The 288,358-nt window shown below is 38.5% G+C and overlaps 1 protein-coding gene across 4 annotated transcripts; it reads right to left on the bottom strand.

The window, feature by feature from the left end:
• Positions 1 to 48,762: 48,762 nt before the first annotated feature.
• Positions 48,763 to 255,699, bottom strand: LOC131075892 (probable Ufm1-specific protease). Of its 4 annotated transcripts, none has more exons than XM_058012829.1 (14): positions 255,262 to 255,699; positions 228,368 to 228,718; positions 227,839 to 228,098; positions 226,830 to 226,914; positions 226,447 to 226,616; positions 226,212 to 226,302; positions 200,065 to 200,190; positions 199,626 to 199,673; positions 199,315 to 199,391; positions 156,136 to 156,224; positions 142,131 to 142,242; positions 141,993 to 142,049; positions 89,300 to 89,402; positions 48,763 to 49,767 (listed from the first exon to the last, which is right to left on the bottom strand). In XM_058012829.1, the coding sequence occupies exons 1-14, from the start codon at positions 255,431 to 255,433 to the stop codon at positions 49,538 to 49,540; spliced, it is 1,971 nt and encodes a 656-aa protein (XP_057868812.1). In that variant the 5' UTR covers positions 255,434 to 255,699; the 3' UTR covers positions 48,763 to 49,537. The 4 variants fall into 4 exon arrangements, with proteins under 4 accessions (XP_057868812.1, XP_057868813.1, XP_057868814.1 ...); XM_058012830.1 differs by having other exon boundaries at positions 228,368 to 228,715; positions 255,262 to 255,693; XM_058012831.1 differs by lacking the exon at positions 141,993 to 142,049 and having other exon boundaries at positions 255,262 to 255,693.
• Positions 255,700 to 288,358: the final 32,659 nt, after the last annotated feature.

The following is a 288,358-nucleotide window of genomic DNA, read 5'->3' as shown; positions in this document are numbered from 1 at the left end:
AATTCTCTAAAATACCTGACGAAGGATCTTAACATGATATGTGTGAAGAACAAATTTAGCTAAGATATCATCAACGTAATCTTCTAAGGTTTTATGCATGTAATCATGGAAGATAAGAGTCATAGCACGCTGATAGGTTGTGCCTGTGTTTTTCAATCCAAAAGGCATCATAACCCAACAAAACATGCCCCAAGGGGTCGTGAAAGTAGTTTTGTATTGATCTTGAGGATTAATAAAGATTTGATTATATCCAGAGAAACCGTCCATGAAGGATAATAAGGCATGACCTGCTATAAAATCCATTATCATATCAATATTTAGGAGAGGGAAATCATCTTTTAAAGAGGCTTTGTTTAGATCACGGAAGTCCGTACACATCCTAACTTATTATCAAACTTAGCCACAACCACAATGTTTGAATCCATGGGGAATAATTGATAGGATGGATGAACCCCAACATCCAACAATTTTTCAATCTCAGATTTAACAAGTAATGCCACTTTAGAGTGAATCTTTCAAATCTTTTGCTTCTCAGGTTTGGCATCAGGAACTAGGACAATGTTATGAGTGACAATATTAGGATCTATGCCAGGCATGTCAGAGTATATGCAAGCAAATATTTCAAGGAATTCAAGTAATAACTCATAATAGTGTTTTTCCTCTTCTTCATCAAGACATTTCCCTATCTTAATGATTTTATCTTCAACATAAGGATCTATCCTGATATCAATAGTTTCACTTATTAGGAGATTGCTTTGTTGAGAAGAGTCTTTTAACTGAGGAAATTTTTTAACTATCTCATTGTTATTTCTTTCTTTCCCAAAGTAAGCTTTCACATTTAGACAATAGGGAAATCCATGGTTATGGTGATAACGAGGAAGGTTTTCATAAGCTCCTAAGAATTCAGCTAAGGAATCATCATTAGGAAAAACATCCAAAGCTAGGACTCTAGAAGAGTCACAGTCAATATACTCTGGATATTTTATTGAGAGAGAAGCGGAAATGACATGAACAATAATTGATGGTCTCTTAGAGGCTTTAGTATGCTTAAAAGCATCATAACCAAGCCTGAATGTCATATCATGAAAGTTGTTTTCCAAGGGAACCTTTTTTCCCTTGTTCTTGAGCACCACATCCATTACCATTATATCCACACCTCGCTAGGATGTGAAAACCAGGACCATAAAGGTTAGCCATTTCTGAGAGAGAAGGAGGATTTTCATAAAGTGAAGGGTCAAAGTCCTCTAGGTCAGGAACTAAGAGGGATGGAGTCTGGGAAGCCACCAAAAAGTTATTACTCAATGGTCCAGACAAAGTATATTGCTTTTTAGGTTCTTCTTCTTCTTCCTTCCTTTTGACCTTAGGTTCTCTAGGGGGAATTTTATATTCCCCTAAGAAGGTAGGATTAAAATAAAGGGATCCCCAATCATCTTCTGCAAGAACCTTTTCAAGAGAGAAAGTGTCCTTAAAATTAGAATCGGGTTGAGAAGACTCTTCCTCAATAACCCTAGGTTCACTTGAGAAAGAAATAGGATATTGGTTTGATGAAGTGGACACACTAGCAGCTTTAGAGGAATCATGTAAGATATTTGGGGAAGAACCAATTGAAGAGGATTTGGAAGTTGATGTCTGTAGACAAGCCTGGAGATTTGTGTCACCTAGCAGGGTATATGTCTTATTGTTGTAAATGAACTTAACTTTCCTATGTAATGTAGAGGGGACAACCTGCATGCTATGAATCGAAGGTCTCCCTAGTAACAAGTTGTATGTTAATTCTCCAGACATGACATCGATAGCTGTGGGTAAAGTAATAGGACCTACCTCAACATGCAAGGTGATGATACCTAATGAATATTTATCAACATTATCAAAGCCTCAGATAGTGAGAGAATTGGGCTTAATAAGAGATGTATCGATATTGATCTTATGCAACACGTTAATGCTAGAAACATTAAGGCCAAAACCATTGTCCACTAGTGTTCATCTTATAGCACTATCATTTATAATAACCACAATCATTAAGGGATCATATTGATGTTGAATTTCACTAGTGGGTAGTTCATCTTGTGTAAACACAATTTGAGCCTTAGGAGCTTTGATAGAATTAATAAAGGAGGCCATATTATTAGATGTCACTATGGGTGGGACATTCAATGTTTTCAAGGCATCTTGTAGCAATCCATGATGAGTTGAAGAAGTCTGAATCAATTCCCATAGGGATATCTTGGCAAGAGTAGCCTTAAGTTGTTCGACAAGATACTACTCCTTACCAAGAGTTTGTGAAATGCGAGGTGCTTGAGGAAGAATAGGTTGAGGATAAGGAAGAGAAGTTGGGATAACCGAAGGTAGATTAGCTTGCCAATTATTTCTCATGTTATAAGTATGGGCAAATGCATTGTAACTCTCTTTAGTTAATTGTTTAGCATAGCTATAAGGACTCTTAGTGGGATTTCCTCGCACAGTAATGATAGGTTTGTTTGGAGTGCTAAAGGAATCATGACTATATCCACCTTGAACTGTGAAAAGGGGTTGATTAGAAAGAGGTGAGATTGGGGAAGGATAAGCACCTTGGACCACAAAAATAGGCTTACTATGTTCATTCACATTGATCATGTTAATTATTTTTTTAGATGTATTGTTTTTGTTTGGAGTTTTAGGTAAAGACATAAAGTCATCAAAGGAATCTTCCAATAAAGCATGGTCATAGTGATTGAAATGTTTATCTTTGGACTCAAAAGGAGACATAACCTCATAAATGGAATTGTGAAGGTCAACCATATTATTAGATTTAGTGGAGGAGTTGATAGGAATGTACCCATGAGAGGAATCATTCAACTTATCTTTCTCATCACCATGAAATGACATAGTAACAAGGTTGATTAGTTTTTTGGCAAAATGAGGGTTTAGAAGGCTTAGGGTTCAAAAAATCATCTAGAGATTCATCTAATTCATCCTTAATAAACCCATAATCAACAAACTTGTATACATCATGAAAATAATGAACATCTTGCAAATAAAAATATGACATTTTTGAAATGGAAATTGAAATGAATTTTAAACACAAAATGCAAGCCAATAAAGGGAAATCTCTTTCTTTTTTTTTTGAATTTTTTTCACTTAAAGAAAAATGAAAAGATATCAAATCTAGATCTAACAATGAAATGTAATGAAAATGCAATTGGTTTTACGTCGGGCTCACCAAAATGTATAAGGGGAAAAGTGAGACTAAGTATGGAAACCTAATCCCACTCTCATACGCACTAATGGAAAACAAAAGAGCCTAGGGAGGTAACACACTTCGGCTACTTCTTATAATAAAGATAGAGCCATGGATTACCTATTAGGGTTTCTATTCCTTTCTTTTAAATGAGAGAGAGGAATGCAACTTAACCTAAAGTGCAAGTAAGCAAACACACCCTAATCTAAAAATGCAGAACAAAAAAAACTGATAAACTACTGAAAGGTATAGATTAGGAGGCAAAATCAGAGGTGCACCTTTGTTTGAAATCCAAGATAAAATGATCGGGACTAGGGTGCCATGCCACTTTCCTGATTCTGCAAGTCTGAAGCTGCACCTGAAAGGATGGGATTTGAGCTCTGCAACCTGTTGCACTGTCAAATCCTGTTGAAAACAAGCAGTACCAGGGAACCACACCCCTGTCTTGGGTAGGACTAGGGCACCACGCCCTTTCTTGGGTAGGACCAGGGTACCATGCCCCTATCATAGGGGTTTCTGATGATTTTTGAGCCCCAGGACAACCTTTGTGCGTTCTGTCAGTCCTGAAACTTCCAACGACGCTCGGATCCAAACTTGTACCTATAGCTGAAAAAGAGGGTTTTGGGTGGCTATATGGGTTTTTGCCTTAGTCAAACCCCTATTTTGGTGATTTCCACCTCAACAAATAGTCGATAATGTATTTAAAATATGTGTGCAAGAACCTTGTGTGTGTACAAGATCCTAAAATGAAAGCAAACAATCTAGAGCAACCCTAAAGAGTAAACCCTAATTGCTTATTATTGACAAAGTAAATGCTCTAAATACATGATGCAAAGTGATCTAAATCATGAATATGAATCAAAATGAAGCTTATACAAAGACATGAAAATGACATGAAACCATACCCAACCTCAAGGGAGGGGTACAAGCCAATCTTCAGTCGGTAATCTCTTGCTGCTTTTCTATATCTTCAAAAGCCCCCCAATTAATGAAATGAAACTTGATGAAGGTTTGATGGATGAATGTTGAATGTTGTTGAAGAATTCAAAGATCTAATCTTTCACTACAAAGAAGGATATTTATGCTCCCAAAATATTCTCTTAAATCCTTAGAAGAAGACCCCTTCAAATGAAGAAAGAGAGCTCTTAAGTATGAAACCCTAGATCTTAATTTCATCTTTAAGTCGACCTAGGATTTGAATTTCCCGCCAATCTTTTGGGTTTAAGCATTATTATATCATAGGATTATGCTCCCGAAATTTTGGGAAAAAGGTCAAGGACCATGTGCACTTTCAACATGGTCCAACCAACTTTTCACCAAATTTTTGGGGCCGCTAGATATGATGATATTAGAGAGAATCCGAAAGTTACAGTTGATTTCAAGATGTTTTGATATGCAAACTCGGGCCTTAAAGGTCAAAATAAGACATAATTAGGTTTTATGATTAAAATAATTATGGAAGGAATAAGATGAAGAGGAGCACACTTAGGGTAAAGGGCCCAACTTTATAACATGTGAAGAGGTGAAATATGATTTAGATTTAATTAAATTAACTAATTAAATTCCTAAAAGAGATTAGAAATTGAAGATGCAAAACACACTAAGGCGAGTGCTAAACTAAGTGTGAAATTATACCACCCTAGCAAGGGTGTACAATTTACAAAACTACAAGTTGGTTCAAGATTTGATGATCTGTATGCTATCATATGTTCTAGTAAGCCTTTTGGTTACCGGTAAGGGTTTTACCGACAATGCTTTGATGAAGATCTTTTGATGAATCCAATAAGTGTTGTTGGTGTGGATTCTATAAGGTTATTAGGATGCTAATGGTTATCATGTTCATGTTCTAGTTGATCGTGGTGTTTCATTTGGCTTATAGCGACCTATTATTGGTCTAGTATTATTCTGCTAGGTTATGGACCGATTTATGTAACATGTTGGTTGATGCTCCCGATGCATTACCGGTTGGATTTATTGTTTGGTTTATGTTGTTTTGGTCTTAGGCCAACTTGGTTTATCATTGGTTTGTGGGATTATGTAATGAAATTATTGTACTATCTTTTAGGTGGCCGACCTAATTGTTTAGGTCCCAGGTTGGTATAAATATGATGTAAGATCTCTTTGTAGATCATGTAATTAAGGTTATGTGATTATTTGTGTGTGAATAAGGTTGTAATCATATGTAGAGGGTTTGGTCGATCATAGGTGATCGAATTGTGTTGGTAAAAGAGGTTTAAGACTTTTGGTACTGAGCTTAGCCAGAATTGTATTCAAGCATAGGAGATGCTATTCTTGCAGTCCAATATTCATTTCAGATTGTAGTGATGTTTTCTATAGTCAGTGAGGCTCCTTATGTGATGAGCAGTGTGCTCTAGGTTGTTGGCCTTCCTGCATGTGTAGGCCCCTTATTGTAATATTTATTTATCTGATTAATGGATAGATATTGTGGGTCTCCAATCCCACCATGGTTTTTCCTCTTTGAGGTTTTCCACATATAGATTTGTGGTGTTATGGTGTTCATCTTTGTGGTTGCATTGTTGCTTATTATTATATGCTTTTATGTTTATCGGTTGCTGAGTTGTTGTGTTAATAAGGTTAAATTTCTCCATTTCGGTAGAAAGCTGATTCAACCCTCCCTCTCATTGTGCTTGGATCCCAACAATTGGTATCAGAGCCTGGTGCCTTGGAGTAAGTTTAATAGCTTGAGGATTATCCTGTATCCAGAATCTATGGAGATAAGTTTAAGGAAGGAGCTTCAAGTAGCTCTTGAAGACTATGATGCTAAAAGGTTGAAGAACATGAAGCGACAAGATGAGTTAAGATCTACGAAGGAATTCATTTTTACTCTGCAGGATAGGTTGCCATCTTCCCAAGCTAAAAGGAAGGAACTTTGTGATCAATTGCAAAATCAAGATGATGGAGAGAAGAATACTTTAAAGGATTTGTGTCAGAAGATGAGTTAGGAGATTGAAGACCAGAAGAAGAATGAAGAAAATCTTGCTATATCTCTGAAAGACATATCTGAGGAATGCATTAGGTTGGCGCATGAGAATGATGTGTTGAGAACTGAATTGGTGCAATCACAAAACAATGAGCAAGAGTTGGAAATAATGGTGATAGTCCTAAGAGGTGATCTGGATGCTGCAAATGAATACAAAGATAAGTTCAAGGTTAGTTCTGCTAAGCTTGATGAATTATTAAAGGATCAAAGAGACACTGGAGACAGTAGAGGTCTTGGATTCGAGCATGGTGAAAGCTCTGATACCGCAAATCAGGATGACACATCTGGTCAGAAGGTCAACTGGAATCAGAGATCACCAGTAAGGCAACCCAATGCACACAAATTTAATGGTAGATTCTTTTTTATAATAAGTTTGGTCATAGAGAAAGTCAATGTAGGAATAGAGAAAATGTGAATAATAATGCAATTCCCGGTTAGTGTTCATATTGTAAAAAGTATGGTCATAGGACAAAAGATTGTAGAATGAATGTGAGATGTCATGCATGTGGAAAGTTTGGACATATGGTTAATCAATGTAGGTCAAGGAAAGGTCAAGGTTATAGTAAGGCAATTCAGAAGAATAATATTACTTACTATGCATGCAACAAGGTAGGACATATTGCTAAATTTGGTAGAAGCAAGAACCTACCGACAGGAAGTGATAAATCTAATGAGAAGGGAAAGTAGAACGTTGATGATACTTGGAAGGAGCATGAGAAGAAGTGGGTTATGAAGTCTAAGGATCAACCGATAGAATCAAATTTCCCAAATGTTCATCTGGCTGAAGCATATACCCTAGTTACTCAACCAACAAAGAAAAATGCTCCTGCACCGACAGGAAACTCATTCGATAACTAATGCATTTGCCTTAGCGAGAGGCAAATTGATGACATATCTTGCATAGCCCCTTGTAGTGGTTTGAAATCGAGTTTCAGATCTTTTGGAGAAGCCAACTTGAAGGTTAACCAATGAAGATTTGTTGGATGTTGGATTTGGTTTGGTTTACCGGTAAGTCACTTTATGAGTTATGGTTTGGTCATACATCTACAGTCAAGTTTTTCAGAATCTTTGGTAGTGAATTGGAAATTTGATCCTAGATGTGATGAAGGGATATTTCTTGGTTATTCTAATGAAAGCAAAGCATATAGATGTTATAGAAAAAGATTGCAGAGAATTGTGGAGAGTGCTAATGTCAAGGTGGATGAGCAGTACAAAGGTCAAATCAAAACTTATGAGAGAGAACTAGAAGTGGAAATGATCATAACTGAACATGTAGCACCTGTACCAGAACAAAATGTTGAACCAGTTACTCCAGCAATATTAAAAAATTCAATAGTAGCTGAAGATCAGAGCATGTAAGGTTGAATCATTCAAAAGATTAGATAATTGGAAAAGAAGAAGGTTGGCAGTTGATGAGGTATGCTTAATTTCTTTAATCGAACTGACATCGGTGGATGAAGCTTGTAAGGATGAATGTTGGATGAGAGCTATGGAAGAGGAATTTGTTCAGTTAGAAAAGGACAACACATGGACTTGGATGTTATTGGAACTAGGCTTGATTGGTATGTAAAGGATATTCTCAGAAGGAAGGAATTGATTATGTTGAATCCTTGCTTCGGTAGCTAGGATTTTTAGATATTTTCAAGGATTTTTAGGTATGGTTTTTGTTTTATGATGACTTTACACTATGAGCATATTTAGATGTGGATTGGGATAGAGATATAGGTAACCAAATAGGCTCATCTGGTGAAGTTTTCCTTCTTGGAAAGAAACTGGTTTCATGGATCAGCAAGAAACAGTCATGTACTTCTTTATGTACTACTAAAGCTGAGTATGTTGTTGTTGCTACTAACTATACACAAGTTCTATGGATGAAGCAAATGTTGAAGGATATAAGGGTGGATTGTAATGAACAGATAGTTCTTCACTGTGATAAACTCTGCTGCTATTGACATATCAAAGAATCTGGTATTTCATTCTAAGAATAAGCACATTTCTATCAAGTATAATTTTTTGAAGGAGAAGGTGGAAGCAAATGAAGTCAGATTGGTTTATGTGAACACTAAAGAGAGGATTGCAGATATCTTCACTAAACCTTTGCCCAAGGAATCATTTCAGTACTTCAAAGACAGATTGGGAGTTTCTACCCCTCATGTAGAGACTTGAGTGATGTTGATTGGCATCAGTCTAACATGCATTATCAGAACTATCATTCATTCCAGATTGATGTGTTAGTGCTACTACTCAAGGGGAGTAGTCAGCTGTGTGGTTCAAAGGATTCATGATTTTTTTTTTATGTTTATGTCAAATTAATGGCATTGATGTCAAATGGGGAGATATATTTATGTGAAAAATAGAGATCAGAGCTTAATAGAGATATCAGTCTAAGGGGGATATTGTTGGCACTAGGAGGAGGAACATAATTTCAAATTGGTTGTATCTCATTGGGCGATTTTGGTTCAGGTCTATGAATGGTTAATTAGTACAGAGACATTTGTTTCACAACTTCATTGTCATATCATTTTTGGGAGTTTGTTGGATGTCTTCCTTTGGGGGAGACTTGTTTGGCACTTCTTGGCACTTGGATGTTTTTCACATCTAGTGTTGCCATCAATGCCAAAGGGGGAGATTGTTGTCAATTTGGAGGAATTGATTATGTGTTGCATTGATGTCAACACTATTTGTTCTAATGACTACCAACTTCCGATAGAGTGGTTGGTATTTGATGTTGATCTGGAGATTTGTCTCCGGTTTGGTCCGACTGTTGGAATTGGTTTGGATTGGTTATTCATGTGTTCCCGATGTGTATCACATTCAGTTGGTTCAATATTTGATGATCCAGATGCTATCATATGTTCTAGTAAGCATTTTGGTTACCGGTAAGGGTTTTACCGACAATGCTTTGATGAATTCGATAAGTAATGTTGGTGCGGCTTCTAGAAGGTTATTAGGATGCTGATGGTTATCATGTTCATGTTCAAGTTGATCATGGTGTTTCATTTGTCTTATGGCGACCTACTATTGGTTTGGTATTATTCTGATAGGTTATGGATAGGTTTATGTAACCTGTTGGTTGATGTTCCCAATGTGTTACCGGTTGGATTTATTGTTTGATTTATGTTGTTTCGGTCTTAGGCTAACTTGGTTTGTGGAATTATGTAACAAAATTATTGTATTATATTTTAGGTGGCCGACCTAATTGTTTAGGTCCTGGGTTGGTATAATTATGATGTAAGATCTCTTTGTAGATCATGGAATTAAGGTTATGGGACTATCTATGTGCGAATAAGGTTGTAATCATATGCTGAGGTTTTTATTGATCATAGGTGATTGAATTGGGTTGGTGAAATATTTTTAACACCTCTGGTATCGAGCTTAACCGGAACTATATTCAGGCATTGGAGATGTTATTCTTGCAATTCAATCTACATTTCGGATTGTAGTCCGATGTTTTCTATAGTCAGTGAGACTCCTTTTGTGATGAGAAGTGTGCTATAGGTTGTTGGCCTTCCTACATGTGCAGGCCCCTTATTGTAATATTTATTCCTCTGATCAGTGGATAGATATTGTGGGTCTCCAATCCCACCGTGGTTTTTCCTCTTTGAGGTTTTCCACATATAAATCGGTGGTGTTATGGTGTTCATCTTTGTGGTTGCATTGTTTCTTATTGTTATATGCTTTTATGTTTACCGTTTGCTAAGTTTTTGTGTTAATAAGGTTAAATTTCTCCATTCCTGTAGAACATTGATTCACCCCCCTCTCAATGTTCTTGGATCCCAATAATCATTACATGTGGCCCAATGAGATACAAGGGTAGGTAGGGGTAGGTAGGAGAAATAATAGATAATTGCACAAAAATTGGATCACCCACCGAAGGTGGAATTATCATTCCACTATAAGTAAATATGAAAATGTGATAACAAGATAACACCACCAAAGGTAGAATTTCTCTGACAACCATATTCTCTAGATATGCAATTCCTTAAGTGTCTCATATGCAAACTACTATAAAATGCATTATCCTAAGTCAACTTAAGTAAAGAGTAATTACATGAGACATAAATTACACTAACAACATCAATTCAATCTCCTCTTAGTATTCAAAGAATAATGAAGGTGGGTGTCACTACAACAATTTTATCTTCGATGCCTTTGACAAAGGTATGAGCTAGATTAGTAAATTTCACATCTTGTTTGTTGTTTTATCACATATCTATTAGTATAAATTTGAAATATATTCATTTGTAATTTAATTTACTTCTTGATTATTTTCATAGGTGTTCACAACTCCAATTTGTACACCTTCCCCTCTGATGAATGAAGGGTGGAAACAATTTCTTTAGAGAAATTATTATATGGTATTAAGTAATTATTCCCTTGTATGTCATTCTATAATTCAATTTTATATATTAAAATACATTTTTTTATTATATTAGGTGGTTACAAAAAAATTTAGAGACGAGGTTAATTCAACGAATTCAGAAGCAACCATCATTGCTTGCCTCTACATCCATTGGACAAGAAAAGTCTCATAAACTCTCCCCTCTCCTTGGAGGAAATGGTTACATTATAACTTTTTTGTATTCCTATATGATAATTTTGTACATATATAGCTTTATTATAGATTTTTGACATTGTGTATCTATATCAATTTGTTGTAAGCCTACATAGATTTCTTGTTCATGTATTATACTTTACTATAAAATTGTATTCATGTATGTCTTTTTAGTTAATACAATTTTTTCATCTACGTTGCATATATTTGATAATTTATTATTAGATGATACACATTCATTTCCTTTTTAATTTATATACATTACAAATACATCATCCTACTATCTAATTTGATAGTTATGAATGTTGAAAAAATCTAACCTTACCTTGTTTCAAGAATTTATTATTCACCCCTTGGTTCATTTGATCTTTTGGATTTTCTTGCGTTTTTATATGTGATGTAATTTCTTTGTGAATTAACTTCTTGGATATTGCTTCATGATGAGAAGTTCAAGTGCATAATTTGAAATAATAAAACATCTAGTGGAGTCACTAATGACATAAACACTTAAAAAAGAGTGGGAATCCATGTATCATACAAAGGATAAAACACAATCATTAAATGTTGCACCTTGTTTTATGTTTTGAATCATAGGGCATTCATTTTCGAAATATTTTATCGATGTATATTTTATGATATAAATCTTACATTAAAATGAAACACACTTATATACCTTTAATTGGACTTAATAAAAATAAATATCAGCTAACATACATCACAACCTTATTGTTTAAATAAATTGAAATATGAATGTGGCATGAGATTGTAATGTAACAAGCTAGTAAATATTGACACTTATGTTTGGGATAGTCAATCAAGCATATTTTGTTATATATGTATGTCATTACAAACCTAGAAGATTAATAAAATATTATGAACATAAATATGTATACATGATAATTCTAGTGGGTTCCTATGTGCCATATTTATTCATTTGGATTAAGATCTCCTCAACAGAATTAGTGTGGAGGCATTTGGTGCATTGATCTAATCTAACCCCAAGTTCTAAAAATATTGATCCTTCCTCAACCAATGTTAGTAGCTCTATTGGAATTTGAGTAGTAGTCCCAATCACTTTCTTGAGCCAAGAGAGATGACAAATATGGCAAATCTTAGAGGAGTCTTTGAGTTCCAATTTATATTCAGCCTCACCAATGAGTTGGAGCACCTAGTAAGGGCAATAAAATTTGAGAATCAACTTATGACCTTACTTTTCTTGCCATGTAATTTTCTTGTAAAGACAAAGACATATAAAGCCAATTACCAAAAGTCAAAGGTATGTTCTATCTAATGTTCATCCACCTATTATTTAATGTGATTTTATATCAATTCCAAATTAGTCTTAAGGACATAAGATGTATCCTCACTATTACTAGATTATTGTCAACTATTGTAAATTATGAAAGTTTGTAATATAAGTACCAAAGGAAGATCAGGGAGTACTATGTGTTCATTGTTGGAATGTTCAAATGGTGTTAAGTTGACCAAAATCAAGATAGATTATTTTAGAGGGACCCCATATCCACCTATAGGTCTAGGTAGAACATTACTATGTACCATAACCTTTGAGAACTAATCCATCCTAGTTTAACAGTTTTTTGGTCTTAGGGCTATTAAGGGACATCATTGAATTCACATAGCATGCAAGGATCAAGAGATTTAGAGGATAAAAAAGCTCTCTGATAACATTCACCTTCTTACCTTAACATGTTGAAAGAGTTAATTTGGTGCCACCACACACAAAATAAAAATATATTTGTTATCACTTTTATAGTACTCTTAAATGATGGTTTTTGTAAGAATGTATACATTATTGGTATGGTAAATAAATGTTGAGTTGACCAAAATATGAGATAGTGTACTATAGAGGGCTCTATAACACACATGGAGGTCCATAAAAAACATGTCTAAGTGGCATGGATTTAAAGAAGTGCTCTATCATAGTTTGATTTATTTTTTTCACCTAGGTCTTGTTGGTCCTCACAACTGGAATGACAACTAGGTGATAAAACACAATTTGGAGATTGAATATCCTTGACTAGCTAAGTTTTCCTATGGAAAAGGCTCATTTAGTTATCAACCAGGGACGTAAACTTGAAATGGGCCAACACTGTATGTGCACCAAGTTCATATTGCAACCATTTTATATAACTATAGGAAAGGAAATTCTTCTTAAAGTAAACACACAAAATTTCTAATAAACTAATACTTAATCCTACAATTGGAAATTGCTTTAAACAATTGTTGTTAAAATATAAAGTTCTGGCGACCAGCAAGAACTACTCTGCTGTCGTGGCTACAAGAACAGACACATGAACTATTTCCTATGGCTGCAGGAACAAACAACTACATAAACAACTATTACAGAATTATGAAAACTACTTAAAACATACAAAGGATTACTCACCAAGTGGGCCCCCTTGAGTGAGTATTTCCAGAACTTCAAATTACACTTATCTAATTATCCAAAATCACATTGATCTCTTTATTTCATCTTGATTGAAAAATACATACATAACACTAGAAAACTGCGTATTACAAAATACTATCTTTTTCTCTGCTATCCTCGAGAGGAGAGAGGTCCTTTTATTTATAGGAAAGTTGATAACAAACTTCTAACTAACTGCCCACATCCCTACCGAATAGGTGAACAATAATTATTAACAAAAGAAGAAGAAGAAGTCAGCATAGGACAACAGAACAACATATGTCCTACAGCTAAGAAAATATAGCATGACTGCCTCCTAGATCTGAGATCCACTAGGAACATTTATAAATGTTTTCATAAATCAATCTGCTGAAGAACCGGTCAAGTGATCCCGATCATAACTGCATTCTTTTGACTGGGTCTGCATTGCAGCTATATACTTGATGATCTTTTGAACCGCCATTTGTCTTTACTTCACCTTTGCTAACCCTGCATTAAGATATTAACACGCACAACAACATGTGTATATACTAATGATAACATGATATAACATAAACCATATTTATAATTAACTTTAGATATTTGCATAGACAGATCATTTGAAACCACTATATGACATCCTTAGGTATAGGTTAAACCAGTTTCAAAAACACTTGAAAGGTATCTTCTTAGGAAAACATCATAATCCAAATGTCATCTAATCATAAGACCTAGGTAGGAGTATTATATCAAAAATCTATAAAAATAGAGCCACTGTTTAGGCTCATCATCTCCCCCTAACCTAACTTCTTGTTGATCCTCCAGCAATAGGAAAATTTTGGATTTTAGCATTAATTCAAAAATTTCTTGGAGTAACCTTCCTAGAACCACCATTCTTTAAGCTCTAGTAGAATCCTTTCATTTTCTCCAATCTCTTCCACCTGGTACATTCTGCTCCTTCATTGTATGGTGGGTCACTGTCCCTGCAGCCCATCATTGGCCATAGGAGGATTTGAGGCTGAAAACTGAGGGGAAGCCAATGTCGTCCCTTTGTTCTTCCCAAGTGCATGTACTTGGGTGCTTTCTTCAATGTTGCATGGTAATTTTGCACAGAGTGTGGTTCAGATTTCTTTAATTCATCTATTAGGCTATCCCAACATTGGACTATATGTTCTTTTGCTTCATGTCCTTCCCTTGGAGCCATTTGTTCATATTCCTTATACACTTCATCCCTCAGGGGTAGGATTTCCTTTGCATAGTCTGGTTCATAAACAATCTTTTTCCAATAAAAGTAAAATCGCCTGGGTTCTCTTGATTTAGACCTTAAGGGAAATGAAAGCTCAAGTTCTTCCCTGTGATGCACCTGGAACTATTCTCCCCTTGATATTTCATTTTGCATCCATGACATAAGAGCCCTCAACTGAATATCTCCAATGAAAAGGAGAGGGTTCCAATTAACATCATTAGGGACAACATAGTTGTGGACATACAATTCACGGAGTAAGTTTTTGATTGTCGTAGGAGACGTTTGAAAAGCATTGTAAAATTCTTTTCATGTTTGAAATGAGGGACTTAAATCCCTAACAATCCTCATCATTTGGAAACTAATGTGTTGTTCTTTTAAATATAGAGAGTAGACACGAGGAGGAGCTCGACATTGCATCAGTTGTGGAACCATGGTGGCTATTGTTTCTACCTTATCTTTAAGTTGGGCTATTTCCTTGTCCTTTTGCTCAATAACCTTCTTCTGTCAGTCGATTATCATCTGCATTTTTACTTTCTCCAGTTCCCAATCCTCATAAAGAGCAAGTCTCACCGCATGACTAGTAAGAGAGGTAGGTGGTCTATGAATAGGTGCCCTGGGTTTCTTCATTTCTACTTTACTCCCTGCTTCAATAACCTTCTCTACAACAGATGCTAAACTATTTAGTCTCTCAAAATCTACTTCTTCCTATGGTTGCTCTATATTCGGAAGCTCCTCTTCTTTCTGAAGCTGTAGTTCCTTCTCTTCCCCCATATTTTGCAGTTCTTCCTCCTCTTCATATTCCATTTGAGGTTCATTAGATGGAGAAGGAGGGATATCATGATGAAGAGGACTGTATTGATCTCGTTCTGGGGAGTCAATCAAGGTGGTAATTTTTGGCTCAATTGATTGGTCTTGGCTTTTATGATTTTTATGGAGCCTACCACCACTTATTCGAACTTTCCCTTTTTTGGCTGCAGCGCTACTTCCTGTAGCCACCTCTTCAACTACCTCAACAGTTACTGCAAGAACTGGTTTTACAATTTTTCTCTTATTGGCCGCAGGAAGGGGTACATTCTCATTTTTACTTTTCTTGTCCTTATGCCCTATATCAACTTGTTTTTCTTTGCCCTTTTCCTTTCATGTGGCATCCCTAGTTTTTCTTGAACCTTGAGGGGGAACCCCTGCTTCAGCTTCTTTTTGTAAGGGTTCCTTGGCTGCAGGAAGATTTTGTTATGAGGGTTTCAACGAGGATGAGGGTTCAAGAGGGGAACCAGGTTCTACAAGGTTTTCTTGTTCTTGAGATGGAAGCAGCTCCTCTATGATTATGTGCTCTACCCTAAACATTCTGGTTTCAACAAATTCATTCCAGAGCATTGGAGAAACATCTCTCAAGGATTTTTCAAATAAAAGCTTAATTAGACAATGGTGTGAAACAGAGTGAGGCCTACCTTTTTGAGTCTCTGTTGCACTTATAGAAAGAAGGTTTTACAAAAAGCTTGGAACATTCATCCTTCTTCCATGGTGCGGATGACTTGGGAGCTTGAAGTGATGAGAATGCAGACATGAAAACCTTCCTTCGCAAGTTAAATATTTTAAGACATACAATGCCACTGCTCTTCATTCAAGAAGAAGGGATTCTCGCCTAGCTCCTTGCCTATCTACTACTAATGGGGGGTCTCCTAGATGTGTAAATTCTACCCTTGCACTACGTGCATCCTTGGACTCTGAGTACTTCTCCCCATATGTTGGTAGCCCAGTTACCTCTGCTATCCTTTCCTCTATAGCCACTACTCTTAAACCTTTTACCTCAGCTTCTCCATTTGACAGTGTGTGAGTGAATTCCCTCGCAATTTCTTCATTAAACTATCAACTTTAAGAAATAATCCAACCATCCACTGTTCCTAAACACTGGTTCACAATCCTGGTCTTGAAGGAGAACTTCATGGACTGTCAGCTCATGTTGAATACGTGGACCACCCATTACAACAATAACACTTTCAAATTTTAAAATGGCATAAATCTGCTCAGTTTCTATACTATGTTCTATATTATAGCATACTCAATTATTTTACTTGGTCAGAACCTAGCTGCAATCTTAAAAATAACTCTAAACAAACAGACAAGCAAAACACAAGATACTCAAACTAGCAATTTTGAAAAATAAAATGCAATCCGAGAGGACATCACAATTATCTGCTAGAGTAATTATCAGTGTAGTTCCCCCCCCAGCCTAAGGTTTGATAGGTGTCCACAAATGCGGAGGAGGATTAATAAAAATGACCGTATGCAAAATATCATAATGAGAAGTAATATGGTTTAATTATACACATGTAGAAAAAATAATGACACACGAGCGTACCTTATATCACGCGAGAAAGACTGGAGTTGAAAGATATGATGCCACCATGTATGGAAAATGATGCGATAATGGATGAAGTGAATGGAAAGAAATGAGTGAATACAGAATGAGATACTTATTATGTAGAAAAGTATCCCCTCAAGATGCGGAAGTATTTATTAGGATCATGCGACAAAGATATTAAGATGGAGTGGTGACGACCAAGCCGTCATCAATGGTTGGAGGAATCTCGGCATGCTGGGCAGTGGAAAAATGATGTAGGAAGTCATCTTTGCTTAGAGGTTTATGGTATAGGTGTAGATGATGACCATTGACTAATAATTTAAACTTAACAGGATCTATGGTAGATAATCTGAAAACACCATTAGAAAATATGTCAACTATCTCATAAGGGCCTAACCATCTAGTATGCAATTTGCCTCAGTTATCTTTGTACCTAGAATCATAGAGAAGAGCCCAATCACCCGGCTTGAATGATTTATCCCTGATATAGCGATCATGTCATTTCATGTGCCAATTCTGAACAGATTTAGTATGCTGCAGCACAAATTTCCTTATTTCATCCAAAGCATTAAGCTGCAGGATCCTTTCTTCTTGTGCTGCAGAAAGTGTCATATCTAAGGAAATAGCTATTCTTAAAGTTTTATGTTCAAAATCAATATGCATCATTGATTTTGTTCCATACACCATTTGAAATGGTGTAAACCCTGTTGTAGTTTTCTAGGTGGTTCTATAAGCCCATACAACCTCAAAGAGTCTGATACACCAATCTTTCCTGTTGAGTGCTACGGTTTTTGTCAATATTGATTCAAGCTCCCTGTTAGTAACATTTGCTTGTCCATTAGCTTGTGGATGATAAGGAGTGGATTTCCTGTGCCTAACATTGTATTAATTAACTAGGGTTGTGATCAGAGTAGAAGTAAACTGTGCCCCTTGATCTGTTACTATTTCTCTAGGAACTCCATATCGAGTGAATATTTCTTCATATAAGAACTCAACCACCTTATTATCTTGGGCATGCTTGAAGGCTTTGACCTCTACCCATTTAGTAACATAATCAGTACAAACAAGAATATAGGAGCGACCATTGGATGGTGGATCAATTGGCCCAACAAAGTCCAGTCCCCATTTGTCAAATGGCTTAACAACCACCTGAGGGTGTAGAGGCATTTCATCAGACCGAGTTGGTCTGCCCATTCTTTGACACCTGTCACATTTCCTAGTGTATTGAGTTGCATCCTTGTGCAAGGTTGGCCAATAGTACCCTGTAGTTAATATCTTAAAAGTTGTTCTTTTGGCTGCAAAATGACCTCCACAAGGTTCATCATGACAAGTATGAAGGATGTCATATGTCTCATCTTCCCTTACACAACGCCTCATAACCTAATCTAGACCTATGTAAAATAAGCAATCTGAAATCCAAGAGAAGTTGAAACTCTTTTCTACCAGTATTCTCTTTTCTTTGGGTGAGAAATGTGGGGGTGTCTTGTTAGCTATGAGGTAGTTGGCTATGTCAGCATACCATGGACTATAGGAAATGATAGAAAATAGATGCTCATCTAGAAAAGCATCATTAATGACTTCACTATTGTCTGGTGTTTGAATCCTTGACAGAAAATATGCCACCACATTTGCTTTTCCAAGCTTACAATGATAATAATATCAAATTCTTGCATTAATAACAACCATCTTGCTAATCTACCAGTAATGGAGCTTTTGTTCATGAGGTACCTGATGGCTACATGATCAATATGTACAAATATTTGATATCCTGTTATATAGTGGCTGAACTTATTAAGGGCATAGATGGCAGCTAACATCTCCTTTTCAGTAACAATATAATTCAGTTATGGTCCTTGCAAATTTTTTACTTGTGTAATAAATTGCATTTTCCAAAACTCCTTGCTTCTGCCCCAAAACTGCTCCTATTGCAAAATTAGATGCATCAGTATGAATGTGAAAAGGAACTGACCAATCAGGTCCTTTAAGTACAGGGGCCTGAGTTAAGGCTTCTTTTAGTTTAGAAAATGCATCTTCACATTTAACTGTACATTCAAACTCAGCATCCTTTGTCAATAAAGAATACAATGGCCCTACTATTTGACTAAAGTTCTTGATAAATCTCCTATAGTACACTGCATGCCCTAGAAAAATTCTCACATCCTTTTGTTTAACAAGGGAAGGAAGATTAAGTATTACCTCAATTTTAGCTGGATCTACTTGAATTCCTAATTGAGAGATTTGATGCCCCAACACTATTCCTTCTTGCATCATCATAAAACATTTCTCACCATTGAGGGATAGATTGTGATCTTCACATCGCTGCAATACTTTTGTCAGATTTTGTAATGGCTACTTAAATGTAGTTCCATATGTAGTGAAGTTATCCATGTAAATTTCCATACAATCATGGGATATGTCTGAAAATATACTGAGAACTCCCCTTTGAAAGGTTGTAGGAGCATCACATAAACCAAAAGGGAGGACTGAATAGGCATATGTGCCCCAAGGGTAGGTAAAGGTGGTCTTCTCCTGATCTTCTGGAGCTATTCTGATCTGGTTATAACCACTAAGTCCATCCAAAAATGAAAAGTATTGCTTACTTGCTAGAGAGTCTAATACTTGATCTATAAATGGTAGTGGGAAATGATCCTTTTTAGTAGCAGTGTTGAGCTCCCTATAGTCCACACAAACTCTCCATTTTCCTCCTTTCTTGGGAACTATAGCTAGAGGAGAAACCCATTGACTATCTGAAATAGGGTAGATGAATCCTACATGAAGTAATTTTTGCAGTTCCTCTTTAACTATTTCCCTTAAAGCAAGATTAATCCTTCGTTGAAGTTGTCTAATTGGTTTACAATCCTCTTTGATATAAATTCTATGGGTACACAATATAGGATTTGATCCTTTCATGTCTTGATAATCCCATGCAAAATCTTGTTGTTGGGCTTTGAGTAGTTCTATTAATGACAATCTTTGATCTACTGGCAATTGACCATTGATATCCAGATTTCTCCCTGCAACAACTTCTATTGGAATTACTGATTCTGCATTAGATATTTCAGACAAACAAGAGGTTTGAATCTCCTATGGTAGCAATGTATGAAACATATATGTGGTTGCAGGAGAATTTAATAAGCTTGTAGATGGAAGAAGGGTATGCAGAGGAATTATTGGTATACCCACTGACTACGGAGCTGCTCCATAATGATTCCTTATGCTGTTAGAAAGTACTGTATCATCCTCTTGTAGTGCAATGAATGGGTCCCTTGATAACATCATTAGTTGTTGAACAGAGTTAATTTCCTCTGCTTCTTCTCCTATGTCTGGCCATACTCTTATTCTTGATCAAGTTGAGGTTGTGCGAGAGAATAGAGTGCAAGTGTTTTAGAAGTAATGCCATATGAAATTGTCATATCTCCAGATCTACAACCTATATATGCATCAGTTGTTGCCAGCCAAGGTCTTCCCAAAATAATTGGATAGCCTCCTAATGTTGCCTTGGGAGAGAGGATTATGAAATCAACAAGATATTCCCAAGAATCTAATGTGACAACAATATCTTCAACCATTCCTTTAGGCTGAATAGTTAAGCAATCAACAAGTTGCAAGACTGTTGGAGTTGATATGAGATTAGTAATGCTGAGTTGCTGCACGACATCCTTAGTTATCACATTTATTGTTGTTCCCAGGTCTATCAAGGCATTTTTTATTTGAGTTTCATTAATAAGTATCTTGACAATAGGGTTACCTGGATCAGAATATTTAGGGATTGCTATTTTTCCCAACATAATATCAACCAATTGTCCTACTACATGCACTATTTTTGGATCCTTTTTCTTCCTCCTAGGTTTCTTCAAATGTGCTTCTTTAATAGCTTTTCCATATATGGGAATACCTTTAATTTCTTGAAACCATGGAATTTTAACACATATATGTTTTAGTTGATCAATAAGATCAAAGGCTATATCATCATGCTGCCTAGATACTTCTAATTGTAATATTTGAGGAAATGGGGGAGTTCTTATAGGTATATTTGGGGTTTTTGACTGCTGGACTTGCTTAGGATTTCCAGATTTATCAGGCATACTTTCCTGAGAAGTCTCCTCTGCTAGTAACTTTGTTATGACTAGAGGAGATAGAGTAGGCAATGTTGTCCCCGATCTCAAATGAATATCACTTATATTGAGAGAATATGCAGGATAACTATTAGGATCAGTTGAAAAGACTTGATGTTGTTGTTTTGGTTTATTATTTGGATTTGGAATAGGCCGAGTTGGCAATTGGGTTGGCTTGGATGGAGTAGCATTAGGAGTTGGTGGCATTAAAGTTGGCTATTGGGACTGTTGTTGTGGCTGCAGGAAACCTGGTGACTGGTTTGCCCATTGCTGTCCTCCCCTCCATTGTGGTGACTGTTGCTAGTTACCTTGAGGAGGAGACCAATTCCCTTGTGGTTGCTACCATTGAGATGAGGAATTATGATAATTAAGCCAAGGGTTTTGAGGAGTATAATTTCCAAAATTTTGGGAATATGGAGGTTGCCACTGATTGTTTTGTGCATTGAAATTCATATAAGGATTAGAAAATGACAATGGATCCTGTGGCATACCTTTTCTTGGAGGCCAAGGCCTCTATTGTGCAACATAGAAAATTTGTTCATCATCTCCATAGATAGGCTTGAAATTTGGGGAACTCTGTTGGCTATCAATTTTAGCTAACAGTTTGCATCTACAGTCCTTCTTCTTTTGTCGATAGTAAGGACAAAATTCAGCAAGCATATCCTTTGCCTCCTCATGCTTATTCTTTGCCTACAGTGTATCCAATTGGGTAGCCATATTATTAATTATATATTCTTTAAAATCCTTCAATAGATGAGTTGTTTCCATTCTTGAGACTATTGAAGATGACTTGGCAATTGAAGAACCAGGCCTATAGTGTCTTCCTCTTTTTGCTGCAACTCTTGATTATTTTTGACAGATTTGTCTGATGTCATCCCATTGAACTTGAGTAATATTTCCTCCTTCCATTATATCTAAGGAGTCAACACAATCATCATTGACGCCCCTCAGAAAGATCAACTTCATAGAGTCTTCACTTAAGTTATTATGTTTAGACTTGCTGATACTAAATAAAAACCTTTCCAAATAGTCTTCCACGCTTTCTTCTTCTTTTTGTGTCATTATGAAGATATCATCACCATGTCAGTCCATTCCTCTGCAATAGTCTTTATATTTATCCAAGAAGTTTGTCTTCATTCCCTCCCAGGTAGTGATTACATTTCTTCCTAAACTCATAAACCATCTCAAAGAAGCTTCTTTCAAAGTAGCAGGGAATAACTTGAGTTTAAGAGCATCGGTGGTATAATCATAACTCCGGCACAAGATATCAAATTCAAACAAAAAGGTGTATGTATCCTTTGTTACCAACCCATGAAATTTTGGAAGTGAAGAGGCTGGTATGTTTTTCAAATTTGCATTATCATGCAAGTCAAGAATGGGAAACTCAAATGTTGGATTTACAGGTGGAGGTGGAGGATTTGCTACCATTGGTCCCTGATAAATAACTAAAGGTAAAATGTTTTGTTCAAGGGGGTTCGTTAAGGAAGTCCAGGTCTCCTTCTGACAAATTAAAGACACTACCATTTAGCACATAGGTTTCTGCAAAAGGGTTTACTTCAGGTGCTTGATCTGATCTTATATCTTGAGTAGAATGAGAGGGAAGAAATCTTCCTAATTCATCCATTCTCCTCCTATGCATGCAGATTAATGAAAGAAATTAAAAAATCTAATTAAAAAAAACTTGAAACTAATGGTTTACAACAGATTCTTAGCTTGGCACCATCCCCGACAACGATGCCAAAAATGTTGGTCCTCACAACTGGAATGGCAACTAGGTGATAAAACACAATTCAGAGATTGAATATCCTTGAATAACTAACCTTTCTTGTGGCAAAGGCTCATTTAGTTATCAACCAGGGATGTAAACTTGAAATGGGCCAACACTGTATGTGCACCAAATTCACATTGCAACCATTTTATATAACTGTAGGAAAGGAAATTCTTCTTAAAGTAAACACATGAAATATTTAATAAACTAATACTTAATCCTACAATTAGAAATTGCTTTAAACAATTGTTGTTAAAAGATAAAGTTATGGCAAGCAACAAGAACTACTCTGTTGTTGTGGCTACAGGAACTGTTTCCTATGGTTGCAGGAACAAACAACTGCAGAAACAACTATTATAGAAGTATGAAAACTACTTAAAACATACAAAGGATTACTCACCAAGTGGGCCCCCTTGAGTGAATATTTCCAAAATTTCAAATTACACTTATCTAATTATCCAAAATCACATTGATCTCTTTATTTCATCTTGACTGAAAAATGCATACATAACACCAAAAAAATGTGTATTAAAAAATACTATCTTTTTCTCTGCTATCCCCAAGAGGAGAGAGATCCTTTTATTTATAGGAAAGCTGATAACAAAATTCTAACTAACTGCCAAAATCCCTATGGAATAGGTGAACAAGAATTATTAACAAAAGAAGAAGAAGAAGAAGTCAGCATAGGACAATAGAACAACATATGTCCTACAGTTGAGAAAATATAGCATGACTGCCTCCTAGATCTGAGATCCACTAGGAACATTTATAAATGTTTTCATAAATCAATCTGCTGAAGAATCGGTCAAGTGATCCCGATCATAATTGTATTCTTTTGACTAGGTTTGCATTGCGATTATATACTTGATGATCTTTTGAACTGCCATTTGTCTTTACTTCACCTTTGTTGACCCTGCATTAAGATATTAACACGCACAACAACATGTGTATATACTAATGCTAACATGATATAACATAAACCATATTTACAATTAACTTTAGATATTTGCATAGACAGATCATTTGAAACCACTATATGACATCCTTAGGTATAGGTTAAACCGGTTTCAAAAACACTTGAAAGGTATCTTCTTAGGAAAACATCATAATCCAAATGTCATCTAATCATAAGACCTAGGTAGGAGTATTATATCAAAAATCTATAAAAATAGAACCATCATTTAGGCTCATCAGGTCTCTTAACATTTTTTTCTAAAAGATTATAGTTTCGAACGATAAAGATAAATAAAGTACAAAAAAAGGACTTTGATAGCATTAATTCACCCATTCCAATGTGTTGACATGGTTGATTGGGCCCCACGATAGAAAACATATGAAATATCTATATTTCCATGTTTGTGTTTCTCTTAACTAGTCTTTTTGTAAGAATGCATTCATTTTTAGAGTGGTCAAAGCCTGTCAAGTTGACTAGAATCAAGATAGGGTATGGTAGAGGGATCCCATATTTACTTGTAGGTCTAGATGGAATATTCGTAGGTGGCACAAATTTTGAGAACCACTCCATCATATTTTGACAGTTTTTTGTACTTGTGACTCTTAAGATCTACTTCAAAGTCAAAATATTATAGTATGGGATGATCAAGATAGTCAAGTGTAAAATAGGACCCCTAGTAGCATTCACCCACCAACCCTGATATGTCAGTATAGTAGATTGAGTCCCACAATACATAAAATATAAAATATGCCTATCTCCACTTCCACACTACTCTCAACTTATGCTTTTTTACAAGAATGCATTCATTATTGGAATGATCAACTGATATTGATTTTTTGATTAATTAAGAAAGAAAAAAGGGCCCTAATCCTGAATTCAATAATAATTCAAACCATCACAAAGCAGAAACAACAAGAAGCAGTTGAAACCAACTAGACAGACATAATTCCCTTAATCAATCAAAAACATTAACAATATTAACAAAAGAATTGAAAATAGAAAAGAACTTAATAGCAGAGTACCATCTAAACATAACCAAAATTTGGCACGTAGGCTTCAAAGTCTTAAAACTAAAGTTGTCTTAAAAAGCCTAGCCGACCTATTACCAGCTAAACTATTAGCATAAAATAAGCCTGCAGACCTCCACCCAACTCTGAAAAGAAACAACGTCAGTAATCCTTACCTTTAGGGTTAGAGATGATCACCCAAGTCTTTGACAACTTTTGTAGATTTTTTTTCCAATAATCCTGAGATGAAGTATGGTTAGCATCCTCAATCTCCTTTTGATTCCCAATATTCCTTCATTTTTTCTTTAATTTAGATTGACCTAAGACCGGAACCATAACAAATTTCATCATGATGCCATGAGTAATTATGGTGAGAGAATTAATAACTTAAGCCATATGTGTTTTTGCCATTTTGAGCTCCTGAGCCCTAGTTTCCACTTCTTTGAGTTGCACCTACCTATCTGCCACCTAAACTTTCTGATTGTTGACCTGATTCCCATTCCTCTTTCCCTCCTCATTAGTAACCTACATTTCCTCTTTAGATGTATCTTCCCATTTCTCATAATAATTTCTAATATCTTTCTTTGGTTGTGTTTCCTCTACATCATCATTAGGTTCAACAATAACATTATATTCACCCCCCTCCTCAAAATTAGCTTCATGTTCACAAATACAGTCATCATAATTTGAGTCTTCATAATTCTCCCGTTTGTCTAGAAAGTACTCCTCAAATAGGGTATCAACAATCTTTTCAAACTTCACTTGTTCATTTTCTTTATTTTTTTCCTTGAGTCTAGTTGATAGCCTCTCACCTGGGCTAATGTCTTATTAGAAAAACCCTACAAGTTGTACTCTGCATCATAGATTTCCTGATATTGTTCATCAACATCAATAACTTATCTTGTGGTTTTATGAGATTTAAGGTTCAACTTCTTATCCTTAGGGTTACCTATTTTGGCAACAAAAAAATTATGCTTATCCAGAGTAAGTTTGAGAAATTTAGCATCTCCATTAAGTATAGGGGAATTTTTGTTGGGTTTTCATTTCTTCTTAATATAAGCAAATGGTTTTTTCTAGAGAATGGGGAGTAATCAACCAATTCAATTTTAACCAATCTACAAGTTTTTCTAGCGTTAATGGTTAACAAGTGGTTACCATGCAAACTCTTGACAAGCTCATGCTTATACAGGGTATACATAAGACCTTGATGAACGAGAGGTGATGATCCATTACTAATGTTATGACATAGTAGGGAGAAGAGGAAAAAAGGAATAGTGATGAACTCCTTATGCCTAATGTGGTACAAAATAAGGAAGTGATGCCTATGAATCATGGTATACCTACCCTCTAGAGAAAATTAATGCCTAACATGAAAGCTAACTAGAGCATAGGGGCGAAGGAGATTAGACTTGTCATAGCCATTTTGCAACCTCTTCGACTTTTCCCCTTCTTTAAAATATTTTTTCATAATTTTTGTTATCTTTAAAGCTTTTCTTCACCACTTGTAACCCTTCATATTTCAAGCCAGTTGCTTCCGCAATTAACTGAGGGGTCACTTTGAAGTTGAAAATTTTCCTATAAAGACTTCCTATTCCACTAATAATTGTAGAATTTGGAGGAGAGAGTGGGATTATACCCTTGCACGGCCTAAAAAAAAGGAACCAGGCCAACATCCTTGAAAAGATTTCATTAGTCCTCATTTTGTTGCAAAGTCTTGATGTCTCTTGGTTTCAACCTCTTCATAGCTCCACCCATGTTGAATATCCTCAACTCTTTCTACAACAAACCTATTCGATATAACTTTCTATGAAAATTTAGGTGGCCAAGATTCGAGATAGTTGTTAAATGAAAACAATTTTTCATTTTACCATTCACATTCAGAGGAATGATTAATATGGTACATAACAAATAGCTCACACACACTTCCTATTTTATGAACTGCACAACCTCTTTACAAATTTGGCATTTCCAATTAATGTCATTGTTACACCTCCTCTTTATAGGATTAAAAAATGAATTTCTAATCCTAATAATTAAAAGATATTTGACAACCCAATGTTTCTTAATATCACTTGTGTTGATATGACACACCATGAGATACATTAATTTCATGATCATTAAAGTGTCATAATTATAATTTTTAATCCACTTCATGAGATAAATGTTTTGACATCACCATCTTATAATTTTGTGGTCTCTCATTAGCAGGGATCTCCATCAACTTTTTAGGACATTGAGAATACTTTTTATAGGTCCATTCACTATAGTTTAAGTCCCAAATATACATCACATCTACAACATTGTTACATTCTTTGAAAACATATAAGACTTTGGATTGAAGGAAACTCCTTAATAAAATCTTACATTCTTCCATTATTCATTTTATTCCCAAGAGGCCTCAACTTTACCATTTAGGATTGAGATAATAAACTTTGAGTCACCTTTCAAGATAATCTTTTAAATTTTCAAAGCTTTTAATCTCTTTAACCCCCACCATGCAACAACAAATTTAGCTCTATTGTTTGAACCCACACCCAAATTACAACCATAACTATCAATAATCTACCTTTACTATCCTGTATAACTCCACTCACACCAGAGACACCTGGGTTCCCCTTAGAGCAACCATCAAAATTAGATTTGACCCAACCATCTTCAAGGGGTTATCATCTACTCATATTTCTCTTTAGGATGTTTGAGAAGTTTATTTTAGATGCATCATGATTAATACCCCATTAGAGTACCCATAGAAAGAAACATTTATATTTTCTTGAATTTTTTGTTTAATTGACAAGAAGAGTTCCTTAACATTTCTAGTTTGATCCCTGAAAATGTGATTGTTTCTCTCCTTCCTCAGCTCCCAAGAGAAATATGGGGGAATTTGTCTCCAAATATCCTTAATTATAGGATGAGAAAAAGGGTAGCATCCCCACATTTCCATGAACTTTCTTAAACTACTTGCAAATATCCAACACACGGCAAGGGAGGACAACACATCATACCACACTTTCTAGGCATAGGGGTAATGAAGCAATAAATGCTCTATGCTTTCAAAATCATTATAACAAAGAGTGCATTGGTTAACAAATAAAAGTCCTATTTTATTAAGATTGACAACAGTTAAAATGTTTTTATTAACATCAATCCACAAAAAACAATAAATCTTAGGACTGAGTTTGGGAATTCAGACATGATCCCAAACAAAGGAATCCTGGTGTTCACAATCTAGAGAAGAGTAAGTTGATTTGATAGAGAATTTAACCTATTGGAGAAACTTCCAAATCCATTCATCTTCCTTGTATTTATTAAAGAAACAACAATATTCAAGTGACTGATATAGAACATTCAAATCCTACTCCCATCTATGTTGCATACCTCCTCTTAGACATCTGGGGCTCATAAGCTATATTCTATTTTTTTTCTGAGCATGATTCCCACCTTCCTAGATAACATAATCATAAAGAAACTTACCATTTATGGTACTTACAAATATTTTTAAAAGGCTTAAGCTATCGATAGAGGAGAGCACCACATCATTTTTCCAAACATGATCCCAAAAAAAGGTATTATTGCCATTTTCCACTAGCTTCCTTCCTCCTTGTCTAATAATATGTCTGATTTTGAGCAAATTGTTCCAAACAATTGAATCATATGGAAAATTAGTATCCCATTAAAACTAACTAAGGTGTCTATTATGCATATAATTTTCTTTTATGATATTAACCCAGTCCTTAGTGCCTTCCACAATTCACCATCCTATTTAAGCCAAAATAGCTTTATTAAACTATCTTCCTTTTCCCAAGCCCACAATTTTTCTTAGATTTACACATCTTATCCCAACTCACAAGAGAAATTCTTGACTTTTCCTCCAAACCAGTCCATAGAAATGTTCTCTGAATATGTTTGATTTTATCTACAAAATGATCCAGGATCTTGAAAAGAGATAAGTAGTAGACTGGAATGTTTTGGAAAGAGGCTTTGAGAAGTTATAGTTTCCCCACCTAGCTAAGGAGCTTACCTTTCCAGCCAGCTAGTTTTTTCTAAATCCGTTCCATAATATGATTCTAATAATTGTTACATAGTTTTTTAGCACCGAGATGTAGCCCCAAATAGGTGATAGGGAGATCAACTTCTTGACAATTAAGAATATTTGTAATCCTTGTTTTATTATGTTTGTCCACATTGAAGAAATAGATTTTATTTTTATTGTAATTAATGTACTACCCACAAGCCTCCACATAGTTGTTTAGAATCTCCTTCCATTATTTCGCTTCAAGGATAGAAGCTTCACCAAAAATAATTGTGTCATCCACAAACTGCTAGTGAGATGACAGTAGCAAGTAGGAAGCAACTTTAAACCTTTTTAGCAAATTGGGGTCAATATATTTCTGAATATTTCTTCCCAACACTTTAGCAATAATAATAAACAAATAAGGGGATAGGGGATCACCTTGTCTAAGACCCCTACCACAAGAAAAATAGCCTTGAGGGGATCCATTTATCAACACAAAATAAGATATAATTAAGAAGCATCCTCTCAACATTTAAAAAAATCTTCCTTTGAATCCATACTTCTTCAACATTTCAACTAAGAAAGGCCATCAAACCCTATCATAAGCTTTAGAGATATTAAGATTTAACATTATCCCACATCTTTCTTATTGGAGCCCATTGAATGAATTAGTTCATGGTGAGGGCAAGATCCAGAATATGTTTTCCTTTCACAAAACCTTTTTTGGTTCTAAGAAATCATTTTATCTTTCACAAATTTAAGCCTATTCACCAATATATTAGAGATGATCTTTTATAAATTATTGCATAGGCTTATAGGTCTATAATATTTTATAGAAGTAGTATTATCAAATTTTAGGATTAAAGCAATGAAATTGGAATTCACTTGCTTTAGCAATATACCCAATCTAAAGAAGTCTTTGACAACATTGTAAAGATTAGAAGCCAGCTCATCCCAAAACTCCTAAAAAAAGGCAAGCGGGTAATTTATATTTATTTGAACACAATAAAAATAGGGTAATGTATAACAATCCCATATCCACTAGTAGGTCCAAAATGATATTTTTACATGCCACAAACTCCAAGAACTACTTTGTCAAAGTTTGGCAATTTTTAGCTCATAGGTCTCTCAAAGAGATAATGTTGGAAGAATGTACCTTGCAAGGAAGAGAGACTCAAAGAATGAATAGAGGCATTTGGTGGAATTCACCTGTGCACCTTGGTATGTTGGCATAATCAGTTGGCCCCCATCACACATAAAATACAAAATATGCCTATTTCCATGTTTTACATTGCTCCCTATTGACACTTTTTATAAGAATGCATTCATTTTTGGAATGATCAAATGATGCAAATTTAACCTCAATTAATATAGGATATTGTAGAGGGACCCCATATCCACTTGTAGGTCCATATGTAATATTTCTATGTGCCATAAACTCCAAGAACTATTTCGTCATAGTTTGTCTATTTTTTCCCTTACGACTGTTAAGAGATAGTGCCAAAATAATATGGTGTGCAAGGATTGAGAGACTCAAAGAATGAATAAAATACTTTGGTAGAATTTATCTACCTAGCTCATTTTGTAGGTTTAGTCAGTTTGGTCCCAACATGCACATAACATAGGATATATGCTTCCACAATTAGACTACTCTCAAATAACACTTTTTACAAGAATGCATTCATTGTTGGAATGGTCAAATAGTGTCAAGTTGACTAGAATAAAGATGAGGTACTATAGGGGAACCCATCTCCACATGTAGGTCTAGACAAAATATTCCTACATGTCCCAAACTTTGAGGACTACTCCATCGTAGTTTGGCATTTTTTTCTCTTAGGATTCTTAAGGGACTAAACCAAAATAACGTATCCTATAGGGATCAAGAGACCCAAAGAATAAACAAAGGCATTTGGTAGCATTCAGATGCCCATCTAAATATGTAATTGGTGCAGTCGATTTGGCTCCACCACACACATAATGCAAAATATAAAAGTTTCCACATTCATGTTGCTCTCAAATGATATTTTTTACAACAATGCATTCATTATTTACATGGTCAAATGATGTAAACTTGACCAAAATTGAGATAGGTATATATAGAGGTACCTCATATCCATCAACAGGTCTAGAAAAAATATTTTAAGGTGCCACGAATTTCTAGAACCACTTTGTCATAGTTGACATTTTTTTGTACTTAGGTCTCTGAAAAGAGTTTGTTCAGAGCTCATCATTCAAAGTGATCAAGAAATAGTGAGAAAGATGAGACCTCTCCCAACATTTAACCACACAACTAAAGTGTTGGTACAGTTATCTGGGCCCCAAGAAAAGAATAAAAAAGTTCGGTTCGACAACTACCCTGGCTAAGGATCTTGGCAAGCTTATGTTGAACGTAAATTATGGCTTTTGTAACATTTTTTTTTTATCAAGCGCTTTTGACTGGAGCTATGAACCAGTGAGATCACAAGGAGGACCTCATCTCCAAATCGAGGGCCAAGGCATCCACTTTGAAGCACCCTACACAGCTTGAGAGCACAAATGTCAATTTCCTAGCCAATAAACAAAGAGTAATCAACAAACCAACATTAGGGGGACCAAGACCATGCTCCAAATTTATCATTCACTCACTCCAAAACAGCGAACAACCTCTTCGACCAAAGCAGACTTGTAGTCTGCCAAGTCAGCAAACCGGTGCGAGACGAACAAACGGTGGGGGCAGAGAGGGGCCAAGCCCCATGCATTGAACTCACGACCTCCACCGGGGGAGGCTCGCAGCACTACCACTATGCTATGGGGTGAACCCCATGGCTTTTGTAACATTACATTCATCATCACCACAATAAAAAGTTCCGAGATAAGAATAACTAAGAGAGGTTATTTTGGAGGGACCGTACTTGCACCTATAGGTCTAAATATAACATTATTAAGTGTCACAAATTTTGAGAACCACTATGTTATAGTTTGATAATTTTTTCCACGTAGTCCTCTTAAGAGACTTTTCTAGAAGTCTATAGTATGAAATGATCAAGACAAATGGGGTGCAAAATGGGTCTTCTCCTAGCATTCACCCATCCACCTAATCATGTTAGTGCAATCAATTTAACTCATGACACATAGAACAAAAAATATTTCTATTTCCACATTCACAATATTTCTATTTCCACATTCACATTAACATGGTAGAGGAGGAGATGGTGATATTAGAGAAAATTGACAATTTGTGAAATGTTTAAATTGTATTGATGAAGATAATGAGCATAATGAAGTCCAACTTGTGCAGTGAGTCCTTGGAACCCTGACCCATGTTGCTCGCCCTGCACATTTAATCCATAGTAGGCCTTTTCATGTCACAAATTTTAAATCATTGTTGGAGTCCTTAATCTGTTGTAGTTCTTGAAAACCTCGACCGACCGATAAACCTTTAAGTGTCAAGTCTTGTGTATGTCCAAAAAGGGGCCCCAGCCTGCATTATCGGGATATCACTATGTAACTAAAGTAAACCCGTAAGATTTGGTGTCGGTAAGTCTTCTCCCACCCGATATCTCGATCTCCGATAGTCATGTGTCAATTGGTCTCTCACAAATAATATATCAGTTGATCACGCTTTAAAAGTTTTTTTGCACACACTTTATTTGCTCAAAATTTTTCAATGGATGTGACTATCCAATACTCTGATGGTGGTGATCCCAAAGCCAGTCACTTGCATTGTGACGTCAACAGAGTGTCTTTCCGTAATGAGCAATAAATAAGACAATTAATAAAGGCTTTATTTCAAATCGCAAAGCAGTACAACAGTTGTTGAAACTCAAGAATTAATTTCTCCAAGGTTTCATTTATTTGTCAACCTTGCTCATGCCATTTTCATTCGAGACTTCTAGGAAGTTGGAAGAGGCACTCGAGCGGAAGCACAAAACCAAGTTCGAAAGTAGAAGCTCTCTTTATTTAAAATTGTTCAAGTTTGCAGTTTTCTTGTTGATAAAATAGTAGAAGCTTCTTAATTTAGCATTCATGAACTCTTGCTTTCCTCACTGCTCCATCCTCTTTTATCCAAACTTGAGCTTCCATCATTCATTGGAAACCCTTACATTTCTACATTAATTTTCAATGGCGCCAAAACCCTCTTAGGCCATAGAAAATAAATTGGACTACATTAAAGACCCAGAAGTCGGCCCTTTCATTATGCATGGTATTCAAAAGAGGCTGCATAGTTCAGAGAAGTCTCTCATTTGGCAAAAAGTTATTGAATCTTCTCTTTCTCAAGCTAGAGGCTACCCTTCTGTAGTTGCACGCCTAGAACTATTCCTCTCCTGTGTGCAACATTACTACCCAGATTCGCGATAAATTTGAGGTGCAAATCAAATTTTAGTAGCCAAAATAAATACAAGTAGAATCTCTCTTTCCCTACACCTCCCCGAGAGAGAAGGGCAGATGGATTTAACCTTTTAGTTAGGATGGGAATGCTTCCATAACCAGGTAGATTAGTGCCTAGACACAATTGCACAAGGTTGGTTGAAAGCTCCTCGTCCTGGTAATTAAATCCAAGTTATCTTCTTAGATGAAAATAGAGCTCTTTCAGGATGATATTGCCAATATCATTGTGCTACTGTGTCGTGTGGTTAGTAGACTGGGAACATAATTCTTTGAGGAGTGGATGTGTCATTTTGTTCTAACCATATATGATGATAAAAATTAGATTGACTAGGCGAAATTCATATGTGACTCTCTCCATGAACATCTTGTCAAATTTAATGATAGGAAGCAATTTCATTTGTGCTTTGTGCTCTTCTATGTGATAGCTACAAGAAGGGTTTCCTGGCCAAGTTGGAAACCCTTTTGACGGTGCCCTTGTTTACAATTGTTTTCCTCAGTTGTAGAAAAAAGAGAGTATGAGGAATTTCTCTCATGTCCATGACATTTTCTTCATGCAGTCATTAAGGACATCGAAGGGAATCCTAAGAGAAGAATATTAGAGGAAGCTATGGCCCTGATCCAAACTCATGGTAGTTTCTATGTTCAATTTAGGAGTTTCTCTTATCTGAGGGTCAAAGGTTATGAAAAGCCTCGCTGAAACTACCTAGGTATCCCTCTGATTACCTTGTGTTCTTAGAATTGTGTCGCTAGATGGCCTTTGTGAATATCAAATATGTTTAGATGAGAAAGAAGGGATATTATTTTCCTTTGAGACTATCCCATTTTTCTTGTAAAAATAAAGAATCTACAAAGTTCTCAGACAAACTTCTAGCTGAGTTAGGTCTCCCTTATCTGCCAATGAGAACCCATTTTGATAGTAAAGGCTATGTTAAAAAAATGTTACGGAGTGGCCCACTATGTCCATGTGCCCAAGCTAGAAGACTTTTGGGAAGATTGCATTGATGAGAATGAAGTTTTCAGGAGAAGCTTTATGCAGCTAACCCTTAGCCATATGCTTAATATCAATGTTATTTCCTCTATTCCAGAAAATGTTATTGATGATGATTCAAACCTGGTCAATAGTTTGTGCTAGAATGCTAGCTTACCCCCTTTTCAGTGGCCAAAAAATGAAGAAGAAATGGATGTCAAAGGAAGGACTTCACAAGTCCTAGACAGGTCACAAGCATGGTTGGGTGTGCAATTAGAAGTCATTTGGTTCCTCATCACAAAAGGGAGCACCCAAGGAAACCAGTACAGTTTCTCAAGCCTCCCAGAGGGTGGTAGGGAAATCAACATAAGAGACCAGTATGTCTTGGGTAGACTCGCAGTCTAGTGGAGATGATGGCCCACCTGAGAAGAACCAGAAATTGAAATCTGTTTGTGAAATAGGTGTTGTAACACCACCTAAGAAGAAGAGGACAACTTTGAAAATCAATTATAGCAAGGAAGGAACTCAATTTCTTCACTAATTGGGAGAGCAAAACCCACTTGTTTCTCTAGTTGATGATGTAGATCCGCAAACTCCTCCTTCTGATGTTTCCTTGTTGACCCCTGCTACCACCATCAATACTTTGTTTGTCAAAAGTCCGGCAAACCCCTTCATCCACCCCATGGATAAAAAAGGCGATTGAGAAACAAAAGAAACAATATTCACCAGCCAATGAAATCAGGATTGACACAGTAATACGACTGCTAGGAGAAATGCCAAAACCTAAAAAGGCAAGGCAAATGGCTAGGATGATTGTGGATCCACAAACAGAGCACCATGTCTTAGAAATTGTTGATCCTAATGTGGATAAAACTGAATAAGAAATCACTAAAGAGGAGTTTAATATAAGCAAAATTGACATGGGACCTACAACAACAGAAGGAGATATTTATCATGCCAAGCATTCTGTTGTTGTTTTGTCTAGGAGAACTAAAGATGTGTAAGGAAGAATGAAGAGCTCGCTCAATATGTAGATGCTCTTACTTACTTCGTCCGATCTACTTGGTCAACTTAGAACCTCGCCACCGACTCTTCCTCTGGGATATCTATCATTGAACTTATCAATTCTGATAAGTTGGAGATTGTCAAGCGAACACAAGTCATAGCTAAAGCAATTGATGGTTGGGCTAGCCAGGTGATCCTAAATGGGATGTCATTCATCAAACATGGCTTGAGGAACTACGACACTCTCAATCAGATAATAAATGTACATTAGGTTAAATTGCAAATGACAAGGAAAGAAACTAGTAGATTAATCGTTGCTCTCTTAGAGATGTGGGAAGTTACTAAATTGCCCCAAAATGTTTTAATTGCAAAACATGTCATTGAAAATTCTAATGTAGACAATGCCACCACTTGGATGGAGATGCTAGAATGGAAGCATCATGTTACAAATGAGCTCCAATCACACCTTACTGCTTCAATAGTCTAGAATATGAACCTTTGGCAAAATCTGAAAAGATCCTTTGATATAATTGGCATCAACATACTTAGCGATGATGGAAAGGAGCTACTAGAAGGAGAAATAGTAAAAACTTTCCACTAAAAAGTAGAGGATAGCCTCTCCACTGCTAATGTAGGATCAAAGTCTCTTGAACACTTGAAGGATGTAATGATAGTATTAAACTCTGTCAGTGAGGAGGTCCAAGATATTCTAGGAAAGATCACTAAAGCAAGTCAGAAAGTTGCCAAGTGGCAAATCAGGGTCGAAGCCACAACTGAACCTACGACAGAAAGCATATCATTGATTCTTTCAAATTTCAAGGTGTATAGGAAAAATCTAAACCCATAGGTGGCACAAAAACAACAGGGCAATGTAATGGACATAGTGGTGGAAGGTCAAGTAGTGGTAGATGATGACGTGGAGCTAGAAGATGAAGAAAGGGATGGGGGCACAACTGTTTGATTCTTTGCTTTCTAGTTAGTTGTTTCATTTTCATTCTTGGCTCATAAACTATTGGTCCTGGTGGACCGTTTAATTAACGGTTATGTTTAAGACTTTCTTGAAATGACTATCTCCAAGAAGTCGTTATGTTTGGTTAGTTAAGCTAAACTTTTTAATGATGGATGAAACAATAGTGAAGGGTTCCAATTTTGGGTTCCGAATGCATAATTTATAGTAGACAGTAATCTTGCAGATTTTATGAAAAACTAAATGGAATTATATTTGGAAGAGACTTTGAGTTGTTTCAGTTGGGATTCTGATCTATGTGTGATGCTATCATCAATGATTACATCTGAGTGGTTCATTGAATGTTGTTAAATAAGTTCTTGATCTAGACTTTGTGTTGTGTTGAAGGATTATTTTTTGCATTATTGTGAATCTGCATTGGATATTATGTATATTGTTGTTGTTGTTTTCTTTATATGGTAATTATTCATTAGTATAAGTCTGTGTATGTATGCTAGTGGATGATTAAAATTTGAAGCTATGGTGAGTGATCTTTATACTTTGTTATAGGGGTCAAAAGTAGTTAGTTTTATTCATATTTCTTTATTCTGTAAAGTTTTCCTTTCTTGCTTTTTGGCCAAAAGCATACCCCAAAAAACCCCAAATTTATAACGTAAGAGGGATAATACCTTTAAAATTCAGAGGAAAGTTGCAAAATAGAACGCAACTTCTCCAATTGTTAATAGTTTGTTCCCTAATCTGGGGCTAGTAGTCATATTGTTATATTTTGAAGGGAACAAAATATGTTAACCAATAACCCAGAGACATTAAATTTTAGTCTTGAATTTTCTCTTTTCTCTTTTAAAAGGTATTCAACAAGTGAAGATTGTTAAGAAAGGTGTCTCAACTTTGCATCCTATATTGTTAGTATTTTTTTTTTTTTTTCCTTCACATGAAAAATAGATCATCCCACTTTGAGATGACACTCTTTTCCATGTCAAATATTATGTGAAATGTATAATAATTTGTAAGAGAATAAAATATAATTACTACATACAAGAATGTATTGGACATTGTAAGACTAGAGTTACTTGTAATGGATTATATGAAGCATAAGAGCATGATTATAATGGAGTTACATTGGAATCTTGACCAATATTATGACAATCTATGATGCATCTCATGAGCTAGTTTTGAATGGATTTTAATATGTCAAAATGGAACAACAAATTGAGACACATTTGATAGGCTATGATAGTTGTAAGAGCATATCCTATTTTTAGCCTAGAAAACCATAACCAACTTGGGTGTTGGCAATATACCAAATATGGTGTAATTTTTTTACTACAATGTTTACATGTGATTTTGAAAAACCACACTTTGTTTGTGGTTTCATATTTACTTAGGATGTCAGAGATAGAGGTTTCATAGTGAATTTTATAAGTATTGTTATGGTGCCAAATTTGTTCCAAAATCTTTATCAATTATACCCCTATGAAGGCTTGTACTTCGCAAGTGTATTATACTTATTTGTTTTATTGATAAGAGTAGTTTATGAAAGGGCCCAAACCCTTGTTCAACAAAGTAGCCAATAAGAAAACAAAATGAAAACAATGATATATGGTACAAACAAAATAACCCAGCTTAACTAAACAAATGATTTCTAAAAACAAATCAAGCCTACACACAATTATGAAAACAAAAGGCTTCTAGAATGAAGTAGAAGAAAATTGTAGAAAAGCTACTAAGTACTAATTGACTCAATACCAACAGATTCAACCTAAACAATACCAAATCCAACTCTATTCAATCTCACACCCGTCACTTTAGTATGCGATTGTGAAATAGATTTGGAAAACCTTACTTCCACCTATTGTTGTCCAATAAATACTATCTTCCAAGTCACCAAATTTGGGAGAAGTAGTGATGCAAATAAAGTATTAGAATCCTCTTACAAACACAAACAATCACTCACTTATTACTTTGGACAAAGATCATTAACCATTCCTTCAAAATCAAGTCTTATTTCTAGTAGCCCTTCAAGAGGGTTTGACAAGGCATAACTCTCCAAACAGACTTCGTATCAAAAATATAAAAACATATTTGGATACCCTTTTGGCCATTTAACAACATATATGGAAATGAGTATGGTTTTTTTTTTGGAACAAATGACTAGAAAATTGACTGGTAATGTTGCTACAAGAGTTCAAACTCAAAATTTTCACTGTGAAGTGCAACGAACAATCATTCATAACTTCCATACAATTCAAAATGTAATTTTTCCCAAAACCTGCACTCACCAAAATTGCAATATTTTGCACAAAACTTAATCAAATCACACGAAACCAACTTTTTAAGAAATTAGATTCATATCACTTTCGCATAAAATCAATGAGAAGTGGTCTCTTATCCATACAGGGGCATACAATGTCTTGGAGTAGAGAAAAATGTTAGAAAAATGCAAAAAACTAAATGTATTTTATTCAATAACTTCTCAAAACTTTACATTCCACTTCTACCCTACTCCTCACGACCTTTCATGAGGTATTTGAACATATTTAAACCCATTCCAAACCTTTGGTAACTGTCCAACCAACTTCGACATGAATTTTCAATTGATGACCTTTCATATTCTCAATTTTGACATTTTTTTTCAATATGACAATTTTGCAAGATTTCACAATATTTGACAACTTGACCCCACAATTAGCTAGAAACCTAACCAAATGACTCAAATACATTAGAAATGGTCTAAAAATTCAAATTTTACAACATTGCCTATTGGAGGCATAAAATGCACAAGGTGCTCTTGCACCAAACAACCGGCCTAAGAAGTTTCCAAGTCCCTTTGGAAATGTGTAGTAGCAACCTGCAATAAATTCAACTATGTCTTGGACTGCTTCCTCTCTCTGAATCTTTTCCTATCCTTTTTTGGGTGTCACCCTTTGTCTTCAACCATGCTCCATTTTGCCTTTTACCATCTCTTTCTCTTTTGTCATCAGGTTCACTATTAGTCTTCTCATTCAAAAGGACACATGATTGTCCTTTCACAGCTCTCAACTTTCCACCAACTCTTCCTCAACCAAGGACACAAGACTATCCTTTCAAACCTTCCTCGCTTTGACAAATAATTCATTCATCTTCTCATCTATTCCTATCAATGGAGTACTTTTCAGCATGGCTGCAAAATCAAGTGCTTCATCAAACAAGTATCCATCTCCCTCACTGCCTTACCACACAAACTCAACAAACTTCTTTTGCCTCACCTAGGTGTCTCCACTTTTCTCTCCATGGTCTTTTGGCAACCAACAATCAGGTTCTCTTCAACCTGTACAAACAAAATCAAACTCTCTCTTGCAGCTTAGATGGATCAAGCACTTGCAACCACCAACAACTTAACAACACTTAACAAATTCCAGATCAGCTAGCTCTGATACCACTTTGATAAAGAGAAAGGATTATAGTCCTCTTACAAACACAAAGAATCACTCACTTATTATTTTGGACAAATATCATTAACCATTCCTTCAAAATCAAGTCTTCTTTCTAGTAGCCCTTCAAGAGGGTCTGGCAAGACATAACTCTCCACACAAGCTTCGTATAAAAAATATAAAAACATATTTAGATACCCTTTTGGCCATTTAACAACATATATGTAAATTAGTATGGTTTATTTTGGAACAAATGACTAGAAAATTGACTGGTAATGTTGTTACAAGGGTTCAAACTCAGAATTTTCACTGTGAAGTGCAACGAACAGTCATTCATAACTTTCACACAACACAAAATGAGGTCAATCTCTCTTCGGTAATATTTTATATAGGATAGGTAAAAAGAAATTCCTAAAGTTACATAAATATCTAACGGTAGAAACCAAATTTATGGCGTTTTTTCCCAAAACGGGTAACCCTAGGTAGGGTTCAAACTTGCACTCACCAAAATTGCAATATCTTGCACAAAACTTAATCAAATTACATGAAACCAACTTTTTAAGAACTTAAATTCATATCGATTTCACATAAAATAAATGAGTAGTGGGATCTTATCCATACAGGGCCATACAATGGCTTGGAGTAGAGCAAAATGTTAGAAAAATGCAAAAAATTAAATGTATTTTATTCAATAACTTCTCAAAACTTTACATTCCACTTCTACCCTACTCCTCACGATATTTCATGAGGTATTTGAACATATTTAAACCCATTCCAAACCTTTGGTAACTTTCCAACCAACTTCCACATGAATTTTCAATTGACGACCTTTCACATTCTCAATTTTGACATTTTTTTTCAATATGACAATTTTGCAAGATTTCACAATATTTGACAACTTGACCCCATAGTTAGCTAGAAACCTAATCAAATGACTCAAATGCATTAGAAATGGTCTAAAAATTCAAATTTTACAATATTGCCTATTGGAGGCATAAAATGCACAAGGTGCTCCTGCACCAAGTAGGAAATTCCCCAACAAAGATCCCATCCATTGGCTCAACAAAAGCAAAGGAATGCCAAACTAGAAAATCCAACCAACAAACAACCTCCTCATGAGTAGGTTTAAGTAGAATTGAAGCAAATGGAATATTTTATTGAGCAACCCAAGAAAAAGGTGGGTGGGGCTCACCAATTCAAGTTGGTGTAGAAAGAGGGCATAATTTAGGTGTGTTAGATGGTTTGGAGACCACATATTTCAATGTCGATCTTCCAATAATATTGGGTAGGGATCCAACACCAAGCGGGCATGAGAGTGGGAGAGTAGACCTTCCAAATTAGGATCTTTACATATTGTTATTATGTTAATTGCTCAATAATACATTGAATTGCTTTGGATTGTGAGGTTTTTATTTAGAAAGGTTTTTCACCATGTAAATCATTATGATACAATATATTGTTTTTGTATTTATTTCCTTGTAACTACATCATCAACTTAGTTTTTCTACACACCCCCTCTTGGACGTGTAGGAAGTGTATTACACACCTTCACTTCCTTTCAATGGCTTGTATTCTTTTATACTTGGATGTTAATGAATGCGTTTAACTTGTGTTTGTAAGATTGCATAAAATATGTTGAGCTCATTAACATAGTTTTTTAAAGAATGAATTTTTTTTTAAAATTAAAAAAAAGCCTCTTTTTGATAATATTGAGTTTCATAAGTTTAAAAAAATAATTGGAAAAAGTATCTTGATTTCTAAGACATTCTTTAAGGTAGGACTTAAGGGGATTGAAATGGTTATTCAAGATAAATTTTTCATAGTTGCATAGTATTTTTTAAATCTTTGTAAATCAAGAACTATTTAACACACTAAATCGTGTGATGCACTTCAAAAATTAATCTATAGGTAGTGTAATCTTCAATCATCCAAAAATATTTAGGTCTTTTCAAGCACATGTAGACATAATAAATTGATAGCATCATGTCCAAGCTTTTGAGCCATGTTGATCTTACTAGCACAATTCAAAACGTTTAGTTCACACAATCAAACAAAAATCAAGTGTATACAGACATTTTAATTTTGAAACCTTGCTAAGAAAATTCAAAGTAAATCTCTTGAACAATTTTAACTTTGAAAACAAACCCAATTGAATGAGAATTAAAACAAAGAAGATGAATTAAGAAACCTCATAGCATGTGCACATCACATCTCAATAGTAGAAATTAATAAAACTAATATCCCTAAATATAAAAACTCCTATAATATGTCTTGATATGATATTCATTTGATATTCAATTTTCTCAAGTTATCAAAGCAAGTGATGCACATAAACTCTCTTCATTGATAACATTAAGCCTCCAAGTAGTTGATAAACTATAATAAGTTCAAAAGAAGGTAACCCAAGTTAGCCTTAAGTTAAACCTATTTTTAACACAAGCATTACGTGTAATATGAAAGAAACTTGAGCATTGAGAACTTTCACTAAAAGCTCAAGCTCAAGAAACTCAAGGATCAGGGGAAATAAACTCTAAAGATCTTAGCATTGATGAACTAAAGATTCCAAGGAACCATGATTATGGCACTTGTTACATCTTGGAATTTTAGGCTTTCAATGTATTCAATGCAAAAGAATTATAGGGAACTTAAAAATAATGATAGCTTGAGGTGAACTTAAGATAAAAAAAAGTAACCATTTATTAAAGTTTATTCAAATAAGCTTTAAGTAAACACACTGTAGGAGTTAATGGTGACTCCTCAACAACCATAGGAACACTTGCAAGATAAATAACTTCCACAAGAGATAAAATGTCAAGAATGGCTTGTTGATTATGGATGCAAGAATGAATGAAAATGTACACAAAAAAACTTTCTCAGAAAGGTAAGGTAAGGGATAGGATTTGACAAGATGTTGACATGTGTCTTGATCATATACAATTAGACAACTAACTCAATCAAATATTAAATTGACTTAGGTAACTAGAATTAAAATAAAAGCCATTAAGAGAAGATATGATAAAATTTTCTCGACAACTAAGACTTCTAAGACACATAAGACCTAAGTAAACTTAAGTCAAGTAAATAAGTTCCCTACTAGGAATTAGCTAGGCACAAAACCATACAAAACCTTATTCACACCAACACCCCTCTTTAAGTGCAACATAGAGAGTAGATTATTATGCAAATGATGAAAGATTATTATTGGTCCCGACTACTAGGCTATGTCAGGTACCCATGCAAATCTCCCACAAATGGAGGAAAGGAGAAAACCCAGTGGGACAAAAATCCTCTCCAAAAAGAGAGAAGATACAAATAAGGATGATGTGTGGAGGACTCAATGATACCCCCAAGGACTACATCCAACATGAAGATACAATCATTGACCCTTGCCCCATAAAATGGAAAAAGAGAGACAATATATTGCCCACACAATGAAGACGCTCCAATATTGATGAAGAATTATTGAAATCAAAAGAATATCTAATGCCTACAAACAACACATTTTCCCTTAGGAAGAAACAAGTCCATAGCTTGATGAAGAAGCCACTCCATGTCTAACCGAAAGGAGGAAATAAGTCTCAAAATGTGTCTTTGAAAACTGAATAGGAGTCTCCAAGCTTGAAGAAGCCACAATATACTCATGATCAAACTCAACTAAGAAACATGACAAATCAAATGAAGGAGGAAACTCATGAATGTCAATTTCCTAAAGACAATGAAGATGGGATAACAGTTGTGTTGAAATTGCCATCAAAGAAAAGTGAAATTCCCTCAAGTGTGTCCTTCAAATTTGCAGTATGAGACTCCAAAAACAAGTTTTAAATATATTCACCCATTAAGAAAAATATGAAACACTATGATAATATTGCCAAATAAAAGCACTAAAAGTTGAAGAGGCGACAAATAGAGTAGTAAGATCAACACTAGTTTCTAAAATACCAAGATTCAAATGACCAAACTTCTCCTCACAAACATGATTAGCACTTGATGAAAGTGTGTGTACATCAACCAAAGGAACATTATCATCATCATAAGAAAATGAGAAAAGGAATACAAATGGTATGAATAATCAACCATCCTTGTAGCAATGATCCATGTAGTGTCAATGTCCCTAAAGAAAATAGAATTAGGAGTGAACTTAACTTTTTTACCTTGTCCACTATAAGCAATTTGATAGACAAAAAGAAAAGAAGATTAGATGACAAGGATGAAACATAAAGCACATCATTAAACATAACATATGATATGATCTTATCTAGACAGCTAATACTTATATGGCATCTAGGACCTAAGAAAATTTAAGTCATGTGAATAAGTCCCCTACCAAGAACTCGCTAGGTACAAGACCTTGACAAGGTACAAAACCTTATTCACACCAACACAAATAAATTAAAGTCATCATAATAGCATATTGATTGTAATCAATAATCCATCAAGATGTCTACTACTCACAAAGTTCAATTGTTTCCATAATGGTGTGATGCCAAGTCAATGCACCCTACTACCCCCCATTGCCACCAACAAAGAGAGGAAGATCCTATGACATTTCTCTCAAAGAGGACATTTTGGGGGAATTTCCCCCTAATGGGGGCATTTAGGGGATACCCAAACATCCCTCAACTATATCAAAATCTCATGGTCATCCCTTATACCTAAAACATTAATAAAAAATATCTTTTGGAAAAGTGGGCTACTAGCCCTAGCTAAAAGTTTTATTTGCTACACCCACACCCTAAACACTAAAATGAACAGTAAAAATAAATCACACCCTCAATCCAAACCACCAAGAAGTGTTACATATCATTAAGCAAGAATGAACTATGATAGCAATGTTCCAAGACTGAGCAAGAAAAAGAGGAAGAGGAAGAGCAAGTGGCAAGTCTTCATTGATCATCCATTCAACACATTCATCAAGCCTTCTACGTAAGCCTTGGCCTTTAATAATTTTGCATTTTCATTTTATATTTTTACAATTCATTACTAAATTTGAAATCAATAATATTTGATCATATGCCAATTATGTTTTTTGTTTCCAATTTAGATATTCGATGTATTGTATAAACTTACTCATATATGTAAATTGATAAAATATTATTTTGACGGTGGTTGAAATATTGCCTTTCTTAAAAAAAACTAGACAACCCAAAAATAACACTTAAGGGACAAAGATTAGTTTTAATTTTATATTAGTAGTATTTTAGGTTCTTTAATTTCTTTATAAAAGTTATTCAATGTTCAATGGAAGAGGCAAAATATTGCATTAGCTAATTATTTTTTGCCAATAACATTTGATTCTATGTGGCTCTCTCTCTTTAGTATATAGAGGTTGCAACAAGATAATAAAAGCAAGAGCTTCATGTATGCCACCGATGGAAACAAAATTTAGGTTGCCAATATTGGATAAGAACCTTTCCAAGATTAATGGTTCTCATGGATAAATTTGGTGGATGTAAAATAATCATCAATGAGTGGACAAATATTATGTATCATCCACTCATCATAATCACGTGTATAGATAGACCTTACAATCTTAGAAATGATGATTGTTTTGGGCATTACACGCATGTCAATTATGAATTCCAAATCTGAAGAGATGCAATTGAAAAGCTTAGGCTAAAGAATGTGGACCTACAAATCATGATAGATATGGCCTAGGTGTGCAAAACTATGAGGAAGTTGATTGAGATCACATATAGATATTTGGTGGACCCATGTGCATCCCAAAAATAATGCATTCAAAGAAATGAGTGAAATTGAATAGATCAAACAAGTCATTCATGATGCTAAAGATATCTAGATGTTTATCTACAACCACGACATTTCACTTACACTAATTTGGACCATCTTTGAGAAGGAATTTATAGAACATATGGAGACTAGATATGTGTAGTACTTCATTCTCTTGTAGAGGATGCTTGGGATGCAATATGCATTACAATTAATCATTATGAAAGGAGTGGAATTAGTGTCATGATTTAAAGTCAAAATAGGGGAAGAGCATGAAGTGGTGAAAAATAGCGCTCTTCAAGGTAATACAAAATATGGCTCCTTTATTGTTGCTCTAGTCTTCAAAATCATTACATATGAGGATGCAAATGCACATAACCTTGGAGAGGTGTATGAGTGCATTACTAGAATAAAATCAAGGTCATTGTATAGAAGAAAAAACCCACATTGTACTTCACTCATAAATATATTCAATCAATCATTCAAAAAATGTAGATGAAGCTTAACACTCCTTGACATGATTTTCTATGCATTAAACATAATTGGTACATATAAAGGCCTAACAAATTTACCCCTATACAAGATGTTGAGCTAAAGGCAAGTTTTGTAAAGGTTTTCTAGAAGATGTATGGTATAGAGAATGTCAACATCATTCATACTAAGTTGATAAATTTTTCCTCTAAGGTGATGTTAGAAAATGACTATAAGATGGATGGGGAGACTAGAGCAAAGGAGGACCCAATTTTGTAGCGGATTACATATGGGCCCCATTTTTTGACGATGCTAATCATTCATTTGTTGTCCAAAGATAATAATTATTTAGTTGTTGAAAGGATCTCATCTACTTTTACCCTCATCCACTCTCTTACATAAATAAACTTATCCCTAAAAGGTCAAAATAATTCATAGTTATATATAGTGACTCATGTCTAGACCATAATATGTTTATGTACAATGAAAATTCAACTTGATGGGATGTAAGCCAACAAAGGCAACACGTGTTGATAATGATGTGGAACAAATAGGTTTGGTTCATATTGGTTCGGAGGAGCTTGACCTTAGGTAAACCAACAATTCAAGTGATGAAGAGTATGGCACAAACTTTGGGCTTGATTAGAGGCATTTGCCCATTGGCTAATTATATTTTGATATTTTAAATATAACAATATATTGATACTAATATTCAGCATTTCCATTGTTCAATGCAATGTGTTTATATTTCAAAGTTTCACGTGTATACATTTTTTAATATCTCATTTGTGAAGTACTATATATATTTGGTCACGATCCCTTAGTCATCCCTTAAACTAGGCCCTTGGTCCTTGTTGTCCTCAAGATTCATCCCTACATCTCGAGACTTTGTTGAAGTATGACTAAATATTCCTATAGAAGTGCATTATTAACAGGTTTGAAGAATTAAGAATGATACTCCCTAAGATGTTTCCAATCCAAGTCTTCTTCATAAAGCAACTCACAGATCCAAGAATGTAAGCAATCCCCGTGAATGATTTGTGTTGCATTGATTGTGGATTTGTTGGTTGCATTTTTTTTCAAGTGGTTTATTAATGACTAGTTCATTCACATAAATGCAATTTTCATGTAACAAGCACTCCAATATAGTAAAAATTGATATAGAAGTGTTATTGGTCAAGGCTTTTAAACTAATAGAAGATGTCATAAGCACCCATGAAAATTACTACTTTGCAATGAAATAAGTAAAATGGCATATTCACCTAATAGCTTTGGAAAATTTAAGCGTCAACATTAAGGACAACAATCTCACAATAAAGATAAAGATTACATCATACTTACTAAAATGCTAGGTGTCACAAAGTTTCAAACCAAGACAAAGAACAGTGTGAAGTCATATAGATATGAATAGTCAGCCCGAATGTGATGAGAAAAGGGACCAAGTGTTGGAAAACCAATAAAAGGGATTGGATAAGGCACAAGAGCTTTTGTTGCTAAGGGTTGAAGCAATCAACGTATAGTTGTTTGCTAAGCTTTTGTAGCTGCCCGCTATGCACTATAGGATTCTATTAAAATATGCCCGTAGTGATTTTGGTTTGCAGCAATAATGCACCTCTTGTGTTGTTCAACAACAAAAATGCTTGTCATTAGCTTGTTTAGCTTTGCCTAATTTTTTTTTTTTTTTTAAGGGCAAGCGCTTTTGACTGGAGCTATGAACCAATGAGATCACATGGGAGGACCTCATCTCCATGTCGTGAACCAAGGCATCCTCGATGAAGCACCTGTACGACTTGAGAGCACCAACCGTCATTTCCATTGGCCAACGAACAAAGACAAACCATCGATCGAGCTGCTGATAATGAGAGTCGACATCAAACTTTACCCTACATCTGTGCTACGCCTTCCTCATGGTACGCGCTACTAGATTGGTCTGTCGGCACTAGCGGGGCAGAGCAGATGTTTTCTTCCGAGATGGGGACCTATGGGCAATCACAGTCAGCGGGGGGGAGGATAAACCTCCACCTCACCGTATCGCCTAGCATGAATGACATGGCATGAGGCTCAGGGGTTTCAACCCTGAGACCTCCACCCGGAGGTGCGTAGCCTACAACCATTGTGATACAAGGACAACCCCAGCTTTGCCTATAATTGATAAATAAATTTAAATTTATTAAATGTATTCTTTGTTGATTTTATTCCGAAGGGAACTTAAAACATGGCTGCATGGACACACCATAATTAATTTGACCCACATCCTTGTTTGCATTATTTTTAAATCTGGAAAAATGTGTCAGTATTATATGATTTAGCTATTCATTTGATCCCGCCATTACAAGGGTCCCTTCATATATTTGCCACATGTAATCTCAAAGTAATTGTGTCCATTGCATCAAATTTATTGCTAGAATGAGAAACCTAGATTTAGGGTTCCTCCATTGATTAATCATTCAAATGACATTTCTTTACCAAAAGATGTGTTGTAAATGCTAATTTATGAGACATTGATTATTCATTAATCACACCCTACAGACTTTGGTTAGTGGGTTGTTATGTGATGCCTAGAAGGTGGTTAAACCATCTCGTATATCTGTATGTTTAATTAATCAAATGAACTGAATTGCAGCTAGTTTTATGGTTTCATCTATGTTTGTTTATTGATGTTCAATAATTTATTGAGATCAGATACAAACTAATACCATTTTAAAGGTCCATCTTTTGCACTCATTTCTCACTGTTGTAATAGGCATTCATTTTTTAATTCCCATTTGTAAACCCTTTATAAATCAAGTCATTTTGTTTTCAATGTATAATAAAATATTTAATCAAATATAGAATAGTTAAAACAACAAATTAAAGTTTGTTTTATACATACAAAGAATCTATAGTTGAATATTATTACATACAAATTTTCAAGATTAGTACTTGGATAATCTTTTCATAATCCATCTTCCATGGATAGTGATTCACAAGAACCCACCTAACCCACCTTTGCATGAGTTTTAATGGTCCACTTGCTACTAATTGTATCAAGTGCTATGCAAAAACTAAACAGGTGGGATTGAAACCAACCAAACCAAAATCTTATAACACCAATCAAGGAGTTCCCATTAATCAGTAAAGTGTTTGAAATTCAACATGCACTAAATTGAATCACATCCCCCAACATTTCAACATAAATTACTATTTCTTTTGCTAACTAACCTGACTCAAATCTCTTTTTGATTCTTATTTATAATTAGAAGGCCATTAGAGTGCAATCAAACCAAGTACGCTTTCCTTGTGAAACCAGGTTTCCTCTTAAAAACAAATAATGGTGCCTAAATCTGTCTAAAAGTTTGTCTACCATACTGATTCAAAATGTTGTCATCTCTCAAAGCCCTGAACCGTGGAAATATAAAAAAAAAAGAGATTCAAGCACACTAAACTATATAACAATAAGATGAGCATTATAAGACTTAAAGAATCCAAAGTCAGAGGCAGCGACCACCAAAGCACCGACCAAATAATTATTCCCAGCTTCATCTCTGCGAGTCTCATGAGAGATATAAATAGTGTACCATAAGGATGCATCCCACCGCCCCAAAAATCCCTGCATTTTTTGTTCGGGGACATCTCTAGGACATGGAGACTTGGGGGGGACATACGTACCCTCACCACCTGTGCCACCGTCCCTAATAAAAGGTCCATGCTTTACCAGTCGAAATTGTAGCAAGGATACAATAATGATTTTCACAATGGTAAGCAATTTTTAGACCACATTATTTGCCATGTTATGACTTATGATCAGTTATAGCTTATTGATTGGTTAGCTAAAAAGAATACCACAAAAACTTCAAACTACTAATTCAGATGCCACAATTAATATCAAATACAGATTTTGCCAAAAAGAAGGGCCTGTAATCGAATTGAAGTATTTGCTAAAAAAGGCAATTTAGTCCATAGGAGTGTACAGAAGAGAATCATTGACTTTTGCATGTTTATACCATATTTGGCCTTTGTGGAAGCAATAGGTTATAAAATTTGTCACGCAAGAAAAATTCTTTTCCTTTGCTACTGACTGCTTTCTTCCATCCACACCATCCATTTACTTGTATTGTCTTTAGGTCATCTGTCCCTGTATAATGGGGATCTAGAATAAGAAATGCACAATCTCCATTCAGCTCATTGTAGTCAACTCCAAGGAGTGTATAAGCTAGGACGCCACCTCCTGGAATGTACAGATATGAAAGAAAATTAGAAAGAGCAATAGCTTTTACATGAGCAAATTCAACCAAAGTCCAACAGACATTCCATTTGAAATAAGCCCAACAATCCATTGACAACAGCGCAACAAGTTTACACAAAATTATTTATAATTAAGTATAGTTGACAAAAGATGATACATAAACAATCACTTTAACTGCTTTAGTTTTCATCATATTTCATCAAGGTAGAGAGTTCTTTTTTAAAAGGTGCAAAAAATAGTAGTACAGATCAAAAAGATGAGATAGCCAATTTCATAGATAAACCATAGAAATGAGGAATTTTGTTGTCTAGTATTTGTTTCCAAAGGTTATTTTACTATTTATACTCACATAGCCTCGTCAAACTGCATTTATGAGTAACTGGATTCTAGATCATACAGTACCATATTAATCATGCATTGAATCTGTTGTTCTCTTGCATTTTGATATCACAGGCAGATAAGGACTAGTTTGCTTCGGGATTGTAGTTTTTCTAAATATTGTTGGTATCCATTAGGAACACAAGCACTGACTCTCCTTGATGCATTGAATGTTGGGAAGCAATTGGGGAAAACTGTCCTGTTGGAAAGTCTTTATATGTTAATTAGCTCCACATATTGGCAACTTGGAGTTTTGAGTTAACCACTGGCTTGATTCCTCAAATTATGTTTATGCTGATTAGTTTTGTTTTGTTAACTTTTCCATTTGTTCATCTGTTGTATTTATCCTACTGTTTAAAACTTTAATGTGATACAAGGTTCAACTCTTTGAAAAATCTATGTTTTACCTAACAATGATTATCCAATGTGTATGATGGTCATGTGCTGTCACAAGCCAACTCAAGGATTAAAGATTTGATCTTTACTTGTGTTGAACATGAAGATACCCAAAGAGAAACTAAAATCCCTTATGAACATCAAGAACTAGTTCATAGTAAGGTTTTAAGGTGCCATTATTACAGCCCAAAGTACTTTGGTAAAAATAAACAACTCTTATCACATTGCAAAGTCCATTGCAAAGCTCTCATTAGATACAAAACGGCCCACAGTTTAGCAAGAAATATTTTGGGGATCTAAAGCACAACAGCATAAACTGGAATCATTCGTTCATGTAAACCTATGGTAAACATAAAAGTAGAAACAAATTACTTGCAAGACGATTAAACCATCAGATAAATGTGTAAATCCCCACCCTTTTGTTTTCTTGGGATGTCTTGGTTTTGGCATTGTTTTCTGACTATATATTAAGGGATGCATAGGTCGTGCTTGTGCTTGTTGCTTTGAGTGTTAATTGGTGTTTCAGCTTCACTGTTTTCATTGATAGTTTTGTTTAACATTGAGATGCATGTATGGCGGTGTGCTAAGTTCCCTTTGAGAACTTAATTTTTTCCATTATTGTTGTATTCATTGAGATGCATGTGTTATATTAATTTGAAATTTGATTGAAAATGGACACTATATGTCATTGGACTTTGTTCCCAACATGCGACCCATCTCTGGTCTTCTAGCCATTTCTTGAGGAAACTTTGTATCCGAAAGTTGTTCCCCTTGGCTCGGTGAGTCTTCCCATGTTGTCGCTTTGTTGACAAGTTTCGTACTAAAGGAATTATGGCACCTTTTTCCTAGAGAAGCATTTCATTTCTTGAAAACAACATGTCACTGATCCAATTGGTTGAGAGTGTAGGTGTTGTTAACGTTGTTGTGAAGTGGATTGAAGGTGGTTGTTACCCTCATCCTACTCCTCATTCCAAAAACCGATGGTCAAGACATCTAGTCAAGATGTGACATCTCCTAGTCGTTCCAACATTTATGTGGATTTCCTTTGGTTTTGTAAGCTTGTTTTGGTGGGGATGTAATGTCCCCTACTAGGAGATTGCCTATTTGCCAATGAATTATCCATATTTATATTTCAATCCATATTTCTTAATCTTTTGCATGAATTAGTATTCATAACACATTCGACATTCATTGCATTAATGTCTTACCTTAAATTCTTTCCTAATCCTAATGAGAGATGGGGATTTACTGTCACAAGACGCTGAAACCACCTACAAGGAGGCTCCCTCAAGGCCCAAGACTATGTCCCTACCCATCTTGAGCTCACCATCACTTGTGATGAGTTTACTCGCCTTTCCCTACACACACCAACCTATCGACTCATAGGGCATAGTAGATGAATTAACAATAGGCCACTAATATAATAGCCTGTCATGTGTTATTGTAGTATGCACCCCCGGATATAGTTTTTTTTTTGCATGTCTGGGTTTTTTGCAAGGTTCTGATTTTTTTGGTTTTTTCTTGTTTTGGATTGTTTCTGTGTTTTTAGTTTTTGATAATGCAGATTTCAAGGAAGACAATGAACAATGCTTGAAACAACTATTACAACTACCATTAACAACTCAAAATACTGCAACCTCATCAAATACTATACTGATTATTAAATACTGATTTTAATTTCCAAGAATAATACAATAACCACACCAGGAAATTCAATGGCTGATGTTATGAAGAGTTACAATTTAAACTTGCTGACTTGACAAACCATTGCTGCTGGTAAATACTGATCTAGATGTTTTCACTGATGAAACCCTCCGATTTTGGCACCAGAACTGCTTCCTTAGCCTCCCACATCCAGGCTGGGAGCTGTACGGCTGCTGTGGTGGCCCAAAAATTCCTAAACAACCTCTGTCCCTACTGCCAATTGCTCTGATATGGTCCGATCTGCTACAGAAATGTGAAATTCGCATTAAACCACTGCCCAGAAGACTCAATTCCTTCCCAGCATCCCACCTCAGATCTGTGAATCTTGTGCTGAGTAGTACAGCTGGCTACAAGAAACACTAATTTGATGGCAGTCACAAATTGGTATTCTGATCTGCAACTATGAACTCCAAAATCTGCTTTAACAATCAGATTTGTCAATTACTTTACTGAATTTGATCCTTTTCTCCTCTTTCCCAAACTAATATGTGCTAAAATTCGATCCACAAGGGGGTGGGGTTTCGTCCACCACCTAACTTCTCCAGGAGGCTAAGTTCTTGAAGACCAGACTGCTGAAGAAACTCACAGCTAGAGCTCCATCGCCAAACTCATGAAATTAGAATACCTGGAATGAATGAAAATTGGCACCCAAAGCCCTTTTTATCCATTTTCTTTTCTCCCTCCAAAAAAGTTCAAACTTTTCCCTCCTTGCTTGGCTTAAAACTTAATTTATTTTAATAAATTTTACCAAGTTTATTAATAAATCTTCCCCTTTATATGATCGATGCAACTTAAGGGGTTCTTATTCATCAAAGGAGGTCAAATGTGTTAAGTTATAACACATGAGTTGGAACATTTAGGGAAAAGGGCCAAAGGTTTATTTTAATTTATTATAATCATAAGTGATTACATTAATCACTTAAATAATAATTTATTAAACCAAACTTAGGAAATAATTAAATTATTACCAATTTATTCTAAACTTGCTCATCTGGGCTCCATTTCGAGTTTTGTCTGAAGATGTCTTTCCACTATGAGCTAACTGGTAGTGCCCTCCTAAAAAATAGGAATTGTGCCAAAAGTTCCTCGAATGATCCCAAGGGTTTCTTGATGTGTCCTGGACAACTCCCAATCCATCCCTAAAAATAGGGATCCCTCCTAAAATTTTGGAGACTATCCCAAACTGACCAAACGGGCTCCTAAAGCCTTGATGTGTTTGTCTTTGCCTCTGAATAGGCTCCCTACTCACTCTACCGGCCTACGGGAGCTAGCTATAGGCCAATCTCCAATGTCAACTGCTTTGACGAAGGAGGGAACATTACAGTCTGCTCTCCCTAAGATTGCTTGTCCTCAAGCAGCCTCAATGTCGAGTGCTGTAGAATCTGCTCACTCTTCCATGTAGCATCCTCCACTGGCAAATCCTTCCACTTCACCAAATATTCCTTGACAACTCCGTTCCTCAACTTCCTCTCGCGAACATCAACAATAGCCTCAGGGACTAAAATCAACTTCCCCTCCTCATCAAGGGGTGGAAGAACTGTAGAGGGTATCACATTATGCCCAATTGCCTTCTTAAGGCGGGACACATGGAAGACATTGTGTACTCAACTATCAACTGGTAGCTCCAACTCATAAGCCACTTCTCCAATGCGTCTAATGACCCTGAATGGTCCATAATATCGTGGCTTAAGCTTCTTTGCACCACTCTTTCGAAGAGTGGACTGTCAGTAGGGCTGTAGCATGAGATACATCATATCACCCATCTCAAATGAACACTCTACATGCTTCTGATCAGCATACCGCTTCTGTTGATTTTGGGCTTTCTCGATGTTCTCCTTGAGTGACCTGACAATGTCTTGACTCTCCTGTAGCAAGTCTCTAGCTCTAGGTCTCTACTATATCCCAATAGCAAATCCAGATAGCTACGTGCATCATAGCCATACAATGCCATAAACGGTGTCATCCTGATAGACATGTGGTAAGTGGTGTTATAGCCGTACTCACACAAGTGTAACCACTTAACCCATGCCTTTTATTGCCCTGCAATGTAATTCCAGAGGTATCCTTCTACCCATTTGTTGACTATCTCCGACTGTCCATCAGTCTGTGGGTGGTAACTAGTACTCGGTGTCAGCTTTGTGCCACTCAGTCTAAACAACTTCTGCCAAAATTGACTCATGAATTTGTTGTCCCGATTGCTGACTATAGTCTGAGGCAATCCATGAAGTCTGAATACCTCCCTAAAGAATAGGTCCGCTACCTGTACAGGTGTATATGTAGTGGTGATCGCAAAGAAATGGGCAAATTTGGTCCATCTGTCGACCACCACAAAGATGTTATCCCTGCCTTGGGCTTTGGGTAGGCCCGTGATGAAGTCCATGGATATACACTCGCATTTCTTGTTTTGCTGACAAACAGGACACTTCCTAACACACTGGAGGACTTCACCCTTGAGTCCTCTCCATGTAAAACACTCTCGAATCTGCCTGCATGTTTTGAAGTAACCAGGGTGTCCTACCATGGGAGCATCATGAAAAGCCCTCAGGATCTTCTCCCTCAGCTCTAAACTAGGAACCAACCATATTCTCCCTTTGTAAATGATGAGCTCATTCACAATGGAGTATCTATCATCCTGTACTGAACCATCTATAACGCTGGTCACCCATGTGTCCTTCGCATACTTTGCACAAATCAGCCCATGCCAATCATCCATGACCTCACCAAGAGCACATAAATGAGGCCTCCTAGATAGGGCATCAACAACCACATTCTTCTTGCCTTTGACATACTCAATGTCAAAGTCATAGGCCTGCAATTTACTCACCCACTTTTGCTGCCTATCATCGAGGTCCCGCTGATTCGGGAAATGCTTCATGTTGTTGTGGTCTGTCCTAACCACAAATTTGCTGCCCCCAAGATACTGCCTGAATTTAGCCAACGCATGCATAATGGCTAACATTTCCTTATCATAAATGCTATAGCTCTTCTCTAGGCCTCTCAACTTCCTACTCTCGAATTCAATTGGGTGCTTATCCTGCATCAACACTGCGCCAATTCCCTCACTTGAAGCATCACACTGAAGCTCAAATGATCTAGTGAAATCAGGAATGGCTAGTACTGGACATGAACTCATCAACCATTTGAACTTGTCAAAACATCGTTGTGCCTCCTCTGACCAATGGAATTCTCCCTTTTTCGTCAAGTCTGTAAGTGGGGCTGCTTGTTGTGAGAAGCCCTTGACGAAGCGTCTATAGAAACCACAAAGCCCAAAGAACCCTTAAGCTGAGTTAGGTTCTTGGGAGGAGGCCAATCCATGATAGCCCAGATCTTCTCTAGATCAACTCTAACACCCTCTATACTGATAATATGCCCTAAGTAGAGAAACTTTGTCATACCAAACTCGCACTTGGACTCCTTGGCATACAAGGACTCCCTCTAGTATATCCAAGACCTCCTCCAAGTGTCCCAAGTGCTCATCCCAAGACCGACTGTAAACCGGGATGTCATCAAAGAAAATCAATACAAATCTCCGCAACCGATTCTGAAACACGCTATTCATACAGGACTGAAATGTACCGGGCGCATTGGTTAAGCCAAATGGCATAACCAAGAACTCGAAGTGCCCACAATGACACCTGAATGTTGTCTTCTCCACATCTTGCTCCCTCATCTGAATCTGATGGTAACTAGATCTCAAGTCGATCTTGGAGAAGTAACATGCCCCGTGTAACTCATCAATCAACTCATTTATGCAAGGGATCAGATATCTATTTTTTATTGTCTTTTTTGTTGAGGGCCCTGTAGTCAATGCACATACGAAGTGTCCCATCCTTCTTCTTTACCAAGACAACTACTGATGCGAATGGGCTCTTGCTGGGTTTGATATGCCCCATATCAAGCAACTCCTTGATGATCTTCTCAATTTCATCCTTGAGTCGCCTTGGGTGTCTATATGGGGTGATGATAACGGGCTTAGAACCCTCCTCCAGCTCTATAATGTGCTCAATCCCTCTGTCTGGTGGTCTACCTTGTGGACTATCACTAAACACCTTACCATGTTTAGTCAACAACCACTGAATCTGTGGAGGATACTCACGCTTCTGCTGCTCAACTGCAATAGGCATCAACACACACTTTGCTGCCCACTCAACCTACTCATGACGAATTAGTCTCTCCATCATCCTCGAGGAGACTATACGTACACTCCCATCTATCATGCCCCACAAAACATGCTTCGTTCTCCATAGTGCAGACATTGAGGTAGAACTCCTCAATCTAATGAAGCCACTTCATCCCAAGGATGACATCCATCTCTCCTAGTCCCACAACATCATAATCAGCCTTGAACTCATAATCATTCAACCTGAAAGGGAGGTTGAGAACTCTCCTGGTGCATGTGAGAATGAAGCCATCAACTACTCTCTCTAAAACCCTCGAACTCCTCTGTCTGGATCCCACGCCTAGCAACGACGCCCTCATCAATGAAATTATGCATGACTCATGTATCTAGTAAGGTAACTGTTGTGACGTATTCACACATCGCCCCATTGCAAATGCGGACCCCCACTTTTTCGCTTTCTAAGGTGGTTGTCTTAGCTTAGTTGTTGGTTGTTGTTGAGTCCTTTCTATTTACCTTTTGTTTGTAATTGCTCAGGAGTTGATCAAGCCTCTTTCTTAAGGATGAAGTGAGGTTCAACACTCCCTTTGCCCAGCCAAGGCATAATCAATTCCACTTCTCCAAGCACTGTCAGTGAATGCCCAAACCCGATCACACCCATTTCCATTCTTCGCCATTGCCATCACCATTCCACCTCGCCATCATTCATCCCTCCCATTTTCCTTTACCTCCCCTTTCACTTCCATCTCCTTCCACCTTCCTCTACCTTCACCTACCTTCACCTATGCCCTCATCTACCTAACCCTTTTCCATCCTAGCATACCCATCCCCTCACCTTCACCTACATTTCCACCTACCTCTACCTTCCCCACATTCTCTAGACCTCTCTTTATTTCCTTACCCATTACCTCTCCCTTAGCCTACCCATTCATTATCTTATTCTCCTACCACCATACCTCATCCTTCCTTTCATACCCTCACCCCTTAACTTCCTTCACTTCCCTACCCTTCCACCATTCTACTTCATCCCCTCACCCACACCTACACTTACACCTACTTCTACCTACATCTACATCCTTTACCCTCCATCTCACACCCCTTTACCCCTCTACTTCCCTTTCCACCCTACCCAACCCTCATTCCATCCTAGCCTACCCCACCTAACTATTCCCATTTCCCATCTTTATCCCTAATTACCTTTTTCCTAACCTACACCCTATCCTAAACCACCCTCCATTTAGCCTAAACCTACCCTTCCATCCCTCCCCATATCCTAACCCACTTCACCTACATAACCTCTATCCTATCCCATCTCCTACATTACCCACACTCCCTTTCCACCTTACCCCTACCCCTATTCTATCCTAACCCCTTCCACTACCCCTTATACCTCCCACATCCTAAATCTACCTTACTCCACCGTAGCACTCACTTTACCCCTCATTTCCCTACATCCATACCCCTTATGTCTCCCTTTCCTTCAACATCCTATTCCTCCTCTTTCCCCACGTAGCGGCTCCCCTTACCACTTCCCTCACATTCCTCTCATACCTGCTGGGCCCCACAAAATCTGAAATGGAGATTTAAAAGTTAGTTTCAAGGCATAGCATTTCCTCTAATTCCCTTTGCCACCGTAGCCTTGCTTGGGTCCCACCAATTAAATAATGGATGTAAATCAATTTTTCTAAGGCATTTCAAGCACCGACAGCAGCACTTCCTTTGACTGTCCTAATCAGCATTGCAAGAGGTGAATTATTTCCTTTTCTCCTTCATGGGAGCGAAAAAGACTTCCTTTGCTCCCAATTTGGAGCGAGTTTTTTAGAGTGCATTTCCTTTGTTCCCATTTTGGAGCAAATTTCTTCATATGCCGTCAGATGGAGTTGATTGCATCTCATAAAGAGGAGAGTTGTATGGAGAAAAGCTTGGTTAAGTGATGAAGAACTTCCCTTGCTCTTGGTTTGGAGCGATATCATCTTGAGGCACTTCCTTTGCCTTCAAATCAGAGCGATGCCTTTGAGAGAGCAGTTCCATTGCTAATGTTTTTGAGCAATGCTTTTGAGAGAGCAATTCCATTGCTAATGTTTTTGAGCGATGCTTTTTAGACCATTTCCATTGTCTCCCAATCTGAGTGATCTTTGCTGGATGGTACTTCCATTGCTCTAAAATTTGAGCGATCCTCTTAAATTGTATTTCCATTGCCTTGAAATTGGAGCGAGGTCACTTCCAAAGGCATTCATTGAAGGTGTTTTGAAAGCTTTTATGCATGGAGAACAAGAAACTTAAGGTTTAAGGGGATTAAACCAAGTTGAAGGGCGAACTTAAGTGACTTCCATTGCCTCCCAATTTGAGCGTTTTTCAATTCACTTCCTTTGCTCATGATTTTGAGCGATCTTCATGAGAAGTCACTTCCTTTGCTCCTATTTTTGAGCGAATTTCACATATAAGAGACTTCCTTTGCTCTTAATTTAGAGCGACTTCCTTTGCCATCAATTTGGAGCGACTTCCTATTAAGGTTATTTCCTTTGCATCTGATTTGGGACAAATTATGTTTGATGCATTTCCATTGCTTAAGAATTGGAGCGAATTTCTTCGAGATACTTCCTTTGCCTCCTTAAGAGAGCGAAAAGTACTTCCTTTGCCCTCTTAAGAGAGCGAAAAGTAATTCCTTTGCCCTCTTAGGAGAGCGATCCCCACTTCCTTTGATTATGCCAAGCAATGAAAAGTAATGAGGTGCCAGCAAGGATATATAATGGGGCCCACGTATTAATAAAGAAATGTTTTATTTTAAAAATAAGGCTGATCACACTTTGACCCCAATGAACCCGATAAGGATGGAAAAGAATTAAGACCAATATAGAAAGTCAGCTAACAAGGAAAGAAATGCCTACGTGGACCTAAACAAGGAACATTGTATTAAAGTTTAAAGCCCTGAAAATTCAAAATTTTTTAAAATAATAAAAAACATTTCAAGACAAGGTTGGCCATCACCATGAATCGGGAATTAAAGGATGCACATATATAAGAGAGGGTGGTAAGCATCATTCAATTATCAGACAAATTCATTTTAAAGTAGTTCAAGGAGCAGATTGGAGTGCAAAACGAAGGGGCAGAAATAAAATCAGAGCAGATTATTGCCACAGATAGGAAGATTTTAGACCAGAATTTTGATCAATAAAGAGCAGAAACTGAATCACATCTGGAAAGGAACACAAATTCAAAAAGAAAGACCAGATTTTTTGTGAGTTCTTATTTCATACTAACGGTTTAAGATGTATGATTTGCTATGTGCTCTTCCTTTTGTTCATTTCACAATGTTTTAATTCAGTATCTGTTTGCTTGTAGGTCTAAGACAAGAAGTGAAACATCAAACTCAGGCAGCATTAGGGAATTTACCATTGCAAAGGAGGATTGTGGATTGATGAACAAGTAATAGAGAAGGGTATTTCACAGCTACAAATATACAAGGAAGCTGCTCAAAGGGGAAGGTTTCATAATATTATACAAGGCAAGGAAGTAGGTTGCTCCACAAAATGAACACTCCAGCATTCTTCAAATACACAATGGAGATGAGAGGAAAATGTTTACAATCTTGGATTTCCTCCAGAAACCCAAGAATCATTGTTAGTACTCTAGGGTAAAGGATTTCAAAACAATTCGGAATCGACCTTATCAAGAAGTGAACTAGTTCAGGATTCTCGAACAAGAGGATGGAAATGCAAGTGTGATCAAGTCAAAAGAGTTAATCAAAGTTAGAAGATCAGTTTGAACAACATGATATAATTTGGAAGTGTGCGATCATAATCATCACTGTTGAAGCTCAATAATGTTGAATATCAAGAAATATTATTCAATACTCATTCATGATGATCTACAAAGTCTACAAGTGCAAGTTGAGGTGGCATCCCAAACACTACTCCACCAATCAGAGGAAGGTCCTACATCAGCATGTCTTGATTCAATGAACCAAGCTCACCTATGGGGGGCACAAACTCCAATGCACCTATCCCCACTATCTATTGGTCAAGTATTCTAAAGAGGACATGTGTCAAAGCATTGTAATTATTTCATTGGCCAAATTAAAGTTTGTTGTAACAAACCCTAATTAGGGTTTCATGGTAAAATCTTGGCCATTGATTAGGTTTGATCCTAGCCATTCATTGTAATGAGCTCTCTATATAAAGCTCAAGCTCTTCATTTGTAAAGGTTAATAGAAGAATAGAATAGTGTGTAGTCTAAGGATAGATAGAATAGAAGTTAGATTAGGAGAAGGCAAAGATTGTTGCCAAAATTTTGTTGTAAAGAGCATATGATTTCATTGAAGTTATGGTGAATTAATGTGTTATTTCAACAAGTCGCATGGTCGCTACTTCTCAATTCATTTGCTTTCGTGTTGATTAGATTGAATGGAAGAATTTGTTGAATGCATTTGTGTGGAATCCGTTTAGTCCATACCACTAGCCTCTTGCTGATTGTAAGAGTGCCTTGTGTTGTCAATTGGAATGATATGAGCTTAACTTCAAAATGATATAAGTCCATTGCTTATGCATTAACTTGAATGGTGATCAATGTCTGATGATAATGATTTGAACATCTTTGAAATATCCTTAGAAGATTGCACTAAGCTTGTGTCAAATTGTTCAGTTTGATGGTGACACCTCACCCAGTAGGATTCCATCGAACCATTCACCCATTCTCTTGCATTCATAGGACTAGAATAGACTCCCTCAACCCTACCTTTTGCTCTTTCTTTATTCTCCAAGCAAGTAGGTAGAATCTAAGTTCCAACGATTCAAGCATTCAACAATTCGACATAAGTCCCTTTGTGATTCCAACTTAATCACATCAAACCAACGAGCTTATCCACACATCATGACCCGACATACATGAACCTTGGAGTTGTCTCAAGTGATCCTTAGCCAAATCTTCAGAATTTGAGTAACTTTGTTCAAGAAAGGATAAGATACCTTGGTATTTTATTTTGTGTTAGACTGTGCATAAAAAACTGTGATAACCCCTAAGGTATCACCTGATATAAAGTTATTTAATAATGTTAAGATATGAACCAATTAAATTAGATTATTGCAAATACATGGTTAATACGATAATACAAGTAATATATTAAATAGAGAAAAATATATTTAATATATAATAAAGGAAAGTGTAATTTAATATGTAATGTATTTAAATATATATATAAGAAAATGTTACATATTATTTAAATATATAATAAAGAAAGTGTATTTATTATACATGTAAAAATATATAATAAAGAGGAAATTATTCATTATTTAAATACATTAAAAAAAAAAGGCAAAACAATGCATAAACTCCTAATAGACTATTAGGAGCCCTCCCGATCACCCCGCATGAAGTGGTGCGAGGGTAATTCCAGCCTGGGCTGCAATTACCACCGCACCCCTTCATGTGGAAGGGGACCTATGGAGGGGTACAACCCTTCACGGGGTATTAAGGAGGGGAGGCAGCCGCAGCAGTAAGAAAAAAAAAAAAAAGATGGAAGGTAGAGCGGGAGTAATATTCAACAATTTCATGGTGACAATTGCTGCTTCTTATTATTTCTAGCTGCATGAATCCTTATAAAATAATTAACATTTAATAATCACCATTCATGTAATAATTTTCCATTATTTAGATATCACCTAACTAAACATATAAATGTTTTTTAATCATCATTTATGATAGGGAGCGGGACTTTTGCTAGGAACCAACAGGTAAGGGGTAAAGTATTATCATTTACTAAGTATTATTATTACTTAATATGTTAATGTTAATTAATATATATTGTTCATTGAAACATAGGTAAGGAATATGTAAGGCAATTAATTAAGTATTATAATTAATTAATATGTTAACTTTAATTATATATATTGTTCATGGAACTTAGGTAAGGAATATGTTAAGGCTATTTATTATATGTATTAATGGATACAATTAATCAATATACTAATCTACACACTAAAGAATGATTAAGGAATATAGATGTGAATAAACAAGATGTAATGCATATGTTAACAATGGTAGGGTACATTTGATATATATATGTTAAAGAATACATTAGGAATACATGTTAACATAAAATGTGGATTATGAAATAAAATAGTACTAAATCATCAAAATGTATTATAAATGTAAATGTAAGTACATGTTGGAGGCCATAGGGAGGAAACTCCCTTAGTCTAAGGGAGGGATTATGATAATCCCTAGGGCAGTATATATACTGAAGATTGATATGCATATATAGGGCTTAGTTGATTAAACACCAACTAAGAAGAGACGGATCTGGCTGGTCCCCTCTGAGGACTTGGATGATGAAGGCATCACCCAAGGCAAGGAATAGACAAGGGTCTTCCTTGAAGGGCTTGGCAAGATAGGATTCGAACTCAACTTCGATTTCCTGAAGGGCTTGGAACCAAGGGGTTCCAAGAAGGCAAGCTTCACAGCCCCCTAAGGACATACTTTCATATGGCATTCGTATCCTTTTTTTAGATAAAAATTATGATCATGCTAATTAAGTGTTAAAAATAGATTGTGAATTAAAATGGTTTATATATATATATATATATATATATATATATGTTGTGTTCTAACAATCTGTTTTGCAAGTTAATGATCTCTAACTAGTAGGGACATTACAGTGGTATCAGAGCATAATCCAGCCATCCTGTGGGAAAGGTTCTTAGTTTATGATCACCTATCAGAGGAAGAAAGGAGCAAAAGCGATCGCTGATCAATTGGCCAAACAGTTCCAGATCTTCATGGAACAAACCAATGAGAAGTTTGAAAGGATGAGCCAGTTAATCCTCCAAAGCACCAACAGCAACAGTAGAGATATGACAAACCCTAGAAGAGAAACACACTCTAATCACACATACAACGAACGATCACCCCAGAGTTCTAGGCAAACAATTCCCGAATTTCTCCCTAGGGAAGAACATGAGAGGGAGGAGGAGGAATCAGCCACACTTGGGGTAGAAGAAGTCGCCCAAATTTATGCTAGATTGGAACCAGAAGTTTAGAGGGTGGTATCCTTCAAGGACTTCTGTGAGTCCAAGACTAATGAAAGTAGGAAAAAGAAACCCATGGGTAAAGACCTCAGAGCTAAAGTCAACAAAATGTCCCTACCCTGTTTTGACGGATCAGGGAAGGATGTTGCTCAAGCCTGTTTAAGTTCAGAGGGTGGTATCCTTCAAGGACTTCTGTGAGTCCAAGACTAATGAAAGTAGGAAAAAGAAACCCATGGGTAAAGACCTCAGAGCTAAAGTCAACAAAATGTCCCTACCCTGTTTTGACGGATCAGGGAAGGATGTTGCTCAAGCTTGGGTACAAAAACTAGACACCTACCTTTCATACAGTCCCATGACCGAAGGAGATGCCATAAAATTTGCCATACTACACTTAACCGGAACTACCCATAATTGGTGGCATAACGGTCTCATCACCCTAGGACATAAAAATGTCTCCACTTACAATGAGTTTACCCAAAGGCTCATCAGCCGTTTCGACCAAAAAGACTCTGAATGGTACTTCCAAGAGCTAACACACCTTAAGCAAGCAGGGACCATTGAAGATTATATAGATCAATTCCAAAACTTGTCAGTAATGGTCCCCGACCTATCCCAGAAAAGACTTACCTACATGTTCTTAGAAGGCCTGAAGGACCCCATTAGGAATTTTGTTAAACCCATGGAACCATAAAACTTAGGGGAAGCCATTAAGAAAACTAGGATGGTTGAATTTAGTGCCCCCAAGAATACCTCAACCAAAACTCCACATAGGAATGAGGGACCCCAGAGGGACCGCCGGGAAAAGCCTTGTCACTTGTGCAAAAAACCCTGGAGTTATAATCACCAATGCAAAGAAAGAGATGAACTCAGGGAGAAGGGGCTATGCTTCAAATGCAAGACCCCATGGGTGAGAGGCCATGAGTGTAAAAGAGGACAGTTAAATAACACCGAGGAAATACAGGATGAAGGAAGACCCTATAAAAGAACCAGATTTGAAAACAACATACCCAATACCCTGGCAGTCATCACTCAAGGAAATGAGAATAGATGTTTCAAACTCAAAGGGATTATCAAGGGACAGAAAGTAATCGCATTAGTAGACACCGGAGCTTCACATGATTTTATTAGCAAACATTTAGCAGCAAAGAGAAGACTAAAAACCCAAGAGTTTGAAGGTTTTGAAGTGATGAGAGAAATCATCTACTTAGGACACAAAATTAGTGAGGCAGGAGTAAGTGTGGACGAAGAAAAGATCAAAGCCATCAAGGAATGGCCCACCCCTAGAACCTTAGCCCAATTAAGGGGATTTGTGGGGCTATGCAGCTACTATAGGCGCTTTGTAAAGGGGTTCTCCAAGATTGCAGCACCCCTCACCGACCTAACTAAGAAAGGGGCTTTCGCATGGAATGACCAAGCCCAAGGGGCATTTGAACAACTTAAGATAACCATGAGCTCTTGCCCAGTATTGGCCATTCCCGATTTCTCTATTCCTTTTGAACTACAGTGTGATGCATCAGGGGAAGGAATTGGGGCCGTACTTATGCAAAAGAAACATCCCATAGATTTTGAGAGCCGAAAACTCACCGACACAGAAAGACACTACTCTATCTATGACAAGGAGATGCTGGCCATAAAGCATGCATTGGCTAAATTTTGCCAATACCTAGTTTGTGGTAGATTTGGTGTAAAGACTAATCATAACAGTCTACGCTTCTTTTTGAGCCAAAAGGATCTAAATGACAGGCAACAAAAATGGGTGAGCAGAATACAAGCCTACGATTTTGATATAGAATATGTGAAAGGAGTGAACAACGGGGCAGCAGATGCACTATCCAGGAGAGCTCATATCAACACCATTACCAGTATCTCAAAAGACTGGAGGGAAGAGATCCTTAATGAATATGACCAGGATCCCCAGACAAAGGAAATTTTAGCCGGGAATCTACCCAATGAAGATTTCAGGATTAAAGGAGACCTCATTTTGTATAAAGGGAGGATATACTTGATCCCTCAGACCAAATTCAAAGGCAAAATTCTCAAAGAATTTTATGATAACCCCCTTGCAGGACACCTAGGATACTACAAAACATATAAGCATATTAGGGAACGATATGCATGGAGGAACCAAAAGAGGGATATCCAAAAATATGTCCAAGAATGCTTAACATGTCAACGCAACAAAACTAAATTTACCCACCCAGCTGGATTGCTTCAACCATTACCTAATCCTAATCAAAAGTGGGAGAGTATTTCTATGGATTTCATAACAGGGTTGCCAAGGATACAAGGGAAGGATAGCATTTTCGTGGTAGTAGACAGACTCACGAAGTATGCCCACTTCCTCGCAGTCTCCACCGAATATAAAGCCCACCAGATAGCAGACCTATTCTTCAAAGAAATTTTCAGACTCCACGGCCTCCCTCTAAATATTATCAGTGACAGAGATAGCAAGTTTATTAGCCAGTTTTGGCAAGAACTCTTCAAAATGGCGGGAACAGATTTAACCCCTAGTACCAGTTACCACCCTCAAACCGATGGGCAAACAGAGATAGTAAACAAATGGATAGAGGGCTATCTAAGGAATTATGTTACAGGTTAACAGACTGCTTGGATTAAGTGGTTACCTTAGGAGAACACTGTTACAACACGACTCACCACATGTCAATAGGGATGAGTCCTTTCCAAGCCTTATACGGCTATGAGGCCACAAGCTTTGGGGAACTAACAAACCAAGAAAGCAAAGTACCTAGAGCACAAGATTTTGTGCAACAGAGTAAAGACATCCTGAAGATCTTGAAAGAAAATTTACAACAAGCTCAAAATCAACAAAAGCTCTACGTCGACAGGAAGCGTGTAGAACGGACATTTGAGGCGGGAGATCTAGTATTCCTAAGGTTACAACCATATAAGCAATCATCCCTCAAGAAGAATGGGACGGAGAAACTGAGACCTCGATTTTATGGGCCCTACCAAGTCATTCGAAGGATTGGGGAAGTAGCTTATGAGATTGAACTTCCCAAAAGCAGCAAAATACATAATGTGTTGCATGTCTCCCGACTCAAAAAAGTTCTTGGGCAACACGTGGGTCCTTGCAGTGAACTACCACCCCTAGATGATGAAGAGAAACTCACCTTGTACCCTGAGATCATTCTAGATACACGGCAGAAAGAGCTTAGGAACCGAACCATTACCGAACACCTAATTAAATGGAAGAATCTCCCAAACGAGGATGCTACTTGGGAAAAAGAGGAAGATCTAAAGATGCTTGAGGACAAGCAAAATTGAGCTAGAGGGACTGTGATAACCCCTAAGGTATCACCTGATATAAAGTTATTTAATAATGTTAAGATATGAACCAATTAAATTAGATTATTGCAAATACATGGTTAATACGATAATACAAGTAATATATTAAATAGAGAAAAATATATTTAATATATAATAAAGGAAAGTGTGATTTAATATGTAATGTATTTAAATATATATATAAGAAATGTTATATATTATTTAAATATATAATAAAGAAAGTGTATTTATTATACATGTAAAAATATATAATAAAGAGGAAATTATTCATTATTTAAATACATTCAAAGAAAAAAGGCAAAACAATGCATAAACTCCTAATAGACTATTAGGAGCCCTCCCGATCACCACGCATGAAGTTGTGCGAGGGTAATTGCAGCCTGGGCTGCGATTACCACCACACCCCTTCATGTAGAAGGGGATCTGTGGAGGGGTACAACCCTTCATGGTGTATTAAGGAGGGGAGGCAGCCACAGCAGTAAGAAAAAAAAAAAAAAAGGATGGAAAGTAGAGCGGGAGTAATATTTAGGGAGCGGGACTTCTGCTACAAACCAACAGGTAAGGGGTAAAGTATTATCATTTACTAAGTATTATTATTACTTAATATGTTAATGTTAATTAATATATATTGTTCATTGAACATAGGTAAGGAATATGTAAGGCAATTAATTAAGTATTATAATTAATTAATATGTTAACTTTAATTATATATATTGTTCATGGAACTTAGGTAAGGAATATGTTAAAGCTATTTATTATATGCATTAATGGATACAATTAATCAATATACTAATCTACACACTAAAGAATGATTAAGGAATATAGATGTGAATAAACAAGATGTAATGCATATGTTAACAATGGTAGGGTACATTTGATATATATCTGTTAAAGAATACATTAGGAATACATGTCAACATAAAATGTAGATTATGAAATAAAATAGTACTAAATCATCAAAATGTATTATAAATGTAAATGTAAACACACATTGGAGGCCATAGGGAGGAAACTCCCTTAGTCTAAGGGAGGGATTATGATAATCCCTAGGGCAGTATATATACTGAAGGTTGATATGCATATATAGGGCTTAGTTGATTAAACACCAACTGAGAAGAGACAGATCTGGCCGGTCCCCTCTGAGGACTTGGATGATGAAGGCATCACCCAAGGCAAGGAATAGACAAGGGTCTTCCTTGAAGGGGTTGGCAAGACAGGATCCGAACTCAACTTCGATTTCCTTAAGGGCTTGGAACCAAGGGGTTCCAAGAAGGCGAGCTTCACAGCCGCCTAAAGAGATACTTTCATATGGCATTCGTATCCTTTTTTTAGATAAAAATTATGATCATGCTAATTAAGTGTTAAAAATAGATTGTGAATTAAAATGGTTTATATATGTGTGTGTGTGTGTGTGTGTGTGTGTGTGTGTGTGTGTGTGTGTGTGTGTGTTGTGTTCTAACAATCTGTTTTGCAGGTTAATGATCTCTAACTAGTAGGGACATTACAAAAACACATCAATAGTAACCATTCTCTGCCCAGCTAAGACTCCTCTCATCTTGAAAGAGCCTTCTCTCTGAATGCTAGACAAGCATACCATAGGTTTGTCCCATCTGGTCCCTTATTTGACCCCTCGGATGCATTTTCTCCACCGCTGTCCTCATTTTCAGTTTACTGGTCTGAATTTTCAGAACTAGCATCATCACCTGAAAAGTACTGCAATTGGTTTGCTTTCCCCTTAGAAGCACACTTGTGCTTGGGGTCCCATGGTTCTTTGCATTTGAAGCAAAGATTTCTTCCTCTAAGGTCAATTAAGCACGACTCATTGTGTTTTTGGAAAGGTTTCTTTTGCTGATCTGAATTTTTGTGGAAAGGTTTTTTGTCCTTGTTATTCTAGAAGGGTTTGGAGGAAGACTTATGCTACAAATCAACATGCTCCATGCTTTTGGCCTTCTTCATTGCATGCTGCAATGAAGGCGAATCAAAGGCTCTAACGCAGCTACGTAATGGATCTGCAAGCCTCTCAACGAACAAAACAACCAACCTCCTCTTAGAGACATATGTAACCATCACTGACAATCTTTGAAACTCCGAAATGTAAGCCTCCAAGGAACCATACTGCTTGAGTTGTGCTAACTCTCTAAAGAACATCTTTGGCTCCTTATGATCGAAATGTTCGATGAGTCTATTGGTGAGCTCATCGTATGAAGTGATGTAGCGGTGCCCCAAGGTAATCAACCCGTGGTACCACCACTCGTGCTACCCCATCCAAATGCAATGTGGCAAATTTAATCGCCTCCTCAGGCATGGGCCTCAGAGAAATGTAGTTGTCCAGCTTCTGAACCCAAGCACGAGTTGAAAATGTATCGCTACCATCAAAGTATGGTAGGGTCAATTTGCCCACCATATGTTGAAAGTCTTTGTGTCCCAAATTAGACTTGTACTATACTATGCTTGCTGAACTAATCCTACTGCTCTTCTGACCCAAGAACTGATCCAAAGTCAATAATTCCTTGACCTCAGGGCGTAGGGTCATGTACTCTATATAGTGATGCCTGATCTCCTCTGATAATGAAACATGTCCATCCTAAACTCGTCCCTGTGGGAATGGTATCTCCTCCGGTGGAGTGAAGACAGGTTGTAGGGGTCTCGGTACTGAACTGGAGGTAGTACGTTCACCTTGTGTCATGTTGGTCTCAGCTGAGTATGAAGTGTGTTGGGGCCACTCATCACGAGGTAGTTGTTGTTTGGCCATTGGTCCTAATAACTGGGACATCATGTCCATCATTGTATCAAAATTCCTTTCAATCCTAGTATTTGGACTAAGTGATCTCTATCTTTCCTTATCCTTCTCAGCCATCTAATCTGACTTGTTATTTCCCCTTCTGGTGTAAGTCCGATACTGTTGTTCAGTCATTCAACTGGCTATTCACAGGATGGCAAGATACTGAAATCTATGATACCACTATAGTATGCACCCCCAGTTATAGTTTTTTTGCAAGTCTGGGTTTTTTGCAAGGTTCTGATTTTTTTGGTTTTTTCCTAGGTTACCGGGTTCGCCTCTGGGCCCCCCTGGTACGGGTCCTCGTTCGACCGGGTCCATGGTACGGGTCTGGTTCGAACTGGGTTCGACCAGGGTTCGAAAAACCCAGAGTGGGTTCGACCCTGGTCGAACCCAGTCGAACCCGAGCGGTTGGGCGGCCTGTAAAGTCAAAAAATAACATAAATTTAATTTTTTTTTCAATTCCGCCTTGTAAAAAGTGAAAGTTATAACCTAAAATTGACTTCTAAAACATTTTATTGACTCATTTCACCTCATTTGTGTTGCAAACAAAAGTTTAATAAGAGCAGGTTGAAGAAAGGGTGAACAAAATTTGGCTTCCAAGATCAAAGAGGAGGAGTTGAAGACTGATTTTTGAAGCTTCAACAAGTGTTGCAGCATCATTTCCATACATTTTCAAGCTTCCATTGGCTGCAAGAGGTAGGTTTTTAAACATTTTTTTTCAACTATTTTTGTTTCACATATTGTCAAACATGAAACTTGAATTTTTTTTCATCATTTAGTTTTTGTTTTTGAATATGTTTATTTTATTTCTTGCCATAGGAACTAGAATGACATCTACATCTTCCTCCATTGGCAATGAACAAATAATTGTAAAACAAAGAAATGATCCAAATTTTCCCTTATGGAAATATGTGGACATTATAAAACAACTTCCGAGAGGTGGGGGATTCCGTTGGAAATGCCATGGATGTGATATTGAACGTAATAGTTCATATTATCGGGTGGTAGACCATTTGTGTGGAATAAAAGGAAGAGGCATCAAAAACTGCCCTAGAAAAAAAGGTAAATCTATACCAGATGAGACAATGATGAAATATATTAGGGAGCATGAGGCGGCAGAAGAGAGGGAAGCCCGTAGATTGAACCAAACTGCATCAAAGAAAACAAAGGGAATGCAAGGCCCTTCTAATCCCAGTATTGTAGTAGAAGACCACCCCTTCTTTGGCACAAATGAACCTCTAAGTGAACCACCCTTGACACGTAAAAGAACAAAGGGGCCTTTAGAAACCGCATTCCAAAATGAGAGTAGAGACAATGCTGATCAAGATATAGTCAGGTGCATTTATGCAAATGGGTTGTCATTCAATGTTGTTCGCTCCCCATATTGGAAGCAAATGATAAAAAGTGTTAATGAGGCACCAAGAGGGTATAAGGGCCCCGGTTATGAGAAGGTACGTGGAACATTATTGGAGAAAGAGGTGAAAAGGGTTGAAGATGCATTGAAACCCATAAGGGATTCATGGATTGAGACAGGTGTAACAATTGTTTCAGATGGGTGGAAAGATACTAAAAAACGTCCCTTGATCAATGTCATAGCGGTGTCCCTTAAAGGGGCAATGTTTTTGAGAGTTGTGGATTGTGAGGGCCAAATAAAAGATGGCCAATTTATTGCAGAAATTCTCATCTCTGCCATTGAGTCTGTGGGACCCCGCAATGTTGTCCAAGTTATAACGGACAATGCAAAAAATTGTAGAGCTGCTGGTTTGTTGGTTGAGCAACGCTATGATCACATCTTTTGGACACCTTGTGCGGTACATTCACTCAATCTTATGCTACAAAGGATTGGGCAAAAAATAAAATGGATCAGAGATGTGTATGCAGAGGCTGAGGACATCCAGATGTTCATCACAAACCACCACATGTCTCAAGGGATTTTTAGAACCTATTCGAATTTGGAGCTATTGAAGCTAAGTGAAATAGTAATTTAATTTTACATTTTCTGATTTTTTTGAATTTTCAATGTTCATAATATCATTGTGTAAGCTATATTGTGTATTCTTCTTTAAAGTTTGGCTTTATTTTTTAATCATTTGGCATTAATTTGTGTCATAGGTTGCTGAGACCCGTTTTGCATCAAACACAATCGTCTTCAGACGACTTGTGAAAGTTAGAGTGGCACCATGCAATATGGTGATCAGCACCAATTGGACTGTATGGAAGCAAAGTAGCACTGAGAGGGCAGAAAAAATTAGGGATAGAATATTGAATGAGAAATGGTGGGATCTTGTTACATATCTCCTAAGTATCACTCAGCCCATCATGAGCATGATTCGCTATATAGACATGGATAGGCCTTGCATAGGTGAGATTTATGATGCCATTGACTCAATGCTTGAAAAAATAAAAGTCACTATAAATGAAAAAAAGAATGATCCTCAAGAGAAATTCTTCAAAGAACTGGAAGTAATTATTGTAGAGAGGTGGAATAAGATGACCACTCCTTTGCACCTTCTTGCCTATGCCTTGACACCTAAGTACTATAGCAATCAGTTTCTTGATAAACCAGGAAGGATTCCACCATGGAGAGATCTAGAAGTATCTGATGGGTACAAGGCAGCATTTCTTAGACTATATCCTGCTGATGATTTGCGAGATGTTGTTACAAATGAGTTCATAGAATTCACAAATGGGAATGGTCTAAGTGTTGATGCACTTCGTCATAGATCCAAGAAGGATGCTCATAGCTGGTGGGACTTCCATGGCACATGCTTCCAACACCTACAACCCCTCACTATAAAAGTTTTATCACAAGTAAGTTTATTTATAGTTTACTTTGTCTTCATAGGTTGCTAGTAATTTTATTTTTATTAATGTATAACTTTAATTGTTTACTTTGTCTTCATAGGTTGCTAGTTCATCTGCTTCAGAAAGAAATTGGAGCACATACTCTTTCATCCACTCAGTAAAGCGCAATAGGCTACTATCAAAAAGAGCGGAGAATTTAGTATATGTGCATTCCAACCTACGTCTTCTTTCACACAAACAACATGACTACACGCAAGGGGAAACAAAGATGTGGGATATAGAGCAAGAGCATACTGATTTGGATGCTCCTGCTTCTCAGCTTCTTGCATTGACACTTGATGACTCGGAAATTGAGCCAACTTATAGTGCAAGTGGCATTGGCTCATCTAATGTCAATGTCAGTGAGGAGGAGGAGGAGGAGGAGGAGGATGCATTAGATGATCCATTTGATGATTAAACTTTAAGTTTATATTGTTGAAAGTTGAAACAATGATACTTGAATATTTTGTCATTTTGATATTAAACTTGATGTATATGATGCTATTATCAATTATGGTATGATCATGATGCTATGATTACAAGTTTATGTTTGTTTTGTTGTTTATATGATGCTATGTAACATGCAAATTTTAATTCATGCTTATAGGCTTCACAAATATCAATATATATATATATATATATATATATATATATATATATATATATATATATATATATATATATATATATATATATATATATATATATATATATATATATATATATAATTTACATGTTTTTGTACTAATGAACCCAAACCACTTTTCAAAATTTTGCCGTACCGGGTTTTTCGAACCCGAACCGGTAACTTAGGTTTTTTCTTGTTTTTTCTTGTTTTTAGTTTTTGATAATGCCGATTTCAAGGATAGACAATGACCAATTTGAAACAACTATTGCAACTACCATTAACAACTCAAACTACTGCAACCTCGTCCAATACTAAACTGATTATTAAATATTGATTTTAATTTAGATTCCAAGAATAATACAATAACCATACCAGGAAATTCAATGGCTGATGTTATGAAGAGCTACAATTTAAACTTGCTGACTTGTCAAACCATTGCTGCTGGTAAATACTGATCTAGATGTTTTCACTGATGAAACCCTCCGATTTTGGCACCAGAACTGCTTCCTTAGCCTCCCATGTCCAGGCTAGCAGCTGTACGGCTACTGTGGTCGCCCAAAAATCCCTAAACAACCTCTGTCCCTACTGCCAATAGCTCTGATATGGTCCGATCTGCTACAGAAATGTGAAATTCGCATTAAACCACTGCCCAGAAGACTCAATTCCTTCCCAGCATCCCACCTCAGATCTGTGAATGTTGTGCTGTGTAGTACGGCTGGCTACAGGAAACACTAATTTGATGGCAGTCACAAATTGGTATTCTGATCTGCAATTATAAACTCCAAAATCTTCTTTAACAATCAGATTTGTCAATTACTTTACTGAATTTGATCCTTTTCTCCTCTTTCCCAAACTAATATGTGCTAAAATTCGATCCACAAGGGGGTGGGGTTTCGTCCACCACCTAACTTCTTCAAGAGGCTACGCTCTTGAAAACCAGACTGCTGAAGAAACTCACAGCCAGAGCTCCATCGCCAAACTCATGAAATTAGAATACCTGGAATGAATGAAAATTGGCACCCAAAGCCCTTTTTATCCATTTTCTTTTCTCCCTCCAAAAAGGTTCGAACTTTTCCCTCCTTGCTTAACTTAAAACTTAATTTATTTTAATAAATTTTACCAAGTTTATTAATAAATCTTCCCCTTTATACGACCGATGCAACTTAAGGGGTGCTTATTCATCAAAGGGGGCCAATTGTGTTAAGGTATAACACGAGTTGGAACACCTAGGGAAAAGGGCCAAAGGTTTTATTTTAATTTATTATAATCATAAGTGATTACATTAATCACTTAAATAATAAAGTATTAAACCAAACTTAAGAAATAATTAATGCAAAAGTACATAAATTAAATTAAATATACATTTGATATTTCTTAAATGTAAGTCTTATTACAACACTCTCTTTAGAATTGCTTATATATATATATAGTCAATTTATTGATTATTATTCCTCAATGTATATTATTATTAATGTTTCTGATACATATTATTTATTATAGTATTCCAGATTATAAACAGTTGTTCTCTATCCATATTATTCCATATCCATATGAACTCCAAATAATTACTTGGCATCAAGTGAGATGTATTCATACCAACTATGTCCCAGCAGTGAGGATTGAACCTTCTTTTTCTGAAGTTTCACGCAACATTCATCTCCTTGTTCGCTGCCCTTGGACTGAGTATTGATCCCTTATTAATATCTTATGGGAACGAAGGGTTGTATCCTTTGATTGGGAATGGACATACCTTTCCCTAAATTATATCTCTTCCTTTATTCTTAACCGCATCCTTTGATAAGGATTAATTAATCCTTTAGTGATCACCTCTTAACTAATCATCTGCTGATTGTGATACTCTCTCGTTGTTTTTGGACAGCGATTATGTAGAAGATTAATTGCTACTAAGTATTAACCTTTTGATTGCTACAATGTCAGACAGATCTGACATGTGTGTCAGATCTGGTCTGCCACTAATATCTGTTTATTTTTGTGACTTAATTAATCCAATTTACCTTTCAAATGGATTGATTTAAATATTAAACACTATGATTGTTTATCAATGATGCAGGGATGGACAACTTAAGATGTCTCTACTGTAATTTAATATATGAGTTTTATTCATTTAATTTATTAATATGAAATAGGGGGCATGACAGGGGATTTGAGGTTGATGATTCCCTCATCCTACCCTTGTGTTGTGTTCATGAGAGAGTATAATCATGGGTTAGTTTGATTGTCCTTTCACTTTGGATGTAGTTTGTAATGTCTCCTCTCAGCTGAAGCTCTAAAAGTTACTTTGCTATGTCTGCCTGTAGTTGTACGTCTCTCAGTCTTGGCCATTTTGTGAATTAGAAGGAGACGAGAACGTGGGGCCCTTTTCACTAAAGTCAATTCCTATTTTTCAGTTATCGGTTGGGGTCACTTTTGACATTTAATTATTCTTAAATCATATGAAGGGGGGACACTGAATATTCAATATTGGATATTTGTTAGTGGCAAAACATAAATATCATTGCCTGATTTGTAGGAGTTTAGGGCGAAAGTCTTTTTAAGGTTATTTGCCTTTAAAAGTCAGCCAGCAAGAGGGAGGCAATTCATTGTCTTATGTTATCATTTTATTTATCTTTCTCTCTGCAATTCTGGAACGACAACCCCAAGGAAAAGGCAGCTTGGACGGCCACCCAAGGTCTGCATGTTAGTATAACTGCGTTAGATCAGCATCCAGCATCTATTGAGGGTCGCAGTAATTTAATCAGCCATGAAGTTCAGGGTTTAAAAAGTCTGCAACTCATTTCAGACTTCCAGAAGTCATAGAGTTCACAAAGTTTCATGAAGATTTCAGGGATACAAACAGCTAACAGCGGATACTATGTTTTGTGAGTGTTGCGAATATGTAATAAGGTGGAACATGTCTTCAGACAGTAAGTTTCTTTATGGTTCTGTTTATTCTGTTTTCAGTTTATTTCCAGATATCTGAAAATCAATAAAAATTTCTTTGTTGCATCTAGTGTAGAGTTTCTGTTTGTTTTTTATTGCCAAAGGATATTTCAGTGGTATCAAAGCCACAAACCCTGCCTGCCTATGGGGTTTTGATTTTCTTTTTCGTTGCATGTCCTTGTTTTAGGGTTCTATGCACCCCAAAGGATTCGAAACTCACAAACACAATACAAGGAGTAGGTCTGGGCAACGAGAAGAAGCTGAAATTAACCCAGTTGAATCAGAAATGGGTGACAAAAGGGAAGCAAGCCCGCCTACAGATTTAAATAATCAGTTGGACAATTTCTTGACAATGTTTGCTCACCAAAAGCAAGAGACAATGCAGCAGTTTCAAGACAGAATGATTGCAGCCATGCGACGACTGAGAACTGATCGCTCTCAATCAAGGAGGTCTAGTAGTCATCATAGCCGTGATAGTAGACATCACAGCCGTGAAAGTGGTCCTCATAACCGTGAAGGTAGTTGACATAGCCATGGCGAGACAAGACCCAAAAACCAAGACAAAACGGCTTCGAATGTCGTAAGGACAGCAGACACAAGGTCTGATCGACCATTGCATCCCAATTTCTTACCCCGACAAAACGAAATGGAGCCCATCTTGGAAGAAGAGACACTTACATCACAGATGATGTCTTGACAACACAAAATAAATATATGCAACTGCCAGCTGATGTAAGGCACCTAATGAACTTAAATCAGTTCCTGAACCAGTGTAGGGACATGGCTAGGAATCGTTTGGAAAGACTAGACAAGAGGCCTAGAGGACCAGTGAGGCAAGCCTTCCAGCCGTTGGAATACAAAGATGCCCTGAATAAGATAAATATACCAACTTTTGATGGAACTGGAGAATTATCAGCAAGATCATGGGTTCACAAGTTGGATACCTTCCTAACACTCAAGCCTATAGGAAAAAGCAATCCAATTTGCTACCATGCACTTGGAAGGGGTAGCATATGACTGGTAGCATCATAGACTCATTTCCCAGGACCATGCCATGATTCAATCATATGAAAGAATTTGTTAATAGGCTGATCACCCATTTTGACAGGAAGGATATAGAGGTATATTATCGGGAGTTAGCCTAGTTGAAGCAAACCAAACAGCTTGAAACATATATCAATAAATTCCAGAAGATTGCAGTAATGGTTCCTGATATGCCTCAAAAGAGGGTCGCAATGCTCTTTGTGGAAGGTCTCAGTGACAAACTAAAAGGCCTAGTGAAAGCTCATAGACCTAGTTCGCTTGATGATGCTATTGGATTAGCAATGGATTTGGAGGTTACAGCACCATATCAACCTCCAAAGAAAGAGTTCAGCTCTTGGAAAAATGATAAAAAGGGCCCAAGTCAACAAAAAAACACAAGTTTTAATCAACCCAAAAGCACACCTTCAAAGGCTGACCAAGAGTCACGAAATGAACTACAGAGGAAGAAACTATGTTTCTCCTGTAAAGAGCCTTGGGAACCAGGACACCGTTGCCTTGGAAAAGGTAAACTTCATTTGATTGAAGTACATTCAGAGAAGAAAAGTCAAGATGAAGTAGAGGATAGTTATGAGGTAAATAACACACAAGGATATCAGCCAGAACAGATTGATTTGGAAGACACTACTGTTAGAGAAAACCCACACATAGCTACTCTTTCAAGCATTCCAAGAGGTAGACCTTTCCGGCTGAAAGGAGTTCTTAAGGGGCAGCGAATGGTATGTTAAGTGGACAGCGGTGCCACTCATAACTTTATTGATGAGGGCTTAGTCAGTAGACGAGGACTAGAAGCAGAAGAATTTTTGGGATTTAATGTGATTGTGGCAGATGGTTTACCCTTGAGTTGTACTCGTGTCATACCACAGCTGAAAATTCAAATGGGAGACTATACCTTAATAGGAGACTTCTATGTTCTTGGTCTCAATAATGTAGATACTATTTTGGGTGTACAGTGGCTTGAATCATTAGAGAGGTATGTTCAAGACTTCAAACAGATGCACTGAGAGTTTATGGTTGAAGGTAAGAAAACCATACTAAAGGTTATGGCAGATGGAGGACCAAGAGTGGTCTCGGCAAAACGAATGGAAGCCCTCTTCCGTTGTGATGATATTGAGTGGGCAGCCTACTACTTTGTTTCTAACAATGCTGCCACAAATAAGGAACCCTCTTACCATGTTGATATACAATCTATGGTAGATAAACATGGTGCTGTGTTTGGAGATATTCCTCCAGGACGTCCTCCTAATAGGGGATTTGAGCATGTGATTGAGATGGAAGAAGGTTCAAAACCAATTATAACCACTCCTTACAGGCATCCTCGTCACTTCAAAGAAGAGATCGAAAAGACGATTAAGGAGTTGCTAAAAACGGGACACATACGCCAAGTTTTAGCCCTTTTGCATCTTCAGTAGTGCTGGCCAAGAAAAAGATGGCACATTACATATGTGTATTGATTATAGGGCACTGAACAAAAGAACTATTAAGAATAGATATCCTATACCCAGGATAGACGAACTTTTGGATGAGCTGCATGGTTCAGTTTTCTTTTCCAAAATTGACCTACGGTCAGGTCATCATCAAATAAGTGTGAGGGAAGAAGACATTTAGAAATAGCATTCCGCTGTCATTATGGGCACTTTGAATTCCTTGTTATGCCCTTTGGACTCACAAATGCACCAGCAACTTTTCAATCTTGTATGAATCACGTTTTCCGTGAGCATTTGAGGAAGTTTGTATCAGTATTTTTTGATGATATACTAATATATAGTAAAACTTGGGAAGAACATTTGCAGCATTTAGATATTGTTCTAAGTATCATGGGACAGCAGTCATTGTTCGCTAAAGCTTCCTAGTGTGAGTTCAGTTTTCAATCTTGTATGAATCACGTTTTCCGTGAGCAGTTCAGGAAGTTTGTATCAGTATTTTTTGATGATATACTAATATATAGTAAAACTTGGGAAGAACATTTGCAGCATTTAGATATTGTTCTAAGTATCATGGGACAGTAGTCATTGTTCTAAGAATAGATATCCTATACCCAAGATAGACGAACTTTTGGATGAGCTGCATGGTTCAGTTTTCTTTTCCAAAATTGACCTACGGTCAGGTCATCATCAAATAAGTGTGAGGGAAGAAGACATTTAGAAATAGCATTCCGCTGTCATTATGGGCACTTTGAATTCCTTGTTATGCCCTTTGAACTCACAAATGCACCAGCAACTTTTCAATCTTGTATGAATCACGTTTTCTGTGAGCATTTGAGGAAGTTTGTATCAGTATTTTTTGATGATATACTAATATATAGTAAAACTTGGGAAGAACATTTGCAGCATTTAGATATTGTTCTAAGTATCATGGGACAGCAGTCATTGTTCGCTAAAGCTTCCTAGTGTGAGTTCGGAATGTCAAAGATTCTTTATCTAGGACACGTGATTGGTGTGGAAGGGGTAAAGGTTCATCAGGAGAAGATACAAGCAATCTTGGATTGGCCACCTCCTAAGACCATTTATGATTTGAGAGGCTTCTTGGGTTTATGTTGCTATTACAAAAGATTTGTACGAGGTTTTTCCCAGTTAGCTTCTCCCTTGACTGATCTTACAAAGAAGGGGGCTTTTCAGTGGTCCACAGAGGCTCAGGTTATCTTTGAAAAGCTCAAAGACATCATGAGCACATGTCATGTATTAGCACTCCCTAACTTCACGAAGCCTTTCATTGTGGAATGTCATGCTTCAGCTTAGGGAATTAGAGCAATACTAATGCAGGAAAGACATCCTATTGTGTTTGAGAGCAGAAAACTCAGAGATCCAAAGAAATTGTACTCAACGTATGACAAAGAGATGTTGGCTATCATGCATGCACTAGCCAAGTTTAGACAGTATTTGGTAGGTGCAAAATTCACTGTTAGGACTGATCATAATAGTCTGAAATATTTTTTAGAACAGAAGGATCTCAATGAACATTGTAATGTCCCCACTCTAGCAGATTGATCAAGTATATGTGCGTTAGCCTAGCTCTACATGGTCCCGAGGGCTAACGAAGGGTTTAAAGGGATCCTGGAGTGTTTTGGCCTAGTCATTTCCAGTTTGGGCCAAAACGAAGTTGATTTACTTAGTTTCAGACATACTTACTATTTTTAGTAAGTTAGCAGGACACAACGGGGGCTAGTTTTGGTGATTGGATTTGATACTCCTTGGCAAGAGCTTTCCGACGAGCTATCACTCATGCTATTCGGAGTCCGATTGCTAATATATTTTAATGCCTGAAGTTTTATTAAAGTAACATTTAATTTAATTGTAAAATATTAAAGTGTTACTTTAATATTTATTTTATGGAGATATGTGTAAATCAAAGGGGCAACCAAGGGAGACATAAGTGAATATTTTAATATGTTTTATATTGAACATGTTTTATCCCACATTGCTTGAGTGAGTTGGGTCGCCCTTGGAGAAAGAATAAAAGGGAGCTTTTGTGGCTTCATTGGGCATGTGGAATATGAGAAGAATTTGGTGTGTGAGTTGCAGATCCGTTCTTGGCATTAGAGGACGTCTATCCTCTCTTGTGACATTCTAGACGTCATTCCCTTGGGGTTTGGCCTTTGGAATCCTTCGCTATCAGCTTCATTTACAGGCAGATTGGGTGCTTTTCCAGCTACAAGCAGCAGCATTATTTGGTTGCATTTCCAGCTACAGGCCGCGACACTATTCACGCGGTACTATTCACGCGACACTATTCACGTGGGTACTATTCACGCGACACTATTCATGCAGGTACTATTCACGCGGCACTATTCACGCGAGTACTATTCACCTGGCACTATTCACGCGGCACTATTCACCTGGCACTATTCATGTTACTGTAGCAGCAGAATTAGAAACTTTGATTGGAACATTATGTCAAAATGCTGGAGTATTTAGTGAGTTGAAAATAACCTACTATGTATTTGATTTTTGTTAATTCTGGAAATAATATTATAATAGCAGTAGTTCAATTTCCAGCTTGCCTATTATTGTAAATTCTTTTTAGTTCATGTTATGTGGTTCCATACCTGTGCAAAGACTTAAAAACAAAAAACATTGAAACATTAAACGGAGGAATAAGGAGTTGGCTGCAAACTGTTTGACTAAATTCCTATCAGCAGTGGGGTTAGTTTTTGGGCATTCTAGGGTGCCCATTACAAACATCAACAGAAGTGGGTAAGTAAGATTCAAGCATACGACTTTGATGTGGAATATATCAAAGGAAAGAAGAATGTGGTTGCTGATGCCCTTTCTAGAAGACCCACTCTATGTTCACTTTCAGAAATTTCCGCTGATTGGAAATCGCAGCTGCTGTCCGAATACACTAAAGACTCCTTTGTTTATGATATAGTGGATGGAAAGGTACAGGATGCTAGATATATCGTAGTGGGGGAAGTAATATATTACAAAAACAGGATCTACCTTGTACTTGGGTCTAAACTAAAGCAGAGTATTATGAAAGCGTTACATGACTCACCTCTAGCTAGACATTAGGGGTTTTTCAAAACTTATAGGTAGGTAAGAGAGAGATTCTCTTGAAAGGGACTTAAAGATGATGTGCTACAGCATGTCCGTGAATGTTTGACATGCCAACAGAATAAGGCAGAGCACACTTTTCCAGCAGGTCTTTTACAACCATTACCCATTCCAAAACAAAAGTGGGAAGGGATATCTATGGATTTCATCACAGGACTTCCACGAGTACAAGGAAAGGATTGCATTTTCGTAGTGGTGGATAGACTGACAAAATATTCCCATTTCTTCGCCATTGCTACAGATTACTCAGCTTCTCATGTTGCTAATATATTTTTCCAAGAAGTGTTCAGAATGCACGGTCTCCCTAAAACCATTGTCAGTGATAGGGATAGCAGATTTATCAGCATATTTTGGCAAGAGTTGTTCTGGTTGGCAGGGACAGAACTGACACCCAATACCAGTTATCATCCTCAAACGGATGGGCAGACCGAAATTGTAAACAAATGGGTTGAAGGCTATCTTAGAAACTATGTTTGTGGACAGCAACGTGCTTTGGTCAAATGGTTGCATTTAGGTGAGTATTGTTACAATACTACCACATGACTATTGGGATGTCTGTGTTTAAGGTATTGTATGGGTATGAAGCTTTGTCATTTATAGGTTTGGCTCTTGATGATAGCAAAGTACCCCGAGCAAAAGAAACCATACAAGGTTACCAAGACATTCTCAAAGTATTAAAAGACAATATCTCACAGGCTCAGAACCAACAAAACATGTATGCAGATAGACATAGAGTCAAGAGGACATTTCAGGTAGGAGACTTGGTTTTACAACACTTCCAGCCCTACAAGCAGTCCTCTTTGAAAAGCAATGGAGTGGAAAAGTTGAAACCACGGTTTTATGGGCCATATAAGGTACTGAGGAAAATTGGGGAAGTTGCATATGAACTTGAACTACCAGCCGGGAGTAGGATCCATAATATTTTCCATGTGTCTTGCCTAAAGAAAGCATTGGGACAGCAAATAGTTATCTCTCCTGAATTGCCACCATTGGACGAAGAGGGAAAGTTGATTCTTGAACCAGAGGGTATTGCAGATTGGAGGGAAAGGAAGTTGAGGAATAAGATTGTGCAGGAGTATCTCATAAAGTGGAAGGGTTTGCCTTTAGATAATGCTTCAAGGGAAGGTGAGGAGATACTCCAACATCCTAATTTGCGATTGCTAGCGGACCAGCAATCTTGGGAAGGGAGGACTATAATGTCCCCTCTTAGCTGAAGCTCTAAAAATTACTTTGCTAAGTCTGCTTGTAGTTGTACGTCTCTCAAACTTAGCCATTTTGTGAATTAGAAGGAGACGAGAACGTGAGGCCCTTTTCACTTAAGTAAATTCCTATTTTTCAGTCATCGGTTGGGGTCACTTTTGACATTTAATTATTCCTAACTCATATGAAGGGGGGGGCGTTGAGTATTCAATATTGGATATTTGTTAGTGGCAAAACATAAATATCATCGCCTGATTTATTAAGAAAATCGCCTGATTTGTAGGAGTTTAGGGCGAAAGTCTTTTTATGGTTATTTGCCTTTAAAAGTCGGCCAGCAAGAGGGAGGCGATTCATTGTCTTATGTTATCATTTTATTTATCTTTCTCTCTGCAATTCTGGGACAACAACCCCAAGGAAAAGGCAGCTTGGACGGCCACCCAAGGTTTGCATGTTAGTATAACTGTGTGGGATCAGCATCCAACATCTGTCGAGGGTCGTAGTAGTTTAATCAGCCATGATGTTCAGGGTTTAGAAAGTCTACAACTCATTTCAGACTTCCAGAAGTCATCGAGTTCTCAAATTTTCATGAAGATTTCAGGGATACAAACAGCTAACAGCGGATACTATATTTTGTGAGTGCTTTTGTGAATATGTAATAAGGTGGAACATGTCTTCAGACAGTAAATTTCTTTATGGTTCTGTTTATTTTGTTTTCAGTTTATTTCCAGAAATCTGAAAATCAATAAAAATTTCTTTGCTGCATCTAGTGTAGAGTTTTTGTTTGTTTTTTATTGCCAAATGATATTTCATAGTTTCCCCCTATGTAGGTTCATGATGATGGTTTCGTCCCACAAGTGATAAGTTTTCCGCTAATGCCACCTTGCTTGTGGCAAAGGTGAGGTTGTTCTTGTTCTTAATGTCCAACACTTGTGTGCTCATTGGTGCGTGGTGCTTCATTGGTGTTGTTTCAAAAAAAAAAGTTGTTCAATTGGCTAATGTCCTACGTATGTGACTTTGGGCATTACAACAATGTTTCTAAAGCTTTTTGATATGTTTGGTTAAAGCAAAGATGTAAATATCTTAATCGGCAATAAATCTTTTGGCCGAAATTTTTTTAAAAATCAAGAATCGGTGAAAAATCGAGAAAAAATTGGCAATAAATCGGCAAATTTAACGAACATTTGAAAATATATGATTTCTTAAAATATTCTAAAAAAACACACATATACATTAAATTTATAGAACATGATAGCATATTAACATAATTTATAACATTAACATTAAATTATAATATTAACAATTTAACATAGTTTATAACATTAACATTAAATTTATTAACATAAAAAAACACACAAAATAACATATTAAATTTATAACATTAAATAACTAGACACACTAAATAACATATTAAATTTATAACATTAAATAACTAGACACACTTAATAACATATTAAATTTATAGCATTAACATTAAAACACACTAACTAAAAACAGATGAATCCATGAGAAGAAATCGGTCGCAGGCGTTGGGTGTGAGGGAGCTCAATCACGTGGAATGAAGAAGCCGAAAACACATTTTTTCATTTCGCGTCTGTTAAAACTTCCTGCATTTGCGCATTTTAGGGTTCTGATTCCTATCAAATCAAAACACGCGATATTCTGTATTTTATTTGCGATTTTTGCGCAATTTTTTCCTCTCGAAAAACACGATTTTTTAGGGAAAATCGTAGGCAATTTTTTTGCCAATTAAATCGGCTGGGCATTTCACTCCCGATAAATCACGATCTAAACGATTTATAGCCGATTTTTTCATCTATGGGTTAAAGTACTAAGGTATGGTTGAAGTAATAAGGTATGTAACCTTTTAAAATCAATTCTTCAGCTCATGTTGTACAAAGCATTAATATATGGCAACCTTTTAAATTAGCTCTTCAGCTCCTGCTTAAAAATCCTACTGGTCAACCCTAAATTATACCAATTTGGTCTAAATAATATTTATAGAGCCGATTTGCATGCCTAAGGAAAAGATATCCTATTCTAGGCTCCATTTTTTGTGTCCCATAGATTATATTAGTTTATCTCAAGCCTATTATCATGTGAATTTTACATGGCTTGGAATCTAGATATACAACCTGTTGATGTGCTTTTAAGCACATGCGAACACAGAATAAAATACCCAGAAGTATCTTATCCTGTCTTGATCAAAGTCTCTCAAATGCTGAAGATTCGCACAAGGATCACTTGAGATAACTCCAAGGTTCTTCAATGTCGGGTCACGACGTGTGGATAAGCTTCGTTGGTCGTTGTGATTTCTGTTTCTCCAAGGGGCCTTTTCGTTCTACATGAATGCTTGAATTGCTAGAACTTGATCATTTGATGTTGCAATCTTGTGATGCTTTCTTTCCTAAACTAACTTGAATTGAAAAAAAAGGGCAAAAGAGAAAGGGTTGAATGATTCAATGGAATCCTACTGGGCAAGGTCTCACCATCAAACTGAACAATTTGACACAAACTCACTGCAATCTTCTAAGGTGCAATTCAAACATGTTCAAATCATTATCATCAAACATTGATTACCATTCAAGTTAATGCATAAACAATGGGCGTATAATAATTGAAGTTAAGCTCATATAATTCCAGTTGACCACGCAAGTCACGCTTACAATCAGCAAGAGGCTAGTGGTATGGACTAAATAGATTCCACACAAATGTATTCAACAAACTCCTCCCTTCAATCTTACAACATGAAAGCAAATGAGAGGTAGAAACCATGTGACTTGTTGAAATAACACATTTCACCATAACTTCAATGAAAAGAGCATCTCTATTTACAAGTCTTAACAACAATTTCTCCTTCTAATCTAACTTCTAACTATTGTTAACCTCCTATTTTCCATCTTTCTCCTATCCACTAATTCTCTGCTACTAACTATTAACCTTTACAAATGAAGAGCTTGAGCTTTATATAGAGAGCTCATTACAAAGAGTGGTCAGGATCACACCCCATCAATGGCCAAGATTTTAAAATGAAACCCTAATTAAAGTTTGTTACAACAAACTTTATTTTGGCAAATGAAATAATTACAATTAGGTTCAATGTTGAATGTGAACCAATAGAAAATGGGGGTAGGTACATTGGAGTTTGTGTCTTCGTGGACGAGTCAGGCACATTGCATCTAGACATGCTAATGTGGGACCTTCTAATTGATGGAATGGTGACTAGGATGCCACCTCAACTTGCACTTGTGGATTGGATGAATGAGTAAATAATATCTCTTGAAACTCAACATTATCCAGCTTTAGCAGCGATGATGATGAAGGCATGTTTATTTCTAAATTATATCATGTTGTTCAAGCTGATCTTCTAACTTTGATTAACTCTTCTGAAACTATCCTCTTGAATGTCTCAATGCTGAAATCCATGAAGGTGCAAGGTGTAGATGTTGACTTCCTCTTAGTTTTGAATCTTGATATTGCGTTGGAATGAACCCTTGATGTCACAATTGCTTATTCACTCCTTTGGAATTCTTTCTTTGTGATGTTGCGATGAGGATTCTTGAATACCTTGAGATCCTTCCTGTGTAATCACCTTCCTTGTTACCCTTGTGCTTGCCAGTGAAATCCTTCTTCTTTTGAATGTCATGCTTGCCTTGTGTTGTGTTCCATCTTGGTGTAATCTTGAATGTGCTTCCTTACTCCCGACTTTGATTCTTCAATCAAACCTAGAAAAGAAGACATTTTGAATCATATTGATGAAATAACAAAATTAACTAAATAAATACACCCCATATCATACTAAAAGAAGAATTTCGGACTTTTTGAGTGCAAATGGGGGAGCTTCGCTCCTGCAAGGGAGCAATGGAAGTAATTTTCACTCCTGGAAGGGAGCAATGGAAGAGAAATTCGCTCCAATCAGGGAGCAAAGGAAGTTCTCCAATACTTAGCCCACTTAACTAAATTTCATCAATTTTACCTTCTTATACCTTAATTTTATTATCTTTCTTACGCGAAATGCTTCAAGTGATCATCAAAACTGCCTAGGGGGAATTTCGCTCTCATGGAGGAGCAAAGGAAGTGATTTTCGCTCTCAAGATGGAGCAAAGAAAATTCGCTCCTAGACATAGGCAAAGGAAGTGAAAATCGCTTCAAATCATGAGCAATGGAAATCATATTAAATTTAGCTTAATTTCACCCATTCATACCTTAAGTTTTTATCCTCCTTGTGCAAAAGCCATCAAATCATCATTAAAAATGCTTAGGAAGGAATTTCGCTCTCATGAAAGAGAAAAGGAAGGGAATTTCGCTCCTAAAGGGGAGCAAGGGAAATCATTACAATTTAGACACTTAGCTCAGTTTTCATCCACTTACTCTCCATTCATCAACTCATATGCATCAAATCACCTTCATGTGAAGTCTTAGAAGCAAATTCGCTCTCATGAAAGAGGAAAGGAAAGTGATTTCTCTCTTGAGAAGGAGCAAAGGAAGTTTTTTTTGCTCCAAGACTCATGCAATGGAAGTGACCTCAAATTCGCCCTCTAGCTTGGTTTGATCAACTCATTTCTTGGTGTTTTACCATCCATGCATGTGAATGTGTCAAATTAACCTCAAGGAAGGCCTTAGAAGCAACTTTGCTTCTAACCAAGAGCAAAGGAAGGGAAATTCGCTCCAGATGAGGAGCAATGGAAGTAATTTTCGCTCCTAAAGGGGAGCAAAGGAAATCAATTCATTTCTTCATCTTCCTTCCTTTCTTTTGTCAAAACCATGATGCATTTACCTCTTTCAACGACCAAAATGATGTTAAAGGCACTAAACTTGCTCAACGCCCTCAAATATGCAAAGGAAGGCCACATCACTCCAAGATGAGGGCAATGGAAGAGGATTTCGCTCATGAGGAGCAAAGGAAGTGATTTTAAATTTCAACATCTCCAGTCGTTCCTCATCAAATTTCCATCAACTTGGTCCTTTCAATGATCAAAAGCGAGGGTGAAGGTTCTAGATTTGTTCTTCCATTAGTCAAAATTCATCAAACCACCATTGAGCATGCAAGAGTAGTGACTTCGCTCCTAAGGAAGAGCAAAGGAAGTAAAATTCGCTCCTGAGAAGGAGCAAAGGAAGTTTTTTTCACTCCTCCAAGGGAGCAAAGGAAGTCAAGTTCAAATCACCTCTCTACCTGCTCTTAGCCCTATTTCATCAATTTGTCTCTCTTTTATCAATCATTCCTCAAGGTTTCTCATCCTCCTAGCATAAAAATGCTTCAAATGATCTCCAAAGTATGCCTTAGAAGCCATTTCACTCTCATGAAGGAGCAAAGGAAGGCAAAATTGCTCCAATTGAGGAGCAAAGGAAGAGGATTTCGCTCCTAAGAAGGAGCAATGGAAGTGGATTTCGCTCCTAGGAGGGAGCAAAGGCAATTTTCTCATACTTAGTCAAATTTTGCCCCTTCAATCTGCCTCTCAATGAAGTATGATCATACCACTTGGATGACGAAGGAAACTTTGCATAATTGATGAGACTTGATCCAAGGTATGCATCCATCAAATCTCCTTGCTTGTCATGCTCAAATCGACACTTAACTTGACACCCCATTCCATGGAAGGGTAAAGTAAATTCTCCCATAGTCAAATTTTGTCCAACTGACCTTCCTTACCTACTATGCTCAAATTGACATTACTCAGCCTCTTTCCAACCTAAGGAGGGAGAAATGACTCTACCACTATCTAGCCACCTGAGAAAATGCACTTCTTCAAACAAAGGCTAATAGCAAGAGAATCTACCGCTATGCTAAAAGGCAGAAAAAAAAGTGGAGGTCCCCATTTGCAATGGGGCGATATGTGAAAACGTCACAAAACAACCTTTTGGAATAATTTTGGAACTTTGTAATCTTTTACCTCACACGTTTTTGCATCCATTAAACAATTGTAAAACATTGTTTTCAACTTCATTTTCTAAATTGATAATCCAAAGTTCAAATAAAAATAAATAAACTATTGTATGAAAGACATTTCAGGAGGACATAAGGGAAAAGCTTTAGCTGGACAATGTGGTAAGCCAAAAGCTCTTAGTACATAGTAGCTTTAGCTGAAAAATGGGGTAGGCCCAAGTATCTTGGTACTCAATTTTGGAAGGTGCGAATGAGGCAGTTTATCAGCAACCAAACCTGAGACTACTGCTGCTTAATTTCCATTCACTAAGCACTACACCAAAGTCTTTCCATGAGTGATTTGACAGCAAGACTAAATTTAATAAATACATTAGATGAAACAAATAAGCGAGGGTTTCTTGTTCTCATCCACCAAGCATGTAACCAACCCTGCTTTGGCGAAGTCAATTTACAAGGAAACGGCAAGAACAGGAAAAATAATATAATTGTAGGATAGGCTTAAGGATAGAATCCTTTCAAAAATATACATTAATAGGGTTGAGTGCTGTTTGGAACAACAAATTACCTTGCAAGTTTATTTTGCAAAAAAGCTACTTCAGTTGTTAAATATTATAAATAATTTTGTTCATGATATCTTATTTTCTGCTCAATCTAAGCAAAATAAGTAAGCTTATCAGCTTAAACAATTAAAAATAAAAATATGTAGTAGAAAGGCCACTGACCAATCATAATAGGAGTTCCTTGTGTCTGAAAGTGTAATGCTAATTCACGACATTTCTCTGGAAGCTCCGACCCGGATCTTACATTTAAAATCTTGCAGCTTACCTGTAACAAATGCATAGGCACCTTGTCAATAAACTCTCAACTAAAATACAGACGAGTCTCAAAACTAATTTTATTTAACATGCCAAAGCAAATAATCCTTAGCACCTTACAACTAGAACACACTCAACCAGTGCAACAGATGTGATGTCCCCATCTAAACCCATGAACCAGACATAGACAATGCAACAAATGGCAATTACAACCATACTCATGCTGATCATGATCCCACTAATACAACAACTAAGATGAATTTATGATGGAAGTTGACAAACAAGGCAAGCCCGATATCAACAAAAGATATTAAAAGTAGAGCAGCGACTTAAAGACCAAATGTCAACTATGAAATGTGCAGCAGCATGGGGATATTAGATCAATATTAAGAATTTACATAACGAACAGAGCGATTGATATTCCATGATAAAGCATGAGGATATCATTCTAGAGTGTTGTTGGTAGTAATATGCATCGGAGCTATGGTGCCACCTAAATGCTCCACATCACTGACTACTATCATGGAAGAATTAATAGTTAATCAAGACCATCGCTATTCCAAGCAAAACAGAAATCAAGGTTAAACACTTAGCAATGAACAGCAATAACAAATAATTGTTAAGTGAGAAAGCTGTGATTAAAGATTATAAGATGATTAGAGTATAAAGACTAATCAATAACAATTAGTCTAAAGATAGCTAATGACCATTAGTATGGAACGATGAGCATAGTCTTTGATGTTCACACCGTAATTGACAGCAGTGACTAAAAGGAACAATAGGCAATTAAGAAGCAGCAATTATACAAGGGAAAAGCGATCAGCCAAATAAACTAATCGATATCATTTGTTTATGCTTAAATTGTAAACAACGATTAGTCAAGAGCAATTAGGAGATAACAATAATCATTAGTATGAAAGATAGATATAATGAAAAGATGCAATCTGCTTATGGAGTGACACAAGAAGGAAGAGACATGTCTCTTTGACATTCAAACAATGCAACCCCTTGATCTTGTAAGGTATTTATTGAGGATTGAATCCACCCTCTCAAAAATCATAAAATATTTTCTCTCTTTTATACATATCCTGTTTGGATCACTCAGTTAAGCAATGGGCCTTGTGTCAAATCGGTTGCATATATATCAAGTTTGAAATCAGGAAAAGCACCAACGTTGCAAGTTCATAAAGACAAATCAGTAACAGCATCATATCACTATAAGCAATATCATATATCTTTGTATATTCAACAAGATAAATCAGGAGCAGCAAGACACCCCATCGCTACAAGTGATTGGAAAAATAATTACATATATTTAAGAAAGATCAGACATGGAAATAGCATCTTGAGAACCCTTGCAAGTTTATAAAGTCAGATCAGGAACAGCATCCATCGCTATAAGCGATTGCAAAGAGAACATACAATATATCTCATCAATATATCAAAAAAGGCTACCAACAGTTGAGAGATAAGATGTACAGATCAAGATCATCTTTGCATACATTTAAGTGTTATATCAAAGAAAGCTGTCAAGATAAGTCCTATTCCTAGAATTTTAAGTTAAACATTATAATGAAATGTCTTCCGATTTGATAAAATCATATTTATAAATGTATTACAATTCTCAGCTTAAGCTGGAATTGTGGTCTCAGAACTAAATTAAGGTAAAATCCCAAAAGGGACATTACAATGGTATCGGAGCATAATCCTACCATCCTGTGGGATAAACTACGTAACCGCTATACAACTTGGGTCAACTATTCAACCCCTCTAAATCAAAGATAAAACAAGAATCACAGGTCTGATCTCAGCCATTAAGGAATCAAGCAAGTCATTATTATCAATGGTATGGTGAATCATTTAAATACTATTAACATTTTATGGGAGATTCTATTAGGAACAATATCACATTTTAGACATGACAAACTTAATATATTAGACTCGGCAAATAAATTAGTTTAACAATAGTTCTCAGAGTATTGCTTAATATCATAAAGAATAATATTATCATTATTATTACAGCATACTTGATAGCATCATAATATTATCAATATTTTAAGGATATGATAGAAGTCATGTTTAGTAGTAATTCATCTTGTAGAGTGAGGTACAAAATGTAATGGAGGGCTGACAAGGGACTCATCAATAGGCCGTTCTAGAATGACAAAAGTGCTGTCTAGAACCCTGAGGGCCCTTACCTTGAGGAGTCAAGGAACCTGCTTACATTCTCTACCTAGCCCCACAAGACATGGTTATGTTGGGAGAAATAGATTTGAGGGGTAAGCGAGGAAGAACCGCCAAGTGAAGGAAGAAGCTTGTAGAAGACAACTTCTCTTAGGCTTGTATCAAATCATGATTATCCATTAGAAATGGCCATTTTGAAACATTGGCACCCAATCTTGGAGAGAAACTAAGTTCTGGCTAATAAAACTACTAGAACCATCTAAAAGATCTGAAATCTGAATTACCCTGCTTGTGAGTTGTGGGATGAGCCTGAGATGTGATCAAGGGCTTATTCACATTCTCACCCCTAAATTTCTTCCCTGCCAACTTGCCTTGGAGTGATCCCAGCTGACTAATGTTCTTAGGTGGTGGCATTTCCATGATTGCTTTGAACTTTGATCTCAACTGACTAATGTTATTAGGTGATGACCTTTCCATGATGAGCTCTGGAGATGAATTTCACCAGCTAATCAGACTTCAGGGAACGAAAACTCCACGTAGATTGGTGAATTGGACGAAACCCCAGTTCACAGTTGAGAGGAATCCACACAGGGTTTCTATCGGTGCTTTAGAAGACATTCTTTTCGGCAAATTTCAGAGTACATTGCAGATTTTGGAGAGTTTGGAATCACCCTAAGGCAGCCGCTTCATACCTAGAGCCAGCAGTACCATTTCCATAGCTGGCCATACCATTCAGCAGGCTCCATGTTGCACATCATGACTGTACCAGCCAAGAAAGGGTTTAGATCTCATGAAGACTTTATTGTCAGCATCTTCCAGAAATGATTTGATGATTTCTAAAGGCTATAGGAGTTGAATTTGGTTCAGATTATTGTTTTTTGTTAGTAAATTGAATAGTCTTGCTTGGAGGCCAGGCATGGGACTTAGTAGTTCCCCAGTTTCTTTCAGCATTTGTTTTTGGTAATTATTGTAGAAGCAAATAAAGCCAATTAGAATCTTCTTCAATTGTTGGGAGCTCATAGATTGTGTTATCTTGAAATTCATCAATAAAATTCCTTCCTGATTGAGCGTTGGACTCCTGGTATGCAAATAGTTGCTGTGGTGAATCGGATCCTTAATTCTGAAAATTATTATCTTGCTGTTCCAAAAATCAGAATTCTGAATTTATTTATCAGTCATTAATATTTATGCATTTTGAGTTCATAAGTATTGTTTCATTGGCATCCGTTCATGTAAAACCCTTAGGCAATCATTGGAAACGAAACCCAAGCAAAATCCTCAAAAAACCTATTCTAAAACTTTCAATCAGCAACGATAAAATCAGAAAAAGTTCAGTATAGATTGGCTGGGGATCTTTCACAGACTCGAACTTGTACTGCGCTTGAAAATTCACAAGTGCCGTGGGGGTCTAGGGGCAACATACTCAACAGGTTTGAAGGGCACATCATTTTCATGATTTTTTAAGAGGAAAAAAGCAATCTTGACAAAGCTCAAAAATAGAGATTTTGTGGTTGATTGTCATGCTAGTAAGGGAATGCTAAATGAAGTCTTACTATAAAGAAACATTGTCCAAACCATACGTATTAAAGGCAAATGAAGACGGCAATGATGGTTGTTGTATGTTCAAGGTGTGTATGGCTTGTAATTGTACACTCAGTCCCTTTCGCCATATGCTACTCTTCCTATACAATGTGTGATATGAAGTCCTATTCGACAGATGGAAAACTAAACTCGCCAACACTGACGTACGCAATAGAACCTCCCTTTTCCATGTGAATGTCATGCAGCCTGCCGCTAAAGCAACCATACGATGGGGACTAAATTTCGTATGCTAAAGGAAAGAACTAGCAAACATCGTACAGTTTGGCAGGGAAGATAATGTTGACGACGTTTGATGTGCCCAAATAAAAATATTCTCAACATACAATTACAGACTGATGTACGATGAAGAGTTCTTGTTGCCACCAAATGATGCCTAAGAAACCACCATACAATGCAAGTGACCCATCGTACCAAGCAACTAAATTGCAATAACACAACATAATTAGAGGGTTGAGTGTGTTGTACGATGAGAGAGAATCATCGTTTGAGACCAAATGATTTTTATACCACTAGATTATGTTATCGTACATTAACATCTTGGCATTTTTTACTTTGTCGTACAGTCGGTCGATGGGATTTTATTTCATGTCATCGTTCCCCATAAATGTTGTCATACTATGTGCATTGTAGCTGCCTTTTGCCTTTGTATGATATATAAAAAGTTTGGTCATAGCTTGTAATAATGAATTGGTCATTCTTTATACTTTAAAGTCAATATTTTAATATTTTTCGTTTTTGTCCTTTTTTTCTTCTTCATTACATTCTAATTTTCTTTTTCTTTTTTCTGTAAATGCTCTTAGTACTCTAAGACATATCATCAACAATTTTGCATTCTTTCATCAATTGCTCTTCATTAAGAGCTGTAGCTTTGAGAAAATTAGAAGTCGACAGAAATACTTCATAATCCTCCATTTGCTAGTGAAATAGGCCACAAAAAGAATTTGTTTTATCCTTTCAACATGACTGTAATTCCAGAATTCCTTCATCATTTGGTTCCATTAGAATCTGATTCTCCATCAATTCTTCTCATTAGTCTGAATCTTAGGAATCCGAGGAAATTGCTTCCTCACTAGCGACTTGGTTCTTTAAATGAAAATCAATTCCAGCCCTTGTTTTCAAAGGAGATTATATTCTTTTTCCAATTTTGATCAGCTATGGCTGCTACAAGCCATCCTCTCTCAAGCAATGAGGATTGTTGGGTCCCAATCGTCACCTTCTATGCCATCAACGTCCCCAATGGCTTGATTCCATGTTAATCAACACCTACTAGTTGGAATGTCAGTGGCCAAAGGAATGTCTTACCCAGGCACTTCCACCTATTTTCAAGTAGTACGTTGATTCTTGATCCTCCATCAACGAAAGTGTTTGTTATGTTCTTCCCCATGATCTCCATTTGAACGACAATCAACTTTGTCTAGATGTTCACCATCAGTAGCATTGTTAGAGGTTCTTTGTTCCTTCACCATCACTTATACTAATTCTACTCTGGCTTCTCGGAGTCAATCCTTTTTAGTACGAGGGTTTAGGTTTACCGCCTTCTTCATCTGTGCTCTAGTGATTGCCAAAATTGCCTCGGCTTTTTCCTCCACGTCAAACATATTAATACCCTTTTGCTTCTGGTAGTCGGTGTCTTCGTGGTCACATGGTCCTCACCATTTGTACAATAATTAGACTTTGTCTTGCATGTTCTAGCAATCTCTTGCAAGTGTCCCCATTCGCTACATTATCAACATTGCATGATAAGATGTCCTTTGGAGTCAACTATATTTGCTTCCGCCTTCCTCGTTGATTTCGTTAATCACCTGGAGATGCACTTTTTGGCTTCAATGGAGTGGACTCTCCCTATGTGAAGGGTAATTTTGTACTTTTGGTCTTCAAATTGCATGGACACTCCTTTATTGAATGACCCATAACATGGTAAATGTCACAAAACATCTTTCGAGGACAATTACCTTTTGTGTGCCCAGCTTTGCACTCAGTACACCATAGTTCATTAGTTTCTTCCTCCCCCTTCAATTCTTTCCTCATTTAGAGCATGTCTTTATAGAGTGCTTGTATCGTTCCCAATTCATTGTCATTGTTATCATTTGTGCTTCCATCTTCCTCTGTTTTTCTTTTACTATAGGAGGACATTTTATTTTCATTTCTGATGTCCATTGCCTGATTGTAGGCCTCAAAGCAATATGGGGATGGTATTACCTTCACTTCTTTTCTTAAAGACGAAAGTAAACCTTCAATGAACCATCGCTTTTTAAATCGTCCGCCAATTCCAATTATAAGCTCATACATTCTCATGCTTGCCTTCGTTTGTATTGCAAATTTCTGCAACTATTTCATTACCATCACAAAGTAATTTAAACTATTATCTAAAGCCCTTAATCTCTCCCATATATTTATGGAGGCTTGGTCAATTTTTGTATACCAGTCAATCACTACACCTCACAAGGTGTCTAGATAAGATCATAGTGAAATTAATGCAGGTTGATTGACAAGTCTAATAGTGGTTGTTGTGACGTTTTCACACATCGCCCCATTTCAAATGGGGACCCCCACGTTTTGCTTTGCTTAGGTGTCTTAGTTGGGTCTCCTTAGCTTGGCGGTAGTCTCGCAATTATTATTCTTTGCTATGAGGGGAGGTTTATTTGTCAATCCAAGGTTGAGTGTTGCAGATTTTGCTATGTTGCTAAGTTGTAGGTCATTAACGTTATCGTTGTTGAAGGGGTTGCAAAATGTTGTTATGAGTAAACTAAAGAGTATGGAGTAGCAAGATGGCTTGTAGTTCCATCAAGAACTGCAAGCATAGCGCCATAGGGTCATGAATTTCAAGATTCATATTGCAAGACCTAGAGGGGTAGAATCGGATCAAAATTTGACTAAGGATTAACCCACCTTGAGCATGTATAAGATTATGCAAGCAAGGGGTCTAAAAGCACTCATCTTTGGTGTGTGCTAGTATTCCCTTAGTTGGCATTGCTCTATATTGTGCAATCGTGGTTCAATTATCCACTCATTCTATTAGCCCTTGCATTGCAACCCTCTGTTAGCACTCCTAGGATTGTCAAGTTGTGCAAGTTGCCCCTCTCTCCATGTGCTCCTCGGGTTGTGAGACTACCCTTCATTTGCACTTAAGGATGAGCCTGTGTCAAGGATCTTAGGGTCCAAGGTCAAATTAATGTTATGCCTATATGCATCTCATATAAGCTCCAGAGGTAACGGTTCTACATTGCACATGCTCCCTGTCGCCGACAGGGTCCCCTTCTTTTTTGGCCTTTTTTGCCTTCGCCCTGTTGAGTTCTGCGCAGGGTGTCTCGCGTCTTTTTTTTAGCGTGCCCGTAATCAATCCAAGAAATGATGATGTCATGAGCGTAGGCCTGGGAATCTGCAAGGTGAGTTTAACATTTTGGGCGTTAAAATTTCAAGAGATTGCTTAAACTGGTAAAACTCTAAGTCTGAAGCTTCAGAATATCCTTTTTTAAAGCTTGCAAAATCCCCAACTGTGATGAAGCGTCTAAACATCGCAAAAGGACCCAAAGTGACGATTTTCGCCAAAAGGAGATTGGAAACAGGAAAAATGTTAGAAGTGTCAAAACTTTTCAAAATGCTCTAAAAATCCCGAAATTTGCACTAAGGAGGAGAAATGTTAAAATTTTTAAAAACTTTGCAAAAACTCTAAAAATCCCGAAATTCGCCAATAATGGGTAAATTGCAAAAGTCTTTTCTAAAGGCTTGCAAACTAGCTAAAATCGCCAAAGTTCGGCAACTAAGGCATAAAGTGCTAAATGTCCAAGTTTGAAAAACTACCCAAGACCCCCGAAATTCGCGATATGGAAAAGGAAAAAATCGCGAAGTGTTGTAAGTTCGCAAAAACCACCTAAGCTCCAGAATTCGCTACAAGGTCATAAACGTCAAAGTTTACAAAGTTTGCAAAATAGGTGAAATCCCCGATTTTCGCCAACCAAGGGAGAATTGCAAAATATTTTAAAAGGTTTTCAAAAGATCCTATTTCGCCGAAGTTCGGCATAAAGGGAGAATTGCAAGGAATTTATAAAGTTTACAAACCATGTCAAAATCCCGAAATTTGAAAATCGAGAAGTTTGTAAAGTTTACAAAGGAACATTAAACCCTGAAGTTCGCGACATAGGGGGAAATCACAAAGTTTTGAAAGTTTACAGACTCTCCTTAATCGCTGAAGTTTGGGAAAAACCATCCAAAACCCAAAATCGCGACTTGAGGGTAAATCACACCATAGTTAAAACCTTGCAAAAAGGTCTTAATACCCGAAGTTCGCAGCCTGAGGGTAAATTGCGAAGAGGTTAAATAGTTTGCGGAGAGAGATACGACCCCAAGCTTGACGCCATTTGAAAATCGCGATATTAAACTTTGCAGAAGGCATAAGAATCCCGAAGTTTGGCAATATCGCGAAGTGTATGAAGGTTTTGTTTTTTCAAAATGCCATAAACACCATTTTCAACAGCATAGAAAACATAGAGTTTGAAGGTTTGTTTGTTGAAGGAGAGCAAATCGCCTAAAGCTTGACGCCATAGAGGAATCGCAGAAGTTAATAGTTTGAAAACCATCCAAAACCCCGAGGTTTGCAGCATTTGAAAATCACAAAGTATAAGAGCTCGCAGCGGTTGAAAACACCGAATAATAATCAAGGTAAATCGCTAAGTCTAAGTCTTCAAAAACGGCATTCTTCTCCCAAACTTAGGCGTAAAACAGGAAATATGGAGTTAACCGTTAGAAGTTGAAATTGTAGAAACCCTCGCATTCCACAAAAATTGCGAGCTGTGCATTTGTCTTTTCAAAAAGCATAGGGCATAAGAGGGACACATTTTCAAATTTCAAAGGAAATCAATCCTGCAGGCCGGATTTGTGCGGATTGACACCATATTTTGCCAGGTAAGCTTGCTTTGTCTCCCTTGGAATCGTTTAAAATATATGCAAAAAAGGTTAGATGTGTTTATGCAAAATTGATTAAATGATTGAGTCTTTAGACCACATCTTTTCCCATTTGAAAGGCATCAGGCAATGCAGTTAAAATCAGAGTCTGTCCCAGAAGTTAACCGGGAATGCAATTCTCAAACTTAGGGAATCTTAAAGCTCATCCATTTTTTGAAATCTGATCTTAAATGACTAAGTGCAAATATAGCAGTCAAAATCGCCTAAGTCCTTGAACCGCAGCCGAATAGTAAATTTTTTAATCAAAGAGCTTAATAATGTTCATGTCCAAATTAATCAAGCTTATTTGCTGAAGTATCATGCTTTCCTCAAATTCAGTTTTCCATTGATCCTTGTGCGCTAACATATCCCTTTTATCTAACCTGTTTTGTTTCCTTCATCTTGTCTCGTAATCCACGTCCGGTTGTGCAGGATAGATGCCTAAATCTGCGGTAGAGTCCTCAAAGACACCTGGTGCAGCCGAAATGTCCCGAGCTTCTAAATCAGATATCCCTCGCAGAGGCAAAAAGATGAAATACCAGTATAAGAGAGGAGGACTGAGGGAATCAAAGGTCCAAAGCATATGGGAAAACATAGGTGATACTGACCTAGGCCACATTGACATTCAGGACTTCAGAGACAAAGTATTCTCCCCTAACGCCTATGGCAAGCCAAAGCGAATGATGGAAAGTGGTATCGCCCAGGCAGCAGGATTTCCCCCATCGGTGCAGAATTATGAGCTGGTAGTAGAGGTTGCCCGGCATTATCAACCAAACACCAAATTGGTAGTCCTTGAGAATATGGTCCTGGCTCACTTCACTCCTGAGGCCATTGGCGACGCATTTGACATCCCCTTCCCAGACAACTCCATAGCAACAACTATAGATGAAGCGCAAGTGGCATATGATATGAACCCCGCCAAGTGCAGGACATTAATAAATGAGGAGAGGTATAAGGAGAAAAGACCTCCAAGCATCAAAATTCGGAAAAAGACCCCCAGAAGCGACTTTCATAATGAGCATGGAGATAAGGTCACCTTGCTCAACCGGGTTATGGGACTCCCCCAATCTAACTTTTTTGAGGAGTGGATGTTCTATTTTACAGAGAAGGTCTTCGCCAAGAAATCCAAGTTCGACTGGGCACAAATCATAAGTGACAATATCCATACCCAGTTGGTCGAACTTGAAGAGAAAAAGTACTTCACCATGACACCCTATTTAGTCTATAGGTTCGCCCGACACCAGCCACTGCCAGGGTTGATCAAGAAAGGTGAAATTGGGAATGAGCCCAATCAGGTAAAGGTGTACGATTGCTATCCACAATTAAATTATCAGGACATAGCTCAGAGGGAAAAGAACAGCCCTGCTTATGCAATTAGTCAGTATGAGCGTGTCAATGACGCCTTCACAATGCGCCTAGATAGGCTAATGCAAGGGGAATTACACACAAGGCTCTCAAAGCAAGCTACCATCTTGGTACAGAGGTATGGCGCCTGGTTCATTCAGTTCCCAAGGTTCTCCTATATCCGAATAGCTAGCTTTGAAGGCGCTCCTTTCCGACTTCCACGATATCCAACCGACAAAATAGTTCTTCTGGAAGTTGCAAGGCAGGCACATCCGGCGAACAATTTACTCAGAGACAAGAAGCAATCCGTATTCACATTCCCTATGATTTTAGGTAACCTTGATGTCCATTTAAAGAATCTAGCTCATGCCGAAGAATCCCTTGCTGAGTTAGACTCTTATGGCCTACAGGAACATTTCCCAAGGAAATGCTTTGATCATGACAATCTGGCGAAGAGAGCCTACAGCAGGCGCTACAAAGCAAAGGAATCAATTGAAGACTATTGGAAGAATTGTTCTGATAACTATGAGGTCCGACGGCACGAATATTCAAGGTTAAGTGTGTAGCAAATGTGACTTTATGAATACCGTTGGGTCCCGGATTAGTTAACGGATTCTGGAAATTGCTTACAAGTTCGGGAGTTTGAGGCAGTAAGGCATCTCTTGCCAGGCATCGATCCATCACAGGATCCAATCACTGATTTTGAGGCAGTTATGGCAGTCCCGGAAAGGTACACTGATCAATGGTTACACCAACAGATTGAGCGGCTAATTCATGAGGGAGTCTAGTTCACCTACCATATGATGGGTAGCCTTGATTCTCAATCCTCTGAAGATGAGGGAACCTCAAGTGCACCAAAGGAAGAGGTTGAAAAGCTCGAAAAAAAGGAAGAAAGCCAAAGCTAGCAGAGGGACTCGGACATCTAAAAGGACAAGGGAGAAGATCCCTATTAGGAGACCCGAGGTCACTTCATCATCAAAAGACCCCAGTTCCGATGATGATGTAATTGAACTTGATTACAAACCTGCTCCGCCTTCCCAGAGCGATGCTGATGCATTCGGAGCTGATGATCCTCTGGCACAAGACAGGCTGAATACAGAAGTGAGGGTCATTGAGTCTGGTGAACCTGGGAATCAAGTTGAGGAAGGAGAAATTTCGTCCAATCAAGGGGTTGATGTGCATGAACTCACCCAAGGGAGTCGCCACGAATTGCAACTGCACAGTACCGGCAAAGATGACACCACTGTTGAAGGAGAGCAAAGGGTAGACGAGACCCACAAGCCTAATAGAACTGAGGAACAACCATCACATGGAGATACCAGACAATTGTTCAGCGAAGTAGGAGAGAATTCAGCTGCAAGCTAAGGACTTGACACCTCCTCTACTCCTCCTATAACAGATCAGTTACAGATATGCAATGAACCAACTGAAAGCATTAAAGAGTAGAGTGGGAATCTGACCATAGCATCCGGGCAGACCGTACCTCAAGATTGGTTAGTTGCTCAAGCTCAGCGAAAGGCAGCCACCAAGCCACCTATCGACTTAGAGGACATTTTCTCTCGCATAGGGGAAACAAAGTCCAAAGGGAAGAAAAAGCCTAAATCCTATTCCCGAATAACCAAGGATGAACAAAGGAACCGTACCATCCATATCGCCACCTTGCCTGTCGATAAGCCAGCAGATCAAATTACACTGGTCAATTATAGCATTACAACCGTCCCAATAGGACGAGCCACCAAAGAATAGGAAAGGGAGGAATTCAAGGACTCCATGCAAAACATGCTCAGGCAACTCGAAGAGATAACTGCTGAGAAAAACATGTATCGAATTCGTGCTGAGCAGGCTGAGGGGTACGTTGATCACTTGCTGAGACCATTGCATAATGCCCCCGAATCTCATGTTCCCCCATTAGCATTGGCACCAAGGACAACCACAGAGTTTGAAGGAGTACGGGATAACGCCAAGGCCGTCAGAGAATGGATTCAAAGCATCAAGGAAAGAGGAGAGCAAATTTCAAGGATCTGCGCGAAATGGCCCTCCATAGGGAATCCACTATTATCAAAATGTGTAAGCTAAGGAAGGAATGCTATAACACTCATGAGGCGATTGCCAGAGCTTTGCCCCTCATTAGTGCCCTATTTTGGACCTACTCTCAAATCCCCACCATTGATATTATCCTAAATCCTTATAATGTCAATACCTTCAAGGAATGGTATTGGACTCTCAACATGAAAAACGACATGAAGGATAATATCAATAAAATGCAAGATAAGTGTGATGACACTTTATCAAATGTAAAGGACCTTGGTGAAGGGATTCTCAAATCAATGGTTCCCGGATGGAAAAATAGTATGGAAGATAATGAGGTGCAACCACAGTGGGAGGACAAGCTTAAACCCAGGGTCACCTACTCCATGGAGGATAAAGATTTTGCTGTTGGGCTGCAAGCGGACATATCATGCTTTGAAAATCACAACTCATACTGGAGGGAAGAGCTGGAGAATTTAGATAGCCTCCTACAGGGTATTCATTACAAAATGTTTAATCCTCCTATGTCGCCGACAACCGAACTATTCAAGTTATGTCTAAGATTTTAGGACTACGTTCGGGTAGAGCGTGCACCCGATCGGAATATCTGGGCAGAGTACCTGTGCGACGAGGGCGACTTTATCACAAAGGAGTCTACTGCAGGAAAGGAAAAGTGCCTTCATAAAATGCATATTTCTTTTAAAAATCTAAACAGGCACTTTTGGCCATAAAGTTCATATTTGACTACCAAGTCAGCTGTAAATTTTGAGCTTCGTGCATGTGCACTTTTTGAGCTGTTATTGATAGTTATTAATTACCCTTTTTAGGTAGTTATTGTTCCTGTTTATGGGCATGGGTATTATTTTGTACAGATGAATCTGGGCCACTTGTTTTGTTTAAATCTTGGCCATTCATCTATTATTGGAACTCTATTTAAAGGGACTGGTTTTCCCTTCTTTTTGTAAGAAGTTTAAGATTGTTGCTGAAGCTCTGGTGAAATTTATGCAGGATTAATGGAAAATTAAGGCTGTTTCATTTCTTTGTGAGTGCATGGTCTCCTTCTTCACCATTTAATTATTCTGTTATGTCTTTCATTTTCAGATAGCATTTTTTTAGGATAAACATTTGATAGAAGCCTTGGTGTTCATACCATTAAGGACTGACTGATTGTCATTCCCCCTACAAGGTTAGTCTGAACCCACTTATATGCTCAGTTCGGTTATTAAACAGTAAGTGAATGAATGTTAAAATTCTGCATCTATGTTTAATAGCATGAAAATTTAGTCCTCCTTGAAGATCGCACTAGATGTTTTACAGCATTGTGCTTAAATAGCCGATAATGTTAAATCTGGTTATTTGGAGGTTTCTGTCTGTTTTCCTGAACATGTTATCTTAGTTAATTAATCAAATTTTCTATATCTCTTTCCCCCTTTCCTCTTTTTTCCTTTTTTTTTTACCAAGAAGAAACCACAGTCCAGCTGAGTTAGTATCAATCCAACTGAAATCAACCGATACAAGGCTGTTAAACTTTAGGGAACCCACTCGAAAGTTGTTATCTAACCTTAAGTCCCCTTTGTGTTTCTAGCAAAACACATCAAACCACTAAGTTATCTTACAGTCAAGCCTGACAACCGAAACATTGAGGTAATCCCCATTGATCAAATAAAAAACAGCACTAGGGATTTCCTTATTTCAAGAGGATAGGATTCTTAGTATTCTATTCTACGTTGGCCAGATGGAACCTAGTGATGCGATTTCAGACACGTCAACAGTAACTAGCATCACCTTTGTTGTGCAAGAGCACACTTGAGATCAGTTTGTTGGTTGAAAATCTTGTACACCTGAGGGATGTGCAGAATTGTGGTTTTAGCCAGAGTCTGTGAGTATGATACTCTCCTAATTTAGGGAAGGCTCCCCCTATCTATAAACTAAACTGATCTAATATAGGTGAAACAACAATCTTTCTTCTTCTTTCATAAAAAACTATACTCTTTTCTCTTCACAAAAAAGTAATAGCAATTGGAAATAAATAATAGCAAATATTAAAATAAGACATTTTGTAGGATTTTTGGGACATAAAGGGAAGCAAAGTTTCCATGAAAGTACAAAGACCTCTGTCACTTCCCCAGGACGGGAAAATAGAAATGAAAGCACAAAGTCTTCAACACTTCTACTGTCCTATTAACCTTTTTGCAACACCGAGTCTGAAAACCAATCTAAAACTTCAAATGCAATAAGCAACTCAAAGTCTGCAAGATTGAGCTTGAATACCTCTTGTATAACACCTCAAAACTCACAATCAATCCCCAAAAAATGTCGTCACATAACACCTTGAATCAACACAAAGTTTGAAAGCAATTTGTCTCTCTTAATTGATTGCAATCTGATTTACAACTAAGCTCAAAGTTGTTTGCCCTCTCGGGTGAATACTTAAAGCATGAAGTACGTAATGCAGAACAATGCCATAGATATCAAACAAGTATCAGATATGTTATTCCATTCATAATTCGTGTCCTTTACAAGTTACAATGAGGAGTATATAAAGATACCGAGGGGGTGCGAGCGCCAACCGCCGCATCACAACTGCCACCCCTCGGGTGCCAACTAACAAACCCAATTACGACTTAATTAACTATTCGTATTCCCGTCTATAATAATGCGGCTAACATCATCCCCCCCAAAAAGAAAAGTCGTCTCCAGGCGACTTACAACAAAATGGAGAATACATGGAGCTCACAAAATCCAGAAGAAAAAAAACTAAGTGCGTGCAGAAGGCGTCCCTGATGAAGAAGGCGTTAGTGGTGGTGTAGCAGTGGACGCCAAGCGCCCACGGAGCTCATACACCTGCTCCGTCCTCCTCTTGAGATCCCGTTCCGCGACCATCTGCCGCTCCATAACAGTCTTTACCATGTAGGCTGCCTCGAGCACCTCCTTATCCTTCTTGTCCACATTTTCCAAGGCACTGGCCAACCGAGTCTCCAACAGCTCCCTCGAAGCCCTCTCCTCCTCCAACTGTATCAGCAAGGCAGACTTCTCGGCTACTAAATTGTCCACCGCTGCCTGGTTCTGTGCCATGGTAGCCTCTAGCTCGTGAAACCTGGTAGCCAGCTCCTCCCAAGCTGTGACTGCTGCCACCCTCAAAGCCTCAACTGTAGTTGCCATCTGTTGTGACCTCCGAAGCTCCAGATAAACTTCATGGAAGGCCTGCTCTACCTCTCTCACCAACGACTACATCTGGGTTTCGCCAACCCTCTCAGTGAGGTGCCAAGCCTCCAGCATCGCCAGGCTCTTCGTGTCCAGCCACCCGGCACGCTCAAAACACCTCTCAAACTCAGCTCGGCATCCCGTGTGGGCAAAGGTCAACAACCCTTCCATCCGCTCAACCATGGTCGCATCGGCCTGGAGCGTGGCAGATGACACAAGCCGCTGTGCTCCGAGAGTCATCTCCATAATAAACTACTCCAACTTTGCACCCTGCTGACTTCCCACGGGCACCTCCTCTGCTCTGTACGGACTGGTTACTACCACCACAGGGGGTGAAGCAACCCTCTGAACTGCCCTGCTGCTCGGGAAACTCCCTTCCTCGAGATCAATGACATCCAAGGAATACGTGGTCCGCCCTCGGGATAGAGTGGCCTCTCCTGGTGCCACGGGTGCCATCTGGTAACGGCTCAACCAACTAGTGAGGTCATCATGAAGAGTGCCTGTTGTCGTCATTGCCTCCTGCATATATCCTGGTAACCCTGGCACATTTTGTCCTGTCACATCCGACACCTCGTGCACCATGGAAGCCTCTGCACTCGCCAAGGTCTCCACCCGTGGTGGTGTCATGGCTATCATCGCCTGAGGCTGCCCGAAACTAGGAACTGGTACCGTGGTAACTACACTCATTGTCCCGAAGGACCGCAGCACCGCCAACTGACAAGTCTCTGCTAAGTGGGCTGGTGTAAAGTGGACCTGCACCTCTAATGCTACAGTAGACCCTACTGTACCTGCAAACTCCACTACCCCTTCTTCAGGCAACTGGTCGCCCCTTCTCCCTGTCAGTCGGAAACTCCCTCCGCTTACCTGGGAGGTGTCTGTTGATTCTTCCCTGCCACTATCTGCATCCTTAGCCTCAGACTCTTCCGTGTCGGACTCTATATCGGACATGGCGGCCTTCTTTCGTTTTGTGCCCAAACGTGCCTCCGTGCCATGTGCCAAGACGTCTAAGTGTGACCAGTAGAATATGGGCGGCTGGTCTGGTGCAACACAACCCTGTGGCTCCAATGGCTGTGAGCCCGGGGTGATCTATGTGCGGACTGCGTCCAGGAATAATCCAATGGCGTGATGCGGCATGTAGAACTTCTTGTATTGCAGCGTCATGAACTCGTCCATCCTATCCGCCAATAGTGACGCCCAATCGTATACCACTCCATTGTGCAGCCCGTTCATCAGTACTATCTGTGCAATGGCTATGTCCGACGCGCGGGTGGCACCTATGAGGCGACTCTTCACCACCGACAATAGGCATCGCCATACTCCTTTGGCAAAAAATTGTTTCTTCACTCCCCGACTCTTGCCTGCACTCTTGAGGCTATCTTTCTCGGCTTGGGTAAGGTTATCGAGCAACATCAGTTGGAGCAGTGTAGCACGATTCTCGGGGGATATTTTCTGGGAGGTGTCTATTTTCTTTCCTTTTATCCCTGGTATGCCAAATACCCTAGTGAACTCGCCTGTCGTGAATGACACTGTTATCCTTTGATGTTGTTAATTAAATACCGACTGGTGGCAATGTCTATCATAGCTGCCAATCATGGCACGCAAAACCACCTCAAAGTCCTTTATTGAAAAAACAGGCATTTGGACCGCCCAGTGTACTTGTGCCTGGCAAAGGCTTTTCTTTATTAAATCATCCTGAGGTGTTTTTGCCCACCAATTCCGACAGTCGATTCCATTCAAACCCTCAAACATAACATTATCTGCCGTTATTTCATCTCTGTCCTTTGTCGCCAAGGGTTTGGGACAATGCTTCTTGCTTTTTTGACTGGTGCTCATATCAAGACTACCTGCAATGCGCACCCCAGATGGTAGAATCCGTTTGCCTGTGTCTGCACTGGTTCCTTTTTGCCCTCCCTGCAACTTGTCTTCTAACGGCTGCAACCACTTCCGCCAATCTGCCTTGTTCTTGTTTGTGTCCATTAGTACAGATTACTTCTTCAATTCTGCTTTTATAACCCCCTTTATTTTTCCCAAAATGAAAACCGTCTGCCCGTAATCGGCACAAACTCATGCGGCTTGGTGCCTGTGGGCTTGTGCCGGCTGCAACTGCGCGGTTGTGCGGCTGTGCGGCTGCGCGGCTGTGTGGGTCTGTGTGGCTGTGCGGCTTCACAGTTGTGCGTTGCGCGACTATGCGGCTGCAGGCTACGCGTGGAGGCTACACGGCTGTGGGCTGCGCGTGGAGGCTACACGGCTGTGGGCTGCGGTTGGCGGTGTGCAGTGACCACCGCACGGTGGCATCCACCGCCGGTGGCTCCACCGTATGGTGGGCCTACTTTCTTTTTTTTTTTTTTTTAATTTAAATTTTTTATTTTTATTTTTTTTTTATTTATTTATTTATTTTTCCTTGTTTTTTAAGCATTCATCATGGTCCGAGCTCCCTCCGTTCATGGTAGATTTTTAATTTCGACCCGTTGACGGCATCTGGTATCTCTTCCCCGTCCAGCGTCCACAACTTAATTGCCCCGTTGGTATTGACCTCGCATACCTTGAATGGTCCTAGCCAACACACTTTGATTTCCCAAGTTTGATTTCATTCCTTCCGTTGAATTTCAATACCAACTGCCCAGGAGTAAACTTCATTCGCCGGAGATGCTTGTCGTGCCAAACCTTCCGTCTTTGCTGCGCCAAACCTTCCGTCTTTGTTGCGCCGTCTCTGTCGCCCATTGAGCCATCATCCTTCGTTCGTCCAATTTGTTCAAAGCGTACAGCCTCTCCCTCAGGCTTTCCATGTCGCCAAGTCGATTATCGATGGCGATCCGAAGACTCGGCACCATGAATTCAACTGGCACCACCGCTTCTTGTCCATACATTAGCTGGAAGGGAGTCTGTCCAGTAGTTACCTTGTAAGTTGTTCGGTATGCCCAAAGTACTGACGGTAGGCGCTCCTCCCAGTCATCCTTCTCCACTCCGTAAGACATATATCACCGACATTATTATTTTATTGGTCACCTCGGCCTGCCCGTTCGACCGTGGATAGTATGGGCTTGATAAGGAGTGGAAGATTTTAAACTCCGTTGTTAGCAATCAGATTATGTGATTTACAAAATGGCCTCCTCTGTCACTCGTCAGTTGGATTGGAATCCCATACTGCGTAATGATGTGTTCATAGATGAATTTTGTTGTATTGACCGCCGAATTGTCGGGTAAGGCCCGTGCCTCCACCCACTTGGTCAAGTATTTTGTTGCCACTACAATGTATCTGCATCGTCGAGCTCTACTTGGTTTTAATGGTCCGACAAAATCCAATCCCCATCTCTCAAACAGTTCCTGGGCATTCGATGGGTTGAGGGGCATAAAATCCCTTTTTAATGGTCGTCCGGCCTGTTGGCATGTATCACAGCTTGTTACCCACTCCCTGGCGTCATTATGTAGTGTCGGCCACCACAATCCTACCAACAGGACTTTCCTCGCCATGGTGTCGGGCCCCATGTGTCCACCTGCGGGCCCTTCATGTGCTTCCCTTAAGACGCCCGGAATTTCCTCTTCTAGGACACATCGTCGTAGGATCTGATCGGGCCCCATTTTATACAATAGGCCATTAATGAGTTGGAATGTCCTGCTCCTCAGTACCAGTTTCCTTCTTTCTCCTGGTGGCATCTCCCTCGGGAACTGTGATGTCGACAAATATTCCCCCACGCTTACGTACCAAGCGAGGAGAACTGCGATGCGAAATAAGTGAGCATCTGGAAAATCTTCGTTCACTCCTTCGGTTGGTTCTCCTAACTGGATTCTCGACAGCTAATCAGCTATCACATGGCTCTTCCCAGGTCTTACTATAATGTTGAATGTAAATTCTTGCAGCAATAGCAGCCATCGGCTGATTCGTCCTTGGATAATTGGCTTGTTTACCAGATACATTAAAGCCTGGTGGTCCACGTAAAATGTGAACGGGGTGGCGAGCAAGTAATGTTGAAATTTCTGGACGGAGTACACCATCCCGAGGGCTTCCCTTTCTGTGGTGCTATAATTTTTCTCTGCCTTCGACAGGAATCTGCTTGCAAAGTAGACTAGGTGATCTAGCCCGTGGTCGCCAACCTGCGCCAGTGTGGCCCCTATGGCAAAGTTGGATGCGTCAACGTGTACGTGGAACTCTTTGTCCCAATCAGGATATGTTAGGATTGGCGCACCCACCAACCGTGACTTCAGTTCTTGGAAGGCCTCCTCCTGAGTCGTCCCCCATATATACCGTTCACCTTTCCTTGTCAGCTTGTCCAAACGGCAGGATACTCGAGCAAAATTTTTGATAGATCGCCTATAATACCCTATGTGTCCTAGGAAGGATTTGACTCACGTGACATCTGTGGGTGCCTCCATTTCCACTATCACCCGAATCTTGTCTAGGTCAGTCTTGAGTCCAGCCTTACACACTATGTGTCCTAGCAGCTTCCCGGCTTCTAGCATACGTTCAATTTCATCATTCACTCTTGCCGCATAGTTTTTATTCATTCTGTATGGCCTCTTCCGTACAGGTACGACCCCAGGTACGAGTGAAATTTTGTGTACGCACAATTCTGGCGACACCCCTTTGAGGTCTTTATACGTCCAAGCGAATACATCCTTGTATTCCATGAATATTTTAAACGCAGCGACTTTCAAGACTGGGTTCCAATCGTCGCCAACCAGGATGTTTCTTGGCTCTGCTTCTGTGCCGAGGTTTGTAGGTTTTACCGATTCTTCGTACCGGATTGGTTTTGTCATGTCAAACCTGTGTGCTGGTACTTCGTTGACCGGGGCATCCCCTTCGGTGTATTCCCCGTACGCTGGCGGAAATTTGTTCTCGTCCCGATCCTCGTCTACCTGCAACATGTTACACCCATACAGCAACTCGTAGTCCTCCATTTGCCAGTGGAAAAGTCCATTAAGGGAATCGGTCTCGTCCTCAGAACATTATTCGATTCCGAGAACGCCTTCCTCGTTCGGTTCCCTTCCGTACTTTCCTCCGTCAACTCCGCCTTCGTCGTCTGATTCCGACTCTGATGCGAGTTCTTCGCTCACAAGTTGTGTTTTCAGGTCGATAATAAATTTTCTCCCGGCTTTCTCCATTGACAACGTGTTACGCTTCCAATTGTGATTCACCCTGGCTGCCACCAACCACCCTCTGCCCAGAATGGCGTCGTATCCTTTCTTGGCTAGCGGAATCACCACGAAGTCAAGGACAAATGGTTGTGTCCCGATGGTCACTTGTTGCGCCATGAGCGTTCCAAGGGGTTTGATACCATGTTGATCCGCTCCCAGTAAGTTAAAGGTTGACGGCCATAGTGTTGGTTTGCCAAGCTGCTTCCAGGTTTCTTCCGGAAGCACATTCACTCCGGACCCGCCGTCGACGATAGTGTCAGTCAGAATGGTTCCCAGTATTCCCATTTCTACCACCGCTGGGTGTTGGCCACTGTATAGTGTCAGGACCAATGGGTCTATAGGTGTTCTGCCGGTACCATCTGTATTCCGGGTTGCCTGACTATGCGGGGTTACTTGGACCGTACGTAGGAGTGTCATACGTAATTGCGGCATCGTTTCCAGGAGGTCCTCCATTTTTACCGGCACTTCAATCTGTAGCATTTGCTTCAGGATATTCTCCTCCGCCTCAGATGGGGAGGTACTTACCGCTTCCTGGGTGCTCCTTTGTGCCAACATTTCCTTCGCCACTTCCGCCTTGGCCTCCAGCACCCGCTGCTTCTCCGTGCGAGGGTCCGGGTATGTGGCCTTCTTTTCCTGCGACCGTGTGATTGCCAATACCCGTTCCTCCATCCTGTCGATGTTGAGCAGGTTTACTCCAGACTTTGGGCACGTTCCATCATCGTGGTCTCCAAGCCCACACCATTTGCATAATTTTTGTGGAGTTTCTTCTGAGGTGCATTCTCTAGCAAAGTGGCCCCATTGATTGCAGGCTCGGCACTGGATCATTGGCCGTCCCTTTGCATCATATTGGATTCGGCTTTTATTATTATTATTGGTCCTCCCCCCTCACCGATTGTTCCGATATCAGTCAGATGATGCATTATTGTTGGCGGTTTGCGAAGTTCCAGCGGCCGGCTGCTCTTGCATGAAGAGAACTTGTTGGTTCTTGGTTTTCATATTGTAGCGACATTCATTTGTCAAATGTCCCACAATCTAGCAAATGTCGCAGAAAGCCTTCCTGGGACAGGACCCCTTGGTGTGTCCGTCACTCCTACAGTTGGTACACCACACTTCATTTTCTTCCGTCTTACTTGTACTCCCTTTCATGGCTTTGAATTCTTTCAGCATTTGTTCCATGTCCTTTAGGAGCACGTGTACCTTTTTACTCGATTCGCCACCGCTACTGCTTTCCCCGTCAGAATCTTCATCATCCTCAGATGAATATTTATTACTTTTCTTCTTCCTTGATGTTTTGTATTCGCTCTCTAGGTCCATCGCCCTATTATAGGCGTCGTCATATGACGTAGGGGGTACAATTTTCATTTTTTTCCGTAGGGAGGATTTCAATCCTTCCACAAACCATCGTTTTTTCAAGCCCTCAGCCGGTTGGCTCTCCATTTTACCCAACAATTCCTTTAGTCTCCTGCTGTATGCCCATATTGTCTCCTTGGTACCTTGTTTGGTACTGTATATCTCTATTACAATTTCGTTGTCATCACGGAGGAACCGAAACTCCTCCGTGAATTCCTTCTATAGGTTGGCCCACGTGGCCACTTTTTGCTTATCTACATTGGAGTACCAATCTATGGCGACTCCACGTAACGTGGCTAGGAACTGTTGTACCCAGTCATTCTGGTCTGTCACTCCGTTGGCAGACCAAATGGTTTCACATGTACGGCAGTGCCGTAAGGGTCTTCCTTGCCATCCCCTGTGAACTTTGGTAATTTTTGTTTACTCGCCATCCCGGGTCGTCTTCCTGGGGGCGGTTTTCTTTGTGTCTGTGGCCTTGTGCTGCTTCCTCCGATGGCGTTGGTGGTGTGTCCTGCGTGGGCGACTGGAGGTACGGTGTTTTGCCTGTTGTGTGTGGCACCTACACCCGTACGGTTAGCCTCCCCTTCGCTCTCACACGCGCCCACTCCTGGTTCCCGTTGGTGATCTCCACTCCGTGGCGTAAGGGATACGTTTTTGAACTGATCCCGAGTCTCTTCGACTAGATTTCGCCGTAACCTTGTTTCTTCCAGAAACCATTCGTGGCTCCGCATCCTACGATGATCTAGCGACGCGTAGAAATTTTCGTCGGCCTCTGCACCCTCCGTGACGCCTCCTTGGTTCCCCTCGAGCCCCCCTTCGGCAGGTCGTCCTTCAGCAACTTGCCTCAGCCTCCGTCTACGTTCTACTTGCTGCTCCAGAATCAAGGCCCTCTACGCGGCCTCCCACTCGTCTGTTTCTGCTTTTTTATTTCTATCCTTATTCAATAGGTTTGGCATTAATTGTCGCACATTTCCATAACTCACAATTCATAAATCAAAACATGTCTTTATTAATTCATCTGCTCAAGTACAACTCGTGTCAATGACACTTTTATTTGAAAATAAAAAATTCAACGTTCAATTCCCTCCTGGTCTAGCGCCATCCCGTTCCGTTTCTCGTTGGCTGTTTTCTTCGTAGTTGCGAAGGATCTATTGGCGTCGCTCTTCCTGGGCAATCTCCTCCAGGTGCGCCTGTTGTGCTAGCGATGCTTGTGCAAGCAACCGGGGGAGGTGGTTCATCAACCGGATCACTGCCGGGCTAACCTCCAGAGCTGTCCACACGGCACTTGGTGGGATTTCCGCCTCCGCTGCCTCTCGTCGGACGTAGGTCTGGATGGCTACCTGGAGTAGAATTGAAAATTCTCTCGTTGCCGTGTCTTCGCCTGTGTAAAGTTTCGTTTGCGTGTCGTCCGCCTCTGGGTTTATTTCACCAACTGGTAGGCCCATTGTGTCTGTGCGCCATCCGTGTCTTCCGTTCGTGAGTACGTCTAGGCAACGGCGCCAAATGTTTGCCCTCTCGGGTGAATACATAAAGCATGAAGTACGTAATGCAAAACAATGCCATAGATATCAGACAAGTATCAGATATGTTATTCCATTCATAATTCGTGTCCTTTACAAGTTACAATGAGGAGTATATAAAGATACCAAGGGGGTGCGAGCACCAACCGCCGCATCGCAACTGCCACCCCTCGGGTGCCAACTAACAAACCCAATTACGACTTAATTAACTATTCATATTCCCGTGTACAATAATGCGGCTAACAAAAGTCTTAAGAGTGTACATACAAACTGGCAAAGTCTTGTTGCATTGCCAAAAGATATCAATTACATAAGACCCCCTCAAGTATTTATAGGAGAGAAGCCTTGAGAAAAAGGTGGGAGGATCCTGACTAGCTTAAGAAATTCTCTCAACCACCATGACTTATTCCAACTACAGTCCTAATCTAACTCAACTTGTAGTTGCTTTACATGTAATTAAAAAAATGCAAGTAAAAGTGACACTTCCAATTACAATTTTTTTTTTCATGTAATTTGCAAAACAAAATTACAAATACACAATTGAAACTATTCTATGTGCCCGAAGACACGACTCTAACTACACCATCCTCTGTTTTGAAAATCTTCATGCTGCTTCAGGATGCTAGAACTTGAAGTATTCAGGATTGGTGAAGACATCTCAAACCAAAACGGGAATTTGCATCATTAATGATCTTTGTGTCTTTGGCCAATGAACTTCAATCTTATCTTCTTGCTTGGGGTAGTACTGGCTTTTCAAAAGGGAAATTCTTTGCAAGGCTGAAGTAAGAAGCCTATCTCTGTCTTGAAAGCATTCTATGGTCTCAATCATTCATATCACTTATCCATCTCCTTGTGTGGCTCCGTCATGTTGTTGTTCTTTCTCCAATTTTGGAATCTGCTTGCAAACTAAGGCCCATCCCTTAATTTATTATTTGGAAGGTCATGTGTGCAAACATGATTGACATTGGTGAGACAAAGGAACTGCAAAAGTGGGGCCAAAGCTCAATTTCGGGTTTTGGAGACTGCATTACATGTGTGGAAAAACAAGAGCATTGACTTGCAATTGTGGAGAACAAACATGCAACTTCATATGTGTAATGGGTAACTACAAATTTGCACTTGTAAGTGGACCTTTAAGACTCATTTTCAAGTGTTTTTTAGTGCATTTTGGACCAATTTTGGGTTCTGGAAGGCTGATTGCAAGTGCAATGAAGGGAATAACTTTGCAAATTCACAAGTTGTATTCAAAGAGCAAAACAACTTGGAAAGATCATACAGAAACCCAAAATCTTGCTTGAAGAATGTGTTTTCCCCCTAACGGGTGTGTGTGCATTTAGTGCATAACAGTACAGAAATGTAGGAATTGTGATAGTATACAGAAATGCAAGTAAAGAGAAGAACTCACATGTCTGTATTCATTAATGCCAAATGCCAGTACATTCAAAACATAGCTTTCTTCGGCAATATCTACACACTGAAATAGGAAACCAAGTACATATATATAGGTGTCGGTACAGGTTGTCCGGTGCCAACTGCCGACAACCATCACGTAACCACCGACCCTTAACATACTTAATATTCTAATTACACTATGACATAATTACCCGACAACATCACCCCCCCAAAAAAAGGTCGTCTCCTGATGACGTACAAACAAAATGGGAAATGACACCAAGACCAAACATGAAAATCAAAGTTGAGGGGCTACAGAGGGCGTCCCTGATGAAGAAGGGGTCGGTGGTGTTGTTGCTGCCAACTGCTCCCTCAGCTGGTGAACCTGTTGTGTCTGATGCTGGACATCTCGCTCAGCTACCAACTGCTTCTCCCTGGATCGTTACACCATAAAAACTACTTCCATAGGCTCTTTCTGCTTCCCATCCAACTCCTCTAAGGTAGATGTGAGACGAGTCTCAAGGGCTTCCCATTCTGCTACCTCATGTACACGCCCCGCCGTCTCCTAGGCCAATTCTGCCTTGCCACGAGCCAACTCCTCCTCTAGGCTAGTCCCTCGGGCCCTCTGTCGTGCCAACTCCATCTCCATCATATGCAGGTGAGTGGCTAGCTCCTCCCGAGCTGTGATGGCCGCCACCCGCTATGTCTTTGCTGTCGAGGCACCATGTTGGGTACGTCTGAGCTGGTAGTACCCGTCGGGGAAGGCTTGCTCTACCCGTTGTAGCAGCAAGTGTACTCCACTAACCCAAGCCGTCTCCTCACTCCTCCAATCCACCAACATCTCGGGAGTCTCCACAGCAGGCCAACCCCTAGCCTCAAAACATCTCCCAAACTCCTCAGCACACCCTCTGGTGACAAAGGCGATGAGTCCCTCAACAGTAGACTGCCCGACAGACCACTCCTGAATAGAGGCTGCCAATCTCCTTGCACTGGCCTCAACCTCTGCTGCCATCCTCTACGCACTGGCTTCCATCTCTGCCAAAAATATCTCTATGCCCTTCAACTGGCCCTCCGTAGTGGCTTGCTCCTGTTGCTGCATCTCTGTCATCTCTTCCTCAAACCTAATGGTGTCCTACAAGAACTCTATCGCCAACTCCTACTGTCCCGCCTCATGATGAGAACTACCCTCATCGAGGTCCACAATCTCAAGAAAAGGATGTGGCTAGGGTGAGGCAAGCAGGGGTCCCAGTGGTGTCATAGGAGGCATCTCATAGCGACCCAGCCACACATCCACAGCAGCATCATCATCTCTGGTCACCGTGCCCTCTGCTATCGTGACCTTCGTATGTACCGGTTCCCTCAGTACGGTAGACCCAATGCAAGGAGATTCACTGGGAACCAATGACACTGTTGGAACCTCCTCTGTCGGAACTGTTGTGGCGACCCTAGAGGCTGTAGGTAATGAAGGTTGGAGTCTCAACTGCCCAAATCTTGGAATGGGTACAGCTGGTATGGCTCCCATCGTCACCCCCGAAGTCGAGAGAGGTGTCAGTCCTCCATCTTGAGTCAATACGACTAGTGCATACACCAATCGGCCTACTCCCACAGGTCGCACTCCACCCGACGGTAATCCACGGATTCCTCTCGTCACATGCCCAAAAGACACTGCATGGCCACTACTCTCCTCTGTACTAAGGGTTTTCTCTACTTCCTTCCAGCTATCAAGACGGAATGTGTCGTGACTCTGGCTGCTCCTAGAAAAAGTGTCCTCGGAATCTTCCCCTTCCTCTGCACTACTATCATCCTCTTCTTCAGCCTCTGTCTCCTCATGTTCTGACACTACTACATGTGGCGGTCTCCTTCATTTCCTGTTGGAATCGATTTCCCCGCTACCTACGATGGTATCCAGGTGGGTCCAATAGAATATGGCTAGCTGTGAAGGGTCCAACGTCTCCCGAGATTTCCAGACATACTTCTTCGGCGATACCTGTGTGCGTACAACGTCGAGGAACAACCCTATGGCGTGAAACGACATGTAAAAAGCCTTGTGTCGCAGGATCAAGAATTCATGAATTATGTCAGACAAAATTGTTGCCTAGTTGTACACCATCCCATTCCTCAAGCCATTCATAAGTGCAATCATGGGTACCACCGTGTCTGATGCCCTGTTGGCTCCCGTAAGTTTGCTTTTCATAACATCGAGAAGACACTGTCAATCTCCTGGAACGACGTACGACTTTTTCAACCCTCTGCCCTTAGGTGCCTTGATCGCAGCCCATTCCAGTTTTGAGAGATCACTTCGACAAATCAACTGCAGCAGTTGCTCTTTCCTCTCTAGCGACATCTTAGTGGCATTCTTGTCTATTTTCTTTCATTCATCTGATATGCCAAATACCCTAGCAAAATCGTTGAGTGCAAAGGACACGGTCAGAGTGCTCTGCTGGTAATAGAAAGTTGATGCCCTCGTCACGCTGTCATATGTGGCCACCATCATTTGCAAACATGATTCGAAATCCCTGATCGCAAAGATGGGCATTTGAATTGCCCAGTGCACCCGTGCTTTCCTGAGAGATTCCTTAATCACATAATTAGCTGGGGTCTCCAGCCACCAGGTCCTGCATACATTTCCACTCAATCATTCAAATGTAACAGTGTCAGGTGTGATTTTCTCCGGCATTGTTTCTTTTTGGCCTTTCTTGTATCTGTTGGCCCTGCAACTTTTACTCCAGACTGCAACACTCGCTTACCCTTGTCCTTGGTTGCCGTGCTTCCTTCACCATTTTCCTTGACTTAGACGGTTGGTCTAACTGCTGCAACCGTTTTCACCAATCCAGCTTCCCTAATTTTGGGTTTCCTAACTCCATCAACTGGTTGCAATTGCCTATATCCACACTTAAATGTTTTCAATTACCGTTATTTTCCTGTTTGCAGACTCGAATGATATTGGTATGGCTTTATGCGGAACGCTTTAATCACTGTACCATACAGTCGACTTTGTTTAGCATGTACGGCAGCCATACGGAATAGCTCTTATCAAACCGTACGAAATTTTGTTGTACGTGGTTGTACGGTCTTTTGCGTCCTTCGGCCGATGTCCTCCTCCAGCAGTCGTACGACCTGCAATTTACTCCACCATACGATCTCTTCACACGACTGTAGGATCTTCTACCTATTTCATGGCCATACGAGCTTCGTTCTTCATGGCTGTACGGACTTCTATCTGTTGTACTGATTATCTTTGGTCTGTTTTAATGCTGCCTTTGTACGGATTTTTATGACATGACCGTACAGAATCGTCCTCCCTTTTTCGTACGGATTTAAGGAATATACCGTACGATCAACCTTTATTCTGTTTATTTCCCTCGTCATATGGAGACGTACGACCTCCTTGTGTTTTTTTTCAACTTTCCATTGTATGATGTATGGTGTTTTCACCGTACGGTATGTGTCATACGGTGAACACTTTTTTTTTTTTTAAACAGACAAAAATTTAGTAGTTACCTTTTCAATTTGTCTGGCTGGGCCCCACCTCCGGACGAACTCGGTCATTCTGTTGCTGCCTGTGGTGGTAATTTTCAATTTCAACCCGTTTACCGTCTCCTTTATCAGTTGGTCACCCAATGTGGACAACTTAATTGCTCCATTCACAGCTACCTCGCAGATTTTATATGGCCCCAGCCATCGGACTTTAAATTTCCCAGGCCTAATCTCATTCCGCCCATTATACTTCAGCACCCACTGACTTGGACGGAACTCCATGCGTCAGATGTGCTTATCACGCCTAAATTTTCGTCGTTGTTGGGCAGCTTCAGTGGCCCATTGGCCCATCATTCTTCGTTTGTCCAACTTGCCCAACGCGTATAGTCACTCCCGCAGGCTCTGCATATCTCCTAGCCGGTTCTCAATTGCTATCCTTAGACTCAGGACCACGAACTCTGTCGGCACAATGGCCTCTTGGCAGTACATTAACTAAAAGGGTGTCTGGCCCGTCATGACTTTGTAGGTGGTCTGGTATGCCCACAGTATGGATGACAACTTCTCTTCCCAATCTTCCTCTTCAACTCCGCAGGACTTATAGATCACAGACACCAATATTTTATTAGTGGCCTTGGCCTACCCGTTGGCCCTCGAGTAGTACGGGCTTGACAAGGAATGAAAAATCTTCAATTCCGTCGTGAGCAGTTTGACGACATGATTCACAAAATGCCCATCGCAATCACTCGTCAGTTGGATTGGGATGTCGTACCTTGTGATGATTTGTTCATAAATGAACTTAATTGTACTCAAAGCTGAGTTATCCGGCAGTGCTCGCGCCTCAGCCCACTTAGTAAGGTATTATGTCACCACCACAATGTAATAACATCTCCATGTTCTGCTGGCCTTCAAGGGTCCAATGAAATCTAGACCCCAGCATTCAAACAAATCCTGGGCATGGGATGGATTGAGGGGCATAAAGTCCCGCTTCAATGGTTTTCCTACCCTCTGGCAAGTATCACAGCCCACCACCCATTCCCGTGCATCATCATTATACAGGGTGGGCCACCATAGTCCGGCCAGCAATACTTTGTGTGCGGTGGTCTCTGAACCCATGTGGCCTCCTACGGGCCCTTCGTGTGCTTCCGAGAGTACTCCCGGGATCTCTTCTTCCATCACACACCTTCTGAGGACTTGGTCGGGTCCCATTTTACACAGCAACCCATTAATTAGCTGGAATGTCTTGCTTCTCAAGACCAACTTCCTTCTCTCAATCGGTAACATCTCGGCTGGGAACCGAGAGGTGGACAAGTATTCCCCAATGTTCACATACCAGATGTGCGTCAAGAAAGTCATCATTGACTCCCTCTGGCGACTCTCCTGACCTAATCCGGGACAACTGATCAATGATCACATGGCTCTTGCCTAGTCGTACAATTATTGTGAATGTGAACTCTTGAAGGAGCAGTAGCCACCTACTTATTCTGCCTTGGATAATGGGTTTATTTACCAGGTAAATCAACGCCTGGTGATCCACATAGAAAGTGAAAGGTGTCGGCAGCAAGTAGTGCCGAAACTTTTGTATGGCATAGACCATTCTGAGGGCTTCCCTCTCGGTGGTACTGTAATTCTTCTCGGCTTTCGACATCAAGTGACAGGCAAAATGGATGGGATGGTCCAACCCATGTCCCCATTCTTGTGCTAGCGTAGCCCCAATGGCATAGTTTGAGGCATCCATGTGTATGTGGAATTCTCGGTTCCAATTTGGATAGGCCAAAATGGATGCGGCCACCAGTCTGCTCTTGAGTTCCTCAAATGCTTCCCCCTGTGTCGGTCCCCATATGTATGGTTCGCCCTTTCTTGTCAGTTTGTCCAATGGGAATGAAAGTTGAGCAAAGTTCTTAATGAACTTCCGATAGTATCCTATATGTCCCAAGGACTTTACTCTCGTTACATCAATGGGCGACTCCATCTCCACAATTACTCGTACCTTATACGGGTCAGTTTTTAATCCATCTTTACAAACAATATGGCCCAGCAACTTTCCATGCGGTACCATAAATCTGCATTTCTTCAGATTCAAGGCCAGCCTGGCCCGCTAGCATCTCTCCATGCATTCTCGCAGTGCCACCAAGTGAGTGTCTTTGCTGCTAAAAATCGATCAGTCATCCAAAAACGCCTCAAAATTTCCCACAGACATCTTATCGAAGATGTGAAGGACTATCCTCTGAAATGTTGCAGGAGCATTGCACAAACCGAACGGCATTCAGTTGTACGCATAAACTTCGTCCTCCACCACAAAGGTGGTCTTCAACTTGTCCTCCTCATCTATCGAAATCTGATTGTATCCAGAAAAGCCGTCCAAAAATGAGTACATTTCATGGCCAGCCACCTCCTCCACGATGATGTTTGTGAAAGGTATAGCGAACAGATCCTTGATGGTGACTACGTTGAGGCACCAAAAATCTACGCAAATGCAGATGTGGTTGACCTCCTTCAGCGACATCACGATCGGCGAGACCCACTCACTTGTCTCTACCTGAAATATGATGTCGGCCTCCAACATCCGTTCAATTTCTTCGTTCACCTTGGCCGTATAGTTCTTATTCATTCAGTACAGCCTCTTCCGTACCGGCTGGGCTCCAGGGACCAATGGTATCTGATGGACACAAATTCAGGCAGGACTCCTTTCAAATCTTTGTAGGACCAAGCGAACACGTCCTTGTATTCCACAAAATTTTTGAATGTTGCAGCCTTCAGCATTGGGCTCCAATCGTCTCCCACCCAGATTTTTCGGAGGGTGGCAGTGTCTCATAAGTTCGTCTCCTTCACAATGTGGTCTTCATACCGCATTGGTCTGTCCTTTGAAAACTCATACGCCGGAACAACATTCACTCTGGCGTCTCCCTCGTTATACTCCCTGTATTCTGGCTAGAACTCATCTTTCTCGCTTGGCTCTTCTTCAATTTGCAGCATGTGGCACGCAGGATGGAATACTTCATAATCTTCCATCTGCCAGTGGAAGAGTCCATTCAATGAGCAGATGTCGTCTTCCGAGCAGCCATCGAGTTCAAGCACTCCATTATTTGGTTCCATCTCGTCTCTGCCTTCGTAGGAATCCCACCCCGATCTATTTGAGTCTTCTGAGTCAGAGTCGGATGATGCAAGCTCCTCACTGACGGCTTGGATCCTCAGATCAATAACATACTTCTGCCCCCCTTTCTCCATGGAAAGGGTGTTCTTCTTCCAATTGTGGTTCACTTTTGCTGTGACCAGCCACCCTCTCCCTAAGATGGCATCATAGCCCTTCTTTTTAAGTGGGATTACCACAAAATCCTGTAGGAAGGGTTGTGTGCCAATGGTCACGGGTTGGGCCATCAGGGTGCCGAGTGGCTTGATACCGTGTTGGTCTGCTCGACCAAATTGAATGTGGATGGCCATAGTGTCGGCTTCCCAAGCTTCTTCCATGTATCCTCCGACAGCACATTCACCCCAGATCCTCCATCCACGATGGTGTCCTTGAGGATAGCCCCGAGGATTCCCATTTCCACTACAGTAGGATGTCGACCACTATTTAAGGCCAAAACAATTGGATCAGCCGAAGGGCTGACCGGGACTTCCGTCTAGGTCACACCTGAAGGTGTCTGTGCGGTGCTTTGTACGATACTGAGAATGGCAATCCCCAACTCTGGCATTATGTCCAGAAGGTCCTCCACCCTTATCGGCACCTCCATCTACAAGACTTGCCCAATAATGTTCTTTTCTGCTTCAGTACGGGATGAGGTACTCACCATCCCTGCATTTTTCCGTCGTTTTGTCCTCATCTACTGCTCAACGTCAGCCTTTGCCTCCCGTAACCTCTCCTTCTCTGTACGGGGGTCAGGATAAGTGGCCTTCTTGGCCTAAACACAGGTGATTGCCAGCACTTCTTTATCATCGCCGATTTTCTCAATATTGAGAAGATTAACCCCTAGATTGGGGCAATTTGTGTCGTCGTGGTCTCCAGGACCACACCATCTGCACAAGTTTTGCGGTGTTTCCTCTTTCTGGCAATCCCGCGCAAAGTGTCCCCACTGGTTGCAGGCCCCACAGTGAATCATCGGTCATCCTTTGGCATCATACTACATTCGACTCCGGTTATTGTTATTATTATTGTTGCCTTTCCCTCTCCTTTGGTTACTTTGTAACTGCTAAATGATGTCATGGTGTTGGCTTGAGGCTAGGATGTGCCCGCTGTAACGGAGGGTGACGGCTGCTCCTAGGTGAAGAGCACTTGATTCCCTCGTGTCTTCATGTTGTAGGGACATTCTTTGGTGGAGTGTCCCAACACTTAGCAAACGTCGCAAAAGGCTTTTTTAGGACAGGTGCCTTTTGTATGACCTTCCTCCTTACACTCCGCACACCACACTTCCTCACTCTTACCGGTGCTTCCCTTCATACTTTTGAATTCCTTCATCATGCGATGCATGTCCTTCTGGAGGGCTTGCACCTTCTTGCTCGACCCCTCGTTGCTGCTACTTCCCTCAGAGGAGTCCTCCTCCCCAAAGGATGTCTTTCTTCTTCCTGGATGTCTTGCCTTCACTTTCCAGGTCCATTGCCCGGTTATAGGCATCTTTGTAGGAGATGGGTGGTACAATTTTCATTTTCCAATTGAGCGACGATTTCAAACCCTCCACAAACCACCTTTTCTTTAATCCATCACCAGGCTAGTTGTCCATTTTTCCAACGATTCCCATCAGGCGCCGACTATACACTCGGACGGTCTCGTTTTTCCCTTGCTTGGTACTCAAGACTTCCGCCACAATTTCATTGTCGTCTCTGAGAAGTCGAAACTTTGTTTCGAGAGCTCTATGTAATTCGTCCCAAGTTGCCAGCTTAGTTTTATCAGCATCGGAGTACCAGTCAATGGCTACCCCTCGTAGGGTGGCATGGAATTGCACCACCCATTCCGCCTTGTCGGTCATGCCATTGGCCGACCAGATTGTTTCACACGTACAAAAATGTCGTACCGAGTCTTCTTTCCCGTCTCCATTGAGCTTAGGAAATTTTTGCCGATTCGCCATCAAGCTCCTTGGCGGCGGCCCAGTCTGCCCTCCGAAACTCGAACTCGACCCTCCAGACACTGGTCCTCCAGAAGGTACTCCGCCGAGATTTGGTACGTTGGGTCCCACCAAGTTACTCTGACTACTAGGGTGTGATGAGCCTGAACCAAACAGATTGCTCCTACTACCATGACCTTGTGTCCTCCCGACACCTTCGGTCGCACTATTATCCTCTACCTCTCTGTTCTCCGTCTTTGTCTCCTCTTCCCTCCTGGTCTCGATACCTCTGTATGGCATGTACGGCTCTACCGTACTCCCGTCACCAATCTCTTCCAATGTCAGGGAAAGGTCCCCCAACCGCTTTCTGGTGGTTTTTATTAGTACGGAAACTTGGCCCTCAACACCCGGGCCATCATCCCAATTGCGCTTTCTTCAACAAGTTTCTTCACTCGTCGTTGACGTTCTACTTGTTGTTCTAACCTCAGCGTCCCCACGGATGCCTCGTGCGCGTCTTCTTCCTGTCCCTTCCTTTGGCACACGGTTTCTATCCTAGTTCAGTGTCACAAGCATCAATTCCTTATTGTCTTGGGGTTGAAGGTTCGTCAACGGCTTTCGTCATGTTCCTCCTCTCGTCGACTCCTTTCTTCAAATTGCTGCGAAATTTGTTGCTCACGGGTCTCGCAGTTTGTTTCTTCTCGGTGAGTTTAGAGAGCAAGGAATGCCTGTGCCAACAAGCTAGGCAAGTTGTTCATCAACCGGTTTACGGCCGGACTTACGCCAAGGGTACTCCACACTGCACTCTCAAGGACGTCCTCGGTCGTGGTCTCCCTCCATACGTAAGTTTCGATATGTGCCTATAGGATGCAAGTGAAATGCAAGTGAAATCCCTTGTCAATGCTCTCTCTCGTTCGAACAACTCCGTCGACTCTTCCTCGGGATTGCTACTTGTCCCCTCACTCACTGGTTACCCCATTATCGTCGTGCCATGTAGTATGTACCCGTCATTCCAGGTTTAATTTGGCAACGGCACCAGATGTTTTCCCCCTGAGGGTTGTGTGTGCATTCAGTGCATAACAGTATAGAAATGTAGGAATTGTGACAGTATACAGAAATGCATCACAGATAGAATGTGGAGTGCGTATCTTGCAGCTGAAGAGTATAGAAGAACAAAAGATGAGCATCATACAACATCATCCAAAGGTGAAGGACATGAGTTGCACGAAGATAGCACAATTGAGCATAACGATCAATGCGTAGCAATGGACTTTGCATACCTTGCACCCAAGGAAGTGTGCGAAATAATTGAAGATATCCAAGAAAACAAGATGGTTCCAAACGAAGATCAATGTATGGAAGCATCAAGGCATGAGGTTTTACAATTATGGATACTTGTGAGGAGCATCGTCAAGGTATCACGAAGGAGAACGTAACAGAGGTCACAAGTGAGTTGAAGGGTTCTCATTCACTTGATGCTTTACTAATCAAAGAACAAGGAAGTGAGTCACCACCTATTCAAGAGGAAGACATCTTTGGTAAGCATTCATCGTTACAACAACAAGAATTAAATGAAGAATTACAAGTTGTCCGGAAGGAAGAAATTTGAAGCTCCATTGAGGAAGATGATCATATGAACATGTTGATACAGCCAAAGAATGATGAGCAATTTGAAGGGCTGCTACCACTTGAGATTGTATACCAAGAGCAAACTGGGAAAAAATTTGAAGATAAACTCATCAAGGAGACTCTAATTTTTTAGGATATGCTTATAAAGCTACACAAGGAGGCATGGTTTAAGCAAAATAGGGAACCTATTGTTACCATGGAAGCCAAGTATGAAGAGCAATTTGAATTGGTGCTAGGTCATTTGCTAAAGATTCAAGAGGAACTAATAGGTGAAATGTTCCATGCTTACAATCTAAGATTTCCATTTGAAATTAATTTTCACCACCATATGATCACTAATGAGGATGATTTCGATTTTCATGTTTTGGATGCCCATGGGATGATAAACCACAAATAGCAACCTCCTCAAGTTGCTAAGAATCACTTTCCATACGATGCATTGGGGAATAGCATGCAAGGATCTCCATTTGAAGATGAAGCATGTCAAGTTGTTTCTTTCCCTACTTTACATTTTCAAGGTTATAAATTTGATTATGGGGGTTTAGGAAGGACAACTTGCCTTTGGATAGTCCATGGACCAGATGAATTCCCACAGCTGATAATCTTGCATGAAGTGTTACTTGAGCATGAGGGATGCATTGTGTGAGCTTGCTTCTCCAACTTTAAGGATGAGTTTGCACAACTTCGAACCATCACTTTTTCCATGCTCTTGTTGTACATTTTGAGAAATCGCATCAAATCATGTATATATCTTGAGTCTTGTCCATTCCAAGGATCTTGTATATCACTTAGAGTAGGTTTTCTTTTTTGTGTGTTTTCAGGTTAGATGTTTTGTTGAGCCAAGTTGTTAGTTTGCCTTGAGTCAGTTGGGTCAAGATTGTTAAGTGGCTCTAGTTTAGTTTAGTTTTCAGGTGTTTGTTTTCTTTAGTTTAGTTTGCCTTAGTGTTAGTCGGTTTGCCTTAGTTTAGTTTCTCAAGTGGGAACTTTACTTGTGAAAAAGGCGTTATGTTGTTTTCGCATACGCTGGCACAATTCCAATCTTACGTTCAGTCCATTTCCTAGTTAATTATTGATGAGGTTCTTTAGAATCCGAGGTTGTTCTCCGATTTTATCATTTGGTTAGGATTTGTACTTGACTCGAAAAATAATCACCTATTGTGTCTTGATACTGAAATTTTTTTATTACTATATATTTACATAATGAATTGCTCTAAGTCATTGTGGTTTATTAGGTGAAGTCATTACTAGTGAAAAATCTTAAATCCTGCTTCAGCGACACTATACTTCTCAAACCCATGTAAGCTTCATTGCTTATGAACCAAAATCCAAAAATATGTCAAAAAAAAGTAGTATCAAATGAAAAGAAAGAAAAATTAGAAAAATCAAAAAGAAAAAAATGATGGAATGAAATGATATATCAAAGTATTTGAGTTCAAGAACATGCGAATAACTCCATCAAGACTATGGACACCCAACTAGCAATGGAGCAATATTCACGAGATTATAGCAGTAACCTCGTCAAGCCTATGGACGCTCACTGCCAGCAAGGCTCTATCCAAGAGGCTTTTGAAGTTAGGACCACGCATGTAGCTCATCAAGGTGGATTCTAAGAGTCACAATGTTCTTATGAGTTGGAATGTATACATTTGCACACACTTGGGTAATCAAAGTCTAGGAGTCTTGATCCAATTTGGGATTCTTCTTCCCTTTTGAGTATGTTTCCTAGCTACTTGATAGGTTGTGTTGGATTTTCCGGAGGTTCTAGGTGTGGATTGAGTCTTTATCTTTGAAATATTCAAGAACATTTATTCGAATAGCCACTAGTTGTTGTGATGTTTTCACACATCACCCCATTACAAATGGGGACCCTCACTTTTTGCTTCTCTTCGGTGTCCTAGTTTGCTATTCTCAGCATGGCAGTAATCTTGCAATTGTTAGCCTTTACTTATGACAAGAGGTTTCTTTGTTGGTCCACGGTTGAGTGTTGTGGATGTTGCTATGTTGCTAAGTTGCTAGGTCATTAATGTTGTCAATGTTGAAAGGGTTGCAAAATGTTGTTATGAGTAGACTAAAGAGTATGGAGTAATAAGATGGCTTGTAGTTCTGTTCCGAACTGCAAGCATAGTGCCTTAGGGTCATGAATTTTGAAAATCATATTGCAAGACCTAGACGGGTAGAATCGGACCAAAATTTGACTAAGGATTAAACCCTCTTGAGCATGTATAAGATTATGCAAGCAAGGGATCTAAATGTACTCATCTTTGGTGTGTGCAAGTATTTCCTTCATTGGCATTGTTCTATCTTGTGCAATCGTGGTTCAATTATGCGCTCATGCTATTATCCCTTGCATTCCAACCCTTTGTTTGCACTCCTAGGGCTGTCAAGTTGTACAAGGTCCCCCTCTCCATGCGCTCCTCAAGTTGTGGGACTACCTGTCATTTGCGCTTAAGGATGAGCCTATGTCAAGGATCTTAGGGTCCAAGGTCAAATCAATGTAATGCTTATATGCATCTCATATGTGCTCAAGAGGTAAGTGGAATCACCTTCGTTGTGCAAGAGCACACTTGAGATCTGCTCTAACATCATTTTGTGCAAACAAGGTCATCCAATGCAAAGACCTTACCCCAAACCCGCCTTAAGCATTGTGCAACTCAACCCTTGAATGCACTCACCCTCCTCTTTGTGCATGTAGGACTTCAAATTCTGCCCTAGTTTTTGTCTAAATTAAGATGCATGGTGCACTCATCGCTTCTTACGGAAGGGCATGCTTCAAACCCACCATGCAACATACGAGTTGAAATGCACTCAAGACAAGTAAAGAAATACATCATAAAATTTGCCCAAGTCTTGGTAAACCCCCCCTTTTGTAACACAACCTCAAGCCTTTCCAAAGTTGTGCATTGCAACACTCTAAGCCCATTTTGCCTTATGCATAAGAACCCTTAAATTCTGCCATATAGCTGACTTGTGCAAGGCTATAGTCTCAATGTGCTCCTTAGTTTATGCAATCTAACTCTCAAACCTGCTCTCTTGGTGTTATGCAAGGCTCTCCCCAAGATGCGCTTATACAAAGTTTGTGCAGCCAAAGCCCTCAAACGCTCTCTAGGGTCTTGTGCATCAAGACCTCTAGCTTGTACCTATCTATCTTTGTGCAGATAAGTATCTCAAACCCGCAAGTGCAAAATGGGGGTTCAAATGCGCTTCAAGAGGGAGAATGAAAATGTTTTAAGTCTAAGCTTGTGCATACACCTACTGTATATGCGCTCCATCTCAAACTCTTGTAAGTTGTCCCCAGGGCAGCTTATGACATCTTATGCACACCTACCCTTGTAATCCGACCAGCACTAAAGTTATGCATATCAACTCTTAGAATCCACTATGCAAGGGCCCCTCTACTAAGCGCTCATGTATTATATTGTGCAAATCAACCAACCAAGTGCACCCATGTAGGTGTCACTTATGCTTGTGCACATCAATACACCATATCTGCTATAAAGCCAGGGTAGCATTTGCACCCAAGATGTGGATGACCTAAGCCAAGGGTAAATATAAACATGAGTTTGTGCATACAGGCCTATGACATGCACTCATGGAACATCCAATTAGCTACACAGGCATTGTTGATGGTGTTTTTACGCACTATGCAGCACAAAATAAAATACTTAGTATTCTATCCTTTCTTGAACAAAGACTCCCAAATGCTAAGCTGTGTGATCAAGTGGGACGACTCCAAGGTTCTCAAATGTCAGGTCTTGACGTGCTCTTGGATAGACTTAGTTGTTTGATGTGATATTGGTGGAATCACAAGGGGACTTACGTTGAATGCTTAAATGCTTTGAATGTCGCTGGAACATGAAAGATTACTTGATTGAAAAAAAAAAGGAAAAAGGATAGGGGTTGAGAGAGATCTAATCTAGCTCCTAGGAATGTAAGCGTGTGCTCGCACACACCCCTAGTTCAAGGGACCCCCTTTTTTATTTGTCTGCCTGTGCGGGAGAAATGGATGCTTCTGCAAATACCTTTCATACCTCATAGCCAAATCACCCGAGTTTGCTATGGCTAAAAATCAAATCATTCAAGGCTTTCCTAAAACTCACGAAACCCCCAATCCACCCGAAACTTGCAAAATGACCTCCCGGGCCGAGCTTGCAAAATGCTCTAAACCCCCAAAGTTTTCAAAGGACTCTATTTCGCCGAAGTTCGCGAATTGAAGCGTAAAGTGCTAAAAGTTAAAGTCTGCAAACCATCCTAAAAACCCGAAGATCATAACCTAGGGGAAAGTCGCGATTTTATAAAGTTTAAAAAGAGCCAAAATCGCCGAAGTTCTCGATACATGAAGAGGGCGAAATTTTTAAAGTTTGCAAAGTGGTTGAGATCGCCGAAATTCGCGATCTAGAGGGTAAATCGCGAAGTTTTGTAAAGTTTGCAGAGGGACGCAAAACCTCTGAAGTTCGCGATGTGTGGAAAGGCAAAATCGCAATGTTTGGAGTTTCAAAAAGTCTTTCATTCGCCGAAGTTTGCATAAGTGTTAAAATTGCCAAAGTTTCAACAAAGCCAAAAGGGCGATTTTTTTTTTGAAGTTTGAAAAACCATCCAAAATCCCGAAGTTTGGCATAACTGCACAAAATATAGAGTTCTAAAACCTTGCAATTACTCCAAAACGCCGAAGTTCGGTAAAGTAGAAAACCCCCTCATTCTCTGAAATTCGCAAAAAAGGTATTAAATCGCAGAAGTTTGAAATCGCCCCTAAAGCCTCAAAATTTGTCATAAACTTTGCAAGAAGTCTAAAATTCCCGAAATTCGCATTACAAGGGTAAATTGCAAAATTTATAAAGTTTGCACGAAGTGTAAAAACGCCGAAGTTTGCATGAAGAAGGTAAATCGCGAAGTAATAAGAGTTCACACATGGTTTGAAAAACCATCTATTTCCCTGAAGTTTGACACTAGTGGAAATCGTGAAATATAAAGTTTGAAAAAGGGTTGAAAAAGCCGAAATTCAACTGGAGGTAAAAACGCGAAGTATATAAACCTTGCAATCGCCCCCCAAAGGCCCGAAGTTTGCCTAACAACGTTCAACCTAAAACAAAGTTCGCTCATATCACTTCATGGCCAAGATGATAATCTCGCAAAAGGCTTCCAAATGGCCCGAAAGGCTAAGTTTGGCATTAACACTCAAATAAAACAAAATTTCTCAAAGGTTTGATTCGCTTGAATTTCGTTCAAGAGAGCAAATTACAGATCGGGTTTCAAGATACATCTCACAAAGAGCTTCACCGAGACTAAGCCAGGCATTTAGAAATTTAATATTTGTTAAGTTAAATTATTTAATTTTTCAAATTGATTTATTAAAATGAAATTGTTGTTCGCAGGTCGTAGGTCACAGGACGTCATCGAAGAACCAAGAGAAAGCTTGAAACGTCAAGGAGCCAGGCACTGAACGCTGAAGAACACACTGCAGGAACACGAGAGCAACCGACCATTGGGAAGTGTGTCATGTCCCCACTCTAGCTCAGTCTAGCAGAGACATGTGAGTCAGCTTATTATGGGGTCTTGTAGGCTGACAGGGTTGGACAGAGACCCGGTATGGTTATTCAGTGTTGGAGACTTGGTATTCTAGCAGTTATTGATCAGTTGGGAGACATTCCTTGTTTTTGGGAGGCAGTTCCTACTTTTTAGGAGGTTTGATCATGCCCAAGGTTGGGTCTCCATGAGATGCCTCTTTGGGTTCAGTTTCAGAGAGATTGGGCTTGTTTCCTAAATTTTAGGAGCATCCCTAGATTTTAGGGATGAGACTACCAGTGAATCCTTGATTTCCGACTTCAGTCACAGACAGGTGACAGGATGATTTTAGGGTTTGTAATGTCAGTTGGGCATTTTATGGCTATTTGGGTTATATTTTTAATATTTCCTAAGTTAGCGTTTAATAATTAAATAAGGCTAAGTTGTTAGCCATTTTGGAGTAATAAGGGGATTTTTGGCCTCATCTGGATGCGCACCCTATTGTGTGATAGCTCGTTGGAAAGATCTTGAAATTCTTTAAATCTTTCTCTTTGGTCTCAGGGCAATTCAGTGAGCGGATTTCTGTCTATGAGGAAAAAGGTCATTTTCTAGTAACATGACCACTTTAAAATAAGAAATTATAACATTTCCACTAGACCATGCCACTTGGAGACAATTAGGGTTCGATTTGCAATTGAGAGGGGTTATAAGGGGATAGGAGCTTCATTCTATCATCATCTTTTGCATATTTGACAACTTGTATGAATTTGCTCTGGAGAGCGATTTCTAGACTGGGATGCAAACCCCAGGATTAGGATTGGCTGGGACGTAGCCCTCAGCAATCTTTGGCACCGGACTTATAAGGCATTGTGTGTGGTGATTAAGGACAAAGGCATCAATTCTCAGTAGGGTTTCAGCATGGCCTACCATCTTTCCAGTGGAGACGTGGTTCATTGCAGCTGGAGGAATGCCATTTGCAGCAAATACACCACGTGGTGTATAGGGTATTGCTTGTATTCACTTCCACTGTATGTGGGGTTGGAGAACATTCTTCATCTTCCAGTTTGACTTTGAATTTGTATGAGAGCTTGGGAAATACATTGGATTCATTGTTTGGCTTTGTAATTCAGACAAATCTGCCTGGTACGATTTGCAATAATTCTGACTTTTGCTGTATACCTCATTTATTTCAGTATTGCTTCATATTTGCTGTTATCTATTCCTTCCTATGCTATTAAACAATCAAAAACACAAAAACAAACAACCCTTTCTGCACTTCTGTCTAGTTCTGTAAGAAAAACTTAAATAAACAGGAAAACAAAATTAAAAATAAAAAAATTACAGCAGGTTAACAGCAAAGATCTATCAGGGATCTTTCAAAGTGTGCCACCGGGGCAACAAGTTAAAGTCCACCACCGGAACCAAAGACCGAAGAACACTTCGAATGCAACAACCATGCGTTCTCAGGAAAAGCGCACAATTGGATTTAATTCCAGAAGCTCAATTTCTGTAAACTGAAACTATTTATTGTAAAACTGCCTATGGGTCCCGTGCAAGATATTTTTGTGGACAGTTATGTCCAACAACCGGATTGACCGAATTAAAGCCAAATAGTGGCAGGTAGTTGGAATTATGGTTGGTTGGATAACTGAGAATTGATTGGGCATAGGTTAAAGCTGCCAGCTTCAAGAAGGCAGATCAGGACCCTTGGATGCAGTCCATCCTAGCCTCTGATTCAATATTGTAAAAACTATAAAAGGTAGAGGCCTTTCTTTTGTAAAGGGTTAGAGATTTTTGTTGGATAGTCAGGCAGTTGGTTAGAATTTTGTAGTTAGATTTTAGAAGGTAGAACAGGTTAGATCTTAGCAGTAGCATATAGGTGTTGCAGAAATTGTTGTAATAGGCAGCTGAAATCAATATATAGACATTGATTTGGTGTTTATTGTCTTGTTTTCATCCTATTTGCATGGTTTCTTTCAGCATTTTAGATAGATCTTTTTGTTCTAGGTGTGCAGGTATTTGATAGATTCAGGCTCATACCATTGAGGATATATTGATTGTGTATCCTTTTGTATGGTTAACCTGAGCCTTTGATTGTGCTTAGTTCAATTGCAGGTGTCCGTCTGAGCTACACCAGAATTGGGTGCTTAGCCGTGCGTTTGCAGTCTGAAAATCTTCCAAGTCCCCTTGAAGATTGCACCGTTCCTGCAAGGTTGTGAGCTATTCTAGCCAAGCAGGAATTGGTTATGTTGAATCCGTCTACCTGCATACCCATGTTGTTAGTTTTAGATCTCCTATCCCTTCCCTTTTGATTTTATTTCGTAGTCTGAGAATCACAACAGACCACCTTGTTGCAATCGTAAGTCCCCTTGTGTTCCCAGCAAATAACATCAATCACTGAGTAATTCCGCAGTCAAGACCTGACAATCAAAACCTTCAGGTCGTCCCCTTTGATCAACAAAACTAGCATTAGGGATTTCCTTATCTCAAGAGAGGATAGGATACTCAGCGAGTACATTCTATTCTGCGTTGGCCGGATGGAGTTTGCAGCGATGCGACTTTAGACACGTCAACAAAGAGCAATGGACAATCTTTGATGAAATTCAACTAAGCTTTGCTTTGACATGCAGTGAACATCTCCACAAGGCTAGTGCGATCTTCTAGGGATAGCTTTATGATTTTCAAATCACCACCACAAGCATAGATACCTTCAAGGTGAAGCATATCAATGATGAAGCGATAATTGAAGTTAAGCTTGCCTAAGATAGATCCCATTCACTACGCAAGGCACTTAACCATAGGCAAGGTGTTAGTAGTATGGATGTACGAATTTCACCATTGATCATACACAAAGTTCTTCTATTCATCTAAACAACATGAAATCAAATTGAGAAGTAGAGACCATGCAAATTGTTGAATCAACACATAGAATCCACCATATCTTCAATGAAATTGATATGCTTCTTACAACAATGTCTTGGCAACAATCTTTGGCATCTCTTCCTACTCTACTCTAACTACTTGCTATCTGCTATCTATTCCTTATCAACCTTTACAATTGAAAGAGTGGAGCCTTATATAGTGCTCTCATTACAATTGAGTGGCTCATATTGATTCACAATCAATGGCCAATATCAAAAGATAGAAACTGTTTGCCCTCTCGGGTAAACGGTTAAATGCAGAACGTAAATGCACAGAACATAATGGAAATATATTAAATAACCAGCCTCTATATTAATTCAACAGTCCATGTACAACAAGTGCTTATAACATTACATTTGACACGACTATCATGATCCTACTTCGAAGAAAAGGTACACCATATATAATACCCGAAGGGGTGCGACACAACCGTCGCGACTCCAACTACCTACCTGTCGGCTAACTAACTGACTGTCGTAACTCATTATTACCGACGACAACACAACATAATATAACAACATAACATAATGATTATTCCCGTCAACATCATCCCCCCCAAGAAAAGAAGTCGACTCCGACAACTTAATACAAAAATAGAGATGAACGGCAGGAACTACTAACGGCAGTCGGGCCCGGATCTTATACACTTGCTGCGTCCTCGCCTGAAAACCCTTTTCTGCTACCATCCGATGCTCAAGTGCAGAATTCACCAATATTGCTTCCTTTGCCATCACAGTCCTCCTATGCCTAACCCAAATGATACTGCTACTCAAATGATATTGTCTCCCTAGCCAATTTGTCCTCGATAGCCATCCGTGTTGCTCTCTCAGCATCCAACTCCTGGGTACGCTGAACTAAGTCTCAGACGACTATTGCCTCCAACCTGGTGGTCAGCTCCTCCCGAGCCCTCTGTGCATCCACCACAGCAACCTCACGTCCAGCCGAGACATACTCCGAGTTCCTCAAAGCGTACCAGTCATGCCTGGAGGTGGCCACAATCCGCTGGCACAAATGCTAGGAGACACCTCAAATCCTCCATCACACTCCCCAAAGGCTAAAAACTGAACTGAATAACTCCCTGGTGTCATACAACTGCGCGGACCTGCAATGTCTTCCCTCGAACTCTGTTTGTTCCCAACCTCCAAATCCGTCTCCCTCTACGGCTTATGGCTTCCCTGCCAATGCTTAGTTGCGGGCTTCTTTCTCACAATACGGATAACCACAACACTTCCCGTGGTCTTCTGTAGCTCAAAATAAACTGGGGGTCTAGGGGCAACACCCCCAGCGAGGTCGAGGGGCAGCGCCCCTCGCACGGTCTGGGGCAGCGCCCCAGCGGGGTCGAGGGGCAGTGCCCCTCGCAGGGTCTGGGGCAGCGCCCCAGCGAGGTCGAGGGGCAGCACCCCTCGCGGGGTCCTGGGGCAGCGCCAACACCAATTTACAACCTTCAGAACCATACGAAAGTCCATGGCGCACAGCATTTCAGTGATATTTTATGATGTCAAAAACCTTCTTCTACACTCCAATATTTTCAGTGTCTAGGCTCCAAATGTCATCGAATCAATTTTCAATCCGTCGTCGTCGTTTTTTTTTGTTTTTGTTTTTTGTTGTTGGCACTGTAATGTCCCCGATGGCACCCCGGCCATACAACCTTCCTGTACGGTCAACAACAGCACTGGCACCTCCGATCGTGCGGCCACCTTCCCGTGCCCACACCTCCGGTCAGCAACAGCACTGGCACCTCCAATTGTGCGGCTGCTTGGTCTACCTGTGGCGGTCGTTTTGCCCTTACGTGGCTGTGTGGATTGTGCGGGCTTGGTCTCTTTTTTTCTTTTTCCTTTTGCTAACCCTTGCTGTGCGTGTTGATCGGGTCGTGCAGTGCGTGGTCGGGCCGTGCGGTGCGTCTTCCTCCTCCTTTATCCCTTGCTGTGCGGCGGTGTTCGGTGTTGTGCGGTGGTCGGGGTGTGCGGTGGTCGGTGCGGTGTGCGGTTGATTCATGTCACGGCAACAACCTTTGGTGGCTCCCACCGCACGGTGTGACCGCCGCACGATGGTGTCACCGTCGGTGATTCCACCGCACGGTGGTGCCACCGTCGGTGGTTCCACCGCACGGTGGTGTCACCGTCGGTGATTCCACCGCACGGTGGTGTCACTGTCCACCGCACGGTGGTCTCACCTTGGTGGTGTCACCTTTGTCCCACCGTACGGTGGCCATTTTCCCCCTTTTTTTTACCATACGGTCGCTGTCGTACGACCATGCGATTTTTTTCAAATTTTTTCTTCCAACCGTACAGTCATTTGTCGTACGGCCCCGTACGGTGGTGTTTTTTCTTCACAATTTTTTTTATTTTTTTTTTTCTTAAAGTTGTCTAGAGAGTCTTCGGCTCGAGTCCCCTGTCTCTGGGATCGCTCTTCATCCTTCTCGGTTTTCCTCGCCCAAAAGTCTCCTGCTTTTGTCCCGTGCCTCTCGAGTCGCCTGCCTGGCCTCTTAGGTCCCCTTCCATCCTCTCGGGTCCCCCTCCGGGCTCTCGGGTGTCCGTCCGTCCTCTCGGGTCCCCTGCGCGCTTCGCGTGGTAGGGTTTCAATTTTTACCCGTTGGTGGCAAGTCTATTTTCAATGGCCATCGGAAGACCTGGAACCACAAATTCTACAGGGACCACGATCTCCTTCCCGTACATAAGAAGAAGAAGAATAATAAAGATTTTGAAGACTGCGGTCTTCCATACAGGGTTCCAATCGTTGCCAACACTCTTCGGATTATTTACGTCGCCAGGGTTTGGGGCGTCTCCCTTCCAATATTCTCTGTATTCCGGCAGGTACACCTCTGTTGGTTGCTCTGGTTCCTCTACTTCGAGCCTGTAGCTTTGGAACATTTTGTAATCCTCCATTTGCCAGTGGAAGAGCCCGTTAAGTGAGCATACCTCATCTTCAGAACATCCCTCCAATTCGAGCACCCCTTCACTGTTCGGCTCCATCGCGTTCTTGCCCTTTCTTTCATCGGGACGCCCTTCCCCTTTATTAGAGTCCTCTGAGTTCGAGTCCGAAGAGGCAAGTTCTTCGCCAACATCTTGGGTGTGTAGGTCAATGGTATATTTCCGCCCTCCCTTCTCCATGGAAAGTGTATTTTTCTTCCAGTTGTGGTTTACCCTCGCGTTGATCAACCACGCTCTCCCCAGGATGGCGTCATAGCCTTTCTTCTTTGAGGGAATAACCACGAAATCTAACAAGAATGGTTGCGTACCAATTGTCACTTGCTGGGCCATCAACAAGCCGAGTGGCTTAATGCCGTGTTGGTCCGCTCCCACCAGGTTGAATGTGGGTGGCCACAGGGTGGGCTTCCCCAGCCACTTCCATGTTTCTTCTGGTAGTACATTCACCCCAGATCCCCCGTCCACAATGGTGTCCTTCAGAATGGTCCCACGGATACCCATTTCTACCACAGCTAGGTGTCTACCACTGCTCAAGGCTAGTACCATCGGGTCAGTCGAAGGGCTGACGGAAACCTCCACCTGTGGTGTACTCTTCGAAGCGGTGGCGGGAACCCCTACCTGTGGTGCACTCGACGATGCGGTGGCGGGAACCCGTACCTGTGGTGCACTCGACGATGCGGTGGCGGGAACCCGTACCTGTGGTGCACTCGACGATGCGGTGGCGAGAACCCGTACCTGTGGTGCACTCGACGCTGCGGTGCTTTGCACATTGGTGAGGATGGCAGTCCTCAATTGTGGCATAGAGTCTAGAAGGTCTTTTACCTTTATTGGCACCTCCATCTGCAAGATTTGCCCAATGATGTTATTTTCCGCTTCCGTACGGGATGATGTACTCGCCACCTCGTTGTCCCGTCGTTCGGTCGTCATCTCACGTTCAATATTGGCCTTTGCCTCCCGTAATCTCTCCTTCTCCGTACGGGGGTCGGGATAAGTGGCTTTTTTTGTTTGGGCGTGGGTGATCGCCAGTACTTCTTTCTCACCAGTCTTCTTAGCCTGCTCAATGTTGAGGAGATTAACCCCTGCCTGCGAGCAATTTGCGTCCTCATGGTCGCCTGGCCCACACCAACGGCAGAGGTGCTGAGGGGTGGCTTCCTTCGTGCAATCACGGGCAAAGTGCCCCCACTGATTACAGGCCCTACATTGGATAATTGGCCGACCCTTGGCATCATACTGGATACGGCTTCCGTTATTGGTATTGTTGCTATTCCTTCCGCTGCCGCGTCTGTTGTCCCGGTATCCTCCAGATGATGTCGTTGTGTTAGTATGTTGACCAGTACCCGCTGGTGCGGATGTTGTGGCCTGCTCCGTGAACAGCACCTGGTTCATTTGCGTACTTCGAGTTTTCATGTTGTATGGGCACTCCTTGGTGGAGTGTCCCATCACTTGGCAAATTTCACAGAATGCCTTCTTTTGGCAAGTACCCTTTGTGTGCCCTTCCTCTTTGCACTCAGTGCACCATATGTCCCCTTCGTTCCGACCAGTGCTTTTCATTATTTTGAATTCCTTTCTCATTCGCTCCATGTCTTTCTGGAGCGCTTGCACCCGTTTGCCAACCTCGTCGTCGCTGCTGCTTTCCCGTGAAGAGTCATCGTCCTCGGATGACGATTTATTACTTTTCTTCTTCTTTGATGTTTTGTGTTCGCTCTCCAGGTCCATCACCCTATTATAAGCGTCATCATATGACGTCGGGGGTACAATTTTCATCTTCCTCCGTAGGGAGGATTTCAACCCTTCAACGAACCATCGTTTCTTCAATCCATCTGCGGGTTGGCTTTCCATTTTACCTAAGAGTTCTTTCAGCCTCCAACTGTATGCCCGTACTGTCTCCCTGGTACCTTGTTTGGTACTGTATATCTCCGTTACAATTTCATTGTCATCACGGAGCAACCGAAACTCCCCCGTGAATTCCTTCTGTAGATTGGCCCACGTGGCCACTTTTTGCTTGTCCACATCGGAGTACCAATCTATGGCAACTCCTCGTAACGTGGCTGGGAACTGCTGTACCCAGTCATCCTAGTCTGTTACTCCGTTGGCAAACCAAATGGTTTCACATGTACGGCAGTGCCGTAAGGGGTCTTCCTTGCCCTCCCCTGTGAACTTTGGCAATTTTTGTTTACTCGCCATCCCACCGCTGGGTCTCGCTCCTCTAATTCCTTGTGTGCTTGTACCTGGCGATCCTCCGCCTCCTGCAACTGAACCTCCACTCGTGGGTCCTCCGGAAAAAGTTGCTGACACCGAACCAAACAAATTGCCTCCCGTACGGTACCCTTGTGCTCCCTCGGCACCTTCGGTCGTACCGTCACCTTCCGTTGTCTCCCTCCGGTTGTCCTCTGAAATGGACAAATTCTTTAGCAAGTCTCTGGTAGCGTCGATCAGGTTTAGACTTCGCCTTGTTTGTTCCACCAACTCTTCGCGGATTCTTACCCTACGGTGGTATTCTGGCGAACTGTAGAGTTCTCCTTCGGCACCCTCCGTGACTCCTTCTGGCAGCCCTACAACAGTGTAGACAGTGTAGTTCTCTCCGTCTATCTCTGCCTCCGCAACCTTCGTGACACCTCCTGGGTTCCCTTCGGGCAACCCCTCGGCCAGTCGTCCCTCGGCAAGCTGCCTTAGCCTACGCCTTCGTTCTATCTGCTGTCTGAGATTCAACGCGGTTTGTGCCACTTCCCATTCGTCACTCTGTATCTTTTTATTTTTATCCTTATTTAGTCTATTGGGCATAAGTCACTTCCATACACATCAAACACACGCCATGTACACAAAATAACTTTTATTATTTTTATTTTTATTTTTCCTTTTGGCCACAATTTATATCAGCAGTGTGTCGGGATTATTACAAGGTTCAATTTCCTCCTGGCCTGGCGCCATCTCATTCCGTTACCTGTCAGTTGTTCTCTTTGTAGCGTTGCAGGATTTGTTGTCGTCGCTCTTCCTAGGCAATCTCCTCTAGGCGGGCTTGTTGTGCCAGCGATGCCTGTGCAAGCAACCGGGGAGGTGGTTCATCAACCGGTTTACTGCCGGGCTAACCTCCAGCGCTGTCCACACGGCACTTGGTGGGATTTCTGCCTCCGCCGTCTCTCGTCTAACGTAGGTCTGAATGGCTACTTGGAGCAAAATTGAAAATTCTCGCGTTGCCGTGTCTTCTCCTGTGTAAAGTTCTGTCCGCGCGTCGTCGGCCTCCGGGTTTACTTCACCAACGGGTAGGCCCATTGTGTCTGTGCGCCATCCGTGTCTTCCGTTCCCGAGTTCGTCTAGGCAATGGCGCCAAATGTTTGCCCTCTCGGGCAAACGGTTAAATGCACAACGTAAATGCACAGAACATAATGGAAATATATTAAATAACCAGCCTCTATATTAATTCAACAGTCCATGTACAACAAGTGCTTATAACATTACATTTGACACGACTATCATGATCCTACTTCGAAGAAAAGGTACACCATATATAATACCCGAAGGGGTGCGACACAACCGTCGCGACTCCAACTACCTACCCGTCGGCTAACTGACTGACCGCCGTAACTCATTATTACCGACGACAACACAACATAATATAACAACATAACATAATGATTATTCCCGTCAACAGAAACCCTAATTAGGGTTTGTTACTCCCATTGCAAAGCATTTAATGCTTGACCAATGATAAAATTAAATTTTATGGGACACGTGTCCTTGAATAATTGACCAATAGAAGACGATGGTAGGTGCATCGAACTTGTGCCCATGTAGTAGTTATCTTCTTTGTTGGATGAATCAGGTACATTGAATCTAGACACCTCATCATGGAATAATATGATTTGCTAAGTGATGACTAGGCACCACCTCAACTGGCTCATCCTTGTAACTCATCACAAGTGTGTGATAGTAATTCTTCTGGATCATCTCACTTTCATCTTCTTGTTTGGGAATTTCGCCTTGGTGTTGCTTGTGATGCTTATGCTTGATCCTTCTTCTTGCCTTGAATGCATTGATCTTACTCCTTGTGTGATCTTGTAAAATCCTTTTCCTTCGAATAGCTTCCTTGCATGAGCCTAAGACCTAAAGTGTTGAAATGGAAGTGTGCTAGCATATCATCATGCTGATCATATTCTTTGCATTTGCTGCCATCCTCGTATTCATCTTGAAGTCTTTCCTGTACAATCTTATCTTCTTCATGCAATGGAAATCCTTCATTCCAAGCCTAGAGTCTTCTTGTTCTCCCCTTGATGTAGATGACTTCCACTCTTGCTTTATAGTCTGTGATAATGATCCCATCAGCTACCTTGCACGAGCTTGAGGCTTGAAGTGCTGCAATATAATCCTTGGGTCCTTGTCTCTGCTTATGTGGTGAAACCTTGATCTTATATGTGAGCTGATGTTCCTTTCTATGCTCATTCCACTTGCATCAAACCTGGAGGCAAACATAACTTGAATCAAAACATTGTAAAAAGTACTTAACCAAGCTTTCCACTAGCGTCTCTAAATCTGGAAATGAATTTTCTGATCGTGGAAACATCTGATTTTATGTCTGATTTTCTCCTCTTGACTTAATTTTTCATCAACTTGAGTCTGATTTTGTGTCTACATCCTGAAATGAGCCTATTTCAGACCTGTGAATTGCTTCAAAAAAGATTGAGAACTTTACTTTGTTGCTTCTTGACAAAATTCCCCTTCTAAATGAATGTGCTTCTGATCAATGACTGGAGTTTGCTGTTGGTGTTGGAAATAAGCCACACCCGGACTGACGATGGAGTGGTCCAAGAGGGGCCAGTAGCTCAGTGGTAGAGCTCAGTGGTATGGAAGGTCCTAGGTTCGAGTCCTAGCTGGTCCATGTCTCAACATGGTATCAGAGCCAGGTCCAGGCTAGGAGCCCCAAGCACACGAGAGGTGTGGCTTAACGGGGGGTGTTGGTGTTGGAAATAAGCCACACCCGGACCGACGATGGACTGGTCCAAGAGGGGCCAGTAGCTCAGTGGTAGAGCACTTCAGCAGCGTATGGAAGGTCCTAGGTTCGAGTCCTAGCTGGTCCATGTCTCAACATTTGCAAGGTTGCTGATGTGGATTTGATAATTTCACTTCCAGAATTCACTGGTCCAAAAGTTCGCTTGCTGTAGGTAGCAATCAATTTGATGTCCTGAATGTCTTTGCCTTAGTCCTAGTCAAATTGCCCTTCAAAAATGAATTCGCTGTGCATGCTTGCAATGATGACCTTGGCAATACTTGATCAGAATTAAAACAGCTGTCCTTGAAGACAAATTCGCTGTGAAAGATGATCGATTCAGATCACTCTAATGACTTTGCTTTGTCTTTGATTAAGATTGCCCTGCTTAAGGATGAATTCGCTGTATGAAACAAAGAATTGCTGCCTTCAATGAAAAATAGTTTTAGTTTGATCAAATGAAATGATCAAACTTCCCTTTATAGGCTATTGAATGGGTGTGGTAACTCATCACAAGGCCGACCTCATTAAATGTTTTGCAATAAGACTTAAAGGCCGACTTGGTTTATCTAAATTCACATATAAATCAAACGTTTTTCTTTCTTTAAATTGTGGGTCCCAATCAAACATATTTCCTTAAGGCATGGATCTAAGGAGGCGAAGACTGAGCACAATTCCTTAAGGTGCACATCTTGGGGGGCAAAGGCTGAGCGCAATTCCTTAAGGCACTGATTTGACATAGCAATGACTAACCCTCAAGGCTTAAGGTGCACATTCAGCATGGAAAAGGAAATAAACAAATCCTAATGCGCACATTTGGATGGTCAAAGGAAGTCTTCCATCTCTTAAGTCGCTCATTCAGGGGAGCAAACGAAATTATTCGAAGTGCTTTGGAAGCATCAAAGGAAATTGCTCGTGTTTTAAGGCCCAGCTGGAAATGCAAGGTTTAATTTGCTTTTCTTGAATAGTCAAAGGAAAGGCTGGCCTCTACGATGTGGCAAAAATTCTGGAGCAATCTCTCCATCATATAGTCCATCATCTTTATATATAAGTTTGGCAATCTTTTAAAGGACAAATCTGTCCATAGAAACCTGATTTCCAAAGTCAACTTCTTCCCTGTTTAAAAGGACTTGCTCCCACACTTTTCCTATCATGCCACAATTAGCTTTGCTAGGAAATATTTCTCCAATGGCCAGTTGAATTTCAACTATAAGAAAATCTCGGAGGTTAAATCTAAATTATATTGAATTTGTGCTAGTAATAATACTTAAATATACTCATCTATTCTCACATCTCCACATCAAGTAGAAGCATCATGATGATTGTACACTTTCTCATCTCTGAAAATAAAATGGACAAGCATTGATTCTGACTACTAGTGTGACTAATTATTGTTAAAAGGATCTAGTGATAATGTATACACATCATACCTACTTTAATATTTTCCTTTATATCTTTTCCAACTCCAACTAGAAGGCAGTAAGAGATGGTCTGAATCAAGTACAAAGATCTAGATTAAAATATATTCACTAAAAGCAAAAAGACATGATGTGAATGGAAAACCATACTTACACCAAGCAGTTTGTCTAAAACAAAGCTAAGTTCAATAGCTCCAATCCATTCCCGTGATCCAATAAATAAGGGCTCCTTATCACCAATTTCTACAAGAGTTTCTTGTATTTTTCTGTAAAAAATTCAGATGACCATTTTGTAATTAAAATCAAACTGCAAAATTAAGCTGTTCTGAAAAAATCTGAAGAAAATCTCCTTAGACATATAAGATTTAATGCAAAGAAAAAGCCAATTATTTTCTTTTAAAAACAAAGCATACACCATCACAAACTTCTCTTTCTTTCTTTGTGATATGTCTATTTTTAGTGTCAATATAATCCTGCTTGTTTACTACAGTTCCTAGAGGAAGAGTATTCTCACTCACCTAGGACTTGCAAGTATATGTGGAATCCACCTTTTCAGTTTGCAGGTGCCCCCAAAAATCATTATTTGTATAATCATGCCTCTCATGTTTGCAAGTATGCTATATTCTAATATATTCCCTTGTTTACATGAGAGCATTTTTCCTGCCTAGCAGTCATGTTTCCAACCATTTTCTTCTCCAAATGGAATTGATGCTATCTTCTGTCACACTTCTTTGATCCACCTCATGAGTGCTACTATCTAACCTATTAATTAAAAGTTAAGGTGCCCACTACCTTCCATACTCACCAAGTCAATAACTTATCCAATGATGTTTCCTACCTAAGTCACAATGTTCATGCTTATGTTTAGGAAGGATAAAGTTCAAAACTAATTTGATGGGCAATAAATTCAGGAAAAAAATCATGATTTCAAAGAAATAAATCTGTATTTTATACTGATTTGATTTTCAAAAATAAATAAACGTAGGAAAATGTCAACAATAGATACATATTAATAAATAAACAGCCCAAGACCAGTATTCAACACAGTCCCTTCCAGCCAGTGGATATCATTCATTATCTCTGCCGCCGACTTCAACAATACCCTAAGCACCAAGCAAAATGGAGGATTCAATTTTCAAAATCCACCACTTCCCAGGAATAGACTGGACTTTTGCTGTGGAGGATGACAACTCTGACTGCACAGAGGAGGAACTTTGAGCAGCAAGTTTCAAATATGGTCTGATTTAAATGAATATGTTAATATCAATGTTGCAGAACTATTAAGGTTAGGAGATGTATTGTGAACAGCATCTAATTAGTATCTGTATTTCCTCTTAGAGGTTTTTGTTTAGCACATGTGGGATTATGTAGTATATTTCCAGTGGGGTTTTTTGATACCCCAGACCCTCCATGATGGACCAGCCATAGCAATGTATTTCCCTAGTTTAATATAATGGGTATGACCTCCAAGGCTAATTTTGCCAATCAAAATAAATAATAGAAAAATGGAACATGGCTCTAATTCATCTATTGCATGCACCAGATGGAAAATTGTGAAACACCCCAGTGGTCAGCAGAGCTCTTATCAGTCCAAGGTGGATTTGTAATCTTGTAGTTTGTTGTCAGAATCTAAAATAGTAAAATACATGTCGACACGCTGTTTTTTCGCATTCTTTGTCAAATTCTCAAAAGATCTTTAAGGGAAAGATGCAGAAATGGGGATTGGAAATCCTTATCCTGAGGGCCAAAAGGGTGGAGAGGGATTTGTAACAGAGAGATTATTGTGGAATATAATGATTTTGTCATGTAGCATATATGAATGGTACCTGGTCGTGACACTTACCTCCTCTATCTCAAGAAAGCCCTCCCGCACCTCCCATGAAAAATTTAAACCCACTGGTCGGGCTTCTGGCAAGTAAACAAGGAGACAATCATTCACTAGATTCATGAGGAAGCGCTGTTGATGGTTAAGTATGAGCAGAGTAAGTGGTAGCTCTATTGCAGTCATGCCTCCTGCAGAATATGGTTTCGCTCCTTCAAACAGTGGTGCATGTTTTGGAAACTAGGTGCTCTCCTCTTATAGCTTAGGTGGCAGCTCCTCCCTTGGTTACATGGACATGTTTTGCATGACTTGTTCATGTCCATTGGTTTCCATACAAACTTTTGTTTAATTTATGTTTTAGAAACTTATATTAAATGATCTATACATTACATTTAGCATAATTGTCCTTACACAATATAGCCGCCTACTTAAATGCTGTAGTATTAAATGTTGGATTTTGGGCATTGGATTGGTCACACTCTACCAATGTTTAGGGATTTTTTGTAAATATGTTATGGTTGACTCTTGTAATTGAACTCATTATTGCTAAGACAAATCTTCTATGTAATGTCTTTTTGTCAATCAACTAATGATAGGATGAACCTATAGAACCTCATTTAAAGAGCAAGAAGGTTATTACAAAAACCAAAACTTTCCGGAATCATTAGTTTGAGTTGCAAGCCCCTGGGTTTATGTGTTACCATCCTCCCCCTTACTACTAACATTGCTTAGAAGTGTCCCTTAGCACCAAGTGCAAATTATACTTGAGACTGAAGATATAGATTGAAAAGTTGTCAATTACTCACGTAAAAATATCATAGCCAAGAAATTCACTCCTTTAGTCACCTATGCCACCAAGTTTTCCCAAGTTTTGTATTTGTTTTTAATTTGTCAGTTTTTGTTGAGTCACCAAGTCCGAACCAAAATTGTCTGCCACGTTTTGTTGAGCCATGATTTTCAAAACTATGCACAAGAGCAGCAAAGGATATTCAATATCTCTGCACTTTGGATAAACAAGAATCACCAAAGAGGTTAATCCCTCTTTTTATTAAATGTTGTGAGCTGCTTTGAATTTGATTTCTGATATTTTAATAGTATGATTTTTATTCTTCATTATCTTTTTTGAATAGTATTTGCAACTTAGACCTAGTAGCTTTATCAATTGGACAATAAAGTCCTACTGAATTGTCTTTATAACTAATCTTAATAGAAGGCAAAAACAATAGATTAAAATAGATTGTTGGATAGCTAAGTTACCAGTCTACGTTCGGGTTTGGGGATTTGGTTCACGCATTCAATCAAAAAGAAAAAAATTGGGTCGATTTTGTTTTAGGTTTGTCCATACAAAACCATATAATAATCAGAAATATATACGTATTTGCAGCAGTAATAAAGTTTAGAATACAACACATAGCATCATATATTGTATAATAAACAAAACCACGATTTTATTATGTATATGTATATGTATATGTATATGTATATGTATATGTATATATGTATATAATATATATATACGATGTCAATCAGTCAAACTTGAATGTCATGATATATATTATGTATTGAAATTAAAAAATAATAATGTCAAACATCAACAATAGACCATCACTAATCAATCATCATCATATGCTTCTTCAAAAATATAATCATCACCATCCATATTAGATTATGTAGGTACTCCTAAATTACCACAAACAGTGGCCTGGCACTGACACTCTCATGCTCACTAGCTGGCTCATCTTCAACATCAAGTGCTGCAAGGTGGGAAGTGGAAGCATCCAAGTCAATATGCTTTGGCTTGATTTCCCACTTCCTTGTAGCCACTTTGTTCATCTGAAAAGATGTGCAAGTTTGAATGCGCACACACTAAGTCCCATATATTTTTCAGTGTAGTTCATTGCACTTTACTAACTGGATGAAGGATTTCGTGCTCTAACTCCTCTCAAATGTACATGAACTAGCAACCTATTAGGACACAGTTAGAAAGATAAAGAGTTCTACAATATAAAAAATTAAATTATATAATATAAATGAAACTTAAAAGATAAAAGAATTTTTTGTTAAAACTTACTTGTGATAAAATATTGATCACATCAGGTAGGTGGGTGAATGATTGGCCATGCAAGTACTACCAACTATAACCTTACACTTTCACAAACACCATCAATGCTAAAAGCATTGGACCATACAAAATCCATGAACTCAATCCTCACTGCATTCCATATGTCAAGATCAATGAAGAATCTACGAAGTGTTGCCTTGTACCCATGACTAACTTCAACATTTCTATATGTGGCAATTCTTGTTGACTAAAAAAGAGCTCAACACTTAATGAAAAGGCAAGAAGATGTAACGGAATGGTCAATTTGTTCCATCTCTCTTCAATAATTTTGTGTAGTTGTTTGAATAGAGTTTCTTCAAGATCTTGTTCTTTTGCATTTATGATGGTTTTCATCTTCTCAATCATTGAGTCGATATCATCATATATCTCTACCAAAAGGGGTATCCATATCAGTATAATAGATCATACTCAATATGGCTTAATGAAACTGAGAAGATATTCAACAAGATCCCACCAAATTTTATCTAGGATCATCCACTTAGTTTTTGCTGCCCTTGTACTGCTAAATTGCCTCTATATGAACCAATTTGGGCATATGACCATTTTAGATAGTGCATAACAAACCTTCGCAAGTCATCTCAAGACAATTGTGTTAAAGGCAAAACGAGTCTCAACAATTTATTTGAAAATCAAAATTAAAATTTACAACAAAATAAAATTAAAATTTTACCAAAATAGAACATATTTATTGAAATAAATCTTATAGCTTCACTTACCTTCAATAACTCCAATTCCGAGAATATTTTGAATATTCCTTGTGACACATAGTGGTTGGTGATGAAAATTGGATCTCTCTGACCTCGCCATACACCAATTTGATCCAATCAATTTTGGTGACAATTTTTTTGTAGCATGAAGTTGGGCGAGTGAACAGCACAAGGTGTCCAAAAAAAAATGTGAACAACACTCCTCAACAAATAACCCAACCGCTCTACAAATTTTGACATTGTATGTTATGACTTTGTTGTGACGTTTTCACACATCGCCCCATTGCAAATGGGGACCCATGTTTTTTGCTTTTTAGGGTTTGTTCTTTAGGTTTTTTAGGGTTTTGTTAGCTAGCCTTTGCATTTTGAACGTCGCCCAGGGGATCACATGGATAAGCAAGTCCGGCTTGAGTGAGGTCCTGATCCTGAAATTTGGCTAAGTCTGGAATGTCCTGACCCTGAAATTTGACTAAGTCTGGAAACTGAAAAACCTCCAAAAACTAGATTTTGCAATATAACTCCTGGAGGTCTGAAACCACTCTCAAACATCCTGAAAGTATATATGGAATATAACTTAAAGTAATTTCCTTCTATGTTTCTTCTTTCTTATACTTAAATGTTATATTCCATAGAAATTATCCTGATAGAGAGTGCGAAAAGTCAAATTTCGCTCGTGTCCTTCTCCAAGGGTCCAGAGCGAAAATGCTTAGTTGAGCCATTCCTGACCTTGTTTGGACGAATCGAGACATCAAAGGCATGGTGAAGGACGAAATGAGCATGATAGAGCATCCAGACTTGATCAAAAACAATGAAATGATGAAGTTTTTGCCTAGAAGGTCAAATTCGCTCCTGTCCCTCACTGAAGGACCAGAGCGAAATTCTTCATAAGGTACGATCTGGGCAAAGATCAAGTCAATTTTATGTTTGAAGGCAAGGAAGGAGGTGAAATGAACTCATTGAAGATAAATTGAAGATTACCAAATGCCATCAAAGGACCAAAATGCTTAAGTTCGCTCCTGTCCCTCAGGAAGGGACCAGAGCGATTTTTGTTATAGATGATTTTCTTGCCAAGTTACAACCGATCTCAAGGCATGAATGAATGAAATGAAGTATGGCGAGACCATCGAAGATAAATTTTGAAGGTGATAAAGTAAAATGAAGCCCACAAGAGCAGGATCGCTCCTGTCCCTCTCCAAGGGACCAGGGCGATATAATGGTTATATTGTCGTTCCTCCAAATTCAAGGCACTCCAAGACGAAGAACAAGGTGGTGAAGACATTTTAAGACATCTCCATCAAGCGCAAAGAATCAAAAATTGCCAAAGATGAAGGATTTGTACCAAGACATCTAATTCGCTCCTGTCCCTCAGGAAGGGACCAGAGCGATATTTCCATAAAGGCATAGATTTCAAAAGTTAAGCAAGTGTCAAGCGACCAAGGGGATCAAAAAGACTACGTTTTACACGATGAGGACAATTGCAAGTTGGAGAACGCAAGCATGAACCCAAAGACTTGAAGTTCGCTCCTGTCCCTCTCCAAGGGACCAGAACGATGTTTATTATATTAGCCAAATCCCTCAAAAATCACGTAAGGTCAAGGTTTTGCAAGGTCGTATGAGGTCCAAGGCATGATTAGAAGGTGATATACAAAAACTTCAAACGTTAAAAGATCCTTAAATTGAACACAGAAGCTATATCGCTCCTGTCCCTCTCCAAGGGACCAGGGCGATTTGTATGGGATCCTTCATTTTCCTTCAAGTTCATGCCAAGTCAGGGTTTTTCGGGGTCACACAAGGTATAAGGTGTCATTTGAAGATGATATGCAAGAGTTTTGAACGTCAAAGTGTTACCAATTTGTGCAAGGAACTCATATCGCTCCTGTCCTTTGGACAAGGACCAAGGCGATTTCATTAAAACACTCATGATCCTTTAAATGCATGTCAAGGCAAGTGCACGTGAGATCAAGGACGTCCTTCAAAAGGCAATGAACGAAGAATCAAAGTTGAAAGATCACACATTTTGGCTAGAGCTTCCAGATCGCTCCTGTCCCTCTCCAAGGGACAAGGGCGATAATCTTTCTAAAGTCTAAATGCCTTGTAAAAAAAAATCAAGTGGGACAAGCATGGAATGAACAAACAATGTTATTATTCGCCCTACAATGAAGATTAGAGATTAAAGATGCCAAGTCAAGGAGAAATTATGAGGATCGCTCCTGTCCCTCTCCAAGGGACCTGGGCGATATTTGCCAAGACACATGTTATCCTTCAAAGATCATAGCAAAACAAATTGCACAAGGTCTAAAACGCCATTTGGAAGGCAAGGAACGAAGAGTTAGAATAAAAAACGATGAATTTCAAGCTAGAAGACAAGGATCGCTCCTGTCCCTCTCCAAGGGACCAGGGCGATAATACATCCAAAGGCACTCATGCACACATGCAAGTCGATCTAGTTTGAAGGACCTAGCGAAAATGTCTAATTCAACGTGGAAATAAATACTTTGGACGTCAAAATTGCACGAATCAAGACCAAGAAGGTAGATCGCTCCTGTCCCTCAGTCAGGGACCAGGGCGATGAGGTACGTATCTTTCCATCTTCAAAATATTTTGGCGCTCAAACACATTTTTGAATTTATTTAAATGCTAGAAAATTCGATAAGATTGAAAATTTAATTAAAAATAGCATTTAAATATTGCATTTAAATATTAATTATTTTTTGCCTTGTGAAAATCGAATTTGATTAAATTAATTTAGAACGATGGCATTTAATAATTAATAATTAATTAATAAAAAAAAAAAATCAAAGGGAGCGCTTGGTTTATAAAAGTCGGCCTTGTTATTTATCAAAAAATCGTTTAATTTGCTTTATTTTCACAAAGTCGGCCTAAATAATGATGAGAGGTAAGCACCTATAAAGGGAAGGTGGTTTATTCATTTCAAATCATCATTTAACATCCTTCATTAGCATGCGATTTGGAGAATACAAAGGAGGTACGAAATTGTCATTCAAGAGGAGGGCGCACACATCATCAAAGGAGTGCGAGCTTAGTCTCAAGTTGGGCGAACTTGCCAAAGACCACGTCAAAGATATCCTCAAGGGTGATGAATTGATAAAGGGATCGTTCATTTAAAGGAGATCACGTTGAAGCCATCTAATTTTGATTTTGCCTAGGCAAATTCCTTGTTTTGCATTCTAGAGTTAGCTCTCAAGAGAGGTATGGCGATATGGATTTATAGTTTTGATTTTGATTGTTGATCGTCATAGCCTTCAAATTTTGAATTTTGAATTTTGAATTCCAGTAGCCCAATTGTTTTTTAGGAAATAATAACTCAAGGATTTATTATGAAGTTTCCTAAAAATTAATCTAATCTATGTTATATATTGCAAAATCATGGTACTAATTTTGAAATGTTGTGTAGGCATCAAATGGAGATCTCTTCAAGGAAAATCAAGCCGGATCCAGGACGGTCTTCGCCAGGACGATCTTCCCCAGGACGATCAAGTAAGGACATGGGCAACCTCTTTCAATCCAACGTTCCAAGGCGAGGTACATCATCATCCTGCACATCAAGGACACAAGGAGTTAGAACAAGGGCTCGTTGAAGAAGCAAATAATTCCAGATGAATTAATTAAAGCAAGCTTCTCAACAACATCAAGTTGAATATTTACCAAAGTTACAAGTGTCAGATGAGGTGGCATCCTAGTCATCACGTCTCCAATCAGTGAGGTCCATCTCAGCATGTCCAGATTCAATGTACTTAACTCATGGAAGGTGGCACAAACTCTGATGTACCTACCCTGGCTATCCATTGGTCGATTTTTCTAGAGGGGACATGTGTCCAAGCAATACAATTTTATCATTGGTCAAGCATTAAATGTTATGTAATGGTTGTAACAAACCCTAATTAGGGTTTTCATTGTAAAATCTTGGCCATTGATCTCGAATTGATCTAAGCCATCAAATTGTATTGTGGGCACTATATAAGCCCAGGCATTTCATTTGTAAAGGTTAATTAGCAATAGCTAGAGAGTTAGAAGATAGAGAGTAGTTAGAAATTGATAGAATAGCAATTAGAGTAGAATAGGAGGACAAGGCAAGAAATTGTTGCCATTGATTGTAAACAAACTCCATTTTCATTGAAGTAATGGTGAAGTGTGTCGTTTCTTGCAATTTGCATGGTTTCTTGTTGAGTCTTCAATCTTAGATGGTAGATGATTAGATGAATGGAGGAAATGTGATTGATTGATGGTGGAATTCGTATATCCATACTACTAGCAGTTTGTTGATTGCAGACTTGCCTTGTGTAGTCAACTGAAATCGTTCAGCTTAAGCTCAATTTCAATTTGTTGCCTCTTCATTGATATGCATCAACTTGGATGGTATCTATGCCTGCGGTGATGATTTGAACATCATAAAGCTTCCCTTAGAAGATCACACTAGTCTTGTGTAGATGTTCCATTGATGTCAAAACAAGATCTAGTTAGAGTTTCATCAAAAATCAAGTCATTGCTCCTACATTCTTAGTATTAGGATTAGATCCTCTCTTCGCCCTTATCCTTTTTTTTCATTTTTTTTCAAATCCAAGTTAGTCAGAGCCTGTGTCCAGCAAAGCAGATCGGAAGTTCAATCATCACATGTAAGTCCCCTTGTGATCCCAGCAAATCACATCATACCACTGGAGCTTGTCCACACGTAGAGACCCTACATCAAAGAACCTTGAAGTTTCTCCGATTGATCCTTTTCGCGATATCTTCAGCATTCGGAAACTTTATTCAAGAGAGGATAAGGTACCCTTGGGTATTTTATTTTGTGTATGATTGTGTACAAAATACACGTCAACAGACTTGAACAATGTTTTGAGGCCCTGCTTCCACAATTGCTATCATAAGAATGTTAGAAAAATCATGCACTATCCTTCACCTCCCCTTCACAATCCCTCGTTGTCAAAAACATTTCTCCTTTAGCGGGACACTGCAATAATATTAATCAATGGCCAATTCTTGCATCTTTCCATCCATCGAAAATAACGGTCACCCCTTTGATAGCCCACGAATCCCCTATGGACTTCAAAGATTCTTCTACTAACTTCACCTCTTTTCAAATGAGGTGCTATGTGCTCTCTCAAAGCCCAAGACGGAACCTCGTCAATTGCTTTCACTATTTGTTGCCAATAGAGTGAGTGAACAACATTGAAAGCCAATCCCTTTGTACAGAGAAATCTCACTATGTGTTGATCAGCAATATCTTGAGACTCGTTCTAAAATGCCATTTCCAGTGGTCCCTTCGATCTCTTATGTGTAAAACCCACAGGTTGTTCTTCAAGTGTAGCCAAAAATAGGTGGCTCTCTACAAGTTGAAAATTAGAAAGTGATGGAGGGGGATTCATTCCTTGAGATCCTTTCGTCAACAGAGGATGATTTGATTTGCAGCCTACTACTTGTTATGTTTTTTTCCTACTCATTAATATATGCCATGAGTCATGCTTCTAGAATGGATAGACTAGGTTTTCCTAGGAAAGCTTTGATGCCTACTCCAAGGTTGTGGCACAAATGGCCTTTTACCCAACCATACGAACCTGAATACTTACCCACTACAAACCCACTACAAATCCAGAGATAATACTCACCACCTAGAACTTGTACCATATCAACATATTTCCAAAGGACAGAATTTGGATCTATTTTGAAACAAGGTCAGCCCATAGAGCTAGAAACGGCTGCCATTGGAATCCTTATGACAACAAGTCCAATAAACAACATATTTGAAGAATCAAAACAAATGAAAACAAATATATACATACAACTTAACTCATTTTTTAAAAGTAAGCATGTGTAAGAAATTCAAAGAAAAATAAAAACAAAACAAAACAAAAGAGTTCATTTGTAACAAGAAACAATGTAGGAAAAAAAACCAAAAACATCAAATAAACCCAACTCTTTTACAAAAATCTTCCTATACGATCTTCTTGGCAACAAATGGGCTCTTGCAAATGCATAGGAATAGCAAACCAACCACTTTGGAACAATCACCAATTAATCTTCAACTCTATTTGTGCAATGGCAAGCAAGAACGAAAGTTCAACAAGGATGAAAGATATTTTTGTTTTGCATTCCCAATAAGAGAAATGACTTTCTTTTTGTCTTTAATGATGTTTTAGGGCTTAGGGGGATGTTTTTGGGTTTTCAAACAAAATAAAAAGTCAAATTGGAAAAAAAAAATTAATGGCCAAATTCATTAGCTATACATGGAAGGCGGTGACATTTGCTACAGGTTCACCCCAGCTTGTCCTAAACGAACCCAGGAGTCCAAGACAAGACCCTGGACGACCCCCAATTCAAACCACACCCAAGGCTGAACTGCACCCAAACCAGTATGCCCCAAGGCTTGAACTAGTAGCACAAATTTAAAGCATAGTTCCAAAACTCTACAAGTAATCGTGCATCAAACAACCAGTCAATAACTCGCATTTCAAACAATTAGTCAAGTAACTCATGCTATTACTTATAGCACTGGGTAATCACCAAAAATGCCACCATTTTTTCATCAAAACTCACCAAACTTGAAAAAAAATTGGAAAAATCATAAGTATTTCTAGTTAGACTCCCACGGTTAGTTTTTTTGTTATCTGTGACAGGGTTTTCCTGGATAGACTAGTTTTTCATTTCTGCAGTTGATATTTCTAATGCCCACAACTAGTTTTTCATGTGTACCCTTAGCACCAAATATTTTTCAAATCTTGGATATTTTTTCCACTATGCTCTGATATAAATCCTTCCCGCACCACATCAGCTAATCACTGCATCATGCCCCCTCCTTGATCCTTGATGGTTCTTGATAAATATATTATACCACCAGCTATGTGAAAACACTTGCAGTGTAAGGCAGATAAGGTTAGTGAATAACGTGCAGGAACTTGGAGCAATGGCATGGCAGAAGTAGCAATTACCCAAAGAAAATTTTTATTCTCAAGTTCTATAGTTTTCAGTTGCATAAAAATTTAGGGTTCAAATTTTATTAAAAGCAAGTACCTTATTATTATGATTTTTCCTTTTTATGTGTTCTCTATATTATTATTATTGAAATTTTTATGGGCTCAAGTTAACAGAGGCAAAGACAATGTTGAATTCACTTTTTGGTCTAGGATAACTATTGAGCTCTAAGTTTGATTTATATATAAAGGAAAACAGTAATATGTTCACTAAATTTGGTAATATGTATGTTCTTGATTCTTGAAGAATACTTATTCAAATTTCTATGTTTTTATTGCCGAGAATGAGTTTATCATCTATGATTTTAAGAAAAGCTAAGTTGTACACCTAAGTTAACAGTTGTGGTATGGGTGCAAGTATCGATTATGATGGTATGGCAAAAACAAACTCCCTTCAATATGGGTACAAGTCTGCATAGATATTACATACACACACACACACAAAACAATGATGCACATAATGGTGGCGGCTATTCTGGCTCCAAAAACGCACTAACGTACTATGGAAAGTCGCATAACACGCAGTTATGGATGCATTACAAACCGTTGATCGCAAAAACAATGGCTGTGATTTTTCAACGGTGTCAATAACACGAACGACGGTTTTCGAGCCAGAATAGCTGCGTCCGCACATAATTAACAATAAATATATATATATAGAAATACCTAATAATTTGAAAAAAAGAAAATACTCATAAATTCATAATTCAGTGATTTTTTTAGTGGCGTATATTCACAATTGACTAATAGTTGAAATTTGGGAATCAAATTTAGGCTAATAGTTCAAGCTATAAGGCAACCCAAATTGCCATTTTTTATGAAATCTTATTTTAATCTTATTTAAATCGCCAAAGGATTTACTTTATTAGACTTTTTAACTTAAAAGTTTGCCACAATATTGATACATGATTAGATTAGATGCACCTAAATTTTATAAGTTATTGTAAAAATATAAATTAATTCACCGATAATATCATAATTATTAGTTACTTTAAAACAATTTCCCCAATCTTCAGTTGCAACCATTGATCTAAGATATAATCTAACGGCCATCATTGTATTCTGCAAGGTCAAATGTACCTACAATTTGTAATGCTGATGGGGCTCAAAATTGCTTTTGGATCGATGATCTCAATAGAGATCAATGGTCTAAAAGCGAATTCGGACCCCATGAGCATTACAAACTATGCTTATATTTTATATCACGAAATAAAATGAGGGTTGGTAGATTATATTTTAAATCAATAGTGGCAACTAAATATTATAGAATTTACCCCTTAAACACATCAATCATTTCCACCCTTGGGCCCCTACGTTTAAATAAGAAATTGTTTATATTTTTAAATGCACAGATTCGCCATAGTAATTAATGCATTTTCCTATTATTTGCCAAGATTCACCAAGATTTTCTACAAAATTTTAGTGATGTAAAAAAATATCTCCAATAAAAGAAAAATTGCAAAAAGGAAAGATTTGCCAATAGAAATTAATACATTTTTCCAAAAAATGAAAGATTTGCTAGGATTTTATATTTTCTTTTTCGGGGGGCTTTACTAAAGTTATCACTAATGTCAATACACAATGAAAATTACAATCAATATTTAATTATCTTCATACTGCTCTTCATCAAAAGCATTAAAACATTTGGTTCAATTTCAGTTGACCATAATGAATTACAATGCCCACTTCCACTAGCCATTTACCATTTCAATGGAACCATAATGACTTCCAATGCCACTTCCACTAGCCATTTACCAAGCTGCCTCATCTAAAGATAATTTCTAGCAAGTTGTGCAACAATAACATCTAAGTCAACCAACTCAAAAGTTAGATCCCAATTCTTTGTCATGACCTCATTGTAATCAAGTTTCTTACATGACAAGAGATCCTAACAACTAGAGGGGGTCTGGGAGTGGAGACCCCAATGGGCTTGTGGGGCAAAACCCCTCATGGGGGTTTGGGGAAACCAACCCCAACAAGCTTGGGGCTCAATACATCCAAGCCCAAATTAAGGTCTTTGGAACCACACAAACCTTCATGACTACACCATTTTCACAATTTTATCACTTCAGGATGAAATTATGTATGTAGGCACTTTTTTGTTTATAAAAATGTTTTTAGAAAATAACTTATTTTCAGAAAAAAAAAAATTGCAGCCCTTGGGTCCCCCTGGGTTCGCCTGGGTTTGGCCTAGGGTCCATCCCGGGCACCCTAGGTTCACCTGGGTTTGGACTCAAGGGCTGCTAAAAAAATGGGGATGGACATTGGGTGAACTCAATGGGGAACCAGCCTAGGACCTGGACCCAAAGGAGATTTTAGAGAACCCGTAAACATAGTTGTAAAGCAATAAGTATTTATTACAATATAAGATTCATAGAACAAACTTAGAATATATAAGCAGGGAGCATGGCATTCTTATTTTAATAAAAAACCAAAGAGAATAAAATATTGGCTCTTATGAAGACACTAGGAGAGGTATCAGTTAACATTATCCACAGCTGTAAAAAATGCTGTTCACTAACCTGTGAGATGGCACATCAACTGAGGTGTATTGTTGAAGCCTAAACCATGATATGATAGTTTGCAAAGAACGGTACGCACAACCCCAACCCTGCCATCCAATCAACCAACATAAACAGTGTATAATAAGAACAAATCACAATAAGTGAGTAATGTTCATGCTACCAAAAATCTATTCAACAATGTAAAACATTTTCACGACGAGATTCTAGAGAAATAAGGCTCAGTTCCTTTGTAAGTATTGTCAAGTAAAGATTAAAATATTACATAAAAAAGAAAAAATCTTGTTGTGGATGTTTACAAAACAACATTTTGTAGGTGGCACAGATAGACATCAAAAAGGACTTCGAAGAGTACAAAAGTTAAGCTTTACACAAGAAACAGATATTTTGATCTAATTTTCCTTCTTGGTGTTACCAAAAAAAGGACATAAACTTCTAGCATTACCAAAAACATATGACCAGGAAGGTAATCTTTAGCTTCATGTGTTGTTTCTATTAAGGTTGCAGTGTCGTTTCCAATTGTGAGGGCCAGCAAGCATCTTTCTTTTACTGTTCCAAAACCCCCCCTGGGTCCCCCTTTGGCCTCCTGGCTGCATGTTCTGTTGTTCTTCATGGCCTGTGCTTTCAATGAAGAAGAAATCTTTGGACCCAAACTAAATTTTGAGCTATCTCTCTATGGTTTCTCCACACTGACAACTCTTTCAGTTGCCTCCATTCTGCTGAGAACACTCTCAAAACAATGCCTAAGAAATGCAACAACTTTCTCCTACTCATTCAAGCTATTAATTATAGCATATTGGTTATCTTTAATGCCTTGGAATTTTTTTAAAGCAGGCTTAAGATTTCTTGACAGTAACAAATCAAACTAAAATTGGTACATTTCTAGCACAGATTTCTTTCCCTCTTTCTTGTTTTGTTTTCCTTTTTAACCCCTAAGCTATTTTGTCCCAAATATTCTCCTTTCTAACCAAATAAAATTCCATGAAGATGAACTAGGAGTGAGTAAATTTTTAAGAAAAATAGATAACAATGGAGATTGCTGGATTTTGGTACCATATGAATGACAAACTGTGCTTTTGTTTTCCACCAGCCATCATGGGAGTTTTTTTGTTCTATTTTAGGTTCCTAATTGATAATCCAGAAGAAGCAGCACCAATGAAAAACATACCACATTCAGCTCTTCAGAATTTGTATGTTGCCTATGAAGATCCAAACATGTTTTTCTATCTTGCCAAATCAGCAAATATACAGGCTGATTAGTGGTACAAAACGTGCTAGACTCGGATACTGGTTCGAATTACATGTGGATTTGACTAGGTTTCGATTTTTTCCCACCGAAAACAATTCCACCCTCCACCAATCAAACCGACTAACTCCAGCAATGACAAGGCAATTGCAAAGGTGGACACAATTTTAAAAGACTTTTTTTTCTTTTTGGACCAAACAAAGCCCTAAACATTAGCATTTTTGTTATATCATCAATTTAATCTATCACAGGAGGGAAGAATGACTACAACTGGCAGACAGAATTTAAACACTTATTATCTCCTTTGAACATCGCGCCGCTACTGCTCAAACACAATTTTGACCATTTTGTCAACTTGGTGTATTGGGATGGTGCTATACTAAACATTATTTCAAGCTCAAATCATCCACTATTTATTGGCAGATATTTCCAGCTCAAACTAGCAAAAATAAATTCTTCAGTCTGCCACTTACCATTTAGCATTTAGGTTTACTAATTACAGCATTAAATTATTTAAGGTGAGGCTTTAGCATTTTATTAATTGAAGATACTATATTTATTTGAGTATAGATATTAGTTACTACAAATACTATGGTTCGACCTATACATAACTAGTAATTCTATCCATATTAGTTACGATATTAATATGGTAGAAATAATATGGTATTTAATATGTTTTTTCTGAATATAGTTTAATATATATAAATATTGAGATGATATAGATAGTATGATATTAATATAAAAATAAATTGAATATACTTCAAAAAATAAATTTCATATAGTATTAATTTTATATAAGTATACCATTAATACAATATAATTTTTAGGCTGCAAATATCATAGTTGGAAAATTCCGCAGACGCGCCAAGACTCGCGAGTCCATTGGCGGGCCAAGTCGACTTGCCATGGACTCGTGAGCTAAGTCCAAGAGAGCCCATCTCCAAGACTCCCGATTTTTTGCAGAGGACCCGTGCGGGTCTGATATCAAGGATTCACAAGTCCGATAGTTGGACTCTCGGCATTTGCTGGAAATGCAGTCACAGTCAAAACACATTTTTTTTTCACCTTTCCTCATTTCAGTCATTTAGATACCTCAGCACCTACTAGTTCAAGGCCTGAAAATTTGAGTTATATTAGCAGAGGAAAGAGGAAGATGTAGTCTTTAGTTTGCTGTTTTTCACATTTGGACGTATCATTAAATGTAATTTTGTAAACATTTATAAACTTATGTTGCTGTTATACATTTTAAAGTTTCAAACTATGAGAATGAATGATGAAATTTCTAATATTGAGTGTTTGGAGATCATATGACATGTGTAATGTTTCAATTATGGCTCTTATCTTCCCTAAATGCATTAATTTCTTTTTGTTTTTTGTAAAACTACGGTTTTCTTTTTTGTCAAGTCTAAGTCCAAGTCCAATTTTTGGGCTGCCAAGTCTGCGGCGAGTCAAAGTTTTCCAGCTATGGCAAATATATATGTATGTATTATTTTTACATGTTTTTTATACAGATGTACACCAAATGTACTCATCCTCCCGCAAAAATATTGTCGTACCAGCATACCATATCCACATACCCATACCCATACCCAATTCAGTAACTTGTAACTTTTGCTTGAGTCTGAAGTTCTTTGTCATAGTTATAATTATCAGTGGCACAGAAACTTAAGTTATTCCCTGATACTCTCAACAATTCAGCTCTTTGATGGTCCATGGGGCTCGGGAGGAACTATCATCGAGAGATAATTGGTAAAAATTATTTTTTATATTAACAATGAGCAAATACGCTCAAATAAAAAGATTTACAGAATGTACAAAACAGCAAGTTTCTAAAAAGAAATTGTGAATAAGATCAAAAAGATCTTATTAGAAACATTTAAATAATATTACATTATTGAGCATTAAATAAATAATAAAGTATTATTCTAATACCCTCCCTTAATGCTCAATCTATCAACTACACCAAAAGACCCCCTAAATTTTACAAACTTATATGGACAGAGGGGCTTGGTGAGAATATTTGCTGGCTGCTCCACTGTAGGAACATAGAGCAACTGAATGGATCCATCTTCAACCAACTGTCGAATGTAATGACAATGAAGCTCTACATGTTTGGTTCTTCCATGGAAGACTGGATACTTGGCAAGTTTGAGAACTCCCTGATTGTCAGAGAACAAGGGAGTCGGACCTGATTGAGATATTTGCATATCCGCAAGCATCCGGCGAAGCCAAACTGCCTCACAAGCTGCCTTAACTGCTCCTGTCGAGGAGAGAGCCGCTGCCTACTGCTTCTTACTAGTCCAAGTGACTGCACCAGATCCCAAACTGAACACATATCCAGAGGTTTACTTCCTGTCATCAACCGAACCTGCCCAATCAAAATCTGTGAACCCACTGAGTCTAGGATCATGACTCCTAGTGTAAAGAAGCCCATAATCAGAGGTGCCTTTCACATAACGCAACACACGCTTTGCAGCTACCCAATGATCAGCCTTGGGGGCTGTCATGAAGCGTGAAATGTAGCTCACTACAAAAACTGAGATGAGGTCTAGTAGCAATAAGATAGATGAGACTGCCCACTAGTTACCTGAATTGTGGTTCATCTACAGCAGGAGAATCAGACTTGGCTGACAACTTCAAACCAGTCTCCATACGTGTGGAAGCAGGTTTGCAATCCTACATTCAAAACCTGTCAAGCAAGTTCCTGGCATACTTAGACTGAGAAATAAAAAATGCTACCATCTGTCTGCCAAACCTCAAGACCCAAACAATAATGGAGAAGGCCCAAATCTATCATATCAAAATCCTGGCACGGATCCTATTTGATTTCTACAATCAAATGTGTTGAACTGCCAGTAAGGATTAAGTCATCCACATAGACAACAAGAAAGAGAATATCATCACCAGAGTGTTTGATATACAGATTACTGTCAGAAGGGCAACGCTGAAAACCATGAGAAACTAAGTACTCATCAATCTTAATGTACCACGCTCGAGGTGCTTGTTTAAGTCCATAGAGTGCTTTAACGAGTCTACATACTTGATGTTCTTTGCCAGCAACCTTGAAACCAGGAGGCTGCACAATGTAGACTTCTTCCGCCAATTCACCGTTGAGGAAGGCACTCTTAACATCCATCTGATGGACTTTCCATTGAAACTAAGTTGCAATAGCGAGAAGAAGACAAATGGTACTCATCTTGGCAGTAGGAGAAAATGTCTCCTCATAATCAATGCCCTCCCACTGTGTGAATCTTTGAGCAACTAATCTGACGTTGTATTTATCTAAGGTACCATCTGCATGATACTTGACCTTATAGACCCATTTGCAACTAATGGGTTTCTTCAATGGAGGAAGATCAGAGAGAACCCAGGTGTTGTTCTTCAGAAGGCTTTGGTATTCTGCATCCATTGCCTGTTCCCACTCTGGAATCCCTTTTGCTTCGGTATAAGTCTGAAGCTCATAAATGTTGTGAATGTTGGCCATGAGAGCAAAGTTAACTGTATTTTGTTGCTTACCCTTATTTATGGAAGATCTACACTCAATGAGCTCATCAGGACAAAGATCACTGATGGTCTTAGCCCACCACTTAGGCTGGAGAGTAGATGTGCCAACATTAGATGGAAGAGGAAGAACTGGAACTAGAGGTGGAAGAGGATCTAGAACAGGTGGAAGATTAGCATCATCCGAAGGAAATTCAGGTAGAGCATCATCAAATACAGAATCTGCATCATCCCTCCCAACAGGTAGACCAAATGGAAGACAAAACACTTAAATCAGAAGCCTTCAAAGGCTGATCCTCAAAATTTTGCTCAGACAAGGAAAGCTGAAATGGTCCTCGATCTTCATCAAAGAGAACATCGCGACTGAAGATGAGATGATCAGTGTCTACATCAATCAGCCGGTACGCCTTATCGTTGTCACTGTATCTTGTAAACATGAGCTTCTAACTCTTGGAATCCAAACATATACAAGAGAGCCAAAAACATTCAGATGGCCAATCCTAAGTTTGCGACCAGTCCAAGCTTCCTCGGGAGTCTTCCCTTTAACAGCATGAGTGGGAGACCTATTAAGGAGATAGACTGCAGTAAACACTGGTTCTGCCCAATACTTCTTAGGAACATTTTTGTGTTCCAAAATAGACCTAGCCATTTCTGTAACGGTGCAGTTACGACGTTCTACAACGTCGTTCTGTTGAGGGGTGAATGGTGTGCTTAACTAACGTTTTATGCCATGTGTATCATAGAAAGTGGAGAAAGTAGTAGAACAAAGCTCCCCCCCATTATCAAACCTAAGAGTAATAACGGAACAACCAGACTCTTTTTCTACCAAGGCCTTAAATTTTTGAAATACAGGAAACACATCTGATTTTTGTATAAGAAAGTACACCCACATCTTACAACTATAATCATCAACAAAAAGTAAGAATACCTGCACCCAGTAACAGAAGTAGTATTCATTGGACCACATACATCAGTGTGGACCAACTGCGGTACCTTAGAGGCTCGTCGTGAGTCACCATCCTTGAACGGTGTCATGTGTTGCTTCCCAACCTGACAAGCTTCACAAACTTGCAGATTCTAAGTTTGAATTTCAGGTAGGCCACATACTAAATCTTCCCGAACAAGCTAAGCAAGATAATGAATGTTCAAGTGACCATATCGTAGATGCCATAGACGGGAGATAGAGGAGGATTTTGCTGTGAAGGTATGCTCAAGAGAATAACCTATATCCACAAGTCTATAAAGACCATGATCCTCAATACCAACAGCAATTATAGTGTGTGTTAGATGATCAACAATAGAACACTTATGTACACTGAAGATGACATCAACCTGAGGAGAATGCCACATAATCTGACTCTCAGAGAGAAGGTTCAATTCCATGCCAGGAACGTAGTACACATTGAGGAATATGAGATTCCTCCCACCAAATTGTATCTGAACTTTGCCCTTACCGACAACTATATACTCTTCACCTCCTCCAAAAATAACTGAATCAGTATAGGGAGAGAATTTTGCAAACCAATCACGCCTGTGAGTGAAATGTCGAGAAGCACCAGAGTCAATATACCAAGCAGAAGATTTCACATGGTCTGCAGGTTTTTTAGCAATGAAGGCGTAAAAGGCAGACTCTTTCTGCTCTGTGTGCTCAGCGATATTGGCTTTAGGTTGAGACCCTCCCTGCTTCCGTTGTTCGGAAGCTATCCGGTTGCGACAATCCTTAATCAAATGGCCATATTTGTGACAATAATTGCATTGAACCTTCTTTTTCGAGCCTTCCTATGAGAGACTAGAGCCCTTCGACTGAGAGAACTGAGATGACTAAGATTTGCCTTTATCCTTGTGAAAGGATTTTGGCTACAAATGCTTGCTCAGAGGAGGATGAAGTGGCACCGCTACCAAACTGTTGTTTCCAGCGATCCTGCTACAGAAGTTTGGTGCACAACTCTGGAAATTTCAGATCAACATTCGTAGACGTAATGTTGAGAGTCTCTATCAAATGCTCGTAGGATTTTCATAGACTTTTGAGGGTTATGACTACCATATCCTCTTCCTCCATTTTCCGACCAATAGCTTCAAACTTATCTCAAATGTCCTTAATCTTCATGAGATGCTCCTGTAAGGACATGAGTTCATTCATCATGATGGAGAACAACTGGTTCTTCAACAAGAATGCTCAACTTTTGTCAGATGTCTCATGCAACTCCTTCAGATGCTTCCAAATTTCTGAGGTTGACTAGCCAGAAGGAATCTGAGGTAGCTGGTCATCTATGACAGAGAGCTTGAGAAGCATCACAGCTTCCCTATTGCGGTCATCAAATTTGTCTTGATTGGCTCCGGCTGCAGAAGGACGAGATTCTTTTCCCAAGACAAGATCATCTAGGTGGCGATATTCAAAGATTGTCAATATGCACTGCTTCCAGGTATTATATTTTTTGTCGTTGAATCGCTAACTTCCTTCCAACATCAAGTTGGTCAATGATGCCATCTTGCACGTTTCCCAATGCACGAAAAAATGAAAAGTCAAAGAGGCGATAGAACAGAATACAAAGCACAAATACCAATGCAAAAATCAAAGGCAGATACAGGTACAGAATTCAAAAAAGACGAAGTGCAGCTAGCACGGAATGGGAGAAAAAAAAATTCGGCTAACTGAAAAAAATACGACGAAGACCTAGAAGAGCTCTCAAAAAACCCACAAGGAATTTGAAATTTGAATGCAGATACGATGGCTCAAAAATCGAGGCAGGAAAACAATGCATCCTAAAAAAACTAACGATGACCCAGTTGAGATTTCAAAAAACCCACGAACATTCTGCAATCAAAATAAATTTTCAACTTGAACTAAGGGGTCAAAACCCTAGTCGAAAAATGCAGAACCTTAAGCAAAAAATGCAAGCTGCAGAAAAAGATCCTTTAAAAAACCCTCGAGTTGCAGGTCAAAGCAAAGGCTTTAAAAATTTTGTCTTCACCAAATCGCGGATAAATTTGCGTCAAAAAATGGAGCCGTCACGTGCGAAAAGAAATCGCGCAGGCACGCAAGAAGGAAGTCGCGCTGGTTGCAGAGACTTAGGCCACAACGCAGGAGGAAATTCCACAAAAAAAAAAAAGAGCAAGTCGCGAGCAGAAAAAGATGTGAAAAGTTGTGTGAAAACCATGTAAATCGCAGAGAGAGTCGATGCGACGCAAAAGAAATCGCGTAGACCCCAAAAAACCGACAGGTCGCGGAAGACAGAAGTCACACAGGCAAAAAGAATGACGCAAACACAAAGACACAAACACGTCGCGACGCGGACAAAGGCGCAGAATGTAGTTCGCACAAAGACAGAAACCAACGTCGGAGAATGATCAGGATTTACAACACAAACGCATCAAAGATTGACGCAAAAAAACCCTCGACCAATCCACACAAACCAGTAGCAATTTCGAACAAAGAAATTTTTCAAAAAACTATTAAAAAAAATTATGACAAGTTTTTTAATTGAAAAATTATTTCACAAATAACCAGTGCTATGATACCATATTATCGAGAGATAATTGGAAAAAAAAATTGTTATATTAAAAATGAGCAAATACACTCAATTAAAAAGATTTACAGAATGTACAAAACAGCAAGTTTCTAAAAAGAAACTGTGAATAAGATCAGAAAGATCTTATTAGAAACATTTAAATAATCATACTTTATTGAGCATTAAATAAATAATAAAGTATCATTCTAATAGGAACAAGATTAATACTTGGGCCACCATAAAAGGGTGGTATTTTATGAAAATATCAAGAGTACCATAAAGTGACAAACATTCCAGATTAAAATATTTTACACAGTGCAGAGAAAAAGAAGTTTTGGAGGATTATATGGAAATCAAAATCAATTGCATCCTCAAGATCAAGATTATATTTCTTCGAGGGATAACATATGATTGTATGGACCCTCTAAACTTAATTAAAGGAGGTATGTATCTAAGCCTGTTCTTGATGACATTTCTGAGTTGTGTAAAAATTACTCCAATCCTTCTCCCAAACCACTTGTCGGTATCAAGGAATTCATTCAGATATTATGCTCCAATAATGGCATCAGCCCTTGAGAAATTGGCAGTCGTTTACATTATCTAAATACCGATCTTCTCAGCTCCATGGTGACCCAACTAGATACTCTCAATGCGCAAAGGAAACAAGAAGCTAAACAAGTTATGGCCATTTGTTGGCCCATGTGTCAAAGGCCACATTCTAGAGATGAATGTCCATTAAATTCGAAAAAATGTTCTAGTCTAGATGATGCAAGTATGCCAATTAAATGCAATGCTTCCGAAAATTGAGGAGCAAGAAGAATAAATCCACTATGTGGCCCAACAACAACCACCATGGCAGCCAAGCACATCAAATCAAGGTATGCCTTATTATTCACAAATTAATGTTTATACAAACCTGCCTAATTTTTTACTTTCCTCGGCATAATTTATATGGAGAATACCTTCAATCACCTCCACAACAATATGTAAAGCCATGGTCAAATCCATATTCTCCACCTTGACTAGTACAAGAAGGACAATATCATATTCTTGGATAATGGTCACCCACTTACCCCTCCTTTCGCCCAGCTCATTCTACATCAGTAATGTCTTTACAGCAACATCCGACACTATGGCGTATATCTTACTCCTTAGTATATAATGCTGAAACTTCTTAATGGCTTTAACTAATGCGTAAGCTTGCTTCTCAATATTTGGGTACCTCAACTCGGCATCTTTCAGCGAAGTGCTCATGAATGCTATTGGGTGTTCTCCTTCTTCTTCCTTTCACTGAGTTAAAATTGTTGCACAGGTGTGTTCGGAAGCGAAAGAATATATGTAGAATGACCTCAGGTAGTCGGGGCTTACCAAAACCGACGCCTAGACAATAGCTTGTTTGATCTCCTCAAACGCCCTTTTGGTTACTGGGGTCCATTCTATTTTGGCATCTTTCTTGAGCATGTCGTTGAGCGAGCGAACTATTTCTGCAAATTCAGTTATAAATTTTCTGACAAAAATTATCTTCCCGAAGTATGACTTTAGTTCCTTTTTGCTTGCAGGGAGATTAATTTGCAGTATGGCTTTGATTCTGTCAGGATCAATTGAGATCCCCTTTTTTGAGATAACATGACCGAGAAGCTTACCTTCGGTCACGCCGAACATACACTTTTTGGGATTTAGAGATATCCCGAACTGGCGACAGCGCTGAAAACCTTTCCGCAGATCATTCACATGGTCTTCTCTCCTCTTGGAGAATACCGTCAAGTCGTCCATATAAATAATTATGCATCGGCCAACAAGGTCCTTAAAGGCGATGTCCATGGCACGCTGAAATGTTGCTCCTGCGTTGATTAGACCAAAAGGCATTCTTCTGTAGGCAAACAATCCCCACTTGGTGGTGAACGCAGTCTTCAGCCGGTCCTCATACTCAACCATTACCTAGTTGTACCCGGAATATCCGTCCAAAAAAGACATCGTCTGGGATCCATTGATCATCTGCAAGACCTCATCTAGCGAAGGTAGCGGGTAGTTGTCCTTTTCTAATGCTCTGTTCAAGTTGCGGAAGTCTACACACAATCTGATTTCACCGCTCTTTTTCCCTACGCGAACTAGGTTAGCCACCCAGGTAGAATGTCGAACTGGAAAAATTATACGAGCAGCCAGCAACTTTTTAACCTCTTGATAGATCAAAGGCTCTAGGAGGGCATTTACTGGTCGTTGTCTCTGCCTGAAAGGTTTTGAGTCTTGCCTTAGGGGTATAGTATGAGTTATTACTGAAGTATCATAAGTCTTAAGATCCTCATACCCCCAAGCGATGATATCTGGGAATTCCCTCAATTTCTTGAGGATTCCACAAAGAAACGAGACTCGGACTCAGGTCGGACTTGGCGTCAGACTCATCTCCAGACTTGGCTAGACTCGGGAAAGTGAAAAACTCAAGAAATTTAGAGATTTTTAAAGATTTAAAACTTGTTTCAGGCACCCTTTATTGAATACACCTTAAAGACACAATAACATCATCAAACTCGGCTCATTTGATTACATTCACAAGTATACATCAATCACATAAGCATAAACGCAAATTGTAGCTGAAGGAAATAACAAACATAGATATATAAATATTGTAAAATGTATACAATATTACAAAACTCATGGAATAAAAAATCCATGTCATCATATGATTATCATCAAATGTTTCATACAAATACCAAAGGTAAATACAGCTACAAGCCTATGGCTAAGAGGAGCCTGCACCCTCCGGCCCCGACCCCCTGCGAAGGCGTCTAAGGTAGGTCTTGGATGATTCGACAACCATAGCCGCTCCCCGTGACACCATGCCATGCTCACCAACATCAGGAACATCCGTGTCACTATCTGCCTCTATATCTCCTGTCTGTGCTCGTGCTCTCCGCTCCTCCTCTGCCATGGCTACAGTCTCAGCCTCTATATCTACCTGGTCGATCCAATCAATGTTAGACTCGGAGCTTAAATTTTCCCTACTTCTATCGATGCAGTTTCCCCCATATTTTTCAACGGGGGTTTGGGGGCAGCGCCCCCAAGGTGGGGTCAAGGGGCAAAAAAACTTATTATTTAATAAAGGTGTCGGATGTTATTTTTCTATTGGCTGACATGTTGTAACCCTAATTTTTCTCATTCTCAGGCGAAGGTTGTAGTGAACAAAGACGATACCATTCATTTAAAAAAAACTTTTTAAAATGTATTTTTTTTGTCATTTTACTAACCCAGCCAGTAGCCGAGTTTGGGGCTTGGGACTCGCCGAGTTTGGCGAGTTTGAGCCAAACTCGCCAGACTCTGACGAGTCCAAGTCTGAGCCCTAGAGACTCGGGGAGCATGACTCGGACTCGGACTCGTCGAGTTTAGGCGAGTCCGGGCGAGTCCCGTTTCTCTGGGATTCCATCCCTTTCCTGAGATGTACATACCTTCCCAATCAACACATTCTTCTGATTTTCTTTTGTGCCAATGTTAATCTTATCACAGGCGCCTCCTTCGGAAGTACCTTCCTTGCGGGACTTGAGCTGGTCCCAGTCGAAGATCCTTTCCAATTGCACCATACCTCTAGGAATAGTGTTTGTCTTGAGATTCAAGACCCCTTCGATGTCAATCTCGGCTTCCTGAGGTTCCTCATCAATAATTTGTGCTGCAAACACATTAGAGCTTGTGATGAAGTCGATGATGTGCCTGTTATCATCGAACACCTGGAAATTAGTGACATTGCCCGGAATGGATGGGATTGAAGTCAACTCAACTGTGAATTTCTTTAAACTTTGCATGGACAGGGGTTCTAACGAACTTGCGGCCTGTGCCAATGAATCGGCAACCTAATTCTGCAATCGGAAGATGGTTTTGATGTTGAAAGCATCAAAACTCTCGATTATATCCCACACACGCTTGCAATAAACACTGAGTCTTTTATCATGACATGTGTACTGCCTTCTAACTTGTAGAACTACTACCTCTGAATCCCCAAAACAATGTAGGATCTGAGCTCCCTTTTTAATGGCTAGCAGCAAGCCATGAACCAAAGATTCATACTCTGCTATGTTGTTAGTGCAATGAAATTATAGTTTGTAGGCGGCCAAATAAGTTTCACCGGTAGGACTTATCAATTCTATTCCTGCTCCAGCTCCTCGCTTGAATTTCAAACCATCGAACCTTAATGCCCAAGTCTGATTTGGGTTAATGACCGTACCGGTCGGGATCTCCGAGCTCATTATTTCATTCTTTTCTTGCTTAGGGGCCTTCTTTTCAGGAATTTCAGGCGAAGCAGTATCCTCTCGGCTAAGAGTATGGGATTCTAACACCTCTGAGTGTCTCTTACATACTTGGTTTAATGCTACCCTACATAACGAACATGTTACTTCAGAATGGGCGGCATTGTGGACTCTGCACCAATCCGATAGAAGCAAGTCCCTAAGAGAACTTTGGCAGTCTAAATGTTGTATTTGTTCTGCGTATCTGCAGAAAAAGTTTCTAAAATTGCTGAACAACTCATTTTCTTCTGATGATGGTATCACCTTATCATAATTTTCTACAATTCCTTCTAGATTCTGAACTGGATTCGAGTATTGCACCAACAAAACTTCGTTCGTTGAGCCTATGTCAGCCCTATAAGTGCCCATATCAAATTCTAGAAACAGGGTCTCATTGGTCTGGTTATACTCGGTAATCATCAATTTAAGCTTGGGTTCAAACTCAAGGCGGATTTGGTTTGCTACACCTCTCCATGGCAGCCACATATGGGTGAAGCTTGAATGCAGCCAGCCGTTAAGGACGCGGGTCCAGTCTCGACTGAGCAACATACCATATGCTCCTAGAATGTCCATTACTTGGATATCAATGTACAACTAGATGCGCGGATCTGCTGTCAACTGCATATGGATATTATTCAGCTCACCCACCAGAGTTACTTCAGACTTATCTAATTGGGTCACTTTTCGGTTAGTCTTGGTGGGGGTTAGGCCTAAAGCAGTACATACGGATAAAGGCATAACATTAGCTGAAGCCCCTGAATCTATGAGACAATTATGCAAATTCTTACCAAAGATTCTAAGCGTTAGTAAGAAAGGTGGGGGTTCTAGATTTTCGGTGAACAAATTGACAGTGGGTTCTGATGGGAGTGTATCGTTGTATCCTGAGCTCTTCCCCGTGCACGTACTCCAAAACCAATCTCCATGGGCTGATCACTTGAGAATTCTGGTTGTGCAACGTAATTCACTGTTGCACCCCTAGGATTTGTCGGTCCTCTTACTTCATTACTGACCTTCTGGGGTTGTTCGGGTGGCACTCTTTGTCCCGAGTTCTCATCGGTTCCTTTGGATTGAACAGGTGAGGGCTCCCTAAGGCTGCCCAAGACCATATCCCTAACCTCAGAAACCCTCATTAGCTCAGCAAGGGACAAACTGATTTTGACCTTCCTGAATTCATCTGCCACCAACTGACCTAGCCTGATAATTTTTGCATTGCTAGACGGTTTAGTACTTAGGCCCTGTTTTGTGGCAGCAGTCGGTTGATTTGGAAAAATAGGTGCTTTTGGGGAAGCTTGTGTCTTTTGTGGCTGACCTTGGCTTGCATACTGTTATGGCGCCTTGGGATAACTTGGGTTATTATTAGCATTTTGATCTGGGGGGACTTAAATATCCTTTGGAGGCGTGGAAGTAGTATAGGGGCCACTATTGCTGTTCTGATTATTATTGTTATAATACCCCCGGTTGCCGCGTTGGTACTACTGAAAAGCATTTACATCTGCGAGCTGGTTTGGGTCTGCCACTTCATTTTCGTCCTGATTAGGGAAGAAAAAGGGGGGAATATAGGTTTCCAGAACAAGGGTTGTATCATACCTTGCCGATGGAACTATCTCAAATTCGGTGGGAGAAAGCGCTAGTTGAGATATTGTGTTCTCAACCTCCCACTGGAATATATTAGCTGCCACCTGAAATTCATCACATTGCAGCTCTGAGTGTTGGTTGGTATTATGTAACCTGCACCAATTGGATAGAGCTACCTCTGCCAAAAATACCCTATCTGTCAGCCTGCTTTCTGGTGCTGGTGGGTTATCTAGCGGAGTGGGGACTCCTCCATTGTTAGGGCGGGTATTCCATCTTATAGTAGACCTCTGATATCCTTGGTTTTGATATTGATTATGGTGTTGACCTTGTTGCTGATTCCTCTGGTTATTCTGCAACTGATTATTCTAATTTGGCAGATAAGTGACTTTAGAGGAGAGCAACTTCATTTGATTAGTCAACTCCCACATCTCATCTTTCTCTTCCTGAGTTCTAGAAGATACTGTAGTATTTTGCAGATATACGGGTTGTTTACGAGGGATTTGAGATATAGGTGGTCTGGGATGGAGCACCAGCTGATTTGCAGGTTGCGGGGGCTAATATGCCAATTGCGGGATCGGGTTCATGATAGGCGTTTGGTGAACCAAGGCCTGACTGATCTCTTGAATTTGGTTGGGCATTGCGGGAGGTCCCAATTCCAGCAATGGTCCCGCGATATTTTGGCCTAATCCCTTACTGATCTCCATAGCCTTAGCATTTGCTTTTGTTACTGTAGTCGGTGCAAGTTGGGATTGTCGGACAAGCATTGTTGTCAGATTGTCCAGAGCTGAATAATAAATTTCCCTTGCCGAAGCATCACTTACTATATATGGGTCCTGCAACCGGGTAAAGGCCTTGTGGAATCTGTTGTTAAAGGAACTAATTGGCTCATGTCCCTGTCTCTTGACTTCCACGAACTGTCTGTACAACTCGGTGGGGGTTGTGGAAATACCATATTTTCCTGTAAAAGTCATCTTCAACTTTTCCCAAGAATCAATAGATGATACTGGCAAGTGGATAAACTAGTAAAATGCGTCTTCTCCCAAAGAGTAAGGGAAAAGTCTACATGCAACGTCTGCATACTCAATCTGTTTGTTACGTAAAGCATCTTGAAATATTTTGATATGCTCTTCTGCTGTTTTGTTTAAATCATTCACATGAAAACTAGAACAGAATCTATCCGAGCTTTTGGGCATATCATGGTAATTTGCAAAAATTATTGGTGACGGGTTGTCTACCAATCAGGTTGCACCATTTGGGGCAGGCTGATTGTGCGCCATTCATGGCTGAATTAATGGAACCAAAGGGGAAACTGGAGTTGCAACAGTTGGGGTCGTGAAAGTCGTGCTTTCTGGGACAGCAAACTGCTAGTCTGACGAACTGGGCTCACTGGGGTCTGCAACCTGTTGACGTGTATTTTGTACACTATCAAACATAGAATAAAATACCTAAAGGTACCTTATCCTCTCTTGAGTAAAGTCTCTGAATGCTGAAGATATTACAAAAAGGATCAATTGGGATGACTTCAAGGTTCTTGTATGTAGGATCTCTACGTGTGGATAAGCTCTCTGTGGTATGATGTGATTTGCTGGAATCACAAGGGGACTTACATTTGATGATTGAACGTCTGATCTGCTTTGAATATTGTTGGAACACGGGCTCTTACTAGCTTTGATTTGAAAAAAAACAAAAAAAGAAGAGGGCGAGGAAAGGATCTAATCCTAACACTAAGAATGTAAGAGCAATGAATGATCTTAGATGAAATTCTAACTAAGTCTTGTTTTGACATCCCAGGACCATCTCCACAAGGTTAGTGCGATCTTCGAAGGAAAGCTTTATGATGTTCAAATCATCACTGCAGGCATAGACACCATCAAGTTGATGCATATCAATGAAGAAGCGACAATTGAAGTTAAGCTTAAGCTAAATGATTCCAGTTGACTACACAAGGCAAGTCTGCAATCAACAAACTGCTAGTAGTATGGATGTATGAATTTCACCATCAATCAAGCACATTTCTTCCACTCATCTAATAACATGAAATCAAATATGAGAAGTATAGAGACCATGCAAATTGTCGAATCGACCCATAAATTTCACCATTTCTTCAATGAAGTTTTACAAGTCTTTTACAACAACATCTTGGCAACAATCTTTGCCTTCTCTCTCTACTCTACTTTAATTGCTATTCTAATCACCTTCTAACTACAATCTATTCACTAACTCCTTTCTAACTGCTTTCTATTTACTATTATTACTCCCTTTTACAAATGAAGAGTCGGGGCTTATATAGTGCCCATAATACAATTTGATGGCTGAGATCAATGGCCAAGATTCAATAATGAAAACCCTAATTAGGGTTTGTTACAACCATTACATAACATTTAATGCTTGACCAATGATAAAATTGCATTAATTGGACACATGTCTTCTTTGGAAAAATCGACCAATAGATAGCTGGGGTAGGTACATCGGAGTTTGTGCCATCTCCCATGAGTTAGGTACATTGAATCTGGACGTGCTGAGGTGGATCAATCCGACTGGAGAAGTGATGGCTAGGATGCCACGTCGTCTGACACTTGTAACTTGGTAGATATTCAACTTGATGTTGTTGAGAAGCTAGCTTTAATTAATTCATCTGGAACTATCTGCTTCTTCAACGAACCCTTTGCTCTGACTTCTTGTGTCCTTAATTTGCAGGATGACGATGTACCTTGCCTTGGAATGTTGGATTGGAAGAGGTAGCCCTTGTTGATGTTTGATCGAAGAAAGACATCCTTGTCGATGCTAGTTTGGAGGAGGTCGCCCTTGTCCTTGCTTGATCTTCTTGGAGGAGACCGTCCTTGATCTGGCTTGATTTTACAACTCCGGGATCTCCATTTGATGCCTACACAAAATATTAAAGTTAGTCTTTTGAGCATCAAACCTCAAAGCATGAAATTTAAGACCTTTCAAAGGTAAAACTTAAGATATTAATTTGAAAAAAGTCATGATAAATCAAGAACTACACATTTTCAAATTAATAATGAATGGAATTTGGATCTTCAAGACTTAGACTTTACAAAATTGCAATGCGATCATAATAAGTCTTGAATAAGAACTTCAAAAATGATTCTTCATACCTCCTCCTTTGAGTGCTTAACTACAAAACCTTGAAAAATGAAGGAAGAAGACCGGATTTTGTTGGGCAAGATTTATAGTCCTCCCTTGGATGAAGTACGCCTCCTTTGGCCTTCAAAAGAGCTTCACATTCCACTAGCTTCTCCAAAATCTGGAAATTCACCTTCAAACTTGCTTAATTTCACCTTCAATCTTATGGATTTCGCTCCTCAAAATATGCTCTTCAAGTTCACATGAGAGATAATGCAAGAATGATTTGAATTTGCTAAAGAACCTCTCCCGTTATATAGAGCGCTTACCTTGATCCTTGTTGAGGCCGACCTAGCAATTAAGCCTTAAAATAAAATATAAAAAACACTAAGAAGGAGGCCGACTTGATAAATAAAGACAAAATAAAGCCTTGTGCGCTCAACTTGTAAATTTTTTAATTTATTTAAATTAATTTTAAATGCCTTTAAGATGTTTATTTTGATTATTTCAAGGTACAAAATTAATTTATTAAATTGAAATGCCTTTAATTTAATGTGAATTTGATTTAATCTTCCAAAGGCTTCGAAGTGAGCAAATTTGGTGAATTTTAAGAATATCAACGCTCAAACAATGTCAAAATGAAGGACATCACCAATTTCGCCCTGCACCCTTGGTGAGGGACAAGAGCGACTTTTCACTTTTGCTCTCAATCCTTCGTCCTTTAATTGCCAATTCTCGTTGTGGGGTAAGCGATGATCCCCTTCATCCATTCCATACATGTTTAACTTGTTTTTGCAAGGCAAAATAGGCTCTCCGAAGATTTTCGCCCTGGTCCTCCATTGAAGGACAGGAGCGCTTTTTGCATTTTAGCCTAGGATTATCAAATTATGAAGTCAAATCCTTGTTCACCATGCCTTAGAAGACTTTTTCATCCTTGCACAATCTTGCCTTAGCGTAACCTTGGAGGGAAGTTATTGGTTTAGTAAAAATCGCCCTGGTCCTTCAGTGAGGGACAGGAGCGCTTTTGGGTTTTTTGCACAAATTCTTAATCCCTTCAACTTCAAATGATCCTCAAGGCGTAGAACATCATTCTCCACTCTCTTTGGAGTCCTGGAAACAAAAATAGCATTTCAAAATGTAAGGTAAATGGGCATATTTGGAAATTTCGCCCTAGTCCCTTGAAGAGGGACAGGAGCGCTTTTGCCAATTGTCATCAAAATTTGCAACTCTTGCATCTCAATTCCACCTCGAAGCATTTTAAACATTATTTCAAACTTGCGCCTTGGCCTAGATTTGTCCAAATTTGGAGAGAAAAGCTAGATAATATGTTTTTCGCCTTAGTCCCTTGGTGAGGGACAGGAGCGCTTTTTGTAAATTCAAGTTTGTCTGTCCTTTGCTAGCCTTCCAAATTATCTTCGATGGGCTAATCATGTCTTCTTCCATTCATTTCGATCACAACACTTGCCTTGTCTTTGCAAGAAATTTACAATTTTTAGAAAATCGCTCTGGACCCTTGGAGAGGGACAGGAGCGCCTATTGTCATTTGGGTTGATTTACTCCTTTGTGGACCACTTAAATTATATTCAATGGACAAAACATGCTTCCCTTGATCTCTTCAAATCGTAAAATCACTTTAATCTTGCAAAAATAGTGCAAATTTGAAATTCAAGCTCTGGTCCTTCAGTGAGGGACAGGAGCGCTTTTTGCCTTCTAGGCCAAATTGTCTCACTTTTCATCTCGAAATTCGTTTGCTAGGGAAGATTTCATCTCACTTGACGCTATGAATAAAAGTTAATGTCCAAGAAAGGTCTAAAATTGTGCATATAAAGAAAATCGCTCCGGTCCTTCAGTGAGGGACAGGAGCGCTTTTGACCTTCTAGGCAAAAACTCCATCATTTCATTGTTTTTAATCAAGTCAGGATGCTTTATCGTGTTCATTTCGCCGTCCACCATGCCTTTGATGTTTCAATTTGACCAAACAAGGCCAAGAATGACTCAAATAAGTCTTTCGTCCTGGTCCTTCAGTGAGGGACAGGGGCGCTTCGCCTTGGACCTCCTGAGAGGGTCAGGAGCGAAATTCGCTCTAGATCCTCAATGAAGGACAGGAGCGAAATTTGACTTTTGAACTCTCTATCAGGATAATTTTTATGGAATATAACATTTAAGTATAAGTTTCTTATACTTTAAGTTATATTCCATATATACTTTCAGGATGTTTGAGAGTGGTTTCAGACCTCCAGGAGTTATATTGCAAAATCTAGTTTTTGGAGGTTTTTCAGTTTCCAGACTTAGTCAAATTTCAGGATCAGGACATTCCAGACTTAGCCAATTTTCAGGATCAGGACTTTCAGACTTAGCCAAATTTCAGGATCAGGACATCACTCAAGTCGGACTTGCTATCCATGTGATCCCCTTGGCGTCACTCAAAATGCAAAGGCTAACGGACAAAACCCTAAAAGACCTAGAAAACAAACCCAAAAAAGCAAAAAGCAGGGGTCCCCATTTGCAATGGGGCGATGTGTGAAAACGTCACAACACAACCCTGCAGTAACTTTTACGCCTATAGAAGTGAAATCCAGCAAATCTTTCCCGTTCTGGGCTGGACTTCAAGACTCTTTCCAATCTCTCCCAAGAGAAGGATCCAATTCGTTCCAGCGTGAGCTCATTCTAATGCCAATTCTGTTGATGCGGGAGTAGGTTCAAGAGCTCGATTAACTTCCTCCTATTGTGACGTCTTTGAACCTCTCTCTAAATCCATCCTCAAATTTGTTGAGCTTTCATCATCCTCATGTTGTAGTGCAAACCATGAATGTGTGACCTTCTTGAATACTTTAATCTTGATGTGGAGATGTTCTTCATCATGCCTCCTTGTGTATTAGGATATCCTTCCCACGCCCTTGAGGTGTGCCTCCTTTTATATTGATGTAGTCTTCAAGGGCCTTAATATTGTTCTGGCTCTACTCCAGTCTTTTCTTGTCAATATTTGACTTCCTCTTTGCATTGTGATCCTTGTATTGATGCCTCCTTGTGATTGAATCTTGATGTCTCTTTCCAACATCCTTGTGGAGTCTTCCCTTCAAGTTGCATCTTTCCTAGCCTTTCGTCCTTGCTTTAAAACCTGAAAGACAAAAGAGATTTAACATCAAACACCATGGATTTAAATGAAAACAACGCTAATACCTAACAAATCAGGACCCTAAAAACCCTTTCAAATCAGATCTGATATGAAAATCAGAACCTGGTCTGCCCAATTTGTGCTTAGGGCTTATGAAATTTGCTCAAGATCTGCCCATAAACCTGCTAAAATTCACCTTGAATGAACTCTGATTTGTAATGCTCCTGCACAAGATGATGAAGGATGGAACAATTCGCACAAAATCTGGACAAATTCACTCTAGGTCAGGTCTGCTGATTACTTATTTGGATTTTGATGTAGAAATAAACATTTGATCATTGCTTTATATGCCTCTTTACTGCTTTCACCTCAAATCCATTAAGTCGGCTAGCATTTATCAATTTTGCTTTTGCACTTTAAAATTTTCATTTTTTCCCTTCTAAAAGGGTCGACCTGTTGACGTGCGTTTTGTGACCACACCAACACAAAATAAAGTTTCCAACGGTCACCTTATCCTCTCTTGATCAAAATGAACTGTAAGCTAAGATTGCAGGATAAACATACATGGACTCCAAGGTTCCAACTGCATACTAGCGACTTTACTGTGGATATAGACTCATGTGGTAGATGTTTGTTGCTAATCAAAGGGTACTTACATTTGGATCATTCTTTCACTTCTTTGCTATGGCTGGAACTTCATCATCGGATATAGAAATTCTACGATGCTTCTGCTTCAAACGAACTAAACTAGAATGGACTGAAATTAAAGGGGAATGGGTTAGAAGGATCTAAATTTACTCCTAAGGGCAGTAATGGACGAATTCCACATAAAGCAAGTTCTGTTTCGCCAAGATTAACTACAACTCCACAAGAACTGGTGCAATCTTCCAAGGATGTTGAAGGATTTTCACATCGAGAAAGTGCATTTGAATACCCAAAACAGCGCAGTCCAAACGACAATCCACAAACAAACTTAGCACAAATTTAGTGGCCCAGGCTAACTTTACACTGCAACTTATAATCAACAAGATGCAAAAAGTATGAACCATGGAAATTTCATCAAACACCATTACATTCTCCATTAAAATCAGAGCACTACTCTACTTCTACTCTAAGTGAGGAAGGTGAAACCATGCAAGTTTTAAAACATAACTTAAGTGGACAACATCAAAGAACAATATTTCACTATTATTATCTCAAAAACTTATCACAACAATTTCATACAAATTACCCTTTATTACAAATGAAAGGGGTCACCCCCTTCTATAGGCCTCTAGCCTTGATTACATGCAAACCCTAATTAGGGTTTGACCCAAAAGATTCCACACACATGATGCAACAAGGTGGGAATAAACATTAATGACCCATTATGCCCATTATCAATTAATTACATTACTACCAAAAATGCCATCCATTGTGCAATAAATGCACCACTTCTCTCAAATTTGCCCAATGTGCAATAAATGTACCATCACCTCCAAAATTGGTTACATGCAAAAGATGCTCTACCACTGCATTAAGTACAACGGCTGTCATGCAATGAATTAGCCACCACCTTGGTCAAATATTCCGGCAATGAATGCGCCACTGAGCCCTTATGTACTCAATAGACTCTCGCCATGCAAATGGACCCCACCATCATTTATAATTTTCTCAGTTGTGCTTCATTAATACGGAATATTCTCTTTGCATGTTGCCAACTCATCCTTTACAAGAATCTTTCCATTCCGGGCTCACAAAAGACATTTTGGAAGATTTTTCTATCTTGGAAGAATTTTAACAAATTTATCCGCTCCTGCAGGAATCCTGCACATCTAGAATTCTTGGAGAGAGAAAAATTTTGAAGAGAGAATTTTGCATCTTGAAGGAATTTTTCGCGTTTTTGAGCTTATCTCGTTCTAAAGGAGATTTTTGACCAATCAATCACTTTTCCTATTTTTTCAGAATTTTTTGATTTTGAGCTCCAGAATTCAAGAGAGAATATTCTCTTCCTTGGACAATTTTTTCTTCGTCTTGAAACTTCTTCCTCTTTGGGCGAATTTCTACCTTGAGAGAGGAATTTTGATTTTCTTCCTTGACTTAATTTCCATGCCCCTCTTCCAATACCAATTTCAGCATGTGGAGGAATTCTTCAGCCGAAAGGAAATTCCATCCTTACCCCCGTCCAGCGCTCCTTTCCCAAACTGGGCACCAATTTCACCCTAAGTAGGAAGATTGCACTTGGAGGAAAAATTCCCCCTTCACCTAGTTTTGGCACTTACTATTCTTCTTTTTCTAGAGCACACTTTCTACATGGTGAAGGAATTTTTGATGTCGACGAAAAATTCCTCAACCTTATTTTGGTGCCCAATCTTGACCATGGTTCTACTTTACCCTTGAGGAAGGAATTTCTTCAATCCTCAGCCAAATTTCAAATTTTCCAAGAATTTTGTCCTGAAGGAAGGAAACTCCAACACTTAGTCAATTTTTCACTTTCCTAGAATTATGTCCTAAAGGAAGGAATTTCCAACACTTAGTCAATTTTTTCACTTTCTTGGAATTATGTCCTAAAGCAAGGAATTTCCAAAAGGAATTTCCAACGCTTAGTCAATTTCACTTTCCTGGAATTCTATCCTGAAGGAAGGAATTTCCAACACTTAGTCAATTTTACACTTTCTTATAATTTCTTATCTTGGGCGTAATTCTTCTCCTTATGGAGGAATTCTTGTTTTCTTCCTTGCTCAATCATTCCAATTCAACCTTAGGCATTGAATCCATGTCATGGAGGAATTTTGCTTGAGGAGGAAAATTCCTCCTAACCCCTTGTCTAGCCCTTATACCCTTACCTAGGCGTTGGATTGACCATATGGAGGAATTCTTCCTTGGGAAGAAATTCCTCCACCTCCTTAGTTTAGCACTCACCCCCCTAGTCTGGGCGCTAGAATGGCATCCAACAGGACTTCTGTCCTGGAGGAAAAATCCTCCATGATCCCATTTTGGCACTCATGGATCCATCTTGGGCGCTACAAACACACGGTGAAGGAATTTTGGTCAAGGAGGAAAATTCCTCCATGACCTCACTTTGGCACTCCCAATCTTGACTTGGGTGTGGATCATACCATGTGGAGGATTTTTCACTCACTTGCTTTTCCTCCATGAGGTCACTTTGGCGCCCAACCCATTCCTAGAATTCCTTCCACTTGGGGTGAGGGATTCTTGCTTTAATTTCCTTCTAGACTTGGCCACTTTCACCTTTCCAGACTTGGAATACCATTTTTGGACTTTGAAGCGGAAAATGTAACATGTGCCCTAGGTGTTTCATGTTATAATTGAGTGATGATGCCCTACATGTTTATATTATAACTGAATGATGATGCCCTAGATGGCATTTGTGCTCAGTACATTGAAATGAAGACTTACAACTAATAAATTGATGTTTTGGTATTTAACGTGATGATATTTAAGATGTTTACTTGTTGATACTATTTTTGAAATGTCAGAGTTATGACAAGATTTCAAACTAATTGTTTGAACTAGCCAAGTGTGTGCAAGAGTTTGTCGTCCTCCGAGAAGGGAGGGGAAGTATCATCAGGCCGGGAGGTAAGGAAAAGAGAACTCATGCCATCTGGAAACCCTAACAAAAAGTGAGACAGGTTGTCTCATGTTGACCATGTTATTTTTGTCAGCTTGTCGCGTCAGGTAACCTTAACTGGTCTATATAGAGATTTTAGGGTTTCATGATTGGTCTCTAGGTTAGTTAGTTATTATAACTGAACGACGATGCCCTAGATGGCATTTGTGCTCAGTACATTGAAATGATGACTTACAACTAATAAATTGATGTTTTGGTATTTAACGTGATGATATTTAAGATGTTTACTTTGTTGATACTATTTTTGAAATGTCAGAGTTATGACAAGATTTCAAACTAATTGTTTCAACTGGCCAAGTGTGTGCAAGAGTTTGTCGTCCTCCGAGAAGGGAGGGGAAGTATCATCAGGTCAGGAGGTAAGGAAAAGAGAACTCATGCCATCTGGAAACCCTAACAAAAAGTGAGACAGGTTGTCTCATGTTGACCATGTTATTTTCGTCAGCTTGTCGCGTCAGGTAACCTTAACTGGTCTATATAGAGATTTTAGGGTTTCATGATTGGTCTCTAGGTTAGTTAGTTATTATTATTAATTTAATTATTGTTAAATTTATTATTCTTAAAAATTAATTAAAAATTGCTTTGGCTCATGTTTGGTAACATAAATATATGAATATATTATATAAATGTTCTTGCAACGTAAGGTCCTTTTGTGCAAAGCATTGACCAATTCTATTATGGCTATTTTTAAAATATCGCTAAGTATATATAAAAATAAATTAAAAGGGGCTTTAATAAACCGCTAAAAGCATATCATGGCAAAGCAAAGGTATCAAATTAAAACACCAATCCTATTCTTAACACAATGTGTACTAATCAAATGCTTAATACAATGTCATTGTAATATTTTATCGGGCAAATTTGAGTGAAACCACGGCATTCATATTTTATTTATATTGAAAGAGAATGAATAAAATCAAATGTAAAAATTAATCGATTCTTCTAGAAGCAAAGAGGAGAGCCAAGTTTTTAGCGTGACAATTTTATCTTGCCCGTGAAGGAATAAGGCATGGAAATGGTGTGAGGAATGGGGAAGTGAAATTCTCGTGATTGAAAGGAATTAGGGTGAAAGGAAATGAAACGCCTCATTATTTTTGTGAAATATATAGTGATTTTGGTAAGGAAGCGATTCATACGATATTATTTTGATCGTGGAAAGTTCGGACGAAAAGAGCTCAGTAAATTGATGTTGTTTTCCTTCAGTTAGCTGAACGGCCACCAATCTAGGGCAACGTCTATCCAGCACCCATATTGTACCATTGGCCATGTCTAATAATTATGTACCATTGGCCATGTCTAATAATTAATTGAAAAATACACACTCATTATATTTTAATTATTAATTAATTTAAAAACATGGTCAATGGTACAGTCTGGGTGTTGTATAGACACAGACCCAATCTAGAAGGTCATCCTTCCTCATAGAAGCTCAAAGGGGGTTCACGATAGTGGGAAGCTGCACAAGAATCAAATTCCAATCAAGTTTAACCGAATTTCAGGTCATGTTATATTGACAGAAACCAACAAGCTTGTTTATTATTCCATTCTTTCTTTTAGAGTTCAAATTCATGGAAGAATTAATGGAAAAAAGAAGATGCAAAAATACTTTCTGTTACTAATAGCTTTTGACTATGAGTTGGGCATTCTAGAGTAGCAATATTGTATATTCTGAAAAACCTTCAGTTTTTATTTGATTTTACTAAGTTTTGAACAATATGGAGTAAGAAAATCATGTTAACACTCAAGGATGTTAAACAGAGTTTGGGAATTCAATTAACTATTAAGAGAATGTGTTATTCTCAGTAATTAGCACCCAAGGATGTGAATATATGATTCTGGTTTAAGAAAAACCATGTAGTCACTATGTACAGTATAGAGTTTGATAGAGACTGACTCTTAGTTAAGAGTATTCTCTATCAAGCAGTATGTTGTAAGGTTGTGAAGGCCTCACTTGAACAGTAGAATTTAGCTGGAAAATATAAAAATTTGTGCTTATAATAAACAGCTGTGAGTAAACTTTATCAGTAGATAAAATAATACATCCTATATAGATATAGTATGGTTGTGAGTTTGCAGTACGGCTGGGTATACACGGTATGGTTGTGCATGTACAACATGGCTGTGTACACACAGTAGGGCTGTACACTTACAGTATGACTCTGCATTTATGCAATATGGCAGAATTTTATTTCTTAGACGGATAGGGAAAGATAATTGCCTAATATGAAAAACTAGTCATGTAGTCGTGTAATAAGAAACCCTAGTTGGGTTCTCAGTTAAATATTTATAACCACTGAGGCACATTAATACTCAAATTATCCAAGAAGGTAATGAATGAGTTATATTGCATTTTCAGCTCTGGCATTAAAGATACAAGAAAACAGTTACTATTGCTTTAGCTGAGAAGCTGCTCTAGTACTTGAGTTTAACCTTGCCTGATAAGATGGCTAATTTTCTCCTTAGTTGGAAAAAGGGAAGGTAGGCAAAAGTAGCTTTTCAGTACTCGAAAATGCAGTTAGCATATCAGAATAACAGAGCACATAGACATTGTAGTGACAGTAGAGTCATGGCATGAATGATAAACTTACGAATAATAAGGGTACAAGAGAGTCAGCATCTCTATAGCCTGTCTTACATTTTTTACAACTAAGGCATTATTGTAAATTAAACTCATATTGCCATAAATGGAGAAAGGAACAAATTAGGAAATTGCTTAAGAACTATTTTTTGTCTGCTTAATTTTTGTTTTGTTCATGAGTGGCAATTGGTCACTAAGTGGTTGTGCCCGAGAACCTTAAGTTGCAAACTAGAAGGGTGGAACTTTGATTTCACACTTAAGTGTGATTGCAACTATTTGGAAACCTTTGGGCCAAGGAGGTGCTCATCCTAGAGTATTTGTCAAGATGGTTAAATTATCTTCAATTTGGAAAGAAACGACAAGCAAGATTAGTATTTTTGTACTCATTAATGCAGTTGGGCATAATAATACTACAAGTGCACTTAGACATTTAGCAAACCTTCCATAGTGTAAAAAAATTTGATAGACATGGGAGCCTATAACGCTACTTAATGCAGATAATCGTATGTATAGCCATGCATAGCTTCACTGCTTCCTAATGAAGTTTGGCATTCATAAAAAAATATATAGTTCCACTAGACGGTACAGTAGCAGCATGAATGCTCATAATACATACAGCACATAGAAGCTAAAGCTGATGAAAGAGATAGCAGCCTGTTGTCTATCTCATCTTTTCCACACTAAGGTAAGTATATCAGTTAAAACCATGCTACAATGAAACTAGAAGGGAACAAGTTTCATCTAAAATAAAATGAGGCCTTTAACCTCAGGATGACGTAGAGTAGTGGCCGATACAATCAAACATGCCAGACTATGGAGAAGTATTGACTGTTTTGTATTTCATGTAATATTCATGTGTGAAAAAGGGCATCATATGTTAATCATTTACAACTTAATGGCATATACTAGTTAATAAAGGCCAAGTATGGGTGATGCAAGCGCAACCCCGGTCAATAAGCAATCTTACATCATCCAAAAATATTTCCTTTCAGTTTTGTTCTTGTTTAGCTCTTTGTGCAGTTTTTTGTGTTCTTACCGGTTGGCACCGGTAGTTGCTTCTTCTTCATGGCAGATCTTATTTTCGGTTTCCAGGCGGTTTCATGTGCTTGATTCAAAATTTTCAGTTCATTTGGGTTCTTTTCCAGTTAGTTAGCGCTTTCGATTGACTGTTTTTGGGTTCCCGGACAGTTCTTGTGCTTACCGGTTGGTTTTCCTTCCTTACCGGCGCGATTCTTGGCATGTGGATCTATCTTGGGTCTTGTCCGATGTTCTTTGGCATGTGACCGACCTTCCTGCTGAACCGCACCTCTTGGTTGTTATTTTCCAGAAAGATTTATTTAATTTTTAGGGCCAGTCTAATTACACATTTCATTTCCTACACTGGTAAATGCAATCTTATGAGGCCGACCCGGATATGTTCTGGTGGGTATAAATATGTTATTATGTAATCATTTGTGGGGGCAGAGGAAGTAGAATTAAGAATAATGATTGAGATTCACATTTTGTGATCTGGTCGATTCCTAGATTCCCAGATTGGATTGTATCTGGCTGATAGCCTGCATGTAACCGGTTAATTGTCGAATGTTCTTTGATGATAATATGATGATTGCCGGAAGTTTTAAGGATTTAATATAATCTGTTTATGTGATCTTGTTATGTTTTCTTGCTGCTTTTGTTGTGTTGCTCTTGCTTCATAAGTCGGTTGATTCTCTTTGAGGGTTTTACCGGTTATGGCTGCATCAAGTGGTATTAGAGCTGGTTATGGACTGGCTGGTGGAAGAATTGTTTGCGAGCATTGAGGCATTCCTTTGGGTGGACAGATCGCCGATTGGAGGCAGGCTACGCGTGTGTTCAATAGATCGCTGAGGGGAGGCAATTGAAACCAACAGTCAAATCGTCGAGTTGAGGCAGTTCACCGGAGTGGAAGAGGAGATGTCGCCAAGAAGGGCAAACACCCGGAGGGTAGAGAAGATGATGGAAGACTTCAAGAATTAAGTGAGGAATGAAATCCAAAATGCTTTGGCTGGTTTGCGGAGGAACCCTAATTCTGAGGATGAATATGAGGAAGCTGATGAAGAGCTTGAGGAAGCTAAAGGTCCGGAAGATGAAAGAGAGGAAAGATTCTTGAGAGAAGTGGCGCAAGCGAGTAAAGTTCATAAAGTTGATGTTTCCAACTTTCCCGGAACGTTGAACCCAGACGATCTGATCGATTGGATGAGAGAGTTGGAGGATTACTATGAGTTTGAGGATGTCAAGGACCCGCAAAGATTCTGGTTGGCACAGACTAAGTTGAAGGGCATGCTGCCTTGTGGTGGAAAGGATTGCAGAAAGACTGAGTGGAGAATGGTGAATTGAAGATCACCCGGTGGAGACAGATAATTGCAAGATTGAAGGCCAAGTTCATACCGGGAGACTATGAATTGGAGTTGTTCAAAAAGTTGCAGAACATGAAACAGAGAAACATGACTGTGAAGGAATATACTAAGGAATTCTACAAGGTGGTGATTAGATCTGGACATAGAGAGATGGATAGAGAAAAGGTGGCAAGGTACATCAATGGACATGCTTTTAACATTCAAGATGAGATGAGTATGTTGAAGGTTTCCACAGTGGAAGAAGCTTGTCAGTATGTTTTGAAGGCTAAGGAGAAGATGAGAAGAAGACAACCGAATAGGGGAAAGGAGAAATTCAAGATGATTGACAATATGAAGAAACCGATTGAAGAAGATGAGTCAAAATCTAAGTGGAGTAAAGAACCGGAGCATAAGACACCGAGGAAAGGTAGCAGTAGTACCGGTAGAGAATTTCCTGGCAAATGTTTCAAGTGTGGAGAAATCGGACATAGATTCTATGAATGTAAGCAGGGAATGGCAAGAAGTTGTGTGGCAACTGAGAAACCGGAAGGTGATGGTACCGGATGTTACTATGCACCGGAGCAACGAGAATGCCTTATGTTCAGAAGGAAGGATACCGGATCTACTCTGAGGAAGAGTCTTTTCCGAACTGTGTGTAAATCAAGTGGTAAGTGTTGCAAGGTTATTGTAGATAGTGGAAGTACTGACAATTTGGTATCTGAGGAGATTGTTCTGAAGCTTGGATTGAAGAGCCTTAAGCATCCTTGTCCTTATGAGGTGAGTTGATTGCAAGATGATCAAAAGATAGAGATAAAGGAGTAGTGTTTGGTGAATTTCAACATTGGGCCTTTTAGAGATGAAGTTTTGTGTGATGTTGTATCTATGAGTGCTTGTCATGTCTTGTTGGGAAAACCTTGGCAGTATGATACAGGAGCTATTTATGACTGCAGAAGAAACCTAGTCACTATTGAGAAGGATGGGCAGAAGTTCACATTGATTTCTTTGAAGAAGAAAGAGGAGGTGAAGAATCTGAGTCCTGAGAAAAGTTGCAGCACTGAGAAACCGGTGGCAGAGGTTATACCAGAAGGTTTGATAGAACCGGTTGCAGAGGTTATACAGGAGGGTTTGAAGAGAGATCAAGATGACGTAGAGTAGTGGCTGATACAATCAAACATGCCAGACTATGGAGAAGTATTGACTGTTTTGTATTTCATGTAATATTCATGTGTGAAAAAGGGCATCATATGTAAATCATTTACAACTTAATGGCATAAACTAGTTAATAAAGGCCAACTATGGGTGATATAGGAGCATCCCCGGTCGATAAGCAATCTTGCACCATCCAAAAATATTTCCTTTCAGTTTTGTTCTTGTTTAGCTCTTTGTGCAGTTTTTTCTGTTCTTACCAGTTGGCACTGGTAGTTGCTTGCTCTTCATGGCAGATCTTATTTTCGGTTTCTAGGCGGTTTCATGTGCTTGATTCCAGATTTTCAGTTCATTTGGGTTCTTTTCCCATCAGTTAGCGCTTTCGGTTGACTGTTTCTGGGTTCATGGACAGTTCTTGTGCTTACCAGTTGATAGGAGCATGTTGATTAATGTTAATAGGAGCAAATTCTATGGGGGGCGATTTTCCCCAAAGGGTCAAAGTTAATTAAATTTTAAAATATTTTTTTAATAAATGACCCCAAATTTAATTATTTTTCTTATCATTAACGATTATTTTAAAAAACAAAAATAATTAATAAATGATTGCAATAAACATTCAATGGATTTACCTTCTAGAAGCAAATCAATTTTCCCTAGGCAAGTATAAAGAGCAAAGTTTTATCCCACATTGCATGTGAGGTGAAATCTTGAGGTGAAAACATGTTTAAAGAAGGGAGACCAGCAATATTTATTTAATATATTTGCTGAGTGTGGTATCCAAGTGGCTAAGTTTGGCGATTTTTTTCAGCTAGTTGATTTTTGCTAAGTGTCTTCTTGACACCATTGGAGTTGAAATTGTGCTTTGATGATTATTTTTCTGCATTTCAGACCTAGGCGATATTTTTTTACCACCATTTGAGTGGGTTCGGAGTGCATTTTTCAGACTTAGGCGATTTTCTTGGGTGTCGCCATTGCTGGGAGGAGGGTGATTTTACTAGAGAATAATCCAAGAGATTGGCATACTCAGTTTAGGTTTGCTCTATGGACAGACAGAACAAGAGCCAAGAAATCTTTATGAACTTCTTCTTATCACTTAGTCTACGAACAAGACCCTATTTTCCCAATACAGCTAAGGATACCAACACTGAGATTCATGCAAAAATACCTAGACCCGGAAGAAAGAGTTCAAATTCGCCTTTCACAGCTATTATTATTAGAAGAACCAAGAGATCAAACTCTCGAGAATTTTGCAAAACATCAAGGGGTTGTCAAACAATGGTTTGACAAGCACGCCACGATGAAGGCTTTCAGAATCGCCGATATAGTCCTCTATTGGGATAAATCTCACCAGAAGAGAGGGGATCATGATAAATTTGACAATCTGTGGATAGAACCATACCAGATTTCTGAGATATTAGGGGAAAATGCATTCAAATTGAAAACCCTGACAGGAGAAGACATCTCGTTGCCCGTCAACAAGATGTATCTGAAACATTAATTCAAACCCTTAGTCCTTTGATCGGACTTGTCTGCACATAGTTAGAATAGCTTCTTTTAAGTTTTGGTTTGTTAGTTGTTTTCTTAGTTTAGTTTGTTTTCGCTTTCTTAGATTAGTTTGCTTGCTTAGTTTGTTTACTTTGCTTTTGTTTGCTTTAGTTTAGTTTTGAATAAGAAGGGATTCCCATTTGTGAGAAGAGCGATGTTGCTTATGCACACACTTCCGGTGTACACTACTACATTATGTCCAGGGTATTCCTAAGGTAAATATTTGTGGAGAATCTTAGAATCCTAGATTAATTTTTTCTAAAGCATCTTAAAGTTAGGATTAGTACTTGACTAGAAAGGGAATCATCTATTGTATCTTGACACTGAGTCTTTCAATTATTATATCTTTTACACTTAATTGAATTCTCCGAGTCAATATGGTCTCCCAAGTGAAGTCATGGCAAATACAAAAAAAAAAAAAAAAAATCACCAAAAGTCTTACTTTAGCGCCACTATAATACTCAAGCCCATGCGAGCTTCATTGCTTGCGAGCCTAAGTGTGGAAATATGTGAAAAGAAAAAAAATATATCAAAACAAATGAAAAAGAAAAGAATGAAAAAGCAAAGCACTTGGCTTTGGGTGTGCAGAAATCTCTATAGGTGTACCCTCATTATCAAAAAGAAAATTAAATCGCCAAAAGTAGAGCAATCTCCGTGAGATTATAGAGATCACCTGCCGGGGCTATGGACGCTCGTTGGCAACAAGGCTCTATCCAAGGATGCTTTTAGAGTTAACACGAAACACACACACAACTTCATAGTTTGCCATGATGGAACCAAAGAGTCATATTGGTCTTAAGAGACGGGAATGAATGCATATGCACACACTTATAACTGAAGGACGAAAGATCTTGATACAGTTTAGGATTCCTCTTACTTTTTGAGTACCCTTCTTAGCGAGCGGGTAAGTTAGTCTTAATTAATTTAAGATTCCGGATTTGAAATGGATTCTATCTTTGGAATGTTCAGGAACATTCCTCACGTGGAGTCGCCAGATGTTGTACCTATTTCACACATCACCTCATCGCAAATGGGGACCCCCTGTTTTTTCTTTTTAGGGTTTTGTCCTAGCTCTGCATTTTCATAACTCCATTTTCTTAGAGAGTTTTGAGTTAGAGTTTTGAAGTCATCCCGAGCCAAATAGAGAAATCATGCTCAGAATTGCATTTGAACGTTGTCAAAGTGCTTAGAAGGTCTGAAGGACGAGGATCGCAATTGTTTTGAGTCATTTCTGACAACTTTCTATTTTTAGGAATTTCTGCTTTTTTTCTTTTTCTTTTTTCTAAAAATAGAAAGTTTGATTTTTGGCACTTTGTGCACAATCCGAGAAGCAAATGTTTGGCTTGCTTTTTGCTTTTTTCACTTTTTGCTTTTTCTGCTTTTTTGAAAGTAGAACTTGGGTTTTGCTCCTCATGACATTTGATCACTGCCCATGTTGTCGGATTTGAAAAATTTTGCTTCTAATTACAAAAAGCAGGGTTATCTTTTTTCTACTTTTTTCTGAGATTAGGGTTTTGATCCTCAAGTCATTTCATTACTGCCCATGTTGTCAGAACTGAAAATTTGGTCTCTAAGGGTAAAAAGCAAGATGGAAACCCTAATTAGGGTTTTGTTCCAGAAGATCAGCCATATGATCAGTGCCCATGTCCTCAAATTTGAAAAATTATGTCTTAAAGTGTAAAAAGCAAGGTGCTAACCCTAATTAGGGTTTCATTCCAAATGAACCAACATGACATGAACATGGTTGATCGAGTATAAAGTCAAGCATGGAGATGGCAGATAGTTGTCCAAGTTAAAATTCGCTCATGATAAGGAAAGAAGGTTTGATCAGCTTGAAATCATGTCAAAGGCTATTCCAAGTCTGCCTTGGCAAGACTCCTTCCAAGTCCGCCCTATGCATAATGTCCAACAATCTTCAAAGTCTGCCTTGGCATAGAGTCTTCCAAATTGGCATGACAAAGAGAAGATGAATTCCTTCCAAGCATACATGTCCAAGCATCATCAAAGTCAGCCTCATGCACAAGTGAAGTTATCTGAAACAGGCTAAACTCCTACCTTCAGTCAACTAACTCATGCCAATGGTAAATCAAACTCCTACTTGAGGTTAAGGCAAAGTTGAAGGGGAAGAATTAAATCTAAGGCAAGGATCGAATTAAAAGAGAGCAAAACAAAACAAACTTGGCAAGCACATGTCAAACTCCTACCTTTGGTCAACTGAATCATGGCAAAGGTCAAGCTAACTCCTACGTGCAGTTGAAGAGGAAATCAAATCATGTCAAAGGCTATTCCAAGTCCGCCTTGGCAAGACTCCTTCCACGTCCACCCTACCAAGTGTGTGGCACAAGCAACATGAAGTCCGCCTAGATGGATGTCCAAACATTACTCCAAGTCTGCCAAGGGGAAAAGATGTCCAAGGCAATGCAAAGTCCGCCCTTGGAAAAGCATGCTCAAAGTCCACCACAAGAAAAGCAATAAAGCACAAGACAAAGCATGTACAAAGAGATTCCAAGTCCGCCATCTAGAAAAGCAAACAAAGTTGGCAAAGAAGCTTCCAACTCCGCCAAAGCATGAGAAGCATGTCAAAGACCAAGTAAAGTCCAACTTAAGTAAATAAAATAGGCAAAAGGTTCTCAAAGTCTACTAAGATAAAGCATGGTAAACATTATTCCAAGTCCGCCTTGTCTTAGACATGACAAAGTCCGCCCTATACACATGATGAGATCAAGTTGGCAAGGCACCATTAAAGTCTGCCATGTGCCAAAGGATGTTGAAGTCCGCCCATGAGATGAAAAGCATGAACTCCACCTTGGCATATAACCTTCCAAGTCCGCCTAGAGATGGCATAAGGAAGAGAAAATTAAAGCAAGACAAGGTTGAGAAGAACATGGCCAAGAACACATGAAGTCCGCCCAAGGAGATAGAAGACATGAGAGATATAAGTAAAACAAAAGATAAGAATGTCTTATGCCTAGCAAAGTCCACCTAGGCAAGGAAAGGTGGGGGTTTGGCATAATTTTGCCAATATAAATTGATCAAACATAAGTTGTCCAAGATGAATTACAAGGTTCACCAAGAAAGATAAGACATTAGAACTTCGAAGATGGCCTAGGCATAAATAAAATATGTGAAGATACCTGAACAAGGCATGAAAAAATCCGTCCATGACTTGGAGATTAGACATGAAAATCAACTTGCCATGGTGAAAGATGAAAAATGGCTAAGGAAATACAAATTTGAGAAAAATTGCACATGAAATCAAGGGTCAAACAACGAACGGGTTGGAAAATAAATTCAACACATTAAATATTTTTAATTATTTTCCAAACACTTAGAATTATTTTCAAAAGAAAAATAATTTCAACACTTTTAGAAATATTTTCAAAAATTCAAGAAAACTCAATTTGGAAGAAAGTTCTAGAAGATTCCTTAGTAAGGATGAAATTTTGAGAGAGAAGTAAAACTTTCCATTTTGGAAAGATTTAAAACATTAGAACACAAAAACAATAATGAAAAATTAAAAATAAAAACGAAGAAGCTTCTAAGATTAAAACTCTTAAACTCTATATTTTCAACCAATCACTTTCAAAATTCACTATTCAAGTTGGAAATTTGAAGCACAATTGAGAAGAAGTTTTCTCTCTGATTTTTGAGAAAATTGGTTTTTGAAGAGAAATTTTCAAGAATCAAAATTTTCCTAAGTGTTGAAACACAAGAACAAAGTGTTTTTTCTGATTTTAAGACATAATTTTCAGAATTAAAGGTAAATTTCAGTCACAAAGAGCAATTTCAGTGATCCAAAATCTGAATTTGACTGAATTTTTCTACCTTTGTCTTATTTCTCTCAAATTCATCAATTTTTAGACCAAATTCTTCGCTTTCAATCTACTTTTTTTACAGAAATTTAGCTTTTTGACAAGCTGAAAATGAAACTTTCAAGAAAAAGGGTCTGAAAATCAGAATTAAAATCAACAAGTTGTCTCCAAAATAAAATTGAATTTTTATGTGTTATGCAAGTTAATAACCACTAAAGGAGCACCCTCCAGAAAAGCACCACTGAAGTTTGCCAGTAAAGGAGTTTAGTAGGAATCCAAGATCAAATCCAAATGGAAGAATGTCACAAACACTGACCTTGGACATGTGGATTTGGAAGAATGAAGAGAATGTATGGGCTTGATGGATACCTACCGACACCCATTGCTTGCCGGATGATGAGAAATGGCATCGTCCAGGCAGCTGGATTCCCTCCGGCTAAAGAATGTGTTGAGTTGATAGTTCAATGTGCTATCCACTACAACGCACAATCAAAAGAAATCATTGCACCTGATGGAAGAGTTTTAGCTAATCTTTCAGAATTAGCCATTCAAGATACATTTGGAATACCAGTCTACAATAAAACCTCCTACAAGACCAAAGAAGATACCAAGAGGATCTATGATAGCCAATCTGAACTCTATACGGCAAATATTAACCAAGTCTTGATTGGAAAAGAAGAGACCCCAAGGGAAAGTGTCGAAGAATTTGATACGCCCATACTTCAAAGAGGGATATGGTGATATCATCCTACTGCTGAATAGAGTAATGGGCAGCCCTCAGGGTGCGCCATTCGAAATGTGGATGTACTACTTCATAGATGAAATTACCTCCGGAGTCAAGATGTTCAATTGGCCCTGCATAATCAGCAACAATCTTCATGAACAGTTGATAAATTTGGGGAAGACAAAGTCATTCTACATGAGCTCCTACATTATCCACTCATTGGCCAGAAATTTTAGATATTCCAGACTGATCTACAGAGGCGTAGTTGGCAATGGAAAAAATGAATTCAAGTCTTATGACTCTGCTATCCTCAGCTGCAGCTTAAAGAGAAGGGCCATTTCAAGCGAGCCAATGATGCATTCCTGATGTACATCACAAGAACATTAAAAGGAGGAACTCACCAGAGGCTATCTCCTGAAGCCAAAAGTTTAATCAGAAAGTATGGATCCTAGTTTATCCAGTTTCCAAAATTTACATATATAAGAGTTCAATGTTTTGACGGTTGTCCGTACCGATTTCCGATCTATCCAACCAACCGGATGGTCCTACTTGAAGTTCTCAGACAATTAGAAACATTTCAAATCTTCAAAAGAATAAAGAAGAAGGCAGCAATATCGTTTCCATTCTTTATTAAAAATATGGAGTCTTGTCCGTCAGCACAGGCAGCTAAAAGTGCCAGGCTAGAAATGCAGCGGTATCCCTTTACATTCTACCGATCCATAGCTAATTTTGATCCTCTCGGCGATATTGGATTAGTGAATGGAGAAAGATTCGGACATATAGTGGACATAGAAGATTTTTTGGCAAATGTTGCAAATGAGTTTGACATCAAGAAAAGATTATTTTCCACACTACCAGTAAGCTTGATCAGAACGACTAAACCTTTTCTTGTGACTGATCAGCTGGAAGATAATGTAGAATATACTCAACTTGGCTTTGATGAGCATGCACCTCTTCCTCCTATCAAATGGTCAGAACTAGAGCATGCAAACTTGACCACCTTGATGCGGCCAGTTATGAAATATTCCAGGTGGTGGGTTGATCAGCAATGTCATAGATTAAGACTGGGAAATATAATCTTGGCTTATGACCTGATGGGTGAAGCAGAAGGATATTCTTCAAATGAGGAGGCAACTCAAAGTGCCACACCAATTGAAGGTGCTAAAAAGAAGGGGAAGGCAGTTGTGAATGAAGGACCTGTTCAAAAGAAGCAAAGGATAGAGCCATCTCGTTCTACCACATCTCAGAATCAAAACAATATATTAATTGTTGATGAATCATTAGCTGAGATAAAGATTCCTTCTCTAGTTCATGAAGAAAACATAGAATTAATCCATCAAGAAGATGAGCAGCCTTCGTCTCCTACCGGCATAGAAGTAGTGGAGTCGGACAATGAAATGGATTTTGAAGAAGGTGAATTTCAGGAAGGAATGATTTCCGCCCTTTGAGGTATAACATGTGAGGAAGGCGATCAGGAAGTTTAAGGCATTGAGCAGCCCATTATTCTTGATTGGTTGAAGGAGAGATTGAAAGAAAAGATAGAAGAAATAGAGGTTCAAGAAGATGATATGGCAGATTTCTTGGCCAGATTAGAACAAGTTACCACAAAGAAGCCAGCCAGAAGGTTTTCCACCATCCAGAGAAGATGAAGCCGGCTGCAGGACAGTGCAAATTGTTGTGCCAAAATAGACAAGGCAAAGGGAGATATTGGCCCCCATGAATATGAAGTCACTGCAATCAGTTTAGGACCAACTACCAAGAAGCAAGAAGCTGAAGACTTGGATAATACAATTGCTTCCATGAAGGCAAGAATGGACAAGGAAGTAGAAAAGAAGGAATATAAGAAAGAAGTTGAACGCCTGAGGGAATACATCCAGCACTCGACTAAGCCACTTAACCAAGCCAATCTAGAAGCTCCTCCACTTTTGAATTCACAGGAGACAATCAAAAGTTCTGAGGAAGAAGCAGTGACAGCCAGAGAGACCAAAGCATGGATGGAAAGCACAAGTAAAGAAGCAACCACATTTGCGGAAAGGTTAGCATTGACATATGGACAAACTTCCTCTTTACTCTCTAGGATTGCAAATATGGCAGAAGCATGGACTGATCTTCAGGACATTCAAGAAAGAATCATTCCATGCCTTACAGTGTTGAAAGGAATGTGAAAGCAAGAGTTAGTTGATGGAACTATAATTGAAGTAGGAACGGCATATGATTTCAGCGGTTAGCATTGGACATTGGTTGCATGCAGTGAAGTCTTGGAGAAAGTGAAGGCAGATGCTGACAAAGAAGAAGAGCAGATAAAAGAAATTCAAGACAAGGTTTACCTTGTAGCTGTAGAAGCACTTCAAAAAGAAACTATCCGAGAAAAGTATATGAAGTTAGAAAATCTAAAAGCCAAGACACAGAAAATCTTCTCCACTGAACCAGTCCTGAGGCAGAATTTGTCTAAGGCCTTGAACCTCCTGTCCATCAGAGATGCCTTCAAAAAACATGAATTAGATTCGGAAATCACTTTTGTTGTATGTGCAGATGATTTGGAAGGATTAGAATTCAGAGTCAACGTACTACCACATGTCACGATAAAAGAGGTTGATCAGATCGTGTCCAAGTTCATTGAACATTCTGCCTCTCAACAGGAGAAGGGGGTGCAATCCTAAAAGATAGCACCATGTGCCACTTGTCTCACATGCACTGGATATTGATATTATTTTGGGAAACTCTAATTAGGGTTAAGTTGTCTTGATCTTGAGCGTTGATCTTAGATTGATCTCAGCCATTCATTTGTTTTCAAAAACCCTATATAAAGTTATAAACTCATTCTCTCATTTCATTTCAATGTGGAGAGATTTATGAAATTGTTGCGTAGAGCTACTTGGATAATAAAAAGTTCATTATCAGTATTGTTTTGAAATCTTATTTGTTATCAAGTGGTTGCATATTTCTTCAACACTTAGAATAGATTTACTTTAAGTAATTTGCGTTCAAGTTGTTAGATGAATGAAGGATTGATTGTTTAGATTGGTGAAATTATGCTCATACTTTTGTTGGATGGATGATTTTCATTCAATGTGTAAAGTTAGCCTGAGCTTTTAATGTGGATGCTTAACTTCTACTTTGAGTAATATTGTTCAATTGTTGGTATTATTCATAAGTGTGAAAATCTTAAGCACAACCCTAGAAGATTACACCAGTTTTGCATATTGTCCAAATGTGGCGAAACAAAGTGTCATTACCAGTTTCACCCAGTCTTTACCGTCTCTTGAGTTCATAGGAATAGCTTAGCAATAGTTAGAGTTCCTAAACCCTTATCCTTTTTATCCTTTTTTGAAATCCCAAATCAGAAAATCCAAAAAAAAACAAAGAGCATTTATTGATAAATTCGCCTAAGTCTAGCTCATGAATGATACTAGTTGTCAAGCGTGAGTCCCCCTTGTATTTCAGCACACACTACCGAAGAGGCTATCCACATAAAGTCGCCCGTTCGCACATATAGACCTTGTAGTTGCCTTGTGGTCTTTCTCACAATCTTGGCACAAGTATTGATTTTGTTCAAGAGAGGATAGAGTATACTTGGATATTTTATTCTAATGTTCGGTATATGATAAAAAGTACGCCAACAGTATCCTATAGACAGAATGATATTACTTGAGGTGGTGAGAAAGCTTTTGGAGTTTGACTCCATCTAGAAGGACAAACATAGAGCGGGGATGACATTTCCTATTTCAGTAGGGAAGACATTGGAGGTTTGTCATTCCGCCGCTGCAACTAACACAGTTATTGAAGAACTTGCATTCCATTGCCTTGCGACATACAAGAGAAGAGAAAGAGTTTCTCCGCATAAGAAAGTTGGAAGGATCAAGGGAGATAAGTTTGTACACAAGGTAGACGTAGAGGATTATTGGGCCAACCTAATGGACGAGCAAGCAGTAAAAAGAAGAATGTGGTCCAGAATGTTTGTGGATTTCATGAAGTGTGAAATTTTCATCATTCCTGATCAAATATTGGATGACAAGGATCACATGCATTCGCAATATGAGAATGAAATGAAGAAGGCGATTCTATTGCCTAATTGGTCAGAACAAGAAGTGACAGATTTGAGTGTATTGATGAGAGAGGTCTTGAGTTTCTCTCGAGGATGGGTAGACAATCAGATGAACAAGTTAGTTGATATGGGTGTTATCTTCACATATAAAAAGATGAAACAGGAGGAATCCTCTTTCGAAGATGATCAAAGAATTATCAGTGACATAAGGATTCATGCAGATGAGGAAAGTCAAGCCCCCGAACAAAGGAAGAACACACCAGGAGAAGTCAAGGCTAGAGGGAAAAAGATTGACGAGGTTAAAAAGAAGAAGCAAAAGTTTATCATCCCTTCACATATCAATCCTTCACCTCCCCTCAGTGTCTCATCAATCAAGGAAATTGAGGTGCCAGAACAAAACAAAGAGATTGAAAAATGTTCCAACACAGTGATATTACCAAAGAGTGTTCAAGAGTTATATGCCATAGCTACATCTGCTCCACCCAATGAAGATGATGATCAGCCAAGATCTCCTACAGCGCTTTTGGAGGTTAGTTTGGGGAAGAATGTATATGATTTGACTAAGGATAATCCTGATGATGATGATGATGTTATCTCGGCATTGAGGGAACTTGATCGAGAGATGTGTCTCGATGATGGTATGGAGATGGCCGCTATTCCTAATTGGTTGATGAAGAGTATGGAGAAAAGTAAGAAGATAGTAGAGGTGCAGCCAATTGATGACTACTTAGCCAGGAGCAACAAGGAAAAAGAACCAAAGAGGGCTAAGATTTTGTCACGTATAACAAGAGATGAAACAGGAATGCGGATTGCACGGGTGGTTGTTCCTATTGGAGATGTGACGAAGGATGTTGCTACTCCCATGGATTTCCAAATCACTTCAGTTGCCCTTGGTCGTACTAAAAAAGAGCAGGAATTCCAAGAAGTTGGTGATACTCTCAGGGCGATCAATGAAAGATTGGATAGGGAGATAGCAAACAAAGAGGAATATAAGGAAAAAAATATCAGACTTAGAGAGTACATTGCAGAGATAAGGCGTGAGAATCCCACGCTTATTTCCCCTATTGCAATTGATCGTGGACAACATATAGATTATGAAGTAGCAAGAGATACACTCTCGGAATTGGAGAAATGGATTCAAGATACAAAGAGACAAGCGGATAATTTCCTTACTCACTTTGTCCAGGCTTTTGACAGGACAACAACGCTCAAATTCAAGATACAGTATCTAGAGGAGTTTGGGAGGAATTTCGACCTATTCAAGAGAGGACTATTCCATGCCTCAAAGTGTTGAAGAAAATTCCTATGTCCACATTGATCAGGGAGAATATTATGCATAATGGAGATAGATACGATTTCCCTGGCTGGTATTGTTCATTTCCCATGAAGAAATCTGCTTATGAGCACACACAAAAGGATTGTGCAGAGATGGAAGGATCAATTCATGAGATCCACTTGAAGATCCTTGCCTCAATTGAGGAATTATTGGAAGTGGATGTCAGTGAAGCCAGTGGTTTACACTTAGCAGAATTGAGAGACAAGATGAAGTTCATGTACTTCAATCAGTTGGACTCTTTGAAGAAGAGTCAGATAGATGACTCACTTTTTTTGTTGATCCATGTCCACAATTCGCAGAAGCTTATGCTAGATTGGGAGAACACTTTGGATGCTTGCTCGGATGCATTGGGCATTATGGATCTACGGCAAGATACTTTACCCAGCAATTCCATAGAGGAATTAGATTTTGTATTAGCTAGATTCTTGGATTATGCTATGAGAGAAAGAGATGCAGGATGGAATCTTCTAGAAGATTCCTTAATTGATGACTAGGTGTCTTTCTATTGGGTCTTATGTTGGTGGCTCCATTTTTTATGTAAACCCTAATTAGGACAACTCTAGGGCTGTGTTGGCATGATCTTGGCCCTTGATTTTGATTGAATCTTGGCCATCCATTTTGTTTGAGACTCTATATAAACCCCATTGCCTCTCATTTGTAAGAGAGATTTTTGAGAATTGTTGGTAGATGTTGCAGATTTGAATATAAATCATTGTTCGACTTGCTGGTGATTTTTTGTTTAAGTGTTGTCTTGCATTCAAGGTTCTCAATTCCTCCAAGTTAGATTAGAAATTTAAATTAGAATTTGCTTTTAAGTGTTGTTAGATTGAATGAAAGAATTTGTTGAATGTATTTGTGTGGAATCCATTTATCCATACCACTAGCCTCTTGTTGATTGTAAGTGTGCCTTGCATGGTCAACCGGAAGTTTATGCAAGCTTAAATTCAATTATTATGCTTCCATTGTTACACATTTACTTGAATGGTATCAATGTTTGATGGTAATAATATGAAAATCTATGAAATACACCTTAGATGATTGCGCTAAGCTTGTGTCAAGTTGTTCGACTTGATGGTGAGACCTTGCCTAGTTTGATTCCACTAAATTTGTTCATCACTTCTTGCATTCTAAGCTTTAGAATAGAATTCCTAAACCCTATTCTTTTTGCCTTTTTTTAAGAAATCCTTGTTAGTATAGTTTCAAGAGCTTCATTGTTGAATCCTAAGTTACCAGCATACCTATTCCACATTCATGATAAGCGAAGTTGATATGAACAATTGTATAAGTCCCTAAGTGAAATCAACAATTCACATCAACCATTGAGATACCCACTCGTCAAGACCTGACTGTAGAAACCTTGGAATCATTTTAGTTGATCTTACCCTTAGCATCTGAGGTGATTTTGTTCAAGAGAGGGTAAAGTACTTTGGTATTTTATTCTGATGCTTGCATGTGCATAAAACAAACATCAATAGTATCCAATAACCACAATTTGTGGAGATTTCGTGCTATTAATGCATGCATAAAGGATTTGATTTTATTTTAAAATTGGAAATCCTAGCTAGGGCAAGCTTGCAATGACAAAAATGATAATTACAATAAATCAACCCTTGTCTACACAAGAAGAGCTTTCTAGGCTAACAAAATGAGGGAGAGAGGTGGAAGAGAGGTAGCTAGCAAGAAAAACGATGCATAATAGGATCATACATTGTCATCAAGGCCATCTTGAAGATAATGGTAGTATTCATAAGAACCTTCTACCAAACTCATTTGTCCCCCAGCAACTGTAGGCACATGTGAGCACACAAAATATTAGTAAAAAAATCATTTACTATTTCACAATAAAACCCTCCTAAGGGACTCATATGTAGTCTAAAAATTCTAGATACATGTATAGCTTAATGACAAAGAATTCAAATTTTTAAATTAGGGATTTCATTTTTCCATTTATGAAGTCAGCCTTTGAATGTAGAGTTTGTTAGGATATAATATAACAAAAACACAACAAATCAACTCACGCCCACTGCTTGAAAGGCCAATGTGCACATTGGTTAGCCGCATTGTGCCTGCACTTTCAACCATAGCTATAATAAGAACATGGCATTGAAGATGTCAGGCCATACTCCATGCATTATCAAAATTTATGAGCATATCACAAAAAGACTAGCTAAGTTCTAACTACCTAATGCCATGAAGAGAAACAACCTCTCAGACAGGTCTAATAAATAACCATTTAGGTGCAACTCCTATGCATTAAAGATACATCATTTTTTGTTGAATCAAAAAACCTATAGTTAACATGTGACTTGCATATGGGAACAATATCAATTGGCTTCAGATGATGTACAATATTCATATGAAAATGGGGACTGAAAATATACTCAGTTATAAACATTGATAGCATCATCTAATTGTTCAAATTGAACTTAATCTAAATGTAATGCAAGAAGAGATTACCCTTTCTTGTGGTGTAAGTGCCTGAAGCAGCATCAGTGCTTGCAAGTATAAAAGCATTTGCAGCTCGTACCATTGGCCGATCTAAGGGTAATTTGAGTCGGACATGAAGCCTCTTCCTTTCTTCTACTGCAATGGGAAAAAAAAAAGCATAAATCACAACATAAGAAAATTATAAGCTAGAAATAGAGTATGCACAGTTTTCCTTAGGCTCTCAGAATAAGAAAATTGCAAGATAGAAATAGTGTATGCACAAAATTCCTTAGGCTCTCAATGTTGAGAAATGGAAACTGTCTATGCACCACTGAAGAAACAAAACAAGAAATCATGTATTGTCAGATGCTTGGAAAAAAAAGAAATCAATCCTATACAGTGGTCAAAATGACTGAGTACAAGTATCACCATTCAGCATGGATAGGAATTAAATTAAATATCAAAATCTACAAATAATTACCGGTTTCTAGAAAACAAAAATATTTATAAACTATACAAAACTATATTATATGACAAAAAATATAACAACAAAAATGTAATAAAAGATGTGCTTTGTGCATTGCTAGTGTTTTAATTGACACTTTTCGATGTGACACAAAATGAAACAGCGTGTACAGTAAATCATTCTTCAAATTAGTAGGGGAAGCTCCATTTAACTTAGAATTAAAATATTTTTCAAGTATGCGATACAAACAAATTGAATTTAAGACCTATCTTTTTCTTTTTCTTTTTCTGTTTCAGTCTAGAGCACAAAGCATTTTTAATGTATTCACACTAGATTAAAAAAAAATTGTATAAACCTATCTATTCAAGTAAATAAACTAACATGAATAAAAGACGTTTATGATTTTCAATTAAATGCAAAGATTGAAAACTATAAATTAAACAAAGTAAGATATAGTGAACAAACACAAGGACATAAACATAAATTATGAATCAAGTATGAATGATTGTATAAATTACATAGTTGAAAAACTTGGACTTGGCAATCACGCAACTGGCCCGAGAATTTTAAAAAATCAGAAGTCGCCAAAAAACTCAAGAAAAAATCGGCAATAACTCAGCAAATTTATCGAACATTTGAAAATATATAATTTCTTAAAATATTCTTAAAAACACATATATATACACTGAATTTGTAGAAAATATTAATGATTTCCAAATATAGAGAATTAATTAATAATATATGTATTGATATACATATTAAAAATTACATATACTAATCATACATTAATATACATATTTAAAATTACATATATTAATTAAAATATTCTTAAAAACATACATATACACCAAATTTGTAGAAAATATTATTGATTCACAAATATAAAGAATTTATTATAAATTGAAAAGAAAATATATATTGATATATATATATTAAAAATTGCATATATTAATTATACATTAATATACATATTTAAAATTACATATATTAATTATAAATTAATATATATATTAAAAAATAAACATATTAATTAAAAATTAAAAATTAAATATATTTCCAAATGTTTATTCAACCCAGAGTTCCGTGACTCGCGGCGAGTCACGCGAGTCACGCGAGTCAGCGGGCCGGGTGACCCCTGCCGGGTCACGGTGACCCTGACCCGGGCTCGGACGGGTCAGAGGGCGTGACTCGCCTGACTCGCCGAGTCAGGCGAGTCATTCCCTGACTCGCCGAGTCTGAGGGTCGTGACCCGGCTGGAGTCACTTAATAAAGTGCAGTTAAAAAAAAAAAAAAACATAACATTTTTTAATGACTTTTTTCGCCATTTCCCTTTCTTATAACACCCGATGCCTTTAGAAAACAATAAAAGTATTTTTGGCCTCGCGGGGCGCTGCCCCTCGACCCCGCCCTGTATCGCGACAGGGAACGCGCAAGGGGCGCTGCCCCTTGACCCCAAGTTGGGGGCACTGCCCCCAAACCCCCGTTGAAAAATATAGGGGGAAACCGCGCCGATAGAAGTAGGGAAAATCTAACCTCTGACTCTGATTAGGCTCCATATAACAACGCAACTTAGAAATCTTGGTAATTGGTATTTAGATTTAGTATTTCAAATTTCCTATAGTCTCATTTGAAAATGTAATTCTTATACTATAATACTGTCATACATCTTTTCAAAACTAGTTTTTCAAGTACTATATGTATATGTATAACTATATCAGCACCACCACCCCGCCACCCCCCTGTCGCCGTCCCCTTGCCGTCCCCAAATTTAGGCCCTTGGTCCCCCCGTCTCGGAAACACGTCCCCTCGTCCCCAACACCTATGGCTACTCAGACTGGCACATCACAAGCAGAGACTATGGCTACTCAGTCATCCAGGACCTACCTTAGACGCCTTTCTAGGAGGCAGATAGACGAGGCTGAGCTAGAGCCTGAGCCATAGACTTGTTTTTGTTTACACTTTACAGTTACATATATGTTTGGGAACATTTGAAGTCATGGATTTTATATACATTGGACAACATTTATAACTCTATATATCTATGTTTTCTAATTCCTTCAGCTACAATTTACATTTCTACGCATGTGATGGATGTATGTTTATGTATGTGATCAAATTAGCTTCTATTTGATGATGTTATAGTGTCTTTAAGCTTAATTCAATAATGGGTGTATGAAACAAGTTTTAAATCGTTAAAAATCTCTAAATTTCAAGGGTTTTCTTATATTGCCGAGTCATTGCCGAGTCCGAGCCGAGTCACGAGTCGAGTCAGCCTTGCTGAGTCAGAGCCGAGTCCGAGTCATAATATACATTACCAAATAAATACATAGAATCACATTTCGCTCACCATGATTACGGAATTCATAATATATTAACTTATCATAATATGTATTACATTTATTATTATTACAAAGCATAGAATAAATACATTATGAATTAAAAGTATTACAGTTTACGTAATTCTTTTTATTCACAATGAGCAAACAAAACTTCGCAAGGAAATCGACAAGTTGGAAGAATAGATAGAATCACCAATTTCGTCCATCACCAGTTTTGAAGAGATGAAATCACGAGTTTACAAAGAAGGGTTTCATTTTCAGCATATACTGTGGTCATTTTTATACACAAGGATTTTATCTTTAACGAAACCCTTAAGTTTTAATTTTCTTTGGTAGCGCTGAGTTTTTCAGCAATTTTTTGCGAGTTTTAATGACTTTACTAGTTTTCATCGCTGCGAGCCATTCTGAAACTTGTCCGTGAGTTTAATGGTGAGTGACTCACGGCAAGCTAGGGCTCGTGAGTCTCGTGAGTTTTATGCGAGTTTTTCAACTATACAATACCACAATACTTTTTCCAATAACTTTAACAATAGAAAACTTGCTAAGATCATTGAAGACAGTCAACTCATAATATAAACAGTTGCAAGAATAAATAATAATAACTTTGTGAGTGGCAATTTCAGCAATAAGAAAGCTTGAAAATTGCCATTAACCAATGAAGTGCTAAAGGCACTTATTTATAATATTTATAAGACTTGCACAAAAATAAATAAAACAATTTGACTACTGTTTCTATCCTAGGAATAGTTTTACATAAAAAAATTTACTGTAAACTAATCTTAGCCACTAGAAACAAATCTAAAACATGCAATGTATCAGAAAAACTAATAGTTGAGATTATTACAAAACTAAAAACATATTACCCAAAGTTGATACTATTTGCACAAGAAAACTAAGAATATATTTGCCCCAAAAACAGCAATCTCTCCCAAAATCAGATCTTCCTCAAAGTAGCGAATTGGGCTAAAAATAGCTACTGAGCATCTCCACTAGAATTTCTTAATGCTGAAATATTCTGCAAACTCTACAGGAGTCAATCCACCTTGACTTCTCCTATCACCAACACCAAATCTAGTTATACAATCTAAGTTGGAGAGCAAACCCAACTTCAGAAACCAGTTTTTCAAAAAAACTTAGTTCTTTTTCTGCCTTCTAGAAGTATTCAAAAAACACATTTTGTCCAATTGTTGGTCCTTGCCGAACTTTTCCCTTATTAGCTATTGGAATTCCCCTCGAACTTCATCCAAGACACAGATGACTCCATCATCAATGTATTTAAACGGAATTCGCATGACGAATCCGAAAATTAATTTTAGGAAGATTCCCTCATCAATGAAAGGGGAATATAAGTCAATATAGGCTACTTGTGTTGAATCGACACGGAAAAACTAATTATTGTCCTTTGCATCTCCCTCAAATCCTTCTTTTGGATTACTTTCTCTATTTTTTTGCTCCTTTTCCTTTACATCCTTGTCATTTATTTTTATTTTAATCAATGGTTTCCATGGAGGAAGTGTTTTTCCTACTAGCACCTCCAAACTAGGTTTTTCTCCTTTGGTATTATTGATTTTCTCATCATTTTTTAACTGAAAAACTTGCGTATCAAAACAATATTACTCCTTCCTAATTTGAAGAAATCTCTTTCTCAACCATTTGAACAAGAGCAAGGGTAGCTGATCCATCTTATTCTTTATGAACCGTAGTCATAAGAGATCATGTTCATCTTCTAAAATCCTCTCTACATCCTTGAAAAAAAATTAACAAACTAACAAACCATCCAAACAACTAAAATCCCATTATCACACTTCAAACTCAACACAATTAGCCCAATAATCTTCAATTTTTGGAACAACAATATATATGATTCCCAACCTTGATTGCACAATGCCCTTAGTGTCACATATGAAATTTTCATGGAGAAACTTCAAGTTGAACCTGGTCATTTCCTCATCCATGAACTTGGAATCCACTGTCATCTTACACTTGTATATTCCTAATTGAATTAAGAAACCTACTCCAAGCCTATATCTTCCCCTACAAAGAAAATGTATTTCAAACCCCTATAAAAGGTACTGCATGAATACTACCTCATCACTTGGCTATTTGGTAACATGTACATGTGGGATGTTAATCCAAATACTAGAATATAATTGAATGTCGAGAACTCAATATACCAATCCACCCTATCAAATATGACAACTCTTGCCCTTTCTCCAACTCCCTTATTGAATGCAGAAAGAACACATCATTCAACCTTTTGTAGTATTTGAGGGACTTGGTATATTCCACTTAAGAGAAATGCTTATTTATGTGAATGTGTTGATACGACTTCACAATGTTTAGTCCTGAGAAAGTGTCATGACGAACCATCAAACACAAAAAAGGACGCCATTCGGAACTCATGGGCCTATTCAAACTTTGTAAACTATTCACAATGTAAGCAATCACTAATCAAGGCAAACCAATCAACATGCTCGTTATTGTTACATATTGTTCTCATGAGATAATAACATTCATGACTTAAATTTATGAGCTTCTTTTTGATAGATGATTTGATTGAGAAGAGTGATCATAATTGCAAATTCGTCTTTGAACTCACCTAGACCCAAATTCTTGGGCAAAATTGATTTCTTTTAATTTTAACCAACACTTGGAAAGTTGCTTTTGACATTCCACCACGTGATTCAGCCATAACTTTCTTATTTTCAAATGTGCTTCTAAGGAAACTTTCTCACTTTTGCAACTTTGTTCATTTTCCAATTTTCTCCACTTTCCCTCACGGGCATTTTCTCCACTTTTTCCAACTTCTCTTTGTTCAATTTTTCAACTTTCTCCACTTTCCCTCGTGAACAAATTTCCCTCACAGACAAATTTCATTTTGCGGACAAAATTAATTCCATGTCGTCTAATTTGAGGCTAGACAAAACACATTCATCAACGGACCTTATTTCTCTCTTTTCAAAATCATAGTGCTTTACACCAGCTAGAACCAATTCTAAGCTTTGCATGGCAATTGGAAACGATCCTAATTGAACAAAGCAACAATCCATTAGTTTCTTCCTTCTCTGATTTTCTCTCCAAGGTTGAAACACTCTAGGAAATGTCACCTAAATCTGTTTCCCACACCTCAGAGTATCCATGAACAAGGAACAAGGGCATCTCCAAAGAGAGCTGAATAATCCATCTCTGAGTGTAAAATTACCAATCTAACCTCCGTTTTAGATGGTTTATGTTGCTCATTATGATAATTTTTGTTTTCTTCAACTCAAAAGTTTGCAAATTTCAAGAGAAAAATGTAAGAAAGCAAAAATGCCTACTACAACTGCTGTTATTACAACTTTTCTTCAAAAACAACCTTCTACAGCTGCTACTTTGAATGATATATGCCTCCCAAAACACAATTTTATGATATTTAATCTACTGTAGCACCTCCATCTATTATACCTGCTGCAGGAAGCAATAGAATTCTGCTTATTGACTGCTGCATCTGCCCTTAACCTGCTGTACCTCCTGATAAGGATTGAGAACTTGTTTTCTGCTGCTGTTTGTGACTAAGATTAAAAATCAAAACTGCCTTTTGTATTAGTTCAAAGTTAGTTTCTGCTGTCTTTAATATTGATGCTGTTGTTTGTGAATAGTTGCTTCTGCTTTTTGTGTGGCAATGTACCTTATATTAATAACTTTTTCTAGTTTTCAAAAGTCGCATCCCATTAAAATAGGCAACTCCTGCTATAGCTGAGGATGCCTCTAAACACAGCAATGTTTTATTCTTTATTTTTCAATAACTGCAGTAGACAGGCACATTGAACTTTTAACTAATGTAAGGAGTGTTTTACTGGTGCCACACGTGCCTAATTCATTGGAAGTTCTTTTAGAAGTATATATGCTTTGTATAGGCATGCACCGAAAGATTGGATTCAAATTCTTTCAAAATTCTACTTTACAAAAGCACGCACTCTCTCCTTTACACACCTGATCATTGAAATTGTTTGCATTACTGTGTCCTTCTATTTGGCATGCCTCCTATTGTGACCTAAACATACATCGCCCCATTGCAAATGGGGACCCCCTCTTATGCTTAGGTGTCTAGTGGTTTTCTAGAGTGTTATATCCCTCATCTTTTTCCAGATTGGGAAATGTTTATGTATATTTTATAATTACCAGAGATTACCATTAAATTATTAATTATTATAACATTTGATGGTTTTACTTTAACTATTAATTTATTGTTGGCATTAATGGGCACTAATGATAATAACTATTGGTTACATAAACTACAGAATAGCAAGGAAGGGGCAGCGACCTTTCAAAGGGGTCACTGCCACCAAAAGAGGCAACCTTTCGAGATATATTTTCCTCTACAAGTACGAGGAGAATAAATACCACCCTCCTCTTCCTACAGAATATATAGGGAGATAAAAAAGGGATCGCGATTATCAAGAAGACCAGACAGGCATCGTTGGACTTGGCTGGCACACAAAGACAGGTAAGTAATAAATTGCCTCCCTGCCATTATTTATACATACAGCCCAGTCATATCAGAATTGAGATTCTAAGGTATTGAACACAAAATGTGCATCAATTATTCACACATAATAATAAGGAAAATCTATAACATTGACTTAACATTAAGCAACGATACCTTCTGCATCAAACAACGAATCTGATCACTAATGATATTATATAGTAATAATGATAGTGCTGCTAAGCATACTTCTGCATATTGATCTGGGCATACAATAATTTGAGCAATATAACTTAATAGTCTGAATACTATAATTTAGTAATTTAAGTACTAAACAATTTGAATAATATAATTTAATAATCTGAGTACTAAATTTAATAATATGAGTACTAAATAATCTGAGTACTGTAAACTGATTCATATTGTAACTTCAAATCTGAGCACTGTTAATCAATTATCATTCTATGATGATTATAATATTGATAGGGGGAACGGTTTATCAAGACACCCTATCATATGTGAAAGATAGGGGGAACGGTTCATCAAGACACCCTATCACATGTGGAAAGATAGGGGGAATGGTTTATTACACCCTATCACATGTGGCAAGATAGGGGGAATGGTTTGATAGGACACCCTATCCGGGCTGACTTGATAGGGGGAATGGTTGATTAAGATACCCTATCGGGTCAGGGCTGATAAGGGGGAACAGTCGATCAAGACACCCTATCGAGAATCCATAAAAGCCCACTGTGCATAAGATTTCATGATTCATGTTTCCAATTGAATATGTGTTTACTTGTTTCCTTTAATTTGATACATCAATCTTCCTTTGTTTAGTTGTAGTTGTTGTTATGATTACTTCTTTATGTAGCATTATCAGTAGAATGTTTCCTAACTTTGTTTTGCAAGTCTTTATTCCTACAAAAATTAAAGGTATCCCTTTCTTCCTTCTAACCGTCTTCCTATTGGTTGTAAATCATATCTAGGGCAAAACTAAGGTCTCTTACAAAGGGGACATTACATAGGTTTTTGTTAGTTTGGCAGTAGTTTTGATCTCTGGAGGCAATTCACTTTCAAAATTTGATTAAGTTTGCAACCTGAGCTAGCATTAATGAAGGGTGGTTAAGATTGAGGGGTGGAAGCGAGATGCACAATATTGACAATTTTGTAAAATGTTGTCAATATTGTCGATATGTTGTCAACATTGTTGATTTGTTGTCAAAATGCCAAGTGTCTGTGTAATGTCAAGGTTGTCAACATTGTTGATTTGTTGTCAAAATGCCAAGTGTCTGTGTAATGTCAAGGTTGTCAAGTTTTAATGTTGCACTTATGTCTAAGTGAATGAGCAAATTAGAGATTTTGAACTAAGGTAAATGTTGATCATTGTAAAACTTTCAAGAACTCCAACCTTGGTGTGTAGACTGTTGAAGTCTCATCAAAGTCCAACTTGACAATAGTGAGAATCCTTCTTGAACTCAACCCTCTTAAGGTGTGAAAAATGTAGATCTTAAGCAAACTACGACCCTGGTGAGAAAGGTGTTGAATTTTCCTAATATCCAATCTTGATCAATGCAAAACTGATTGAAACTCCAACCTGGATCAATGCAAAACTGATTAGAACTCCTAAAAGCCATGAGAGACAGTAAAATGGTCGCAAACTCCAATCAAGGAATGCAATCTAGTCATAAAGTCCGACCCAATGATGTGAATCATTCAAGCAAGTCCAACTTCACAATACAAAATCTATTCAAAGTTCGACTTGGGAAATTGCAAAATCAAAATCTTAGTCCAACTTAGCATAATTGCAAATCTTAAGCAAAGTCCACCATGAAAAATGCAACAAAACTTGTGTGAAGTCCGCCACACTGGAGGAATGCAAAATCGCTTCAAATTTCGACCTTGACACAATGCAAAACTTCAATGAAGTCCGATCATGCAAAATTGCTTTAAACTCCACCCTTGCACATAGTGCAAAACTTTTCCAAAGTCGCCCTGACTTTTTAAACCCCAAAAGGCAGCCGGCTTGTTATGTTTTAATGAAGCAATTTAAAATTTGAAAAGCAGAAACTGAAGGGTGAAAGTGTGTGTCTCTTAGTGTTAGCTCCTATTTAAGAGGATGAAGGGGAAATCGTTTTAAACATTCCAAACATTTCAAATCCAATTTGAAGAGCAGAGCGAAATTGTCCTAGATCAGCCAATTGTTTGGGCAAATTTGATCATTATATTGAGCAAATTTGCAAGTAAGATTGGAGCGATTTTGTCAAGAGCAGATTTAAAGGTGAATTCAAGTGCTTTTGTGATCCATTCCAAGCCATGTTGAGGCAAATTTATGATAGACCTTCTGTGAATCTGAGTGAAGGCTAAGTTGCAAGTGGATTTCAGAATTACCTTCATCCTTTTTTACCTCAATTTGATGTGAATTTAGCAAGGACTTGATTTGAGGTTAATTTCAGATTTTCCTCCATCTATTTTGCCCAAGTTTGGTGCGAATTTGTCTCAGATTTGGGTGAATTCTCACAGATCTAGTTCTGATTTTCCAAAATCAGACTTGAGGAGATTGAATTTCCAGCCTTAGGGAAGCGCCAAGTGACCTAATTTGAGCGAATTCTGTCCATTATTGTGCTTACAATCAACTGAAATACAGCTTGAAGGTCAATGAAGTGTGCATTTTGAGGGTAAGAGAGATAGTTTTCAAAGATAAATGAATCAGAATTCCAAACATATTAATCCTTACTTTTTGATTGAGATATCATTTTCATGATTTTGTTGACAAGGCTTGTGAAATTCTAATTGTGTCAATTCATCAAACTCCTTATGATTTCAAGACAATCATATCTTGCCTTTGTATGTTTCTATGGTGTCCTTGCGTATTTGCATCCTTGTAATTTAAAGTGTTTTTTAATTTTCAGGGGTAGATGTCAGCCCCAGGAGGTATCTCTCGAAAGGCTCAAATGAAGTACGACTACAAGGGAGTATTGCCCAAGTCCAAGATCGGTTCAAAATGGAAGAAAGTTGGAGATACCAACCTTGGACATGTGGACGTTGGAGACTTCAAGAAGCGGATGTATGGACTTAATGGATGTTTACCATCAACAATAGCAAGGAAGATGATGCCCAATGGAATTGTACAAGCAGCTGGTTTTCCCTCTGTGGTGCAATGCAATGAACTGATGGTGGAGTGAGCCAAACATAACCACCCTCAAGATAGGCAAATACAGGCTCCTAATGGAATAGTATTAGCATATCTTGAAGAAGTGGCAATCAAGGAAGCATTTGGAATTCTTGATCATCAATCTACAATTTAAAAATCAAAGGAGGCTGCAATGAAGACTTATGATGCAAAGACTGAATCTTGTGCAGAAATAATTAATAGTCAGTGGTTAGAAAGGCCTAGGGGTCATTACTCTAGGATGCCAAAGAAGCTCTTGCGCATTGATTTCAAAGAACAATATGGAGACCTTATCCTTTTGTTGAACCGAGTTATGGGAACCCCTTAGGCTTCTATTTTTGAGTTGTGGATGTTCTATTTCATTGAGGAAATCACAACTAGAGTGAAAATGATAAATTGGGCTAAAATCATCAGTGATAATGCAGTTGAGGAATTTGGAACGCACTCAACCCTTCTACATGAGTTCGTATGTTGTCTATGCATTGGCAAGAAGTTACAAGTACAAAGGATAGATATGTAAAGGAATAGTTGGAAATAAGAAAGACCAAGTCAAGGTGTATGATTGCTACCCACTGTTGCATCTACATGAGAAATCTCATTTTAAAAGAGCAAATGATGCCTTTTCAATGTACATTGATAGAACTCTACAAGGAGGTACTCATCAAAGATTAACACAAGAAGCTAAGGATTTGGTAAAGAAGTTTGGCTCGTGGTACATTCAGTTTCCCAAATTCACATATATCCGAGTTCAGGGATTTGCAAGATGTCCTTAGACTCCTTACAAAATCCCAAGGTATCCCACTGATAGGATGATATAGCTTAAGGTCACAAGGCAGTTGTCTACATACAACAAAATTCAAAGGAACAAGCATAAGGCTGGAGTAACATTTCCTCTTGCGGTTGGGAAGATGATTGTGTCATGTCCTTCAGCGCAAGCAGCTGAGAAATCTAATGAGGAAATACAATTCTATCCTCTCTCTGTGGGTCAAGATCTAATTTTGATCCTTATCATTGCATCAAAATGATTAATGGAAGAAAATATAAACACAGAGTTGATCTTGAGGATTATTGGGTAAATGCAGTAGACAGGTTTAAGATCTAGAAAAGGATATGGATTAGATTGTTAGTGAGTTTGATTATAATATGTGAGCTTTTCCCCGTGCCCGATCAACTTGAAGACGATGGAAATGATGTTCAAGTTGTAATGTCCCCTTCTCAGACCTGATCTTTGACTTGGTCATTATTGGCTTCAGGGCATGATTGAAGAGTTAAGTTGATATATTTAATTAAAAGGTCACGTTTTAATATTATATTCGAACGTTGACCCCTTGGCCTAGTCTATTGACTTTATGTTGTTTTGAAAAGTGGGCTTTTTGAGGGTGGCGCCTTCATTAAAGATTATTTTATTAATTTCCAAAGTCAAAGCAAGTTTAATGTGGGCGCATTTATCAAGGTATTGAATTTAATTAAAATATCAATATTAAGCTTGAAAGGAAAAGGATGCCATCTTGGAGAAAGGATTAGGGTTTGGATATTGAAGTGGATTTTAGGGTTCGTGAAGCCAACAGGAAGTTATAAAAGGAAGACTTTGAGCATCATTTCACATCTTTGGTCTACAGTACTGTTATGTTGCCGGTTTGGCTCTGGGTTTGCTTCGAGGAATGAAGGCCTCCTAGTTCGGGCATCGCTTCTTGTTTGTAAGACAACAACTAGTGGTGATTTTAGTCTAGTTTGTGAGTTCATTGAAATTTGTGCATTGTAATCTGCATTTGTCTATTTAGGTTCAGTTTTTGCATATTAGAGGGTTCTGGTTTTTGGCATTTTAGCTTCAGCAGATTTGATGTTTTATTCATAAATCCAAAAAGACAAAAAAATTCATTGTGGGTATTGTTTATTTCCTTCCATCTTGGCTAGGCGCCCCTGTGTGCAAATTTGTAGATTTTTTGAAGATGATCTGAATTTTAAAAAGCAAAATCGCCCCTGTGCTGGGCCGTACCATTTATGGTGTCTTGGAATTCGTGCATTTCATGTAATCTGCATTTTAAGTTTGTCTTATGCTCTTAGTTTTAGCGCCTCCCTTCTATTAGTGATTTGCAATAGATATCAAGCAGTTTGAATGAGGAAAGAGTGAGTTCCGAGCATTTCAAGGAATCCTATGTTGCTGGTTATTTGTTGAAAGGTGCAGGTCTGTTACATCAGTTTGGAGAAATCTGCACTTTCTATATTGGATGGTGATGAGAGTTCTTTTAAAGCGATGTGGATGCTTCATTGAAGATTTGTCCAAGTCTGGAGAAAAGGTTGGATCTGTTTAATGCCATTTCCGTTAATCTTACTTCTCAGCAAAGAAACTCACTAATATTGTACATCTCTATTTATATGCTGATTTGTATTGTTTGCAAGATCTCATCTTTCATAGTGTAAGCTGGCAGTAATACTGACAGCAAATTATAATCTTGCTTTATCCAATTGTAATACTCGTTCTTCTTTCAGTAATTATTGTATTAGTTACATCTCCGCCCTATGGTAGCTACTTTCCCAGTTCGGGTTAGAAAGCACATTCTGGGTGTTGAGTCCCTTTCAGCAATTCAGTTATTTCATTCAAGCATTGTTATTTGTAATTACTCCGCCATATGGTCGCCCCTCACTCCACACTGGATTGGGTAGCACATACTTGGTGTCGAGTTCCCTTTCAGCATTTAGATAGAAGATCCTCTGACCATATGCTCGCCATCACCGGCGCCATTCTTGGTTAGAGTTCCTGCATAAGCATTTTGTTTTAGATCCTCTGACCAATGCTCACACCTTGCCCACATCGGGATCCTGGTGTACATTCTGGTTAGAGTTGCTTCAGCACGTTTTGGTTTAACCTCTAACCTTAACGGGTGCATTTATTTGAGTTTGTAAATTGAAGAACCAAAAAAATTTTGGCTCGGAATATTTCACAAGTCCATTACAAAGAAGAAAAGAATAAGCTCCTTCCTCCAATTAATTGGTCCAATTCTGAAATATCAGACTTATCTACATTGATGAGACCAGTTTTCAAGTATACAAGGTGATGGATTGATCAACAAGTCCACAAGTTGAAAGAAAGAAATACTTCCTTGACCTATGAACTGATGGGTGATTTGGAGTCACATTCATCCGATGATGACAAAATGATTGAAAGCACTAAGAGAGATTGTTGTAGGCAACGGGGCAAAAATTCAAGGAAAAGGAAAGATGTAGCAAAAAGTTCGCAAGTTAAAAAAGGAAAACGAAAGAAGGGTGCATGTGAAGAACAAAGACAAAAGAGACAAAGGACAAGTATGACTCATTCTTCCATAACAATGGTTTCCGGATTAACGTTTACTGAAAAGGTCTAATCATATGGAGAGCCAAACCCCCAGCAAGGATTTAACGCTTTATCTCCGGGTAGATAAGAAAAATTTAGTGCGAGTGATTGTCTCTGTCACAGGAAAGGTGAATGCACATTCTACTATTGGTATCACTAAAAACCGGGCCAGGGGAGGTTACATTCAAGCTAACTTAAGTCTTATAAAAGGGCAGGTAAAGCTAGTCTCGTTCATCCTCCGTTGCGAGACAAGATGGAACAATATCTGCTTGAACTACTACTGGGTATCGATCTCCAATAGGATCTACCGGTAAAACAACGAGGTAAACTACCCCTGCTACTTATGCCTCTTGAACCGGACTGGCCCTCTCTTGATCCAGATATGCAATGAATAAATTTGGATCTGCAAGGTGCTTGATAGGGGGCAGGAAGGCCACGTTTGTTTTGTGCTCTTTCTAAGTGCTAAGTACGGTTCACCCCAAGACCAATGGGATGTCTACCTGCCTGCTCCTAGAAACCACTTCCCCCTTTAGCTTGGAACCATAATCTCGCTAGCTATATACTAGTACCTCATCAATGTGATGTCCCCATCCAAATGCTAAATCTTTAGAACCAAACAACTAAAAGAAAGCTCCTTGTATTATCTTTATAGATGATAGAAGACATGAATAAACCATTACAGAGACAAGGAAAGAGCAGTGATTCATTTTGAATGAAGAGCAACATCGATAATCCACCTAAACGTGGACATCATGGAGAACGATGATAAGGCAAATACAAAGCAGCCATCGTTCATACAGCACATGCAGCGATTATCTCTATAACAAACGAATCTTTCATTTATGAGGCAGCAGTAACCATCTGCTGCTGACACCATTCAGCCATGCTAATCGACTTGACATTTGGGAGAAGATGGTGTAGCAATAGAGCCAGCAGTTCAAATGCGATTTATATAAGTCAGTGAAAGATCCATGAAACAAATATTAATAACAATCATTAAGGGGACATTACATTTAGAACAAACAACATTTAGTATATAGAAAGAAGGTTGATTAGCATTAGTGAAGCAACGACTTCATATTCTATAAGTACGACTTCATGGGGACATTACAATTAAAAGGAAAGATTATTTCATTAAAAAGAGACTTTCATTATCATTGAGAGCAGAGACTTCTTAGAAGTTCATTATCAGAGAGCAGCGACTTAAAGACAATGAATCTCAGAGATTAATATATTGGCTGCAATTTAATATATATCAGCAAACTAATATTAATAACAGCATCATTAACTATGTGATGGCTGCAGTTTATTAGACAAATGAGGTGATTAGAAGATAAGAAATTAGACTGATCAAAGTCAGCAAAAGAGATGATAAGACAGCATAAAACAACGTTAATGATTCAAAGAGCGGCTATTTGTATGGAGGAATGGCATATGACTATAATATGGTGAAGAAAATATAATTTGAGGAACAACGAATATAGGTTGAGGAGAAACAATGATTAATGAGTGAAAGAAAGAAGGTAGCAATTATGAACATGTTAAGTGCCCATACATAGATATTAAGTGCAGTGATTAATAGAAAGTGTTGCAATTACTAACAGCGGTGATTAATACAGAGAAATTATATCATGAAAGGCAGCAAACCATTCATTAAGAACAACCATGCATTAATAAAGGGAAGCAATGAAGATATAGAGAGTAGCGATTCATTCAAGAGACAGATTATTTAGACAACAAAGGCGGTGATTATGTTTAATCATAAAGGCGGTGATTAGAAGCAAATAAAGATTAAATACAGCTTGTTAATGATTAACGAAAGGCAGCACTTAAAGATAATTATGTAATATAAAACATTTGTTAGTAAGTAAAATGAAGCTGGTCTAATTGGGACACCTCCTTTTGAATAATGACTCCTTGGAAAGAGTTCACACCTCTTATGAAGGAGTATGTGAAAGATATAAAATCACAAGGTAAGAGTGATTGGAAAGGGGATGTTTGGGAATAAAAAGAAAAAAAGATCATTTTAGAAGAAAATAAAGAAGTGCAGCAATGAATATTAATAAGAGAATTATATGAAAGCAGCAATAGACTTTAATAGAAGAGGCAGTGTTGAGTGATAAATATACAATGTGCAGATCTAGAGAGGTGCATGCAGATTTATGAAGAGAGTACATGCAGATTTATGAAGAGAGTGCATGCATATTTAATAAAGAGATTGATTATATCAATTTGTGAAGAACATATCACTTACAAGAAGAGTGTCTTGAATGTACAAAGACATATCTGATTAAATATACACACCAGTTTTGGAGAGGGCCCTACATAAGAGAGTTATTTCATATTTGAGGAGAAGATTGTAAAGATTTTATGACAGACTTATAAGGAGATTGTAAGAAGTTCTATAGCAGATTTGTAAGGAGATAGTAATCAATTTTATGGGAGATTTATGACCAGCATAAATCCATTGCCAAATCAGAGAAAGCTATCAAGATATGTTCTCTCTTCAGAATTGTTTTTAGAATTTTGAGTTAATTATTATAATGAAAATGTCTTCAGATTTGATAAAATTATATTCATAAATATATATTACAAATCTCACCTTAAGTTGAAATTGTTGTCTCGGGACTGAATTATGATAAATCCCATGGGGACGTTACAATCAGTAAGAGAAATTGGCTCATCGGGAGATAAAAATATGACATCAGTTGCTGAAAATGACTCACAAAAGGAAGATGAGTTGAGATCTCCAATTCATAAAGAACAAAATGTGGATCCATCTTTGGAATCAGTTCAGCAAGAAAATTGGGAACATGAGTCTTCGTAGGATATTGACATTCCTATTGCGGATTGTCTCATTGAACCAAGAACGATAGCAATTGAGGATTTAAGAGATCCAAAAATTCCCATTCCAGATGAGGATTTTGATGAGGGAATGATTTCAGCAGTAAAGGAAATTCAAGAGAGTGAACAATTTGATGAAGGCATGGAACAATCCACCATACCTGAATGGTTGAAAGAGCGAATGAAGAAGAAGGCAGTGGTAGAAGTACAACCAATGGATGATTTAGATGAATTTTTAGCACAGATAAGTAAACCTATGGAGAAGAAAAACACAAAGAAGTTCTCTAAAATCACAAGAGATAGTTTGGGGTCTCACACATTGCAGGCAGTCCTTCCAAAAGTTGATAAGGCAAAAGAGGACATCATTCTTGAAGAATATGAAGTAAGGACAATTGATTTAGGACCTACAACGCAAGAGCAAGAGGTTGAAGATCTAAATGATTCTGTCAAAGTCATTAAGGAAAGATTGAAAAAAAGCAAGAAAAGAAAAATCATGAAGGAAGAGAATCAGCAATTGAAAAAATACCTAAAACACTTGATGAAGCCCGTTCGGCAAGAACAGGACACATTTGTCCCACCAATATCTCTTCCAAGAGAATCAATTGAGAGTTTTGAAGAAATGAGGATGATAGCTAAGGAAACAAAAGAATGGATTGAGGGCATTTCTAACAAAGCCAGTAAGTTTGTGGAAGAATTGGTGCAAGTACATGGAAAAGTTGCTACATTCATGTATAGGATTCAAAGTGTGGTACAGTTGTGGAAAGATTTCCTAATTATGCAAGATAAGACAGTTCCATGTTTGTACGTGTTGAAAGAAACTCCCAAGCAAACTTTGATAGATGAAAGTGTGATAGAAGCGAAGGACATATATGATTTTGCCCACTAGTATTGTGCATTGATAGCAAAAAAGGAAATCTTTGAGAAGATAGGTGATAATTGTATTCGGCTAGAAGAAGTGATCAAAGGAATTCAACATTAGATATTTATGGCAGTTGTAAAGATGCTTGGATAGGAAATTGTTAGTGAAGATGATATGAATGTAAAAGATTTGAAAGACAAGGTGCAGAATAACTTTTTGAAAGTTACAAGTCCTATTGTGAAAGATCACTGTAACAAAGCTTATTCATTCATGTTCTTTGTGGATAGCTTTCGAGGACAGGAATTGGAATGGGAGAGGACATTTGCCACGTGTTGATGACTTGGATGTCATAGAATACAAGTTGGATATCGTACCAAGTGTACCAATGACAGAAATAAATCTTGTTGTGTCCAAGTTCATTGAATTTGCAAGCAGAGAAAGGGATAAGGGACATGTTGACGTGTATTTTATAACAGCGTCGAACACAGAATAAAGTTACCAACGGTCACCTTACCATCTCTTGATCAAAATTAGTCTATATGCTACGATTGCACAAAAAGTTCAAACGGCCAACTCCAAGGTTCCTTCAATGCGTGGGCATGACTCAATTGATTGATGGGTTTGTTGTTAACCCAAGGGGCCTTACGTATTCACTTGAAGAGGATAACAAACTCGTGCAAGTTCAAGGATTTCTATGTGAATGATTTGCAATGAAAGCCATATTTTTTGGATTTTTGGATTTTTGAAATATGCTGAAAGTAAATGAGTATAGGGTAGAGATAACTATGCTGAGTCTAATCTAATCCTAAGAACAAGAGACGGGATCACTCATGCAAAATCAAACCACGCTTCATTTCGCCAGCAATGCACAACTACACGAAGGCGGTGCAATCTTCAAAGGGTGTGTTAAAGATTTTCAAATCATTAATAGAAACCATCAAATCGAACAATCTCTATTGATAATCAAAGTGAAACATACACGAATAATGGGGGGCTCAAGCTAACTTTGCACAGTATGCAACAATCACCTGCACACCAAAAGCATGAGCATGAATCTTGCAACAAGCAATCCTATCAAATCCAGTCCATCTAATAACATGAAAGCAAATCTAATCTATGAAGAGAGCAAGACCATGCAGATTGCTAAAATAGAACAAGAATACACCATCAAAGTCAAACAATGTATTAAATTGGCTACTTCAACAATCCTCAGCAACAATCTCAGACAATAATCTCTCCTCCTTTACAAATGAGGGGGGTCACCCCTTTATATAGGCTCCTAGCATTAATACATGCAAACCCTAAAGATTCCCCACTCAAGATGCAACAAGGTGGGAATCGGCTATTAATGCCCACTAAGCCCATATACAATTATTCTAAAAGCCCAAAAATGGCATCCATCAATGCATTAAATGCACCCCATTACATCAAACATGCCCAAAATACAATGAACCTCATGCAAAAATCACCCATGATGCCATAAATGCACCATCATCTCCAGAACGTGACGGCTGCATGCAGAAGGAATCTGCCATAATGCCATAATGCCATAAATGTGACGGCTGCATGCAAAGAGATGCTTCATTAATTCAGCGTGCATTGACTCGGCTGCCACTTGGTGAGAAAAAACCCTGGAGAGAGAAAACTTCAAGAGGGAGAATCTCTGACTCTGGAAGTATTTTCTTGAAGTTTTTGAACTTGCCTTGCTCTAGAAGAGATTTTCAATGATTTTTCAACATCTATTTTATAGGAATTTTCCACAAATTAAGGTTTCAAATCCAGGAGGGAGAGAATTCTCCCATGATTCCAAATCTGTAAAAAATTCGGACTCTGATAAGATTTGGTGTCTAAAAATGGAAATTTCAAAAAAAATTCTGAGGGGATTTCTGCTTTTCCATTCCTCCTTGACCCCTTGGATTTTCATGCCTTAGATCATGCCTTAGACAATTTCCTCAGTTTTCCAACTTGGGTGTGGAATTCACTTTTGTATGGTGCAATTTCATCATTTTGCACTTCTTCCATGCCTTAGTCGTTTTGAAGCTCATCTCTGTGGATTTCATTATATCATGGTTTTCTTTGATTCTCCGTGACAATGTAGTTTTAGAGTTTGAATCTTCCCTAGGGCGCAGTTCCTCATAAGGCAGGGAATTCATCCTTTTTCATATTTTCCATTCCTACCTCCATTTGGCACCTTGACTCACTCATGGGCGGATTTTTACATAGGTGGAGGAATTCAAGATTCCTTCAATTCTTCCCTGACCACTCCACTTTGGCGCCCTCCATAATTCCCAGTCGACATTTCTCCCTTGTGATGGAATTCCTTCCATCTTGGACTTTCCTTGATGCTCCTTCTTTGACGCCTTAATCCTTCCTTGAGTGTTATTTATCCATGAAGGAGGAATTTTGCAATTTTTCATCTTTTCCTTCACCACCTCCCTTTGGCGCCCTACCTGAGTGTTGGGTGGAATTTCCCTTAGGTGGAGGAATTGACTATTTTTCCTTCCTTCCAAGCATACAACATTTTGGTGCCCTTCCATGTCCTAGGCAGCAATTTCACCTGGAGAAGGAATTCCACTATGTTGTGCATCCTTCCTTGACCCCTCAAATTTGGCGCCCTCCTGAGTGGTGGAGCGGATTTTCACCATGGCCAAGGAATTCACAATTCTTCCCTCCTTCCATGACAATTGAGTTTTCGTGCCATTTGACCTCCTAGGGCAGAATTTTGTACTGAAGGAGGAATTCACTTGTTTTGCAATCTTTTCCTTGTCTCCCTTGTTTTGGCGCCCTTTCCTGTGCATGGGCAGATTTTTCACTAAGGCATGGAATTCATACTTTTTCCATCTCTCCCTGGAGAGTCCATTTTGGCGCCCTTCTCTGGCTTCGGGCGGATTGTTAATGATGAAGACGAATTTAGCAAATTTGGATTTTTTTCCTTGCTTCCCTTGGTTTTGTGCCCTCCATCATCCTTAGGCGCCATTTTGATTTGGCCATGGAATTTCAACATTTCCATGGATTCCTTGCACCCCCCAATTTGGCGCCCTCCACAATGCTTGGGCGCAATTTTGACTAAGGAAGAAATTCATTGATTTCTCATCTTTCCATCTCCACCTGAGTTTGGCGCCTTGGATTGCAATTTGGCATGGGTGAAGGAATTTCACTTGTCTTGGATTCTTCATGAACTTAGATGAATTTTTGAGCTTCTCATTGATCAAGCTACCATATGTGGACTTGATGTGATTTCCAGACTTATAATGATTTTGCATGCTTTCCACTTCTGCAATATGAGTTCCATACTTAAACCATTTTTTTTATCCAACTTGTCTGCCTTCCGACTCTTTCGGATTTAGAAATGATCTTCAAGAACATTCAGTCTTCAACTTCTTCAAGGATGAACCTGCCAAAATAGATTTTCCCAAATAGTAAGTGTTTCAAAATGTTAGGGTTTGGACAAAACAGGTCAAGAAAGCACTTACTTAAAACAGAAACTTAATAAAAATAGAAATTACTAAAAAAAGTAAGTTTTATTTTTGTCAAATTTTACTGAGAGGTTCCTTGAGGGGTCCTGATTCCAGCAATATGTTTAGTTTTTCCAAAACCCTAACGGAAACCCCTAAAATCTAGGACTAAAGGCAGAAACCCTAAAATTGACAAAACAGGCCCTAGACTTCATCAAATTCACTCAAACGAAAAGCAAACTTAATCAATTCAATCCCCCAAACACTTGCAAAGCAAAGAGACTGACGAGACTATTGCGAGAAGACCCAAAAAACAAAGCCAAAAGACCGCAGGGGCCTAAAAAGAAGGGGGTCCCCATTTGCAATAGGGCGATGTGTGAAGGTCAGAACAGGACACATCATTTTAGATGAGAGTTTGTTGAAGAACTGGTTGGCATGGAATTTTGCCATTTGTTATCCTTCCTCGCATTTGTGCCAAGGAAGGTGTTCATTCTCCATTGGCTAGTTTTTGATAAAGTTTGGTCAATTAGCTAGTTGGTTGAAACTAACCCTAATTAGGGTTTAGTTGTCTTAATCTTGGCCATTGATTTTAAATCAATCTAGGCCCTTCATTTGTAATAAGAGTTCTATATAAGACTTGCTCACTTCATTTGTAATAGGAGACTTATGTGAAATTGTTGTCAAAGTTAATACAAACTCATTGAAAAATGGTGAGCCTATGTGTGGTTTTGGATGTTAGCATGGTTTCATATCTCTCAAATTTAGATTAAGAGTTATTGTTGCATCAAGTTATTTAGTTGAATGGAAGGCATTGTTGATGATTTATGGTGAAACCTACATGTTCATACCATTTGTGGTTTGTTGATTGCAAGTCGCAATGTATGGTTAGACTGAACTTCGTTTGTGCTTGAGTTCAATTGCTTTACTATCGTGGACTCGCATTTCCTTTGGTGTTAATGTCTGTGAACAATTTGAAAATCTTTCATATCTCCTTAGAAGTTTGCATCAACTTTGTGTAGCTGTTCCTAATGGCAAAACAAAGTTTGATTTGGTTTCACTAAGTCATTCATAGTTTCTTGCATTGGTAGAATTAGATTAGATTCCTAAACCTTACTTCCTTTTGCATTTTATTTCAAAAAGCATTCGTAGAGGTAGTCAAAAAGAGCTTAATTGCAAATCTTAAGTCATTCTAAGGGAAAGAATTGATTAAAATTCTAGAACAACTGTGTAAGTCCCTTTGTATGAACCAGCATTATCACATCCATAAACTGAGCCTATCCAGAACCTTTCAATCATTCTCATTGTAAACCTTGGGGTCTTCTTGATTGATCACACTACTTAGCATTCAAGATTTCCTTGGTCAAGAGAGGGTAGGATACTCTGTATTCTATTCTGTGTTCAAGGTGAATAAAAAGACATCAACAAATCCCTTCTAATATTCCTTTTGAAAAAAAAAAATCTTTACACTTATTCCTGAGACACATGCCTAGGCCCAGATGTGCATCGAGACATTACACTTACAAAATGCCGAAAACTCTTAAAAAAACAAAAAATCTATTCTATACCAATGCCCAGTGATCTTCCTCAACACCCCTAAATACTCTTTTGAAATATATCCTTGTTACCATTCACACATTCAATTCCTAATGACTTGATCAGCTAAATAAAATAGGTTTCTTGTATCGGCACGCTGTCTCTTTTCCCACATGAATGAACATAGGAAATCTCACAATCTTCAATGAGGTAGAACATTTTGAAAAGGCCCTCTATATAGGAGCGCACCAACTCTCCCACATGTGCACCTCCTTTTCAATATGCACCTGAAAAAATCCAGTTGAAAAAGCCTGCTTCCATTATGTTGACGTGCAGTTGATCTTTGACACATATTTCTTTGTTGTGGTACACTCTTCAAACTCCAAGCACACCAAAACACACAAACTTCCAATAATTTTGATGTGTTGTTATTCTTCCATACATGCCTTGGTATCGAAATCCAATTTTGGAAACTTTATATTCTTCATTGAGGCACATTCTCCAGTCATTCAATTCTCCCACTGTTCAAATTTTGTGATCTTGTGAGTGTTAGAAAATAAGTGAAGGACAACAAGACGGTGCAAAGCAGAGAAGATTTAAAGCATGTTAGGGGTAGATGTTGGCGGTAATTTGCCGACATAAGAATAATACTTGTTATGTTTAGTTGATAATTGGCCATGTAATGTTCCCGTAGGGATTAGTTGGTAGTTGGCGACGGTTGGTATCTCCACCAACTGCTGGGTAGTATATATGCTATGTTGTAACAGGAACAGGGGCATTATTACTGTGTATCCAATTTACATGATGAAATAAAGCTATATCTTTCTGCCATAAATGTTCTGTGAAGTATTCAGTGAATGATATCTATTGTTAGCGTTCATGTACTTGCTACATTATGTTTACTTCTCGTAATCTGAGAACTCACCCCATAGGGAATGAACAGTAGATAAATGACAGAATCCAATTCAGGATTTTATCCAAACAGGTGTAGTGAACTGAAAAGACCAAACTCAGCCTGAATCTCTGTCATGTTTGACATAACCTTGTAACAATGAATCTAGTGTATTGAATAAAGTAGATGTGAAAAAGAACGAAAGAAAGAAAAGACATAGTAACATACCTGGATGAGTAAAAGGATGAAAGAAAGAAAGAGACATAGTAATATACCCAGATGAATAAACACATTCAAAATAACTATTTCAGTTCAGTATATTCTAATTAAAAACAGCATGGTAGGAGGTGTACACGTAAAACCTAAGCCTAATACAACTGCTGAATGGAATGTGGTTTAATCTAATTATTGTGTAGAACTAATCATTCGATCTATCGTCAGTGACATAGATGATATTCACAGTGTGTCAAATCTATACTCTATAGGGTGGCAGCTTCTTCATATATTATGGCAAGAGGGGACTAATTTATTGATTGGGTTATGAATACTGTCTTCATGTTCAACATCAACATACGTTATTCCATATGCAGTGATGAGAATGTCCTCTTGCCTTTTAAAACTCTGTAAATTGACATTGAGCTAGACATATTTCTTTGAATCACCTTGACCATCTAGTTTATGACATAAATTAGAAGGTAGCCTGTAATGTCAGATAATGGCAGCTCACATTTATAATGCAGATTGGATTCATGGAGGACGACATTTGTTTATGCCAAAAACAAAGTTGAAAAACAAAATAAGTGGATACTTCTGGTACATTTTATTCCTTTCTTGTATACCAAAGGATGCGTCTAATGAAAAGTACGACAAATATTAAAATGTAGTGCTTATTTCCCATAACAAAGCCATATGATGAATTGTTAATAAATAATTAAAAATTAGGTTTCCAGCTGCCTAGCCACCTTCCACTCATTGTAAAATCAATATACAAGCATACATGTGATGCATCAATTATAAAAATTTTGAGTGTCCTCTTCCCTTATTCATAAATCTCTCGTGCTACACCTAATAACCAAGACGATCTATGTCAATATGACTAGGATATGTTGGCAGAGGAATAATTCAAAACCCTTGGTAGTTCAGCCTTATCAGAGATATGAATATTCAAATGCCTATACAACCAGAAAGATTTTTACCTCCATTTGTTAAAGAAACAGAGATGGGATAAAAGTAACTCTTCCATTAATAATAAATGAGCATATACATAGATATAAAACCAGCAGAAACATGAATTTGTGATTATTACATATGAATTGGTTCTGAGAAGAACCGTATGGCAAGATCTCAAATGCTAGAAGTCCAATGAAATGCATAGTCATGAATGTAATGGCATACAGGATGACATTTTGACAATGTGATGTGTATTACTGCAGGTTGTCAATGTATTGCACGGTGCATAGAAATTTGTGGAAAGAACAATCACGTAAAGGATGAATGCTTTACAAAACAGAGGGATCAACAGAAGGAAACAAATTGGTTAAATTTCAGAGCCTATGCAGGTGCATTGCATGGGGCTGCAGTACCTGATTTCTGTGAAACATGCAACAGGGAGAAAGAGTGGTTCTCCCATCTCAATAGCAGTAGTATAAACACGATACCTTGTGGTGATGACAAAATCAAAAATACAGGATGAGAAGATGTCATCCTTGAATCTAGCAGGCAATAAAGTTTTAAAAAAACCAAGAGTGTAATATGTGCACCAAGTATATTTCAAAAACTGCTATCTATCAGTCAAATTGCAGATGAGAGTGTCTTAAGAAAGGTCTTAATCAATAAGTGGTTGAATGAAGATGGCTGATCTTTACAAATTCAACAATAAATGGCAAACAAGAATGCCTTCAAATTGGTCTTTTCAACCATAGATGCAAATCTCCTGAAAATATGGTAATATCTCAGAAAAAAAAAAATTGATCGGTTAATGTTGATTTGTATTAATAGAAAGCAAAAATTAGATACATCAACATAGTTCAAATTCTTTTATCCATTCGCCAACCCAAAAAATAGATAGTATCCTGAAACTTAAACCTATCTATGATGTCCACCTTCCCCAGTACATACTGCAATCCAATCAGTTTTACAGATTTACATATTCAAATCATTTACCATTATTTTGACCAAAACTTTTCAGATATTTTTCAATGTTTTCCCTTTAAGGCTGTAAACTACAATTGTTTTGACTCATTTAGTCTTTGTTCGCTCTGATTTTTTCTGCAACAAAACAAACTAATTTTTAGGGTTTCCCAAGCATCAATCTTTGATATCTTGCAGGATGGCCAAGATATTTTATGAAGAGCAACTGAATCTAATTAAGCATGGGTAGAATGTTGGAGCTTCAATATCAGGAACTATATCATATTCCTTTATGAGATTGTTATGTGCTCTGGTAAAATTTGCATCTTCAATTATGGTGATACTAAGGACATCTCCAATTATCCATTTCTTTGGTGATTCATGACTTGTGGCAAGTTTCATGCTCATGTAATTACCATTTGTGAATATAGTGCACAAATGCACTTTCAAGGCCAAATTAAATTTTGGCAAAACAATCATTCCCACCCAATTGATTATTGAGTAATTGCAAATGCCATAGTACACAAATCATCCCAGAATAAATCATCTATAGCTTACGATAATGCAGATGTGCATAGAGTTCCTACCCAAATTAGACATAGTAATAACGTAAAGTAACATTGAATTGGGGGAATTAATTTTTTGCAGTGCTTCCATTGAACATTTGCTTCTCACTTAATTACCACATTACCTTGTTTTCTTTCAGTTTCACCAAAGCTAAGGTCATAGATGGCTGTTACAGGATGAAGGAATCCTGAAGGACAAAAATGATATATGCACAGCTGCACAAAAGAATAGATCATGTTTATTTTATTTATCAAAAGAAACAATCGAAACTTTTAATGCACCATGAGCCTGGTTAAGACCACTAAATGACATCTTTGATATCTGATTTCTTCTTTCAAATAAGATAAAAATATATATACCTTTGATTTTCTAGTTTTTGTATCTGCTGCTTTCCACATTGCTTTTAGCTGCTCAATCAATCCTGGTATAATCAACTTTGAAACTGCATCTGATAAAGAAAGTTCCCTTGAGGCAACACATGCTATGTCTAATTTTACTTTTACTGTTATAACCCTTACATCTTCCTTGACTGCAAGGCCAAAGAATATGTCAGTATCACAATGGTGCTTTAACTACGAAGAGGACTTGATCCAGGAAACATCTGACTCAAGAAATGTAATATTTCAGAAAAAAAAAAAAAAAGTATCATCACTTTTAACTTCTCAGTAAGAGAAAATAAAGATAACTAGTGCTAGGTACAAATGCTCATACTGTTCTAAATATCATAGGTGTGGAAAATTACCAGGAATATAATCAACCCGAGGTGCAAAAGCTTTGAGATTGTGACTTGATTGATAAAAAACTGTTATCTTAATTGGTTCTGGGAACTGTCTAGTCAAAAAAAACATAAAGCAAAATCTTGAGAGTGATTCTAAAAGCGATTCATCATAGAATTCTTTATTTAGGCAAAGAAAACTTTTCACATCAGAAAGCTAAAGTGAAGATTAAAAACTTGTCCATCATAGCCAAGGAAATTTTTAATGGCTATATGTCGCAATTTGGCTGTTTTTCACATTTTTATCTCCTGAATTTGGCTAATTTGGCTTTTTTTTAGTATCCAATTTCCTTCTATTTGATTAATTTTCCCTGATCATGAAACGAAATCGTCTTGAATTGGAAATTTCAATTGTTTAGGATAGAAACATATTATGTCCTTGTTTATGAAAATTTGGGCCCTACTCACCCCAATTTATTGATAGCTGATTTTTGTTTTCTATATTTGCTCCATTTTAACATCTTTGTTTAAAAGTTATATACCAATAGGATATTTAGATGTTGAATCGCCACACATGTTAAATATTGGTACAAAAATTTAGTCTGTAAATTACAAAAAGAATGGTACACAAAAATATTTCCCATGCACATTAAAATTTGATTTTCAAAATGAAAAAATCATCCACGCTAAAATTTGATTTCCAATATGAAAAAAATTGCCTAGGATATTACGCTTATCTAAAGTGGATTCCCTCAGATTTATGTAGAATTTTCATGAGGTTAATCCTTAACTATAGTCTGATTTGATTTCTATAGAATCTTCATGAGGTCCTTCCTTAGAGTTCAAATATACTCCAATTATACTGATTCTCAAATAACATGTATGCTTACAAAAAGACAATTACCAAACATGTTGTGCAATGCCACGAAAAGGTTTGCAAACAATGATAAAATGAGCACTAATCTAACGTGCATCTTCCTGCTGAACATTATTGATTTAACTCATAAAAAGTCAGACACTTTAAATCTCTTCTTACCTCTACCCCAGATGCTGACAAAACATGCTTATCAGTTGAACACAAGGTTGAACAAGGCAAAAAACATGCATTCTGATTTCCAATACTCCTTTTCAAAGAATCGATATTTTTTTGTGATGCACTATCATTTAACTCCATACATTGTAATAAGACTGATGAGCATCCTTCAGACTGACTAACCACTTTCTCTGCCTGAAAAACAGCTCTTGGTCCTTTAAGATTCGCAGCAAAGTCTTCAACCAATAGAGAAAATTGTTCCTCTGTAAATAATAAGTAGACAAATATTATAACACAGTTAGAATAAATTTCAATCTTGCACAGGCTCATGTAGGCATACAAATTGGTCCACTTATTTTTACATTTGAGGCATGAGCTCACTAGTAATAGGTCTGTAACAAAGTAAACACAAATTATTAAACTAACTAAAAATGGGATAATATGTAAATCGACTCGTTATCAGCAGATAGAATGACAATTATGCTTGAAATTTCAAGATGCTCAAAAAGCATGGAGAGATAAGCATAGAAACCTGAAGATTTATTTGATGAGAAGTAAACTGGCAAACTGAGTGACATTTGACAGCAGAGAAGACATGCAGCATCCCATAGGTACTGTGCAGGTTTCTCTTCATGTATGACAGACTCAAAATTTTCTATGAGTAAGCTCTTTCCCTTTGTGCATATAAAATAATCTATACCATCTATGTTTGAGGTGGTTGAACCAGTAACAAAAGAACTCTCATTTTGCACCGAGAGAAGATATCTTTTCAATTCGGAAAAGCTATCCGCAGCCTTTAGTGCATTCTCTCTACTCTTGGTGTCACTTACATATAATGCCCCAATGATTTCAAGTCCCCGAGGAAGCAACACTTGCAAGTCTTCTGTTCCATCAATTAATACACAAACATAAAAACAAAGTAAACAAAGTTAAAACATAAATTTATGCAAACTTTAAAACTATGGAATTAGAAGTCTTCTTTTGGAAATATATAGACGATGCAGAATCAAATATTTACTACATGGAAAGCGTCATCTCACCTGACAATACAAAGGAAAAGATAAATCTTGTTTCAAAAAGGAGGCAAAGAAAACATAAGGAATTTCAAATCGGAAACATGATTGAATCACTTGTACATTAGCATATTTGCAAAAACAATGAAACAAAATCGACAAACAAATATATGTATGTATATATATGACTATGCTTCAATTACATATTTTAGAAACAAAAACATTATTATTACATCGGAAAAAGGTAATATATAGTAGAATGCAAATATAAAATCAAAAAGTCTTGATGAGATTCATGTTTGCTGGAACTATAAGGCAACATTCCCATGAAACAATCAACTTGCTAAGAATCTGATGAAAGAAGTTGACTTCTACAAACATTCTGAAAAGACACTTGAGCCTACTATCTAGGCTTGAGCTAAAAAAATCAACCTGCCAATTATATGGTCAAACAATAATGAATATGGATACCTTCTTTTTGCTTCTGAAACTAATATCTAATCTCATCAGAAAATATATTTTCTATCATCTTAGAGCACTTGAATTTCTACCATCGTGCATCAACTTATGTTCGGATAGAATCAATACTAAACAACTGCCAAATCCATCTCCCCCATGCTTGGCAAGTCAAAATCTATCCTTTACAAACATATTTATGATGGCATTCCAACCTGATTGAAGCCTGATTGGAAAAATGCTACGGGAAGCTCCCCAAAATAATCTTTATCATTCCACCAAAAAATCTGGAAAATAAAATTTCTCAAGTCACTCAATGGCAAGCGAAATCCCCAATGTAAGCAAAGGTAACAGAAGACTTGTCCCTCATACTTCTCACAAGGCCCTCACAGCTGATAAAAAGCTAACCTGTAAATAATATAGTGCTTGGGAGTTTATATATAACCAAAACTATAATTGTGATGAAGAAAACAAACATAGCATATGTATACTTGCTAGCAGGATTGAGCTTATATCGACAGGCGGAAGACAGAACCAATTCATTAAGATAAAAACAAATTACATGAAATAGGGCAGTAATCAATGTGCATGGGCACATGATGCAATGGTATGTCTATTAGTTGTTCGGCAATATGTACCGAGTTCAAATCCTGTAGTGGGCATTGTGTTGCTTAAGTGTGTTTCAAGGGGGGCCTTGGTGGATGATGACTTTCAAAGTATGGGAATGAAGCCCCCCATTTGTGGCCTCACTGTCCGGGTCTTGTTATACCCCAGATTTACCAATCAAAAAAAGTAAGAGATTAATCATCAGAGGTCAGAATTTAATGGCATGTGCTTAAAAAAACTAAAAATCAGGTAAATAAAATGAACCAGAACACTAAGTTCCATTGGAGCATTGAAAGGTAGAATGTTAAATCGAAGGAATAGCTTCTAGTGTCCATTCAATAACTCTTCCAGTTTTCCTATGATATGCTACTTACACTTCCCAGCAGTTCACAGTTACAGGACATAAATGATCAAAACTTAAAGTTAATTGAACTGCACTTGCTTGATCTGTGAACAGCTGGAGATACTCTCCTAGCTTTTACCAACTATAGATTTATATCTTGTCAACACTGCAAACACCTTAAAACATTGTCTTCTCACCTCCAATGGATATGGTCAACAATCAAAAACATTCATTGCACCTGCAAACATAAAACGAAACATGAAACAAGAGTACAACCATGCAAAAAAGCAAACACAAAGACTGAAACATTACTTTAAAAACTGGAGAAACACTAAACAAAGGGAAAACTCCATGAGAGTGAACTCTTGCTCCTCGTGTCAGTAATTTCCAGTCCAAAACAAGTGATTGCAAAGCCTCTATGGCAATTATGAGCTTCAACAATGTTACATCACACTCAAAATCAACTTGCAAAATGCCTTTTCACCATAAAACCCCTGCTCTAATGCAATGAACATAGATTTAAGGATACAGTAATTTAACACTAGCCAATAACATAAGTATTTTACAAGTCTTTATGACATCACAACACCATTCCCAATCAACCAAAAGAAGATCTAATGTCAAAATTCCTTCACGTTGCACGCCTTATCTACACTATGACAAATTTGGCACTTCTACCCGGAGGTGTTTTAAAAAACATCTCAATCAAGTCATATGAACTCACCACTTTTGGCAAGTGCAAAACAAAATCGCAGTGGTAAATGTGAAATCACCACCTATGGGAACTGGTGATATAATCATCTTCATTTTTCCAATTACTATAGTAATTGGCAACTTGCAATAAAACACTTTGAGATGCTTTGAATCACCCTAAACATGTTCAGACAACATCTCTAACTTTGTCTTAATAGGTTGGAAGTTCATCTATATCTAACAAGGATTGGAGCACATACTTCATCCATTTAGCAAAGCACACCTGACTACACTCAAGAAAGCCAAAGGACTTAGTGTACATGCATTCCAACGCATATCTTCTTTCACACAAACAAACTAGCTACAAAGATTGGGACAAGAGGATGTGGATGGAATATTCGGCTAGAGCATACTGACTTGGATGCTTCCACTTCCTAGCTTGCTGCACTTGAATTTGAAGACAAGCCAGCTAGCCAACATGTGAGTGCTAGTGGCACTGCTTGTGGCTCTTTTAATATACCAGTACTAGTGGCATTGTTTGTGGTTCTTTTAATATACCAGTACCTACATCATCTAATAATGATGGTGATGTCATAGAGTTTGAGGGTTTTAGAGTGAGAGTTGCAATTGGTTTCACTTTCACGTGCACCAGGATGATTCCCAACTTGACCCTACAGTTGAGTGACCATGTGTTTAAGGCTGGCTATTATGTGGTGAGTATGGGAGAGATGGATATTTTGTTGGGCATGAAGTGGCTTCACGCAATTGAGGAGTTTTACCTCAACTTGGGCACTATAGAGATGAGGTTCAAGGTAAACGGTAGGAAACATGTGTTGAGAGGGATGTCAAATGAGAGTCTTTGCGGGATTTCCTTGAGGATGGAGAGATTGATTGGACATGATCAGGTGGAGTGGACTGCGGAGTGTGTTGTGATGCCCGCAGCAGTGGAGCAGCAAACGTGGAATTATCCTCCAGACATCCAAGGACTCCTGTCTAAACACAGTAAGGTGTTTAGTGATATACCACCTGGGAGACCTCCAGATGGGCATAGAGCATATCATCGAGTTGAAGGGTCCAAAACCCACTATTATCACTGCATACAAGCACCCTAAACGGCTTAAGGATGATATAGAGAAAACCACTAAGGAGCTGCTCAAGATGGAACACATCCGACCCAACAAGAGCCCTTTTGCATCGGTTGTTGTTTTGGTCAAGAAAAAAGATGGGACACTTCGTATGTGCATTGGTTACCATGCTCTGATCAAGAAGATTATCAAAAACCAGTATCCCATTCCCCACATTGATGAGTTGATAGATGAGTTAAATGGGGCATGCTTCTTCTCAAAAATTGATTTGAGATCCAGATATCATTAGATTCGGATGAGGGAGGATGATGTGGAGAAGACAACATTTTGGTGTCATTGTGGACACTATAAGTTCCTGGTTATGCCCTTTGGATTAACCAATGCACCTGCTACTTTCCAGTCCTATATGAACAGGGTTTTTCAACATCAAATAAGGAAGTTCGTCCTCTTTTTCTTTGATGACATATTGATTTTTAGTTGTACTTGGGATGAGCACTTGAGGCACCTTGAGGAGGTGTTGAGCATATTGAGAGGGAGTCCTTGTACACCAAGGAATCCAAATGTGAGCTCGATATGACGGACTTGCTATATTTGAGGTATATCATCAATTCAGAGGGTGTTAGAGTTGATCCAAATATAATCCGCGCTATTGTGGATTGACCTCCACCCAAGAATATTACTCAAGTTAAGGGATTCTTTGGGCTTTGTGGTTTCTACCCAAGCTTCATCAAGGGGTTCTCACAATAGGCAGCACCACTTACCAACTTGACAAAGAAGGGGGCATTCCTATGGACAAATCAAGCACAACAATGTTTTGAGAAGTTTGAGTAGTTGCTGAGTTCCTGTCCCATTCTTCCATAGCAGATTTCACCGGACCATTTGAGCTAGTTTGTGATGCTTCAAGAGAGGGCATTGGTGCAGAGCACTCAATAGCATTCAAGAGCAATAAATTGAGGGGTGCAGAGTGAAGCTACAATATGTATAAGAAGGAAATGTTAGCCATAATGCATGCTTTGGCTAAATTCAGGCAGTATTTGGTTGGCAGCAAATTTGTAATTAAGACAGACCATAACAGCTTGAAACATTTCCTAAATCAGCAAGACCTCAATGACTGGCAGCAGAAGTGGGTAAGTAAGCTACAAGCTTACGACTTTGACATTGTCTACGTCAAAAGTAAGAAAAATGTAGTTGCGGATGCATTATCAAGGAGACCCCACTTGTGCTCCATTGAAGAGATCACAGTTGATTGGAGAGAGTGGATTTCAACTAAATATGCCAAGGATAGACATTATTGATGGTACAGTGCATGATGACAAATACTCCATTGTGAATGAGCTTATCATTTACATGGGGAGGATTTTTCTGGTATCTGGATTAGAGATGAAGAAGAAGATATTGAGACCCTTCCACGATGTTCCCATGGTAGAAAACCTAGGGTACTTCAAGACTTACAGGCAAATTTGGGAATGGTTCACATGGAAAGGTCTCAAATAAGGTTCTTCAATATGTGAGAGTGTCCTATTTGTCAACTGAACAAACAAGAGCACTCCTTTCCAGGAGGGTTACTATAGCCCTTACCCATTCCTAAGCACAAGTGGGAGTACATTTCAATGGATTTTATTACGAGCTTACCTAAGGCCCAAAGCAAGGGCTGTATCTATGTTGTGGTTGATAGACTCACGAAGTTTGCTCACTTCTTTCCGATTTCAGCCACATACACAATAGCACAAGTTGTTAATTTATTTTTTAGAGAGGCATTCACGCTCCACGAATTGCCACAAAACATAATCAATGACTGGGAGAGAAAATTTATGAGTTCCTTTTGGCAGGAGTTACTCAGGCTTAGTGGGACAGAGCTTACTCCGAATACTAGTTACCACCCGCCAAAAAACAGGCAGATAGAGATTGTTAATAAGTGGGTGGAGGGATACCTCACAAACTACATCACAAGGCAACAAAAGGCATGAGTTAAGTGGATACATTTGTGTGAGCATTGCTATAATACAACTTACCACATGTCTATACAAATGTCATCGTTTATGGCCCTCTATGGGTATGAGACACCAAGTTTCTTAGATCTGTTGCTTGGGGATAGCAGAGTGCTTAGTGCCAACGACCTACTGCAGGAGAGTAAGGACATAATGAGGTCTCTAAAGGAGAATATTCAGAAGGCACAAAATCAGCAGAAGCAGTATGCGAATAAACAAAGAGTTGAGCATTCATTTGAGGTGGGTGACATGGTGTACCTGATGTTGTAGCCTTATTGTCAATTCACTCTCAAGAAAAACAGAGCTAAAGTTATGGACCATTTAGAAATCTCTAAGAGGATTGGAGAGGTGGCTTATGAGTTGGATCTACCAACAAAGAGCAAGGTGCACAATGTATTTCATGTGTCTCGCCTCAAGAAGGCATTGGGACACAAAGTGGTTTCTTCTACAGTTTTACCTCCCCGAGATGAAAAATGGAAATTGATTCTCATCCCTGAGGCTATCATTGACACCAGAGAGCACAGACTGAGGAGAAGGGTTATTATGAAGTATTTGGTGAAGTGGAAGGACTTGTCAATAGAGGATGCTACATGAGAGTGAGCAAATATTACAGCATCCTGAGCTAAGAGTGCTTGAGGGCAAGCATTCTCGAGGAGGGCAAACTATAATGTCCCCTTCCTAGGCACTTCCAATTTTTAGCAGGGTTAGCCTATCAGTAGTGGTTCTCGTAGGCTAATACAGTGGATAGGCAATCCATCCGGAGACTAGTGGACCTTGTAGGGGATCATTTGTGGTGTTTCAGGAACTCAAAGCGGACTTCCTATTTTTTAGGAGGTACTGCTATTTTTAAGTGACACCAATGAGGCACGGGTGCAGCATCCGTTGTCAGTCTTCATTGTTCAAAAGTTGATTATGAATAAATATTTAAATATTAAAGTCAATATAACGTTAACTTTAATGTTTTATTTAAACTAATTAAAGTTACTTTATTATAAAGTGACTTTATAAAATAAAGATATTTTAAATAAATTATAAAGTTAATTTATTAAATATTAATAAAGTGACTTTATTAAGTCACGTGAATTTATCAATCAAGTGGATGCCCGTATTAATAATAATTTCATTAAATAATAAAGAATTTGAAATAAAGTTTTAAAAACATTGCAAATTCCAAAATGTGCGTGGATTTAGAGGAATGATGTAAAGGGCGGGGGGGGGCATTTGGGATTATGATTGAAATTTGAGAAAACTTTGGTGCCTAATGGAGAACAAGGGTTTCAGGACGAAAACCAGACTTTGAGAACAAAAACTCTTCAAGGTTTGAATGCTTGCAGATGTGAAAGATCACCCAAGGGCATTGTTTACAGGTGGCTTCATTCAGAGTTTACAAGTGTGCTTTAATTTTCAGAATTGGGGAAGAATTCACAAGGATTGATAGAGGAATTGTGGGCAGATTGAAAGAAATTAATTGTGCATGAGTATAGCAGATTGTGGGATTAAGAATTAAGGGGATCTATATTCCATCCTGACCATACTCTTTCTAGGTCCAGCTGTAAATCAACAAGAGGGCTGCGTGGGAGTTTGCGTCACAATTTTAAGGCATAATAGATGCATCTCCAGGCCATACCAGTCTGTCCTTTCTAATCATCCCCTGTCTACATCACTACAATCACTCTAGAGCTTATTGAATTTCTAGAACCAGTAGTTTCAGCACGAATTAAAGCATCCAAGTAAGAAGCAACGGTTTAAGAAGCCACTGCATTTGATCCAATTAAACGATTGAGCAAAAGAACACATGAAAGTACATAGGGAGTTTATCCAATGAAATATCTATATTGAGTTTCAACGGATCCAGTTGAATCAACAACAAAGCAAAGCAATAGCAGCGGAATAAGCAGCACCCACAGCGCTAGGCCCATTCCATTCCTTTTAGATCCAATCCCAGAAGCAAAGGCATAAGAGAGATAAGCGAGAGATAGGTATAGGCAAAGGTCACTAGAGCATGGTGAACAGAGGCAAAGGCGGTTAGAGCATAGTCGATATAGACAGATGTCATGTCTCCTAATAAAAATAAATAATAGACGATGTATAAGAAATATTAATTATTTTATATAAATCTCCCATTCATTTATATAAAAATTAATATTTACATATATTATAATGAAAAGGCATTATATGTATTTTGGTTTAATCACCGTAAATAATCCTAACCATTACGGGATTTTTGAACCAACTGCTATTACGGGATTTTGGAACCAACTGGTGAAAATAAAAGGATGGGCATCCAAGTTGATGTGGGAAAAAAAGTTTTAATGAAAAGAAAAACAAAGTTCGAAAGAGGAGATACAACCTGTAAGACAGGATCCGAATTACAGTCACCTTTCATCAGATACTGACCTATTGGTGGATTCGTGGTTGTGGAAGCCGTGGATTAGAGAAGTGTCGTTGTTGGTCGCGGAACTTACATTGGCGTCAATAGACCCAATCGCAAATGCCAGTGAGCGGGAAACTTTGTATTAACTCCAAATCCGTGCCGTGTGTTATTCCCGAGTGTGGTATCGGGTGTCTGTAGACAAACAGTATCGGAAAATAAAGAGGACGACATCCGAAGCAAAGCGGGGTGAAAGACAATCACGGGGAGGAAAAGACTGTCATGTCCCCTAATAAAAATAAATAATAGACGATGTATAAGAAATATTAATTCTTTTATATAAATCTCCCATTCATTTATATATAGATTAATATTTACATATATTATAATGAAAAGGCATTATATGTATTTTGGTTTAATCACAGTAAATAATCCTAACCATTACGGGACTTTTGAACCAACTGCTATTACGGGATTTTGGAACCAACTGGTGAAAATAAAAGGATGGGCATCCAAGTTGATGTGGGAAAAAAAGTTTTAATGAAAAGAAAAACAAAGTTCGAAAGAGGAGATACAACCTGTAAGACAAGATCCGAATTACAGTCACCTTTCGTTAGAGATACTGACCTATTGGTGGATTCGTGGTTTTGGAAGCCATGGATTAGAGAAGTGTCGTTGTTGGTCGCGGAACTTACATTGGCGTCAATAGACCCGATCGCAAATGCCAGTGAGCGGGAAACTTTGTATTAACTCCAAATCCGTGTCGTGTGTTATTCCCGAGTGTGGTATCCGGTGTCTGCAGACAAACAGTGTCGGAAAATAAAGAGGACAACATCCGAAGCAAAGCGGGGTGAAAGACAATCACGGGGAGGGCCGACGGACGCAGTGCGGAAGTCTTTACCAAACATGGGGAACTACACCGATTACCGCCATAGACCTAGAGTCCCGATATCGAGAAAGGCTACTACTACGGGAAGTTGCACCGAACATACCAGAAGTTCGTGATGGGAGGAAGACGCAAGATGATTGCAACACAAGCATTCACTAACCAGTCTTGAAGTTGTATTAACACGGAACTACAGGTGCATAATAAAATCTATGAAATATTTAGATTTACAATTTGAATGCAATGTAAATATTTATTTACACAGTGTTTACAATAAACTGCGTAACAATGCTATGTGGGAACTCTGAAAAGTATGAATTACATTGCTTAAGGAAATTCTGAAGTTTTACAAGAAACCAACCAGTTAAAGCAATACTCGCTACATACTCTAGAATATACAAACCGTCCTAAAATAAGTATTTAACAGTGATTCTCTGTATAACCTGAAATGGAAGCGTTCACTTTCAAAAAGTCCTATTAAGGAATTTTACAACAGAAGTATCCGCTGAATCAGCAAATATCGTTGCCCCTATCTTTAAAGTGGTGGTGGTGGCCCTTCAAATAGTAGGGGGGGTGCAGCCTCCTACTTGAATAGCAATTCTCATTGTCCACATTGTACATGCATCTAAGTTTTTGCAAATAGAGCAAATCCAGATGCATATGCAAATACAAAGAAGCCTTGCATGTGCAAGAGGAAGGAAAGAAAATCGAGAAGTGGTAGTGGTGGGAGCGGGTTAGTGCCACGTGTTATATACATGAAGTTAGTTAAAGAGCCCTCACTTTGCCTAGCGTACCTCCCTGTTCCATTCATTTCATATCCGAGTCTAGGGTCCATAGTAGTATCCCTTTCAGTTTCAAAACTAGTTGTATAACCTGTTGATCCATCAAAATAAGATCCAAATGCATATCATCCAATTGCAAATCCAAGCGTGAAACCACCAATTGTAGATCCTCCAACAACAAATCAAGACCGAGATCCACCACCAGCATACAAGTCAACGCCCAAGCCAATTAGAGTTTCACCAGTTGACCCGGAACCAATCGGGTGGGTGGGAACTATAGGGTTAGAATAGTAGGGCAATAAATTAACCAACAGATAAATTCAAATAGAGTAGATTCGGTTATAGATCCGATTGACCAAGAATCAATAGTGCACCCTCCTATTTGAGAACCATAGCCCCCAGCGTCACCTTTGTACGCTTTTAAATTGAGATCGCCCAATTCCAAAGTAAAGATCACCAATAATTATTTTAGCAAGCTAATTCCTTTAGAAGAGTAGGGGAGTTAGTTGACTAAGAAGCAAATCCAACTCCTTGTTAGCGCAAATCGATATTAAGGCCTAGTTCCTGCCCCAGCAAAGCCAGTCAATGTTATGAAAAGTAGTGTGCATAAGTAGGTGTTCCATCTTTATATGTAGCTAGGGTTGTCAGACCCATTCTTGATATGGAACCACCAGCAACTAAGTTCATTTACAAAGTGTCTTCATAGACTACGCTCTGGTCCTAGCCTTGGATTTCGATATCAATCTTAAACTTGATTTCTTGTTAATGGCTCTGGTTCTATCATTGCCCCTTATGCTTTTATTACTACCCAAGAAACAACTTTTTTGAACAGGATTGAAAACTGGTACACCCACCTCTACTTATGTGGCTTTCGCTCCTGTCGTGGTTTTTACATGTGCCTCTATAACTGAAACTACTTCCATAGGTGCCTCTCGACCTAACTCGGATGCTTCTTCAATTGCTTCCGGTTTTGACACCGAGGGTGAAACTCTTGCCTTTCCTACTGTTGCCTCTATAGCCGTCTTTACCTTGATTGGTGCTCCTAAGAGCCCATGGTAATCCTACCATTGCTCCTCCAACTATGGCCCCATAGAATTGTAGGGCTCTGTTGCTAGATCAATTTCACCATATAGAACTAGACAAAGGGAAGGCTTTAGTAGTTGCTAGTGCTCGTAAACCAGATCATAAACTTTCTCTGGGACTTATAGGACTGGAATTGGATTCACTAGATCTTTACAACATGCACCGCCTTCACTCTGTAAAATGAATCTGGTGGTACCTTTGTTCAGTCAACTATTGATGGGTCCACGGGTGAGACTCAATCAATAGGGGTTGCTTCATTGGTTAGTGCTACTACGAGAACGATTTGGAAGGTATGTGGACTCTCAATCAACGACTTAATATGCAACTCGATATGGATTTGGAACCGGAGTTTTTTTGGGGCTATGAAATTGGAACTAGATAATCTATGACTGGTATTGTTGGAATTGATCCTGGCACTAGGACTTAATCTACTCGAGATGAATATGCTCGAACTACATCTGCAACTACAGAATTTGAAACAATCGAAACCTAGACTCTTTAACCCGTATGGGTACGTGGTGACCCAGAACTGGTAAATGATCACTTGCCAAGGTTCATCAAGAGCAGCAAGAGCAAAGACAAAGAAATAGGTGGCAGCACAACCAGCAGTAATAACAAAGTAAGCAACTGAAGGATTTCGGAGCATAGTAATTTGTAATTATATACGGGTCACTATTTGACATTTGTTTCTCTCTGATGCCAGGTTTCAATCTCCAACTGGATAGGGATCTTTTGCTACGTCTCGATCTGCTCGAACTAAAGGATCTAGTGCTTCCATCCACGACTGGGTCTTTGTTTATATCTAGACAAGGTAGTGGTTCTCTGCATGCCAAGTGGGCTCAGATGTTTCCATGGAATCTATCTGCGCATCTGGTGCCTTCACCGATAAAGATAAAATGACTCCAGAAGGTATACAACGGGCACCCCTTAAAATAGCAGCGCTCAATCAACTAAATCTTGGACTCGATCTACTACCTCCCCCTAAAATAGTAGGAAGGTTGATACCTTTTACTATGTCACTGGTACTTTCTAAGATGCGGGGTAAACTAGGTCAATATGGAACTAGATCTTTCTCTTTATTTGGAACTAGAACTGGGGACTCTATTACATAACCTGGAACCTAGCGAAGGGAACACACGGCCACATTCTCCCGATTAGCATCAAAGGCAGGAGCAGCAAGAGGAGATTTAGAGAGAGTGAAAGTTTCATATACATATTCTCCAGTAGCAAATCCTGCAGTTTGAAAGCCAAGGCTAGCTATACATACGCAAAGGCATGTTGGAGTTGTTTGGACCAAGCTTTGTGGGACGTGGGTTTTGGAGTAGGAGATCAAAAAAATTTAGAATTCTTTGGTATGTACTAAATAAACAATTCTTTGTTATCAGATTTAGGGTTTAAAGGAAAGTTGCCAATTTAGGGATTGTTTAGAGTTGTTTTTGTAAACAGTGAAAAGTGAGGATAATAAACTATTGTAAAACCATAAAGATTCAACCACAAACAATCTAAGTCCTACAATGAAACATTCACCAATACCAATAGAGATACCCAAAAACATGCAAATCAACAAAACAAAGCAATATTACCATTCACATGTCAAGTAGGGTTTCAATCTCCATTGTCTCCTATCTCCATTGATCTTGTTTGATATATTTGCTCTCAGATTTTATGTGTGCACAAGAGCTCAATAAAGAACGAATTGTGGTTGATAGCTTGATCGCAAGAAGGCTTGATTGCATATGATTGTTTAGACACACTGATTAGCTAGCTGGATTGATTAGGGTTTATAATGAAGGAGAGTATCCTCTTATATAGAGAACACTTTCGGAAATGGAAGGATAAGATTAAGAGATGTAAAGATAAATGGTCGGCTAGGATTAAAGGGTAGGTAGAGGAAATAATTAAATGATAAAGGGGGTAGGTAAGAGAAGAATTAAGAGATGAATGACATGTGTCATGGGTAGAAAAGGCTAATGAATTAATTAAATAAATAAAGATTTATTTAATTAATAGAGGAAGTGGGATCAATTAAATAAATATTTTATTTGTTTAATTTAGGAAAAGGATAATTTAAATAAATAAAAGTATTTATTTAAATGAGGAAAGGCTTAGAAGAGGATTAATGAAATAATTAAATAAATAAGAATTTATTTAATTAATAGAAGACATAGGATAAAATAATTAAATAAATAAAAATATTTATTTAATTAGACAGGACAATTTAGGTGTCTACAGTATTATTTCCTATTAGCATTTCAATTATCAAGCATTTCCAGTTTCTTGCATTTATTTTCTATAGTTTCAGAAACAAAAACAAAAAATTACAAAATTACAAAAACACAAAAAATCAGAAATCAAAAGAGAAACAAAAATTCAAAAGTCGTGTCTCCAGAACATGGCAGGTCATTTCAAAATCTATTCAAGAAATGCAATGTTCTCATTGTTAAAAAGAACAGAGAAAATAAATGTGTTAGGATCTTCAGCCTTGTAGTATTTGTGGACTAAAGGATCATTCTGAAAAAATGTGTTTAAATAAAAAGTGGCATACAAACAGATTATGGATGGACTAATGGATCTAATTGGAAAAAGATAACAAATATGTTTAAAAGGTTGTATAAGAATAAATATCCATATGTAAAAGATGATAGAATTCAAGAAAATTTTGAATGTCTGAGTAGGGTTAGAGCACATCGAGGGGATACTATTGAAATGAAGTAACGAATAATTGCAAAGCCTACAATAGAAACATGTCACAAAAACAAAGAGGGTTGCTACTAACGAAGAACCATGGAAAGAAAGATAATCATGAAGGATACAAGTGGTAAATTGTCTTGAAAAGAAGACAATGTTTTAGGCCTGGGGGGAATGTTGGCGGGATATGGAGGGCTGTGAGGCACCACAAATATCACTTATATCATTTGTAGACCCATATAACCATTATATACCACTCAAATAGCTTTAAAACACCTCTAATATGCCTAAATAAGTTATAGAAGTGTAAAATGTTATAGAATAAAAGGCAAATCATGAGAATAAGTTAATTAAGGCTTATTACGTAAGTTAAAAATTAAAAAGAAAGGGAAATATGAAAAAGAGAGGGAAGTTGAAAAGGAGAATTTGAAGTGTCTTTCCACTTGGCTATAAAAGAGAAATGAGAGGCCCATTCCCATCAGGCTTGGTTTTGTTATTTTCTCTTGAAGATCTTGAGAGCGTTTGGCTTTCAGTTCAGAAACCTAAGGACAAAAACCCTTGGGATTTCTCGATGGACTAGATGATAACCCAATTCAACTTTGAGTGGATTCATATCAGGATTCAAGTGGAGCTTAATTTTTAAAATAAGGATTCATTTTGGGGACAATACTGTAATTTTCAAAATAAACTTCCATTACTATAATAAATGAGAATTATTGAAGTTTGTCCCAAGGTTTACACGACCTCCTCCTGTCCTCTAATATGAAGCAAGCCAATGATATAATTGCCCCCTTTGTCATGCATCGTAGAGATTGCTCAAGACAGGAACCAATAGTCTTGTCGCTACCATGGTTCAAATCATGTAATCAATACACAGAGATTGTGCCTATCTTATGAGGCATTAGGCATGCACTTAGCAGCTGCAAAATGACAACTAACCTCATGCTCCTCTCTTACTCACGATGCCACACAAAGAAAAGACTTGAAAAATAAAAAATCTGATAATTATTTGTGGAGGCAATCCTTTGATGTTTACGCTCAAGCCACAAAAACCATATCTATTTCTGCAAAGATATACATCGCACCCAAAATATATAATTATCAGGAAGCAAAATAAATACCACATAAGTCCAAAACGATCAACCAAAAACTAGTGTTGTAGCCTCTGATAAAAAATGATCCATCCGCAAAGGAAAAAATGGTTAATAAAATCCCACTACAACCCTTTATAGCCTCTGTTACATGTTGCGCACAAAAATAGAATATAACGGATGTGTAAAAGGTCAGGGCTGAATAATGTTCCCACACAAGGGAATACATTGAATCCTTGATAACCAATATCGCTTAAGTCAAATAATTATCGCAACTGCACATCCTGACAAAAACTGAAATAATTCAAAACGTGGAAGGTCTATTAAATTCAGACCATCGTACTTTGAAAAAAGATCACTGGTGACATGTCAAATTGATTTGGCATAAAAATAGACAAATAAGCAGCTGACTTGGACAAGCAGCCAGCTCAACCTGACACCCAAGAAGCTCAAACACACAGCCAAGAAACTCGACCAGAGAACCAAGTAGCTCAACCAGACAAGCAAGTAGCTCAACCAAGCAGGCAAGTAGCTCAACCAAGCAGGCAAGTAGCTCAATCAGGTAGCCAAAATTATTCAACCAAAATCTGATGAATGATCAGCAACTTAACTAATATTTCATTCCAATTCTCTTTACAGAAACCTTGACAATCATCATTTGGCATCAATGACAAAATATGCAACAGTTCATTACTTTAATCCAATCACATAATTAAGTTGAAGCCAAATTCTTAGTTCTTCTAGAACTGTTGTCTTATAACCCAATGTCCCTATGAGTGGTTGCATATGGCGGGATTTTTTTTGTTGAGACCACTAGGCTAAAGGAATCTAGTTGAGGCTTGTATTGTACATGTCCCTGGTAAATATGCCAAATTCCAATAAGCTATCGACACAAATTGAGTTATGTCAATCCATTATTTTGTCTTGTTGATGGATAGCTTCGGTCGGATCCTACAAAACCCGACTTTGCCATCAAATGTGTGAAGGGCCTTTTGGCCTTACACATTTAATTGTTCGACTTTTATACATCACCGACTTTCTTATTTAGAATGAAACGGTTTGTTAAATAAAAGATAACTAATATATACTCCACCACCTTGAAAGATGTATCCATTATATTATAACTGATTTCTAATAAAGATAAGGAGACGTGATGGTTTATAAGAAGTCGACTATTGGAATAATCGTGTTGTTTGGATGCACACTCAGTATGGGTATAAAGTTCGGTTCACTTCTCACTTCCAAGGCAATTCGACTATAGATAATTTCAACAGATCGGATTATCATCCTTCAGCAGTTTCGATATCATTCTTCAGCAGTTCGTGTTCTTCTTCTTCAGATCGACTCCTTGTGCAGCAGCATGCTCTCATCTTCAAGACATATGAATTGATATTGAAATCAGATTGATCTAGATAGATCATCTCTCAGCATTAATACTGCACTGCGAATTGTATACAGCAGTCTAGGAGAATCTATATCATCATATAGCTTCAAAGAGTGGAGAAGATTCATTGTAACAACATCTTGTCTATCAATATATATAAAGGAACTTCTTTGTTGGGTTTTTCACTTTCAAGAGGAAGGTTTTCCTAAGGTAAATTCTGTGCATTTGTGTTTGACTTACTGTCTACCTAATCTGATCATTAAAATTTAACATGTCTATCATATATACGCTTCTTGAGATCTAATTTACCGTTGAGTTGGTGAAACTCACAGCTCAACAATTAATTATGCTTAATAACTATTAAGATACATGTGTTCGAACTCTCTCAGTGTGGCTGCATAAAAATTCACCAGCAGGGAGTGTGCACTAAGTGTCACAGGCCAGTTGATCCACTCCCCAAATAGCTCTAGAGATTTCTAAAATCCCCGTATATATTTGTAGACATGTAAAAATTGTCCTCTTGAATCAATCTTGATTTTTTCCATTAATCAAGTGGATCCATTATTTAATAATCTTATTTTCTATTATATTCATCCATAATATCATTCTTTTTTTTCATCATTATTCATTAAAATCATATATTCATTTATTCTCCGCTAATCCATTAATATATTATATTATAAAAACCATTTTCTAAATCTCTTGCATACCCAATCAATTCCCTATTTATCATTTTTCATATCCATCTATTACACTCACCTAATGAAAATGGGATAAACACTTACACCTCCAAACCAATATTTTATCCCACATTCATCCTACAACTTGGATTCCACCCTGAGGACTTCTATAAAAACCTTGCTCCCTCTCATTTCTTGGCCTGGCAAGTTAATCCATTGTTTGCATCTTTCAATCTCTTGCATAGCTTGCATCTTTCAATCTTTCTCATTTCCAAGCATAGTTAGTTCATTCTTGCATTCATCTCATAAGATTTGTTCTCCATAGCTTCTTGTGCACAATGCTTTGAGAGCAAAAATCTTAAAAACACAAGACCTTGGTTGATAGGAGGGCAATGGATGTCGAAAATATTAGCTAAGTTCGGATATCTGATTATCGAACTTTGATGTTAAATGATAATTAAATATGTATATGATATCTCAATGTATTTGCTAAATGGGCTGGACCCAAATGTAACGTGGGAAAGGCAATTCGATGTGTCATTGGGTTGGGCCCAAAATGTAACGTGCAAAGGCATGTCAATAACTATTGGTCTGGACCCAAATGTCCAACGTGGTAATGTGCAATAACAATATAACATTAAATAAATAATGTTGCAAGCCAACCTAAGGGTGTCTACCGCCAAAAGGAGGATATTTATAATCAACCTCAAGATGAAGTCAAACACATTCATTATCACTTGTAAAAATGCGATCTGCTCTTTAGCTATCTGCTCTTCTTCACTTAGCGATCTGCTCTTCTACACTTAGCGAATTTGTTGCTCTACACCTTGGCGAACTTCAAGGATATTTCTGCTACGGTCTATTGAGGTTATCTTCTGCTGATCTGCTCTCTTGGTCATCTACTGTTGGTTAGGGCTGCATCCTCTTTCATCTTGTCAACTTGCTGTTTGGACAGCAATCAGAGATAAGTGTATCATGTTGTAATTGCCTATCATTGAGATAATATACTTCATAGTTTAAGGTTGGGTTTTTCACCTCCAAGAGGGAGGTTTTCCCAGGGTATTTGTGTCTTGTGTCTTGTGTTTCATTACCATTACTGTTTATTCACAATCTGATAATAGTTAATTAGTTTGTTTAACATCTGAGCACCTAAAATTAACATGGTATCAGAGCTTTAGGTTCATTGCATAATCAGATTATTAGTTGCTCTTCACTTTCAGTTTGCCGTTTTAGTCTTGCAAGATGGTTACAGGTCTAAAAGTAGAGGATAGACTTGAAGGTGCCCTAAATTTCACATCATGGAAGGTTCGTGTCCTCCTTGCCCTAGAAGAGTTAGAGCTGTTACAGTTTGTGGAAGATACGAATCTGACTGAACCTTTGGATCCGGAAGAGTTAAAGCAATTCAAGAAGAATGCCCTCAAAGCGAAGAAGTTCCTTATTGATTCCGTGAAGGACCATCTTGTTCCAGTCATCTCCAAATTGAAGACAGCCCGAGAGATGTTCAAACATCTAGAAGGGATATATGAGATCAACAACATCAGCCGGACACTCACATTGAGGCAGCAACTTCTTCAAGTCAGAATGTGCAAAGGAGATTCAGTCATGTCCTTCTTCATGAAGATTTCAGAATTAAAGGACCAACTCAGCGCCATTGGAAGCGAGATTATGGACAAGGATATTGTCATGATTGTGTTAAATGGTCTTCTTGACTCTCGGGATCCCTTCATTCAAAGCATAAGTGGAAGAGCTGAATTCCCTTCCTTCGATCGCCTCCGATCAGATTGCATTCAAGAGGAGTCTCGCCTAGCTGCCAGAGAAATGCATAAAGGCTCTCATGGAGGAGATCAACATGTGCTTGCATCTCAACATATTAGAAGGAAGGGAGGCCATTGGAATAAGAACAACTTCAAAAGAGATGGAGACTTCAGACCTCCAGCTTTCAATCCAAAAAAGAAGCCAAGGGATCTTTCACGTGTCCGGTGCTTCAAATGCGACAAGTTTGGATATTATGCCAAAGAATGTCAGAATTTGCCCATGCAAGGGAAGGCCAACCTGAATGAAGTTGCAAACTCAAAGGATAATGAAAACTATCTCTTCATTTCTGCTTTGTCCAACAATGTGCCAACCGATAGCAACACTTGGTTGATCGACAATGGTGCATCTAGACACATCACAGGATATCGAGAGCATCTCTCAGACTTGATGGAGAAAGAGTCCAATCTTCATGTGGTAATTGGTGATGATGCAAAGTATTCGGTAAGAGGCTTTGGTAGTACTTCTTTAAATTTAGAATCTGGTATGTCCTTGCACCTTAGTGATATTTTATTTGTCCCTGGAATTAAGAGGAATTTAATTTCCATTTCTGCCCTAGAAGATAAAGGTTATCAAATAGCATTTTCTGAGGATAAAGTACTTGCATGGCCTAAGAAATCTAGTATTAAATCTGCTTGTGTTATTGGAAATAGATATGATAGTTTGTATAAGCTTTCAGCTAACCCCATTCGAGCACTCATTCATGAAGCTCCTGAATCTAGCGAGCTATGGCATAGAAGGCTCAGTCATCTTTACTATCAGGCACTTCCTTCACTTGAGAAGATGGTTAAAGGTATGCCTAAACTTAATAAATCTCATGATGATTCTTGCAAAGGTTGTGCATTAGGTAAGAACACTAAAAGTCCATTCCATAAAAGTGAAAGTAGAGCTAAGGAAAAATTAGCACTTGTTCATTCTGATCTATGTGGGCCTATGTTTGTTCCTTCACCTAGCGGATTTCTATACTATGTTACATTCATAGATGATTTTTCTAGAAAGACTTGGATTTACTTTCTAAAATCTAAAGAATCTGATGAAGTGTTAAGTACGTTTAAGGAATTTAAAGCTCTAGCTGAAAATTATTAGAATATTTAATTATATTTTAGTCACCTAAATTTAGTTCCTTGTTTAATGGTCATTTAGCTTTTTAGTTAATTAGCTTTTAAGCTTTATTTAGCATTTAGCTTTTTCTTTTTAGTTAATTAGCTTTTAAGCTTTATTTAGCATTTAACTTTTTTAGTAGTTCACTTTAAACGACTTGTTCTTAATTTAGAACGTCGTCCTTGTAATCTCTTTATATACGTTTGTATATTGTTGAATAGATTATCTGATTATTGAATCATTCATTCAATTTATTTTTCATGGTATTAGAGCGAGTCGATGGGATTCTTTAAAGTTTGGCGAATTTTTTAATAAAAATTCATGGCCTTCTTTCTAGAATATTTTCCAAAAAAAAATTTTGATTGTTTTTTTATAAAAAAAACGATTTTGCTTTTTTAAAGGCTTTTTGAGGGTTTCGAGGATTTATGGTTCATGGGCGAATTTCTTTGTGCTGGGCAGCAGTTCATGTTTTTTTTATAGGGTTCTAGAGATTTTTGGGCCTGCAACCTAGAGTTTTTTTTTGTAGATTAAAAATTTTCCTAGGGTTTCTGCAATTTTCGACTAGGGTTTTAACCCTTCAGTTCAAGTTGAAATTTTATTCTAGTTGCAGATTCTTGGTGGGTTTTTCGAGACCTCAACTGGGTCATCATCATATTTTTTGGGGTGCATCGTTTTTTGTGCCTCGATTTTTGAGCCGTCAAATCTGCATTTTGATTTCAGATTCTTGGTGGGTTTTTCGAGAGCTTTTCTGGGTTGGTCTCAAATTTTTCTGGGTGCCTTGTTTTCCGTGCCTCAAATTTTGTGCCAACGAATTTGCCTTGAAATTTAAAAAGCAGTCACAATTTCTGCTAATTTTGTTGACGTCGAGAATTTTGGTGTCTTTTGGGTGCCGTTTATGTTGTACATCCGACCTAGGGTTTCTGCCCCTTTTTTTTTTGCATTTTTTTTGGAAAAAAAATCGTCAATATTTTTCTATTTTTTTTTACAAAAAAATCAAAGGTATTTTTTTATTTTCTGCAAATTATTATTTTTTTCTGATTATTTTCAGGAAAAATTTCAGGTTTTAAGTTTGCAGAAAATTTTAATTTATGGGTTTCTTCCAAACCTCGAAATTCGCGCCTTAGAATTCGTGCCAGAATTCTCCTCCAGGGTTTCAAATTTTTTGTGCAGCTGCTTCTATTCTGATTTTTGAATCAAATTCTTCTGTCTCATGCTTTCACTAGGTTGACCTCGTTCAACCTCCATTTTTGTGATGGCATCTTTGACCATCATCATGTTGGAACACAGTCGAAAGTTCAACAACTGCCACAACACCTGGAAACAGTGCATGTTCACGATATCTGAATATCGTTGCCTTTATCAGATTGATTTAGGCCAGACCTCGTCTTACAGGTCCCAAGGTTTTCACAATTTTTTCCTGAACAATTGTCTGTCGGTTCTCTGATTTTTTCCACAAAAAATCATGGGAGGGTTTTCACAATTTTTTCCTCAAAAATTGTTCGCAGGGTTTATAATTTTCCCTTAAAAATTATCTCATATGTAATCCGCGATATTCGCGTAAGATTTTAGTTATCTGGGTTTTACCCTTTTTTTCCACAAAAACGATGATTTGTAACCTCAGATATCTTGGTTTTTCGATTTTCTCCTCAAAATCGTAAATTCTCTTTTTGAGGGTTCCTATTTCAGGGTTTAGAATTTTTTCCTTAAAAAATATTATCTGTCATCCGCAAAGCTTGCATGGGATTTCTAGGATTTCTCGATTTTTTCTTCAAAAATTGTTTGCTAGTTTTTACGATTTTTTCCTCAAAAATCATCTATACTACGCGAAGTTGGCGTGGGATTTGTGATTCGCGAAGTTCTCTGGTTCTGATCGATCTTTCTCCTCAAAAATCGAGCTTTGTTGCAGTCAGTTTGGGTAGCACCTGCCAAGGCGAACATCTGCAACCGTGGTATCTTGCAGTCTGTTTTGGAGTTGGTACTCTTTTGCAAAACGGTTTGCTGATTTTTTCCTCAAAATCATTGTTTCAGGCTTCAGTAATTCGTGTGTGCCAGATCTCTAATTCGCATGTGAAGGCTACATTCAAAATCATTGTTTCAGGCTTCAGTAATTCGTGTGTGTCAGATCTCTAATTCGCGTGTGAAGGCTACATTCGCTTGGATGGCTTTTTGTACTCTTGGTCATTTACATTTTGCAAATCCTGGGAGGGTCTCCGTAGCAGCAGATGGTCTTTTCATTTGTGATCAAAAGACCTGCAGTGTCTTTTGTAGGGTAGTTAGTAGATAGAATGACCATTAACAGAGGATATTAGAATATTTAATTATATTTTAGTCACCTAAATTTAGTTCATTGTTTAATGGTCATTTAGCTTTTTAGTTAATTAACTTTTAAGCTTTATTTAGCATTTAGCTTTTTCTTTTTAGTTAATTAGCTTTTAAGCTTTATTTAGCATTTAGCTTTTTAGTAGTTCACTTTAAACGACTTGTTCTTAATTTAGAACGTCGTCCTTGTAATCTCTTTATATACGTTTGTATATTGTTGAATAGATTATCCGATTATTGAATCATTCATTCAATTTATTTTTCAAAAATATGTCTGGCAAAAGAATCAAAGTGTTAAGATCTGACCATGGAGGTGAGTACACCTCAAATAGCTTCAATGACTTTTGTGTAAAACAGGAATTAAGAGGGAGTGTTTCCTACAATCCTCAGCAAAATGGTGTAGCTGAACAAAAGAATAGAACCATCGTTGAAGCTGCTAAAGCTATGATTCACGATCAGGACCTGCAAACCTTCTTATCGGCTGAAGCATCCAAGACTGTTGTGTACATTCACAACAGATGTCCTCACCGTGTCCTGAAGAACATAACTCCTGAGGAAGCCTTCACAGGAGTCAAACCAAATATCAACCACCTAAGGATCTTTGGGAGTCCTGCTATGTTCATGTGCCAAAGGAAAAGAGGACTAAGTTAGAGCCTTCCGGGAAGAAGGGTATCCTTGTTGGTTATAGTGAATCCTCCAAGGCATTTCGCATCTACATTCTTGGTCAAAGGTACATTGAGGTAAGTAGGGATGTCAACTTTGAAAAAAATATTGCTTTCAAGAAATCTAAAGGTTCTCTTGTTGAAAATGATAAAGAAGTTAATGATAATCAAAATATGGATATTGATACTAACCCTGAGATCCAGAGGGAGCCTATTGAGCCTCCTGAACCTATTGAGCATGATGATCCTCTTGAGCCTCTGGTTCCAACTGATGGACCTAGAGATATTGCAGTTAGCAAGAAAAGACCACTTTGGGTTAGAAGCACAATTCAAAATGCAGAAAAGTTTGCAGCTCCTAGTGGCACTTTCAGATAAAGTAAGAGACCTCAGAAGCTCTCCAACTATGCTGCAATGATGTGCAACATCATTGAGGCTAAACCATCCAACACAGAAGAAGCTATGAACCAGCAAGCTTGGAAGTTAGCCATGGATGAAGAGTATCAATCCATCATCAAGAATGATGTCTGGGATGTTGTGCCTAGACCTAAAGATAAGTTTGTTGTTTCTTCCAAATGGTTGTTTAAAATTAAACATGTTGTTGATGGTAGTATAGAGAAATATAAAGCTAGATTTGTAGCTCGTGGTTTTTCTCAAAAGGAAGGTATAGATTATGAAGAAACATTTTCTCTTGTTGCTAGATATACTTCTATTAGAACTATTATAGCTATTGCTGCAGCCAAAGGTTGGAAATTACATCAAATGGATGTAAAGACTGCCTTTTTAATGATGTCATTGAGGAAGAAGTCTATATTGAACAACCTGAAGGTTATGAGATCCACAATAGAGAAACTCATGTGTGCAGATTGAAGAAAGATCTCTACGGCCTCAAGCAAGCTCCTAGAGCTTGGTATGAAAAAATTGAGATAAGTACTTACTTAGTTTAGGATTTTATAAGAATGATGCTAACCCTAACATTTACTTTAAAGTATTTAATGGTGAAATGCTAATTCTGGTTCTATATGTTGATGATTTATTTCTAACTGGTGAAGATAGTCTCATCATTAGGTGTAAGAAAGAATTAGCTACTGAATTTGAAATGAAGGATCTAGGTCTAATGCATTACTTTCTAAGGTTAGAAGTGTGGCAAAGACCTAATGAAATTATTCTAAGTCAAGGAAAATATACTATTGATATATTGAAAAGATTTGGTATGATGGATTGTAAACCTATGTCTACTCCGATGAAAACTAAATTGAAGAAGTTGAGTTTTTCTGCAGCTAACTCTAATTTGCAAATCCCTCAGAATACAGGTAGTTGATTGGATCCTTGATGTATCTAGTCAACACTAGACTAGATATTTGCTATGCAGTGAGTGCACTTAGCCAATTCATGAACCAGCCAAAGCATGTTCACCTGGTGGCAGCCAAGCACATCCTGAGATACTTGCGTGAAATAATTGGCTATGGACTGAAGTATTCGATCAACACAGCAATCAACTTGGAAGGCTACTCTAATTCTGATTGGGCTGGAAGTGTTACTGATAGGAAAAGCACTTCAGGAATCTGCTTCAGCTTGGGTTCCGCTATGATCTCTTGGGCTAGTAGGAAACAGTCCTCAGTTACATTAAATACTGCAGAAGCTGAATACATTGCCTCAAGTGTGGCAACTAGAGAAGCAGTTTGGCTTCGCAAGCTTCTTACTGGGTTGTTTGAACAACCATGGGAATCCATTGTTATTTATTGTGATAACCAGAGTTGTATTAAAATGTCTAACAATCTCGTGTTTCATGACAAGTCAAAACATGTGGAAATTCATTATCACTATATTCGTGATATGGCACAAAGAGGTGTTATCCAACTGAAATATATCAGCATTGATGAACAAGTTTATGATGTTCTCACCAAGCCTCTAGCTCGGGTGAAATTTAAGTACTTCAGAGAGAAGCTTGGAATGGTGGAGAACACGGCATTGATTGAGAGGGAGTCTCAATCTTAGTAATGCAATTCAGTTTGCATCTTCCACCCTCTGTGGGCAATGCAAGGTGACAGTGTATCCTTCTTTGGGAGAAGGCTGAGGTGTAAAACCTCTTCCACCCTCTATGGGCAATGCAAGTTGGTTCCATCCTCTGCGAGCAATGTAAGATGGACATCATGAAATGAGTTCATGATATTTATGTGTTTTTTGTTGCAGGTATACTCTATGAAGTTTATACATTCACTCTTGCGGGCAATGCAAGATGAAAGTCATGAATGGATCATGACATGTGGCAGTTATCCTCCTTAGCTAAGAGGGAGTGTTGAAAATATAAGCCAAGTTCGGATATCTGATTATCGAACTTTGATGTTAAATGATAATTAAATATGTATATGATATCTCAATGTATTTGCTAAATGGGCTGGACCCAAATGTAACGTGGGAAAGGCAATTCGATGTGTCATTGGGTTGGGCCCAAAATGTAACGTGCAAAGGCATGTCAATAACTATTGGTCTGGACCCAAATGTCCAACGTGGTAATGTGCAATAACAATATAACATTAAATAAATAATGTTGCAAGCCGACCTAAGGGTGTCTACCACCAAAAGGAGGATATTTATAATCAACCTCAAGATGAAGTCAAACACATTCATTATCACTTGCAAAAATGCACTCTGCTCTTTAGCTATGTGCTCTTCTTCACTTAGCGATCTGCTTTTCTACACTTAGCGAATTTGTTGCTCTACACCTTGGCGAACTTGCTGTTTGGACAGCAATCAGAGATAAGTCTGTTATGTTGTAATTGCCTATCATTGAGATAATATACTTCATAGTTTAAGGCTGGGTTTTTCACTTCCAAGAGGGAGGTTTTCCCAGGGTATTGGTGTCTTGTGTCTTGTGTTTCATTACTATTACTGTTTATTCACAGTCTGATTATAGTTAATTAGTTTGTTTAACATCTAAGCACCTAAAATTATCAATGGAGACGTTCCTAATTATGCATGTGTCTGTGTTTTGTTTCTTTTAGCTTTGCATGTGCGTTTTCTTGCAGGTACTTCATTATTTGATGTAAAATCTATTTGAATCTTCTCCCATAAGATCTCAGATCAGATTTTTGCATCTTCAATATTAAATAGCATTTTTCTTACATGGCTTGATGCATAAATTTGTACCTCAGATATCTTCTATAAGTATCAACAATACCAATGTGAAGATGTAGCCATAAACACTTTCCATCGGTGGCATTATAGTTATCCATGGCCCATTATGGGAATCATGCAGCTCAAGAAACAATAAAATTGGCCTGCTACATGACTGGCTTTCACATATTTAGAACTCATATTGAAATAACGTTGTCTTGCGCCAATAACATAGTTCAAGTTGAAACTAAATTCTTAATTCTTATAAAACCCTTACCTCATAAGTAAAACACAAATGTCCCTATGTTGTATGCATGGGGTAGCCACTTTTCAAAGAGACCGCACGGATAACGGAATATATATTCGAGACTTGCAATGTACATATCCCTGATAAATATGTCCATTGCCCATGCTTTCTTAGTGGGAATCAAGTTATGCGAACCAGTCCATTCGTTTATGATACATAGGATTATATGATGTCTGATTTAACATTGTACTAATCAGATTCGTTGCTCAAACACTAGCCATGCTTTTCTTAAACTGTGTTGTTCAAAACTTGCCTATGTAGAGACTCTCTAGCAGGGGTTTCAAGTGGCTCCAGGGCTGGGAATTACACCTAATTGTAGAAGAAATCACCCCAGCCCGGCAAACAGTAGAACATTAATAGTCTCACCTCTGTGAACCCAGCAAGAGGATCCGCAAGAGGGGTTTCCCTACACAGTTGGGCAACAACTCACCTACACTGACTCACCTCTCCATATTGTAGAACTAACAATCTGTGCTAAAGTACAACCACACCTTTCCATTACCAACAACAACCTTACCTCTGTATACAAATTGAAATTCATCCTATTAATCTAGCAACCTAATGGTGCTTGTTGATTTATGAATAGACGACTGCTGATACAAACTGCTTCGTCTTTTAATTTACAACTTAATTGCACAATTAAAATCGATTGAACAATAATCAAATTAATAATGTTCCTAGTATACACTCCTAGACCTCATTGTCAAAAGCACGCCATTCAAAAACATACCCACAGAATCGCTGGTTTAAAAAGACTTTCAAATTTAGGAGACAGACGATGTTATATACAAACAGAATTAAAATGAGAGAGTGAAAGAGAGACTCACAAGTCTTAAAATAACGTTGAGGAAAGATTTTAACACAATTGTAAAATTGTATGGTTGAATAAAGCTTTTAACATTATCATAAAATTGTATAGTGTTTGCTGACAATAAACGAATAAGAAGAGAAAAAATGGTGACCTGCTTCTGCAGTGTAGTTGGGAGCGAAGGGATTGCCAGCGGTGTGAATACATTTGAAACAGGAAATAATGGTGAAGGGCATAAAAGGAACCCCAATAAGCCATTGAAGACCAGGCTCTTTCCGTGCTTTTATCAGATCGGAACACAGAATTCTTAGCACGTTCTTCTCCATTTTTAGTCTCCCCTCTGTTTTTTTCCGTTTTCCCTAAATCGAGTTTACTGAATTGTAGTGGACATTGCATTAAAATAATCCGTTATACGAACGAAAATAACGACAGAATTCAAAATTTGGACGAACATAAATAACTCGACAGCGGTGCCAGTTAAGGTTATTTGCGTCTCCCAAGATATTTCAGGTTGGGTTTCCTGGGAGGGCTTGGCTTTATTTTTATGGAAAATTGGAGAAAAGAATCATCCGCTATGATTTGAAATTCTTTCTTAAAAAATAGGATTTAGGATTAGAATTAGGGTATATTCTCATATCGCTGCTTAGCTTATTTTTGCTGTTTATTTTTAAATAAAAAATCTCAATTTTATATTAATAGTATTAATACTAATTTGTGTACTTAAAATTTGAAAAAAAAATAGAAATAATTTTTTGTTTTAAAAAAGGAAAGCAAATTGTGGATCTACATGGCACTTTTGTTAATAAGCAGTTGTTGCTTATTTTCAGCCCCTCATTTTCTTCCATAGCTTACCTCATGTTCCCATGCGACTGCTTATTATTGCCAAAAATGCCACGTGGCTTCACAAATTTGTTTCCTTCTTTTTTTTTAACATTTTATTTCTATTTTTCCTTGTGCACAAATTATTACTAATATTATTAATACCAATTTTAAGATGTCCCTTAAAAGGGTCACCAGCTCCACAAATATTTCTTAAAAAAGTTGAGCAACGGCTGCTAGCCAAAATAAGCTAAGCAGCCGCATGGGAACATGCCTTTATTTCTAATCATGTCTTTATTTCTAATCCCTAAACAATAGTTGCTCCACCAAAATAGGAAAAGATTCCAAATTATCCTTTTTTTCACAATTTAAAGGTTGTATGGAAACTCTTAACTGCTTAAATTTAAGTAGAAAATGGAGTTAATCTAGCGAATGGGAACATGGGGTTAGCCCTTACAGCTTACCCTATGTCTCCATACAGTTGTTTATTAACATTTTCTACCAAAATAAGCTAAGCAGCAGCATGGGGACATGCCCTGGCTGCTTAACTCCATTTGCTGCTTAATTTTAAGTAGTTGGAGTGTTCCCATGCAAATTTAAAATTGTTGGTAAAAGATAATTTAGAATCATTTGCTATTTAAGTGGAACAACTATTATTTAGGAATTGAAAATAAGTTACGGGAAAAAGGGGGGTGGGCGAGGGCTGGAAATAAGCAACAACTGCATATTGCCGAAAATACCATGTGGCTCCACAAATTTGTTTCCCTTTTTTTTAACATTTTATATCTATTTTTTCTTGTGCATGAATTATTACTGTAGTCACACAAATCTGTCCAGCTTAATTAAATAAATATTCGCTATTTATTTGATTAAAAATCCACTAGCCATCAGTTAATTAAATTAATATTTAATTAATTCATCTCCAAACATTCTTATATTAATTAAATAAATTATTCAATTTATTTTAATTAATTCATTAAATCAAATTCCAATCAATTAAATGAATAAAATCTATTTATTTAATTAAATCCCTCTATTCCTCTTTTAAATAAATTAAATAAAACATTTATTTAAATCATTATCCCCATCCCACTTGCATTTTCCTACAAATGCAACTTGCACACATTTATTGAAATAAATTAATTTATTTTAATAAAATCCTATTTTCCCTCACCCACCAAATCCACTTGCAAAATCTAATCCCCTTCTAGATTCTTCTAACCCCTTCCTAATTAGCCTAATCCATCCCCTAATTATTGTCACATTCCTAAGCAAAATGGAGTCACTTCTCAAAGACTCCAAAGTCTTTGAAAAGCATTTAATGATTTGTGTGTTCAACAAATTAACCCCCAAAGTCTTTGAAAAGCATTTAATGCTTTGTGTGTTCAACAAATTAACCCCCAAAGTCTTCCAAGACCACTAATGGCTCTTACATGACCATTTATGGCTCTTACATGACCATTTATGGTTATTTCAAACTTGTCCCCCCAAACATTTATTGTTTTGACCATATTCATCCATTTCACATTTGCATAAGAGTTTATTCATTGGATAAAAGCTTTATTCTTTGAATAAAGAGTTTATTCAGTCAACCAACCTTGACTTTAACTCCCAAGGTCATATCAAGCATTTAATGTTTATTCCCTCCCCTCTCAACCTATCTCACATTGACACTTGTCATCCTGGGATTGAGTTGAAAGCCCTCACATGGATTTGAAATCATTCAATCCTGACCCTTGTTGAGATTACTCAATCTCAACCATCCATTGCTCCATTTTTCCTATAAATAGAGCCCATTTTTTCATAATCCAGATCTTAAAAACTTGCATGCATTTAAGCTATAGTCATTTTTAGAGAGCATTTTAACATAATCATCTAATATCTTGTTATTTTGGTTAAAATATATCAATTTAGCATCAATAGCATAGCATTAACTTTTTATTTCACATTCAAAGCTCAATACTACAATCTCAATCCTTCATAAGCATCCATAGTGCAAAAAGTTGCTGAGAGCTACACTATTTTGGAACTTGGAGAGGAGAGGAACAAGGGAGAAAGGAACCAAAACCATGCTAAGAGGCATTTGGACATGCCTCATTATCTTTGCTTCTTTAGTTAGATATATTAACATGTTTTTAGTATCTCTCTTGGTATGCCTTTTTTGATTAGTTTTTGATTGACCAACACTAACAATCTAACGGTTTTTGTGTCTTTTTGTGTTGTTGATCATTTACTAACCTTATGCCATTTAGGAGGGCATCATTTGGTGAACCCGACGTGAATCGAACACCCAAAAATACCATTTTTTTTTGCAAACTAACATGTCTGATTGTTGAATTTGTCACACAGGTTGCGCTTCGGCGCTATTGAACACGTTATAGCGCTATTGAACACGTTCTAGCGCTGCCGACAGTTTCCATTTTAGCGCTATTGTCACTACAATAGCGCTATTGTTAAACTTTCAGCGCTGGTGTATTTGTTTTGGCACTTTTGATGTTCTTTTGGCGCTATTGAAACTCTTTCAGCGCTTTTGCCTCTCAGGCTTTATCCTTCTTTCAACGCTTCTGTGTGAAATCGTGCTTCTGTTTAAACGCAGACTAGCGCTATTGCAACAGAATGTTGTAAAACTCACCTTGTAATCGAAAAATTGAAAATCTTAGGCTTGTGGAAGCCCCCCCCTTGGACGTAGATTTTACTAACTATTCATTGTTTTTGCAGGTTTAAAAACTCATCACTAAAATCATAAATTTTCCTTTGGTGCTCTTAAAACACTTTAAAACAAACATTTACTTCCATTGCAAGTTAGAATTTATCTTCATTTTGGTGCTTAAAATCAACACACAAATTTGCTTTTATTGCATCAAACTTAAAAATCACAAGCCACACTTCAATTTTTGAGCAAATAAAAAGAACAATCAACTTGTCTCAATTTTGCAAAACAAATTTTACTTCAAGCAAACGTGTATTTCATAAAGTTGACTAGGATTTCCAAATTCTAGATTACAAAACACATTGCTTTTGAAAGATTAAAAAGAACACCATGGTTGTTGAAGCAACATCTCCAAATAGTTAGACCACATTTTGAAATGATGGATTAAAAAGAACAAGTGTTTTACGTGTTTGGCACGTTTGTGCAAAAATTTAGTCGAGTGGTCCTACCTCTAACACACACTATCCTCTCCCTTGGCTTTCGTGGTCCTAGGTGCAAGAGAAAAGTGTTAGTAACACTCAAATTTTATCTTTTTAAGAGAGGTCTGCCAAGGGATCGATACTCTTGGGAACGACCTCGAGCGGTAAATCCTTCGAGCCGCTATAGAAATCAGGTGAGAGCGAAAGTTGTAGCCTTGGGTATAGTTGTTCCTACAATGTAACTGGCCGAAAGGACAAATGGGCCCCACCACCAGTTACAAGGCTCTTAAGTGAGTCACTGCAGAATGAACTTATGTCCAAAAACATCGAACATGACTAAACACCTTTAAGTAGTAGCCCACCTGTTCTATTGATTGAGGATATTTGTGATATAATTTAGTGCAAGAGCATAGATGGTTTTGCTCCCAAGATACTCACCATACATATTTCCTTGAGTAGAAACATAGCTTTTTGAAAAGTCACTTATGGCTTGATAAAAGTGGTGACTCCCCCATCATAGGGATCATCTGTTTGTTATGCTCACGCAAGACTTAGTATATCACATCCTTACCTGCCACGGCGGGATTCATAAGATATGTAGTACCAAAGTCGAAGAAATATCAAGATGTCGGCTAAATTTATCACAACTGGCCATTTGACCTTAGGGATAAAAAGTGTTTGAAGTGTGTTCGTTTTAAAGACCAAGTGCAAATTGAGCCGACTTCAGGCTTTGGAAATACACCTTAAAATACATCCAAAGGAAGGGTCATATGCAAGTCCAAAGATTGGGTTGATCTAGACCCATACTCATTTGTGCCTTTTACGCAACATTCTAGTGTTTGTGTGCTTGCTTTGTTTTCTTGTCAAAGAAACATCAAATCAGAAAATCAATCCCAAAAACAAAGTATTCATCAAACATCTTTCAAAACAACCCTAAACATCAAAAACAAAGTGCAAACAAAGGGGCAAAAACTTTATGACCATTCTTCACATCTTGCGAAAGAAGAAGTGTCATCGGAATATCAACTTGAAAAGAAGACCATTGAGCTCAAAGGCTTTGATCAAAAAGAGGAAATTCTTCTATATCAATCGACAAATCTTTGTCTCCCATAGAGTCTTTCTACATCGCATACGTCTATACCTTCAAAGCAAAACAAACGAATTTGATTCCAAATCATTGAACCGCAGAGCTTTTATGCAATATAGAGCTCTGAGTTATCACAAAAATCAAGGAGGAAAGATTAATCCCAATTTCTTCCCAAACATCTGCATCACCTACAACACAGCTCGAGAAATACCTCCAACACCTGAAAGGGAAGAGGTAGAGTTTGTCCCATTTATGACACAGAGTTTTTATTGAAGTTGAAAACATTTTCATCCATCATCTCACTCATACATCATTTCATCATCAATCTGTCCCAACTCTCAGAACATTAAGAGGTTATTATTCCAAGTTCTCTTTTAGATATTGCTTGAAATCAAACACTTCACATCACTTTTTAGATTGTTTCTACATCTAGGATAAGCTCATCCTAAGAGACACATCTATGCAGGTTAAAACTAGTTCATGAGTGAATCCTCTCATTACTAGGTAGTTAAATCTGTAACACATCTCAGATTTCTCTACACCTTATCACATCAAATCTTCTCAAACAAACAAGCAATTCAAAGAAGGAATTTCAGTTACATCCACCTTAAAAAGTGCTAGAGATCCACGTGCAACACAATTCACCAACCATCAATCTCTCATTTCAAAAAAAAAAACTCATCATCATTTTCACACAACTTCAACAAAGACTCGTAAAGCAAAAATGGCTCAAACCCGATCACAGTCGAGGCAACGAGAAATAGAAAGGGAAGAAGAAGAGGAGGAAAATCTTAATGAATTTCAAGAAGCACTTGGAGGAAATGCAGATGACGAAAACCCAAGTACTCCCACTCCTGCAACAATAAAAAGGGCTCAGCATAACCCTCTCTTTAACAGATTGTTTGACGAAATACTCAGGAGCAATGCGGATGCTCACTTCTTAAGACTCGCTCAAGAAGGAGCCAAACTCCCCTCTGACTTTGATCTTGCCCAATTAAGACAAGCATCAGAAAGACAAAGTCGTCATGAAGAGGAAAGAGGTAGAGATCCCATCAGATATAACATTCCTCGAGGTAACCCACCACCTCCTCCTCCAAATGAAAGGAAGATGTTGCGGCAACAAGTCGAGAATCTCGCCCAACAACTTCATAATGGTGTCAAGATTAACCAATTCTCACTCAATGACATCTGTCCCTATCCTTTTGATAGGAATCTTTACATGCCACCATTTCCACGCGGATTCGAAACACCCAAATTTGAAAAATATAGAGGAAAGGGAGATCCTCATGATCATGTTAGAGAATTTCATTCCGCTTGTCTTGAAGTGGCATATGAAGACACCTACCTAATGCGCCTTTTTCCCCAAAGCTTGGGAGGAACAACCACATCATGGTTTTCCCGACTACCAGGTGGCATTAGAACATTTGAGGAACTCATCCAGAAGTTCCTAGCTCATTACTCTCATAACATTGAACGCGACATCACCATGGCTGATTTGTGCAACACCAAACAAAAACCAGGTGAACAATTCTCAGTATTTCGGCAAAGATGGCGTCAAATGTCTAGCAGACGTTCTCTTCAGTTACCTGAACGAGAACTAGTGGAAATATTCATTTCCAACTTAAACGAAGAAATGGAATTTCACCTGGATGTCAAAGACATAGACTCTTTTAATGATATGATCACCAAGGGTTTAAAATGTGAATGGGCACTCATCAAAAAAGGACTCATCAAAATCTTTAATGAACCAAAAGATGGTCCTCGTCCACGCTTCAATAGCGATAAACCAAACTTCTGGAATAAAAACAAGAATATTGTCAATGATGGGGTTGACGATGCCCGTACTATCCAAAACGCACAACCTGTGGTTCGGTTTGTAGGACAAAATCCTCCACCTCAAAACAACACAAATGTTCCTTCTAATCAAGGTCGCATCACATCTCATGACGAACCAAGACCTCGTCAGCAAAAACAGAAACGCACATACACTCCCTTAGGGGAACCCATTGAAACAGTATTGCAACAACTCCTCTCCCAAAATTTGGTCACTCTACCTAAACTATCAAACTATGAGCCTCAGGTCAAACCGGCATGGTGGAGAGATACTAAACATTGTGAATTTCATCAAGGAAGAGGACACAAGACAAGTAATTGTCACCGATTGAAAGATCTTATTCAGGATCTTATTGATCGAGGATAAATTGAAATTCAAGGACATAACCCAAAAACAACCAATAATGATCATCTGATGTTCAAAAATCCACTTCCATCACAAGATCAAAGGGATCCTTCCACTTCCAGGCGAGGCACTGATACCACTGATTATACGCAGGCTACGTATAATTACACTGTAAATCATCTGTATGATGCCAATGAACAAGTTGCAACCATAACCTTCAAAAATCCCAACTCAAAATGCAATGTTGTTACATGTCGTGGCAAGGTCACCATAAAGGTAGCTCCACAAGGCATCACCTCCATCCCAAAGCAGTATAACCTTGTGGAACAATTAGACAAAACCCCTGCGCTTATATCCATTTTAGAGCTATTGCGTCTATCGCCATCTCATAAAACTATCTTGGATCAAGCACTCCAAGAGGCGTTAGTCCCTGCAAATCTAAATACGGACCAATTTCAAGCCATGGTTGGAAGTCTAAATTCATCACCTTGTCTCACTTTTTCTGAAAGTGACAACTCTTCCTTCCAACAACCACATAATGCCTCACTCCACATCAAAGGATTTATTAACCAGCATAGGATCAAGCGAGTCTTGATCGATAATGGAGCAGGCCTAAATATTTGCACACTACAGTTGGTCACAGCATTGGGATATGCAGTAGAATCAGTGGATCCTCGTCAGAAGATCACAATCAAAGCCTATGACGATGCAGAGCGTTCATCCAAAGGAGCTGTGGTACTACCAATCCGAATGGGGCCTGTGGTAAAGCACATCATTTGTCAGGTTCTGGACCTTCCTCTACCATACAATCTATTATTAAGGAGACCTTGGATACATGTCATGCAAGCCGTTCCATCTACCTACCATCAATGTATCAAGTTCCCACATAACGGTGTAGAGATCACAATCCTGGGCGATGCAAATCCCTTTGCATTTTGCCATAATATCAACCATCAACCAGAAATTACCGTTCCCAATAATAGAGAAGCCATTTCCTCCGCATCATATATAAGTCCCGCCTCTCTTGCCAGTTCAAACACCACTATACTGAAGCAAGAAAAGCTTAAAATGAAAGTAGCAGAGGAAGGTCCTGGGGAATACAACTTGAGTCAACTCTTTTGTGTGGGACAAATGCCCACTTCTCCTTGAACACATGGTAAACCACAACAGTTACTCCAACAACCCATAGTCACGTCAGCATGTGCTTTGACGCCTTTCATCCTTGGAAAGAGTCAAGAAGAAGAAACCCAAGATGAGGACTTGGCGGAATGGATCTATAAAGATCCCATCACCACTGATCTACCACAAGTTAAACTTCCTACGGATCAGTATGGCAAAGGCCTCCTCATTATGCAAAGAATGGGGTATGATGGTCAGAGTGCTTTGGAATATTGCAAACAAGGACGACATGAACCTCTGCTGCCAGAATTAAAGCCCAAAGGTAATACAGGCCTAGGCTTTGAGAAAGAAATCTTTCCTAAACTCAGATTCAAAGGAAAACCCAGCAAACAATTTTGTCCACCTACGGCAAAAAAGATGCCTTTTATCATTAAAGCAGCCTCAAGCACCATCCCAACTGCCCCACTGAGGCTCAAAACCCCAACATAGCCATCACCAATGCCACTCATCCCACCAAACGAACCAATAATCCCATCAGCAACACCACTAGCAGCAACAATTGTATCAAAACCTGCAGCAGCATCTATGGCACTAGTAGTTCTAGCAGAAGCCACTGAGTCAATATTACCGATACTCCCTATACCAGATTCCTTGATCCCCATCAACCGCCCTGCAGCATCGATCATTACAAAGGTACATCAACCAATCACACCTGCAGTATTTAACTCAAAGGACATCCCAGTATGGTATAGTAACCAGATGTTGGAAAGTGATTCAGAGACTGACTCACATGAATGGGAATTTGATACAGTACAACTTAATACTTCAGATGAGGACGACGCATCGCCACCTCCGCCACGCAAAGACATCCCTGTTTACGGAGAAGCACAGATAAAGACCACTTGGGTTCCTGAGCTAGAAACATCTTCCACAGACCCTACGTCTCATCCTACGCCTGATTCTGACAGGGAGAGTACCATTAACGACCTTCACCATAACGTCTTAAACCTCACTGATACCTCTAACGAACTTAACCTAGTCGATGAAGTAATGCCCATTGTCCACCCTGAACTCATCGAATGGAACCAACCAAATCCCCCATGTCTGGACTTCTTCCAAAACGATGAGGCTATCATTGACTTTTTGGAATTAAGGGATAACCTACCAAGCGGGGATCACAAAGCTGGATTCGCCATTGAACTTAACAGCACAACATACTTCGGGGCGGATGCCAAACCTTTCAGCTGCAAAAATATAACAATAAAACATGGATCTTCCAGTGAAAACCACACTATGGCACTGTTTGATCCGACAAAAGTAAAAAGAAAGAGCATATCCAATGGTGAAAACCTCTCTGAGGTGCCTGAGGATGAAGGGTTTGACATTCTCCCTGATAGTACACAACAGGAACGATCAACAATTCTCATCGAGGAAACCAAAGAGTATAATGTGGGGACTCTTGAAAATCCTCATATCATACATCTGGCATCTCTTCTCACTCCAGAGGAACAGCCTAAATTTATAGAGTTCTTCCAGAAGCATCAGATCAACTTCGCATGGTCATATGTAGACATGCCTGGGCTTGATCCTAATTTAGTCATGCATCACCTCACCGTAGCAGAAGGAGCCAAACCTGTCAAGCAGAAGCTTTGTAAGATGCATCCTCAGATTGCAGTGCTAGTCAAAACAGAACTCAAGAAACTCCTAGATGTTGGTTTCATTAGACCAATTGATTACGCGGAGTGGATCTCCAATATTGTGCCTGTTGGCAAACCAAAAGGGGGCATCTGCATTTGTACTGACTTCAGAGATCTGAATAAGGCATGTCCTAAGGATGACTTCCCCCTACCAAATATCGACATCATAGTGGATCTGATAGCAGGACATGCCATACTTTCACTCATGGATGGCTTTTCAGGATATAATCAAATAAAGATCGCACCAGAGGACCAACATAAGACAGCCTTCACATGTCCATGGGGCACATATTGCTGGAATGTAATGCCCTTCGGTCTAAAGAATGCAGGAGCAACCTATCAAAGAGCAATGACCGCCATCTTCCATGACATGATGCATACCATGATGGAAGATTATGTTGATGACTTACTAGCAAAATCACTCACCAGAGAAGGACATCTCCACATCTTAGATAAAATCTTTGATGGACTGGAACAATACCATGTTCGACTCAACCCAAAGAAATGTGTCTTTGGAGTAACCTCCGGGAAACTTCTAGGATACATTGTCTCAAGCAAAGATATTGAGGTCAACCCAGCAAAGGTAAGAGCAATCATGGATATGCCACCACCAAAGAATATCAGCCAGCTAAGGACATTACAAGGCCGACTTCAATCCATCTGAAGATTCATTGCACAATTGGCTGATAAGTGTTACCCATTTACACATCTGCTACACAAGAACATCCGCTTTCAGTGGGGTGCCCGATGCCAGCAAGCATTTCAGACGCTTAAAGACTATCTCATGAATCCACCATTGCTGATGCCACCAAATCCAAGTAGACCATTGTTACTCTATATCTCGGCAACAAGTACAGCATTAGGTGTATTACTGGCACAACATAATGCAGAAGGCAAAGAGTGTGCTGTATACTACATCTCTCGCACACTGGTTGGCTATGAACTCAATTACACACCTATTGAGCGAGCTTGCCTAGCAGTGATCTTAGCAGCCACAAAATTGAGGCACTATCTATTGACACACAAGGTACAACTCATTGCAAAGATTGATCCACTCAAGTATTTACTCAGCAAAGCAGCATTAACAGGTCGCTTGGCCAAATGGGTGATGATTCTAAGTGAATTTGACATTGAGTACGTGGATCGTAAAGCTATCAAAGGTCAAGTTATTGCAGATCAGTTGGCCAATGCACCTCTCATAGGCGATCATCCTCTTATTTCCAATTTTCCAGACGAAGAAATATTCATGATCACAACAACACAACCATGGAAACTCTACTTTGATGGCTCGTACACTAGGCATGGCTCGAGGGCAAGCATTTTGTTTATCACACCCCAAGGTGACATCATCCCGAAGTCTTACAAGCTCGCATTTCCATGCACAAACAACACAGTAGAGTATGAGGCCTTGATCATAGGACTCAGGCTAGCCGTACAATGGAAATTACAAGAACTGCAAGTATATGGCGACTCACAACTGGTCATTCGACAAGCAACCGATGAATATCATACTAAAGATGATAAACTCATGCCATATAAGCAAATGGTGGACAGTCTAAAGACATCATTTACTACTATCACTTTTGAGCAGATACCACGAGATCAGAATCGAGCTGCTGACGCTATGGCTACCATCGCATCTCTCCTAGATCTTCCACAACATTCAACACGCTACGAGTTCTTGGTAGAACAGCTTTGGATCCTCGCTTATGATATCCCCGAATTCGAAATGATATGTCGCCTTGTCGGTTCTGAATCCCCATGGTACGGTGAGTTCTACACCTATCTTCGCGATCATACCCTTCCTCCCAACCAATCGAATAACCAACGAAAAACCTTCATTCGCCAAACTGCTCGATATACCATTATTGCTGAAACCTTATACCGCCGCAGTCTTGATGGTACTCTCCTTCGATGTCTGGAACAAGGTGAGATAACAAAGGCTTCGGAAGAAGTCCATGAGGGAATTTGTGGGACTCACTCAAGTGATCCATCACTAGCCAAGAAACTCATGCGAGCTGGATATTATTGGCTATCTATAGAAAAAGATTCCTACTATTTTGTCAGAAAATGCAAGAAATGTCAAGTTCATGGCGACCTGATACATGCACTAGCCCAGGAACTGCAACCAATCACGACACCATGGCCTTTCTGTCAATGGGGTCTTGACCTTGTGGGTAAAATCCATCCATCTTCATCCAATGGCCATAAATTCATTATTAGCACCACCGAATATTTCACAAAGTGGATCGAAGCTGTTCCACTTACCCAAGTCCCTGGCAAGCAGATCGCCTCATTCATCCTCAACTACATCATCTGCCAGTATGGTGTACCCATGTCCATCATCACAGACAATGGTCTTCCTTTCAAAAATCAGGATGTCCGTGAACTTTGTGAGAAATTTCACATCCAACATCGCTTTTCCACTCCCTATTACCCACAAGGCAATGGTCAGGCCGAAGCATCAAATAAGAATATATTAAGAATCCTAAAGAAGACAGTCAATGATGCCGGTCATGACTGGCATGTTCAACTAAATCCGGCACTATGGGCATATCGAACTAGCATTCGAACCCCTACAGGTGCAACTCCTTATTCATTGGTCTATGGTGCAGAAGCTATCTTACCTATTGAGGTTGAGATACCATCATTACGAGTTTCCTTGCATAATCTGATAGATGATGAAGCATACAGAGTATCCCGTCTTCAGGACTTAGAGTTACTTGATGAGAAGTGACAAGCTGCATACAACCATCTCAAAGCCTATCAGCAGCGCATGAGCAGAAGCTACAATCACCGAGTTAGACTTCGTACATTCGAGGTAGGTGATCTTGTTCTACGAGAGAATCCTCGCAATCAACCAAATAGAGAACATCAGGGCAAGTTTGAATCAAACTGGCTGGGCCCATATGTTGTCACTACTATATTCGGGTCCGGGGCATATCAGTTGGCTACATCAGAAGGAGAACCGCTTGCAGATCCAATCAACAGCATGCACCTAAAACGGTTTTATACCTAAGCTGTACAGAGCATTAGGCTCCCCTGCATACCAGAAAATACCAAAAACATTCAGAAAAATGTCCTGAAGACATACAAAAATATTTTTAAAAAAAGTGAAGAAAAATCATGCATCCAAACGGTGAACAACCACTCCGGTGGCACCTTGGGTAAGTGCAATGGTGAAAACCTGGCAAACAGGCGCCACTCGTAAAGGCTACGGCTCCATTTTCTTTCAGACTTGTTGCGATCACATCTACTTCATACATACATCCATCTATCCGAAAACCATGGCTTGTTATTTCTCTGCAATTATGATAAATACTTCATGCGTCTAAGCATCCCGCTTTTTCATAGTCATGTCTAAAAATGGGGGCAATGCCCTTAACCTATTGATGGAAGTAGATTCTATATTGTATTATGATTCATTAAGTTCTTCATTCAAAAATATCTTGCAAAAATACCAAAAAAACATTCAAAACAATTCAAAATCCAAAAACATCAGAAAACATCAAAAAACACACAAAAACATGGCAACACCTTGTACATACTCCTCCGTACAGATACCAAGACAAACATTGACAAAATACTCACACAAATGACCATTTATCAATCGATCACACAATCAACATCAACACTCAAAATTGTCTTCAACAAGGATGCATCCTTCCTTACCAAAACAAAGACAAGATGACGTTTTTCTTTGACAAGAAAATTATGTTAAGCTATCAAATACTTGGTTGATTTGTGAGTACAATCATTTGTTTATCTGTATCGGGATCTTTCAGCATTGTTTTGTTTTGTTTGTGCATTATTTTGGATGAAGTTCTGGGGCATGTACTAATGGTGTCTACGTGGGAAGTTCACTAGGCTACGTGATCTTATGCCAAATGCAGTCATAGATCACTACGGCTTGCTGACTACAGCATATACCTCGACCATATGGGCATGAACCATTACCAAGGATCCTTATTCTTTATTCTTTATGTATATATTGTTTGTTTGCAGGTACAATGCTCTTCCTTGGGTTCCTCCTACCTCATCCAAACTAGATAAAGGTTTTTATCTCTTAGAACGGTATGCACTTGTCCCAGGATATGATCAGTCTAAGATCAAGGAGGACGATCCAAGTCATGCATGAATAGAGGTAATCCTTGTCTATTCCACAAGCAATACTCTGGTCGACTTGACCCTTATATCAAGTCGTTTGTATTAACTTGCTATATAAAATCCATGAAAGGAATACTCAGGTCATCTTGAATCATTATGTCAAGATGCTTGTATTCTCTTCCAACATTTTAAAGCTCAATGATGAAAATAGAGCACTATGGATCGTCATTTCATCTCATCCGTTTATATCTTGCATTCTGTTACATATCACCCATTCATTCATTCATATGTAGGTTTTATATGCAAAACTGTGAAAGTTAAGCTGGTCTTGGATAACAATCACGATCGAGTACTCTGATACATCATCAATGCATCATGCAAAGTCTTACGAACCTTGCATTCTTCATAATCATATCATCCTCACATTTAGTTGCATCTTGCATTAAACATTTAGTTGCATCTTGCATTAAACATTCATGTCATTTTTAACTTTGCATATAGTTCATTTTCTTGACATTTAGTTTTCATTAATCATTTTGTATCATTGCAGCAATCATAAATAATTAGATTCATTCATGGGGTTAAATTGTCTTTGATTGTTTTAAATCATTTATTAGGCATTCATTTAGTGTCGATTATCCATTATCATCTTATCATCTTTTATCATTTATTATGGTATACATTCATTTATCCATTTAGTGAAAAAAAGTGCATTCGTTCATCCATTCCCTAAGTATCTTATTATGCTTATTTTTAGGATTCATTCGCATTGCATTCATTATATTCCTTTTAATTGCATTACGGTGTAGTTATTAGAATCCCATTATCATTTTTTACTTAAAACATGTTTAAGTATTTAGAATCATAAATCCATTTCATTTTCAAAAACATTGGTTCATAACATTTTAGATCCATTACACATATTGCATTCATTTAACACATTATCATATAAACATTTGTACTTTACATTTTGTTTATCCATATTACATTCATCTAAAAACATCTAAATGCATAACATCATTCATTCAACCATTGCATTAACATCATCACATACATAATCTCATCATTATATCAAAATAGGAAACACCCAAATCCTGTTCATGAATCATCATAAGCATACATCATCATCATGGCATTACATACATAAAAGCATTGCATCCAAAATCAAACAAATCATACATATATAAACCTGCATTCATATGTCAATATCCAGCATCGTAAAAACATCATAAACACATGCATAAAAGCAATATCTCATCAATGCATACATGTACACATATCCATCTAAGCAATCACTCATCATCATGCATAAACATCCATACATAATCAAATGCATATCATCAACATATGGGATCTCCTCATATATATCATCTCATATATCAGAGTACAATGAAGTCTACAAAATCGGCTACCAAGAGCCATCCAAGATACAGTCCAAATAAACAAATGATACAATACATCCATGCATGAATGCTCTCTCAAATGCCGCTTTGGCCAGATGCTGTCCCAACACCTCCACTTGCTCCGCCACTGGTGCCTGCACCACCTGATCCATCTCTCCGTGGAGGCCTCATCGAACCACCACTCCCTCCTGCATCCCTTGATCTCTCTCCGCCTCAAAGGACCTATCACACCCCCACTGCTTGACATCCTCTGCGATCGCTCTGATCGAGTCTGTCACATCTGCGTATAACTGAGAGCTCGCTGACTCACTGGCACCACCTGCTCATACAAACCCCACCAGTACCCTATCTCAGCCTGTGCTCGCCCAAACTGCCTCATAACCTCCCCTGTAGGCCCCTGTGCTCCTACTCCAACCCAGACTCTCTCCTGCAGCTCCGCCAATCTCTCCACTGCAGTATCTCTCTCCCGCAGCACCACCGTCAGCTCTAACTCCCGTGCAAATAGCTGCACATCCCTAGCTGCCACCTCTGCCTCCAAATCCTCTATCTGCGTCTGCAAGCGTAATATAATGTGGTCCCGCAGATCTCCAGTGGCTCCCTCCCCGGTGTCCATAGCTGCCTCCCCTACACCTCCCTCTCCAGAACTCCCCTCCCCTCTGTCCATCGGGATCTCCCTCTCCATCCCCCTCCCACTCAGCTGCACTCCTCTCGGTATCAATGGTCCCTGTGAGATCTGTAGAGGAAGTCCACCTCTCCCTCTCTGCTGGCTCCGCATCCCCAATCCTCCTCCACCTCCTCCACCACCACCTCCTCCTCCATCTCCTCGACCTCCTGCCCTGCTCCGTCTCCGTCCCCTCTCATCCTCAAACGCTGGGATCGGCTCTGCAGGATTCGATATCCGTAGGATCAGGTGCACTGCTCGATACTGCGTGTACTCATCTATAACCCCTGCATCAACGACCCTCGGTCGTAGGTCCCATGGCCTCGCCTGCAGTGTCTGAAACTCTGCTAGTGCCTGATCATAAGGTAGCACTGGACCCCATGCATACCTCTCCCGAATCACCCGTGCATACTCTCCGGATCCACTAGGCAGTCCCTGCTGCCGTCCAAACTGCCTTATCACTCTCTCAGGCACCTGTCTCTCCACATGATATGCAGTCCTCCCAATGAGGAATCGAGTCATGAACACATAAGGTAGTGCCTCTGCGTCATCCTCCCATGGCTCACACTCTGAGTATGGCCGCCATATCACTGCATCTAGATCATCTAGCGCCCGTCGCCACCACTCTAACTTCCCCAAGTGGGGCTGACTCATCATACCACTGTACATAAACATGTACGGCTGATCCACCGCACGGAATCTCAGACTCACCGGTCGAGTCACTGGCAGGTGTTCCCACGCCCAAATATGTAGCAGCGTCATGCCCACTGCTAAGGAACCTCTCCCTCGGTACACTACCTCATGGAGCTCCTGATACATGTGCGCCAGCACGCACGGCTCCCATGCAAATCGGGTCCCCTCGGTCATCATCATCTCGATAACTTGTCCCCATCCCACCGCCAACCCATGTGACCGCCGGTCTGGACACAGAAGTCCTCTCACAATCTTTGACAAAACTGTTGGAAGAGGCTCATATAGTGCCGCTATATCCTCCCAAGCAATGGAGCCATCATCAATAAATACATCCTCATGAAATATCCTCTGCATTGCCACAGTCCCCCAGGATCTATCGTACGTGACCAGCTCCCCTCGAATCGGAATCCGTAGGATGTGCCACACATCCTCCAAGGTCACGGTCATCTCCCCCTGCGCCAAATGGAAGGTGCACGTCTCGCTATGCCACCGCTCCGCCAGTGCTGTGATCAATCCATGATTCATACGAATCACGGGCATATGCATCACCTCATAAAGACCAGTCGCTGCAATACAATCAATCTCCGCCTATGACAATCGGTCCCGCAACCCTTGTGTCACAAGATGACGCTCGCGTAACTGCAACACACGCAGATCCTCCTGCACATGGACATTCATCAACCACCATCAGTTGTTTTGTTTTCAAACTTTCTTAAGTTTAAACCTAGACTATCAACAGATACTTTGATCACGTATCTTCGGGTCTCAACAGGTAAGCAATCATGGCCACCTAGACTTCAACAGACATTTATCCTAAACAAATGGCCTAAGTTTCATCAGGCTGCTATGGTTCGAAACAACTCCCACTTCACCTTGCCATCCATCAATCATTGGCATCAGGAGATTTTCTTCATCCAAACTGGGGCATCTTTTTATCTTAAGACAAAATCGTTATTTCACCAACAAAAGCGCTAGTTTTCAACAATAGCGCTACAACTATATCAACGACGCTCAAACAGCTGTACCATAGCGCTACAACTGCCATAGCGTTAAAACTATTGAGCAATAGCGCTATTTTCACTCAATAGCGCTCAATTAACCCAGCAATAGCGCTACTTAACCAATAGCGCTAAAACTTACACACAATAGCGCTAATGCATGGCAACAACACTCAAACAAGGGGCCAATAGCACCATTGCGGCACAATAGCGCTATTTTATGGAGCAAAAGCGCCAAAACAACAGTTTCAGCGCTCTTGCTCTGATTTGACTTGGACTCAGCTAAAAACCTAGCAAAAATGCACAAAAATTGAGTTTTTGAATTTGCGTACCGCTGGTCTGTAGTCATCTGGGCACTGGAACCGTCGGACTCACTCGAATCTGTGCTCAGTGATCGGAATCGGCATCGTAGCTCTTGCTCGCTCCTCCAAATGTCACTATCAGAGCTCTTGTTTTCAACTGGTCGCGGTCCCAAATGATCCCGTTTTCACCCCTTTCACCCCATTTGTACCAGTCGTGGTCACCGTAACTTCCCCCCTGCTCACCGTCGTGGTCCCCGTGAACTTCCCGAGCCCCCCATTTCTCCATGTTTCCCCCGTTTTCTTCTATTTTTCACCTGTATGGCTAGCTTCTTCTCTTCTACCACCCTGCCAATTTTCGTTCTTTTTCGAGAGATCGCCCGATTTTTCGAAATTTTTCGGCCCATCTCTCGAGGGGGCATACCACCCATTAAATTTACATTTTATGGGGCATTTCTTCACATCAGTTTTTCTTTCTTTGAAACGATGCGATAAACTGCACCGTCTCAAAGAGGGGCAAATGTAGTCACACAAATCTGTCCAGCTTAATTAAATAAATATTCGCTATTTATTTGATTAAAAATCCACTAGCCATCAGTTAATTAAATTAATATTTAATTAATTCATCTCCAAACATTCTTCTATTAATTAAATAAATTATTCAATTTATTTTAATTAATTCATTAAATCAAATTCCAATCAATTAAATGAATAAAATCTATGTATTTAATTAAATCCCCCTATTCCTCTTTTAAATAAATTAAATAAAATATTTATTTAAATCATTATCCCCACCCCACTTGCATTTTCCTACAAATGCAACTTGCACACATCTATTGAAATAAATTAATTTATTTTAATAAAATCCTATTTTCCCTCACCCACCAAATCCACTTGCAAAATCTAATCCCCTTCTAGATTCTTCTAACCCCTTCCTAATTAGCCTAATCCATCCCCTAATTATTGTCACATTCCTAAGCAAAATGGAGTCACTTCTCAAAGACTCCAAAGTCTTTGAAAAGCATTTAATGCTTTGTGTGTTCAACAAATTAACCCCCAAAGTCTTCCAAGACCACTAATGGCTCTTACATGACCATTTATGGCTCTTACATAACCATTTATGGTTATTTCAAACTTGTCCCCCCAAACATTTATTGTTTTGACCATATTCATCCATTTCACATTTGCACAAGAGTTTATTCATTGGATAAAAGCTTTATTCTTTGAATAAAGAGTTTATTCATTCAACCAACCTTGACTTTAACTCCCAAGGTCATATCAAGCATTTAATGCTTATTCCTTCCCCTCTCAACCTATCTCACATTGACACTTGTCATCCTGGGATTGGGTTGAAAGCCCTCACATGGATTTGAAATCATTCAATCCTGATCCTTGTTGAGATTACTCAATCTCAACCATCCATTGCTCCATTTTTCCTATAAATAGAGCCCATTTCTTCATAATCTAGATCCTGAAAACTTGCATGCATTTAAGCTATAGTCATTTTTAGAGAGCATTTTAGCATAATCATCTAATATCTTGTTATTTTGGTTAAAATATATCAGTTTAACATCAATAGCATAGCATTAGCTTTTTATTTCACATTCAAAGCTCAATACTACAATCTCAATCCTCCATAAGCATCCATAGTGCAAAAAGTTGCTGAGAGCTACACTATTTTGGAACTTGGAGAGGAGAGGAACAAGGGAGAAAGGAACCAAAACCATGCTAAGAGGCATTTGGACATGCCTCATTATCTTTGCTTCTTCAGTTAGATATATTAACATGTTTTTAGTATCTCTCTTGGTATGCCTTTTTTGATTAGTTTTTGATTGACCAACACTAACAATCTAACGTTTTTTGTGTCTTTTTGTGTTGTTGATCATTTACTAACCTTGTGCCATTCAGGAGGGCATCAATTACTAATATTTATTTATTTTTGATCGGTAAAAGGCCTAAGCCAAAATTTTATTAATCATTAATAAAATTTACAACACTCCACTCGTGCGAACGTCAATAGGCAAGAGTGGAGGTGAGAAAACCTTCGGCCTTGCCCGGGACCGAAGTCCAGAAAAATCCTACAACTACAATATATAAAAACAAGATTTTTGAAAATTACAATAGCACCCCGGGCTACGGGTGATCAAGGTGGGGAAATATTTTCTTTCCCTTACAAGCCCCTTTCCACATATTACAATTATCAATGCTCTCCTTGTGCCCTGTCCTGAGTTTGATCTTTGATTTAATGTTGTTTATAGGTCATTTCAGCAAAGCCAACTTCCTTTCTTTTGTTTAAGATGGCCTTGCTCCCCCTGCATGATTAGTTTTCATACCACTTGCCAAAATTGTTAATAAAATTTAATTTTCCTACTATATTTTATATTCCATTCTAGGATTATTCCTCAGCCACTTATCCGATTGGATCTATCATTCCAAAATTTGAACAAAGAAATATAAACAGAGTGTTTTGATTTCCTACAGAGTTCATAGTAATTCCCTTTTTGAAAAATGCACATCAATAGTTATGAACCACCGATTTACTACCTTTTGTTTTTGTATCAGGATGATATCCAGGATACAATAACAAAAGGGGATAAAGGGGATTCTGTCATGCCTGTATCTATGTCAAGCTAACTCACACAGCCATGAACAATCTATACGAAAAGGGCAATAGATAGAAATGGATGAGTATCATAGCAGTATTTAACTTTAATTCTCACCCAGCATATTCTGCATGCTTGCCACTTATTACTCGTAGCCTGTAAAATGTCAGATAATCTTCCATATATAGATAGCACAACAACAAGTGTAATACAAGTATATTTAACAACTTGCAGAAATAATAGATCTTTGTTATTGATGTTCTTAGTTCATATAATTCTACATATATAGATGTCGAAGGCCTTCATTGTAGACTTTATTAACAAATCCCTCCCTGATTATGTATCCACCTATATGAGTATATACCTATATATGAATATACAAAAATGATTATATTCATATATATGAGTACAAAACAGTATATGAATATGTCAGCCAATCCTCAATATATGTAGGAGTATACAAACAGGAACAACAATAGTAACTAAAATGAAAGGTCAGAGCTATTCTCATGAAATGGATATGAGTAAAACCATAAATTTAACAATAAAATCACACTATTTTCTTGAATTTAAACCAACTATGTTTATCCTTAAGATATGGCGAGATTAATATCTCTTTCAAAGTCTGTATTGTCCATAAGCTGACATTGTTTTTCTTAATATAGTAATATGTTAGAGTATCAAGCTAAGCAAAATATAAAGTGACAAGGAAGGAACAAAATTGTCACATCTTTTGTCCAAGATCCGTAGCCACCTTATTCTGAGCTTGAAGGGGAAGGGGTCTCCCCTTCCCCATCATCCAGATCGAAGCCCTCTTCCTTTAAGAAGTCCTCGAACCAAGTAGTCTTTGGCGGGTTCCTTACATGAAATAAGTAAAACATGAAATTAACATTCCTATTCACTTCAATAGTCCTTTCCTTGGTAAATTCTTCCTCACCCATAGTGATAATGGGGAGTCTAGGCACCAGCCTGTTGTTTCTCATAAAAACATCATAATCTCTTGGCCTTGGTATGGTCCAATCATTGTCAATATTGACAAGAACCCTCTCCATTTCATCCAAGATCGAGGCTATGAAGATCTCATTGCATAGAGCACATGTGTCCTCTTTGTTCTTGGTGAAGAACACCGTAATGGCCAAAAACATGGCCGCCACATCAGAGTTTACCCTAGTTCGGTCAGTATTTGTGAGATAGTCTCGACCAAGGATGTTCTCTACAGCATCTAGTACTAAGGCATGAGAAAGGCGAATAATGCATTTGAGGCGTTCCCTGGTGATGACACCATCGAAGGCCATTTGCCTCTTTGAGCTAATCAGTCTAATAGGGGTATCCATATCTGGTTTAATCTAGGAGGTATCAATGACATGGAACTAGACAGGACTATATTGGTCATGAAGATTAATTTTACCATGAAGGCTTGGCTTAATAGTCGCGCCAGGTAATTATGTTAATGACTAAAGTGTCACATCCTCTCTTAAATCTTGCGTACTTTCATCCCCTTCAAACATCTCTAATTAATTTAGTATAATTGCCAAATCTTCAGATGAAGATCCACCTGTGAAGATATCATTTTTGAGTTTCCTTTAGTTACAAGCCAAAATCATATTTTGGCTAATGTCCATTCGAGTTTTCAACTAAGACGTCCAACTAATGTCCTATTCGTTGGGACTTTAACCTGCCATAATGGCCTGGATCTCTCTAAGATCAAATGTGTAATGATGACCGGACGCTTTGATTAAGAGTATTGATTTTCCATAATATTGAATATACCCATCATAAGGAGGTGATGATTATTCTAAACCAAGGCATATGAGTGTAAAGAATATGTCTGAGTTGAAGTTTAAATATAAAGAATATATATCTTAACATATGATAAGTAATGTATAAATAATAAAAAGAGTGAATATAAAATATATATGAATATATGAGATGACACACACACACACACGTGTGTGTGTGTGTGTGTGTTATATAATATATATGTATAATATTAAAAAAATCAGAGTCTACAGGGATTTCATCTGTTAAATGAGGATGTTTAAGTGTATATGCATGTTTGGTGTAATATTAATATTTATATATGTTCTATCTGTATATGTTAATAAATTTGTATCAATTTTAATAATCTATTTAAATTTATGCAGAAAGATTGTCTATAGTCTCTTCCTGGTGGCTCACCCGCCATACTGTGTAGTATGTTAATGTGATTACTGCATATTTTATAACAAAATTTTAATGCCAGTGGTAAGTCAATATATATATAAAATGATTTATGTATATAAACTCATATAATCAGTATATATATATATATATATATATATATATATATATATATATATATATATATATATATATATATATATATATATTATGTATATATTTATGTGTTTATATAAGTGATTATAAATGGGTTTATATATATAGAGTGTTCTAATCAGCAAGTGTAAAAGGTTGTTCTAGATATATATCTATATAAATGCTGGTATTTTTATAGGTTGTGTATCGTCTGAAAATATTGTTAAGGATAGATGCCAGGGGCCACATGGATCACTGTTTTGTCATCTGCCCCCATGTTAGCTAGGTGGTCCGCCCTTTTGTTGCCCTCTCTGTAGATGTGGTTATAGATGATTCTGTCAAATGTTTTGATGTCCGTCAATATCTTAGTTAGGGAGGCATTTAGCTTCCAATTAGGCATTGCCCCTTTTCTTAGGGCATTGATGATTATTGTTGAGTCCCCTTCAATGTTAATCCTCTTTACATTCAGTATTTTGCATAGATTTTTACCTTCTGCTAATGCTTTCAGCTCTGCTTCATTGTTTGTGCTTTTGCCCATGGGTATGGCCATGTAAGTCAGTTCTTCTCCTTTAGAATTGTGAAGACAACATCCAAGTCCAGCCTCTCTCGGATTTCCCCTAGATGGCCCATCAAAGTTAAGCTTAACCCATCCAGCTTTAGGGAGTAGCCACTTACACTCTGCATGTTTTGTGTTGTTGGGTGTTGGACCATTCCCTATGAAAGGTGGAATCCTTAGACCCTTCCACCTTAGTCTCATCTTTTCATCCCAATAGGTCATAGTGACATCCCTCTAACTGTTAGAGATCTGGTTATTTACCATTTCTACTATGGTAGCTTCAATTTTATTGGTTAGTTGGGCCCAGTGCATTTTACTATCTTTGAAAATCCTCTTGTTTCTCTCCTTCCAGATTTCCCAGATCACTAGGGAGGGGGCTATGACCCATAGATTTTCGCACATACATCATATGTTCCGGATGGGCCATGCATGGAATATGTCAGAGAGAGTGCTAGGAATAGGGGTATACCAATTTAGTTGTTTTTTCAACCAACCCTAGCAATTGTGTGCATATTCACATGTTAACAGTATATGATTAGTATTTTCTTCCTCCTTTTTCGCATAATGCGCACCTGCTGGGTCACTCAAATCCTAGTTTCCTGAAGGTTTCATTGGTGATGATTCGGTTTTGTATTGCTAACCATGCAAACAGGCCAGCCTTTGGTAGGCACCTTTTATCCCAATAAAGCTTTAGGGGCAGGTTAGTGCTTGGGTTATTCTTTTTGATTGACAGATGTTTATATCCCTCCTTTGTTTCATACTTCCCCTTCTTGGATCCTTCCCACACCAGATTATCTTTTTCAAAATTTAATGCAAGGTTTCTTGAGGCTAGGATTTGTGCTAAGAGTGATCTCTCATGGTTTGGTAGGCCAGAATTATTCAGTGATTTCCATCTCCATTGTTTGAGGCCTTCAATGTTGTATTCTTCCACATAGTCTCTCACTTTATCTCCCCATTGCTCTTCAAGGATGGGTATAATTTTATTAAAGTTATGAATTTTGTTGATGGTTGTTTGTGCCCCCCGGGAATCTCTCCAGAATAAGGCATCCTCCCCATTTCCTAAATTCCATGTTAGCTTATCTGTTATGATATCTCTACAACCAATCATAAAGTTCCAAATTCTCGATCCTTTATGTGGATGGGCTATCCTGAAGATGCTTGTGGGATCTGAGTTGTGAAGGTATTTTTTATAAAAGATCCTTGTCCATTTGAGGTTTGGGTTATTATACATTCTCCATATTAGTTTTGCTCCAAGAGCCCTGCTTTGAATTTTTAGATCTTTAATACCTAAACCCCCAAGGTCTTTAGGCATGCATATCTTTTCCCAGGCTACTAATGGGAGTCTGAATTTGTCTTCAGAACCTTGCCAGAAGAATGTCCTGATGTGTTTTGTAATTTCCTTTCTTTTGGTTGAGGGCAGATCCATGCATGAAAGTTGGTATATTGGCATCGCTGAGAGAATTGACTTAATCATGGTGGCCTTGCCAACTGAGGATAACCATTTCCCTTTCCATGAGGATGTCCTGTTTGTAATTTTGGAGACCACCTGATCCCATAATTTGGATGATCTATTCTCTTTGTCTAGGTGAAGTCCTAGGTATTTACATGGTAACTCCCCTATATTGTATTTAAGAATGTTTATGATTTTCCTTTGGAGTTCTTTATATGTGTTGAAAAAGATAATGTTGGATTTTGAAGTGTTGATTTCCTGTCTAGAAATCATAGTGTAGTTGTTTAAGATTTTTTTAAGTGTTTTTGCTTCTATTGTTTTGCTTTGTCCAAACAACATGGTATCATCAACAAAATGTTGATGGGTTATTGGTTCCATGTCTGATGTAATTTTTATACCCTTCAACTGTTGTGTTTCTCTTACCTTATTAATCATCCTTCCCAATGATTCTGCCATGACGATAAAAAGAAAGGGGGAAAGGGGGTCCCCCTGTCTGAGTCCTCTTGAAATTTCAAAGAAACCTTCTGAGGCCCCATTGACTAAGATTGATACTCTAGGTGTTGCTATGCATTGATATATCAGATTGATCCATTGCTTATTAAACCCAAATGATTCAAGACATTTACATAGAAAGTACCAATCTACTTTGTCATGTGCCTTTTTGATATCTAATTTTATCATCATACTCGGTTCCTTGTTATTTTGTACTGAGTGGATTACTTCTTGGGCAATGATTATGCCATCATAAATAGATCTACCTGGCACAAAGCCAGTCTGTTCCTCACTAATGATTATGGGGAGGAGTTTGTAAAGTCTACTTGTAATTGTTTTTGTGAGTAATTTATAAAGGGTATTGCATAATGCTATTGGTTGGAAATCCTCAAAATAGTCCACTATTTCCATTTTTGGAATCAAAGCTATGAATGTGTTATTTAGTTCTCTTAGGATCTTTCCTGAATTTCTCATCCCTTCCAGTGCTTCTGTAATTTCTTCCCCCATGAAGTTCCAGCATTTTTGAAAAAAGTGTGTTGGGAATCCATCAGGGCCAAGAGCCTTATCCGGTCCCATTTGGAATAAAGTTGTTTCTACTTCTTCCCTAGATAGTTTTTTATTAAGCATCAGGTTGTGTTCCTTAGAGATTAATTTGGGAATGCATTTTAAGAATTCACTCTCTTTTGTCCACCTAGATCCTTTTTTGTTATTGAGGATATTTTCAAAATAACATACTGCTTCCTTTGCTATGCTATCGGGGTCCTCACTAAAGTTTCCTGAATTTTATTTTATTCTATTGATTCTATTTATAGGTCTCTGTTGTTTTGTGTTGTTGTGGAAGAAGCTTGTATTTTTGTCCCCAGCTTCCAACCAGTGTTCCGTGGATTTTTGTTTCCAAAATATTTCTTCTCTTGCTAGGATTTCCTCGTATTGGGCCAAATTGGTCTTTTCCTTTAGGTAAAGCGTGTTATCCATCCCATACTTAATTACCTCTTCATTAGTTTTTTCCATTTCTATCTCAATTTCCTTTTTTTTGTGAAGATGTTTCCAAAGTGCATTTTGTTCCATATTGTTAATTGTTGCTTTATCTTTTTTAATTTAGTAACTACTTTGAAAGTTTTGGAGCCTATAACTTCTGTTTCTTTCCACCATTTTTCTATTAGTTGTATTGAGTTTTCATCCCTAAGCCACATTATTTCAAAGAGAAAAGGGGTTTTGGTTGGCTTTAGTTCCTTTGTTATGGTCAATTGGACCAGGAAATGGTCTGATCGTGAGAACGGGAGGACTATGGCTTCATAAGACTGTGTGAGATTTCCACTTAGGAAGAATCTATCCAATTTTTCTACTATGTTGCAGAATCCTTGTCTTCTATTATTCCAAGTAAAGGCTTCATTTTTTGTCTTGAATTCCATCAAGTTACACTTATGTGTCCATTCTTTGAAATCTTGAACTGTTTGGGAAAATTTTTTATTACCCCCCCATTTTTCCTTAGGGTCTAAGATGGCATTCAAATCCTCACCTATTATGTATGTTTGATCCATGTCAATTGATAGGAAGTCTTCAATTTCATTCCACACTTCTTTTTTTGCTTGTGTTTGGATAGGTCCATATACATTTATTATGATAAATTTTAAGTTGTTTTTAATGCTTATGGCCCAACCTCACATCTAATTTGGGCTCTTGCTAATTAGCTTAAAGGATATTAGCCTAGGATCCCATATGATGGCCAACCCACCTGAGGCTCCGCAAGCAATTTGAACTTCTATTTCTCTGATACCTAATTTTTTGTTGAATTTTGTCAGCTTATTGTTACTTAATTTAGTTTCCTGTATTAATAATATTTCTGGATTGAATTTAGCCATGCAACGTTTGAAGATACGTTGCTTGTTAGGGGCATTCAGGCCCCTAACATTCCAAGTAAGGAGTTTCATATCTCCTTAGGAAGGTCCTTCCCCTTCCCTGCATCCAAAAGGTTTGTGATTTTAATCTGGCTAGAAGCACTTCCTGCTTTGATTAGTAATTCTGCAATTGATTTTCTTCCTCTCTTTTTTAGTTCCGTAGTATAATCTGGGGGTGAACAGGTTTCAATGGTCTTAGCTATCCCCAGGTTGTCCATCTTTTCCATTACTTCATCATATTTACGGTCCTATAACTCTTCCTTGGTTACATTAAGTTTGAATAATTTGCTGGCTAACAATTCTTTTTGTAATGCTAATTCTTCCTCATCTGCTATTTCATTTATGAATAGCTCTATGAGGTCATTTGTAACTTCATTGCCAACATACTCAAGGATGATTTTGTTTACTCTTTCAATCTGTTGTTCCCTTTCTATATCATTTTCATTATTGGATATCTTTTTCTTTTTACCTTTTCCTTTTTTATTTTTTTTCCCTTTTTTGTTCTTGTTCTTTTTCTTTTTTTAGAGCATCTTGTCTTCTCTATTGTGTGTGGTGTGGGATAGTTTTTTCATTCCTCAATTTTTTCATCCTTATTTCCATTATCTTCTATTGTTTCCTCCTGGTTATCAACATTTTCTCCACTCATCAGGGCTCTATTTTTTGTTCCATTATCTTTGATATGTTCCCTTGTATCATTGTTTATCGATGATAAAGTTTCTTCTTGTTCAAAGCAATCTATGTTCTTTGTATCTTTTCCTTTTTGTTCAACTACTAGTTCCCCTCTTTTAAAATTGTTATCTCTATTTCCTGTCTATGCTTTATCTTTTTCATATTCTGCCATTTTTTTATTGTCTACTAGTTCCTTAGCCCCAGGGTTTTGTTTATGGAACACAAATCCTCCATTTGGGTTGAATTTTATGTTTATACCTTTATCAGCTTTAGGATCTTTTTTTGTCTTAATACTTTTTCTCTCAATATTCTGTTTAGGGAAGATAACTTCCTTGGTTGTGATATCACCCGTAAAGATCTTTGGTTGGATCTGGTATTTCGAGTGGTTTGTAATAATTTTGATTGGTTCTAATTTATGTTTGTTTATCTCAACGTTGGCTAATATTTTTATGTCAGAGGAATCCTTGTAATTCTCCTCCATACCCTCAAATCCTCATAAAAAATCCCCTAATTTTTTTAGGGTATGAGCGTGAATCAATTCTACTAGCATTTTTGGGAGCCGAACCCATTTAGGCACCCTATGCTTTTCAAAATCCTTGGGTGAGAAATTAGGTTTCCAATTAAAAAATTTGAAACAATAACCTTTAAAGAATTTGTGATTATTCATAAGTAAATGATTTTTAAGTTCATATGAATTGCATTGAATAAACAGAAAATTATCTTCCAAGCAAGTAATACTTATCTGGTTTTTCGTGGTGGTTCTCAACCAATGGAGGACATCAGAGGTCGATGCTCCACATCCATACCATTTGCCAAAGATCTCATATTCATTGTAGCGATCCCACAATTCATTTGTATGTTTGTTGCTTAATATCACTATGTTATCCACTCTATTGCACGATGGCTTCTGAGTGTTGTTTAAGCTTTGTTTAGGGTTGTTTCCTTCATTGCCTTGAGTTTGGACTATTGACTTTGAGCTTATCGTGGCGGTTTTTCTTAACCTTAATTTATTATGTTTGCACCTGATGCAACATTGTTTTGGGCTCAAGAAAATTTCTCCACACGAATGTATGGAAAATATGTAACACTGCCTTTGTTAGGGTAACAATTTTCCTAATAAGCCTTCGGAATGGTAAGAAATTCCTTTCTCCTCTGTGTTAAAGAATTTTCCTGTCTCTTTAATGGTACCCTAGGGTTTCATTGTGTCCTTCTCCAAACCAGATTATTTATCATAATTGAGGAAGATGCCAATTCAACTGTATTCCTTTGGCTGGTTGGGGGACCCCTTGGAACCCCGGTTACCCTTTTGCATATATCATTAAGCTGTAAATTAATCAAATTTGCTCTTGTAGCGCATGATTGAGAGGAATTCAGAACTACAAATCTATTTGAGGTGCCCACAACATTTTTATGGACCTCATGTAAATTTATTCCACTTTGCCATTCACCATTTTTCCTCCCCTGCTTCTGAGGGTGTTTCGTGGGTTTTGCAGAAATGAATTTGCTTTTCGCATATATATCTGTTATTTGCATTTTCGCAAAGTGATCTTTAATAATCATTTTATAATGGAATTATTACTAATATTATTAATACCAATTTTAAGATTTCTCTTAAAAATAAGCAGAAAAATAAATACTCATGGGGCCACCAGCTCCACAGATATTTCCTAAAAAAGTCGAGCAGTCGCTGCTAGAAAAAATAAGCTAAGCAGTCGCATGGGAACATGTCGTTAGGGATAATTTAAGTCACTTGTCAATAATAATTTGTTTCCCACCAAAAAATATTTAATAAATCTTGCCAACCAAAAATTTAGAGGGAAATCAGAATTTTTGTTTATATTTTTAAGCTAAATTACATTGTTCATGGGACCACCAACTTCCATCCATTTAGGAGCTTAAATTTTTAAGTAGAAGTGCACTAAAAATTTCATGGGACCACCCGCTTTTAAAAATTCCTAAAAAATCTCTACAGCACCCACTCTATTTTTTAGGAAGCCCCCTCCATGGAATCCCAGCCTTAAAACTAGCAATCACACCTTGGTGTGCAATGGGTACGTTGAAGAGGTATGTGTAGTGTCATAAAATTGCGACCCTAGCAATTTACGACTGCATTAGGGTCCTCACGCATGCGAACTAGAATCCTGTAGCCTGATCGAAGACCGAAGAGTGCTCGACTTACGAAAATAGCTTCTTCATTGGCCTATGCATCACCCTGTCCGCATTCTACCCTGGAGAAAGGGGTAGGATAGGGGCGTGGTGCCACTGTCCCCTTGTGGGTTGTGCCTCGGGCAGGAAACCTCCCCGATATCAACCCGTGACAAAATTCAAATCCTTCAAACATGTATTTAAGGGGGTATTCATTCTCTCATTTGCATAAGTTGGAGAGATTCAAGTTGCATAAATGATCAAACATTCAAGCATTCAAGCATTCTTTCCAGCATTGAGTATTCTCAAGTCTCCCTTCAAGGCTAGGTGTTGTATTCAAGTCAGGGATTCAACCATTAAAGAGGAGATCTCTTTCAACATTCAACTCCATACAAGCATTTCTATCAACATTGCTACTACAACCTCCCTTGAGGTGATTTAATATTCAGTCTTTCATTTACATCTACTTGCAAGTACTTTCTTTCATTACTTGGTTAATTTCAAAACTGGGGTTTGACCTAAAGGCAAACCCCCAATCCCAACCCATTTTCCTCTCTTTTTTGTGTGTAAGTTGCAGGTGCACAGCTATACTTTTGGAATCGGGCTTCATTTGCAGAGCTAGGAAAACCCTTTTTGTTTCGTAGTTTTTTTGGAGGACTATGTACATTCCCGCCACGGTCCAGACAACTTTCTATCAAATTCGCAGGGCGAATTTGTCTCGACATTTTATTGTCAAATCCACGTGCACATCTTCATCCCATATTCTGATCTCAAGTTATAATCGATTCTTTGTCACTTTTGCACTACATAATTTAATTAATTCTTTTCCATTTCAAACAAAGGAAGAGGGGATCATCCTAACATTTTCAATTCATTCAAAATTTAATCTATCATCTTTGTGTGGAGATTGAATCTAGTGAATTATCTCTTCCCTTATCTTCCTGATGTAATGGTGAAAAGTGCTTGAAGGATAATCAATAATGAAACTCTCATCTCTCTTTGAGGGAAAGGGTTATTTTCCTCTTGATCCATCACTGATCATTTTCCCACCATTACATTTTGGTGAACCCAACATCTTGCATGCTTTCCTTTGAACAACATTGCATATTTTTCATTTACAAGTTTCAACTTTCTGCAAACTTAGTGATTAAATCATTAAAAACCCTAGTTTTTAAAATTAAAATTGAACTTGTGATTTGTAAAAAAATGCTTGTGGTTATCTTAGATCTGAAAATTGCTTTGTTTGTCAAATTCACTTTCCTCATTGTCTTGTTCAATTAAAATTAAAATTTACAAAATTAAGAGGCTACTTGTTAAAACCCTAATTTTCAAAAATCATCTTGAACTTGTGCAAAAAAAAAAAATTGGATTTCCATTTAATTTTCAGATTTTTGATTGCTCTCATATTTGTCTTCATTCCTACAATTCGAATTTTCAATTCCCCCCTTTTTCCCAAAATTCAAATTTTAAAATTAAGTGGTTAGGTCATCAAGCCCTAATTTTTTAAATTAATTGGATTTTGTGTGAATTTCAAATCAATTTCAATTACATTCAAATTTATAAATATTTTTCAAGGTGTCCCTATCAATTAGGTTTGACCCCTTTCAAAATTGCAATTCAATTCCTCTTTTTCTTCAAAACCCTAATAAGGTCCTATTTTCACCTTTGTGCCTTCATTTCGTCCATCTAGAGATAGTAAAATTCGCCAATTTTGGGGGGTTAGCTTTAAAATCATCATAATATCCATCCCTAAAATTTTCAAAAAAAGTTGGTCGGACCATGTGCGTTCCTACCACGATCCTCGACATTTTCCCCGAAATTTTGCGAGATTGTTATGACTGTATTTAATAGCCTAAATCCAGAAGATTGGTTGATTTTATCGATTTTTGATCCCTCTAGAATTGGAAATACCTTCAAATTTTAATATTTCAACTTTCAAGAAATTTTTAAAAATTAAGAGGTTAATTATAGCCTACCTTGATTTTAAAAATTCTAATTTTAAAATTAAATGGTCTTCCCTTGGCCCTAATTTTCAAATTCCAATTTCCTTTCATTTTTGGAAATTGTGTCATTCCCTTCCTCCAACAAAGTTCAAATTGTGTAATCATTATTTCCTTACATTTTGCATTACTCAATTTTGTAAGTTGTGTTCCACAATTCAAAATTCAAATTTGCCCTCTAGTGCATGAGTTTTACAACTATCAGTCCTACCTATCCTATCCCCGTTAGACGAAGCATTAGAATTGAGGCTTCCCAAGGTTTAATTACTGAGGGGATGGAGCCTAATTTGGGTGACTTCTTTAATGAGGATCATGCTAATTCTTCCCATCCTAATCATGTGCCTATTGATGGATCTCATGATGAAGAAGAAGCTTTAACTAGGGTTTCTTTAGATCAACTTTCTACATTGGACAATCAATACCCTAATAGTGAATCTCTTCCGTTAATTGAAGGTCTTAAGTGCATGCTTCAAAGTGACAAGAATGGAATTGATATATTGTGTGGTATTGCACATATTGTTGATTCTAATAGTTGTGTCGAAACCCTAGGTTATTCACAACCTTCAACACAAGTCAATTCCTCTATTCCTTTGACCAATCCCATGACTAGTATTCCTACTTTCACATCTAACATTATGACTACTTCAACTCAAAATGTCATTCCTACAACCATAGGTCATGGGGGCAATCCCTCTTCTTCATTTAATCCTCCATCGATACCTATATCTTCCATGAGTATTCCTATTATTCCTCAACCAATCAGTGTGACACAAGAGGGAAATTCCTTCATGAACTTTATTCATCATTCAATTGTCCCTTTTCCTACCCAATCATCACCAATGCCTACTTATCATAGTGTCCCACCACCTTATTCTCAGTCCATACCTTTTTTCCACAACATCACACCACCTTCTCAATCACCTCTGTCTAACATGAATTCTTCTATCGAAAT

The sequence above is a fragment of the Cryptomeria japonica genome, chromosome 3, assembly GCF_030272615.1.
Source record: "Cryptomeria japonica chromosome 3, Sugi_1.0, whole genome shotgun sequence".
NCBI lineage: Eukaryota > Viridiplantae > Streptophyta > Pinopsida > Cupressales > Cupressaceae > Cryptomeria > Cryptomeria japonica.
This window is presented reverse-complemented; position numbering and strand designations above follow the sequence as displayed.

What these genes read in the sequence shown, in the direction of transcription:
- LOC131075892 (XM_058012829.1), bottom strand. Translation starts at nt 255,433, where the DNA reads ATGGAGAAGAACGTGCTAAGAATTCTGTGTTCCGATCTGATAAAAGCA. An exon ending in TGGCCTTTCAAGCAGTGGGC is followed by an intron (nt 199,392 to 199,625) that starts GTGAGTTGATTT and finishes ATGTGCCTACAG; the next exon opens with TTGCTGGGGGACAAATGAGT. An exon ending in GTTGATGTGCCATCTCACAG is followed by an intron (nt 142,243 to 156,135) that starts GTTAGTGAACAG and finishes AATTTTTTACAG; the next exon opens with AAAAATACAAGAAACTCTTG.